Genomic DNA, 287,376 nt, shown 5'->3' with positions numbered 1-287,376 from the left:
TGAAAACAATATAACAAAATGGATTATTTTAATGAAAGTTGAGACCATATTTAACTTTTTAAAAATAGTGGGACCAAATTAAATTTTGCCTCTTAACAGGAATAAATTGACTTTTAACTTTTTACAACCATTATTCATTGTTTTAAAATAATAATAATATTATTTATTATTTATTATTTTATTTTTATATCATATTATATTATGTCTATTATATATTTATGTATATAACACATTGTCGACATATAGTTAATTATGTTATTTTTATAATTAATTATGTATTCGAATAAATCATATGAGTTTCACAATAATATAAAAAATGTAATATATAAAATAAGGATAAATGTGTAAATTTGTCTTCTTTTTTACATATATTTTGTCTCTGCCTTTTTTTTTTATAGTGAACTTAAACATTATTCTCTCACAAATTCATTAGTTTTTTTTTCTCAAATTAGTGGATATAAAGTGGAGGAGTATTTGTTTTTCTTTTAGCAGAAAAAATTATAATTAATAACTGGAATTTAATCTGTAAGTACTTATGATTTAAACTATAATATTATTATATATTTTTATCATTTAAACTACATAATACACATTTTTTAAAATTTTAATTTTTTTTTTATTTTAAAAAGGGTCAAGTGGATATGATGTAGTTCACTTAAAAATGTAAACCTACCACATCAAATTAGTGGTGGATAGGTTATTTTGGATGACTCTCTTTTGTCATCTTTATAATCAAGGAACTAAATTTATAAAATAAAATAATATATTCACAATACAGTGCCTAAGAGTATCTTTAATCTCAGTAGATCTTAAAAAAATATTTATAAAAAATATATTATTTACAATATGGATAATTAGAGATATAATATTTTCATTTATAAAAATGACTTCTTTTACAAAGTTAAAATCTCTAAAATTATAAAAAGTATTATATTTAAAATTATATAAGATGCTAGACAAAAATCTAACAAATATTTTAAGTATAAAAATCTATTATTTACAATATTTTTCATTTGAGAAATAAAATTTCCATTATAAAAAAATAGTTTTTTTACAAAATTTTAAAATCTCTAAAATGATAAAAAAATTATTGCATTTAAAATTAGCTAAGATGCTGTAGAGAGATATAGTATTAGAATAAAAATTGAATGAAATTTTACATTTTATTTGATATAGAAGGATCTATAAAAAAAAGTAATATAAAATCTCAAAATAAAATTTTACACTATATTTACTCTAATAAAGTTGTGCTATAGAAAAATATGCAAGTAAACCTTTCATCAGATATAAGTTATATTGGATGTTTTATATTACAATATTCTTCTAATTTTTAGTGATACAAAAGGAAAGCATACTAACTTTAAAAGTTGCTTTTTAATATATATATATAAATTTATGGTCAACATTATTATTAATTAAATTACCTTTCTTAATATTAACAAATTAGACAATTAATCTTATACATGGAAAACATTAAATATTTAAAAAGTGAGGGGAAAGTTTAATAATGAGGTAATTAAGATCATATTCAATGTAATGTTTATATCATTTAAGCTTATTTTACTTTTTCCATGACATTTTTTAAATCTTCCTATAAATTTTGTTTACTGCAACAATTCTATAAAATCTACAATTTTTTATGTATATTTTAACATAAATATAAACTTTTCCAAATAAAAGTAATTTTTTATATTTATAATAAAAAAATTATGTAATCCCGATTCTCTTTAAATCCTTCCATCTTATTTAAAATTTTTTATATGACTTGTTAACTTGGGTTAGAAAGAGATATTTTCTTTTATAGGATATAGATATCAAGTTTAACATTTTTACTCAATATTATTTATTTATTCTCCTTTGAGTTTTTTTTTTTTTTACTTTTGAATTTGGGTGAATATTCTTTATCTAAATTGTTTTGCGCAATTAAATACGTTTGTATCAAATTTGTGTGGATTTAGAGACGTAGAAATGGAAAGACGATTTTTCCATTTTTGTATGTAACACGATGTTCATGTAAACATTTTTTCTATCTATACTTATCTAACGTACTTGACATAAAAAAAAAAAACTCTAAATGAGGTAAGTACTTAATTCATGATTTAAATTTATGTTAATATCCACTAATAAAAAAAATTAAATTGTAAGTTTTTTTTGTCAAAAGCTAAAGAAAATTAAAATTCAAGAGTCCATAATAAATATTTCCAACTTTTGAAGAATTTTATACTAACACGGAACTAGTGCATTCAATAAAGCATTCATTAAAGTCACACACACTTTGAAGAAAGAAATTAATATTATATATAATCATAATCACACTTAATGATGATGTTAGTAATCTAGTTTTGTTTGCTAATTAAATAATTGAAGTTTAGTAGTAACAAACTTATTTAAAATTAAAAAAAAATAAGTTTGTTAGACTGTTTAATTAAAGAAATTATTTTATGGGATTTAATTTATTTTTTTAATTTACCGTGCCGCGTAATTTTGAAGATCTTTCTCAATACGAAAGTTAATTAATGTTTAATTAGATTATTTATAGTAAAAAATATTTCTTATTTTTATGAGATCCAGGTTTTAAATTTTATCTAATATTAATATATTTTAATAAAAAAATTAACATTCAGATCTAAGTGTTTACTTTATATAACTGTGATTGAGATGATTTGACTAGTGTTGTAATGATTATGACTAATAAACGAAAATATAAAATTTGATCGACCATCACAGTAAGAAAATCTAATGGAAAATGTTTATCGGAAAGACTGAATAAAGAAGAGATATTTGACGCAAATACAGGGTTGTTTTGGTGGGCCAGGAAGATAGAAAAGCACAAATTCCTATATATGCGCGGGTCGCGGTGGCTTCAAACTCACGTTTTTGTTCTCGATCCAGCCCGAGACGCCGCATGATTCCTCCTCTGTTTGATTCTCGTACTCACAACATAAACTTCATCTGCTCTCGGAAAACACCAGGTAACCGGAATCCACACCAACAAACAACAAAATTCACCACCGGTTATCTCTCTGTTACCTTCTTATTTGGCTACTCACCACCAACAATTAATATCATTCTATTCTTTATGTTTTCTCTCTCTCAAATTTCTCAGTCATCGTCCAATCAGCTCCCCCTGGTTCGCTGTAAAATCAACGATACGTATTTTCCACAATCACTGTTCTTGATTAATTAATTGTTATGTGAATTTTCTTTATTGGATTAGGATTTGGAAGTGGGAAAAGGGAGAATGAAATTCGGGTGTGCATTCAGAGAGTATCTGCAGGAGGAGCGGGAGTGGTTCCTGGGCGAGAAATGTGCTCACGTTGAATATATCCGGTTGAAGAAAGTGTTGAAGAGTTGCCAGAAAGACACCTCTTCCGATAAGGACCTGCTGTGTCAGTGTCAGTCTTGTCCATGTAAGTGTTTCTTTCGGTTTTGCTTTGTACTTTGTGCTTGGGGCCACCAAATTGAATGAAGTACTTCGTTTATTTGTGAGTTTTCTATTGTTATGTGAAACAGACTTGTTTGGCGTCATGTTAGTTCACGGGGTAGGGCACATGCTTATGTCGTTAATGGGACCAAATCGAGGGTTGATTTTTATTTGGGGCTGGCGAAAAATTAATATATTAGATCGTTAGGTTAAGGAATCAAAAAATATATTTGAAAGTTTAATTGTGACTTTTTTTTGAAGAGAAAGAAGGGAGCGGATATTTAATGTTTTTCCTGTTTTCTGAAGATCCAAGAACAAGTAAGAGATACTACTGGTTCTGACATTTTATAATAGGGATGGCTGTGGGAGAGTGTTAATGCTGTCAATGGTTGAAAGTTACTTTTGTTATAAAATTGATGGTTGAGGAATGTTAGCAACATTCTCTGTGTTTCTGGTACACTATTTACCATTGGCTAAAATTAGTTGGAAATTACCAATTTGTATGGATTTAAAATCCTTAATTAACAAACCCCATTCTTGATTTTGTAGTTTTTAATAAGCATTGAATAATAGGAGAAAGTGTGCTAGAAGAGTATGTTGGAGAATGTGTTGTTGACCCTCCTCTAATGTTTATTGTGTTCTTTTAATTTTGAGTGAAATTGTTTACTTAGAGCTTATGTTTGCTGAGTTTAGTATTATTCACTGAATACGATTTTACTATTAGTCTCCTCTAATGTTTTTGAATATTCTTTGCAATTGATCAGAGGTTAGGTTATTTGCAACTAGAGTTATAGCTTGAATATTTTGATGTGTCTTGTATTTTAACCAAACTGTATTACTTTCTGCAGTCTAATTATGAACCTTTTTGTTTCCCACCTGTAGTATGTGACCAACAGTTCTTCTCTGAGTTGATGAAGGAAGCATCAGATGTGGTAGGGTACTTTAGTTCAAGAGTTAAGCATCTCCTTCATCTTCACATTTCTCCAGGACTACACAGATATGTATTGCGTTTGGGCCAGTGCTTTAGAAGTGATAGGCAAACACTCACTCAAGAAGGGAGGATTCTAATTGAGTACATTGCAATGAATGCTATTGCAATGAGGAAAATACTTAAGAAATATGATAAAGTATGCAACATCTGAGATGATTGCCTGATGTTAACTGTTTTCATTTATACTTCCCTGGTTTAGTTTTTGGGTTCACTCTGTCCTTTTCTATTCTGCTTCAGGTACACAGCTCTGTTAATGGGGAGAACTTCAAATCTAGGATGCATGCTGAACACATTGAACTTTTGCACTCTCCTTGGATAATTGAATTGGGTGCTTTTTATCTGAATTCTACTGAACTAGATAGTTGTGAGCTTGATGGAGTCTATGGTCACTTTTCTTGTCATCTAAACATGAATAAAGATGTAATGACATTGATTCTTCCCGATTCTATTAAGCTCGAGTATGCTCTAACTTGTGCAATTTGTCTGGTAAGTTCCTTATTGTATGCTACACTGGAAATGAAGGTATTACATACATCAGTACCTCTAATATAAATGTTTGGATTGTGATATGATAGGATTTTGTTTTCAACCCTTATGCTTTGAGTTGTGGTCATATCTTCTGTAAGTCATGTGCTTGCTCAGCTGCCTCTGTGATGAATTTTCAAGGCCTTAAAGCAGCCAGTCCAGAGTCGAAGTGTCCTATATGCAGAGAGGTGTGTATTTTGTACTCAGCAAGCATTGTTATATCTGATTAAAAAATAAAACTCATGACAGTTTACATCACCCTTGGTACTCAATTCAAGCCAGCATAGAAGTCTATGATGCAATTATGCAACTCGATAGGGGTCAGTTTGTTGAAGGCTCTTTATGGACCTTGCTTTCCTTTTCTAAATAACTGTCATTAATTGTTTTTTCAAACTTAATTATCTTCATTTTAAGAGGATATGACTACAAGATAAATAGATGCGTTGTAGCCTATCTTGGAAACATTGATACAGCAAATTCTATTCTGTCTTGTCAAAACATAGAATATTTCCATTTTTCCCTTATGCAGAAGGCCATGGCTTCCTTATGACAAAAGTATAGTGATTATGTCATTTATCCTATTCTTTGGAGCTTTAAAGCATATTCTGATTTGCTTTTTATTTTTAAAATTTTCAATTATAAAAACTTTCTTTTATAAAGGACAAATGCTCTTCTTAATGCAGGTTGGCGTTTATTCTAAGGCTGTGCGTATGCTAGAACTTGATCTACTTATGAAAAGAAGGTATTACATGATAACATTATCTTTCTTATTCTTATGCCAATCAAGGGCATCGCATTAATTTTCAAGATTTTTTTGGCAGGTGCAAAGATTACTGGAGAGAGAGGCTAGCTAGTGAACGAGTTGAGACATTGAAGCAATCCAAGGAATACTGGAATTTACAGTCCACATATGCAATTGGATTGCTGTAGGCTTTTATACTTGAGCAATGGAAACATCTGAGTAGAATACTGTTAACAAAAATAGAAATCCCTGGAAGGATTACATGACTTTGAGTTTGTCGTTTGGCCTTGACTGAACTGTTAGGTGAGGTAGGATTTATATAGCTAGTTCGTAACACCTTCTCCATCAGCATGAAGCAGCATGAAGAGGGAAATAGTAAATAAAAACAAAGTGGCATCCTAATCTGTCACTTATAAGGCAAAGCCTGTTACAGTCTAATTGATAGTCAATTTTTTTCATGTCAAAGGAAGTTATCAAGTAAATGTTATTCTTATTATATTTAAACTTGAAATTTCATATAAACATTTCTTAGAGTAATGAAGATCAGTGTTTGGATTGTTTGTTTGTTTAGAATTGAAATTGAATCTTAGAACTTTAATTATGACATTTAAAAATCCTTTAGATTTGAATCTCTCGATTTCTAATCTCTACCTTAATCACAGTGCCTAGCTTTAAACTTGTATTGCTTGATTGCTCTTCATCTCTTTGCTGCTTCCACCTCCATCTTAATATATGTTTGGTTTTGTTTTAAGTTGGAAAAAACTTACAGCAAAGCTATTCTGTAATACCTTTCATCATTTCATGTTTCTTATGCGTTTTTCTTTTAACTGTGGCAATCGTTATTTTGGTCATTGTTGCCACACTGGTGTTTGAAATTATGTAAAAAAACACGTGCTCACAATGATAAGAAATATTATCCTTGAAAAGAAAATTCTCTCGTTCAATGAATAAGAAAGAAGATGCTTAAACGAAAGAATAGAAGAATCTTTCACTATAAAGGGAGACTTGGTACAGATTTCATTTGACACATCATTTTTCTTCATTGGTGGGAAAATATTGGCTTCAACGGACCTGATAAGTAGGGTAACAGTATAACTGGGAATTGTGTTTTTCTAAAACTATATTTATCATTTTTCTTCTTAAAAAATATCGTAATTTGTGTAAAATTTACATATGAGTTGTTTCATAAAGAGATAAATTATTTAAATCGTGATTCATTAATTCTGTTTGTCTCAAATTTTAATTTCTCAATTTCTTGTAATTGTCTTTTTTAGCTCTTAAAAAGTATTTGCAAAGTGTCTTTTATGAGATAAAAGAAGGACACGCCATCAACTATAATCTATTATTAATTAATTCATTGTAAAATAACATTAATATTGAACATGTTAGTTTTGTTGTATAAAATCTTAATGTTTGCTAGAAAATTTTACCAGTTTGTTCCTCGAACAAGAAGACTAGTTGACCCAGTGAGAGAATGTGAAAAATTATATTTCTTTGTTGCTAGACTGTGTTTGTCCAGAAGATTATTAGTTTTTATCTCTAATAAGAAGTGAAATTAATTCAATGAGTGAAAATGTTGATCTGTTTTAAGGATTGATTTTTTAAAGATTAAAAATAATAAATGCTTTTTTTGAAAGGCTAATTTTTTTATGAACTAAAAGTATATTCAAGTTTTATCATTAATGTGTCGTAAATTTGAACTAAAATTAAAACTTGAATAATGAAAACGAGTTTATGTGAAATGATTCATTAAATTTCCTTAAATTTGAAGGACAATTTTTTATTAGTAGAGTTCTAACGTTGGATAATAGATAAGTATCAGTAACATGACTTTAACTTGATTTACTATTTGATTACTTTTAAACGGAAAGTTATTTGTAAATTTAAAAACTTTTAAGAGTTAAGTTTTGAAAATTAACTTTAATATTAGTAAGAGCAGCAGAGACCATAGATCCGATGAAGATAGTAAACTGTAGCTAAATATTAGAGTATATAGTTGGGAAGAAAAGGTTGAGCTACCCTTAGCCTTAGCCTTACCAGTTGCCACCATTCATCAGCATGTCAAATTTCTCGTCATGGCTCTTTCGCTTACGTTCTTCTTCCTCCAAGTTCTTCTACCGCTACCGCACTCTCCACAATAAATACGCACCCACCGTCTTCAACAACCATTCTACCAGGAACGCAAGCTTAACCTCTCTGCTTCCTCTCGCTCTCGCTCTTTCCGCTGGATCACTCGCTCTTCATCCACACTTCAGTCCTTCCTTCTGCGACACCGAGAGGTTCTCTTCTCCCAATTTTTCATGCCTCAATTTGAATTCACCGATTATTACTCGTTCGTCGCTTATGAATTCATACGACACTGTGCTGTGAAAACCTAACTCGATTTAGTGATATGATATTATATGTGCTTATTCTCGTCTTTTCTTACGAGATTATAGAGTTACGGCCGTAGGTTTTCTTTCAAGGATATGTTACTAGGAACTTCTAAGCATGCACGAACTGATTCTGCTACTTCCGTAGATACTAGAACAGTTATATTTTGTAATGGTTTAAAGAGTAATTAGTTGTGATACGAAGCTTAATGTTTCAATCGAAGTATGAGTCTATCTGAATAGTCTCGATGAATCAACTAATTGTCTGATCATGCGATGTCTTGTAATGGATGTTAGAGGTGTGAACATTGGGGGCAAAGGTAGCACGCAATTCGTTGTTAAGGGATCACACAAGGAATTTCCGCAGGAGCTTCTTGAGGAGTTGAAAATCATCTGTCAGGTACGGCATAATGTTGGCTTATCTGAATATTTTGTAAATATGCACAGAGGAAAGACAGACTTTCAAATCCTTCGGCCGGTTCTAATTTGACGATCAATTATATTTGAAAGTTTCTTTTAGTTCTTGCTATTTATTCTCCGGTGGATTAGTTACAACTTACAACTTACAATTTATTGTATGTGTTTTGGAATGCAGACTAGTTTTACTTTTCATTGGTTGGTTGTTAGTTAGCGTTCACGAATACTTTTAGTGTTCGGAATGAAGTCAAACTAAATGAGCAAATTGTTTTGGAACTTCTACCTTGTGATCGTCAGCCTGAATTGTTATAATTTTCATTCATACAGGATAACATATCTGTTGATTATGACGAAAGATATATCCATGGAAAACCACAAAACAGCTTTCACAAGGCTGTTAATATCCCAGATGTGATTGTTTATCCGAGGTGACACATACTGTGAACTGAAGCTTTGGCTGAAAGATGTTTACTTCCTCGTTCATCTGATCATAGTTTTTGCAATGTTGCAGTGATTGCATTTTCCTCTTAACTTTTAACTATATCACATTTGGTACTTGCATTGAGAAAGACATTGGAAGTTTCTTTTGCAGTGGTTTTCCAAATATTATAGTTTTGAAGAGACTTAAATTATGTTACTCTCTCTTTCCATTATGATTTTCAAAATAAAACTATTCAAAATACTTGCTGCTAAGCCATGTTGTATTTCTCAAGTGGAGTTGTAATATTGTGAGAATTATAATGTAGTAGTAAAATGGTTATGGTGATCATCAGAGCAATTGGACCCAGTGATGTTTTGTTAGATACCTTTATTTTGAATACCACTTTGATATATCATACGCTGACGCAGCCAATGTCCTATCATTTTTTGCTTGCGGTGTATTTATACCTTAGAACAAGCATTTTTTTTTCTACATTTGACCTGAATGCTTTTGCAAACGGACAGTTCTCGTATAACGAGGTTAATTTCTTTATTTATTAAAATAATTTTCTACACAACATTGGTCAATCTGGATATTTGCAGATTGGTATTTTGGTTCATTTCGATCAGGTCTCCAAACCCTTGCAGAACTATCTATTTTTTTTTATTTACGTGCATTTAGTGCTTTATGTCTAATATCCCATTTTATTAAGAGATTCTGTGACATTTGTTACGTACATTGGAATATTAAAATCTTAATCATGCTTTGCTGGGTCGCAAATGCTTACGTGAGATGTATGACTTTCTGATGTGTCTTATTGTTGATTACAAAATATTTTTCTACCTTGTCTATCATTTTTTACATACAATTACAAATTACAATATATAAGAAAGACTTCTCATATTTTAAATAGTTAATACTTGGATGAGGATGAACAAGGGAGAGCAGGACAGGTTTTTAAAATATTGTGGATACATTATTGTGGTAGAAGTTAAAGCATCCACATGTATTTATTTTTGCATTGTACTCTTATTTGCAGATCTGAAGAGGAGGTATCTAAGATTGTCAGTTTATGTAACATGCATAAGGTTTGAGTTGTTCTAACTCAGCAAACATTGTTTAGCATGTTCTAGGTGATTGCTTTGCCGTAACATTTTATTATAAAGGCATTTGAATCAAACCAAATCTATATATTTCTTTTGATCCTGCATTTTTCATCCCAATATTTGTGTTTATTTTTCTCCCTTAAAAAGAAACCTTTATTTCTCCTGTCCCTTCATACTTAAATGTTTTTGCATTTGGAATTTATTTCTATTTTCATCATAAAAAAATTGGTCCAGTCTGTTTTCTTTTGTCTAGTCCTCAAACAAGACTATCGTCTTTCACAAATACATATATTTTTCTTTCACCTTATATTCAATTATCAATTTATCTTCTTTATCTTTGTTGCAACCATACATGTCTATTGTGATAGCCCAGCAATTTTTCTAAGGCATAATGGGTCTCATAGGAACTGGAGCAGCCTATGATCACAATCAAAAAGTTTAATTCTTTTTTTTTAGCCATCCAACTAATTCATCAAGATGGTTCCTCTGATTTAGCTGTTGCTGAACTTTGAGTAACCTGCACAATGTTTCTACTACATTTATCATTTCTTCGGTTTACTTGTATTAAACCATCTGCAAATGGTTTAAACCTTGTCATTTGTTTCTTCTAGTAGTATTGAGTTCTTTTATTACTAAGTTAGACATATTATTTGAACTTACATTATAATGACCAAAAGTCCATGCCATGACCACTACCTAACAATTTAAATTTTAAATCAAGCAGTTATATGGCACGTTAATAGAGTTCCTTTTGATCAATAAAGTTAACAATAAATAATGATTGTGATATTGAGAAACTGATAGCTGTAATTTAGTTTTTTTTTTTTTTAATGTTTTATTTAAAAAAACTTTTGGTAACAGGTTCCTATTGTACCATATGGTGGAGCTACATCAATCGAGGGTCACACCTTATCCCCTCATGGAGGGGTTTGCATTGACATGTCATTAATGAAAGTATGTACATGTTCAATTATGATAGTATAATATAATGATATAATTGTTAGTAGTATATTATGATTATGAACTATGAAGTATATATTTGGTCCCATGTCTGCTTTAGAGTTACTGAACACAACTTGTCTTTGACATGTTTGAGATTAAATCAGGCACAATACACTTGTAGAAAGTTGAAGGCATCTTTATCGGCTTGGAATGGGTGTTAAATCCATAGTTTTCCATTTTACGTACCCCTTTTGATCCTCATTGTGTTTCTGGAAGAAATCTTATTCTTCCTTTTCCTTTTCATTCCAAACCTTCGTGAAAAATTCCACTCCTCCTACGAACAAATAAGATGTCCTTTGTTGGAATTGAGCATGTTCTTTCTAATGCTAGACTGTAAGTACTTACCCAACCATTCTCCTCAAGGTAAAATACAAAGATGATGAGTTTGTTTATGGAAAGTGCATTATTGTACCTGCCTGTGGAGTTGTCTTCAGTCTGCTAATCAGGAAGCAATTTTACACACACCTGTATTTACTTCTAAGAAGTGCTTTTTCCCCTCTGTAATAAAATTTAAGGCTTGTATTGAATTGATGTGTGTGATGTATTCTTAATTTTCATGCCTTTAAGGTAGAGTGTTGAGAGCTCGCAGAGGTTATATGACTATTCTTTTTGGCCTAAATATCTTCTTGCTATATCATAATTTTTGTCACAGATGCCACGTAAAACCATTTATGGGACTCACCTAATAGCTTAAAACTTTTGGGATTTTGGGTTCAATACAATCTGTACTGTTACATATTTTCAAATGTTATTTTTTTATGCTTCCTTTTCTATTTTAGGAATTATACTTGTCAACACATGGAATACAGAATTTTAATGTAGTGAGAATTGCCATTGTAGAATGCTAGAGGCTTTTCTATAAGCACATTAATCAATGCATTATTGTTTAATTGTTATTGAAAATTATGAAAATACTTTTTGTTTCATCATCACAAAACTCTAAAGCCATTCTGTTGCATATATTTCTTACTATAGTTAATTGAATTTGGAGTACAGAAGTTTCTGTTAGCGTCAGCAACTGTTTTTTTTTTATGATTATTGTAGTATCATTAGAATAATATTGTTTATTGTGCTTGTACGGTTATTTAGACTGTACACTTAATCATGTATTTACTCATGCAGAATGCAGAATATAGATCATGTGTGTATATAGGTACTGAGTGGGATGAGTGAACTTCACTTTAGCTGTTATACTTACATTGTATACTGGTATAATCTAGACAGTGAAAGCATTACATGTTGATGACATGGATGTTGTTGTTGAGCCTGGCATTGGATGGATGGAGCTTAATGAGTATTTGGAACCTTATGGACTATTTTTTCCACTTGATCCAGGTTAGTTGGTTATGACCTGGGAATATCTCTGATAGTTGAAGGTCAAAGAGGCTTAATATTTTAAGTTAATTTTTTACTGGTTACAAGCAGGTCCTGGTGCTAGCATTGGAGGCATGTGTGCTACACGTTGCTCTGGTTCATTAGCTGTAAGGTAGTCACTCTGATGTATATTATCATTTGTCATTGACACACACTGATACATGCTGATTTAAATGTTTCATCTTGGTTGTTGCCAATCGTCTGCTTATAAGGTCAAATATTTTGTTTTAAGGTATTTTACTTGAGGCTTATTGCGTAAGATATTAATATTTATGTAATTCTGTAATTCAACATGTCTGATCTTATGGAAACCCGTTAAAAAAAGTTGTAAAAATGTTCCATCTTACTGAGCATGATGGTTCCCCTTAAAATTTTGTAGGTATGGAACTATGCGTGATAATGTCATCAGTCTCAAGGTTTGTTAATCCCAATTTTTGGTCTCTAATGCATTGATGTGATGCCGTATTTATTTTACTATTTGTATTCCAGGTGGTTCTTGCCAACGGAGACATTGTGAAGACTGCATCACGGGCCAGGAAGAGTGCTGCAGGGTTTGTTTTATTTAGTTCCCTTTAGCTATTAATTCATTTCACTCATAATTTTTCTCTTTCTTTTGCTTTTCAAGAGGTCGGGTTAGTGTGATTGACCTACGAAGGGAAAAAAAACATTTGGTAAATTCTATCAACAATACAATAAATTGACCAAGACACTTCTCTACTTCATTTATCCTTCTCTAGTATTTGATGATGACATAAAATCATTAAATTTTTTCTGATGTTCTCAATTGAAATCCTTTGTCTCCAAAGCATTTCCCTGCAACTCCAACTCTAGCACCCATCCTCCAAACAATATCATTAACAAAACAATCCGGCAAGACACTTAATCTTGAGTATGCTTAGCATATTTGTTCACTAGGAATCAGAAAATCTGCAGAGTTAAATGTCAAACCTGGATATAAACTGCATTGAAAAAGTTCACTTATACCTTCCTATGTCCAACATTTATTACTGATTCAACTTTTATAATATGGGTTTAAGGTTTAACTTAATCTCACAAAATCAGCTTGTAAAATGAAGAATATCCAAACCTTATAATGATTACATTGATCATATCTTTAGGTGATGTGAGATCTTAATATCAGCAAACATATCCCTTTTCACATGGATGCAAGCAACAGAACTCCCTTGCTTTACATTGCAAAATTCTTCAAAGAATCCCTCTTGGGACTGATGTAATGACAAAGCTAAGCTACTGAATTTTTTCTTCAAATTATACAATATAGGTATGACTTGACCCGCTTGATGATTGGAAGTGAAGGAACACTTGGTCTTATAACAGAAGTGACCCTGCGGCTTCAGAAAATTCCTCAGCATTCAGTGGTACATTGATTAACTTTATCCTTTTCTCAAGTTTGATATGGTACTTACATTGTACTTTGTTACGTTGTGATGAACATACTAAATTGATATTACATTCTTTTTTCAGTTAAACTAATTAAAATACATTAGTTTTTTTGGTTGGTTTTGATCCTTGACATTTGTCAATGCACGCTTGTATGTTCTAAATTCTAAATTTGGATAGTAATGTTGTGTGTTTCTAATTTCTATCCTGGAATGTATTTAATATACAAACAGCAGTTCATGATAAAGTAGTGCAGCATCCAATATTTAGATGTCTCTCCCCCTCTTACCCCACTATAGATTCCTCTGAAAATTGCTGTATACCTTTTCCACTGCCTTTGTTTCTTCCTCCTGCAATTTTCCTTTCATCTGAGGAGTGGAAAAGGAAAGAAAGAAGAGGAAGAGAGTGGAAATTGATAAGAAATGGATTATTTGATTGATGTGATAAATTACAAAATTTATAAATTGATACATTTAGAAAATGACCAAAGTGCTCATATGTTAAAAATGAAATATAATTAAATATTAACAAATATTTAAATATCTACCACTCGCTCCAAGTTAAAAGTCTCTTCTATTACAAATTGAGTATCCACTTGTAAAATAATCTTCAATTGTTTAATACATCTTAGTATCTGTAATTTTGTAAAATAATTTAATGTAAGAAAATAATTTATAGAATTATAAATTTGAATTAAAATAGAAAAATCATTACAAAATCTTAATAAAAAAAATTATATTTATAGTAACAAATTAAAATTATATTACAACATATTAAAATTTAAATTATTTTATTTTATTATTATTGTAATTTGTTTGTTATTTATTTATTATATTATAAAAATATATATTTATAAAATATTAATGATTATTAAAAATTATAAATTTGAATTGATTATGTTATTTATCATAATTGATTATATATATATATATATATAATCAACTTTCAAAATAAGGGTAAAGACGAACTTTTATGGCCAGCTGTCTTGAATCTTTGCATTTTAGGGGAGGACCAGCAAACTATAAGCGGCAGCTTTCTTTTGTCGCAAATCTGCACCCATCAGAAACAAACGCATACGTTCCTCACTTTTCATTCCTCACCAAAAATACATATATGGAAACACAGTGTACATGGCCAGTCTAAGCTCTTGGAAGAATACACATTCGCTCTTTCAAATACCTAGAGTTATATAAAAGTAATACAACTATTTATTTAAATGTTTAATTTATTCATGTTATTTTTTTAAGTTAAGTTTCTATGAGTTCATTTTCCATATCAATTTCAAATTTTGGGAAATCTGAGCAGTTGATCCACTCGTATTATGAGATAAATTTCCATTTTCTCACTTATTATCTATTGATACTTGCCTATTGCATTTCTTAAAATTTTGAAATTGGCAATTAGAGATATAAAAACATAAGGTCAGTTTATTTGAACAATCTTGTCATATAACCATAGGGTGAAAAATGCTTTTGAACCATGGTTCTTTATTTTCACTGTCGGTGACTTTTTATTTAGATCGTGCATGAGGGGATATTTTTCCAGATAACTTCTGTATGTTTTATTTTGCAAGAATACATTTGTATTTGGTGCTATCTGTAGCTATTTGGAATCATATGGATTATTTGACTAATCAAAATGCACAGGTTGCAATGTGCAATTTTCCTTCTGTGAAGGATGCAGCAGATGTTGCTATTGCCACAATGAGGTCTGGTGTACAGGTAGGATTCTCGATTCAAATATCAATATTTCTATCTACCAAATTATGAATTGCTGTTTATGTGGGTTAGGTGTCAAGGGTAGAGCTATTGGATGAAGTTCAAGTGAAAGCTATCAATATTGCTAATGGGAAAAATTTACCTGAATGTCCAACCTTAATGTTTGAATTTATAGGAACAGGTTAGTCCTTTCATATTCTTCCTATGCTACTTCAAATTGTTGCTTAGCATAGAATGTATTATCTGGATATATTAAAATATCATAGATAAAAATTCATGGCATTTCAAATCACATTCTTCAAATATGAGAAAATTCAGAATTTTCTTGGAAGATTTGATAGTGTTAGGATCCAATTGCAAGGTATAAGATTTTACTCCCACATAGGAAATATGGGATTCCAATGTGAGGTTCATATGGCCTTGGGTTCTTCCACCGTAATAATTGGCTTAGTGAAAAATATTAAGGGCAAAGCAAATCTTGTAGCATGATAAGTTTAATAGTTATGACATAGTATGAAAGAAAAAAAAGTTGAAAGTTGTATATTGGAATAAGCTAAATACAGTATCCACCTCAATAATAATGTAGTGTCCTTTAAATTGGATGCTCCACACTTTCATAAATGTAATGCCTAACTTAGTATGTGTGTATATATATATTCTTCAGAGGCATATGCACGTGAGCAAACTCAAATTGTTCGGAAACTTGTTTCTGAGCACAATGGCTCAGATTTTGTATTTGCAGAAGAACCTGAAGCAAAAAAAGAACTTTGGAAGGTAGTAGTTTATTCCTTTATTATGGTTAGCATCCTCCACCTCCACCTCCATCCCCTGAACCCAATGTTTGTGTAAATGTTGGTTTATTGATATTGTTTTCATATCCCAAGACGTCCATCCACAGCTAGCTAACTCAGTTTTTTGTATGGAATCTTTCCAAGTTACTCTGCTGCCAACCTGATTCATAGTTTGTACTGTCTTATTCTTTGAGGCGTGTTGTAAATGACCTCGACTTCATTATCAATTAGTATTAATATTTACTTGTACATTTAGGTCAACTTCTTCTGTTCTCGTACAGGTACGGAAAGAGGCACTCTGGGCTTGCTTTGCAATGGAACCTAATCTGGAGGCAATGATTTCAGTGAGTTAGTAATCAAATATTATACATTTTAATTTATTTTTACACTGTTTAGTTATATGCTAATTTATAGGAAACAACTAAAGAATTTCATACTATATACTTTGATCTAATTTCAATTGAAGATTACATATCAACAACTGTTCTAGACTTCCAATTGCATTTATGTTTTTCTGAGGACCTTTTTTTTCTTTTTGTGTGGGTGGGGTGGTAATTTAACTCCCGCAGGATGTATGTGTTCCTTTATCTCACCTTGGTGATTTAATTTCAAGGTCTAAAAAGGAGCTGGATGCATCACCACTAGTTTGGTAAGTCTGATCAGGGTTATTGATTCTGGAGTTAGATTCTATTGGTCATAATTCATGTTACGTGATGATGGTGGATGATAAAAAACAGACTAATGCTCAATGCGTATATGTATTGTTTCCCTTGCCAGCACAGTAATTGCTCATGCTGGTGATGGTAATTTCCACACGGTTATTCTATTTGATCCTAGCCAAGAAGAACAGCGGCGGGAGGCAGAGAGACTCAACCAATTTATGGTTTATGCTGCCTTGTCATTCGAAGGTATTATTATTAACTTGTTGACTCTTGCTGTTGCCTGTTAGTCTGGTATTTCGAGTCCTTTTAATATTCTGTGTTTTTCTTCTCAAAATCATAATGTAAGCAAAGTAGTTGTGATTTTGAAATTGGCTTATGCTTCTTCCAAACAGGAACTTGTACTGGTGAACACGGTGTTGGCACTGGAAAAATGAAGGTACTGCACTAGTATCTGTGATTCTTTAATGATCTATACGTGATGTCAGTTACTCGTGAAATTTTATAATGTTGCATAATCTAACAAATCTTAAAAACTATATGGTGTCTTTAGGCTAGCTTTAGAAAACAATCTTTGACAGTAGTCTGACTGCTCGGTGGCAGCAGAATGCCTTATTTTATGAAGATAAACAAGAAATAAGCCGATCATCTGTTACGCATTGGTTGTTATTAATAATCATAATTTACACAGAAAGATTGTCGAGAGACAGTCATGTTTCGATGGTTTATGGTTCTTTAAGATGGTATTCCATATATTTTATAATTATGAGTTTCTCTCTGAAAATGTACATTATGCAGTATCTTGAAGAAGAACTCGGAGTGGAAGCATTGAGGACAATGAAAAAAATAAAATCAGTCCTGGATCCCAACAATATCATGAATCCAGGAAAGCTCATTCCTCCCCATATTTGTTTCTAGTAGTACCGTCCCTCCAAGAAGCAAGTTCGTAGTACAGAGATCATGGATAAATTCACAAAATCAACGTATTGCTGCTTCTAGCATCAAGTCATATTTGTAGAATGTATTTTTTACTATATAAGGCCATTGTTGAGGAGTTGTTCCCAATACCTACCCAAAAAGGAACCATAGTCATTCATTGTTCCCTTTTCATTGACACAACTTCGTTTTTTTCACAAATTAAATAAAGTCAAACTTAACTTTAGTTCGTATAGTTTTTCTCATGAGCATTTGTTTGAATGAGACGAGGAAAAATGAAAGAGAGAAATAAAGTGGGAAATGATTTTGTTTGAATTTGGTGAAAAAGAGTTGAAATAGATGAGAAATGAGTAAAAAGTTTATAACTTTACGGAAATTATTTGAATAAATAAAAATGAGTTGGTAAATTTTTTATAGTTACCATAATAACTACGTGTTATATATTACAACTTAAATTAAAGAATACTGTGATATATTCTGACATCATCGTGAATGAGTTTCCATGCAAGAAACAAAACTAATTTACATGTATAAAAAAGAGTGCAAAAAGTTTTATCCAGAGTAAAGAATTCACACGGGTTTTGTTTCTATCTTCCGAGCAATATCACCATACAAATTAGAAGGAAGGCGTAATTCACACATTTTTAAGCTTATTTTTTTCCCTTCAAATCTCATCATTACGATAAAGGAGAAAATAAATTTTCGTCAGACCAACTTCCCATTCCACATAAATCTTTCTACTTATCTTAATTCAAACTCACTTTCACTCTAATATCTTTTTTGTCATTCTTTCTCCCTCACTTTGAATCTATCTAAACTTATACTTAAAAACCTTTTAGATTCAATTATTTTATAAGATTTGTTAGTTAACATGTTATTTGAATTTCTTAGAAGTTCTTGTACGTCGATCTTTCAATAATTTAATTAGATAGATTGAAGTTTTAGCTTGTCATTCCGTCCTAATCCATCAATCTAATAGTCAGATGAAATAAGCAGACCTGCTAACTCGTTTTTTAATTAAAAATTAAAATAAAAAAATTAAGAAAACCAACTTTTTTATATTGTGTTATTTAAAATTTACAAACATATAATGATATTGTAATTTAAATATTTGACACCTACATATTAAGTTTCAAATATTAATTATAATAAAATAATTTAATATATAAAAGTAATAATCTTTTTAATTTATCCAGTTAAAAATATTAATTAATCAATTAAAGACTTAAAAGATATATTAATTTAAAAAATATATATATGATTCAATGTGCTTTTTAAATATATATGTATATTAAATAAATAATAATAAAATTATATTAAAAGAAACTGGCAGGTCAAGACTTTTCGCCTACCTCGTCATTTTTGCAAGCTAATGAATCAAAATAGGACAAATTCACCCATTTTACCCCCTTAAATTTTTCTATATGAATCTCATTAACAAAGCTGATTTAATAGTATAGATTAAAAGTTCTATTTTAATAAAATTAAGAATTAAATATGATTTTTTTATTATGATTTTTTTTTATCTTTCATATTGTTTCAATCTCAAGTTTAAAAAAGTATTTTTAAATTCCATTCTTTAAGTGATATGAAACTATTAGATTTACAAGTATGAGGATATGTTTTCAATTTGATTGCACGTGGTGTGAGGAGATGAAGTGTTTGACGAAATGATTGTATCATAATGTTGTCACCAATAGATACTCTTCTCGCATGGCTTGGTTTTATGGCTAATTACATCTTTCATTAGCATATGATGTTCATTCCAATAGCGACACATGTTCCTTCCACTTTTCCAATACGATTCATACGTCACAAGGAAAAGTATCGTAAAGGGTAGGCACCTACTTGGTTCTTCCCCTATTTCTTTTGTTACTCAAAAAAGGTGTGGTGCATGCAAGTAAAATAGTAGAACACTATTTTTATTGCGACTCAGAATATGGCCCATTGACCACTGGAATGGGTGAGCTGTGATATGAGGATGAGGGACATTGATAACGATGAAAAACAAGTAGACAAAACAAAAAATTTGAGGAGGTTGACTCCAAAAGTTAAAGATTCTCTTCAGACTTATTTTCCTGTTACAGAATTTTATCTGCAGAAACTATCTTTGTATAATTTGGTATAATTGAGGATTCTTGATTGGGATGAATCATAACAGGGTACGCATTATCTGCAATAGAATGAGCAAATCATTGACAGGGAGTAAAACTCTGGCCACTTATTGATTCTGAAATAACACTCAATAAATTCAACAAGGAAAGAAGTTTTTAATGTCAACTAGATTCTTGTGTTTGTTCAAATAAGAGTTAGGCATCATGACAAGTGAACAATGATTTTAGAAGAAAAGTTGTGTAGGAAGAAAACTTAAGCTTATCTTAGAGAAAGTTATTGTTTGAAACATATCTAAATCATAACAGTATCCGAATCTCAGAACAATTTCTGGCGATATTTAATAAAGAAACAAAATTGTTTTATTTGTCTTGTTGCTTGTCTACTACTTGTAAAGTTAACCATCATGGTTGGCCTTCAAATGGACACACATGTCATTGCTACAAGATGGAGAAATAATTTAAATTTCTTATCATCACTAAAAACTATACCAAGAGATGGTGTGTGGTATTTTATGTTAATAATAGATTACATTGAACCGGTAAAACCATAACTTAGCACCAGTAAGGTATTAATGTGAGCATTAAGTCATTAATGTCATTGAGTATAGGAAAAAGTTATAATGAAGAAAGTGATTAGCATTTTTGAAACATGAAAAGATAATTTATAGTAAGAAACACATGCCACTAAAGACTTAACCCACATCTTAAGATGTAATGTATTATAATGGATTATTTCATTATTATATGTACCACCCTCTAATACCAAGATAAGCCATTTTCATGGCTTCTTTTGGCCCACCACTAACACTAGGAGCTGTGTTGTGTTGTGTTGTGTTGTACTACATCCATATAAATTTAAATAGACATACACCTACATGGATCCAACTTCAAGTGCCAAACCACCAATCACCACCACTTTTAATTGCCTTCTGATATTTATCTATTCATTGGTTGCAGCCTCACAATTTTCAATTCAACACTTCTGCTAATTAACATCTTATAGAGACGTGACATTTTTTTCTTCTTCGCCAGAGAATCACTATGCCCAAAAACTAAAGTGAAAACTCAATTCATCTAACGATACATTCTAAATATTATATGAAAAACAACGTTTTTAGAACAAAAAACCACACACGTATCACTGTTCTAGTGGATATGTACCAACGATATCACAAAACATGCCGTTTTACACATTTTGAGAGTCAAAGAAACAAAATGAATGCTATCTTCTCTATGAACAGAGTCTTATTTTTGGGTCCGTAAATTATCGTTTATACTTAATTTTTTAAAATGAAAAATAATAATAAGTTATGTAGAAAATAAAGGCAAAACCATTTTTATGAAATGATAATATGCCCAATGAATTTGTTACTTGGTTTGGACAGTTGTATTGTTATATAAAAGAGAAAATGAAATCTGAAAAGTTGTGGTCAATCTCATGCTACATGCATACATCCAATTTGCTCAGCATGCCAATTATGAACATCAATTTATATATATAATCATGTCTATCCGAATCAGTAGCCACTATCCCTTTTATTTTTCTGCCAATTTTAACTTTACTATTTCATCCCAAACACAAGATGTTCCAATCATGTTAAGCGCCAATCCAAATCGTATCTCCACTTTAAATTAACTATAATAATCCATCTTACATATATACTTATTATATCTTCTTATTTTACCTTTCGATCTTACCGGTTTGAATTTGAAGTAGAAAATATTAATTATTGATTATTGTAGATTTAGCATTAATACGTCTCATAATGTTTATTTGATGTCGTTATTATAGTCGACTACTATATTAAAAATATTTTTTATTTTAAAATTTAAAATTTCGTCACATTAGTCACAATGTTTAATGTGTATAAAATGTAAGATATATTTAAATTATCATTAATTTCGATGCTTTCAGATTTGGCGAATTATATAAATTCCTATGCATTGTTAAAAATTGTAATTACTATTAAGTTGTTGAATTTTTGAGACATGAAAAATGAAATATAAATTATCCATCATAAAAAACTAACCCTATTTGCAATAATATGATAATAATAAGTTTATTGAATTTGAAGAGAAAAGAAATGAAATAGAAATGAATGAAGAGTTACATAAAGTGGTGTATAACATGGGAGTGTGGAGTTGTATATATATGGACACGAAGAAAAGAAAGTGAAAAACAGAGAAGCAAAGTGTAATTACTAGCTAGAATCAATGGGTTCTCTCCCCCACGTAGTAGAGGACTGTTTGGGGTTCCTCCAACTTTTCAGCGACGGTTCTGTTTTCCGTTCCAACGATATAGACTTCAAAATTTCAGCCGTTCAAGATCACTCCGTAACCTTCAAGGACTATCTCTTCAACAAGAGATTCAACCTTTCTCTTCGCTTCTACAAACCCAAACACGTAACACTCAACACCAAGAACATTCCTATTGTCATTTTCCTTCACGGTGGAGGCTTCTGCTTCGGTTCGCGCACGTGGCCCCATATTCACAACTGTTGCACGCGCCTCGCTTCGGGGCTCCAAGCGGCCGTCCTCTCGCCGGACTACCGCCTGGCGCCCGAGCACCGCCTTCCGTCTGCGGTGGAAGACGCGGTGGAGGCGGTGAGGTGGCTCCAGAGGCAGGGACTGAGGCAGAAGGAAGATGAAAACGGTGGGGACGAGTGGTTGAGTGGTGACGTTGACTTTGACCGCGTGTTTGTCGTCGGTGACTCCTCTGGCGGGAACATTGCGCACCACCTCGCGGTTCGGTTGGGGTCCGGTTCGAGTGAGATGGACCCGGTTCGGGTACGAGGTTACGTGTTGTTTGCGCCGTTTTTTGGCGGGGAGGTTCGGACCAAGTCCGAGGAAGGTCCAGCAGAGCACATGTTGAACCTTGAGTTATTGGACAGGTGAGGCTAACCACTTTTTTCTCCCTTAATTCCAACCTAATCATATATATCACTTTACATTCTTTTTCGTTACCAACACTTTAATCTATAATATTAAACTTTAGTTAATTTATTAAGAAATTTCTATTTCATTATGAAAAGATTAAATTTCGAATAAATGTTTCACATTATCATACAATGCTGGCTCAAAATATTCTCTATAAAATGTTTTTAAATTGATGAAATAATATGGGAATAGCATGAGGATGAGAAGTAGTAGATTGGAAGTGGTGTGTAAGTAAATTAAATGAAGAAATAATGGTAATGAAGTGGTTCCACTGGTGTGTGTGAATTGGCTCTCATAGTTAATGAATATGCCTCTGAATGAATAAACCCACTAAGGAATATGCGATGATTAAGACTTGTACAATTCTCAATCACTTTAATATTTTTTGCTGCTCCTTTCACATTATAATATATATCTTTTTTTTATATATTTACGAGTAATATTACTCAAGATTATTTCATTCAACGAAACAACTACAACTTTTATGCTAAGAATAATATGCATAAGCTTGCTCTCTGCATAAGTCACTTTTTTCCACTGATGCTGTCTTTTATTAAATCACCTTATAAATATTAAATTATTTTCTCTTTATGTGACCAAATATGAAAAATGCAGAACAATAGTTATGAACATTATAATATCTTAAATATATTAAATTAAAATTTTAAAATAAAGATATTAACATATTTCATTATTAAAAACATTTGAATGCATTTTAAAAAAAATATGTTAGTTTGATCTGCATGTTGTTGGTCTGTAAAAAATGAAGTGAGCCACAAAAATGAGATGGGATGGTCGGAACAAACCGTAATTAAAATATATTTAAAACCTCAATCTACTTCATTAAAAAATAGTCACTAGTCAACTCTTTTTTTTTGTGAATTTAAGATGTAAAAAAATTGAAAACATAGCATACTCAACATATTTTATTAAATAAATAATTTCACCACATTATAAATACTTATACAATATTAATTTTATACCTAAAAAATTTGGAGATCCCACGTCGACTAGAGATGATGACATTTCATTGTATATAAGTGAGTGCAAATCTTACCTTACGAATCGATTTTATAGAGTTGAATTAAACTTAAAATTTACTTCTTAAAAAAAATTTAAAAAATTAATATGACCATATTATAGTATAAAGTGTGAAAACGAAACTTACAAACGCATTTTGATCTTGAAATGGTGTCTTTTTGTCTCTGTTCCAACAGATTTTGGAGATTGTCGATGCCTTTTGGAGAATCAAGAGACCACCCATTGGCGAATCCGTTTGGACCAGGAAGCCCAAATCTTGAAGAAGTGAAGCTTGATCCTATTTTGGTGATAGTTGGTAGCAATGAATTGCTTAAGGATAGAGCAGAAGAGTATGCTAGGAGGTTAAAAGAACTGGGCAAAGACATTGAATACCTCGAGTTTGAGGGGTGCGAGCATGGCTTTTTCACGCATCATTCATACTCATCAAAACTTGCAGAAGAGGTCATCCAAATCCTTAAGCGATTCATGCTTCAAACTTCCACTTTATTAGAACCCACATGCCTCAAAAATATCAATGGGTAGAAAGAGACTTATATAATTAGGTTAATTAGTGTGTGTTGTTTTTAGCCCACTAAACTAGTTATGGTAAAGAGTTATATCTCTCAATTTTATATGGTGTGTACGTGTAGTTGTTATTGGAGCTTGTAGTCAATTAAGTACCTTTCTTAGCTATTAGTGCTATTACTTTTTAAGAGTGAAAGATTTCACTTAACCTAAGAATAATAAATTTAGGGTTTATTATTTTCAAATTAATCAAATTTGTGTGTTATTCTAATAAAAAAAAACAAAAAAAAAAGTAGAAAAAAAAATAGTAATCTTTATTTTTAGCATTATTGAGTGATAATATATTGACAATCATTCATTATATTACAATTTAAAATAAAAATATTTTTTCACTGAAATAGAACAATTTAAATATATTGATCAAGTCATAATTGTAAAATGGTGTGTTTTGATTTGTAATTATCAAATTAATATTTTTCGAACTAATTATGTCAGTTTTATGTTGTACATGTAGTTTTTGGTTGGAGATTGTGTTCAACTACTATACTCCCACCTATTAGTTCTCTAACTTTTGAATTGTATGAGTAGTTTTCAAAGTAAAAAATTATTAATCATACAATATTTAGGGTTTAATACATATACATAGAAGTATATTTGAACGTATCTTAATTTAATATAAGATGAAACAACATGTGTTTGATATAGTGATGGTTAGAGACTAACTCTGTTTATATGGGATGATGGAGAGATTAATGAAGAAGCTTATAGTGAGGAAATAGTGGGAGTAGGATAGAGGTGGAAAGGCAGAGTGGGCCATATGGGTCGATTTGTGGCTCGCTAGTAAAAAACGCGGGACAGACTTAGATTTTCATTCCGTCAACTCGCTTAAGTCCATCTTGCCTAACTCGCAGCTCGTGTAGGTCAACAACGAGGCAGGACGGGCTGGTCCGCTAGCCTGAAAAAAAAAAATTTGTGTGTTGACTTGGATTGGATTTGACAGTGATAACTTGGACTGGAAAAAAAATATTAATGTTTTTTAAATCAACTATGTTAATTGTAGTGGTGTTTATGTTTAATGTTTCTGAATTAGCAATTTTTAATGTTTTTGAAATGAAAGAATATTGATATTTGATTTTTATCTTAATTTAATTATCAACGTTTGACTATGTCTAGAATGGAAGAAAAAAATATTAATGTTTGATAATAACAAATAAATAGGTTTAATTTGACAAATTTTCAATACCAAAAAATAAAAAAACATTTTCATTGAATTTCTAAAAAAATAAAATAAAAAACTCAAATGTGGACTAACTCACAAACTCGCAGAATAGTCATTATATAGTAAAGAATTTAGCTCGCATTCATTATGCGGAACGAGTCAACCCAATCCATATTTTACAGATGAAGTATAAAACGGACCAATATAGGATCATTAATCATACATTTTTGACACAGATAGAGTAAGTATTAAAAATAACAGCAGTTTAGTTTATGGATTTCAGTGTTTCAAACAAGATGACATATGCCACTGAACACTCAATTTATTCTGTCCTCCGTTTTAGTGGGTTGGGAATGTATTTTATGGTTAAGGTGGATCACCGAATCTTTTGTGACATTGAAAGACATGTTTTAAAATCAATTTTCAGTTTTTAGCAAATAAATGCTTCTGATGTTTTATCTTTTCTTAATCAATTGCAAAATCGTCACTGGTCATCAAACTCTGTTAAATTTCTGGTGATGTGTGTATGATTAAGTGTGTAGTGGGAATTATGGGAGGTGTTGAAGATAATAAAGGAAATGGGGTATCTTGAAACCATTATAATTAGTAGATAGCAAGTCACACTTACATTTCTTCTCCATGCTATCTCAATCAAAAATAATTTCTCATACTAATTGCTCATGTGTATTTTAGGTCTAAAATGCAAATCAATGTTGTTGTGGTGCCAATTCTCTAAACCAGAAAATTTTATCATTTCTACAAAATTATAATATCTTAATTTTCTTTTTAACCTTATAAATATATTTTTATATTAAATAATTCAAATTTATTAAATTTTAAATTTTTAGATAAATGTATTTCAATTACATGTCGAAAAAAAAAACAATAATTATAAACATTGACAAAAAAAAATATAAGTACAAATTTCTGCCAGAAATATCTAGTTAATATTTTTTTAAAAATAGTTTCACTAACATACTTAAAAAACTCATACAAAATTCAATCGGGAAATAATCTTATCTTATATCAACAAGTAAATAATTATAACAAGAAAATAAAAGGTTATCAATATGTCGATAAAAAATCTTAACTGAAATCGTTGTTGGTCAATAAATAACTTTGATTTACACTCTTTGACGTTGGTCGAAAAACAACCTCAAATCATATAAATTAAAAATAATTTCAACTAACGCAATGCAAAAATTGTGTTTGACATCAATAAAAAAAATACCACTAGACTCAATTGAGCCAATGATGGTTCAACCTTAATGAAATTAACAACATTCAACCAAAGCTCAACCATGTAAAAAAAATCTAAAATCTAAAATTATCTAATTTTTAATAATCAAAACAATATGTTTTATCGAAAAATATAAAATTCCTATAATTTTAATTTATTTTAAAAATATTTATCCAAAAAATATAAAATTTTATATAATAATAAATTATTCTCTAAAAAATTAAGATCCAAAAACACATAAAAATATTCTATAAACATTATATTTTATTCTTAAATTTGTAATTAAGAATGTATTTAAAAAAATACTTATAATTTATGTTTTAATAAAGAGACATTTATCTCTCTTATTTTATTTATAAAAAAAAATAACTGTTTATAAATTTTTTCTAAATTTTGTATTTAAAACTTTAACTTTTTACCTTATTTTTTATTTACATTTTAATTAATATAATATTTTTATAAGATAAGATAAGTAAATGTCACTTATCTAATGCAAACTTTTCTAATATCATTTTATAGCATATAAGTGAATGCAAACTTATCTAATGTCTTTATTTATACAATTTATAATAATAAACTTTATCACTTTGATGAGTCATATTTCATATATATAATCATAAAAATAAATTTCCTTATTTTTCACATATCTATTTTTACCTTAAAATTTCTACAACTATCCGTTCAGTCAAATAGTCTCTAGTTTTTGAGCTACAAATATTATTTTTACTGATATTATACTAATGAAAAACAAATAAAAACTTATAGGAGAACGCATGTGTATGCCTCTCACTGAAAAACATTTGAAGTCTTTAACAATTGTGTGTTACCAAACTTTTCTTTCATTTGATAATTGCAATATCTTTTGTTGAGTAATGTGCTTTATCTCAACATCAACATTTTTTATGAGTGGATCTGTGGGTCCGCTCCAGAAACCAGGGTATCCCCGACTCCAAGATACATGCACAAATCTTATCTCCAATTATATTTATAAAATACATAATAAATTAAATTAAATAATATTAATTTTTAAAATCTCATTTTCTCTTTTGAATTTAATTTCTTTATTTGGAATGTTTAAGAATGATTGGACATTTTCAATTAAAAAATAATAATAATAATAATAATCTAGCTAGAGTAGTGGACAATCCATATTTCCCACTGCAAAGCCCATATGATGGCTTAAAAAGTTTGGAATATAAATAGTTTTCCTTATTTAATTGTTGATCACAGTTTTGCAGCATTTTAGAGAGTGCTAAAATAATTTCGTTGCCACTGAGGAGTTAACAGACCAAAAGGTTAAGACAAGGAATGCAAACTCTTTACAGATGCAATCTTTGAATTCAAAAAAGATAAATTAATGAATTAATTAAATAATTGTTGTTGCGCCACTTTATGATTGTGGATCATGACTATGGATGCTTGAGCTAAGTCTCAGAACTTCTAGAAATGAAAACAAATGGGGAAATTAATCAGTTTCGACTTTTTCCGGCACTAAAAGGAAGATGATAAGTATCCAAGATTAGTTGATAATGATGATAGGGTGTTATAGTGTGCTGTAATTATAGCACTGGAGTCAATTTTTTGGTGATTATGCATCTATGATTGGAAATAAAATGTCCTTAAATTAGTGGAGGAGAAGATATATAATGTTTTAAGGCATTCACAAGTTAATATATTAAATTATACAATTTAATATATTTTTAATAAGGATGACAAAATAAACAATTTAAGTATTTTTGTCCATTAGATTATTGTTCTGTTAAAAGTGGGATAAGATAGGTTGATTCGTCAAGTAGGCTGAAATTGATAAATTATTCCGTATGATAATTTAGCGTTTGGTTTGTCATTTTCTTATTTTTTTTAATTTTTAATTTTTATTTATTTATTTGATTGTAGTTATTGATATAATTTTTAAAAAAAAATTAAATCAAATTTTAATATTCTAATATGGTTTAATACTTAACAAAATAAAATAAATATTAAAAATAAATCAAATAATGTATAAATAAATTAATCTAAATAAATTTTTAAATAAAACATTCATCACAATCAATTTTAATTTATTTTTCAAAAAAATATCAATACAGATTGATGAGTTGTGTGAACCCGACTAATACAAACTAACGTGCTCAAAAGATTCAACTGTCTCATTTAAATGAGATGATTTACTATCCCTGATTTTAATTCATAAACAATTTTTTTTTTTTTTGCAACATTTAAAAATAAAAGATATGTAAATCCATATACCGAAATAAACAGTGAAGTATAAAATTACTCTATCTTTATAAAAGTTTACTCGGGCTTGTATAAAAACAAATATACAAATTAGACTGTTTCTTCCTGCACCTCCTATCTTCTTCTGACACCTCCATATACAACATGAAAATATATTTTTATCCTTCTTATGCCACCCCCATAAAATAATTTCTGGATTATGTAATCCAGAAACGCATTTGGAAAAAGACTTTCGAATTACATAATCTGGAAGTTAAAAAAGACTTCCAGATTATGTAATCTGTAAAGTAATCATGCATCTGAAAAAAGACTTCTAGATTATATAATCCGGAAGCTAATTACAAATTTGAAAAATGACTTCCGGATTATGTAATCCAAAATATTACAGAGGGGTAATTTTGGAAATACGAAAATCTATGGAGGTGAGAGAAGAAGGTATGGAGGTGCAGGAAGAAGCAGCCCACAAACTATGATAAAAAGAAAAGAAGCCCAGTCCACTTTTATCACTAGATCCTTTACTTGGCTTAGGTGTGTTTATTCTAAACTTTAATAAAAAATATTATAGGATATTAATATACTTTTTTATTCCAAAAAGACTTGGAAAAAAAGTTTAAAATATTTAATTTAATTCAAATAATTAAATTAAGTTAAGAATAAATTAAATTGTATATAAGATTTAATCTCTCCCCACACAAATATTGTATGTGTTGACATTTGTTACAGTACTCTTACAATTTTAGTTTTTTATATTATTTGTCGACTTTTCCAAGTTATAAAATAGAAAAGGTATATTGTTACTTTTGTTGTAATAAAATAGACATAAATAGGTGAAACATGTAGTAAAATCGTATCACGTGATGAAGAAAGATAAAAAGATAAAATAAAAAACATAAGGAAAAATATAAAAATAATATAAATTTATGAAGTAGTAAAGAGAAAATAGTAGATACCGTGAATGATATTACAGAAAAATAAATAAATAAATTGTTAGAAAAAAATGGATGAAAATGAAATGAATGTTAGAAATATAATTACTCTTTCTATTATTTTGAAGTAATCATCATCAATTTATTTTACAATTCATAAAATGTGGTTCAATGGAAGGAGGCAAGAATAAGATGTATAATTATATTAGTATGTATAGTATGAAATATTTATCTATGATAGTATATTAATGTGATATACTCATAAATACCAATACAACAATATTCATTTGATTACTTGTAAAAAAATTCATATGAAGTTCGTTATTCATTTATTATAGGTTTTAATTGAGTTAATTCATTTGTAATTAAATATGTTAAATAAAATTAATTTAATCCAACAACAAAAATTAATAATTTGTTTGGATTGGATAAAACATTGGTAGATGTGATGCAACATGCTAACACCCATGTTAAAAGGGATAGGTTTTAGGTTTTCATGGCTGCACTTAATGATGGCATTTAAGCAAGTTCATGTAAACTAAATTGGAAGGTTTCATTTCATTGCCATAATAAATAACGTATCCATTAAATAATTAAATAATAATATAACAAATAAGACTACAATAATAATAATTGGCAAACAAATAAATACTATAGTAGATAAAAAAAACACCATAACATAAATTTCTATCAAAATAGTACCATAAGTAAATAATGAATATTAACATAAATAAACAGCATCACAGTAACCAATAAAAATATATCTAACATTATTAAATAAATAAATTCCATAACCATAGTACCATAATACAACAAACATCGATAAATTAGTAAATGCACATAAATAAATAAATAAAATGTAAAATTAAACGAAGAACCACGTAAATAAGTGAAATACATGAACATGAATAGCTAAAATATTAAATAAAATAAATACATAATAAATAAATAAACACAAATAAGTTAATTAAGTAACAAATACATCTATATACAAAATACATATTTAATAAAAGTAACCCACAACAAAAAGGAAAATAATAATGTAGAGAAAAAAATGAGCAAAGAAATTGAGAGATTTGGAACGGAGTAGGAGTTTGTATATGAAACAAAAAAAATATTTTGTTTTTATTTGTATATTTGAATGCTGCCATGTGTTAAACATAATTTGGATCTTCCATGAAAAACATTCTTCTCTTTTTCTCTAAAATATATGTCAATCTATTACTTCAAGGAGTGTCACGTATCATGCAACCAATTCCAACACATGACACGTTGACATTTTTTTTAAATAATAAAACATCATATATTTAGTAATATTATTATTTTAACTATTTTTCACATCATTTAATTATAAATTAATCTTTTATTATATATATTTTTTTAAGTTGTATATAATTTCCTGAACTGTGAAAATATATTTTTTCATTTTTTTAAGAGGTAAAAAAAATCATGTGATAATAACTTATTTTATAAACCTACTTCAATAAATAAAGATGTAATTTTACCTTTATTTGTTGGTCAACCAACCCTAATGAATTATGAAGAAGTGACATAAGTACTGAAGTAACCGTAAGTACTGAAGTAACCGCCGTGTCATGCCAGTTTCAAAATGAATGAAAAGTGAGTGAAAGTTGCATTTAGCTAACGCAAGCCATAAATCATAGCTAACAAAACACTCAAAGTGTTAATTTTAAGACCCTAAACCTACCCTAAAGCATCCCTTAAAAGTCCTTAATAAATTATAAGTTCAAATGTCTTATCCTAACATGTAGTTTTTTAAAATATTCACGAAATTAACCTAAATTAAAAAAGTTTAATGATAGTAATTTGAATTTACTTCAACAACATACTATAAGAAAATGAAAAAAATATTATAAACTCGTGACATGGATTCTTCAGTTAAATTTTAACGGGAATTCTTACTTTTTATAGGGCAGTGCAGGTATGAAAATGGAAGATGAAACATATCCATGGTCATCACAACACTAAAATTGGCACGGTCAAATTTGTGTATAACTAACAAAAGTGAATACAGTTGAGAAGTTGTACGTGGCTTCTAACAAAACCTTAAAATTTGAGTTGGTGATGATACAACCTGGGTCACAATGTTGGTATTTCGCGGTCCATTGTTGGTGTTGTATCATGACGAAAATGAGTAGTTTTAATTTGAAAAAAAAATGATATATTATTGTATATTAAAATTTGAGAAGAGTAATTAAATTTGAATAAAGATGGTAAGAGAAAATGAAGATTATAAAAATGTAGAATGATGATGAGGGAGGAGGAGTATATATAGTACTAAAACGGGAAGAGGAGAAAGAAACCGTTCATTTGCATAGGGTTGTGGGGACGAGAGAAAGAGAGGGTTGAGGTGAACCAGAAGAAACATCAGAAAGCATAGAGAGTAATAAAATTGTAAAAATTTTAAAAGAGAAGAGCTAATAACAAATTCTAGGGTTTCCAAATCATTCTTCCCTCCAAACCAAACACCCGCATTCTTTCCTCCCAAGAAAGCGGGTTCAACCTTTTCTCCGTTCCTCAACCGCATTTCTTCCAGGTTAATCTTCCTCTTTCATTCTTTTTTTTTTTTTTTTTCTTCAAGGTCACATCTGAGTGATCATATTTCGGGTGTGTGTTGCTTGGAATGGGTGTCCTTTTTCCGTTAAGCACTCATTGTAAATTTGTTTTCGTTATTCATTTATTGTTATTATGATAACGTAATGACATCACTTGATTGTTGTTTTATACTTTTGTTAGCAGGTCTGTCTCTGATTGGGTGATTGATCCAAGGGAGAAGGTGCTTGGCACGGAGGGAGGGGAAGAGAGTGGTTGTGTGAAATGAAACAATGAAGGGATGTTGCAGATCTTTCCTTACAGTATTCTGCGTTTGTTAAAATCTTCGATGAATTTTGTTTTACTTTTGAAAAAGATTGAATGAGTTTAGTTTGAATTATGGATTTGGAATCTTCTGGGGATTCGGTGAAATGTTGCAAGCACTGCGAATGTGGGTGTATTGATTGCTCCATGGCAGCTCGATCTTCAGGGAATTGGTCCCGTTCTGTGAAAAGAAAACACAAGGAGTTTGAACGGGGCGGGCAAATCTGTGTGGCGGGGCTGGATTGCGATCCAGTGGCGCGTGTCGAGATTGGAAATGAATGTGAAGCCTTACGGGAGGCTGTGAGCAGCCAACAACAATCAATACAGGATTTGTATGCTGAATTGGAGGAGGAGAGGAGTGCTGCCTCCTCGGCCGCCAATGAGACCATGTCAATGATATTGAGATTGCAGAGGGAGAAGGCGGAGCTTCAGATGGAAGCGCGGCAGTTCAAGAGATTTGTTGAGGAGAGGACGGTTTACGATCAGCAGGAAGTTTTATTGTTGGAGGATATGTTGTATAAGAGGGAACAGGCAATTCACTCGCTCACCTGTGAGGTACAGGCTTATAAGCACAGGTTGTTGAGTTTTGGCCTCACTGAATCCGAGGCAGAAGGTGATCAGGATGAATTTCCCCCTTATGATTACCCTCCTTTGAGATGTAAGGCAATGCATGCTTGTGCTGATACAGACATTGATGACATAGACATTGATAAATATGCTTTTGGAGAAACTCCGAAGGACCGATTGAGGAACTTAGAAAGTAGGATATCTCAAATGGAGAGAAGCCCCACTTATAGCCAGGTAGATGGGGAATTCAGTGGAAAAAATATTCTAGAGAAGGTGATAGTTGGACAGTCTCCAAGATGGACTAAACATTCCAGGAAATTTTCTTGTGATTCATCTTCACTGTGTCCTGAGTATATGATGGATTCTCCCAGCTTTAGGAAGATGGATTGTCTCTCAGAATCAGGGGACCTTCCCAACTTGAAGAAGATGGATAATGTATCAGAAGCTGGTGATGATATCATTGATAAAGTCTATACAATTGACTCAGAGTTCAAAACTGGAGTTAGTGTTTGCGATGATTATGCAGGCACTCCAAGGGACTTTGTTAATAATGCGGATTTTGAAGATCCATACGTAAAGAAGCTTTGCATGAGGCTTCAAGCACTTGAGGCTGATAGGGAATCAATGAGGCAGGCAATCATTTCAATGCGCACTGATAAAGCACAGCTTGTTTTACTGAGAGAAATCGCTCAAGAATTGTGCAAGGAGATGTCAGAGCAAAAAAGAATGACAGCAAGGTCCTTTATTAGCAGCTTCTCATTCTTGACAGTTTTCAAGGTGATTAGAAACAATTGGTGTCTGCAAATTATTTGATAATCTGGAATCGTATCCTATTTCATTAAATTGTACCTTTTTTGTTCAAGTTTCTTTTGATATAATCTGTATCCATCTCATGATTGAAGATTTTGTTAGGAGCCACACTTATTCTATTTCATCTTCTTTTTATGTTCAGTGGATTGCATCAATTGTTTTCTGGAGAAAGGAAGCTCATAAAATCAAGTAAGCAGTTCTTAGCTTTTGTCTTTGTGTCAGAATTTGTATACCACAGCAACTAGTGTCTAGAGTGATGGTGCCTGGTTGTTTAGTTGTTGAAAGGCGTAGTCTCCTAGAGTTAGCATAATGAGCCGTTATTCTCAACCACCTTAGCAACATCATTTATAGAGAACAGTTGTGAAGAATTCAATTAGTCTTATTATGCATAATGCATTAAAAGGGTGCTAAAGTTGATCCAGGCATTCTGGATTCTTTATTTTCCTTTGAAATTTCACTGGCTGGCCTTTGATGTTCAATGTGATAAATATAATTGTAATGAATTGTATTAAATGCTTGACATAAACATAATCTCTTAAAAGATTAAAAAATTACGTTTGTAGTTTGCAACACGACCATCATTGAATGTGAAAACCTTTGATTATAAATTAATTCCTCATTAACTGCCTTTTTATATATAGTCCTCTCGAAGCAGACTACTTAGTATAACAAATTTAGTGTGTTGTGGTGTGTATTAGTTATCACAGTATTTCTTACAAGTGATTTTAGCGGGTCCATTTGTTTTATCCGGATGCAAAGAGAATTTTGTTTAAGTGGATCCTAGAGTGATTGCTTGACCAGAAATTATCCATCATGTCAACTGCTTATGATTGTAGGTACATGTTCGGGCTACCGTCTGACAGCGTGGGCTTGCTAATGCTGCTTGACAAAGGACCCCATGTAAGGTCATGGAGATATCTTCAAAGTACACAAGTGGGAGAGTAGTTCTCCAATTATTGTTTTAGCTTACAGGGTAGGCTCATATGTGGGGGTGGAAGCACCAACTGAGTCTTAATTACACTACAGTATTTTGTTTTTCTTTAGATTTTTCTTGCCAAAACAGTGGTGACTTGTGCAGTATTCTTTTATTTCTTTTGTATGAAATAAAATGTAATTTTGTTGGTTGATTGGTGAAACTTGCATTCGACAAGACATTTGAGCATTCTCCCTAGAATTTGCCGACGTTGTGTCGAGGTACATGTCTTTAGACATTGTAAGTTTTCTCCCATGCAGTTTCTATTCGATTTTCAAGTTCAATCCTAGTGAGTAGGAAAGAAATTACTATGACGGAAACAAGTCTTTGAGAAGGTGAAGTTCGTGAGTTGGAATTTTATTAAAAGGTATAAAGAATGGTGAAATAGTTGATAACTAAATAATTCTTCAAAGATTTTGTTGAATTTAGCACTTGAAAACGTAACCTTTTAGCCCTAAATTAATTACAGTTAATATCATAAAACTGGGTAGGTTGTTTGTAATTTAAAACATTGGGTAGCCTCATCATTTGTCATAGAATAAAGCATATTAGTTTGGTGTCATTTTTGCATTTTCAGCCATACCTTTAAGGTAGGGGGTGTTTTGAGTGTATATGCAGCAACTCGTTAACTTGACGAGGAAGGACAGAGTTTAATGTATGACTACGTTTTTTCTTTGACTGACTGAAGTAAAGATTATACGAAATAAACTGAAAAAATCCTCAAAGGTAATTTTATGAGTTCTATTCTGTTGTAACAGTAGTCTTCAGATTTGGACGCTTTGTCTGCTTTTGAAAACATTACAGAACATTAAAATTGTTTTCAAGGTTCTCCTTTAAAAATCAAACATTAAAGATGACGACGAAAACAGAATAAAAATAGAAGTAAATTTTGATCATCTTTCATCTCTGTTTCGTATTATGAGGTAACATCTTCAATGTGACAAAGCACCAAACCCCAAGAGGAAGATGAATTTGTGGTAGTCTGATTCGTATCTGCTAATCATGATTCATGAGCTGTCTGCTAGAAAGATCGAGTCCTCTCTTAGATTTTGCTGTGGTTTAGGATGTGAAGAAAGTTAGAGAGAAATTATAAATAGTAGTGTGTTATCTTTTATTTAATTGAAAAGAAAAAAAAAATAATTAAAACGTTTTTAATGGCTCAAATATATTTGTAACTTTTGTAGAATGAAGAAGTTTTGATTTTGATTTTTATAAAAAATGCTTTCATACATATAAATTTTGAAAAATAATGTTTTTAATCCTAATAAAATTATAGATTTTAGTTTAAATCAATGTAAAATAATTTTCTTTATTTTTTTCATGTTATATATTTGAAATGGTTGATTTTGGTCCTAATATTTAATTTAGAATAGAGAATAAATAACCTATACAAATCTTAATGTCATTCATTGTTATTATATTAATATAATAAATATTATTTGAAATAGTCAATTTTTCGTTTAAACAAACAGTTAACATATGTCATATAATATTGCAAATAAATAATAATAATAATAATTGTAGAACATTTATTTTATATAAAATAAGAACACATTTATATAATTTTTAGAGTGGTTTTTTTATATTTCATGTTTGATTCTCTTATATAAAATGGTAATTTTGAAGTTGTTTATAACTCGAGTTATATATATATATATATATATATATATATATTCTAAGTTCATATTTTCATTTTCATGTTATCAATCAAAAAACTCCTGCTTTTTAATTTGTTTTTTGGATTATATGTGATTCTATTTCTAATTTCATTTAGATTTTTAATTATTTTATCATTCAAATTTTATATTATATTGTTAATTTTATAATTATTATTACAAAACATTGCAAGAAAAAAATTATGAACTTTTTGAATAAAACATATTGAGATTTAAAAAATACTGAGACTCACTCAATTCATCTTTATTTTATTTCTACAAATGAGTGCAACGATATATATTTTTTTATGATTGTGGTTGTGCTCGAAATTAATATAATTTTGATGAAAATTATAAATAATTAATTTTTCTCACCAAATAAAAAAAGTTGAGAAAAATGATATATTATATGATTTTTATATAATTATTTTAGTGTTAAAGAATATTAGTATCATATTTTTTGCAAATCCGAAACTTACTAAAACAAAATACAGAAACACGTTTTGCTTATGATAATAGTAATTTTGATTGATTATATAAACATTATTCACTTTGGTTTTGTTGATTTCTTTTACTGTCTAGATAAAAAAATTGTTCACCTAATAAATTATATAAATATTGAAAAATAAAGTGTGAGGAGAATCTTATCAAACAAAAGGTGATATGAAATTGTTAAAAAATAAAACATTATCACACAATTTTTTTATTTTTTTTTTGCATTTTATGATTATGAAAATGACTCATATTTTAATATTATTATATTTTATGTAAATTTTCTAAGGTGGGAAATATATAATCTATGAATTGGAGGTGTATTTAAATTGAATTGAGAATGGTTATTATACATGTATTCAAATATAAAACTTGTTTACCTTGATTTTTAAAAAATTTAATATCAAAATATTAAAAATCATTTGTTTCATTTTTAATTAAATTGGAATATAACACTTCATTGTAATAAAGAGTTAGAAGTAATGTAATTTTTGTGGGTTTTGGGTTGTGGGTTTTGGTAGGCTCCGGCGGCGCAAATTCAGACCAATAATCTGGTCATCAGTTTCCACCATGCGGAGCTTCAGGATGAGAAACCTATTGTGCCGTGTAAAGAGAAGAACAAAGAAAACCATTAGAAACAGAAAAACAACCACAGGAAACTGCATTTCCATATCAAAAGAGCTAGCACGTCTAGTGGAACAACAGCATGAAGAAGAAGTTGTTGAGGATGGTTTCAGCATCAAAAGTTCTGCTCCATCGCACACTCACGGTGTTCAACCCTTGGGAAATCTCTATCTGAACCCCCGTTCCATTAACTCTAGAGACACCGGCTTAGGTAATCTTCATACTCTTTCGGATGAGCTTGTTCTTGACATGCTCGGGTTTTTGGATGCTTCTTCCTTAGGGGTTTTGGCCGCTGTGAGCAAGTCTTTCTACGTGTTCACCAACCATGAACCCCTTTGGAAGAATCTCGTGTTGGAAAACCTTCTTTCTGGGTTTCAGTACAAAGGGTCTTGGAAATCCACCTATGTTTCTGCCTGTTACCCTTCATTTGGTAACTCCGATATTGCTCTTGGGGGTCTCAAAGTTAGAGACTTTTTCTCGGATTATCTTTTCCAGAGTTGGCTCTGTGCTAACCTTGAAATGAAGCCTGAGTGGTTGGAGAGGGATAATGTGGTTCGGAAGAGGGGAATTTCGGTTGAGGAGTTTGTGCTGAATTTTGAGGAGCCTAATAAGCCGGTGTTGTTGGAAGGGTGTATTGATAATTGGGGTGCGTTGGGAAATTGGGATAGGGATTATTTGGAAAGATTGTGTGGTGATGTTAAGTTTTCAGTTGGGCCAGTGGAGATGAAGCTTGGAGACTACTTTGGGTACTCGGATCAGGTTAGAGAGGAAAGGCCTTTATATTTGTTTGATCCTAAGTTTGCTGAAAAAGTTCCACAATTGGGTGATGAATATGAAGTTCCAGTGTACTTTAGGGAAGACTTGTTTGGTGTTTTGGGCAATGAGAGGCCAGACTACAGGTGGATTATTATTGGACCTGCAGGGTCTGGATCCTCTTTCCATGTTGATCCGAATTCGACCTCGGCTTGGAATGCAGTGATCAAGGGGTCCAAGAAATGGATTTTGTTTCCTCCTGATGTGATTCCACCTGGTGTTCATCCCAGTCCTGATGGGGCCGATGTCGCATCTCCTGTTTCAATAATTGAATGGTTCATGAACTTCTATGGTGCAACCAAAAATTGGAAAAAGAAACCAATTGAGTGTGTGTGTAAAGCTGGAGAGCTCATCTTTGTGCCTAGTGGGTGGTGGCATTTGGTGATCAACCTGGAGGAATCTATAGCCATAACCCAAAACTATGTTAGTAGGTGAGGTCTTTTATCGATGTCTGTGGATTTTATGTTGTTTGATTAATGAAATAGTTATCATCGAGCTTCTAGTGACAGTGAATTTTCGGCTCATTGAGCCTAAACTAATTGTTACTCTGTGCTTTTTTAAGCTAATAGTTGAGGACAGCTTGATAGAGTTATGGCTAACTTCATTTGACTGTGTCTGAATGAACCTGTGCTGGTCATGTTTTATACCCTAGTTGTAGTTTGATACATCTTCAACTTTTGTAGGTACGATGGATTGACTATTCTGTTTTTGTTCTGTTGAGTAGTCGCGTGCCTGATTTACTAGTATTCATTGGTATTATATGAAATCAAAATCGTTAATCTTGAAGGAAGCATATATTTTGATAGACACATTTTCTCGGAATACTCATTATTTGTTTGGTTTTTATGTTAACTCAGAATTTGGCCCTATAGAGTTCACCCTTTAGGCTAGTCATGTGAAAATTTATATTGACAAATTTTTCGGTTATAAAGGAGGGGCAGTGAATGGTTATTGCCTGGTTTGTAATAACATGGTCAACATATACATCTACTCATTTTATGTTCAGGTGTATTGCAGTTTGTATGACTTATCCTTTATATCTGAAGATGAGGGTGACTGAAGAATTTCATTTGTTTGTCACTGATATGATATTTTTTTATTTAAACTATTATAACATCTAATCTTACAACACAGTTATTAGTAAGCAGATGATGAGCATAATGTATAGCTCAACAATAACAGCATGTTTGTTTGTGTCTTGAAACCTGAATACTTATTGAAACTCCTTAATATTAAATTACTAATAATTTAATCTTGCTTGTGAAAATGATAGTCTAATATCAAATGTATTTGTTGCAGGAGAAATTTGGTAAATGTCTTGGATTTTCTTAGAAGGCCAAATGCTAGCACACTGGTATCTGGAACAAGGGATCGAGTGAATTTGTACGATAAGTTTAAGAATGCTATCGAGGCTTCTTTTCCAGGAGAAATTGATGAATTGACTCGGAAAGAAGAAGAGAGAAAGATCCAGCAGAGGAAACTTCCCTTCTGGGATTCTGTCACAGATGCTAATGCAGGAGCTTTCAAGTTCTCTTTCTAGAGAAATTCACTGTAACTAACGAAATTGCTGATCCTTAGTTCAGAAAGATGTTGTGCATCAATTTTGACATTTTGATTACTTTTTCATTGATTGTTTTTGTACTCTTTATATTCCTTTTTCTACATGCATTCCCTTGACACATGGAATTGTATTTGATAAGTTTGTCAACAAGTACTTCAAGAAAAGAAATTAAGAAAAAAATTATATAAACTTGTTGATAAATTTGAAAAAATTCCCTCATTTAACTTCTTCAAAAAGTTGGTTTTGATTTATACAGCAGTTAATTTGAACTGTTGAGAGGAATTTAGTTTTTTTTTTCCTAGTTATAAATATTTATGGAAGTTCCATTAGAACAAAAACAAACAATATTAAACAGAGGTTAGTTCAAAAGAATAATAATTAATAAATAAATGGTGTTCTCATCCATTGCAGATTAACGTGCCTGAACTGATACATAGGTATTTCTAGAAAATAATAATAATAATACTAAAAACAACGTTTAAAAGGTTGATAAACTTTTTGCCATTATAAAATGTTTTTATTATTATTTAGTGACAGATTATGTGCATCGAAATATGTGATAAGTGTGCCTGTTGTGAAATGGTTTGTGATATAACATGTCTAGTTATATTTCACATCATTATTAAATGGTTAAAGTTAATATGAATTAAAAACCTTGAAAAAATTTAAAAAATGTAGAGTATTATAACATGAATATTACACTCTTTGTTTTCGCTAGTAAAACTTAACATAGATATAGCATGTGTTTAGCAATGAGCATAATGATAATAATATGATTTGTCGTTGCATCATGTTTTTTGCAGAAGATGAGCTACAGCAGTGGTAGCAACTTAATTCTGAAAACGCTGAGGCTGAAGAATCCGAAACTTGTGCTGTTGGAGCGTTGTTGCAATGTTGGGGACCTGAAAATCGTCCATGCCCATTTCTTAAGAACACATCTTTTCTTCGACGTCTTTGTAGCCAGTCGCCTCGTTGCTTTCTGCATAGAATCAACTACCAACTTGCTTCATTACGCCTTAAGGGTCGTCTCCCAAATAAAAAATCCCAACCTTTTCATCTACAATGCACTCATCCGAGGCTGTTCCACCAGCCAAAACCCACAAAATTCTTTTCACTATTACATCAAAGCTCTACGCTTTGGTGTCGTACCTGATAATATCACTCACCCTTTTTTGGTTAAAGCGTGTACCCAGCTTGAGTCTGCACCTATGGGCATGCAAGCACATGGTCAAATTATTAAGCATGGATTTGAACTTGATTTTTTCGCTCGAAACTCCCTTCTTCATATGTATGCAACTGTTGGGGACATAAAAGCTGCAAGGAGCATTTTTCAGAGGATTGGTCGGTTTGACGTAGTTTCATGGACTAGCATGATTGGAGGGTATCATCGATGTGGAGATGTTGAATCTGCACGTCAACTATTTGATAGAATGCCCGAGAGGAATTTAGTGACGTGGAGCACGATGATTAGTGGTTATGCTCGGAACAATTATTTTGACAAAGCGGTTGAGATGTTTGGGGCTCTTCAGGCAGAAGGGGTGGTGGCTAATGAGACTGTTATGGTGGGTGTTATATCTTCTTGTGCTCATTTGGGGGCTCTTGCAATGGGGGAGAAAGCTCATGACTATGTGATGAGAAATAACTTACGTTTGAATCTGATTCTTGGGACAGCCGTGGTTGATATGTATGCAAGATGTGGGGACCTTGGGAAAGCTGTTCAGGTTTTTGAGCTACTGCCGGAAAAGGATGTGCTTTGTTGGACAGCTTTGATTGCTGGACTGGCCATGCATGGTTATGCAGAGAAAGTACTCTGGTATTTTTCAGAAATGCTGAAAACGGGGGTAGTTCCAAGGGACATTACGTTTACTGCAGTGTTGTCAGCTTGCAGCCATGCAGGAATGGTTGAAAGGGGTTTGGAAATATTTGAAAGCATGAAAGAAGATCATGGAGTGGAGCCAAGATTGGAGCACTATGGATGTATGGTTGATCTTCTTGGTCGAGCAGGGAAGTTGGGAGAGGCAGAGAAGTTTGTTCTTGAAATGCCTGTGAAGCCAAATGCTCCAATATGGAGAGCACTGCTAGGAGCATGCAGAATTCACAAGAATGTACAAGTTGGGGAAAGGGTGGGGAAAATTTTGTTAGAGATGCAACCAGAACATAGTGGTCATTATGTGCTACTCTCGAACATATACGCTCGCGCAAATAAGTGGAAAGATGTTACTATTATGAGGCAGATGATGAAGGAGAAAGGAGTAAGAAAGAGACCTGGATACAGTCTCATTGAGGTAGATGGAAAGATTCACGAATTTACAGTTGGAGATAAAACACACCCGGAAATAGAGAAAATAGAAAGAATGTGGGAAGATATAATACTGAAAAAAATACAACTAGTTGGGTATGTTGGAAATACAGGTGAGACATTGTTTGACATTGATGAAGAGGAAAAGGAAGGTGCACTTCACAGGCATAGTGAGAAGCTGGCCATTGCATATGGAATTATGAAGATTCGAGCTCCTACACCCATTAGGGTTGTTAAAAACTTGCGTGTCTGTGAAGATTGTCACACAGCTACCAAGTTGATTTCGAAGGTTTTCCAAGTAGAGTTGATAGTGAGAGATCGAAACCGATTCCATCATTTTAAAGAAGGCACGTGTTCTTGTAAGGATTACTGGTGAAACAACAATCTCACTATTTACAGATTACGGCTATGGTTTTAGATATAGAACACCCGGATCGGATTGACCCATTATCTCAATAATTAAAATCAAATTATGTTTCTTCAAATTATTAAATCTGAACTTAAACTAATCTGATTATACATCCACTTTTCATTAATTTTTAAACTTTTTAAATTGAAAACCTTTCTATTTAAACATCTACTTTTAATCTATTGTTTTAGTCAGGTCTACATGTTATATTTATCACCCGACCTATATATTTTAGGTTAAGAAATTAATGCAATGCTGTGTAAGAAGTATATATTTATATAAAAAAAAATTATTTTTATACTGTCAACTGGTAAAGAAATTATTTCCCTTTTCTTTCAGTTTATCGTTATTCAAATATTATTTTTTTTATAAAATTGCATCTCAATAAAAACACAATTTCTTCCCTTAATATAGTGAACTAAATCAAAGCAATCCAACCTTAGATCAAATTGATTTGATTTGAAATATTTAAGAAAATAAATCAAATCAACTAAGTCAACTCCTCAAGACAACCATTTGTAAATGCATGACAAATTGAAGGCATCTATTAAGGATAGTTCAAAATGAACTTTAAAGCAGCCAGAACTTTTACACCTTCTTGATCATCCCCCTAAGGTGTAGAGTTCCAAGATTATTTTATACTCTTATTCAGAACAGATGACTCAAATAAATAAAGTAACCCTAAAATTGTTGTGCTTTTGCATGGATCGACTAAATCCTTATCAGATTTATGGACACATACATAAATTTGCAGTGTTGAGTAACTTCGTGAATTACATGTTCTTGAGTACAAAACTTTGAATGTACGTCAGGCACAATGAGTTCGACAGTTCGAAACTCAAGGACATAGGTTGGCAACATGTTACAGTAGTTTTGGATTTAAAAGTACAACACCCCGTTAATTTTTTATCGGGCCTAGGAACGGATAGCCATTTAAATAAATTAACGTGACGAATACAGGTTCCTTGTTTTGACAACATTATACAGGGGATAACGATGCTGTATAAGAACCATCACTGTACCTTACGCCTTTTAATGAAGATGAACACATTAGAGAAGTGACTACAGCTTCTGGAATGCCAAAAGTATTTATGTGGTCTTGTCCGCTTTCACTATCAGCAGCTTTGGATTCCGACTTCTCACAAATTGATTTCAAGGCAACATTTAACCCAATTGAGTTAAAATCCGTCGAAAAACTGTAAGGCATATGATGAACAAACATCGTTTAGGTTTTATGTATAGTACAACTAGATTATGTGCCGCAGAAATTTATGACATCGCATAAATGCTCATGAAATTCTACTTATTAGATGCACTGTCACTCGAAACAATTGGCAATTTATTAAAAATAGGAAAAGATGGAAATGTTTTCTCAAACTAAAATATCCTAATTGTTCCTAAATCCTTATATAAAATTTCATTGGACATATTCCCAAGTTTTCTGATTCACATATAAGAAAGCTTCATTACCAAAGCTCAACCATAAACAATATTGAAAATAGCCGTGGTTATAAAATATAAGCAGGACCAATTGACAATTTTTATAATAACTGGTTGAAGTTGGTTATAAAATTTGAATATTTTATTTCTTGTAAGAAAATGGTTTGGCTGGTTAACAATTACCAAAACCAAGACCCTGAGTCCAGTCAACCAACCACAATCACAAGAGTCTGGGCTCTGCTTTATTTGTTTTCAAAACAATGGCTCATTACCAACTAAATAAAGTTAAGTCCGGGTGATTTGAATTCGCTTGTATACCCCACATTATCATTCATTAACCCTCCAGCAGGTCCACAATCCTAACTGTTTGCATGCACAGCTATAGATGACTGTATTGACCACATGAAATTATCCAATCGAAAAAGCTCAAATTTATGCAAAAAGTATGACCAAATAAAGGCTATTCATACCTTGCCTCAAAGCTACTTCCTTCGAAGGCCATCAAAGCACATATACGAGAAATAATCCAAGGTGGAAGAAGTGCATCCTTAATTTCAATGGTACAAAGGCCATCTGAAGATCCTTGTATAGACTCCCCATCTTTCCATATCGACCCATTATAAGAAGCAGCGATGTCCTCAGCTCTTCTTGTCTCCGTGCATTTAATCTGAGAAACAGAAGTATATGAAATCCAATTATTTAAATAGCTAGCATAACTAGAATAATTACTGCAGTTTCAAACAAACTGGTCACAGAATTAAATTTGCATATGGATTCCTCCACGTGGTTTTCTAGAAGATAACACGTTATTGACACTACCCTAATGGACAAATCTGAAAATTAGAACAGCTAGTAAAAATAACATTCGGCACCTATAAAGATTGGGACGATAGTTCAATGATCAACTTAAATTTCACAATTATAGAAACAAAGTACAGGAAAAATAAAAAGGAAAGAAAATTAAGTGAAGGACATACATCAGGATAAGACAAAGCAGAATTTCGAAATGGCACAGGGGAGCACAAGACAGGTATGTCCATACTAGACAGTGAAGTCAAGAGAAATCTGCAAGTTGCAGGCAATAAACATGTTAGACAGCAACAAAATTAAAAATATAGGAGTAAACATCAAATAAGTCTGATTTAATATAGATTAATGAAGCAGACCAATGAACCTCCTATAAGCAAGATTAGCTTATTTCAATGTGGTTCATGGTAAAACTTTCCAAAATAATATTCATTTTTCAGCAAACTTCACACTCAAGCTTACAAATAAGCTCTCATTGGACAAGAACTTACATATCAAAAGCTCAGTTAAGTTGTTTATCAAAACATGCCATAAGTCTGATACAAAAACTGAAATTTACAAGTAAAAGGCCGGTCACCTGTAATTTAGTAAAAGGTCATATAAAGCATGTACATTGTTGTTTCCACGAAATACCAGCAAAGATTCTGGACTATTATCAACTTCAGAGAATGACCTTAATCGCCTGATCTGCATTATTTCAGATAACAAGCACCATTTAATATAATTTATTATTCACTATAAAAATAAATACAGAATTGGAGTTGGAGATAAATCAGTTAATTGGTAGACAAACTCTGAACACCATAATATACACCAAAGGGAAGGCCAACCAGTAATAAGAAGTGAAAGACAATTATGAATTTAAATAATACATTTTATTAATGAATCTTTTATCCATAAACTAGTTGACTTTAATTTAGATATGCAAGTAAAAAGTAAAACTTTTAGTAATTTAATAACACTAGGAGAGCATAAAAACATTTTTACAATCAATTATAAATTAAACTCCAAAGCAGTGACAGAAGTTTTGTTTTAATATTCAGTACAAATTTATCAATAGAATCACAAAACAATGAGCATGCTATGAATGAACTGATCATTTCAATCATTCACATATATTAATACAAACATCACCAGGAAAACAAGTATTGTATAAGTAGCATATAGATACAAACCTGTCCTAAGTTTTGCTTTTCTATCTCTGACAACTCAACTAGATCCTCAGTTGCAACCTGTTCCACTTTGGAATGGCAAAGAGGCATGGAGAAACAGACATCCTAATAAAGGGTATAGAGCCAAAATAAAATTCAGATATCATCAACAAATTAAATATTAATGCCAAAAATATAGTTTTATAATATTAATAGTAACAACAACAATAACAATGTAATGATTAAGAGGTTTTACTAAACAAACAATACAGACAAAGCCATAAAATAGCACGAGTACTTATATGGAAAACTACACTTGAAGTTCAAATTCTAGTAGCAGCAAAGTCATAAAAAAAAGCACATTCCTTGTTAAGTTGTTACTCGTATGGTTATAGCCATGATCCACTTGAACACAGATATTATTCGCAAAGGACAATTACAACGAGACTACTATTCTTTGACAAAAAACCTAGTTAGAGAAATAAAATAAAATTCCCTGTACCAACCAACATCACTTTCACTGAGAATTTCCTAGAAACCAGAAATACAGCATCAATGAAATATAACTCTTTGGCCTTAGCCAAACAATACCACCTCCCCGCACCACCACCCAAAAAAGGCAAAAGAAAAGAGTGACAATAGGAAAATTAGTAACCCATAAATAACACATGATACTTAATATGAGTATCTTACATGCTCTCTTAGCAATGATCTTAAACCTTGGGTTGACTGTGAGATATAAGCATTGCAAGAACATTTGGATTTCCCAGAGCTGTCACCACCAGTAAACATCACAACAAACTGAGCACTGCAAACTACAAAAGAAAAAAAAAAAAAATAACAAACACAACATCCAATATAAAAATGTAATTATGCTAATATAAAATAATGCATGATGAAGTTGGAAGGTTCAAACAATAGCAAAATTAAGAATGCATAATAATACCATAAGAAGTCATTAACCTACTTCAAAACAAACAAAAAAATGTTCTTTAAGCACAAACAGATTAAATTACATCCCACAAGCGGACAAATAAAATTCCAGAATAGAAAAGGCATCACATAAACATATTTCTATAATCATTACAAAATAAGCTGACAAAAGAAAATGAAGATAATGTGTAATTACCATAGAAAAGGCCACAAATGTCCTTTCGAAGCATGTAATAAAGGTCCCGAAAGGATTCTTCCCAAGCTACTTGTCGTTTCCTTAAGAAATCCAAGTCTATTGTATAAGAAGGCAGAGGAAAGAACACAAGAAACATTGAGAAAGGAAAAGTAGAAAGAAGAAACCATAAATAGGCATGCTGAAAACTAATTCACAACCTCCATCTGATGTTGATGAGCTCAACACTGATATCAGAGCAGGCGGTAGAGTGGATTGAGGATACATCCATGAATGTAAGCCCTCGGAACCTCTCACATTTTGACTCTTGAAATAACTATGCTGAAAGGCTAACTTAGGCATGGTGCCACGCATAACTGACCTGTATTGAGAAATTTGGAACTCAAAATAACTTTCACAAAAAAAAGGACCTCAAGGATAGTTGCCACCAAAGTAAACAAGAAATGAAAACACTAAACAAATACCATAAAAATAGGTGCTGCAACTTCAAAACTCATTAGATAAACTGAAGAGACTAGTTTCCTGTTCAAGCTATCAATCTAAGCCAAACAAGCTCTCTATACGCGGACAAAACAGTTTTTTATGAATGAAATACAAAATAACTAATGTTAAGATCTGAGAGAAACAAAAGGGATTATACAAGCACTATGTAACCTGGTTTATACAAATAATGAAAATCTTGAAATTATAAAAAATATATGCCAGTCATGGCATACCATATGCATGATAAATGTCTTAGTTCTATGAAGGACTCTATTATAGCATCAAAAATAGTATTTTTCTTAACAATTTCTGAAATGTCATGAAACTAGCCTCCTATCATATAGCTCAACCTGATCATTATATAAACTATTAAGGAAACCTAAATACATCATCTTTTCAATATATAAACTACATATCCCAGTATAAAAGCTTATTAATTCAGTCCATTTCATCTTATTTCTACAAGCCTTGATGCCAATGCATTACTCCGTCATATGCACTCATGACTCACCAGTTCACAGACGAGGATACAATCCGTATACTGGTTTTTAGAGTAAGATCCAAAGGGACCTTCTGGCCAGGTAAATGGCATTCAGATAAGAAATTTCCTAAAACAGGGTGTCCTTCATCCAAATCAGCAGTTTTGTCATTAGCATAATGTTCTTCATGTGCAGCTAGTCCTCTTAATGCTTTTCCCTAGAATTTATTATTGTTAGTAATAATAACCTGGTTGTGAGAATCAAAACTGCAAGTAAACAGTTAAGAAAAGGTAAAATGCAGTCTTTGTATACCAGGTCAATAGCACCTGAGCCACAAGATGTCTCGACAGCTGTTGAAAGTTCAGAAACACTGAGAAATTTCCCTTGGCTGCACTTTTCAAATATTAGACAAGATTGTAAGCCACTATCTTTGCTGGCCTGACCAGAAACAACAGAAGTCTCCAAGCTGACAACAAATTTGGAACAAAATCAGCATTGTAAAAATTAGCTATGGGATCAAGCAAACATAAAAACTATGAGGCAAACCATGAATTTTCCTGCTGTCTCTTAGCCTCCAAAGTCGAAAAAACTGAAAGATTTTTCAGATTACTTGTTTGTCCCAAAGATGAAATTTCCTGAGCACAATAACAACATTGCATTGTTCAATATCAACAACATTAACATCTTGGGATCAATGATTTAATGAAGATGTTAATTGAATAAACTAAATGAGCCATAAGTCGAGCAAACAAAATAGTAACCTTTGCATTTTCCTTTCCAGATGCAATTTTAAACCTGGGCTTTTTTACAGCAAATACTTCATCAACCCGTGTGTCAGTGTATCTAGGGGCCCTCCACAACCCTGTTTTCTTTAATCCATTGCTCACCTCAGTGGTCCTGCAAACATAAATCAAGCAAGTTCTCAGCAAATTATGAAAAAATAGATTGAAAGAGATACAGAAGCTTACTTAGAAGGATCAGCCAAGGGGGATGGAGATTCAGCAGTATTATCCAGAAAGCTTGCCCGCTTCAGTAGCTCTCCCTGTCAAGAATTACAGTATGATAATGATAATTATACTGTTTGCTCCACCACAATGAAATCCTAGTTATCAATATGGACAGAAAGAGATTGTTGTATGAATCTTAAATTGAAATTATGCTATGACTATACGTGGAGGGGGCAGGGCAGCAACAACATAAAAAACTCCATTTTGGTTGAAATGAGAAATGAACATAAATAATTACATGATGAATAATAGATATGTAACTTGCCACAAACTATAATTCTAAAGTTCACTTTAAGACAACCAAGTGTACATTAGCTACATAATGCAAACACCTTGAGAGCATGCGCCAAGTCAAGCAAAAACCACGCATACAACTCACCCTTGCACTGGTAAGAATGAATTATATATTACAAAGTGTACAGCAATTGGTGTAGAAGTCATGCTAGGACATAGATAATGAACAAGCATAACTTGAACAGTTTCCATTATAATAATCACAGAAACTGAAAGCTAGAATCAAAGTCCAAACAAACACTAAATTGAGGTACGAGCTCCGCAACCTACCCTAAGTTCGGAAGGTGTCTTCTTTTTAACCATAGATCCACTTTTCAAAGGCCCCGAGCCAATTCGATGAGAACCCGGTTTAGCTACTTTTGCCATGCCTCGTTCCGCTGCGCGTACTTTTACCTACCAAGCATCATCGAGATTAATCTGTAAGTGCAGATTCAGTGAGCAAGAAAGAATTTGCAATAGAATTCGGAAATTGCACAATGAGAGAGCAAGTTTAGTGCACTGAAAAATAGTGGTATTAGTTCTTGACTAATAGCGAGAGGAAAAGTAGAAAGATAACTTAGGTTTTCAATTTTGAATTGAATAAACGCGAATCAGAAGCAGGAGGAAAAGGAAGAAACCGAATGGAGAGGTGAATCGTGGCGTGCGAGACTCGACGGCGAACGGTGTCGTATCGGTTCCGGCGCATCAGAGGATGAGGGAGGAAGGGAGCGAAGCGGGGCCTAGTTGAGAACGAATGGTTAATTCTCTATGTCCTTTTACATTTTAAAACGAAAAATTTGGTTTCCCTCCTATTTGTGACGCGTTACTTCAGCGTTCACAACCGTTTGAACTTTTACAATTTAGATTGGGCTGGCCTGCCTAGTACGTACTTGGGCCAAGAATATGTACTTATCCCAATCGACTGCTTCTTCCTGCACCTCCATACTTTCTTTTCTCAACCCCATAAATTTTTGTATTCCAAAAATATCCTTCTGAAAATACCAAAACTACTTTTTTTATATTTTAATTTTGGAATGTGAAATTTGCAGATTTTTTTATTATAAAATTTGAAAGTTAATATTTGTATTTTTTTTTTACATTCTAAATTACATAATAAGAAATACAAATTTTGTATCTTAAAATAAAATTCATAATACAAATTTTATATTTTAAATTATGCAATTTGAAATTCAACTAATAAATTATTGTATACTATTTAGATTTATTTACTTTGTTTATTACATTAGTTATTACTATCAAACATATTACATATCATCTATTCTTTTACATATATTTATACGTAATTGAAAATAAACATTATTAAAAAAAATAAAAATAGCACAATTAAATAAAAATGTGTCATAAAAAGACGTTAAATTATTTCATAAATTTTAAACATAGATAGAAATAGTATATAATATAAAATATAATATTTAAAAATATATTTTTCAAATTGTATAATTCAAATGTATTTTAGAATATAATATTTTTTTATTATATAATTCAAAAACTTATTGGATGATCTAATTTGAATGATTTTTTTTTTTATTGAGAGTGAAATTGTACTTTTCACCCTAGAAGTGCAGGATGAAAATATGAGGTGGAGGAAGAACTTGCTACGTGATCTTCTTATTTCTCTATTCTTCTACCAATAATTTATTTAACCCACTAAAAAGAGTATTTCATCCTATAGTGTGAAAAAACAAATGTTCTATAAAAATTATTTTAGTTGATAATCTTTACTTTTTTAGATAAAAAAAATATTCAAGAATAAAACAAAATAAAATGTACAAAACTATAAAATATAGTATTTACTAAAAAATGCGTTAAATAAATTATTACATTAAAGAGGACTTTCTTTTACTATCAAATTCGATAGCTAAAATATGCTTAAATTTAGTTGTTTATAATGAAGGATCTTTTTAATATGTTTTTTATTTATTAAAAATTAGTTAAATATAGCCTTTAGTTATATAATATCACTGAAAATGTAAGAATTAGTAGAACCAACTTATAAAATAGGTTAAAAGAAAAAGATTTAAAAGATATTAAAAAATATATATATTTACTCCAGATTTAATTCTCATCGAAAAATAATAGTCTATAATTATAGGTGATCTTTATTTACAATATACGAGGTAAGAATTGGAGTTAAAAATCAAATTAAAAAATATAGAAGGTTAACTGCATATGATCATGAAAGAGAAGAAAACAAAATAGGGAGAAAAAGAAAAAAGAATGAAATTGAATCTTAGTCTTACACGTATTTTACCAGTGTTTTCTTTGGAAATAATATTAATATTATCCATTAATTACTTTCTTTGGAAATAATATATATATATATATATATATATATCAACAAATTATTACACAGGCTTACGGGATTTCACTATTTCACGTATATAAATAGATATTAGAGTATATAAATATATAAAGTAACAAATATTTATAGTCCACGATAATGTATACTGGAATATCTCGATTTTGTCCACATTTTTCATGTTTCTATTTTGTTATTAATTATATTTTAAAAAATTAATATATCTAACCTTTAAATTATTTTGTTGCATATACAACAATAACAAAATATTGGAGACAGACTACTCTTTGATTTTAAAAAATATTGGAGACAAACTACTCTTTAATTTTTAAAAATTTAGATGAGTGACTCGTGAATATAATACATAGTATTAAGTAATTTGTTATTTTTAATATTTATATCACTGATTGATGTGTGATTCTATTAACAAATATTTACTATAAAATTTATATAAATAAAAAAATAGAAAGTTTATAAATAGATTATAGATTTATATATTTTATTTTTATTAGAATTTACCTCTTTAAATAATTTAAGGTTTTTTAAATTTTCTATTGTGTCGTATTCAATCTGAGGTGACAAGGTCAAGTAATTTGTTAAGCTTTTTTATCTTCTTCTTTCAAAGTTAACGGACTATGTATTATCATGAATTTGAGGCAACATGATCGAGTACTTTGTTAAGTTTTTTTGCCTCTTGATTTAAGCCTAGGTGTTGTGTATCGTTTTCGATCTCACGACTGAGTCGAATAATGTGATTGAGATCGTCCCTTGACAACGTATATGTTGAGTATAGGGATACCATGTTCTCTAACTCAAACGAAATTAGTGAGGACAATTGTTCTAAACCCTAATTTTAAGGATAACTAAATCATTAGATAGGAAATTCAATTTATTTAGTACAATAACTTTTTTTATTTTAGTTAGAGGGAAATAACTAAAAAAATGAGAAAGACGGAGAGGGAGAATGGGACATAACACAAGGTACAAAACAATAACACCTATAACACTATAATATAATTAATAAGTATCGTAGTAATTTGTTTTGTTGTAATTAACCTCTCTATATGTATTTATGTTATATTTTTTTTCTAATTTGTGTTAAAAATACTAGTTTAACATTTTGGATTATAAAAATTAATTACTAGTCAATTTCTTACAATTTTGTAAAGAAATTAAAACTTGAAATCATGAAAGAAGAAAGTTTTATTAGAGGTTTTAACTCATCGACCGGAAGCCTCGTCTTACTAGTGTATTTTTCAAGTTAGCAAATACATTAGTTAAACACCATCTAAAAGTTAACACTTGTTATAACTTTGACTCACATGAGGCATAACATTACCTCTCCTACTAAAAAATCACCTTTTAAACAAAGTTCAAACAAAAAGAGCTTTATATGTTGGGGTTTTTGCATGAAAAAAAAAAAAAACATAACACATGTTTTTTTGACATTGCTTTAGGCAAGAAGACTTATAGAAAATACTTTTAACTTAAACTTTGTCATTGTGTTTGTCATTTTTGCAAAAATGTGTTAGAGTGGATAACCTCACATTTTACTGGGGTTGAATGTAATTATTTTCTTCCTATGTAGTTTATTTATTTCAATATATTATCTTTATTGTAATATATATAATAATTCTTGTACTTTATCTTATTGCTTAATTGTTTGATCATTCGTACTTTTAGTTGTCTCTAAACATTGAAAAATAACTTTTAAATTTTACTATTTAAATTGAACAACTTATAGGTTTAATATTAGATATTATATTTTTGTCTTTTTATCACAACATTCGAATTTAATGTTAACTATGTGCAAAGAATTAAGGAATTGGCGGTTTTACTTTAGGCTTTAGAATTTTACCTTTAGGAAATTAGGGTTTAGTGAAACATTGGTGTAAATGTTATAATTGTTTAAAAAAGTTATAAGATTAAGAAAATGTATGGAATAAGTTCATAAAGTCCAACTATGATGAATTTGTTATCTTATTAAAAATACCAGTTATGAAAATGACTCTTCCTGCTTAATTTGGTGTAAGAATTAAATGTGAAACCTAGTTTTTATGAAACTATGTTTTTAAGTTGTTATTCCTAGTTATAAAAAACATATATGATCTAAACAAACACAAATCTATTGGAAAAACGATTCTCAAACTTTTTCAATTTTACTACTTGCCCAATTTGGTGCACTTGTCGATGAGTTAACAGTAATCAATATATTATTGTGTTCTCGAGCACTACAAGAAAATCATGAAATAGAAATCAATTTTATAAACAAAAATTAATTAGTTGTTATAATAACTAAATTAGAGACCATTTTAGAAACTAACAAAAATTGGTTTTTAAATTAGTTTCTATTATTATTAAATGGTTTCTAAATTGGTATCTAATTAGTTACCAAGGTTTTTGCCACCAAATTTAGAATCTAAATAATTATTAGTTAAAACCTTGGTAGCTAATTAGATACCAATTTAGAAATCATTTAACAATAATATAAACTAATTTAGAAACCAAAATTTTTGTAGTCTCTGAAATGGTCTCTAATTTAGTCACTACATCAACTAATTATTTTTTGTTTTTGAAATTGGTTTCTATTTCATGATTTTCTTGTAGTGGAGGTACAATTTTGAGAAGGTAGAAAACTCAAAATCAAGCTTGGTTTGATTTAGGTAAGTAACTTGTTCCATATTGAGGACTCAATATCTATTATTCTCTTTTAGCATTTTCGTACAAGAGATATGTTGAGGTTTGGTATTTCAAACATACCAAAAGCTTGATAAGATTTATGGAAGTGTAAAATGAAGGTTTTATATGTAAACACACAACCTCTATGTGAGGATATTCAATGTTAGTCTATTCAATTTGATATTGTTTAAATGTGTAAAAGATATGTTGACAATATAGATATGTTGATATATACATATGGAATAGAGTGTATATTAGTTGTGGAAATTAGTGTAGTCAAGTTTACGGTATTCATGATAGAGTTGCATGTTATTTCATTATCATTTTAAAAATATTTTTTGTATAGCATGGTGTTTGAAAAAAATATATAACTATTACGTGAATGTTGCTATTTAGATTGATATTGATTAAGTGGTGACATGCCACTTAAGCAATTAATAATTATTACATGTATCACTTATTATTATTTGAGCAACAACGTATACGCTTAAGTGATCAGATGTATAACTCAGACAAATGATTGTTGTTCAAACATTGAATATTTACAATAGTACATGAATTTCTAAATGTGAGGTCATGCAACTACATTTCAAATCTCAAGTGACAATGTGGTCGCTTAATTGTTAATGACATGATGAGTTTGTTACTTCTGAAAATTTGTTGTGCAAAATACGATAAGCATGACACCCAAGCCTTACAATACATTTAACGATTTCAAGCATGGAGTGAAAATTTGGGCAAGGTAAACACACATTAATTATGCTATTTGGGGTCACATTGCTTAAGCAATATGAAATTGCTCAAACAATAAAAAAAATTCATTTACAAAAAATAAAGTTCCTCAAGAGACACCCACCTGATGGTGATATTGATGATTCATATGTATATGATTAATGCGTGATGTCTCTTTTATATGTGATGAAATTCATATATTAATACGACATATAAAATGATGTATGTTACGTGATACTTGTATTATATGTTGCTTTGTATGTATGTGTTGTTTTTTATGAGTTTGTGTATGATGAATATATAAATTCTAATGGTCGTGTTATTAAACACAAAACTTGAAATATCATATGTTTCACTAGTAATATAACCACGGACAATAATGGTATAAATGATGAAATAATCACTATCATATAAGGAATTGAGGTATGTTTTTACTAGTGATATTTTTTTATAGGTTAAGTTTGTTATTTTATAGTAGGATATATTTAATATTAGTATTATATAAGGTGTTAATTGTTACAAATATGAGTGGTTGGAATTTATACATTGGTTGAAAGTGATTAAATTTTAATTTGTTATATGTATTGTGTTAATGGTGTGATGTGATTGACAATATGACAATGACATGCATATAATATCCTGTGATGTTTTCTTTTATATTAGCTTATCCTTATTTGGATTTGTGTAAATTAATATGACCGTAATATGGTAGACAGTACACTACAAGAAAAAAAGGTTTTAATAGAGGTTAATATAACCTTAGGAATTGATTTAATTAATGGAGGTTTTTTCTAAAACCTCAACAAAATAACGGAGGTTTTTTAACCTTAGCTAAATTCCAAAGGTTTATTCTAAAACCTCAGTAAAATAACAGAGGTTTTTTTAATCTTTATTAATTTCCAAAGGTTTATTTTAAAACCTCCGCAAAATAACGAAGGTTTTTTTAACCTTCGTTAATTTCCAAAGGTTTATTTTAAAACCTCCACAAAATAATGAAGGTTTTTTTAACCTTTGTTAATTTACAAAGGTTTATTTTAAAACCTCCATAAAATAACAAAGATTTTTTTAACCTTCGTTAATTTCCAAAGGTTTATTTTAAAACCTTCGTTAAATTCTAAATATTTATTCTAAAATCTCATCAAAATAATAGAGTTTTTTAATTTTTTTTAAGTGTCAAAAATTTAATGTAAAACATCAATAAAATATATTTTCTCAATTCTTAATAAATAGATATAATTAATTTTTTTAGTGAGTTTAGCCTAAACTGGTATACATATTTAAATATGCTTTGAACTTAGGTCTTAGAGGTTGATTCATTAATTGAAGTTAGAAGACACTTCATTAATTGAAATTATTATTCAATTCTTAAAGATTGTTTTTATGAATTTCAATAAGTAAAAATAAGTTGTGTGTGAAGTGACATTAACTTATCACATATATACATCATCATAATTTATTTTTTGGTTACATTTGCAGTATCAAATTTTGAAGAATCATACACTGGAAACTATTCATTATAATAATATTAATAATAATATTTATAATAATATTTATAATAATATTAATAATAATATTTATACTAATATTAATAATAATATTAATAATAATATTTAATAATAATATTTATAATAATATTAATAATAATATTTATATTAATAATAATATTAATAATAATATTAATAATAATATTTATAATAATATTTATAATAATGTTAATAATAATATTTATACTAATATTAATAATAATATTAATAATAATATTAATAATATTAATAATAATATTTATAATAATATTAATAATAATAATATTAATAATATGAATAATATTAATAAATATTAATAATATGAATAATATTAATAAATATTAATAATATGAATAATATTAATAATATGAATAATATTAATAATATAAATATAATATTAATTATAATAATAATATTAATAATAATGTTAATATAATATTAATATGTATAAATTATGTTAATAATAATAAGTAAAATAAAAATGATAATATGACCGAAGAACTTCTCTGGTCTAGTGGTTAACCCTTCCCTCGTTAAAACCATTTTTTCTTGTAGTGGTAGTAGTATTGAGACATATAAAGTAATCTAGACATTTTTATTTTTTGTAAACACAAAAAGTTATATATATATACATATATATATATATTTTATTTTTTTAAAAAGTAAAAGAAAAACACAACAAATTCATAAGCAAATTAAGCACAACATTAATTGCGACCATTTATGATTTTTTTTCTACTTTTAATCATTGTTTTTATTCAGCGCACTTCATTAATTATTACCTTTTATAGATTTAAATTTCCAAGTCAAAATTTGGATCGACTTAAGTCATTTAAAATTTGACATGTTCAACTTTTTTTTATATAGAAAAATGAACTCAAGTAATATCTCTTTTAAAGAAAATTGAATTAGTCTTAAATACACATTTCATTCTCCCCATCATAAAATAAACGTACTGAGATTTCACTACTCTTGATTAATTTTAGGACATATTTCCCTTTTTAATTTAATGGTTTTAAAGAATAATTCCTATTTAATTACTAAATTGCGAGAGAAAATGATAAAATTAATATTATACAAAAAAATTCACGAGAAAGAGAAAAAGAATGTGAACTATATTTCATTGTTATCTTTTTTTTTATTTCATTTTCTTAAATTTAATAGTTATTAAAGGTGAATTATTCATAAAAGTTATTCAACTAAAGGAAACTAAAATAAGAAATAATACTTGCAAATCCTGACATGATTTGATTTTTCTTTTATTAACAAATATTTTGAATTTAAAAACTGCATTTTATAATAATCTTACATTGGATCGAGCTTATATAATATGACTGAAGTCTTATGTAAAATCATGGGTATTAAGAATTAATATAAAATAATGATTACATTAATTTCAAATTTTACGTCTTCTGATTAATTGTAATAAAAAATATTAATATATATATATATATATTTTAACATAGATTAAGATTTAAAATATTTTATGTTAAATAATCATTAACAAAAATATTATTAATAATTATTTCAATAATTTTTTTACTATAAAATTTTAAAAAATCTAAAATTTGAAGTAAAAATCAAAATTAATTTCACAACAGACAAAAAAAAACTTAAATTTTTTAAAAATTTGTTAAAAGTGATGTGATATCGATGGGAAGCATGTAAAGTATATATAGTAAGTTTCTTAAATGTGTGAAAGGCCAGAAAGTAGGGGGACCAGAGAAAGAAAGTGACGATCCGTGGTCCACGTGGAATTGAAGGAGGAACAGAAGCCATACAAAAGCCACGTGTCAGGGGCCTACAGTGACACCTCTGAGGTGTCCACAGTGAATTGTGGGCTACACACCTGGCGATATACGACGGCTCAACTCATACTTTTGTTTTGACATATTAATTATCGGTACTAAATAAATTGCAATAATAAAAATAATTTAATTTGTGAATTTAAAAAAAGTTATTAAACCTTTAAGTGGATGGACCTGATTCATACACACAGTGTCGAAGTAAGCATCACGTCCTTGTCACGTGAGATGCCCCTCCACTAAGGGCACCGCCCCTATCAGCTGAACGAAAGCTTTTATGAACAGTGTTCACTAGTGCAGTGTAATGACCAGTAGTCATATAAAGGGAGAACAACCTTCCACTGCTTATTTATTCTCTCTTAATTCCATCCTTATCATCACTTCTAACTCTTCTATGCTTCACAAATGTTCACCCAATTATCCAAATTCAGATAAATAAATCAAGACACACTGTATACAGTATGCATTATTCATTAAGGTCAAAGATAAATAGTTTGAGAAGTGTCTATCTTCAAAATGAATGATTGAATTTGAAGGGTTGGTTAATCATAAACAGATATTTGCTACATCACATCCGAATAATTGAAGTGGAGCATTATTTGATAGAAAGTTGGTTCATTTATGAAGCACATATACTGTTGTTGAACTTTTATTTGATTAATCATGTCAGAAAATTGAATTGGCAAATGGTAAGTAAGTAATTAACAGTGTTTGGAATATAATACTGGGATGGTTTAAATGCACATTTGGAGTGGAGTGATACGTGGTGAGTTGTTGTGAAAGGATTGCGACCAACCATGGACAGGAAAAAGATATAGGGACAGCTCCTTATCGTCAGTAACCACCAAACAACACCTTTTGGGCCACCCTTTTTCTCCACACCTTTCTCTGCACTACACCTATTCCCTATTCTCGCCACCAATCTTAATTTTCATTACTGCATATGACAATGACCTCTTTTTTCTTCAACGTAGAAACCGTGTTCTCTTCACCAAATTCCCAGCCATTCATAGATAACGAAAGCATGCCAGAACATGAAAGCATCCCAGTCAGACATATATGTTTACGATCTTTATCTTTAGTAGAAACAAAAGATCGACAAAACATTTTTGTTTATTAGTTTATGTGCAGGATATTTCCAAGTTTCTAGTAATATCCTCAACCCAAAACTTATCCATCAAGAAGGAATATCAGCATCTACATGCGAGTGTGCGATCTGAATTATTTCCACGCCATAAATATTTAAAGAAAGTAAAATATCATATCGATCGATACCTATCACCAAATCTTATATAGCTGATTATGGAACAGTAAGTTACATATGTAGCTTCTTCTACATATATATATATATATATATATATATATATATATATTTGGGATGATATTCATTGTTGACGTTTTTTTTTCAATATCTTTATATGTATTTCTCATCTCAAATAATGTTTTTTTTTTCTCTGGTACAGATAATTAGTTTAACCAAATATCACGCAAAGTTAACGTACAAAGAAAAAAAACGGTGAGAAAGAAAAGAAGCACAGCCTTTTGTAATGAAAAATTCCAAAACTCTGGGTTGCCTCTGGTGCAGGTAATCTTGGTCGGATGCAAGCAAGAGCTTTAAGCTTGTACGCATGCAGAGGTCCCTCCAAGCCAACACAAGTTCAGTGAAACTACATGGTATTTGTTCTTATTAGGTGTACTTGATTAGCACACACATCAGTGATGATAAGGCATACCATATAACGTTAAACCTTCATTAATATATCCCAAAAGCCCTAGCCTTGTCCTTGACCTGCATTACATCAAAATTCCAACCAGTTCACACACATCCTCGATCTGTCCAAACCCTCCGAATTTCATGGAAAATGAGAAAAAAATATTCAATTTCAATGGTCTCTTTTTTTTAACCATATAAAAACAAACTTGCTCACCATGACGCCACTCTCATGTAATAATTCAATAATCTTAATACTCCTATTTGGAGTAATGATAAAAAGAATAAAATGTGAGATAAGATGAGGTGTGGGAGAAAGATGGAAAGAAATGTAATTGTAAATTAGATGGAGTGTTATGAAGACTTTAATTTAATAGTTGGATTACGTACAAGATGGAACTAGGATCAAAGGCTAGGAGGTGTTATTAAAAAAAATACTTTATAAAAGTTAAATACAAGTTTTACTTGTGATAAAAAAAATGTTCATCCAAGTCTTTTAAGTAGTTCTGTCTCTGAATGCACGTGTCATGAGTGTGGTTACTTTTTCAGGCAAGGAGTAAATTTCATTAATACTAATGGCAAATTGAAAGCTGAAGAAGACTAAACATTCCCTTGGGAACAATAAAAAAAATCCCTTGGTTTTAGACGCTATTTTTAAATTTTAATAAAAATTTTCATTTTTTTTTGCATTAACTAAAATATCCGTAATTGTTTTATTTCACAAATAAAAAGTATTGTGAATTGTCTCTTTTGTGAAGACGAATGAAATTAAGAGCTTAATTTTAAAATTTAAATCTCTACTACTATTATCTGTAAACATTAATCATTAAAAGATAATTTTTTAAAATACTATAATTGCATATAGATTTATTTAATTTTAATTAAATTAAACGATTTCTAAATAAGATCGTTGTAACATATAAATGCTTTTTTACACTTTTTTTCATAAAATCTCCTTTATACTCATAAAACTAAGCTTTTGATACGGAAACAAGCATCAGCTAACAGACATCGAATACACGCAATTGAAAAGGTACAATGAATTTTGAGAATTAATTAATGAAAGACAGGTTAAGACCGTGTTTAAATAAAAGTTTAAAACATGTTTTGATAGCTGAGAATTCTAATGTACGTCCTTGAATTTCAAAACAAAACGTCAAAAGAAAATTATTATTTCCAAATTAGAAGTTTTTTAAATTTCTGAAATTTATCTAAATATGGAGTGCAGTGAAATTGTTTTGTCTGTTGCCCTCCACACTCAACGCCTTAAATTCTCCCTTACTGTAGCGTCTTCTTCAGTACAAGTGAAGAAATGTCCCTGCTTGAAAAAAAATCACTTTTAGATCAGAAGAAGTTATATGAATGCTCGTAAGAGGAAATGTTAAGTTAGCAATCAAGAAACATTTAATGAATATAAATTAAAAATACATTTTTAATATTTTAACTATTATCCTATTTTTTTTCAATGTAAATGTACCGACCAGTCCTCGGTCATCGACTCTAATGATTGACCTCAAACATCGCTCACCGGTGCCTGATAGTAAAGATAGGTCACGTAAGGTGGGTCCCAGATACACATATCAGAGTGTTGGTCAATCTTTAGACATCGGTACCATGGACCTCGACGTCGGAGATCGACATCAGATCTCGCCAGAAGAGGGAGAGATCGGACGTCGACGATCTGAACAGTTATATTGGGCCACGTAAGGTGGGCTCCAAAATTACACTAGTTACCAGTTAAACATCAATAATGGAAAAAAGCCCTAAGACGTGAGGGATCCATGCATGTGGTGTGTATAGCGCATTCAGTGGTGTGTATAGCGCATTCAGGCGCGACACGAGTAAATAGTCATTGGAGACGCTAAAGCTCGTTAGGGTTAGGGTTTCCAAGGGAAGCTGCATGCATGACACGTGAATACTTAGGGCACCCGCGGAACAGATGGCCCCAGAGATTTGGTACACGAGTTGGTACCCAAGCGACCATTTTGTTAGTTGTTGCACTCCAGTTAAGGGAAATTCTATATATGTGTCAGATTACGCTAAGATTGTGTAATAGCGGCGCAGGGACATTCTCCAAGGAACCCTATACATGGGTAACAAAACAAAGGTAAACCCTAGCTTCAACCTATATAAAGGGTGTCAAAAACCCTAGCAAGGTACACAGTTTTTAAGACTGAAACGTACTTTATACACTTGGTATTTCTTTGTCCTAATACTAACTTGAGCGTCGGAGTACAAACGGACGTCAAGGCGCCCTTTGTCTTTGTAAGTGAAAGATTCTTCGACCAAGGAAGTTCGATTCTCAGACAGAGATAGGAAGGACAGAGACTACCGTTCGAGTCAACCAGCGACAACAATAAATAATATCATACATATTAATTTATTTTGATTATATATTGTACATATTATGAATATAGGTGTCCTAAATGACGACATGAAGATCATTATAATTATAGATTACTAATAAGATAATTAAAACACTTCATGACTGAACCACTGATCAACAACAAATAACAAACGGTTAATTAATAGTTATAATAAATTATTTAAACAATGATTAATTACTACCACACTATAAATAAAAATGATTAGTAGGAAGTATGAATAATTTTTTTACTCATATTATTACACACTATTATTCTCAGTATTTAAAATATCACTGAAACATTTTTCCTCCTTTTGATGATCGAACAACTTAGCATCACTGAAATCATAGAAGAATAATCTCTTATCCACCTTGGAATTCTTGAGGTTGTTTTTTGTAGGAACATATTATACAAAAGTGTTGTTTACAAAACTTGAAAAAAAGAAAAAAATGTTTATAAAAAAGATAGGGAGTTATAATAACATAAAAAAGTGACTAATGGAGTAGCAACAGGAATTGTGTGTGGAGGGTGACTTTTATGACCATATTACAACTCATTGCAAATTCTCTTCACCAGTCACCATATTTAATATTTTCTTTTTTTACAAGAAGACCCTGGAGCAACTGATATTAGTAAGGAAAGAGGAGGGTAGTTTAGTAGTTTTCTTTCCGTCTCTTAAACTGGTCGTTGTGCTATAAAAAGAATGAATACTTCACATCTGACTGTTATGGCACTGAACCCGCGAATTTCTTCTCGCTCTCTTCTTCTGATTTTACTCTCTTCGGTAATCCTTCTTCTCAGAAAAAATAAATCATAGGGTAAGATGAAATCCGAAACGATCTTCTCATATTTATCATCTCTATACTTCAATTATTTAATTTATCTTCTCATACAATCTTCTCCTTCTCCAACAAGATGAACGCTCTTTCAACTTCGCAAATTTCTTTAGTCTAAAATCAGTTGCCTCAAGATGAACATATAATAGGAAAATGTACAGTACATTCATAAATAAGTTTGTTCGTTCACATAACTTCGTTTTTTTTTGGGTATAATTGTAAGTGTTTATTTAGTTAATTGATTTTTTCTATTCAATCGACAGATATATACACTGGCGGTGAGCATGGAAAATGCAAGTACATCCAGCTTGGCGAGAACGCAATCGGAGGATATGGCGGAGACGGTGGCAACGGCATGTGTGAAGTCGCCGCCGTTGGCGGAGGGTGGCGGACTGCTGTCGAGGAAACCGAGCCAGAGGATGACGACGGCCTCACCGAGTGGCGGCGGAGTAAGAAACTCACGCATAAGGAGGGCGAGGAGCGCTCAGTTGAAGGTGGAGGTGGATGAGGTTGGCAGCGGCGTGGCTCTGAGCCGAGCTTCCAGCGCCAGCTTGGGCCTCTCATTCTCCTTTACTGGCTTCACTCTTCCTCCCGATGAAATCGCCGATTCAAAACCTTTCAGCGACGATGATATCCGTAAGTAAATTCACACACTCATAAGCATTGAATTATTATTTTATTTTTAGTTTCATCAACAATTTCACACTTATCGTACAATATAATCTACCAATTAACAATTAGTAATATCCATTTTTGTGCATTTAAATACTTCCCCATTTTTAAAAAATAGAATGCACTTTTAGGGTTATATTACTTTTTCTTACTCATGATTATATTCATATATCCTTTCTAAAATGTTCACGAGTGTGATACGCTACGTTTTCTGAGTTTAATTTCCCTCCTTTAACAACGAACGGATAGGAATGCATAAAAAAATTTGTCTTCTGTGTCGTTACGGTAACCACAGAAATATTTTAGGATGCTCTGTATTAATATATAAATTATAATAATATTATATATGATAATACAAATGGAATCCATGCAGTTCATTTCAAACATCAGGGAGGAATGTGGAGTTCACCTTGTCACCACTAGATTTTATTAAATTTCACTATATAAGATAATTATTATTTAATAAAACTTATCTAAGTCTAAATTAATTCAAAGCTGTAAAAAATCTCAACCATTGAGGATAATACTTTAATTTTGCTGTATTGCTAGTATTTTTTACTAACATACTTAGTTTGGGTGAGTTATTGTAACGTAAAGTATCAATATTTTTTTTCTATTACTAAAATTTATAATACACGTAAGTATTTTTACAGTATAATTTTAAAATTCATAAATAAATAAATAATTTTAAATATATAAATTGTATTTTTAACACCCATTCGAAGCGTATTAGTTAAATACATACCAGTCATAAAAGCTAAAAACGGTCACAGGAATCCGACATACTTGTGATTCACATAATTTGACTGGCATTGTCGCTTGGTACTACGAAGAAGAGACGTTAAGCTAATTAGTCCTTTCCAATCATTCCCACTATGTTTGAATTATAAGTAGAACACAGAAAATAAATGAAAAAAGAGTAAAAGAAAATTGATATTTTCTTTATTTGAAAAACAAAGTAAAAAATAAATGTTATGCGAAAAAGTATCTTTTTTTTTTTACTTTTACTCCTTCCAAATTATCCTAAATAAATATAGTGTAAAAAGACGTCTTCTTTCTGCTTCACAGCTTCGCTTTTGAACTTACATTTCCGCACAAACAAACTCAAGAACATATTTTATAACATTTTGATTAACTTAACAAAAAATCTAGTGAAAGATGAAATAACTGGGTTTAAAATAGTCCAAAATTGATGCTGTTTTAAAAAGGGTTTCGTTATTTGTATTTTCATACATTAGTTCTGCACATTTATTGATAGAAAAATGAAAAATAGTACACATTTTAGTGTTTGCACTTTACATCTTTTATAAAACGAAAACAATGTAAAAAAATAATATACAAATAATAATATTATAAATATTAATGACGTAATCTCATAAAGTTTTACTTGGTTTATAATATTTGCATGTTAGTTATAACTAAAGTTTTTCCTTCCCCTATCCAATGCTTATTAGTTTTTTTTTTTTTTGTGTCGGTGTGAGGGTGTCAATATTATAATGCTTCCTATAGTAAAAATATCATTAACATCTCCCTTTTTCCTTTTAAACACCGTTACTTTCGGTATACAATTTTTTGATACGATGGATTTAAAAATAAATATATATAATAAAAAATAAATTTATAATTAAATAATATAAAAAAATATTAAAATACTAGTATTGAAAATTATAATGTCAATGTATAAAAAATTGGAATTGATATATATCCTACCTCTTATTCCATTACCTATTTTCAGTTACGTGGACTTGTCTTGTCGGGTCCAATCCAAACCAACAAAAACCTCTTCGCCGTAGCGGTCCAATTCAAACAATTTGACTCAGTTATTTCCCGAACCGAAAATAGTGGTACATGTCCAATATTGTGGTTGTCTTTATGAGCCACTGGCATCTACTATCTATGCCAAAGAATGGTCCCCCCCTCCACATAACTACATAGTAACGACGTTCTAATTAATTACGATAATGATCATTTCATGCATCCTCCTCTACGTGTATTTTTCCATAGCGTGCCATTCATTATGGTACTGTTTTGTGTTGCTTGAACTAATGCTCCAATTAAAATTCTTGAATATGTCCAAAATGTGTAACATTCGTTTAAGAAGCATTATTGATATGTTACACTCTTGCATTAGCCCAATGTTTTTTTAATCTAGTGGATTAATAGCCTGTAATTTCACATTTAGGACGTCATTTTTTCGTTTTGAGAACTTTCGCGTTTAAAACATGATTCTTTACATTTCAACAATACTTTAACCTCGATAAAATCCTTTTCAAGTTATTTAATGACGTTAGATTGTTCTAGCAGGCAGATTTATATTTGCTTAATTTTTATGTTTCTGTCTTAAAATGAAACAGAATTAATCTAATTATTTTCAACTAAAAACATAATTATGATATGTATCAAATCTTATATAATCGTATATTCCAGTAAAATAAAACTCTGATGTTTTGTCACAAACCGAAACTTAATTATATTCACCACATATATATTTTTCCAAACTTGTTGACTATCTTTTTCACATCTTTTATAACTAGAATGCGTGGAATATGACCCATCTTTATAACTTGTGGACTAACGACAATTAGCTAGGTTGGCCTGGATCCAGTCTTCCTTTATTGTGGGAGAGCACACTGTCTCATTCTTGGGGGGGCCTTCATTAAATTGGCTTGACTTTTATTCTCGACTGCGTGGAGTTGGTTTGACTTACTTTGTCAGTTGTCATGACTAACTTGTCTTGTATGCCTTAATTTTTAGGATCATGTATTACAAATGATATGATTCCTCTGAAACTTCTTCGGGCATCCATGTGTATGGTCTTAAAAATCCACTTCAGTATTATTTTTGTCCTACCAATCAAACTCTACAATGGGTTTTGTTTGAGCAAAACATACTCATAAACATGCATTTTCTAATTTATTGCACACAACTACTCTACGTACTAATTAACTGATTGGTGCTCTTGCATGAAGGACATTCTATTCCTCTCATTGTGATTTCTATAAAAAAGAGTTACTATGTATATTGCAGCGGAGGATATTGAAGCCGGAACTCATAAGCCTAAGTTTCAGACAGAACATACTCTGCCAATATATCTGAAGGTAATACACATTCTATGTATAAAAAATAAAGTATGTTCCTCTTCAATATTCCTTGCCTGCACCTACCGCTGCCGGTACTACTGTTCAAACCTTCAATAGAGCATGAGTTTGATTTAGTGCTGTATATGTATTTGGGCAGGCAACGGTGAAGCTTCATTTAGCGATCAAGGCTACCAATAGAACATGTTACATGGCTATCAATATAGCATGGTCAGGTTCAGTCTTGTACAAAGTTTCATTTCATGTGATGCCAATGTACAAGACTACCCCTTCTTTCTAGTTAACTAGATAAATGATTAGTAATACAGCAGATACAAGTACAACATCTGCTAGCTAACTTGTTACTAAAATTTTTCTGAATTTCTTTTTGATGCCTCCTACAGGGCATCAACAAATTAGTTTTATTTCTCATACGCTTGAAAGACCTAGGTTCAGGATTGGAACCTTTCTGGCTTCGAGGCTTTAGCTATATGTGAGGCTTAATAACATGGTTTGGCTGAGAAAGAAGGGTATGAGTATGAATAGATAGACACAAAATTTTATGAAAAAAATGCCTTCGTGCATTGAGCTTCTTTTGTGCTTTATTTTATGTTTAACTGTGTTTGTGATGGGTCTCACTAAATTAGATAAGTTCTTATTTTGGAATGTGCAGTTCACCGATGTGACCTACAAGGTAGTGATTAAAGGCATAACTACAACTAAGGAGAAGGATATCTTGAAGGGGATCACTGGTTCTGTTAATCCTGGGGAGGTTCTGGCATTAATGGGTCCTTCAGGCAGTGGAAAGACATCTTTGTTAAATCTGCTAGGAGGAAGGTTAATTCAGTCCACAATTGGTGGCTCTATTACTTACAATGACCAACCTTATTCCAAGTTTCTAAAGAGCAGGTAAAAATCCTACTAATTACTATCAGCATTGAAACTGGGAAGTTACTTAAAACACAAATTGAATCCTTAACAAGATAAATGTAAATGTAGGGGAAAACTCCAAGCTTTTTACTATCAAAGTTGTTTTTATAATAATTTTTTTATAAGATGGAAGCTGTGGTCATGATAGCCCACAAAATTAGATAGTCAGAATTTATTTTTTAAACTCTGACGGTCAATATATGTCTTAGACCATGTAAAAGGTTATCTTAGTTGATACAATACTTACACCAAGTATGCATTTTTCAGGATTGGATTCGTGACACAAGACGATGTTCTGTTTCCACACCTTACTGTTAAAGAAACATTGACCTATGCTGCCCGCTTAAGATTGCCAAATATGTTAACGAAAGAGCAAAAGGAAAAACGAGCTTTAGATGTCATCGAAGAGCTGGGATTAGAGAGGTAAATTTCATCCATGACAATGAGCGTCTCAATATAAAAGTCATAATCATCGAAAGAGCATAAGCATGGTGAAAATATAGCCTTGTGATAAATTTAATATGGGTTATGAACCCTTGTGAGTGATAAATATTTTATATTAATTATAAAAGTCAATCAATATAATTTAGGTGTATGAAAACAGGTGCCAAGACACTATGATAGGAGGTTCCTATGTTCGAGGAGTATCTGGTGGAGAGAGGAAGAGGGTTTGTATTGGAAGTGAGATCATAATCAACCCTTCTCTTCTGTTTCTTGATGAACCAACTTCTGGTTTGGATTCTACAACAGCTTTAAGGATAGTTCAGGTTCTACAAGACATAGCAGAGGTGTTTGTTCTCATTCATCCCTTTGAGTTTAAAAACATTATATCAAATGAATAAGTCTTAGATAACTCAGAAAGAATTAAACTAACATAATTAGTTCTTAAGCGTGTTAGTATTAGAGTCTATTTGACCATCTTGATGATAGCACCCTTTACAAACTAAATTCTTGTCGCCAATGCTACATGTAAGTGGCACGAGATGTCTAGACTCTGGTTTTGTCCAATTTGAATTCATCCAAGTACAGGAATATTTACTTGTATGCACGATTTAGTAATAACTGACAGGGCCGCTGAGCTTAGTTACAATGTGCCATGGCCTGGGGTCTCCCAATTGGAGGGTCCCAAAAATGAATATGCTTTAATATTTTAAGAAAAAAAATGCTTATTTTCTTACTTTAATTATGTAATTTAATCATTTAATTATAGATTCTAACTTTTTATCTGACTTTTGCACATTTAATTTTGGAAAGCTATACTTCTTTCAAAACAATAAAGTATCTTTCACTTTTTATATGTTTAAGGAATTTTTTTATATTAAAAGATCCTTACATATTCTTTCTCCAGTGGGTAAAATGTTATGGCAAAACTAGTTAGATATTTTCATCATATCTCAAATCTTTATCACAGCTAACCTTTGTCTTTGTACCAGGCTGGTAAAACCGTAGTGATAACAATCCATCAACCATCTAGCAGACTCTTCCATAAATTTGATAAGTTGATCCTTCTAGGAAAAGGGAGTTTGCTTTACTTTGGAAAAGCATCTGAAGCAATGGACTATTTCCAGTTTATAGGGTGTGCACCCCTTATTACCATGAACCCAGCTGAGTTTTTATTAGACCTTGCAAATGGAAACGTAAATGATATTTCTGTACCATCAGAGTTAAAAGATAGAGTGCAGATGGGAAATGCTGAAGTTGAAACATGCAATGGCAAACCATCTGCTTCCGTTGTACAGGAGGTATTATTAATTTTGATTTCATTTAATTAGGAAAAAGACCTGTTAGCAAAATTTTCACATCCAATTGCATTTGAACTTTAACAGTATCTGGAAGAGGCATATGATTCTCGAGTGGCAGAAATAGAGAAGACAAAGTTAATGGTTCCTGTCCCTCTTGATGAAGAACTGAAGTCTAAAATTTATTCTTGTAAAAGACAGTGGGGGACAAGTTGGGTTGAACAATTTTCAATATTATTTTCAAGAGGATTCAAAGAGAGGAAGCATGACTATTTTAGCTGGTTGAGAATTACCCAAGTTCTTTCAACTGCAGTCATCTTAGGATTACTTTGGTGGCAGTCAGATGCTAACAACCCAAAAGGTTTGCAAGATCAGGTAAACTATTTCTGTCAAAAACTTAATCCCTACTCTTGGATCATAAAGAAACGTGAAAGGAGTAAAGTTCATAATCAGATTCTAACATCAAACATTAGCATATCCTAAGCTAACATTTTCATTCTTCGCCGCAGGCAGGACTTCTCTTCTTTATTGCTGTGTTTTGGGGATTTTTTCCCGTCTTCACTGCAATATTCACATTTCCTCAAGAGAGGGCCATGCTGACTAAGGAACGAACAACGGATATGTACAGACTAAGTGCATATTTTGTGGCCAGAACTACAAGTGACCTTCTACTGGACTTAGTGTTACCAATCTTTTTCCTCCTTGTTGTTTATTTCATGGCCAGTTTGAGACTCAGTGCAGGGCGTTTTTTCCTTAGTATTCTTACAGTTTTTCTCTGCATCATAGCAGCTCAGGTATGCATTGTGTTTTATAATCCAACTACTGAGCAAATAACATAAACCAAAGTGACATAATTCTAATTGCGACTGATTGTGAAACAGGGACTTGGACTTGCAATTGGGGCTACACTAATGGACTTGAAAAGGGCCACGACTTTGGCTTCAGTAACTGTGATGACTTTCATGCTGGCTGGAGGATTTTTTGTGCAGGTAAATTTAATTAAGAAACTTCAATGAACACAAAAATCCTTATTTCCTGACACAAGCCCAATAACATTCTCATTTAATTATTGAACAATAAAAACATGTCACATCAATAAGAGAACTTGATGACAACGAATACGAGAAACTTCATCTAAATTTTCCTAATGTTAAATGCTTAAAATGCAACTGACTTGTGCTTCTAAATTTGACAGAAAGTCCCAATATTCATATCTTGGATTCGCTACCTCTCTTTCAACTACCATACGTATAAACTTTTGCTTAAGGTTCAATATGAACACGTTACACGGACCATAAATGGGATCACACTTGACAGTGGATTCACAGAGGTTGCTGCTCTGCTAGCCATGGTTTTTGGTTACCGTCTGCTGGCATATATCTCCTTGCGGCGGATGAAACTTCAAGGTGGAAATTAAGACCATCCACATGAAGGCATATATAGCAGGTCTGAGTTAGAAATACACATTTAGCATGTTAAGCATGCATATGTTATCACAGGCACATAAATATGAGGAGAGTTCAGAGACGATGCTTTTTGAAATTATTACACCCTTAGGATGTACAACCCTTCTTATTCGATCTGTTTCATTAAATCAAGCTCGGAACTGTGTTATTTAATAATTAAAAGGTGATTGTGCAACTTTTGATTTGTTTTAGTTTGAGTTGATTATGCCACCTACTATATATACTAGTTAAGTTTCCGGAATAAATATTAACCAACAAAATCTACTTTTTATCTGTGTTATCAATTAAAATTTAGTATGGGTTCAACACATCGATAGTTGAGATTTCACCACCAAATGTACGATCAATGGATTTCTTATGAAGTGTGGCCAATCTGTATACTGTAGCTTAATTATATGAAAATCAATTAAATTCAAAGTGTAAATTCTAAGAAGATATTAGAATTTAATATAATTTTGTTACTGTCTAAGGTTTCGTATAGAGCAACATTAATAGTATTTTTTTAGTTAAATATGTTTTTGGTAACTCTATAATTGATTCTATTGAATTTGGTACTTCTAATTTTTTTTAATGTTAATTTAGTTTTGATAGTTTTTGTTAATTTAAAAATAACATGCTAATGGAACCAGATTACATATTTATTAGATACTAAGATTAAGAACACTTATTTTTTTTTGCAAATAATAGTTTTTGTATGGAATAACTGTGGAGAAAGCAAGCTTATTAGTTTTAGCTATTATATAGTCTATATTTTTCCTCACATTTTCTAAATTATATATTTTTTAAGAAATCTTATAGGTTGATATATTTAATAAAATAGTTAAATATATTGCTTCCCACTTGGTTAACCTGACTATGTTGCCTTCTTACTAAATTGCCTTCTGAGTTTGGTTGAATCTGATGGAGGAACACGTGAACGAGATCAGTTCTCTAACTTCATTTATCACATGGCTAACTTTGTTAACACTGTCTATTGCGATGATGATGTATTATATGACTCTATAAACAAAATACAAGAATGATATAGGTCTACATTTTCATTAAGGCAAGAAACACAATATTTGAAAATAGTTGAAGAACAAAAATATATTTAACACTTAATAAAATTTAGTTATTGTATAATAAGTTTGTATTCTTAATTTTGTTCTAAATTATAAAATTAATAGTAGTCTTATATTTTTCCAGAAATCCTGCATAAATGTGTTATTTATCAAGTTTTGAGTCATTATTAAATCAGTTTTAATTTTCAGATTTGATAAACTCTAACTGAGTTTTTTTATAACCATTAACTTAGTTATATTTTTAAATTTTATATACATACATACATACATATATATATATATATAGTGTGAGAGTGTGCTTTTTATTTTTTTTAATTATATTTGTTTTATAAGTTTTTGAAGATGATAAAAATCATCTAAAATTAACAACATTCTTTAGAACAAAAGTTGTTGAAATTAATGAAAATAATAAAATAAATTGAGTTTTAAAAACTTCTTTAAATAAACAAACATGCATGTAAAGTTTTGTCTGAAAATAATATTTACACAGTGAACAAATAAAGTATATGTGCCAAATAATTGAAATGACCTTGACTAAAATGTTCTATATAGGTATAGACCATAACTTAATAAATATAAATGGAGTGCATAATTAAATAATCACGACGTAATATAGGATTAAGACCATATTAGAGATAACATAGGGCATGAAAGTAAACTCATTAAAATGATATCAATAAGTAAATATTTTAAAGTATGATCACCATTCATTTATTATAATAATAATAATAATAATATTATTATTATTATTATTATTATTATATATTAACTAAATTAATAGAAGAAGAATCTCGTTATATAAGACTGGTTGAATGTTGTTAAAGTGATGAATATTAAGATTGAGACCTAATTTAAATCTAAGATTTATAATATATTTTGAATATGTAAACAATTTATATATTTACTTGATAAAAGTATTATATTTACAAATCAATTTATGATGAAAGTATTTAGAGTAATGAAAGCAGTGTCCAAAGAAAAAAACTAATGATTTTAGGATTAAATTCCTAGAACTTAGAATTCTGTAACTTATATAACTTTATATTTAAATAAAAATTGATTTATGTTTTAGTATTTGAATAATATAGTTATTTATATACGTTTTAATGTTTATTTATAAGTGTGTTTAATTTTAAACTATATAGCTATTTATTTGAGATTAAAATTAAAATTTTATAGGTTAGTAATTTTTTAAAAAAAAAGTATATTTTAAAAAACCTACTTCCTATGTCTATTTTGTTCATACATAATTAAAGTCAATTAGAGCATAACTAAAGTTGAATTATGAGTATTTTCATATTGGTTAAATATATAACAACCAATATTGAATTGTGAAGTTTTCACATTCGTATATACATCTCATGATATATATATATATATATATATATATATATATATATATATATATATATTAATCATGAAGGTGTATCTTTTAAGTTAATAAAATATTTGTTGTATCTTCGTGTATAAAGAGAATGCTTATTTGCAAGAGTATATTTCATTTCATGTGTAGTGGTTGTCTTTTTGTAAAATGCAGTATGAAATATATAAAAGAAAATTTCATTTTTGCAAGAATGAAATTAAAGAAAAACTCATTAAATATACAACAAATTTAGAAATATATAATTGAAAAGCATGACGAGGTTCAAAAAAATTATATTAAAAAAGTTTTTATATTAAAACTATTGTTGGATGAAAGTTAGTTAAAATACTTCGAATATTAAAACATACATTATTTTAGAAATGAAAGTGAGCTAATTTTAAAAAATAGATTTTAGATAATGAAAACAAATTTCAATCCTAAAATAATTATATTATGCGTTAAATGATAAATTATATCAAAACATTAGAAATAAAAACGAAATGACTAATTTTCTCACATAGTGAGTTATATAGTATTAGTAAGCCGCGAAACTGCTGGTGAATCATCCCCAATTTACCCCTATTACAAAACGACGTCAATTACATGTGAAGGGTAGTTTCGTCATACCACTCTCAACGGATACTTTTCGCTATAAAAGGAAACTGATTTCGATTCTTGCGTATAGTTCTTCTTCTTCTTCTACTTCTCCTGTTCATTCGTCTCTTTCTCTCTGATCTGAACGTCGCGTACTCTGATCTGCAATTCAATTCAACCACCACAACTACCACCACCTCCTTCTTCCACCGCTCACACAATTCTCATTTTCATTCTCATTGTTTTTCCATTTTATTTCTTATCCCTCTCCATTTACTTGTTTCTCTGTTTTTTTTTGCAAGGTTTCTAACAATGGACACTGGACCGTGGAATTCTTCTTCCTCCAAGATCAAGTCCAGATCCCCCTTCCAAGTTCGCCCCTTCCGCACTAAGAATTCTCAAGAAAACGTAAACCCTGGCCTCTTTATTTCATGTTCTCAAAAACAAAAACCCTTGATCAATAGTTTTTTGTTAACATTTTTTGTGAAACAGCTGGACAGGTTCATTCCCAATCGGTCGGCGATGGATTTCGGCTATGCGCACTACATGCTCACGGAGGGTAACAAGAAGGGCAGGGAGAAAGAGAACGGTGTGGTGACGTCACCATCTCGAGAAGCATACCAGAAGCATCTCGCCGAGGCTTTCAACATGAATCGCACTCGAATCTTGGCCTTCAAGAACAAACCTCCAACGCCGGTTGAACTCATCCCCAAGTGCATCCTTTCGCCTCCTCCCCCATCCAAATCCTCTAAGCCCAGACGTCACATTCCTCAGGTATGTAAATTGAATTCAAAATTCTGCACGTGTACTGATCAGACACTTGAAAATTGAAATTCTGTTGTGACTGTTTTTGAAAATGGCTATCAGAGTTCTGAGAGAACGTTGGATGCTCCAGATATACTGGATGACTTTTATTTGAACCTATTGGATTGGGGTAGCGGCAATGTTCTTAGTATTGCCCTTGGGAACACTGTGTATCTATGGAACGCCGATGATAGCTCCACTTCTGAACTTGTCACTGTGGATGAGGAAGATGGTCCTGTTACAAGTGTTGCCTGGGCTCCCGATGGACGCCATTTAGCCATTGGTTTGAACAATTTTCATGTCCAGCTCTGGGATTCTCATTCTTCTAGGATGGTAAATTTGATTCCTTTTAAGCACTTTTGTGAAATTTTATTGGAATAGGCTAATTGACATTGCAAAGGTTCTTGTCAAAGGTTTTTATAGCGTCGTCTAATCATGGATTGTCAAATAGTTGATAATTTGTTTGCTTTTGTAATAATTATTTGGGTTTAATTTCTACACTAACAATGGCAACCTTTTAGAACTGAAGATAGCACAGGTATGATTGAATGACACAGGATAAGTCATTATATTTAAATCAAATTGTACTTAAAAAAAAGTCATATCTACCAAGGTGTTTGTGTGAAAATTAAACTTTTTGTTTTGTGTTCTTGTTAAATTGAAAACTTCTATGCATTGTGATGTATAATGGTTTTGATTTGGTGACTGCAGGTAAGAACATTAAGAGGTGGACATCAAGCACGAGTAGGTTCACTGTGTTGGAACAATCATATCCTCACAACAGGAGGGATGGATGGTAGAATCGTTAACAACGATGTTAGAGTGAGGTCTCATATTGTTGAATCTTATAGAGGACATCAGCAGGAGGTTTGTGGGCTTAAGTGGTCTCCCTCAGGACAACAATTGGCGAGCGGGGGCAACGATAATGTTATTCACATATGGGACAGGGCTAGTGCCTCTTCAAATTCAGCAACCCGTTGGCTTCACAGATTTGAGGAACATAGAGCTGCTGTGAAGGCACTAGCTTGGTGTCCATTCCAAGCAAATCTGCTTGCTTCAGGTGGAGGTGGGGGCGATCACTGCATCAAGTTCTGGAACGCGCATACAGGGGTGTGCTTGAACTCTGTCAACACAGGCTCACAAGTGTGCTCTCTGCTGTGGAACAAGAATGAGCGTGAGTTGCTTAGCTCTCATGGTTTCACCCAGAACCAGCTTACTCTTTGGAAATATCCTTCAATGCTTAAGATGGGAGAGCTCAAGGGTCATACCTCCAGGGTGTTGTATATGACGCAAAGTCCAGATGGGTGTACTGTGGCTTCTGCAGCAGGGGACGAGACTCTGAGATTTTGGAATGTTTTTGGAACTCCACAAGCTTCCAAACCAGCGCCAAAAGCCAATACTATTACTGAGCCCTTTGCTCATGTGAATCGTATTCGCTGAAGATGCATGTAGAACTTTCTGCGAGCCTGAGAACTTAAGTTTTAGATATTGTGGAGGTTATATTAAATAAATATTTAGTTTTGTAGTATTATCCTGATCATTCTTTCATTTCTTTGTCAATTTATACTATTACACATAAGCATACATGTACTTATATAATGGCCTTTGTTGTCTATTGGTAAGAAAGAAATCATAATAAATATGTCTGACCGGAACTTTTCAATTTATTGTTGATCTGATCTTTATTGTTCTATTTTTACTGTTTTTTGAGAGCCCCACCACCCGATTTGGGTGTCAACGAAAACTGTTAACAGTGAAACAGTATCGCTCTGCTTGCTTACACTCAAATTCTGAGAAAGAAAAATATTTAGTGAGTTTCACGATTCCATTGTTTAACTTTAAGTAATATGCATTAAGAACAACTTTAGGGTGGTTCTTTTCTTGTTTTTTCAGAGTAAGAATTCACGTTCTTAATATCGATCATTTGAGAGTTACGACGGGATTTGCCAAGAAAAGAGCACGATCAATGAGTAAGATTAGATGACAAAATGGGTTCATCCGCGGCCATCATCATTTAGTGTGTGACGGATTAACTTTTTAAATCTATTAATTCATATTGGTTTGGTTTGGTCTGTTTTATTGAAACAAGAAAATTAAATTTAAGAGAGGATGAATTGTATTTAAAAAGATTTTGGAAAATAATTATAAATTAGAAATACAGTTTTGAAAGATTTAAATCTATTTTAATAAACAAATATCTAAATTAATTTTAATAGGTTATTTTTTTAATTTAAAATATTGTTTTTATGATCAACAATAGAGTAAAAATACTATAAAATTCAAAATTATCAATCAATATTTTTAAGAAAATCTTTGTTTCAATTTATCTTGTTAACAAGTAAACAAATACAAATTGATACAAAATATCTCAATGTTCAATATAACACTTAATATCTCAATGTTCATACATTCTACATCAAGGTTGGTCTTTAGAATACTGGGCTTGCATATGTCTCATCCCTATAGACGGGAAATGCTCATAAATCCAACCCTGCAACAATGTCGCATAACCAATTAGTTGCCTAGTCTTTGCATAACTACAATCTCCTAGCACACATGTGAGTTAATGCAATTGTCGCCCAAGCATATCCCCCAGTCAGCCTCAGATTGACAAAAAACCCAAGATAAATCACACTAATCGAAGTAGCACTCTTGTCGGCGAAGATAGTGCAACCAACAAGGTGAATTAAATAAGCTCTAGCAGTTACAATTCACTGTCTCATTGAACATGCGTCTTCATACACATCTCTTAACCAACTGAGGCGCACATTAGCTCCTCGATAGTGTCTTGTCTCTCCAGATACAACTCCACGATCAACACGGAGAAATTCTACCAATAAATCATTCGCTGAATCTGCATCTAAGGTCTGGTGCGTGTAAAATTGACCAACAATGGACAAATGCAACAAATTTGACACATCATCAAGAGTGATGGTCATCTCCTTGATGGGTAAATGAAATGTGTGTGTGTGTTTGCATGCCACCTCTCTACAAAAGCACAAAGCAATCATCGATCTAAATTCTCATAACTAGCATGAACCAAACCACCTAAGCCAGACATGTCTACTGCAGCCTCTATGCGCTCATGAGGTGCTCCTAACTTCTTTATCTTTCTCCCATCAGAAACAACCTTCAGCTCACTACGATCCTACAATAATCAAGATATATCATCAATTAATGTTCATTAATTACCAAACCATCTCATAACTGTCTAGCCACATGATCTTCATAATTAACCAGTAATGACTTATTCACTAACCCTCCTGGATAGCCTTCATTATCAATTTCAACTTCTTATTGTTCAATATAATCTTCAAAATCCTCATTTGGAATTGAAGTACTAGGACTACCACACCTTCTTCTCACAAATACAGTTGGTCGCATATGGTTCGAATTAGAATATTTTCCTCCTCTAGTCCTGACCATCTTATTATTCATAAAAAATAGACAGCTTGTTAAGGGTAATTTGACGAACTAATCGTTCCAAACTAAACACCAAATAAAACACTTATTCATTGATAAATAGCTAAGTGCACTAATATTATAAGGCCAATTTTAAGGGCAGAGATAGTAGGAACATCATTGAGGGCAGAAAAAACGCACCTAATAAATACATTTCGGATTTCCAAATCCAAACCTAATAAAAAAGCCTTCTGGGTCTGCTCATTCGTGGTGCATACGGATATTAATATCCAGAACAAAGCAATGAAAAACATTCATTTGGACATAAGCATCAGAAACCCAACTGGATATATACATCTGAAACTCAAAACACACTTTCAAATAAAAATATCAGAACCCACAAGAAACGCAAAAACTCACAGTTTTGTGACGCGTCTCCTTCTCCGGTGCCTTCGCTCTTTGTCGCAGTAGAAGTGCCTCAAAAATGCTGCCTAAACGATGGCTTCGTGTGTGTAAGAGTTTCGCTGCCTCAATGTCTATAACAATGAACGAAAGTGTGCTTGGCAGATGGGTTGGGTGCACTTAAGTGTAACCTAATTTTTACTTCATTAAGAGTGTTTTGGTCTTTTCGCAGGAACATGTGTAGGGAGAATCTACCTAAGACATATAACTATTTCTAACCTGCACAACTTTGATGGGCCAGCTTACTCCGTCCCACTTTTGGCGAACCAAAATGGACCCATTTTAGCACCCCTAACTAAGATATGTTTGCATTGAAAGTAGAGGAAGAAAGAAATAAGTGCAAAGTAAAAAGAAAAGAGATATAAATATATTAAAAAATACAAAAACTATAAAATAAATTAGAATGCTAATATGAGTCAGTTTAAATTTAGCATTGTCTAATTTCACCCATCTTACAATGATAAATATGTCAGAATGGTTGATTAGAAACACTTCTTCTGCACATAAATTGATATATTTAAGATAGAAAAACCCAAAGATAAATCCAGCCACCATTCCTTGGGACCAAAATTAACAAATTATAAATGGAACATTCTTCAATTTCACTGTTTAAAGGCTTTCCAAACTTGGCATCAGTGCATTGTTGGATTTTCGTGTTTAAAATAGTTACCCAAAAAAGATTCTTGTGTTGTGTCGTCAAAATGGTCGATTTCCACCTAAAGTAACCATCCTTTCCATGTTCCGTATATAAGCACCAACAACCATCGATCATTATACACATCTTTTCTTCATTATTCCTTTCTTTTTTTCCCTTTATCATTCCATCACCTCGTTCTTTCTATCATTCTTCTTACCTACCAGTATGCATGTTCATTTTTGGGATGAGACTCACAAATGCCTATGTTTACATCCACATAAACTTTGATTGTCAAATAACAAAAGAAAGATGAACAACTCCATGAGATTAGGGTTCATGGCTGTGGTTGCTGTATCTGGAAGCATGGCCTTCGTGGTTCACCAAGTCCATAAACGTTTACTATCTAACTTCATGGAGAAAATTGAGCATGAAATGGGTGGTATCTTATGTGCACACGGCCAAAAGAATTTGTGTGGTACCATTTCCTTCAAATTTAGTTTCCATTACTCTTAAATTCCTTTTATGATTGAAAATTTTAAATCAAAAGCTAATTCATAAAGGGTTTGTTGTTTCTTGTGTTTGAAAGGCTCGGAGAAACATCAAGCGAAGAAGAAGGTGCGATTTTCAAAAGAAGCATTGGAAGAGAAGAGTTATGGTAGAAGCAGTAAAATGATTAGTACAAGGGTAGGACGAATGAAGGTTGAAGAAATTTGGAAGATGAAGAATGTTGAAAGATGGAGCAACAAGCCCAAATTAGAAGAGATGATGCCTCCTAACAGGAAAGTTCTATACAAGGGAATTATGAAATATAGAAATAACACTATTTGTGGGAGACTTCCATTTTAGTTTTTTTTTTCTTTTCTAGAAAATAACATTTTTATATCCTTATGCATATATACTCACTAACTTTTCTTAATATAAAAGTTTTGATCAACTCACTTTAAAGTAATTTTGATGTTGAATTAGTAGAGAGAGAAATATATATATATATATATATATATATATATATTCGATGAAAATAAGTAGTATAAATAAATAAAAATTAAAAGTATTTGATAGAAAGAAATAGAGAAAAGATGAAGAGGGAGAGAAAATGATGAATAAAAATATCTAAGAAAATAGTAGAATGTATTATCTTTTTCTAAATTTTTTTATCTTATACTAATTATAGGCTAAACTATTTTTTTTTTAAGTTTTTATGAAATTGTGTTATTTAAACCACTTTATTCCATTATTCCAAATGTTACTAAAGTGCTTTTGAGACCAAAAATAAAACAAAAAGCTATTAAAGACAAGGAAGCTTTTAAAAAATATACTCAAAAATAAATAAAAAAGCCAGTATTTTATTAGAAAGAATAATATATTTAAATCTTAATTGTATTTATAACCATTATCTCAACCAAACTCATCTAAAGAATTGTCCCTTCTTATCTTATTTGTATTTATCTGTTAATTTTAATGAGTAATTTGTAAAAGTCATTAATTAAGAAATTAACAATAATTAAATATATAAAATAATTTCACTAAAGTTGTTTTTGAAATAATTTAACTTCTCAGAATATTTTAGATTTTTCCTTTTATTTTTCTATAAAATCACATCATATATCATATTTTAATTGTATCTTTAATGTATATGGAATTTCAACCACTTTATAGTTATGAAAATAATTTGCTTTATTTTTTTTATCACTAAATGTATAGTGTAATGTCATAACAATTTTATTTTATATAGTTTTATATGACATTTGAGATTTATATACATAGTCTTATTGATATTTTTGTTTTAATAATACACTATCTAAGTATGCTATAGTGTTATTCAATATAATAACATCTTATCCATATTTTTCTATGTATTTTATTGTTGTTGCAAAATCTAACAAATATATTGATCAACTTGTTATTTTTGTTACAATTTAAAATTTTAATCACATTTGAACTTCAACATCATGAATATGTAAAATTTTAATCCACATTTGAACTTCAACATCATGAATATGTAAAGAGTAAGACGTAATTTTATCTGAACTGGTGATATTCTGAAAAAAGGTATAGCTACTGTTAAATGGGATACGATTTGTTCTCCCCTTGAGAATGGAGGTTTGAAAATTATTAACCTTCATCATGAAAATAATGCTTATCTTCTTAAGCTTGCTTGGAACTTTGCTTATAGCAACAAGCCTTGGTCTCTGCTCTTGAAAGCTAGGGTCCTTAAATCAAAATATGAGTTTCGAATGGTTTATAGATCGTCATCTCTTTGGCCTGGAATTAAGCAGTTTTATTCTACTATACTTGATTATACTTCTTGGACTGTTGGTACAGGTTCTCTTATTAATTTTTGGAATGATAAATGGTGTGCTACTTCTTCTTTAGCAAATATTGCAGGATTATCTGATGGTGCTAGTATTCCGGATACAGTCTCTCAGTTTTGGACAGGTAGTGATTGGAGTATTCCATTGTCTTTACAGCAGATGCCTCATCTTTTTAGTCATATCATGGTTAGGGCGGTACAGGATATTCCTAATTGGATTCTAGATGAGTCTGGTAGTCTCACTCTTAAATCAGCTAGGACTTTTTTCTTGGATCCAGGGGTTTCTTGTGGTTGGGGTAAATTTATTTGGTCTTCATATATTCCGCCTTCCAAAACTCTTGTCCTTTGGAAAGTTTTTCATGGGCGGCTTCCTACAGATCAGCATATTCAGAATAAAGGTTTGCATATTTGTTCTATGTGTACGCTTTGTGAAAAGCACGAGGAATCTATTCAACATTTATTTTTTGAATGTGCTAATGCTTTGCGTATTTGGAGTTGGGTTCAACACATTTTTCCTACTTATCATTTCTCTAATAAGGATGATCTTCTTTCTTTTATTAAGAGTGATGGTAGTCCGTTGGTTAAATTAATTAAGCTAGCTGTGATAACTTTTTCTATTTGGATGATATGGCGTATGAGGAATTATGCTCGTTTTCAGGATAAGATTGAGGTTTCTAGGGCTATTTTGGTTATTAAAGACTTAACTTGTCTAGTGGGTAATTCGTCTAAAGCTTCAATGAAGAATGATATGTTTGATTTCAATGTGCTAAAGTTTTTTGGTATTAACACTCGTACTGGTAAAGTTCTACGTCCTCTTCCTGTTAGATGGGAGTTTCCTTCACCAGGCTGGGTAAAAATTAACACTGATGGGGCTGCTAGGGGATATCCTGGTCTTGCTACTTGCGGAGGTATTTTTCGTGGGAGTATGGGGGAATTTATTGGAGCTTTTTCTGCGTTTCTTGAAGTTCAGACTGCTCTGGTTGCTGAGTTTTATGGGGTTATACATGCTATGGAGGAAGCTCAAAAGATGGGGCTTACTAATGTCTGGCTGGAATGTGATTCTGCTTTGGTTTGTGCTGCGTTTACTGCTAGGACAAATGTTCCTTGGATGCTTCGTAATCGATGGAATGTTTGTCTTAATTACTGTGGGAAAATTAGGTTTACAGTTACTCATATTTTTCGTGAAGGAAATGTGTGTGCTGATAAGTTGGCTAATTTAGGATTTTTTCATAGAGAACCTTTTCTTTGGTATAATAGGCTTCCACCTTGTCTGTTCTTAGAATTCTTTATGAATAGGTATAGTCTACCTATGTATCGTTTTTGTTAACATATGAGTTTTGGTCTAGTCCCCCCGTATTTTTGTATTTTTTTTTCTTTTGTTTAATAATATTTTTTTTTTCATGTGATGGTAAATGATTGTTGTTACTTGAGGTGTCAGCCTAGCTGAGATCTTAAGTGGCATAATGATACCTAACATGAAAGCTTTTATTTAAAAAAAAAAAAAAGAGTAAGACGTAAATGAAAAATAAAAGTTAAACAAACTAGACACTGTAACAACATTAGGTTCACAATATTCTAATTACTAAAATATGACGATCGAATATTTAATCCATATAAAAAATTTCTTGTGGTATCGTATAATTGTTTATATTTTTTTTCTAAAATATTTTAACGTATTTATCATTTTATGGAGCGGTGCCCACGTCTTTATTATTTTAATTCTAATCTGAAGACATATAAATGTTTTCACTATTTTGATAATTTGGTTGTTAGTTATTTCGCTTTCAATTAGAAGAAAAAAAAAATGACACCATATTAATTGAAATATATGACTGCATAAAAACAAATAAAACATAAATAAGAGAATTAAGAAAAATATAGGAATACATAAGAGGACTTATTATACGGGTATTAAATAAAAAATGTTATCTTGCACTATTTATATAAATAAATTTTTTAAGCATTATTCCATCTTCCAATTGAAACAGAAATAAAAAGCTTAGATTAAGCAAGTTTTTACTAATTTTAAGATTAGTCTTTATTGAAATTGATACCTCCAACAAAATTTCAGTGCTTTTGGCATTATGGATTTAATAAATATATAAATTTGATTTTGTTGATAATTTTATTTTATAAAAGGTATAAAGACAAAATGGCATGCCAATAAGATTGATACCTGAAATGTCAACAATTATATATTTTTTAGATAATATGTATATAGAAACCATAAAAACAATACAAACATATGGGACCTCAAAATTCTTATAATTAAATATTCAGATAAAGCAAATTTAATCATAAAAAATACCTTTTGACTTAATACAAAGAGGAAACAACTCAAACCATTTTTTTTCATTTTAATGGATAAATGTCCAGTAAATTGTTTATAATTGACAGATACTGCGATAAACATATTATATTGCTATTTTCTTTGTTTGATTTTTTTTTGTTTGATCTCATGATTAAAAAATAACTAATATTGCTCTTAGAATGCTCAATCAACATCACCAGAAGTGAAAATTAGTGAGACATAACATCATGGGAAGATCCAAATTACTGCATTGCTAAAATTCCCAGTCTCTTCGAAGGATTTTCTTAGTTCAAGAAGATGATCATATAAGACCTCCACAGTGCTTCGTCTTTTTGTTTTCCATTTTTATGGCGTTTTCAGTGCTTTGCAGTGTACTTGTATTTAGAGATTTGGTTTTGTTTTATACTGAAAACGAGTTGGATAATTTGTATTATCACGAAGATATGTATTATGAATAAAAAAAAACTAAATACATTAGTTTATTAAAAAATAATTTTTTTCAAAACAAAAATATGATCTTTTATTTGATAAAAGGATTTCAAAAAATATAATTTATTTAATATAAAACAATTATATGAAGAAATATTGAACTAGACATAATAATACATATAAAAAATTAATATTTTTTTAAAAAAATTGGGTTTGGTCTATAAAATGAAACAATAATTTTCCAACACTAAAAAAACATTTTAACATTTAAAATTCTACATATTTAAGCCACTAAAATATATTTTTTTTCAAAACCGCTTTTAGTTTTTTTTATACCGTAAATTTCGAGCAATGAAACTGACAAAATTGCCATCAGTCCAAATTTTAGGAATTGACCGTTAAATGTATAATAATCTTGATATTTCAAAATTACAATGAAGGCGTAATATAGAGGTGGTAATTCATTTCACACTCAAACAATAATGTTATAATTATCCTTTAAGGTATAAGTTTAATTTTAATTCCTTTTTTACAAAATAAAAATAATCATATAATTATGATTATTGTGTAAAAAATTCAATGAATGTATCCAGTCAACTGGAATTCTTGTTATGTTAATAAATATTAATTCCATTATTTGTAATTCATCATACTTAATTATGTCTATATTCATAAAGTAACATTTTGATCAGTGAAGAATTCATTATAGATAATAAATATAATAGTTCTAGTTAGACAATATAAACATAAAGTTAATATAAGAGTATGATGAAGGTTGGAGTTATAATAATCAGTATTAATTTTTTTAATTAATTAATTAATATAATCTTAATGACACCTTAGCCTATTAAATATCACAACTATAATTTTGGTCATATTCTCAATATTCTATTTAGAGGGATTTCAACCTCCACCCAAGAACATCACCATTAAAACAGTCAAAGTATTACTTCAATATTTATTAAATGGCACACGAAAATTGCACATATATTGTTATTACTAAATAAGTATTTGTTTAGTGATATTATTTTAAATGTTAAAAAATTAAATATTAAATATAATAAGTTAACAATCATTCAATAATCTTCCTATATGACATCCAGAAAAGAAGTTATAAAGGTTCTTGCATTTGATTTAAGAGTTAAACGGAACGGAAGTGGAGTTGGATAAAACGGTTAAAAATGTGTTTAGAAATGAAACTCCGGTGGCGACGGTGGCGAGTGGATGAGGTGGAAAGGAAAATGACGTTATTTGTTAGAGTCCACCTCCACGCCTCTTCTTTTAGCCTTTCACTTCTTCACGTAACACTTAAATATTAACAAAAAAAAAAAGATTTTTTATTTGCAAATTTTATGTGACTCCTTGTAATGCCCCTCACATCACACCCAAACCCCAACTCACAACTCCGTATACCTCAAAACCCCGTTCTCATTCTTCTTCCATCCCTTATTTCTAGGACGCCACGTCCGTTCCAACCCTTAACAGCCACTTCAAAACGTCCCTAGTACCCTCAAATTTCTTAAGCCCTCACGCTTTCTTCCATCTTCACCATTCTTTCAACACTGTTCAAGATTCAACAAGAACCTGCCACGGGCTCCAAGCCCAATACCCACATCCCATTTTTCCTTAAAGTCTCAATCTTTCGGCCATGTCCAACAGGATGATGCTCCGGGCATCGAACCGCCGTCAGCCCCTGCTGCAGCGGCGGCCATCGAAGCTGGCGACGCGCGTGGGAGAGGTCGTCGGGGGCACGGCGGCGGAGTGCGTGGCGGTGTGCTGCTGCATCCCCTGCGGCGTGGCGAATTTCCTGGTGCTGGCAATCTACAAGGTGCCGGCGGCCTTGTGCCGGCGAATGCTGAGGCAACGGCGGCACCGGAAGATTGCGAAGGAGGGGCTGCTGAAACCCACGCGCCGCCACTGCTCGTGCGGGTGCTGCGAGGACGTTAACGGGTCGCGGATATTCCCCATGTGCGCGAACGACGCGTTTGACATCAAACGCCTCCACTCGCCGGAGCCCGATAGTGACGACGAGACACTCGCTCTGGAGAAAGAGATGTGGGACCAGTTTTACAGCACTGGGTTTTGGAGAAGCTCTTCTAACAGAGAACGGAGAGAATCCTCGCAAACGCAAACGCAAACGCTCTCTTCCAATGTTGTTCCCCAACCGAACATCTTCGCTTGAACCCTCTCTTCATAATATAAGTACATACACAATTTGTATGCGCAATTTTTTATTTATATTAATGAGAATGCAGCTCTTCGTTTTGGGTCTTATAAGTGGTTATTTGGTTTTTTCGATACTTGTTTTGTTCGTGTATTGCGTTTTCCGCTGGAGTTTTTCAGGTTGTGTGAAATTATGTGCCAGGTTTCCTCTGTGTAAGGTATGGTGCACACGATTTTCTGCTGCTACTTGATAATCTTTGCTTCAAATTCCTTGTTGAACCTGTGCTGATTGAAATTTCTTTCTACTGTTGTGTTCTTTACACAGGAACAAGAAAATATGGATTTTCATTGATTGCTTTTAATTTATCAACTCTTCCCTCCTCCCATTTGAAATTTAACATTTCAATTTAATCTCTTAAATCATTTGTGTTAGTTGCTAAATTATATTCAACACCAAAAGTTGTGATATACATCTAGGGAGAGAAAAAAGAAAAGAAAAAGTTTATAATATATATGATCGGATAAGAGAAAAGAAATAGAGAGAGGTTTTAATAAAATAGTTTCGTGTAGGTTAGTGTTAACTAGTGATTTAAATTAACTTGAGTTGATATTATAGATGATGAGAATTGAGAAATAAATTGTAGTTTGAAGTAAATTGAGAAATAAATTGAGAAGTAAAAGTTATGTAGTTTGAATGTCCGGAGATGTGATGAAATGAAAGAAGGGTAAATTTATTGGACTAAGAAGTTTTTTACACCAACCTACCTTTGGCGCAACAGCACAACCACAACCACAAACATGCATGTGAGTTGGCGAACTCTTGTCTACTAGAATAAATTTGTAACATATTTTTGTTTTCATTCATCTTGCAATGAAACACGAATGACATGAAGAATTAAAACGAAACCTAGAAAAAGGAGAGGAGAGAGTAAAATGGTACTTATAAATGATGATTTAATTATAGTGGGCCATGAGGTTTTGATTTTACAATTACACCTACGTACTACACACACACACACACACCCCCTTTACCTGCATCGAAGAGTCGCAGGTAGATTGTGGCACTGGTAAGTCATAAGCATGAGACAGAAAGAAAAGAAAGGCGTTTTGAAGATTATAGATATTGTAAGTTGTGAAGAAAAAGTGAGTTTGAGAAATGGAGAGAATCACGAGCATGTTGCAGTTTTTGTTGTGTTGAATGGTGTGTGGATGAAGTGAGAGAGAGAGAGAGAGAGAGAGCTAGAAATAATGTGTCACTTTCGAATGGAAGCTAAGGTGAGTAGGGTGGAGTGAGTACAGTGTGCAGATGGTTCAGAAGCACCAAATGGGGGGTCCGGGCGTGGTAAACATCCACGTTATGCCATTTGTCTCCCTTTGAAGTTTTCTCCACACATGGATAGCACATTTTCTTTGTATCATTCCAAATCTTCTTTCTTTGTTATCCCCTTGTTCTTCTTCATTTCACCACCCTAATTTTTCTGACACATTATTTTGGAGCGTACCAGTTAGGGGCCAATGTCCTGGGGTTGAGCTGAAACAATAATACTAAGAATAACAAAGATAGGTGAATGACAGATCTTGTGGAAATGATTCAGAGATTGTTGCCATCCATGTACTTGGATATTTATTTGATGGATGGATCCTAGTTCATTCATTCATAATGGTCTCAGAGATGCCAAGTACACGGGTCCACGTACTTCTCCAAACTTACCACTCAACATTTAATGCCTCAAAACTCAAATTTCAAACATCATTCACTTTTCTCCCAATATTACCTCATCCCTTTCTTCTCCCCCCTTCTCTTACAATTTTAACTTATCTCAGGTGCTGCTGCAATCCATCTTCTTTCTTCACTTTTATCAAAACTCCATTTTAAACAACTTATATGTTTATGACCCAATAATACGTGAGAATCAGTGAGACACACTGTTTTCAAATCTTATGCACAATAATAGATTCTCAAGGAAGACAAAATACCACCATGTCAATATCTCAATACTATTTATGCACGCTTTTTCTTTCTCTCTTATACACGCATCCGATTGCAAGCCTAACAACGCTCTGCCAAAACTGTATCTTGCTGTGTCAACAAACATCAAGGATATCTACAAGTGGAACCTTTTACAACCATTTATTTTTTTCAAAATTGTTAATTCAAAAACTGCACGTAAAAAAATACTAATTTATAATTCTGGTGTGATATTTCATAATAGAATTTGAGGTATTGTCTGCTTTAGAGGTTGGTGTTCTATCACAATTTTGTCTTTAAAAAGCACATCGATGAGTTGAGAGAGGAGGGAGTATATAAACTATCATTGACCTCGACTTCTTAACGATGTGAGACTATATTGGTGTACGAGAACAATCAACATTTTATCTATTTTTGATGAAAAGTGATAAAGATGTAATTTTAAGTAAAATAAAAATAAGTAGAGCTCTCAAAATCATATTTTTAAAAAAATTATATTTTACTGATAAAATTAAATAAATTAATAATGCAAATTTAGAAACTATAGGCAAAGTAGGAGAAGTCATTTCTGGAAGGAAATGGTATATATTTTACTTAACCTTATTTAAAAAAAACAATTGGATAAAATTAATTATTTCTGTAAAATAAATTCAACCGAGTGTGAACTTAATTAGTCCGATTTAGAAAAATTAACTGAGTGTCTAATTGTCATTATACTTTAATTGAATTGTATTTTGAATGGATTGCAAGTTTTTGTCGTGTGAATTTATGAATGGATAGTTTACAACCGGTGATGCAATTGGAATTGATATTTGAACAATTTGTGTGTGTCAAACTCATCCACGAAATCATATTCAATGCATTTTAAATAATTTATTGACACATGATATGTTATAATATCACTGGATAATATGATCTGCCACTACCACTAGTATAATAATCAATCAAGTAAATGGGAATTTGACCCATTCAATTTATTTCAGAATTATATAATATGGTCAACATTTCCAGAAGTATTTTCTGTAAATAGAGTGTTGGAGACTTTTTTTTTTGGCTTAATTTGGTTTTCTTAAAAGTTGTACCTCACCTGTGTGAATCTATTAATTAAAATTTTTTTTTTCATGTTAATAGTTGTTTATAGGTCTAAAGCTAACATGTTTAATTAACTAAATTTTTTCATAAACCCATGTTTAATTGATTTAATTAATTAGACATTTTAAAAGACAAACCCTAACTTTTCTTTTATTAAATAAAGTAGGCAATCAAAATTTAAACGGGAGCTCTTACTTATCTATTTCTAGCCACATATTTGAACCAAATAAAAAATCTTACGGAAACTAAAATTTTCACGAGATTTTTGCTTCTTTATGAATTGATTTTATGCGATCATTCTAGTTCTAGAAAACTCGATTACTTAAAACATAACTACCAAAACCAATGGCATAAAATAAAAATAAAAAGCATAATTAACAAATGACCAAGAGAATAATGAAGAAGACAGCATTTCGAAAGAGAAACCATGGAAAGGGACATGGATTGATTTTTAAATAAAATAACTTCATTTGTAAAAAATATTTTTAATCAAAATTAAGTTTTGTAAAATTAAAAGGAGCACTGAATTAAATTAATTTGTTAATGTTGAGACTTGAATAAAACAATGTAAAAAAAATCAATTTATTAATTATTTACCTTTTTCCACTGGTTTGGTAGTTGTAGTGATACATCGTTGTAGTTGTGTATTTATTTATTTAGTTTTAAAAAAATGCAGAGATTGGTGTTTTTACTTTATTATTTATTATTTATGAGGTGACCTCTATTTGATATAGACCAATATGACACAAAAACCCATCAATAATATTTAAAACTTTTGGCTATTTCTGTTATCAACCTTTGTCTTTCTCTTTCAACTTTTGTGCGTATTGATTCTAATTCATAATTTTATTCACAAGCAAAAAGCATAATTTAGTTGCTGAAAGAGACATGTGAGGTTTTCTCTCTTCTCTGTTATCACTTTAGGTTGCCTTTTGAAGAAGAGAATAAAGTTGAGAGAGAGGAATTATAAATATATGCATACATCATCCTCTTTCACCAAATAAAATAATTCACATTAAAAGAATAGTACATTCAAATAATCTTAAATTTTAATATTAGAGATCCCACAGCGATTAGAGATGAGGACAATTTATGAGGTTTGCACCCACTTATATATTAACGTACCTCTCACACCGAGAGTGACAGCAACTCGTGCGTGGAATAACATATTATGGGTGGTGGCATGATAAACTCAACAAATATTTGCTAAGATAGGCTCGAAATAGTTTTGATACCATATTACAGAGTGGACTTTAAGTCTAACTCAACCCATAAAACCGGCTCATGAGGTTAAGGTTTGCACCCACTTATATACAATAGATTGTTATCATCTATAGTCGATGTGAGGTATCCAACATTTAGTTTATTTTAAGATTAAAGTATATAATTTGATTTTAGTACACAATGATTGTAAACACATGTATTCCTTTATAATAAAAATAAATAATTTACAAAAAAAAGTATGTTTTTATTGTTATACTTTTTTAAAAAAAAAATTGGTACTTGTATTTTCAAATGAATTCTGTCTTTTTAACTTTAGAAAACCTGTGATTTTATTTTCTTTTTTCTCGAATTTAATATTTAATAATGATATTTAACAATCTATTATATGCTAGCATTGTTTATTTAAATCTATTTACTTGTTATATATGTTTATTAGTGATTCAATATTTGTGTTTATATGAGTGGATAATATTAATTTGAACCTTGAAAAGGTAAAGTATACGATGACTTATTAGTGAACGTGGGGGTTTCGACGGATATAAAAGTGGAAGGCCCAACTTATTTTGGTAAATTTTGTTGGCCCGTGTTCAGATACTCTCTACCCTGATATTATTAAGCTATAAAAGAAGCCTCGTTATTAAACTAACTCGTGTAAGTATGTACTAGATAAAATGTTAGAAACATATTAAACCAATAATATTAAATATATCTATTCAGTATAATATATTATCCATAAATTTTAATTATGACAAATGTTAATAATATCTTTCTCACAGGAAATCATATTATATATAATAACTTAAAAAAATAAAAAAAATAAAAAAAAATATAAACATGTAATTTCCTTAATTTATATTTATTGAAATTGTTTCATGTTTCCTTATCTTATATTTATTGAAATTGTCGTAATATCTTTTGTCTTTATAATATTCTTTGTCTTTGTGTAACACATGATATTCAAAATTGATAAATAATATATAAATATATAAAAGATGGTAAGTTAGAGTTTTAAAAACAAACTTACATATACATTTATTGGGATCATATAAATAGATTGATGAACAAATTTATACAATTTATGTGTATCTCATTCATATATTTTCATGGATATAATCTTAATTCATTAATTAAATATATATTATAAATCAAGAGTTTATTTCTCACTAAAAAATATCACCAATTAATACATTTTCGTCCAATAAGAGTTGGTTCATCAAATGACAAAACCATTGGGAGTTTTTATTTTAAACAACTCGTCCAACAACAAAAACTCTCGAGTTTTCAATTAATTAAATTTCATCCAACGAGATTTTTTTCTCACCTACTCTGTATAATTTAAAAACTCTAAAGAATATATCAAGTGATCCAATTGGTTCAAATTTATTTTTGTCTTTATTTCTTATGCCTAACATGAAATATTTTGTTTTCGAATAACAACATTTTAACCAATTTGACTCAATTGAAATATTTCAACTTTTTACTACCGAAATATAAAACATAACTCATTTATAATCTGTTCATTAAAACTATACAAATTTTATCTCAAACACTCCAAAAATATTTAATATCTAAAACATACCATACACAACTAACCAAAATGTTTACAATAAGCATTTTATCATATTACAGCGTGAACATTTTCACCATATCACCAAACATTCATCTCAAGATTCAAACAACACGCAATTCTTAAGATACAATCAAATATTGTGACAATGTCACCTTCACATCTAAATCATCTACCCAGATACTATAAAAAAACATAACTAGTTTTCCCTTACCTTATTAGGAGTTGTTTACTCAAACTTAAGCTCCAAAGTCAAACATGTACATAAACGTCTTTGATCAACAATCTAAACATATATTCATGTTCTTAGAAAAACCTAGGCATACAACCAATTCCAAAATTCAGTTCAAGAAAAGAAGACTTAAAAAACCTTACTCAAAACACATGATCGGACAAAAAATGTTCTACTCTCTACTAGAATATCTAAGGTAAATTTTGATCTAACAAAAAATAATTTTTTTTGTTTAGAATTTTAAAGATAAATAAGAGAAAATGTATTTTTTTGAGAATTGATGATTTTTAAAAAATAAAGATTGAATAATCTAAAAAAAAAGAATAATATACTAAATTTAGTGAACTATCTTCTCATTGATGTATTGTTTTCATCGAAATCAAAGCTCAATCACAATGTAATTTTCTTGTTTCGACTTTTTCAATTCTTTTAGGTTTCTTTTCTACTCTAAGTAAAGATCTGCCCAATTTACATTTGCAAACAATTATTCCAAAACTATGTCTTTTATTAGAACTTTAATAACTATTTTTTTCTTTTATTTATAAGTTTTTTTAACTTATATGATAAAGTATTTATACTCTTGAACAAATTAATTGGGTCCTTAACCTAATTAAATAATATTATTATATGTTATATTTATTAAATATAAATTTTGTTTGACACACAAATTACATCTATTAAATATATATATATATATATATACATATATACATATATATATAAATATATTAAAAATGTATGAAATAAAAGGTAATTATTATCGAAACTAATATAGTATTTATTTATTTTATAATATTATATAAATAACTAATAATTTATTTCTCAATATTTGTATTTATTATTTTAACTAAATATTATATTAATAATATAATATTGACGTTTTTTTAGTATTTAATTTTTCTAATAATATATTTCCTATTATATTTATTAAAATAAAATATTCGTGCATAAATAATTGATTTATTAATAATATAAATTATTTTGACATTTATTCAATAAAAATAATCATATATGATAAATCTCTTAAGTTTTATGTTAACTAATGTAGAAATCATGTAAAGGATAATTTATAACTGGTCAGTGAAAATCATGCCTTTTAGACCTTTCATTTACGAAATGTAATATATTATTTAAAAATTATTATTTTTTATTCTCAATATAGATTAAAATAATAACAATATTTAATTCTACCCTAGTGTTAATGACTGCAACGCGTGTAAGAAAAGAGAATGTGGTGGATATATAAAGGTGAAGAAAGTGAGGTGTTTGTTTTTGTATTGGTTGTTCCTCTCCGATGCGGTGGGGACAACTCCCATTCCTTTAATTTCATGATTTCCCCTTATCTCTGATCTCTCTGCAACAATGGATCTCTAGCATTCACCCCTCTTTCTCTCCCCTCCATGCCATGCCTCTGTCCTTACCCTTCTTCTCTTTTCCTCTATGCGTTCTCAGGTATATTTTTATCTATTCTTTTCCTCAATTTCTTATATACATCTTCTTGCTTTTAAATTTTACGCTTTTTCATTTTATTTTTATGAATCTATAGAATGAACAGCGAAAAAACTTTATGCTGCCTCTGATTATCATCTTATATTTGAAGGGCGATTGTTAAATTATCGAATAGATCAAATGTTTGACGCATGGGCATAGCCAGTTTTTAGATTGTGAACTAAATTCGGTCTGTAAGAAACTGCATTTATATTTATTGTTATTATGTTTTGTTTTGTTTTAACATCAGTTGTTTTTGTTGGACCTTTTTTTTCTGGTGTTTTTTACTGTCATTTGTGTTGGGGACTGTGGTTGGAATAAATAATTGAAAGAGAGAAATTGTTTGGAAAAGTAGAGTAGTAATGTCATGCATTATTTCCTTGTCAGCTTCCTGGTTTACTAGGTGACTTTTGGGTGCAATTTGGATTTTACATTTACTTCTTGAAATGAATTTTGAACAGAGATAAAATGAATTTCCTTTTGTGTTTGTTCACAATATTATGAATTCAAGAGCACCACGTGAACATGCAAAGTATTGCTTCTGACTCTAAGGTTATAGGGTGATATGTAGAAGGTTTTAGAGATGGAAGACAATAAAGAAAGTAAAATGATATCTGCTGCGGCCTTTGTAGAAGGGGGGATTCAGGACTCCTGTGATGATGCTTGCAGCATATGTCTTGAGGATTTTTGTGCAAGTGATCCTTCAACGGTAATACCCACTTCTGTGTACGTTGAAAAGCAAATACGACTTATATGAAAAATAAATTTGCTTACATATTTTTTTATCTCCTGTTTCTTTTCCAGCTCACTAATTGCAAGCATGAGTTTCACCTACACTGCATTCTCGAATGGTTGGTACATAATATCCATTAATTTTTCATATGTCTCTGTGTCAAAATTAGGACTTCTATTTGTGTATATTTTTCTCAAATCCATCTAACACAGATTTTACTTTTATCAATGTCCGATGTGTTAATCTCCTTCAATTTTAATTTATATTTTGAATTTCTTCTTATGCTTAAAGCTCCCCTCCTTTTTCTACCATATTCACACCAAGCTCCGTAAAATATATCCTAGAACCTTCACATTTATCTTCACCTACTGGCATGGATGCTAGGAGGTATGATTTCCAGTTCCTGCATGAAAACTTCATCTCCGATAGCTTATAGTGATGGAGCATTTTCGGAAATCATAACTTAATTGACTTCATTGGTAGTATGAATAGGAATGTTTTGGTTCTCCTGACTTTTACCAATGTTAAGGACATTCGCGCTAGTTATGGCTGGAAAACCAATTATCTGGCCTATAATTTTGTTGTCTGGATTTGAGTGGGAGGAGGGTCTTTTAAGTGTAGAAGATATTCTTGTTATATACACATACACATGTCTTAATAGTTACACTAAAAGTTCTTGTTCTTATAAACAAAAAAAATGTGAGAATATAATAGCAATTGTTGTTACTGGCTTTTGTTTCTAGGTGTCAGAGAAGCGCCCAGTGTCCTATGTGTTGGCAATCTATTAGCTTGAAGGATCCTACTAGGTTGGTTACGAATTTGCTTGGAGGATATGTGTTATCATTCTTTTGTTGACTGTATTATTAAACTTGTATGCATTTTGTGGCAGTCAGGAATTGTTTGAGGCAGTAGAGCAAGAGAGGAAGTTGAGGGCTATCCCATCAAGAAATGCTACTATTTTTCATCACCCTGCATTTAGTGATTTTGAATTGCAGCATGTTAGTTACCAGTCTGAGTGCTGTTTGATTGCCTTATATCTTAAGCACGTAATAGTTCTTTCATATGTTTATGTTAGTCTTTTCTTTTTATCATTTTGCAGTTGCGCATGAGTATAAATGATAGTGAGCTTCAAGACCGAATTCTTCAACATTTAGCTGTTGCTGCAGCGATGAGGAGAGCAAACCAACATGGTCGTAGGGCAGGACAACGAACTCGTTCATCAGCTCATGGTCATCCACAGTCTTTAGTGTTATCTAATCAGACTATAGCACCTGCATTGAGTCCTGATTCAGCTGCTGAAGAGGAAAATGATCAAACGAGAATTCATAATGCAATTCCATCTACCCCAATAAAATCTGAGAGAAATGAAGCATTGCAACGGATCCTGCACGTTCAAACTCAAAGCTCTTCTTCAGCTTCTGGATCTAGCATCACAAGTCGCCAAAGAATTTACTCCAATGATAGGTCAATATGGCCATCTTATTTATTTGCTTAACTCATTCTCTTATCCTTGTTGTTATGTTTTAGAATTTAGGGTTAAGGCCTAACTCAATTCACAAAGATGACTTGTAAGACAAGGATTGCTCTTATCTTATAAGGACTACATTGACCATATTTCTAGTTGTTGTGACACTTCACGTCTAAGAACGAACATATACAATTTGGAGTGTGGACAATGTGGGTGGCCAAATGACAACAATGCATTTGTGCTTAGTAATAGAGCCTGTTAATGAATCTAAGATAGATTCTTATATGCTCTTAGAATTTGAACTTAGGGCCTAACATGCAGTGATGAAATAAAACAATGTAGAATAGACTCCTGTACTGTCTTAGAATTTTTGGTTTAGGACCTCAAACTAGGCTTATAAGATAACGATTGTTCACACCTTATAAGGATTACTTTCGTCATATCTATAGTCAATGTGTTATCCTAAAAACATGTTTATGTGGCACACCTTCTCTCTATCTTGAAAAGATAATAAAATTTCATTTGTATTTGTATAAAAAGGCCCCAACCAAATCCAAACTTTTGTCATGCCCAATTGATTCATTATATTAATTTTAAACTGTTGATTTTTTTAACACAATTAAAGATTATATAGGAGCGCTTAGTCTCTAACAGTATTCTGGATTTCAGTATAATATATTTCTGTAAATAAAATACAATTTTTATGTATATTTTCATAAAAGAGTTGAGGTATGCACAATAAACATAAGCAAGGTAGAGTAATTTACTCAATTTATTTCTTGGGTCATCATTTGTTGCGTGGTCTAGTGAAATTATACCCAGTGCATTTATTTGCTTGCAGAGGCTCTACTACTCGCGCATCATCAGTAAACGAAGATAGAGCAGAGCCATCAGAATTGCAGCCACATTCTGATTCGCTGCGGTCCAGACTCAATGCGGTGTCCACGAGGTATGATTTTCTAAAATATAATGGATGTGCAAACTGTATTTTTGGAATCAACTTATTTGATATTAACTTATCTTGTGACTTAGATACAAAGAATCATTCTCAAAGGGCGCAAGGGGATGGAAAGAAAGGTTGTTCTGTCGTAGTTGTTCCATGTCAGAACTTGGTTCAGAAACAAGGAGGAGAGAGATGAATGCTGAGATTGCTAGTGTATCCGGATTAAAGGAATCCCGTGAATGTAGTGAAAATAGTAAATCTGTGGTGGGTACTTCTTTGTCTAGTCATATGGAGGAATGTTCCATTCAAGAGGTGAGCAACCAGAACGATGTTGAAGCTAGCGGGGAGACCTCTTCACATGATGACAATACATCATCTGCTTGTTTTCCTACCTCACATTTAAATTGAGCATTTCTTTGTTTCTGTTAATGTATCTTTCCTCAGCATCTCACATTTGAAGGTAAGCTTTGATATTTGTTTAAAATCTTTCATAAAAGAATTAACTGATCCTACCTTCTGTATATTAACTGAATAACTGCTTTGGTTATTATTATAAATCTCACCAATTACTAGGGGATACCTTTTGTACATAGAAGGAGGAGCGAGTGTGCCTGGTACAAGTGGCATTAGTACTTACGAATGTGTTCAGTAATATTGAAACTCTGGATGTCATTTTAATTTTCTCCTGTAAGGAATCTAACATAAGATATATTAGTGAGGTAATAATGGGGAGTGAGGGGGTAACAAGCATTGTTTGGTACAAATAATTTTTAACTCCTTTTTTAAAAACACTTTTATTATAAATGTTTTGTATGCTATGGTTATTAGATGAAGATGAAAAGAGAAAACAAAAATGCAAGGAACTGTTTATTATTACACTAAGACTCTTGGAAATATTTCCTTGGGAGGAAAGAATAAGATACAACTCTGGGATGTTCTCTCCTTCCTGATCACCTCCCCGACTGTCGAAACTAATCCCATCTCCACATCACAGCAAGGTTTCTACAAATTTATTTCCTCCTCCTTTTGTAAATAACCGGCCTCCCTTTCTATATTCTTTATTCAATAGTCAGATGGTAAAACAAACTTGGGCAACCAAAAGTCTCCCATAAATGACTAGCCTTTGTCCCCATGGTGAAAGTTTAGGAACTGCCGTTGTATGAGATTGAATAAATCTCAAGAACCCTCGCCAGTGGGCATATCATGCCAATGAATGAGGATTTCTACTTCCTGATTTGTTTTTCATGGGCAATTAGGACTTGTTCAGGGTGACTTGTAATTCCATGTCTTCTGTCAATGACAAAGGTAAGAGGTTGAACTACCGAGGAAGGGGCAATTGATCTCTAAAGTGTATATATGAAACTGTTCATTTTACCCTACTTGGTGCGCATTATATTGTATTTGGTCTCAGTTTTTTAACCCAAAGGTAACTTTCTTCAAACATGACAACCGAGGAGAATACGCCATGGAAATAGTGGTAGCACTTATGTGGGGCTTGCAATAAAAATTACCATCAGAAAAACAGTTGTGCTTATAGGTAAAAGTTATTGTTTCTACTTGTATATTTTTTGCCAAACACAGTGAAGAGTTGAACGTGTCTTAGTTTGTGGTGGATGAAATTTTAAATGGACATGTATTTTACACATCAATGTACCTATGGAAGAAAAATGTTTTAAAATTAAAGGGAATTTGTCCTGAATATATTACTTTTTGCTTATCAACAATCGGTGTATGGATGGAGGTGGCAACTACATAACATGTTGTTTCTGCAAACATTCCAACCTCTTCACATGCATGGTTACTTGCAGTTGCAGTGAAGAAATGTCTGAACAAATTTGTTGTTACAGTTTGAAACCATGGGCCAAGGAGTAACAAAGTAGAAAATCATCTCAATTTTGGAGATTTTCTTAAATAATTTTTACAGTTTTTTAAAATAGATATTCCATTTCATCATACATTTGAAAGAATATTGTCTATAAAATGTGAGTGATTTTAGATCTTATGAGCTTAATTGTATTTGTTTTTCATATAAACAATGGAGTGCATGAAGAATCCCTATCATGTGTTTTAATCGATTTTCTTCAAACGTAATAGATTACCTAAAACATAATTAATTATTTAGTCTATTATAAATGGGGCAATTGTTCACTTCTTTTGATGGAGTCCAGCAGGGTTATTGACAGTTTAGTTTCTGTGGCTAATGGATTTATAGAGAGTCTTTCTGACTCCAGTACATTATGATTATGTGATTATGTAAAACAATATATAATTGATTGATATTTTGTTTACTTTCTTTATATATAAATCCATCATGAGAAACGTGCACTTGTTTAATCTAAACAAACATTCAAAAAAATCTTTCATATTTTTATTATTCTTTTTTTAAACAAATAATATATAAATATATAAAAGAATTATTAGGGATAAATTCTCTATCTAGTACCATTTACATTTTTATTTCCCTAACTAACATCATTTTGTTTTTATTTCCCAATCTAGCACCATTTTGTTTTTATTTCCCTCTCTAGCACCCTTTTATTTTTTATTTCCCTATCTAGCACCATTTCAAAAATAAATAAATAATAATTTATTTATTTTTTGATAATTTTAATTTTGAATGTGTACCGCCCTGGTGGTCGGGTGTGATGACGTGGCATCCTGCCACAGTGTAGGCGTGTTGACAAGGCGCCAGGTTGGCAGAAAGGAAGGAAGTCGGGAGGCACGTGTGGTCGCCAGTTGTTAAGTCGGCGTGTTCCGATTTCCAGCTTACTAGGATAGGCGATCGCCAGGTTAAAGATCAAGTCGCCAGATGTAGATTCAGGTGACCTAGGCGTTGGAGATCGCCAGAGCAAGCACATCGCCGAAGATGAAGGAGAAGCAGCAGGTTATGAAGGCGGCCGGCGAGACCACAGGGAAGGTGTATGAAAGCCCCTAACTCGCCAGTTCCAGTAAAGATCGCACTCCTAAGTTAGCTATGCACTGGGCAGTACCATGCATAAGTAACTTAGCCAAAATGAGAGTAGGAGCAGCGCCAAGTCAGGGAGCCTCCAGATGATGGCACGTGTACAGTTGGATACGAGCCACGTGTCCAAGTCTGTAACTGCCAGGAGAGAGAAAGCCACCAGGTATATAAGAGCTCTTAACAAACTTTCTGAGGTACGCACGTTCAGTTCATACACTTTACGCTTGCGAGTGACAGAGCTGATTGTGAGAGAGGATTTGCACGGTTCTTGTTCTTAGTATTTGGTGATACCGCCACTGACTTGAGCGTCGGAATGCGATCGGCCGCAGCGGCGCCGTGTTGTTCCTTTGCAGGTTCTTGAAGCAGATCCCGGAAAGGAACGGAGGTGAGAAGCGGTGCGCACGTCGATCCCTTGACGAGGCATTCTCCAGCGTTCCGGTCAACAGGCAGGATCATCAGGCGCCCACCGTGGGGTCGTGTAAAACTTGCTCCCATCCACAGCGTGGGTTCTTGGAGGTTTACGAAGTTTTCTGCGTGGTTGTGTGCTGGTGCAACCATCGTTCACGGTTTGTCTGAATTTCGTTCGGTGAGTTTGCGTTTGTACCGTTTGTTTTGACTTTCGATCGGTGGAGTGAGGTCTTCTGTTGCTTGCGCGCAATCTGTTTGGTGGAAATTCGAGTTCTTTCGTTTGTTTGGTTGTCCGCGGGGAAACGGTGGTTTCTGTCGAAGTTGTGGTTTTCTTTGAAGGTTTGCGGTGTTCTTGAGAGTTCTTGCGCAGTTTCTTGAGTTTTCTCCAATTGATCGCTGATTCGATCGTGGTTGAAGTGTTGTTTGCTGTATTCCTGTGGTTCGCTGAAGTTAATGAGAAAAATGAGAAGCAATCGTTCCAGTCCCGTGGCGCCTGTCGCTGCTGAAGGCGACGCCGCCATGACCATGGCGCAGATGGCAGAGATGATGCGCTCGTTGCAGGCAACTGTGGAAGCCTCGCGCGTAGAGCAGGCAAGGATACATGAGGACCTGGTCGCCTCTCGCGCCAGAAACGAGGAGCTCAGCAAGGTGGCTGAAGAGCTGCGTCGAGCTCTTCAGGAGCAACAAGGACGTTCCTCTGTTGAAGAGGCGGCGCCGTCGACGCCACCTCGTGTTTTCCCAATGCCTTTCGTTCAGGCGATTACCGACACGCCTATTCCCACGAGCGTGGTTCCGGTTAAGGCTGTCTTTACCGGCGTGGAGGATCCAAAGGCTCATCTGACCACGTTCCATACGCAGATGATGCTGTCGGGAGGGTCAGACGCCGTCTACTGCAAGATGTTCGTGAGTACGCTCCAGGGAACGACGATGGAGTGGTTTGTGAGCCTGCCTAACGGCCACATAACCAATTTTCAACAATTCTCAAAAATCTTTGTCGAGCAGTACATTGTGAATAAGGCACCGCCCAGGGTGTCCTATGATCTGTTTGATATAAGGCAGTACCATGGGGAGTCCCTCAGAGACTACCTCAATCCCTTCGGAGCGCAGATGGTCAGATCGCCGGCCAAGGATGAAGAAATGCTGGTCTATGCCTTCAAGAAAGGCGTGCAGCCAGGGCCATTCTGCGAGGCCTTGATCAGGGCCCATCCAGCGACGTTTGCTGAAGTCAGGCGACTTGCGGTGGCCCACATCGCCGACGAGAGTGAAGTCGCCGAGAAGAGAGGCAGCGTGGCTCCCGCCAGGCCACGCGCCCAGACCAGGATCCAGCCGCAGAGGGTGCTGGAAATGGCGGCGACGGTCAGAAAGGACCAGAGGACTCGCCATCCTTACGACAGGAGAAACAAGGGAAGAAGCCAAGCGCGCCAGCACGCCAGCACGCCAGCAACCAGCACGCCGGGAGTACAATCGCCCGCCTAAGCACAAATTTGTCATGGGACTAGCGGACCTGATCGCTATCCCTAATATATCTGCTAGGTTGAAGGCGCCTGAGAAGGTAGGCGACAAGGTGCTGGGGTCAAAGCCAGACGCCTGGTGCGAGTTCCACCAATGTTTTGGCCACACCTTGGACTCGTGTTTGTCTTTGGGGTATCAGCTCGACGATCTGGTTAAGAGCGGGTTCCTAAATGACTATCTGCTGGATAGAAGGACGGGGGGAGCATCGAGTTCCCAGCCAGTAGGTGAAGAAGCCCAGCAACACGAGATGCCCATCCACGGGGAGATCCACACCATTGCAAGGGGTTTCTCAGGTGGTGGATGCACCGCATCGCAGAGGAAAAAGTATGCGCGATCGGTGATGACAGTGGACATGTTTGAAGATCACTCGCCGGAAGTGGACATTACGTTCACCAAGCAGGATCTTCGGGACGTTGTGCCTCATGACAACGATCCCATAGTCATTTCGTTGGTCACAGCAGGGAGGAAGGTCCACAGGGTTCTGGTGGACCAAGGAAGCTCGACAGACGTGATGTTCTGGCCGACTTTCACGCAGCTGGAGTTGCCCCTTGACCAGCTAAGGCCCTATGGAGGGTGCTTATATGGGTTCGCTGGTGACCAGGTGGAGGTCACGGGGTACATTGAGCTGAGAACCACGTTTACAGATGAGGCTGGGTCGAGGACGGAGAAAATCAAGTACCTCATCGTAAACGCCCCTTCAGCATATAACATCCTGTTGGGAAGGCCCACTCTTAACAGGATAGGCGCCATTCCATCGACTCGGCACATGAAGGTGAAGCTGCCGTCCATGGAAGGGGTGGTGATCACGATCAAGTCTGATCAGAAAGAAGCGAAAAGGTGCTATGAGAATAGCCTGAAAAATAAAAGATCAGTGAGTTATGTAACAACCACCCCACCTCCCGGTGTGAGGCCCAGATCGACGGTAACAGAGGAGGCCGCCGGAAGGGATGTAGAGATGGTAGACGCTGAGCTAGGGGAGAGGAATGCTGGCCTGGAGGAGGAAGAGGCGCGGAATCGCCCCGAGGAAGCGAGAGAACTGGGAATCGCCAAGGCGGTGATCGCCAGAGAATCCAGGCCCAAACCCGTTGAGCAGTGGCTCGAGAAGGAGATCGGGGGAAAAATCTTCAAGCTCGGAAGATCTCTGGAGGTCGATCTCCAGGACCAGATCGCCAAGGTAATTGAGCGGCATCTGGACGCGTTCGCTTGGTCCGCTTCAGACATGCCCGGGATCGATCCCGACTTCTTGTGCCATCATCTGGCGATGGACAACATGGTGAGACCGGTGCGACAAAGGAGAAGAAAATTCAATGAAGAGAGAAGGCTGAACCTGGATCTGCTGGATGAGGTCAGGGAGGAGGCGAGGCTGAAGGCTGAGGCGGTGAAGAGGAGGATCGAGCGAAGATACAACTCAAAGGTGATGCCAAGGCAGTTTAGAGAAGGCGATCTGGTGATGAGGAAGGCCCACCAGTACGAGATGGAGAATAAACTATCACCCAAGTGGACCGGACCGTTCAGAATAACCGAGACACTCGGGAACGGAGCCTACCGCTTAGAAACGATGGAAGGAGGGGCGATTCCTCGCACCTGGAATGCCACACACCTGAAGTTGTACTATAGTTAAGAGCTTTGTAAGTAAAGACAAACACAATGTTATATTACGATGTTTCTGCTAAAACAGTTGAAGGGGGCACTCTTTTTTCCCTAAGGAGGGTTTATAATGAGGCCACCCAATAAAAGAAGAGTTTTCGAAGTATAAGGTGTTTTCAGATTGCATGTGTGCCATTTTCAAAAGTTTTGAAGAAAGACCTTCTTGTCATTTGTACATGATTTAAGGCAAGAAAAGATATATCGCGTGCTTTCTAAAAAGTTTTAAGTCCTCATCGTTTTTCGGCGATTGGAGGCACCAGTTAAGTTTTAAGTCCTCATCGTTTTTCGGCGATTGGAGGCACCAGTTAAGTTTTAAAGTCCTCATCGTCTTTCGGCGATCGGAGGCACCAGATGAAAGACCTCAACGCTCTCGCGCGTCCTGAGGTAAGTAAAAGACCTCCTCACCGTCGAGCGAGTGCAGGCGAGAAAGAGTAAAAAGTCCTCCATGTTTCTGGGGCGAGAAGATGGAACCCCTGGGGCAATGTAGAGGCAAGTTAAAAGACCTCCCCGCCGTCGAGCGAGTGCAGGCGAGAGAAAGAAAAGGTCCTCAGTGCATCCAGGGGGGAGGAGATGTACACCCTGGGCAAGTTGAGGCACCAGATAAAGTCCTTATCGCCGTTGTGCGAGCTAAGGCCAGTTAAAGACCTCCTCGCCGTCGAGTGAGTGCAGAAAAGAAAGAGAAAGGGTCCTCAGTGCATCCAGGGGGGAGGAGATGTACACCCTGGGCAAGTTGAGGCACCATACAAAGTCCTTCTCGCCGTTGAGCGAGTTCAGGCGAGTTAAAGACCTTCTCGCCGATGAGCGAGTTCAGGCGAGTTAAAGACCTTCTCGCTTATGTGCGAGCATAGGCAAGATAAAATCCTTCTCGTCTCGAACGAGTTCAGGTATGGCGCAGAGGGTGGAAGAAGCTTGGAAGGTGGCTAAGGTAAGTTCGAAGAGAACGCCTGGTCAGCCGGTCTTTTGCTCTGAAGTTCAGGGGGGCAAAGGAAGAGCCCAAAGGGCGTTTCTACCCCAGATAAAGAAACGATTGCCAAAGCATGAGGCTAGGAAAAACTGATGTTACTAAGAGGTCTTGGCGATCGGGAAGAGCTTAAAAACGGCGAGAAGGTTGAAAGACTTGTTTGACAAAGCAGGTCGAGTGAGACGTTGTTTGGGCCAATGATTGAGTTACAGTTCGTTGCTTGAAGGGTATTCTTGTGATAAGGTTAGTGCCTCAAGAGTACAAGTTGTTTAAAGTGATTATTGCTTAAGTTTGAATTGGCTCGAGGCAGTTACGTCAGAAGTCGCATTTGCAAAATCATTAAGTTAAGACCGACAAAGTTAAACATGCAAAGAAGGTTAAAGCGCTTAAAAGGAGTCAGGAGAGAGAATATCCAAGCTTTGTCATAAGATAAGTATCAGTGTAAAACACATATGCGCAAGTTTTTATTACAAGGTATATACAAGGGAAATCATAAAGTAGCAGATGGGGTGGGGTTGATTAGTCTTCAGCGGGAACGACCTTTCCATCTACTACTTCGTTGTTCAACGACACCATGCTGAGGTCGAGATCGGGGAATAGGCATGCAAATTGTTCCCGAGCGGCTTCGAATCCAGCAGCCAGAATCTGAGCAGAATTTAGCTTAAGTTCTTCAATTTGCCCTTGAAGTTCTTCAACCTGCTTTTTGAGCTCTTTGTTCTGCTGCTCCAGCTCTTCAACCTGCTTTCTGAGTTGTTCGTTGGTCTCTTGAGCATGGAGAAGGTCGTTAGTAACCTTCTTGGATTCCGTTTGAGCTTGGGCCAACTCAGCAGCCATCTTCCCTTTTTCCTTGTTTGCCTCGGCGAGATCAGCCATGGCGTCGCCCCTCGCTTTTTCTACTTGCCCAAGTAGCTTCTCGCGATCGACCGACCTTTGCTCCAGTTTTTGTACCTTAGCGGCGTCAGCTTGAATGTGAGCCTCCAGGTCAATCGCCTTGGCGCGAAGAGGTACGATTTTGCTTTCCAACTCGACTTTCTCTTGGGCAAGATCGTGGACTTTGCGGCGAAGGTCAACAGCTTCCTTGCGCGCCAGCCTGAGCTCGGTATTCATGGCATCCTCCACTCGGGAGTGTTCGATTTCTGCGAGCGTCAGGCTGAATGACATCTTCTCCACCTCGACCTTCATAGTGCTATTTTCAGTCCTGAGGTTGAAGAGATTGTCTTGAAGCCTCCTGGTGGAGCTCTCCACAGCCCTCGTTATAATCGATGGGATATCCTCTGCTATGGTTTTCAGTTTGGCAGTCAGAGGTTCCCACATCCTTGTGACCTCAAGGGGAAGGTTTGCTGCTTGGAGAGGCGCCAGGGGGGCTTGTTGAGGGTTCTCGCCGCCACCTTCCTTAGCAGGATCTTCAGTGTTTGCTTCCTGGCGTGGCGACGGGATCGGGGATTCGGTGATTAGAATCGGAGAGGTATGAGCAACCTCATCCCCGATTGGAACGTTTCCTGCAGCTGAAGTGTTTGAAGGGGGGCCCCCTCCTGCTGACACATGTGGCGTAGAGGCGCTTGGGGGGTCCTCCAAGAAATTTGGCTCTTGGGCCTCAGCTGCAGGTGGCGCGGTGGCCAGTGGAACTGCTTGGACTGGAGAGGGAGGAGCCTGCGGCGTTGGCGATGATGGAGGAGGAGTAGGCGTCGACGGTGGTGTGGAAGTTGGAAGAGGGGGTGGAGCAGGTGGAGAAGAAGGTGCCACCCTCTTCCTTTTCGTGATGAGGCCATCCTCTGTGACCTCGTCATCTTCTTCTTCCTCCTCATGGACGATTTGAGGAGCTTTTCGCTTGGGTCTCTTAAGGACCAGTTTCTTGCGCTGGGTGGGTTCCTTGGGCGGTGATCGCCCATGAGCAATGGCCTTCTCGACCGCCGAGTTGGGCACCGTTTGGGAACCGGTCGCCAACCCGTGGTTTCGGGCGAGCGCCTTTAATTCGGCGAGCATGTTTCTGCCCAACATGTTGTCTGCATGAAACGAAAATGCATGAGTTAGCTCAAAGAAGAAAAAGGTAAGTGTATAAGGTAATAAGCAGCAGAGCAGATATGTGCAGGAAAGGTAAAACCAAAGTCTTGTGCATATCGCACAAGACGCCCAGAAGCAGTATCAGAAGCAGAATCAAAGCGACAAGTTTGGATGTCCTAACCTATTTGGAATTCTAGCTGATCTTCAAAGAATTCGAAGGAGATCAAGGTGGTGGTCAGGAATGTTATGTTGGCGTCCGCCACCCTCTTCCAGAAAAGACAGAGATCTCTGTCCAATGCTCCCATGCTATCAGGACTTCTGGGCCTCCTAAAGCAGCTCTTGGACTCCTTTTTTCCCTTGTCCACCCAGTACAAGGGGAAGCCATCAAGAAGGGAGGTGTCCTTGTCGTTTGCACGTACTTGGACGAATCTCCCCTTCCAGTCTTTGTACGATTGCTGGAAGATGGTAAAAATGGATCTCCCAGCAATCGCATTCAAGCTAACCCACAGGCGGTCTCCTGGGTGCTTGGCCTCGAAAAGGAACAAAAACACGTCCACCGACGCGGGCAAACCCAGGTGGTCGCATGTTATTTGGAAGGCTCGAACAAACGCCCAGCTGTTGGGGTGGAGCTGGGCGGTAGCAATGTTGAGCTCGGTTAGAAGCTCCCTCTCGAATCGGGTGAGAGGGAACCTGAGCTTGACCTTCTTGAAGTAAGTTGTGTAGACAAAGCAGAAGGGCCCGTCGGCACTTACTTTGTCATCGGCACACACTGGCAGAGCGGCGGGACAAGGCAGCACCATCATCCTCTCGTCGTGCTCCTTGTGAAACGATTGATGGACCTCGTCCCCCTTTGTCAGCCGCAAAATTGCTCCCGCAGTGTTCACCGACGAGGTCTCCTTCAGAAGGGTTGAGTTAGCCCAGGGGTATAGAGTTTTGAAGTCTGGCAAAAGGACGGGGGCTCCCCCAGCGTTAGATGGAGTCGCCTGGGCCACGACAGGTTGGGAAGACGCAGGCCTCACAGCCTGCGAAGACGAAGCGCCACAGACTTGTGTTGAGTCGTGTGCTTGTGAAGGAAGGTTTCGCGCTGAAGGAGGTGGGTTCGGGGTAATCTTTGTGCGAGTCATGATAGCAGCTGCAAAGGAAGAAGAAAGGAAAAATGGTCAGGGGGTTACAGAGGCTAACTCGATCATAGAAGGAAGGAGAAGAACGAACGAGTGAAGGTTCGTTGCGACGATTGACGAAGCCCTAAGTTGCGCAGAATGAGAAATGGAAAGAACAACCCACAACGTATGCACCAGGCAGTTACAGGATGATGCAAATCAGTGAAAATGCAAGGAAACCCAGCAGATGAAGGAAAGTAGTTACCTTTCGATGATCAGGAAGACGGTGAAGGAAGATGGTGATCTAGAGCGTTGAAGAGCGTCGAGAGTTTTCGCAGAGGGAAGTGAGAGCGTTTGCAAGCACGAAGAAAGTGATGGAACAGTGGAGCGTAATGGGTTTAAGGGTTTTCGAAATGTTTTTAGGAAGCGCTAACGGCAGATGAAGAGAGCCGTTGATGAAGCCACGTGTCGAACGATGAGTGAAGGGTTTGGTGGAGCGTCAGAGCAGCAGAAAGTACAATCGCTTGGAATTCCGCGTCAGTGCCACGCAGATCGGTGTTAACGAAGGCTCTTTCAGTCTTTTCGCTAGACAAGTCTTCGCTTAAGACTGGGGGGCTTGTGTACCGCCCTGGTGGTCGAGTGTGATGACGTGGCATCCTGCTATAGTGTAGGCGTGTTGACAAGGCGCCAGGTTGGCAGAAAGGAAGGAAGTCGGGAGGCACGTGTGGTCGCCAGTTGTTAAGTTGGCGTGTTCCGATTTCCAGCTTACCAGGATAGGCGATCGCCAGGTTAAAGATCAAGTCGCCAGATGTAGATTCAGGCGACCTAGGCGTTGGAGATCGCCAGAGCAAGCACATCGCCGAAGATGAAGGAGAAGCAGCAGGTTATGAAGGCGGTCGGCGAGACCACAGGGAAGGTGTATGAAAGCTCCTAACTCGCCAGTTCCAGTAGAGATCGCACTCCTAAGTTAGTTATGCACTGGGCAGTACCATGCATAAGTAACTTAGCCAAAATGAGAGTAGAAGCAGCGCCAAGTCAGGGAGCCTCCAGATGATGGCACGTGTACAGTTGGATACGAGCCACGTGTCCAAGTCTGTAACTGCCAGGAGAGAGAAAGCCACCAGGTATATAAGAGCTCTTAACAAACTTTCTGAGGTACGCACGTTCAGTTCATACACTTTACGCTTGCGAGTGACAGAGCTGATTGTGAGAGAGGATTTGCACGGTTCTTGTTCTTAGTATTTGGTGATACCGCCACTGACTTGAGCGTCGGAGTGCGATCGGCCGCAGCGGCGCCGTGTTGTTCCTTTGCAGGTTCTTGAAGCAGATCCCGGAAAGGAACGGAGGTGAGAAGCGGTGCGCACGTCGATCCCTTGACGAGGCATTCTCCAGCGTTCCGGTCAACAGGCAGATCAGAATGCATTAAAAAATAAATATTTTTAATGTTTAAAATAGTTAGAAATATAATTAATGAATAAAGAAATGAGTTTTTATAAAATAAATTAAAATGTTTAGTTTAAAATTATTTTTTTTAAGAATGAAGAAAATAAAAAATTAAACGCTACAACAACATAAAAGTTGAATCTATAAATATAAATTACTATTTATTTTTATTATTATTGACATAATTACAAAAAAATACAAGACATAGTTACAAAAAAAAATCAAAGTCAATTAGTATTAATTAATAGTGGATACACAAGTAATATTGAAGTGCCTACCCTAAATGCAAAATCCTAAAAAAAAATAATGCAAATGTTAAACTTAATGCTTAAAAATGAGAAGCAAAAAATGAAAAAAAAAGTCTAGAAAAAAAAAATAATGGTAGAAAAAAAATAATAACTAAAAACATAAAAGATATAAAATAAAAACAAAACAAATTAAGATAAAGATAAAAGATATAAAAATAAATCCAAATAAGATAAATATAAGAGATATAAGGCGATACTAAATAAATATATGTTGATCATAAAAATGAAAATAAATGAAAGATGATAATTCATTTAATATTTTCTTCAATGGTACATTAAATTGTTTGTGCGAAATGAAATATAATTAATGATGAGAAGTGTACAATCCAGTAATGTTGGGACATATTCTTTATGTGTGTCTTGGTGTTTGACAATATGAACATTTTTTTTCGATCATGATGTTCTTTTATGTCCATATCAGTCTTTATTTAACTTTATTTTTTTTATAATTATGTCCTGTATTTTTTACTTAAAATTAACATAATTACATCATCAATAATAATAAAAATAAATACTAATTTATGTTTATATGTTTAACTTTTATGTTGTTGTAGAGTTTAATTTTTTATTTTATTCATTCTTAAAAAAATAATTTTTAAACTAAACATTTTAAAATTATTACTTTTTTATTTTTATTTTGTAAAAACACATTTATTTATTCATTAATTATATTTCTAACTATTTTAAACATTAAAAATATTTATTTTTAATGCATTCAAAATTAAAATTATAAAAAAAAAATTATTATTTTTTAATTTATTTTTGAAATGGTACTAGATAGGTAAATAAAAAATAAAAGGGTGCTAGATAGAGAAATAAAAACAAAAGAGTGCTAGATAAGAAAATAAAAACAAAAGGGTGCTAGTTAGGGAAATAAAAGTGTAAATGGTGCTAGATAGGGAATTTACCCGAATTATTAGACATTCATTATAAATAAAAATATTTTGTATTATATAATTGGATAGAAATTTTATTAATTATAATTATTCATAAATATAGTTTCATATGAAGGGTCATATATAATATGTATCACATAAACGAATATACAGACACACGGAGATACGTAAAATCTATATAAAAACATGAATTTATATATTATATATATTATGAATAATAAAAATTTGTGTATAGAAGTATGTTTTAGATTTTTTTAGAGTATGAAGATGTTATTCATGACCGGTTCAAAATGATTTGTTCCTTATTTTTATAATCATAATAAAAATTATACAATAAATATGAATTTTTAGAAAATTAATGTATTTTTTATAAAGTTGTGTTACAACTGTACTATAATTGTAAGATATTCAACAAATACTTTTTGAATTGGACACTTCAAGGATTACAAATGTTGATGTTCGATATGTGTATTCATTTAAGAGGGGTGTCTGAGTCTCATAAAATATATATATATATATATATATAATAAATGTGTTAAAAATCTCACATTTATTGAGTTAAATTAGACTTAATTTTTTTTTTATATTTTCCTTTTTCTTTAGCAAACTCATTCTTTGAAAGATGAGAAAAAGAAGTAAGCATGATGTTTTCAAGAAAATATGGTCAGATGAGATTTTCGTGAATAAGAAATTGTGCAAGCGCCTTGCACACGAGTGATTGTTGTGAGGAGGAGAAATTTGGGAAACGAAAAGCATGTGAAAATTAGATTCGATATAAAGAGTAATGTTAAATCGAGACGTAATTATTTGGCAAAATGAGAAAGTTGATGATGCAATTGGATGTGAAGGCACCTAGGAAAAGATAGAGGAGAAAAATTGATAGAAAAGGAAGCAGAAAGAGATGGTGGGAGGTGGATGCAGTATTATTATAGTAATTTGTTAGTGTGTTGCTTTAGATTTTGTGAATTTTGCAATGCAAGAAAGTTGTAAGATGAGGGGAGATGAGGTGGTTTAATGGGAGGCAAGAGAGGCGGTAGAAGGGGGATTGAAGTGGAAGTGAAAAGGAAATGTGGAGGTGAAACTGTGTGTGTGTGAGAAGTGAAGATTAAAATTGACAGAAGAACCAACGGCGGACGGTAAGTCAGCGTCAGCGTTGTAGGAAGCTGGAGAGTTAAAAACGTAATGGCAGAATGAGAGTCACGGTTGAAATTGAAACATGGAGCGTACAAATTAAATGAACTTTAACCCAGCTCTATTCATTTCCCCGACACCGACACTTTGCCAGACTGCTTCCTTTATCAACCCTTTAACACACATCACTCACAATATTCACGTTTCCCCTCTCCTCCTTTTATTTCTTCATTAATCATTTAAGATGGAACACCAACAACAATTATAATTAAAAAAGTTGGATCATTAGACTGATAAAAAATAATAATAATAATAATAATTAGAAGAAGAATGAAATTGGAAAGTAGTTAGTAAAAAAGAAAATGGAGAGGCAGGCACAGCACATGAGTTGCCGTGTGGTCCCCACAGACAGGCTGTCAAAGAATAGTATGCTTATGGTTGTGCTATTCTGTATTCCAGAGTATTGGTACGGTTCATTTCAGAGTTCTCATCTTTCTAACCTCAACAATTAAGCAAAGGGGAAAAGCATTGAAAGGTGAGGGAGAGAGACTGACAGAGACTCACCAACCATACCCCACTTCCACGCCTCTTCCTCTTCTTCTCTCTTCTCACTCTTTCTCTCAGTATCATATCCCCACAAAACACAAACATACGCACTTTCTCTCTTCCTCTCCCTCTACCTCCACCACCGCCATGGATTCCCCTTCCATCTATGGCGTCACCCACATCTTCACCCTCTTCATCGTCTTCCTTCTACCATTCCCTTCCCTCTCCGCATTCCCTCACAACTCTTCAACCACCCCTCAGGTTAACTCCAACTCCATCCTCGTTGCGCTTCTCGATTCCCATTACACCGAACTAGCCGAGCTCGTCGACAAAGCACTTCTTCTCCAGCAACTTGAAGATGCCGTCGGCAACCACAACATCACCGTCTTCGCGCCGCGAAACCAGGCCCTCGAACGCGACCTCGACCCCGAGTTCAAGCGCTTCCTCCTTGAGCCCCGCAATCTCCGCTCCCTTCAGACGCTCCTCATGTCCCACATTCTCCCCACGCGAATCTCCTCTCGCCACTGGCCCGCCGCCGACCGCCGCCACGCCACGCTCGGAAACCACCACCACTTGCATTTGGCCACCAAGCCCTCCGGTCAGATGACTGTCGACGCCGCCGAGATCCTCCGCGCTGACGACATCGTCCGTCCCGACGGCGTCATCCACGGCATTGAGCGTCTCCTAGTTCCCCGATCCGTCCAGGAGGACTTCAACCGCCGTCGAAACCTCGCCGCTATCTCCGCCGTCATCCCGGAGGGCGCGCCGGAAATCGATCCCCGCACCCACCGCCTCAAGAAGTCCGCCCCCGTCCCCGCCGGCGCCCCACCCGTGCTTCCAATCTACGACGCCATGGCGCCGGGACCGTCCATCGCGCCAGCACCTGCTCCAGGACCCGGAGGTGCGAAGCACCACTATAACGGCGAGCGGCAGGTGAAGGACTTCATCCACACGCTCTTGCATTACGGAGGGTACAACGAAATGGCCGATATTCTCGTTAACCTAACGTCTCTGGCCACCGAAATGGGAAGGCTCGTTTCGGAGGGTTATGTTCTGACCGTTTTGGCCCCAAACGACGAAGCCATGGCGAAGTTAACGACGGATCAGTTGAGCGAACCTGGCGCGCCGGAGCAGATTATGTACTATCACATTATTCCCGAGTACCAAACCGAAGAGAGTATGTACAATGCCGTTAGAAGGTTCGGTAAGGTCAGTTACGATACGCTGCGCTTACCCCATAAGGTTCTCGCTCAGGAGTCTGACGGTTCCGTTAAATTCGGGCACGGCGATTCCTCCGCTTACTTGTTCGATCCTGATATTCACACCGATGGAAGGATCTCCGTCCAGGGAATTGACGGCGTTCTTTTCCCCCCGGAGGAATTGGAAGAACGCACCCGCCGCACCACTCCACTTGTCAAGGTTGCCGCTAAACCAAGGAGAGGTATTCTCTTTTTTTCCCTTTTCTTTTTAATTTATTTTAGTTTTGCTTGCTTGGGTTTATTCGTGCATTTTATTATAATTATTATCTGTGATGTCTTTTATTATAACCATTATTAGTGAGAGAATAATAGGGATTGATTTAGTTTTAGGTAGTCGGTGAGTAGTGTTGGGTTGGAGTGAGTATAGGGTAAAGGTAATTGAGTTAAGCACTTTTTATTTTGTGTTAGCTAGCAATTGGGTTGGGAAGGGAAGGGGATCGTGTTTATATTTATGGCATTAAGCTTTCTGGAAAGGGCACCACGTGTGAAACCATGGTTGTGTTTTACTTTTTAAGAAGGGAGTTTTAGTGGATCGCTTGTACAGTGAGTCTTCTCTTTTTCTATTGATTTATGTTTTGGCTAGCTAGGTTTATCTGGTTTTGGTTTCCACTTTGCACGGATCAACTATTTTGAGTGAAAATAGAAGAGAAAATTTGTACTATGTATGAATGTGGTAGTTTTTTTTGGTAGTAAGAGGAGCTTGGGTTAACACTTTATTTTGTTATATGAGAGATGGTGACAAAAAGGGTTGTGTCTATAGTCCCTCGACTAGTCCATGTCCATGTGATTGATCAATAAATCATATAAAAATAATTGTGTGTGCCAAGCTGTAAGCCACATTCATCTATTTTATTTACACTGTATTATAATTGTAGTCAACCAAGGTATTGGTTGGATTCCCTTCCTTTTTTACAATTACATAATGGTTTGATATGAATTTAGGTGGGATATAAAATTCATTTATTTCATTCACTCTCTCAATAATAAATAACTTGTTTTCTTTTTATTGTTTGCATGTGAAAATGAAATGGTATTGCCTGGCTAGTAGTTGACTTAACATTTTATTTTACCTAAACTCGTGTGACAGGGAAGTTAATGGAAGTGGCCTGTAGCATGCTTGGAGCTTTTGGACAAGTCTGCCAATGAAATCGTTCTCTCAACTAATCACAAAAACAATAAAAGAGTTAATGTATGTAAACTCCATGAATGGTAAGTGTGATTCATTGCTTTGGTGTGTTTTATTTTCTTGGATAACATAACATGACAGTGTGTTGTGATTCCATGAATTATGCAGTTGTAGAGTAATGATTTGAATACAAAGGAAGCATGGTCAGTCTATAAGCGGAGAGCGATGCGATTACACGGAAGATAACAAAAACAAATTTTCTGTCATTTTGTTTCATACTGTAATTACATACCATTTTTTTATTAAATTTTTATTTTATGTTGATTCTCCGTCTCTATGCGTAAATAACCGACGCCCCTTCTTGGTTGCCTTTTTTTGTTTATTGTATGTATGTGAATCAAGTCATACATAATCTACTTTATTATTCTCATGCCTTCCAAATCATTATTATTATTATTATAATATTATGCCTTCCAATTCCCAACTCGTTTTCTTTGGCAGAGTTTTAGAAGAAAGAAAAACAAAGAAGCGATGAAGTGATCTCAGCATGATAATATTTTTATTGAACTGAAGTGACTTCTGAACTGAAGTATTTTTTCTTCTAAACAAAGAAAGTAAAATGAATGCAGCTGTAGTTGAGGGCTTTATTTGATGGAGTCGCTCATTAATTGCAATATTAAATAAAAGTAAATACAGAAGAAATGAATTGCAGAAAGACAAATAAATAAAGCATTGATACTGCAAATAAATAATGAGAAATTACCAACAAAGAAAACAAGAACGTATAAATCGTAGTAAACAAATGTAGCCGTCTGAGTTTTGGGGTTTAGTGTTTTTCTTATTAAGACACACAGCTACTTCTTTTCGTAACTTATATCATTCTATGGCTTTACATAACTCTTCTCTCTCCACGATCTTCTTAATAATTTCTACTTCCATGAACTATTCTTCTCTTCATTCTACTTGTTCTATTTATATCCTACATAAATATCCATCAATGCAATTTTCTTAACAATAACACCTACCTTCAAATTATTCTCTACATTTCATATTTTTAAAATCATTAAATCATCAACTCATTATCAAATACATTGTCAAATAGATAGAGATCACTCTGTGTTAGTAAAATATCACCTTATGTGAGAGAGAAAATTGCAAATATCTAATCAATAAGTTTGACACAAATTCTATTACAATTGTTTCATCTATGAAAATTTATTGTTTTTTTTTTTTTTCATTTTGGAATCCATTGATGAAAGTCACTGCAAAGTTATTGTCTTCTTAACTCTAAAAATGGACTGAGATTTTTAATTAGATTAAGTTTGCGATCGTATTTATAACATCATAAAAATTAAGTACTTTGTTTATTGTAATTATATTTGTTAGACTTAATATTTTTAATATAGTTTTCTTAAATATATATAATATGAGCATGTAATGAATCTCATATTTATTAACTATATTTATTTCTATAAGGTAGCATTTGTATTATTGTTGATGTTTGTGCACTTCTTTTGACCAAACCATGTATGTTCTATAAGCTTATATGTCTTTATGACTTGACCTTTTTGTGTTTACAAGTGACTTTGAGATTTAACACCCTAAACCTCTTTTAATGTTTTTTTCCTTATTACCAAAACAATTTGATTCCTAAGTTACTAAATAAAGAAAATGTTGGTTGCATCAAAGGGGATAGAAATTTTAGCCATACTTGGGTGGTTCCTACTATCATAATAACTTAACTTTTCTCCAAAAAAATGAATTCCTTGGTTTAAGATCATGAAAATCTTCTCAAATTACCATCCACAACATATATTTTTAAAAATCTCAATCACCAAAGCTTAAAAGCAAATATTTTCCTAGGAAAAAAAGAGAGAATAAGCACACCTTTCATCTCTTCCCAGATTTTGACATATTCTCTTGAATTATTGATTCATCATCTTGTGCACTCTAATATTCTTGCCGCCTGTATTCTTTTAGGTCATTTTCAATAAGTGAATGTTTCTTTTCATAATTTACCTTACCTTCTTAACCTAAATATATTCTAAAGGAAGTTCATTGTTATACATATTTCCTTTGATTTGAGTTTAATAAAGTAAACAAAAAACACGAATCTTTTATCAAGTTATAATTTTTTTAAAACGAAGAATATAAAGTCTGGCATTTTTTCAACGATGAACTATTTTTATTCATAGTATTATGATATATAATTTTTTCATAAAAAATATCACACGCCTTACTCTAAAATATCAAATTTTTTAACTGATTTATGAGATATTAAAACAAGAGAGGGATATATAAATTAGAGAAAATAAAATATACAAAAACAGCTTTAGACTATCATTTAATCACAAATATTCATTTGATAAGTTTCTTAACTTTCAAAATAGTTATTTAAAAAAATTATACCAAATTTTTTTTTTTACATTAATAATGTTTTTTTTACTGAACTTATATCATAAAGCTCCAAATCAATTTATTGAGGATAGTGTAGGAAAAAAACAACAAGAAACAAACATAAAATATTGTCATTAGAAGCCGAAGACGGCAAATAATAAAGTGTAAATCATAAATATTAAAAATATGTGCATACACAAAACTGTAAACAATATATTTGATTTTTTTTTAAATTATATAATAATATTTGGAAAATAAAAAGAGAGGAAGAATATAGGATAATGCAAGGGAAAAATTACTAAAAAAAGGTAGCGAATCAAAATAAATTTTCTATTTTAAAAACTGAAAAAGGGATATATTTTTTTAAAAGAGTTTTTAGAAAATAATTAATGATCATGCATTGACAGAGTAAACACTATCATCATCCATAATAAATGAATATCGGTGTGATTTTTTAAAGTGATTATATGTCAATAAATTTATATGGTGATCTGTGACCAAACATCAAAGTGAAATTATTTGGCATTGTTAGTGTTTTTTATTTCTCCTTAAAGCTTGTTATTATTTTTCTTTGTTCTTTAAAGAAATACATTGAAGAAGAAAAAATGTTTCTTCCTGAGAATCCATATATTTTTCTCCCACTTTCATAAATTTTCATATTTTTGAAAATATTTATATGTAATATTTCAGATTACGTAATTTAGAAGTCATTTTTTAAATTCATAATTATCTTATGGATTACATAATCTAGAAGTATTTTTTTGATGCATAATTAGTTTATGGATTACATAATCCGAAAACTACTATGAAATACAAACTTCTGAACTTTATAATCCGAATACCATTCTGAATTATATAATCCGAATACCATTTTGAATTATGTAATTCAAAGCAAAAAGATGATACAAAAAGAATAAAAAAGTATTTTTATGTTTTGTATGAGGGTGCCAGAAGAACATATGGGGTGCAGGAACTAACAGTCAAGAAGAAACAATCAGGTCCAAAACATTGTTTCTTTATTTCATTTGATCCACTAATGATAGTATGGGTCACGACTATTGTTGAGCCCAATAACTAAATACAAATTTCAATCCAATGCATCACAATTTTTTGCCATGGTGTTGCTAATTAATATTTACATACTTAAAAGATGTATTTATTTATCTGGCTATTTGATTTTTTTAAAGTAATATTAATTGAAGGGACAGGATCTTATTCAGCACTTGAGATAGTCAAGTGTGATGATCTCCGCCATTTATTTTTTAAAACTATTACTTCATATAGAAAATATATTATACTAATAAGGGTTATAATCTCGTCATAGTTTCATAAAAGAAGATTCATTCCTATTATACAAAAAGATAAAAAAAAAATGAGTATTTAAGCATAATATTAACTAAGCATGTATATGATTTTAAGAACTAACATTTTTTTTTTAAAATCTTAACTTGAGTTTCAAAATATATTCTATAAAAGAATAAATATAATATATTAAAAGGTAAGTCTAATTTAATCTTATCAAATCAGTTTATCAAATAAGTTTATAAGATAAATTAAATTATATATTATGAAATATTTTTGTCATAAGATTAATATGAGATCTCTAACATAACATTAAAAAAATAATAAAAATAATTATGAGAACGAAAATATGTTCAATTTTATCATACTATCTTATTTTATTTTATTGAGTTACTGTTTAATAGTATTAATAATTTTTATTATTTTATATATTAAAGGATATATTACTTTTAAATTTAATATATTTTCATTTCATTTATTTAAATTGATGTTGTTTTGTTTAAATTTGAGATATTATTTAAGATATTTAAATTTAAAATAGAAAGAATTTGAAACCATGAATTGGGGAGAAAAAGAAAATAAGTTTTGACGATTGTTTGGAAGGGGATATACACTAAAAACTTCTTTCTAAAGCCAAATGTATTATCTATTTTGGTAAATACAAGAGAAAAAATAAAAATAAAATATTTTGTTAAAATTAGTTTATGTATAAACTAACTTGTAATTTTTTCTCCTATTAGGATTTTTTGAAATATTTTTTAATTAATACAAGAGCTAACTTTAATTTGTAAAGAAATATAATTTATTTTTCTTTTGATTTTCTCTCTTAAAAATATCAATGAAAAAGTTTAGCATGCCCCTAGACACCTTACCATGATACATTAATTAACAGAGCTAAGAAGGTCAAAGGTCTGTGTGTCTTTAATCATACGTTAATCTAAATCAAATCAATTGTATCAAGTGCAAAGTTTTGTTCTTTCAATAAAAAAAAAACTACAACTATTAAAAAGCTGTCATGCAGAAGAAAGAATATATTTTTCTAGTGTCATTTTCCAATTGAAGAATAAGGGACAATTTTAAGTGTCAAATGCACTAATGAATTGCTAAATAATGAATTAATAAGGAATTTTAAAGTACATCACAGAGGGCAACAGCTCAACATAAAAAAGACAACTCTTATTTGCAATAATACTGGTTTATGATGAACATGAACCAACCTCTGTCTGTATTCACAATGATAACGAAATAATTAACAACACAGAACTCTAATCTTATATAATTATAAAGTTCGATGATATTAATCTACACTCCAACAATAACCTCATATGATGACACAGGCTCCGATGTAGTCGAATTTAGAAGCAGTGGACTATTTGATGGTTCAGATTGTAACTCCATCTCATTTTTGCTTTCAGAATTGTTATCATGTGGAACTTGGAATTCTTTGTTTTTCTCAGACTTCAGTTTGGCCTGGTTTTTTTGGATTGGTTTCTTTGAAATCACATCCTTATGACCCTTATTACCCTTGTTTGAATCATTCTGCTGTTGTTTCCCACCTGGACTGGAGCAAGACTTATCTTCTCCTGAATTGTTGTTCACTGCAGGTTCTTTGTGCCTTCCAAGCTTTGGGGATTTTGGGCGTGTTGTTGGTATCTAATTAGTAGATAAAATACATCAGAATACGTAAAGAGACAGAAAGAATGTCAAAAGATCAAGCCCCTTGAAAGAAGTACAAAAGAAGAGAGATTAAAAACATTGTAGCACCATAAACTGGCTTTTGTAATACCATCAAGATGAGAATCTATTACCATAGAAAGATTAAGGAGAAAAGATAGATCATAGATTATGAATGTTGGCAAACATTTCATAATCCCAATTGGAAGTTAAGTTTTATTTTAGATTAGTTACCTTCTTCAGCTCAACTTTTGGAGGTGGTTCCTTGTAGAAATTTGGCATTGGAGTGGCTTTGAATGTCAGGCTCTTCCTCAATAGCTTGATCTCTGCCTCTTGATTTTCCTGGTGGAAATCCAGAACAAAACATGGAGAGGGGGGAATAAGCTTAAAGCAGGCAGATAAGCTGTTGTGAAAACTTAAACCAGAATGTGCATGCATTTTTCAACATGTACTTGTGAGAGAGATAAAAATAGAATCAATTCATGCATTTCAACCTTTAAAAAGTTTAGATTAGAGATATAAAGAAAGTGTTGTATCATATAATTTAATTTTAATTTAAAAAAAAAGTTTGATTTATTCTATCTTTTTTATTTTTTCTATATAAGTAGTTATTGATAAGTTTATCTAAAATATTTCCATGTTAGTTAAGTTATTGTGATGATATATACCTTTGATTTTGCTTGTAGGTTAGTTTTCTCTGCTTCCTTGGCTATAGTTTTTTCCTCCAACTTAGAGAAAAACTGAGTAAAAAGGGATAAATTAGGATTAATATCTGGTTCTGGCATTGGCAATATAACATCAACTGGGTGTAAGGTTTAAGCAACTACCTCCTTCCGCTTTTCAGCTCTTTCTTCCAATCGAAAGGAAAATCCAGTTCCACTGCTTCTCAGACGAGGAGTAGCACTTCTGACACACATGTACAAGAAAGTTTTTTTAACATTTTAGCTAAAAGTAGAAGAGAAAAGGTACCCTATAAGAAATAGAAGAGAAAGGATGAGAATATATCCTCAGAGTTATAGGTTATAAATCATACGAAGTTGTGGAGTGACAATCATCATCATCCTTATTTGCTTTTGCAGTTTTTGCTGTGTTTGACACATGGTCATCAAGTCTGCAACAGTGTAAAAACCATAACGTGATAATTTCATGATTCCATTCAGCAATCTTCTGAACATAAATTTTCCAATACATGCACAAGAATTGAGTTACCTCAAACTAAAAATGATTGATACCAACACTATAAACCTAATACTGAAGCAAAAATGTATAGAAGGATTTAGTAAATCTTGGCTAAAAAATGTATAGAAGGTTGTAACTTACAACGATGCCTCAGAAATTTGGCTCTTGGTGGCTGGAGAAACAGGAGTAGTCCTTCCAAACTGGTAGACAGAAACTAAAGTCATGAACATAGAAACCAATGATAAGAGGCAATGAAGTTATGCAAAGAAATTCAATGAGGAATTGAAAATCTCTACCGCAGAGCGTTTCAAACCAGACATGCCAGCAATGGTTTTTGCGAGTGAGTTCACTCCAGAGTTTGTGGACTTGTTTAAATCACGAACGGGGGCCTCACCTCTAATCCCATTATTACCTTGAACGTGTTTAACTTTTGTCTTCACAATATACCCATTAAAGCTTTTCTGCATAACATCTTCACCAGATGATTTGGCTGGGAAAGAAATGCTCTGGGAAAGGGATGGCCTTTGTTTTTGAGATATTGAGATTAGACTCTTCAAATTATCTTTGGCATATTTTTTGCTCTTGGAAGCAACACTTGCTCTACCACCAGTTTCCTAACCACGTTAACTTAATTAGTAAGAGCCTTCTACTGTGAGTTACGTGTTGTAACTGAAAACACCACCGATAGTTTAGTTTAAACAAATAATAATTCAGATACGTTCTGTATGATACCTTAGTAGCACCTTTTGAGTTTTTATTTGCAGAAGAAGTTTTGGAGGCTTCAACAGCAGCAGAAATGGGGTCTTTAGCCTCCACCATGGGTTTAGATACTTCATTCTTTGTCTGAATCTCTGCACCGTTACAGTCCTTTTCCTCTTCTTTCTTTATATTCTCCACCTTGGTTGTTACCCCGATGACACGTTTCTCTTCCTCCACAGCAATCCCGTTTTCAGATTCCATTGTGCTGTTAACAATTTCGCAAAAATGAAAGTCGAGTTGAAGGATGATCCTCCTTAAAAAAAAGAATTATTTTTCCTTGTTTCTGGTGCACACAACTGAATAGTACTATGATTATTGATATAGAACCAAATATAAAATAAACTATGAGTGGCCCAACAAAAACAAAAGAGTAAACGGTTGTGTAAGGATTAGTCTCATGGCAAACTTAATACACAGAAAAGATTGAGTTGATCTGAATGTAGAACACACAGAATTGAATAACAGAAGCAGTTGTAGAATCAAATAAGAGCAGGAAGGTGAAAAATAAGGAAGTGAGATGTAAAATATTGAGCATGAATAATACCTTAAAGGATGAAGAGAGGAGAAAAGAGAAGTGGATGGTGGTTTGGATTAGTTGGAAAGAAAAGTGAAGTGAGAGGAGGTTTCTAATAGGAAGTGGCAGGAAGACAGAACACAATGACTTTTCTACCACTCCTAACTCCCTAACTCCCTAACTCTGTAACTGTCACTGGAAGCAAACTTCTTTTCTTATCTTGTTTAACTGTCACTCCTCTTTCCTTCTTTCTTAATCACCTCAGTTCTAATAATCCATCATTTCCCTCACATCACTTCTTTCATAATAATTATTATCGTTTCCTAAAGGAAGCTTTCTTTATAATATTTTTGGTTTCCAGATTTTGGCACAGACAAATCTACGTGCCTGTCTGTCCACAAAATGCTCACCATGGTTCAACCAAGTTGACCCCAGTAATGAAGACAACCTAAACATTAATTCTTACCATTTATCTTATTTTTTTATATTGAATGGATGGTAGAAGAATTGGTGATAGAAGAAATGATGAAGAGTAATTGGAATGGGAAGTGCAGTGTTGGGGTTGAGAACATGGGAATGGTGACAAGTGAGTGTTGTTGGATGACATGGCAGGAGGAAGGAACATGACTGGTGGCACGTTAGGCCAACCTTGACAACTACCCCACCACCTCCCACCAACCGCGCTTCAGCTGTCACAACTTCCACTCTTCCCTTCTTTCTTTCATTATATTTTCTGGGATCCAATTTCTTAGATCATATAACATTCATAGCTAAATAATTATATTTTCAGCTATGGTTAGTTTTTAAACTTTCAACTCAGTTACAAATTTATTAAAGAAGAAGGTTTTTGTAAATTGTCATGACTTTAACTCTATATAAAGACCATATTCATCAAACAACACTTAATATTTTTTAAAGGATTTTTCATAACAGTTAATAAGAAATTATTTAAAAATAATTCTTTTACTCTGAAACAAAATATATTTGTATATTATTCAACTATTTTTGCAAATTTTTTTTTCATTTTTTCACAATTCAAGATTGTTTAAACATTTTTTTTTTTGACTCTTCTATTTACTTAGTGTGTTTTATTCTTTGTCATCTATACTGAATAATGTTGGCTTGATTCTTTATCTTTGAGATACTATTCTCTCCATGAAATAATGTTAAAATTTGTGATACTAACCAGGTTTTGTAATATGTGTACTCTTCATCCATATTTTGGAACAAAAGAGAATTAACACTACGTTTGCTTCTAGGGGTATATTGTTGATAAAGACTGAAGTGACGATGCACCTCATGTTTGTTTTTGTGAATGTGGAGGGATCTGGGGACGTGGAAATGGAGGGATGAGGGTTAGCGAAGGTGAATGAAGCACTAAAAAGAAAATCACGTGGACACTGTGAAGATTACATCTTTGCCTACCAAACTTCATGATTTGATCATTCGATGACATTCTTTTTGCTCTCTGCATGCATGCACATATATCTTCAAAGAGAGTGAAGTATGTTTTTACATATTCAAAATAACATAATTGATTAACCATATGAAAATACATGTAACATAATTGATTAACCCATAAAAAACAGTTCATAATCGATTATCCACAATGTATATCCGATTATTTTCTTTTTTTAACATAATTGATCATGTGGTATGTTAATGAAAACATAATCAATTATGTTGTTATAAATATGTATATAATTAATTATGATTATTTTTGGAGGCGAAATATAATCTATTATGTTCTTTTTCTTTCTAGATTTCCCACTTTCAGGTTTTGAATAGTTTTTGTTTGGTTTTTTAATTTTATGTGGGTGTTTTGAGGTCTTTTCTTGATGCGAATTCTTATTTTTTAGGGATATAATTTTTTTAAAAAAACTATATTTTTGTTTGTGTATTAGTGGGGTTTCACCAGTGTTTATGCATGTGTTTATTTATTATGTATTTAAGTTATTTTATTTGTTTTATAGTTGGTTAATTTGAATGAATTGATTATGGGTTACTTGAAATTAATTTGAAGAAATTGTTATATTTATATTTTAGTTTATATTTTGATTAATAAACTAACCTTAATACTTACCTTATTATTTATAAGTATTGAAGGAAATCATAATATTAAGTTATTATATATTTTAAAAATTATTAATTTATATGTAAGAAATTGTATTTAATTTCTATTAGGAGTTATTGTCAGATATTTATGTATAAGGGTTTGATCACCCTGAAGTGGTTCATATTTATTTATTTATTTTATTGTTGACAAAAAAAATATGTAAGAAATTGTTGTGAATAATTATAATATAAAAGATTGTATTACATAATTTAAATTTAAAGTTATATTTATGTACATAAATTGGTTATAATTTAAATTAATTATCAAATGTGAATAAAAGAAGTAAATATATGATTTCAAATTGAATAGTTATATTAACAAATTAATTATCCCTACTTTAAAAACTGTTACCTATAATTTTCAATAGATTTTTCTTACAAATTCATTCTAAAATACCTAAATCAAAAAATAATAACTTTTCTCACACTTTTTTTTATCAAATTCTCACACACCAGTTCTTCAAATACTCAAATTTTCTCAATTAACATATCAGAGTTTCCCAATTAACATAGCATAAGTTTTGAATCACATCATCTTAACCTATCTTCATGTGATCGTGTCGTGATTATGCACCTGGTAGGGTCACATCTCCAACTAACTACTCAATACAACATACAAATAATATTGAAAAAGGAATCATATATTTAAATTTTAATATATTGAATTTAATATTAAATAAATTTATACAATGTATTAAATCAGTGCATGCTTGATTATAGTTATATTAATTAACTTAAGTTTTCTTTCCCTGTGAGAATTTGGCCGGAGGTGGAACGTTGCTTTCTAGACAAGAACAAATCTAGCCACCTCCTTTTATAGTTAGACTTCTATTCTGTCTCTTAGTTTTTTTTTTTGATCGGCAATAATTCTGTCTCTTAGTAAATTGCAAAAAACGATACAATTATTTTCTTTACTGTTTGTTGTTTAATGTAAATCAATTAGATAATTGAGTATCATAAATATCAGCAAACCATTTTTTTTAAAGGAATGCCATCAGAATATTTATTAAAAATTAGAGTAAAATGTAATATACAGTAAAAACGTCGATAATATCTTTTATAAACGTATTCAATTTTGTATTTAATATTTTAAATGCACTGCTCGTCTTATTTATTTTTTATTCCATTTTTTTTATAATTTGTTTCTATTTATTACATTACTCATTTCATATTATTTATCTTGTATTATGTGCTAAATTCGATTTCAATCTTGTGAGCTATTTGTGTGGCAGGCAGTGCGTGCGCTCTACGCGCAAACATGTCATTATGATTTGCATGGCTCCAACAGGTGGACCTCCATCCATTCAATCTCTTGGTAACATGCACGTGCCCTAGGACGCATTTTATGTTATGTTATTATTCTTATTGTTATTATTATATTAAAAATTAATATTTAAAAAAAAATAGAATTACATCGACTAGGTTATTGAGTTTTTAATTAATCGAATAATTTGACTAAAATGGTTAGAAATCCAAATGAGTGCAATCATCACCATATAAACTGGTTTTATGGGTTTTAGATAAACTTAAAGTTTATTTTGTAATAAAAATCAATTACATTTTAAAAAACAAGCCAATAAAAAAGAAAAAAAAAGAGTGGAGATAATGAGGAGAGAAAATAAGGGATTAGTTGATTAGGTGAACTCACCTTTAACAGCTAACCATGAAAGTAACAAGTGTAGTGACAACATTCCTCATACATCTGATTGGATTGTGAAATTATTTGACCAAGTGATAGACAACAGTCACCAAATTCATTAAATACTTGAAGACAAAATGGCCTAGTTTGAACTGAAAAGAGAATGTTAATCTTAATTGGTGTAATGAACCCCCTCTTAATGTAAGAATTTGATGATGAGTTTAACAGCCAAATCCCACTCATTGATATGCCAGAACTTATGTTATGACCCATGACAATTACACTCAAGCCAACTTCTGGATGATGAAATGGGGTACATATGCACTATCACTCAACCATCTTGTAGGCATCATGTTTTTAATAAATGACCATGTCCACATTATTTCTCTCATTATGTAATCCAATTAATGACAAACTTTGTACATTCAAAGGATTTCACTGTATCTTAAATAATTTTCCAATTACCGAAGCCCAAAAAGAAAGAGAAAGATTTGTTTAGGTTGCATTAGATTCTCGATTTAAAAGTCTTGATTTTCATTGTACATAACATGAGACAGAAAGAGACGAGGCAATGATAATTTAAAGAACAGCATATAGCCAGCCATATGCATACCCCCACAAATTCAGACCCTTATGAGAGGCACTGACTTAGTTCAGAGCATCTTGCATTCTCCACCTCAAAATGCTTCAGGAATAGTTCAAAGCAAACAAACTAGTCAAAAACACGTAACGAATGAAGGAATTTTGCTCCCATTTTAGCATTTTTCCTATGTCTTCTTCTCAGTCACACACACACACTCACATGAGGAGATATATAATGAAAAGCAATTCTAATTTCTAAATTGGGGGAAGAATAAGTCTTCAGTGAAATGTTACGTGTATGTAGTGTTCGTTGTTCTCATTTTTGTTTATAATAGTAAAGTATTTTCACCTCATAATGTTTTCTTCTGTTTATTTTCTGAGTTATCAGCATTTCTCCAAATTCTTACTTGGGTTATTCTTGAGTACCACAAACAATTGTCAGTATCATTGCATTTCTATTTATATTTTTCTTCAGATCCCAACTCCATAGTTTTATGCATTTTCTTGATGATGTTTTTGAATGGGAGTGAGAGGTTGTGAGACTGGTGAGAATCTGTATAGTCATTTAGTATACTCAATGAAGTCACCTATCAGATTAAAATAACAAAATCTTGATCTTTAGATTAGGGTAGAAGAATGGAAGGATAGAATGTGGTGTGTTTCTTATCTAAAAGGTCGATGAGATGATGACACTTAGCGATTGATGGAGGATCAATAAAGTTTGTTTGAATAATTTGGGAAGTTTGCAAGTTTTCTAAACTTTGGCCTCAGATTTTAAATGTTAAATTGCAAAGATTTAGAATTGAATTGAGTTATCCCCTTCTATATGTAGACTGTTTCACATTATAGTTCATATCTAAAACATTCATAGGCGAGACAGAAATAAAACTCAGATAGTGATATCTTTGACATTAGGCAAGTCATCACAATCCTTTGAACCCTTAGTGTTAAGCATGACAAACACCGCTTGAAAAGCTCCCTCTACCAACTCCATTATCAAGTCTCATCAGTTCATGTTAAACTTCATATGAATTGTCCTACCCATAATGATGCATTCATTACTGTTAAATAAATGCTGGTTTGGCTCAATTTTAGATGTCACCGAGTCCGAACTCGAGAGAATTGCCAACATAGTGTTTTCCTCCATAATGTACATATATATAACTTTGGAAAACCAAGATAACTTATCAACATTTTTACAGAATAATAGCCCCTTACTTAGCTTTTCAAAAGAACTTAATTTCACCACACTGTGGGAGAAAAAAAAAAGTATTTCCACTTTTTTTCAACACACTGATAGTGCCTCCCTAAATCCAATGCTAAAATCAGTGCCACCCTTTATCCTGTTTCTACCTAAATCTGCATTGCCTTGCAGCATCATAGCCACGAATTCATCGTAGTCTATTCGGCCATCCTGAAAGGGTAAAACATGAACATAACCTCGTCATAAAAGAGTAATCAAAATTGGAATACCTTTACAGCATAAATAAAAAATTATGAAGGCTACTCATTACGTAACAGCAAAGAGAGCAATGTTGGGAGTGTTAATTTACTTTTCATTCAACTGGTAGAAAAACACAAGTTTCAATTTGATCAGAGGGAACTCCAAGTCACCAACACATTACTCACAACACTATTCTTTAAGAAGTATGGTGTCATTTATCAGATACCAAACATTAGATTGCATTACTGTAAAATATACTCACGTTATTCTGATCAGCTTCTTGGATCATTTCCTCGAAGCATACATTCTCGATACCAAATTCTTCACAAGCTTTTTGAAGCTCATCTTGAGTGATGTAGCCGCTTCCACTTCTATCAAAAAATGAAAAGGCTGCTACTAAAAGATCTTCTCTGTCAACTTTGTTTAAATGCAATGTTGCAGCTATGAATTCTCCATAGTCAATTGTGCCACTGTTATCAACATCTGCCTGCAATCAAAAACAAAATTGAGAGATGGATTCTAAGAATGTGCTACTAAAAATGAGCAACACTACCTTTACTATCTTGACTGTTATTTACTATTTTACTTTTCCCTACTTGCATAAGAATATTTCACTAAATGATACTCAAAGAGCTTTCCCGTGTAAGATTAATTACAATGAATGGAAGCAGAAAAATTAATCATATTCTAAGCCAAGTTACAACTTGAATACATGAAATCCATTAGGACTACTACAGTTCTACTCAATAATGAGTCCTAACTCCTAAAACAATAAGAATCCTACTGTACTATCTGGAGAAATTGGTTGGCTAAACTAGAAAAAAAGGACAAAATGTAGGTTTATTTAGTAACTTTAAGGAAATTGTAAGATTATTCTGTACTAATACTTACAGCTTGCATTAGATCCAAAATTTCTGGTTCACTGAGATTATTACCAAGCCTTTTCAATCCAGCCTTGAGCTTTTCTAACGTAATTTGACCACTGTTGTCTGTGTCTATCATCTTAAACGTTACTTTCAGTTCAGAAATTTCTTCTTCTGAGAGATTCTCTGCAATAACCTGTAGAGAGCAACATTGAAAATATTATGAGGACACGACAATTTCAAATACAAGTTTGTTGATATATTCTATTTTACTAATAGTTATGGTGCAGAGTTATATGCTAGAAAGATTACTCACTCTAAGAGCCATTTTCTTTAGCTTGTTCATTACAGAAAATTGCTTCAGGCGACTCAAAACTGCAGAATCAAGAGGCATGTCTGGAGCAACTCCATCCACTTGAATCCAAGGGTGACCTGCAAAGAATCAGCACGTTATCATCTAGAAGGTGATAACATAACTTCAACTCCTATGATCTTGTGACCATGACAATTAGTACTCACTCACTACTCAGAAAGTCTGATGAAATGCCTAATATTTTGTCCAAAATCTAAGAAATTCCTTCTTAGAACATGTTTGATAAAATTGGAAAGACGTGATAGTACAGTAACCAGTGACGAAAAATCATGCATTTGGTTTTTTAAAATATTTTCACTGTAACTTTGTATGCGATCAAAGGAAACTATCGGCTATTAAAAGAATAACAAGGCCATGCCAGAGAAAACATGACATGTGTAATGTGATGCCTAATGTGGTATTGAAATGTCATTCACTAGCATCTAAATGGAATACTGGTAAAGAAACTTACGAAGAACCTCTTGTGCTGTTATCCGTTTTCTAGGATCTCTAACAAGCATCTTCCTAACCAAGTCTCGAGCACTTTCAGAGATATTCGGCCAAGGATCTGAAGTGAAATCGATATCACCATGCAAAACCTCTTCAAATATCTCTTGCTCCGATTCTATTACCAAGGAAAATACAAAATTAAGCTAAATGATTGGATCATTGAAGGGCTAGAAATCTTAATGAAGGAGTCTTACCACCCCAAAATGGAGCTGTACCACATAAAAGAATGTATATGATCACACCTGCACTCCACACATCAGCTTCTGGACCATAATGTCTTCGTAGAACTTCAGGTGCGATATAATAAGGACTTCCAACCACGTCCCTAAAAATGTCACCTGTAACTGAAGAATGTCAGTGAAAAGCACTCAGAAATAATGTAATTAGAACATTGCAGAAAATTTATAGTTTTTCAACTAATTCTATTGTATCAGGGGAAGCATGAGGAAGCATTCTCTAGCTCATATCAAACTATGTGGTTGATTGATTTTAAAGGGACGCAAATTAATTTTAGTTTAGTTTCATGAAGAATTGTAAACTTTAGATGCATTAAAATATCTCTAATTCAAGAGTATTACAAAATCTTCTAATGAAGCTTTATTTTACTGAGTTCTATCATATCATAGCATTCTTAGAGACCACTTTATTAAGTTTCTAAAGTCTTGCAGTTATACTTTTATAATTTTCTATTTTTTTCAACCTGAAAAATAATTTAATTGTTATAATTAAGTAATTTTGTATTCTTAAAATCCAAATTCTTATACAAGACTTCCAGGGCCAACATAGTTTAAACCAATTTTCATGGAAACAAAGTCAACATAGTTAAAACCAATTTTAATAAAAAGACATAATTATGTTCTATATATGTGTGTTAGTTAGGTATATCACATAAAGCCTGAATAGTTTTGGTTGTCTAGAAGGAGGGAAAAAGGAAACGAACATTTTATCCAAACCTGGTTTGAAGAAAACAGACATTCCAAAATCTATGGCCTTTAGTGTGGAGTCTTCATTGACATCAACAAAAAGAAAATTCTCAGGCTTAAGATCACGATGCATCACCCCAAGGGAGTGGCACCCCTCTATAATACTAATTATAGTCCTTGCAAGTTTAGCTGCTTTTCTCTCTGTGTAATGCCCCCTTTCCACAATCCTATCAAAAAGTTCACCCCCTTCACATAACTCCATCACAACAAAAACTGCAACACCATCCTCATAAGCCCCTTTAATTGATATCACATTAGGACACCCCTCCAAGTGATGCATTATCTCAATCTCCCTCCTCACATCTTCCACGTCTTCATCTATCAACAGTTTCACTTTTGGAATGGACTTGCAAGCGTACTTTTTCCCAGTTGCTTTCTCAGTACAAAGGAATGTTGTTCCGTACTGTCCCTTTCCAAGCTCTTCTCCCAAATTATAGTACTCCTTAAAGTGACCACTTTTTCTCTTCAAAATTGACTCTTCTTGAAGCCCTATTGCTACCCTCTTCACTTTAAAGGCTAATTTTTTAATTGCAGGCTCTGAAGGCATGTTACTCTCTTTGCTAATTTTCACCACTCGTGGAGCCTTTTCCTGAACATTCTCTAGAGCATTTGTGTCTTCAATTTTAGTCACAAGTGAAGTGGCATCAGAAATTTCTGTGACCACCCTCGTTTGATGATGATGAAGCCACACGAATGAACTCGGAAGAACACAGGAAAGCAGTGCATAATCCGAGATTTTTGACCCGACACAATTGTTTCCCATCCTGCACTTGTTACTTCCTGTCTGTGACTTGCATGTAAGAAGCAAGAAGCAAGTGAAGCCCAAAATCACATTCGATTTTCTGCACCAACCCCACTATAGCCTAAAGCGTGCACGTGAACATGAAAAGAAGAATCAGTGGAGATTTGAAGAAAAGGAAGAATAAGAAGGTGAATGATTCGCATTAATGAATCAAACCTTTTATGGAAACAGAAGTGAACGAGAAAAAACGATGTAAAGGGATGATAATGAAGGCGTGAAAGTGGAAATTTTCAAAGGAGTGGAAAGTGTAAACTGGAAAAAAAAATGACACTTGTGACAGAGTCCAAGTGGGAATAGATTGCATTGAAGTGGGAAAACGAAAAGAGAAAATTTTGATGTTACATAGATGGAAAAGATAGTGTATAATCTATAGACAGTGGAAATGATCCTTTCATGATGACTCGGGAGAAAGAACATTTCATCGTTACTTTTTAAATATGAAAAAATTGTGCGTGTATCTCTTTTCTCTTCTCTTAGAAGTTAAATTAATGAGATTATGTTAAAATTTGTGTTATATACACAGAGACACACAAAAGGTTCGTGAATGGAATGATTAGGTTGGACAAAAACGAAGAAAAATGGAGGGAGGACAAGTGACAGTTACCAGTTTTTTTTTTTTGTTTGGGTTGTGTAAACGGAGAATGTTCCAAATGTTGGAGAAAACGCGTGTGGCAAAATCCAATGGTAATAAAGGAATGCCACCTGTTCACTGGACGGTTCAGATTTCTTTATTCAATAATGCTGGCTGCATAATTTCTAATATATATTATTAGTATTTTAACAAAAATATTTTATACTACCAAAATACATCCATTCACATTTTTATTACATCAAAATATATACAGTTTAATAATTTTATTATTTTATGAATAATTAATTAAAAGATAGAAAATAAAAATATATGTAATTTTGTAAAAGTAATATTAAAAAAATTATATAATTATTATTTTAAAGGAGGAAAATTATTTATTTTATTGAATAAATAAATAAATATTTTTTTTATTAAAAGATAAAATTAAATAACTAAAAGATGACATTAAAATGGTATATTCTCTTTGTATAATAATATGAATAGCTAAATTTTTTAAGAAATTACAATATAATTAAAAATTGTGTAAATATTATTTATTTTTAAATAATTGTATTGAAATAAACTCTTTGGTTCAATTTCTGCAGATAAAAAAATGTATTGAAATAAAATAATATTTTTATCAATTAAATATGTAAAAAAAAATGATTTAATAATAAGGGAATTGAAAATGATAATTTGAAGACATAGAGATCAGGAAGATTACATAAACTTCTAAAAATATTCTGACTAACGAGGGAGACCTCACACGAAGCCTCTAATCCTCCGGCCATAGCCGGTGTTTTTTTTTTAACGTGTACTTAAAATATAAAATTAAACAATTTTTAGTATTTAAATTTTAAAAAATTATTTTCAAAATTAAAGTGAGATGGTAAATTTTATTTTATTTAAAACGTAATATAAGTAAGTATTATTTATTAAAAAGATGAAAAATGTGACTCTATGCTTATGCTTAAAAATGATAAGCAATGCAAGTCTCATTTTATTAAAAAACATAAAAGAGATCAATATTAGTTTTAAAAATAAAAATATTTACAATTTAATATAACCGGGAGAAGAAATAATCTCTCTTTATTATTTTAAAGTAGTTTGTTTTCTTTTTAAGTAAGTTTAGAAGCTAATAGACACGTAATATTTTATTAAAAGATAATTATATAATAAGCTGGATAAGTGTCCTGCTTTTAACTTTTAAGCTTCATATTTTTCACAATTATATGCGTAATATTTATGAGTTGTTAAGAAAATGTAAAGATTTACTTGGTCCTCATTGTTCAATTTGATAAATTCAAATATAGTGATGAGAGAAAGTGACAAATCCATCTGGGTCTACTTTTGCAAGTGACCCATTCAGCATTAGTAAGTAGGGGAGACTTCACATATTCAATTTGGTTAATAAATCAGCATTGAAAACAAATAATGAACTCATAGTTGAATACTTCCATTTCTAGAAATAATGGCTTAAAAGGGTAGAGGAAGAGGATTTCACCAGAAAGCAGAAAAGAGGTGCGGCAGTAATAAATTAAACCCTTGAGAATAAGGAACAGTTTAATTTGATTAACATAAAAAGAAAAAGGTTAATGAACATGAATTTCACTACTAACTTCCATTATAGACCCGACCCAACTTCTCAACGTGCTTTTTTCAGAGGAAGAAGAATGTAAGGGTGGTTCATTCGAATTTTATTATCTTATTATTACTATTCTGGCTTCTAATCCTACTCTTCATCTTGAAGACAGAAATAGAAATGCTTTAGGCTTCGTTTGGATCCAGGGGTGTCACTGTTGGCGACGACGGAAGTCACAACAGCACCCGTTTGGATCCATGCATTATTGTGGGTGAGGGTGCAGCGAAAGAGAAAGTTGAGTGAATTGTGTTTCTTCTGAAAGATGAAGAGAAAGTTTCACGGTGCAGTGCAAGTGCCAAGTCATCACCATGAATTTTCAATGTTGCCTTACTTTTATGTGAAATCAAGTGTGAAACTAATTTTAATTAAAAATATATAAGTTAGATTGCGTTGGAAAATATTTAACTTTAAATTGATTTTAAAGTAATGAATATAATTTAGATAACATTCATAAAGTTTACTATCGAATATATAATTATTGAATAGAATCATTTAAATTGGTATCATAAACCTTTTGTCAATGACTCATTCCCCCCTTCAAATCAAACAAGACATTACAACTTGTAAATATTTTATTTTAACAATCACAAAATCAAATAACACCTTGGTTTTGTTTATTTATTTTTAAAATTTATGCTACAAACGGAGTAGAATGAACACATGATAAACTTTCATCCACGCGAGGGGAACAAATTTCACTTTCTACTGTTTCAATTAACCAAGAATTTTCCCTAAATAATTAATCCAATCTTCCATTATATTAGGGATGGTTAAAGAAATGAATGTAAATGCAAATATATTTCCATCAAATCCACCCGCTATAACTTATCTAAAAATGGACTCGCTTTTCGTATTGGCTATAATTGAGTGAAGGGAAAAGATAAAAAAGTTGGTCACACGCTTCATAAGCCACAGCTTAAAAGAAAAGAAAACATGTTAAACAGCTTCCAAAAATGCAGAGAAACATGTTATTACAGGACTTGGTTGTGGTCCAGATGTCCACGTTCAAAGTTTAAACATCTTGAGCCAGTGAAACATAATCAGTATCTCCTGATTCCTTCTCCTGGGTTTTAGAAGCTTCTGGGCGCCGAGCATTAGGGATCCCTCGCCTCACTGAGGGTGAGGACGACTCTGCATCAAAGATCCTTGGAGACTTACCAAAAGCATCAAAAAAGTCATTCGTCATTTCTTCAGCTGATTCCAGAAAACGACTAAGACCACCGAACAGGTTACGTTCCATGACTTCCATATCATTTCGTAGCCCTGGGAAGTCAAACATACCACGGTCTGATGAGCTATATGGAACAGACCTACCTTTAAGTACCTCATCTGTGATATCCTCTTCGGTATACTCTTTGTTAGATTGCAACACTTCAACAGGCCTGCAAAGTGTGAAGGTAAAAAATAAGATAAAAGTTTCAGTCACATTTTGAAGAGACTCGGAGAGTAATATGACTGCAACAAAGAGAGGGTAACTGGATAGTCCACCCATATTCCTAAATAATATAATGCCCAAATATTTGAAACTGAAATCTATTAAAGCATAAGCACTTCTGCCTTTCTGTGCGCTTGTCAGTGTGTCAACTCACCTATTATCTCTGGTTTGTCTAGCATGATAGAAAAACTTGCAATCTAATTTTAGCTTAAAAAGCCTAAACAAACTAGATTTTAAAAACCAGTATGATCATTACATCTTATGTCTCACCCACTTTCAACCCGTTTACTGTAGTCATATCATACAAAGCTATTTTACACCTGGTTTTGCATTAATGCAGATAGATGATAAGAAATAGGTCGGAGAGAAGTAGGATATGATGATGCAGGGCAAAGGAGGGTCATTAGTATTATTTATATTGATTTTAGTTTTATAACAATCTAAACTACCCACTTTTGTGTGATAGAACAGGATTCAAATACAAGGTCAAAGATACATACCATTCCCACGGATTTTAAAACTCAGTACATCTTAGCATTAGAGAAATAACTGGCTTTTAGTTATTCTAGTATGCTTGTTACTCACTCTTGTTATTTGGTCAGACAACAATAGCATACATACACCCAAAAATGAAAGTCTGGATCTCTCCAAAGCAATAATACTAATCTTCTATCCCAGCCCAGCATTATATTCTTTTCTAATACAGTATAAGATTTGATTATTTTCTAACCAGAATGACTTTCTATCTCTCTTTATCTTCTCCTTCGCATATATGCATTCATTGCTGTCATGGACGATGCTCTGATTCCTTCTTCATTTATCCCTCTGATAATCCCGGTTCTTTATCAGTTTCTCAGCCTCTAAATGGTGAGAACTACACACCTTGGTGCTGGGCCATGAAAATGATACTCGTCGGGGAAAACAAGTTCGGGCTTGTTCACAGTTTTATACTAGAACCAGGTGAAGACAATACATTTCTTTAGGAAATAATAGCACTGTTGCTCCTTGGCTCCTCAATTTCATTTCAAAGGACATCACATAAATTGTGATGTATTCATCCTCCACCAAATTATTTTGGCGTGGAAGTGAGATTCCAACAACAAAATGGCCGACGAATTTTTCAATTAATGTGTGAACAGGTGAATCTCAAACAACGAAGTCTCTATGTGAGTTAGTGCTCAGCATTTTGCAAGTCTCTATCAGAGGGGCTAGGTGAATACAAAACCTGCCCAATCATGCAACTGCGGACGTATTCAACCTTGGATGGAATATACCGATATGGAGCATGTCATGCAATTCTTGATGGGTTTGAATGACTCTCTTCCGTGTGTGCTCCTCGCATCTATCACCACGTGAGTAATCTACCTATCAGAACCCCTTCAGACAAGGATATGACATATCCATACATAGCTCTATAATGTTTTTCCTGATTCACGGCTTTCACTTTTTCATGTACCAGAATTTTCGGATATAATTTTCACTTTAAAAAATACATACCTCCAGTCTCCAGACTTTTTACCCTAATTCTTAAACGAAGCAAAGATGTCACCGCAATCGTTAACAATTGTCTTCCAAATACTCCAGATTTTGAATCATAACACCATCAAATTTGTTCGTGAATGAGAAAAATAAATAAATAAATAAATTCCACACACTGTATGCAGGAATTCAAAGCAAACCTCTTCCTAACACCGAATCAATCAAGCAATCAATCGTATTTTCTACAGCGTCACATTTGAGAGTATAGTAAAAAATCATTAAAAAAAATCATAATAAGTGACAGAGAACATGAATAAAAAGAGTATTACTTTCCGATGCAATTCCTGAGAAGCTCTTCTGTTTTCTCGCACTTTCTGATGAACTTTCCAGATTCGACCTCCTCTGTTCTGCACTGAGATTTGACGACCTTCGTGGTGGAGCACCCTTCCGAAGAGTTATCGCGTCGAAGATCGTCGCTGTTGTCATCCCTCCAAACCCACCCCATCTTCGTGTTTGCAGCTTCAGCACTAAAATTCCCTCTCCTTATGGTTGCGTTTGCAACTTGTGCCCCAAGACTTCCGTTTCCAACGCTGCGTTTTGGGTTCTGCCTTCTTTAGATGGATCATCATAACTTATATACAATATAAATACTCCCTCCAAAACTATTCCACTCTATAAGAAAAATAATAAATATATTATTCATAAAAAATATCATCTTTCTATAAATATATTACTTTTGAAGCAGTTTATTTATAAGTAAAATTTAAATAAACAAAAAGTAGTATATCATTGAATTAAAAGCATCAATCAGTTTAAAAACAATATTGATTAAAATTGTAGTTATTTTGAGATATTTTATCAAAGAAAGTAATAAATCATATTAAAAAAAATAATCAATAAAATCATTTTATTATCAGTTTTTTGAAATTTTAGTTTTGAGCTATATTAATTTTTTAATGATACATTATAACAATAGTATTTATAGTAGAGTTATATACGCTTTTAACAATGTTAACGAGTTACTTAGATTATTAGTTAAAAAGTAAAAAAAAAATGTTAAAATACATAAAAATGTGTGTTTTTATGATTTTTAATGCATTCTTCTATATTTTCATGAAAATATTTTCCTCTTTTAAACTAATTAACAAGATTCAATGTTTGTAGACTCTTAAAATTAAAGTTAAATTATTTTTATTTTTTTGCTTAAAAATTAATATTATATATATATATATATATATATATATATATATAAACTATTTCCCACCTTAGCATCCAAATGTCATTAAAGACATTTATTTTATTCTATTTTCTAAGTTAAATGACAGAAACTCATTTATAACTTTTTACTTTTTTTGTTCATTATTTTGATCAGTTTCCCTTGACAAAGTAATATGAGACAATTGTTATAAAATAAAATGATAACGATTTAAATAAAACGTTAATGCAATAATCATTTTTTTATATTTGAAAATATGCAATAGGCTATATTTATATATTAGACTTTTACACGAATCTTTATTAAATAAAAGCAAAAAATCGTTGTCCAATTCGTACTTTTCTTTAGCTAATTGAGCAGAGATTAATTATTACGTAAATATAAAATTATTCATAAATGGATTTAATTCAATATAAGTTATAAAATTTGAGCTGAAAGGTCAAATGTTAAAAATAAAACATTAGATTGAATATTTTGAATGTGATCTTCAAAATCAAAACCAAACTTACGCACGCGAATTTTTATTTAAAAGATCCATTTAATCTCTACTTTTTGAAAAAAATACAATAAGTTAGTCTTTTGATTTGAACAAATTGTTATATAGAAATAAATAATTTAAATATCCATAAATTTAAAATTAATTAAAAAATAATTTTCTATTAATATTAAATATAAACAGTATTATTATATTTATAATAATTATTATTATATAATTTGTTTATTATAAATAACTATATATTTTTGTGTTAAAATTGTATTTTATTATTAATTTTATTAATTATTAATATATTATTTTATTAAAATATTTGTGTTAGTTAAATTTATATAATAATTAATATATGTAAAAAATGTAAAATTAAAAAAAACTACATTAATGAACTGACCTTCTCTTCATTTTAGGAAGAAATGATACATGAATCCAAATGAGTGATATGACCCTAATCACTGCTTGGAAACACTGCAACACTGTAAACATGTTCTAAGAGATTGATTGAGCAGCATGAATTGTAATAATATGACATTAATTACATTATTATACTTGAGGTGGACAAAATTAGTCCAACATATGTGACCAATATACAAGTGATCTTCGGATAAATATGCATCAAACCTTGAGTCACAAGTTGATCATATAAATACGCTATGGCTCACATAAAACAACAGTATCTATACTTCATCTCCTTGGTTGACTTTTTCAAGTCCTCTGAACACATATCTTGGACTGCATAATTGTTTAATTGCATATTATCACTTATTGTCTGCTCCACTATTCTCCCATTTTTCAAAGAAAATGAATCAACCTTCCTTTCTTCCATCGCTTTTGAAAGATTATGCTTTGGTGAAGCTGGTGCAACTTTCTTATAGTTAACTTCCTTCAAGTTTAGATTTGTTCCTGTGTGCCTTATGGGACCAAAAATAGTAAATAAACAAACCAATTATTAGTTAGCTTATATTTCCAAACAAATAATCTTGAAGGATAACACACAACCCAAAAACAAAAGTAATGTCACTCATTTAACTCCTTTTATATATTATTTTTCTCTTCATACCATATTATATTAGATATCATCTTATCACTTCTCTCTCTTCTATCATCCCTCTCAAAGTGCAACTAGCATTAGATAACATTACTCAAAAAAACAAGAGAATGAGTAAAATAAATCACCTGAAGCTTTGTGTCGTCGCAGGTTCTTCTGAAGTTTCCTCCCGTATATTGCTGTTTGATTCTTTGACACTAACCTCGTCTTTCAAACATACTTGAATAGGTTTTGCAGAACTTGGGTCAACTGTGCCACCTTTTTCCATGTTGTGGAACTCTTGCTCAGCAGAGTTTGAAGTAGACGTTCGGGAATGAAATTTAACCATTGAAATGACCCTCTCTATTGTTTCTAGAGCCTTTCTCACATCTGAGCGTACATATCCATTCATCTTATCCTTCAGTACACTCCTTGTATCATCTTCTTCAACTGGAATGTCACTCACTTTGTTCACATTCTTCTCAATCTCAACAATCTCTTCCTTATCTGCACCTTCAATCTCACCATTCCCCTTGCCATTCAGCACACTCCATGAATCACCTTCCTCAATTGGAACTTCAAGTACCTTGTTTACATCTTCCTCAACTGGAATGTCACTCACTTTGTTCACATTATTCTCAATCTCAACAATCACTTCATTACCTGCACCTTCAATCTCACCATTCCCCTTGCCATTCAGCACACTCCATGAATCACATTCCTCAATTGGAACTTCAAGTACCTTGTTTACATCTTCCTCAACTGGAATGTCACTCACTTTGTTCACATTCTTCACAATATCAACAATCACTTCATTATCTGCACCTTCAATCTCACCATTCCCCTTGCCATTCAGCACACTCCACGAATCACCTTCCTCGATTGGAACTTCAAGTACCTTGTTTACATCTTCCTGAACTTCTACAGTCTCTTTACAACCTGCTTCTACAACTTGTTCAGCACCTGCACATTGGTTGCTCGTAGACTCACAGGATATATCTTTTAACCCATTTTGCTCATTTTGAATAGGTTCTTCAGCTGGAACAAAGCTTGCATCTTGCTTAAGCTCTTCCGCAGTTAGTAGAGCCTTGCGTATTTTAACATACAATGAGTCCTCCAAGGCCTTGCTGATGTCTTTATCTTTATTATTGCCCATCATCGAAGCCACAGCCTGAAATATAACAATTTGAGAAATTGATTAATGTCAAACAAGTATGTTTTATATACATGAGCAACAGATAATGATAAATAAGCTCAAACCAATACTTGCAAATAAAGTGACAGTAAGTTCATGAGCAGGGCAAACCCTCCTAGAGAACTTAACAGTTCCCTTACAATACCAGTTAAAAAAACAAAATTAGAGAGTATTTATTTAATGAAAAGAAAAGCTTTATCATTAAAAAAGCATAAATACTATCTATTTCTTCATTTTTAAGTAATAAGAAGTATTTAATAGAGTGTGTCAAACACTGCTTAACAAGAGTCTTTCGGAGAAGCATTAGCAAGATTCTGGTTAAATACACAATTAATGAGTACAAATGTTGTAGTTTATTCTTAGTAAATCATTAATAATTTCAAAAGTTTTGTGAAATTTCACAAATATTTCTGTTTTTTAAGATACATAAGATGTAATATTTTATAATCAGTTAAAAGAGTCGGTGTAAGGTATAAAGGATATTAGTGTAATGCTTTTAAACAATTAATATAGAGATAAATAGTTTGTAAAATTTATTCTTTAATTTTTTTCTCCTATGATTTCCTTGGGATAAAAAACAACTCTTATATCAAATAGTATTAAAAACAATAACCATAACAATAAAAAATTTATGAAGCTAATGTTCCGTACAGAATTTAAAACATAATGATGATTTCCCCATATCTAATTGGTATTAGACGCCATAAAATAGAAACAAAGTCAATATTGATTGATGAAAACAAAATAAATTTGAAAAGAACATACAACCTTCTGATAAAGTCTGAAACCACTGCCGATGAGCTGCCTTGAAATGAAATTTATGAGGGTTGGAGGTACGAAATCCAGCTTTAGATCCAAATTTCCTATTATCCTACAAAATTTGACACAATTTAAGCCTTGGAACCAAAACCATTTTTCATTTTCCACCACACATGTTGAAAGTAATTCAATGTAAAAGCAAGACACTACCTTCTTCCAAAAATACTAAAACAACAGGTTTGTAAATTTTTATTTACTTAACTTTCTCATTTCTACTCAATATAAAATAATTTTAAGCCTAAAAGCAAAAACTCTTAGATTTCTCAGGTTTCATAGCAATTCTCAATGTATACCCTATTCAATACTTGCACTCATTTTTGTGCAGGTTACTTCTAAGTTTTTAGTGCTGACTTAAAACTCACCGAAAATAACTTCTTTCTGGTGTCACCTTTTGCATAGCATAGCCTCCCACCAAACCAATTCTCACAGCATCCTTTGCCTCAGGAATTGCGTCCATGTTGAAATTGTCAATGCTCGTGGACTCAGGGACCTGAAAGCAAATTAAACATGCATTTCTCGAAGCTTGGAAGATCTGACTTAGAATTAACTTTCTAGAGAAAAAGAAAGATGGGACCAGGGGAGTACCGTATTCAAAAGAACAACTACTAAATCATCTTGAAAGTACTCAAAAAGATAATAATGCACTATAGCATCCCTTGTAGATAGGGGCCATGGAACCTTCATCCTTTCTTCCACAATCAGCAGTATAATAAGCATTCAAAAATGAAGGTTTTATTTAGCATGGTCAGTGATACACACTACAATGTAAATTTTCTTAATTGATGCAGCCAATACACACCTAATTAGTGAGATATGTTCCCCAATCTGGACCCTCTGCAAACGTTCAGCTACTAGAACTTTGAAACTGGGAATAGTAAACTGAGGCCACCTGGAAAAATTGAAAATTGTGAAAAGGGTATATACCCCAACACAGAATCAAATAACTGGTATGCTATAGAAAAATATAATGTCAAATAGATGCAAAGGCACGTATTGCAAATATGATTTTCACCATTTCTTGTAGAGGAAGGGCTCCCATGAAAGGCACAAAGCTGTTAATGTAACAAAGGTTAAATTTCACATGTTAAGATCATAATGACCTTTGTTGTTAAATTAATTAAAAGGGCGATGCTAAAATTTTTGGCTCATCGTAGCATGACTCACAGAGATCTAGAGGCCCATCCACAAAGCCTTCAACTAGCAATGTATGAAAGGGAGTTCCCTCTGGTCCTTCGCGATACATAACTCGAAAATCTTCAGTATCCTGTTTTAACTGTTTAAAAGCAAGAAGTTTATCAGACAATGTAAATTCCTGATTTCTATGAAAACAAGTCTCCAATAAAATAAAATTTAGATATAGTTTAACATGTGTTTTGACTTTTTTCTTACAAGAATTACCATTTCACCTTAATATTTCATGTGATAAAAGTTTATGTTAAATGTCAACATAAGTTAAGGAAATAAAATTTCAAACCAGAAATACAAAAAAAAACCGTGCCTGTGTTTGCATGTCAACAACATACAAAGTTCAAGATCTAAATCAACCGAGTATGATCTAAATAAGCAATTGAAAGATGAAGAAAACAAAAACGTTTATAGCTTACTTTCCAATCAGAGTGTGATGTACTAGATCTTCCACTGTTGTCTCCAGAAGCACTTCTCAACATATCAAGAAAATTATACATCTGTTTGGTTTTGGTTTCTACTAATTCCTCATTAGATCCTGCAAAAACCAAATTTATAAACAGATAAAAGAAGATAAACACAACTACCTAAAATAATAACATCTGTCAGCTAGTACCTTTTCTGCAAAATAGCTCAAAGCAAACTAGGGAATGCTATTACCTTCCATTTCCACTTTTGAAGAACGTTGGAGTTGACTTTTGACAAGGGTTTTGAGTATCTGGTCATTTGTCAGATCAGGTAAGGCAAGGGTCTTGTCCAACCTCTCCCTATACTGCACAATGTTTCCTTTTTTCACCATCTCTATATCTCTGAGGAAAGAAGAACCAGCCTTCTATCAGCAAGTCATGTGCTAAACAGCCACTTATAATTATAAGATTCTAAACTGAATATTCTTCAAAATCATAGAACTCCAATGATGAGGGTAAACAGAACAAAATTAGCATATTGTAACAAGTAATTGGTCCCAGAAGGTTTCTCCCACTAGCCCCACTGATGTTAACAAAATAGAAAAAAAAGCCAAAGAGGGTGGTTATATGTATAACAAAGACACATCCATTTGAAGCTGAGTTTGAGCTAACTAACAAGTTGCGCCAATAAAACTCAAAAATATTGAAAATTCTGTGACACTTGGCAAGAAAATTTGGATACACAGGTCCCCAATAAAAACGGGTGACAAAATTTAATGAAACCACGTGAATAGAGGTATTAATCATTTCCATTTCATAGCTAAAACAGAGGCCTTAACATCAACCCAAGAAGGAAATCTTATTAAAAACAAACTCCACTTGAACGAAACATTCGGTTGAATAAGCTCTGGTTTTTAATACAAAAAAATCTGAAATTTGCATCGACCCAAGAATCAGTGAATGATTGTAACCATACAGAGAAGAGACAGAGTCGTTTCAAGCGAACACCCATGCGGTGGTCAGCAGACATGGGAACAACTAAACCTGACCAAGCTTATAATTACGAAGAAAACTTTCTTTCTTTAATTACTATCACTATTGCTTAATATTCACATGATTATGACGTATGTAGTACATTGATATTATATACATGAAGTTTAAAATTAGAATATATATATATTATATAATTATGCATTATATAAATAAATAATAAATATCTGTATAAGTGTATTTTATTTTATTTATTTTTAAATAAATTTGTGAAATTTAAATTTTAAAATTAATGTTTTTTTTTAAAAAATTGTGTTAGAATTGTACTACATTGATTTAATAAATATTTTTTAAATTAAATATTTTATTAATACATGTGTCGGATACGTATGGACGAGGAGTATACTAACGTCATATATTATTATCATGCAATATTATATATATATATATATATATATATATATATATATATATATATATATTATAAAAAAAATTGTATTTATTTGAAAAATTGACTTTAAATACTTCTAATTCTAAAATACTTTTAATAAATGTTACTCACAATTTTTTATATTTTAATAAAATGATACTTTAATATAAAAAAATGACGTTAGTCGCTTTTATTTCATTTGAAACTAAAATTAAAATAAAATTAAAATGAAAGAGTTATAAAAAAAATTAAATAGTTTAATTAATATATATTAAAAATATCATAGAGGTTATACTCTTATTAAATTAAAAATTGTCTTATAAATATATAAAAGTTATATTTTGGAGAAAATATTATTTCAATGTTAAAAAAACAATGGTAAAATATACGAATAATTTTTAATTTTATTTATAAATAATATTAATGTAAAAAAATAGGGCTGATATTATATATGAGTCTGATGTTTATTTGCGTGATATTTGGATATTGGTGAAAAGTGTTATAGTGGTTTTTTTTCCAATATTTTTACGAATTTCTAAAAATGGGTAACTTTTTTTTTTAAAATGGATAAAGCACTAACCTAAAATAGTTTTGTTTATTCTAAATTTACCCATCTAAAATGCGATTTAAAAAAAAACAAATTTATATATAGAATATATGAGTTCTTTATTTTTTTTAATATAGAATTGTATATAAAATATACGAATTTAGTTTTTTTTAATCGCATTTAGGAAGTTTAAGATATATATAGTATTTTAAGTTGAAAATATTTTTCCATTTCCAAAAAAAAATGACCTATTTTAGGAAATTTGTAAAAAAATGACCCTAGATTGAAGAAAAAGGTGTTGTATAGATAGATTTGGAGAAGAGAAGCATTTTGATGCCTCTTGTTATTAAAAAAAATTGTGTTGTTAAGAAAGAAAGAATGGTAAAATGAAAGAAGAAGGAGAAGAGAGAGAAATATGCAGTGAATGGTTGTAAGAGATGACACATGATAGTTAATGAAAGATGATGAAGTTAGGTTAGGTTAGTTATTACAAGTTAATGAGCATGTGTCTCATCAATTATCATTACACTACTTTACACCATCTTGCTGCTTCCAAATCACAATTTATAAAACATTTAAATATACTAAATTTTAATTATTTCATTTTTCAATTTCTCTCAATAACATCATTTTAACTTATAATTTTACTCCTTTTATTTTCATAAATGTTTTAATTATCATAAAATTTAAAAAATATTTAAATATTAAATAATTATTAAAAATTACAATTATTATTGTTCACAATCTTTTTGTAGTTAATTTTGTTTGATACTTTATTTCAGTTTAATTACAACTAATTTAAGCTAATCGATCAAAATTATTTCTACTCTAGCATTGATCAAAATTAATTTTATAATAATAACGGTTGGAGTTTTTTGTTAACTTTTCTTATCACATTAACAACTTCTTTCAATTGACATTGGTAAAAAGAATAATGTTGGCTTAATTTTTTTTACTTAACATCACAGAAAAATTCTAACAAACTATTAATAAAAAAACATTTTTAATAATAATAAAAATATTACATGCATAAAAAAAAAAACCACAACCGATGGTCTACTAAAAGAATCTAATTCATATTAAAAAAATAGTTTTTTTATCATTGATTGAAAAGCTTCTAATTAGTATTGAAAAAAAATATTGGTCTACTAACAATAATAATATTCTAATAACTTAAAATCGCAAATTAACTTCCATTAATATTAATAAAAAATATTAATTGACACAACTGTTGAAAAGGTTTGAAATTTTTTACCTTTAATGCTTTTTATGAAATTGGGAAGAATGTGAAGATAAGTACATTTGAGAAGGGACAGGTCCCAGAAAATTGGGACAGGTCTACAGACATGGCCAGCGTGGGCAAGCAGCTAAACTTTTTCATCTGTTTTTTATATTTTAGTTTTTGTTATTTATTTTTTAATAATTTAGTTCTCAATTTTTATAAATTCATAATTTTGATTTAATTAAATTATAAACAATTAGTTGAAAAGATAGGAAGTGTAAGACTTAGACCTGTTTATTCTCTATATATAGTGTTGACAAGCAAATGTGAGAATATATTTTTTAATTGAATTCATGATTTTGTGAAAAATAAAATGAGAGAATATAAATATAAATAGTAAATTTATTTTCTCCTTAACAAGAAAAAATCAGCTAAACATTGGATTTCCAAATTTTTTTATTTTATTTTAGAGTTTCACATTTTTTTTTACATTTTTTATTAATAAAAAGTGGACTTCATTACCAATATTAGTTATTAAATAAATTTAACTAACATAGATATATTAATAAAATAAAATAATTAAATTAAATTTTAATAAAAAATATTTTATTTATAATAAAAAAATTACATAATAATAATTATTATTATAAATATAATAATACTATTTATATTTAAAAAAATATTTTTAACTAAAAAATTTAAATTTATGAATATTTAAATTATTTATTTTCATATAATAATTTACAAGTTTTACTCATATTTAAAATTTTACATCTAAATTATTTTTATAAATAATTGTGTTTTATTCCAAAATTAATTATTCAACTACATCAAATTATATTACTAATAATTTCAATAATATAGATAAAAATATCTAATATCTTATTATTTTATTTTTTAAAATATAAAGATAAATTTGTAATTTTATATTGTACACTTTTAAAAAATATTAAAAATATTTTTATAACTATCAAATCACGTTACTTATAAACTTTAGTAAATTTTTCTCACAAATTCACTTTAAGATAGTTCAATCTAAATAGATTTATTTACTTCATACTTCCCTACCAAATCTTCATACTTTCCTTTTAAACCTTACACTCTTAATCCAAACACAACTTTATGGAAGATAGATATTTTTTTATTGATATACAATAATAAACGAGTAATTTTTAAAATTAATTTACTTTTCATGTCTTTATAATTTTTTTATACTGTAAAAAAATAAATAAAACCATTTTTATTAATATAATTGAAATACTTTAATATCTTAAATCGTAAACCCTGGTTGATTCACCTCTTTTTTTTTCTTTCAAGCCCTTTCATATCTTTTTTGTTCTTCTTTAACCTTTTATACAGATTCTGCCATTATTCTAAAACAAGTTTTGTTTTAGTACTTTATATCCAATCCTATCTTCTTTTCTCTCTTTTTTAACTTTTTTTATACATTAAATAAGTTTAATTCATATGAGTAACTTATTTGTACGAATCATTTTTTTATGGTTTATTATATAAATATGGGATCAAAACATAAATGATAAGCATGTTTTAACCTTAAAAAAGTACCAGCTTAGAAAAAAATATAAACCATGATTTTATTTATGATAAAAAGAAATCTTAGTTTTTAAAATACATTGAAATGACATATTTTTTTAATAATTAGATTGAGGTGGATAATTTATTATTGAACATAACGATTTATACTGTGAGAATCTTCAATGTCACAAAGTAAATATAACTGACTTAAAATAATATTAGGAAATTCAAATTTTGAACTACTTAATTAAGAAACAGTTGTTATAAACTTCATAAATTGTTTGAAAAGCAATTTCATAACTACTTAAAATGGGTCATAAATGGCTTTGAAAAGTATACTCTTTTTTAACTTGTAGAGATAGTAAATTTTTAATGTCACCACCAGTAAAATTTAATTGTATCTTTGTTTTTTATTTTTTTAAAAACTTATTTTGAAACTAATTTTTGTTGAGAAAGTACCCTCAAATCATTGATTTTATTATATCTTAATTTAATTATTGTGATTTTACTATATTATATTATTTTTAAGAACCTTTTTATCATTTTTACTTTAATATAAGAGTTTTATCTTTTTTTATTTTATTTTATTATTGATAGAATTATGAATTTTAAAAAATATTATGACGTATAATTTCATTTAAGACTCTGGGTCTTTTTCTTAAATGTAATTTTTTTTAATATTATGTCATCATACTAATAAGAAAGTCAAATAATACTCACGTGTTAATATTATGAGAATTTAAACGAGATGTTATAATACTTTACACAAATATTTCAAAAAATATTTATTAACTTAGTTTTTGTTTTTCAATAAGAGTAAATATTTACTTACTCTAAGAGTAATAGGAATAAGTTAAATATTAATATTTGTTTTGTAGACTCTTTCTTTCCTATTCACTAATATGTATTTAATAATTATTTTAATATGAAAAATTTCCTTAAAAAAGTAAAACTTCGCAAAAAAAAATTATGAAAAAACTTGTTTTATTTTAATATATATAAATAAATCAGATATAATTATATTATAAATAATTAAATACATGTGGATGTACCTATATATGACATCGTCGCTGGTTATAATAATTTAATATATTAAAATTATTAACGTCTATAATACTTATTTATATTTTAATTAGCTTTTTAATAATATAAATTTAATTCTTTAAAATATTAATTGATTTTAATAGATAATTATACAATAAATAATCAAACGTATTTTTATGCCATTAATTTTAAATGCATAATTTTAGTTTTTATTCGGTATGCTCTAAATAATATAATTATATATTTTTTTAAATGTAGTTATAATATAAATAAATTTATTTATCATTTACTCTAACTGAATAGAAATATATTTAATTTTTCATTTCATTTTATTAATATTTTTAACAATTAATAAATATAATATTTTATAATATGTTATTCATAGTTTTTTTGTAAAAGTTACTTTTTACACCGAGAGGCAGTACTAAGTACTGGTACTATAAATTGCTGCAGGGCACTCACCACCCACCCACTTCCAATTATTGCTTTTAGATAGGTACGCCTTTAGATAAATTAGGGAAAACATTAAAAAAAATAAGAATAGTTGTTATTGTTATCATTAAAAAAGTTATTAAATATTATAGATAAATAAATTTTAATTTTATTTTGAAATATTAAAAAATAAAAACTGAATAAGACGATAATAAGAAAGTTATGGACTATGTGTTATGATATGAAGTAAATAATTATACTTAAAATAATGTTAAAATATAATACTAGTAAAAAAAGTAATACATGTTTTTATACTTTATAAAAAATAACGATCATGATTATATAATGCATAATCAGTGGTTTATAATTTATATTGTTACAGAATTTAAGTAATTTGTAAAGTGTCGAAAAGAGTATAAAATAAAATTAATATATAACATGCAAAATATAGTTATAAATTATTGTAGATTATACATGAGGTAGATGGGCTATTATATAATATGAATATTGAGGCTATTTGTTTAATTAAAAATATTTTTTAGAAAGATTTAATTCAGTTTTAATTTTTTATAAATTTAAATATTTTTACTATAAATTATATTTATAAAGTTTATATTTTTTAATTGACTCATTGTCGTATAATTTGTCTATTAATTAGATTAATGTAACCATATATGTCATCTTGTTAATTTGATGAATGCAACTATACATGTTATCTCACTTATTTATCTCCACTTGTTAAAAAATATGTGAGATATTTTGTGGTTAATATATTATTTTCAAATGATAAAAATTATAAAAAAAAAAATAATAATTTTCTATTTTGTTTTTATTTGATGGAGACTTTCTCTCTTAAAATGTTATTGTTTGAGTAATAAATTGTGGCTTGAATGAGAAAATAACCAAAAACAATATTATCTTTCTCCCATTTTTTCTTTGAATAATAACTCGTTCCAGTGAAAATATATAAGAAATAAAGTTATGGCACAACTAAATTTTTTTCCACAATTTATAAAAAAAAACCTTTTCTACCAATTCCAATTACTTTAAACACATAATTTGATGAATAAAAATCCTCTAAATTCTAATAACTTTCCATTTTTAAGTCTTGATATATAATTATGTTAATAATAACTTCGTTAATGTAACGGTAAAAATTTTTATGTGTACTCATAGAACTTATAAATAAAATGTTAATAATAAATAAATCTTAGTGTATAATTACGTTAACATAGTTACAACTCAACAATAATAAAAATTTATAAGCTCCTTTTACCTATGTTTACGTAGCCCTTAAATAAAGGTAAAAATAAACAAAGTTTAGAAAATCTTTACTTAAAGAATATTAATTTATAAATAAATTATATCACTACAAATCTAGACTAAAAAAAAATTTACGGCTAAAATCTCACATGCATGTATACAATCTTATACATGTAAATTAATTATTCAAGAATTTTGAAAACTAAATATTTAAGGAAAATAAAAAAATAGAGACATTTTTTAAGAAAAAAAATGAGGTTTTATAAATGAAGATAAACATAAGATACTTTTTTTTTTAAATCATGTCAACTGAACATGAAAAACTGAGTATTATAAAAAAATTATGTATATTGGTGAAGAATCGAAAAGAAAATAATAAAAATAAATAGTTTGGTATGATAAAAATGAAGAAAATTGTTAAATGAAAATATATGAATGAGAAAAAAAATTCATGCAGGAAAGACATAATCTTTTTTTTTTTTTTAAATATATATTTTTGTTATGTTTGAACAAACATAAGACTCTTGATTTCTTTTATAGTTTTTTTTTCTTATAATAGTAAATAAAAATAACATATTATTTTCATATAAAATACTTTTAAAATGTATTTTTCTTTCTTTTTTCTCCCTTATTAATTTCCTTAACAAAATAATTTATTTTATATACTTATATATATATATATATTTATAAAGTATGATTGGATGACATTTAATGTTGGCAGCATAAACAAACAAATAAAGCGATTGGACAGATGCCTCAACTACATGGACCCACATATCATAAATTAAAATTTAATGACGTGCCTTGCATTGTTTGGAACTATCTAGTGTTAATGTGTATAATTTTTGTAAGAAACTTTAACTTGTGAATAATAAAACATTTCAACAAATTATTTTAATAGTATTTAACGAAGAATGAATAAGGCCAGTCATTTTTCAGAGCTGTGTAGATTTTATGCCATGAATTCATCACAGTTGGGAACAGAATAAACAAGGTTGGTAATAAGTTCAAAACACTTAAATATTTAAAATAGATTATGAATTTATCTTCTCAAAATCTAATACGAAATCTAGCTATTATTAACTGTCCAGTAAAAAAAAGAAAGGACTACAATACAAAACAACTACGAAATTAATACGTAGACCTTTTTTGAGGCGTAAATAAGAAATATGTCAGGTATTGGTCCAAAGTCATAAAACCATACAAGGAACCATTTCCGAAATTCTTAATAAAATTTCCCTCTTGAACCATAAAAATCACGAGTGCTGGTCTAGCTATAAATGATATTGTGTCAGACATCAGAATAATCTTGAAAATTATAGTGTAGGAATTTAAATGATCTTGAGAAGGTATTGAGATAATATAGGGATTGTTTGTAATATTCGAAAGTTAAGACTTTGAGAATCTTAACTTTATTGGTACTGTGAGTAATCTATATTGTGAAAAAGGATGAACTATAGAATGCCCAGATTTTCAAGGCATCTTCAGAAGGGTATTGCATAGATGAGGAAAAATATATCGAGGATTTCTATAGGGACCATTCTGTTTCAAGGATTAGTATGGTTTTCCATGATAAAGTTGTTGCTCAGGTTTCTGAGGTGATTGGGAGACAAGCCAGAGACTGTGACTCAGAAGACTCTGAACTGCAGGATTTTATTTACGTAGGGGTGGTGGTCCTTGTTGAATAATTTGTAGATTGACTATTCATAATCTATTTTACTACCAATCTTTGATAATAAATTTCTTTGGGTCGGATGTCAGATAGAACTATAAGATATGTCTTTGAGAAAAGTGAATATATTGCAAGTCAAATATATAAAGGGGATGAAGGGCTCTACTCTAGATTCTTGGCCACTTCGTGTGGTTAAAAGAAACTATACACAGCTATACCCAACTCTCTTCCCTGCACAATAACCAATAATAATGCAGATAAAGGAGCATTTCACATGGGTGGGCCAAACAAGGATCTGGTCACCAATAACTGCTTCAGCCTAATTTGCTCCAAACCTTGGTGGAGGCAGGGATACAACCAGGGCACAGCACTAAACAAGAAGAAAAACAGAGATACTATTATGAGCATTTCTGCCGGCCATACCAAACATGTTTGAATGATGACGATGTTACATTGGATGTCTAAATTTTGGAAGATGAGAAAAACAATACTTAGGCAACTCAATAACTCTTACTGCAATTTCTTTCTGTTTTGGAGGGACCAAATTATTTATATAGTTTATTTCGTATGTCTAACTTTTTAACTTCTAATTTTATCAGCAAGAATGATGGATAACAGAGAAAAGACTAATGGCGTGATACAAGGGAAATAGTTACATTACTTTTGCATCAAATGGAACATGAAAATATAAAAACTCTGCAGCAGTAAACATGACAGTGGAACCAAAACAAATATGAAAGTTTAGCTTGAAAAATCGCTTCTCCGTCTATGAATCTCGACGCCTAAGTAATCAACTGGACCTCGAACTGCCACATGAGGCTTTCCAACCTTCACTCGAACAGCAAAAATTTCTTTATGATTTGTCAGTGTAGTAATTGCAATTTTTTGGGCCACTGATTCCAGAAGGTTCTGAGGTGACCCTTCAAGAACTTCCTTGGCTATACTGCATCACCAATTATTGAAATGTGAATAAGATTACAGCTACTAAATTAGCACATTCACCAATATGAAGAATGGCACTAGAAGTTTATGCAATCAAATGATGAAAGCAGAACAAAGACGTTCTAAATTTGTTGGTCGCTCACTCATATATTGCGGTGTAACTAACAGTATCTGATAAGTGATCAGTTTTTCCAGCAGGTGTGAGATCCATCCAAGCATCTATATCTACAACGAACTTCTGGCCCAGACTCCTTTCTTCTGGCTTTGCTCCATGAAAACCATAGAATGATAATCCCCTCAGCACGAGTTTGTCTCCCCATGTCAGCGCATCAGATTCCATTTTTGCTAAATAATCGCCAAATAGAAATATAAAGGCGTATTTGATTTAAAAAAAATAAAAATATAAAGTGTTCTTTGTTAACAAATAGTGAACCATGTAATGCCAAGGCAGTAGTAAACCAAAGCAGTAGTAAATCAAACAAGAACAAAATTAAAGTATAAAACATGTACATTGAATCGCTCAACAGAAAATGCTTTAGCTGATAGTCATATCTGAAACATGGAACCTTGACTTGCTCAGTATCATGCACGTGTACAACATGTACATTCGAGTCCAGAATGTAGATAGAATGTAGATTGTTAACTACACAAGTATATAATAAAAACACAAGTTATCATCGTTTAGCACCTCTGTGCTATTAGGGGAATCCCAGGTTCAGTACCTGAAAAGGTCTTTTATCTGAATTTTGTAAGACTTAACCCAAAACAGAAACAATAAACTCCAAAAAAAACCTTCTAGAGATTCAATCAGATCAACTTTCTTCCAGCCAAACCAAAACATACCAAAAGCATATAGTTTTAATTGTAATAACTAAAATCAAAATCTATACAGATAACATGATTATGGTGAGTAGAATAAAGGGCTAAAGGCATCTTGGTTATATCCATGAAAAGTATAAAAAAATCCGATATCTAGAAAAGAGCATCTCTTAATAACCGAGAACTTCCAAAATTATTGCATAGTATGACAACATCCATTACTGATATAAGTTCTATGCAGAACATCAATCACTTCCCAATTTTCTTTTCTCCATTATGATATAAAAAAACATTTATAATAAACTACAGTTCTATGTAGTATGTAATTTCAGTTAGTACCATTCACAAAACAACAAACAATAAAGCAAATTTTGGACCCACTTGTTCTACCAAGAGAGGCTCAACATGCTACCAATAAGTGAAAATAAATGCAGATCCTAATAAATTGCAATAGATAGGCATCTGAGTATATTTATTTAATCTCTTTCAAAAGACTTACCTCTCAGAAATTCTTTCAACTAGTATGATAAAATTTCATCAACATTTACAAAATTTCATCAACATGATTGAAAATTAGTTCAGTACTCATTTAAAAGTATTAAGAAGTGATAATGATCCTGAGTTTCTTATGATTGATTTCTTTAATAGAAAATGGATTGTTCATAGGGTGTGGAAGCACCACAACAGAACAATGTTGTTGAATGCAAATATCAACATATTTTGAATGGTACTTGTGCACTGATTTTTCAGTCTCAATTGCCTCTTTCTTTCTGGTCATATACTGTCAAACACTCGGCTCATTTGATCAATAGCACTGACCAAACCTTGCATTCTCGGTATTTCATGAAAACTTATCCAAGCTTAACATGACAAATATTCATGTTTCAGTCTGTGGGAGCCTTATTAGATCATAAATCTAATCTCATGAATTTTTCAGTTATAACTGTATTTGTTTGCCTAGTTATAACTACATCTGTTTGCTGTATTAGTTGTAATATAATATGATCTGTTTGCTCTATTAGTTGTAATATAATATGTTTGCTCTATTAGTTGTAACTGAATCTGTTTGTTATATTAGATGTAACTTTGCTTTTTTTTTATTTGCTCTATAAATAGAGTAGTCAATAACCATAATAGACAAGTGACAGTTATCTGATTAATGAAACAATCTGATTAATAAAACAATAAATGTGTCAAAAATTTGGAATCAAACATATATTTATTTTTGGAAAATCGGGCATACAGTTAAACATGTAAAGAACGAATGAGGGCATGTCTACTCCAGACAATTAGATCGAGTTCAGTAAAACATTATTCATTCACTTCGTACATTTGATTCATCAAGCATTTTCATTATTTCCCCCAACAGTCCTTCAAATCTTTAATCCGAAAACTCCACCCAAGTGCATGTCAAATCCAGAACACTTCTTAACATATAACCTATCCAGCACACACAAAGAATTAAGCACCAAAATGTCAGCCCTGCATTCACACTCCTAAACTACTCAAATAAAGGCAAAGGATAATGAAACACCAGCAACATTAGCATAAAATACAATAACAAAATGAAAACAGAACATTTCAACTTAAATTTTCAAAACAATTCTCCCATGTAAACTCAAATTCCATTCACCACCCAACAAACTGAAAATACAAACAGCAGAGAATAACATATGAGAGACAAATTCAACCAGAGAAGCACTTTCTAAAACATACATCAAGATACGCATTAATGCATTTCTCGCTTTAGTTGGATAGTTAGATGAAATTTTTTATTAAGTTTTTAACACCTATGAGGTCATTTCCATGTACCCACATGCTCCATTTCAGGTTCAAAAAAGCCCTAACAGATGGGAAATTGATATTTCCTACTATAGATGAACAAAAAATTCATGTACGTTATATGCTTTTGTGAATAGAACACGAAAGGGATTGAGAGAGAAAAAAGAACCTGGACCTCGCTTCTAGAGAATGGTTTGGTGCACGAGATTTCGTCGACCTCTGAGAGTACGGTCACAATTTGGAGGTGTGTTGCCAGAAAAAGTTTCAGCAGCTGCGCAGTGAAAATGGTTCTTCCTCGTTTGGATAAACTTTTCCTTTTATGCTAACAGATTAGTGCTCTCTCACTCCCAACCATACTCATATTTTTCTCACCCAAACAACTAGATTCAGAACTTATTTTTACCAATAATGTGATTGTTAAATAAATGATTTTTTATGATATAAAAAAAATAGTGAAATAGTAAGTGTTAACTACTTCTATAAATTTGTTGCATGTTAAAGAATCATTGTGCTTCTAAATTATCATTATTGTCTATCCAAATATTTCTATTCATGTACAGAAATAGATTTTGTATATTCCACTCCCAAAATTAGATTATTTTGATTAATAATGTTATAACTTTTTAAAAGTAAATAATTTAAGTGATAGTCATGTTTAACTATATGATTTATAATTTGAAAAGTTATAGTTAATCACTATTATATATATTGTTAATAAGGATACCATCACATCTTTATTTATTTTTTTTTAAAACCTATAATTTGTTTTCATATTATAGTTTATTTTTTATGTAATTATTATTTAACCATAATTACTTGTATTAGGTTTATTATATTATTCAATAATTTTGTTTTAGATTATATATTTATTTCGGATTGATTTATTTATAAATTTTCTCTATATTTATGTAAGATGGATATTTTCCAACAATCATTTATTGGTAATCAGATTCTCAATTTCCTAATTAGTCTTAAATGATGGGTATGAATCCTGTTTACCACTCTCATTCTCTTAATTTTTTAAACGATAAAATTTGCTTTAAGTTAAGTCGGAACCTTACCTACAACTACAAGTATATTTCAACTTTTTTATAATTATACTGAAGAGAAATAATAAAAAATAGAATTAATTTTTTTGAAAGCTAAAATAAAATAAGTTTTTACAAGTTAGAAATACAAAATTAAATAAACTATGTAAAAGAAATTTATAAAAAGTTAATTTAAATTTTTTCTTTTAAAAGAAATTTATGAAAATCATCATAAATATGGCCTAAACTTCATCATTCGAATACATATTGAATTAAGGTTAGGAATAGGTGGAAGTTGAATATTTTATTTAACCGAAGCAGAAGCTACATATATTTTACAAACGTAAATAAGTCATTTCCACGACAAACTTCATTGGGAAAGCATTAAAAAAATACCAGTAGTGACCTATCTATCTATATAAAATTGATACAAATTTCATCTTATAATATACTTTTATAAAGTTAAATAAGTATAAATTCATTTTAAAATGGGATTATAATATATTTTAATAGAGTTTGTTTCATATATAGTGCTAATATTAACCTGCTATCAAACCAGTGATAAGTATCTATTTTTACTCTATATAATAAAATAATGATAATATATAAATAGATATAAATCTTACCTAATTAGACAATGTCACAAAATAAAATGAGACGTAAATCTAAATTCATTTTCTAAGATAAAATCATAAATATTTCTAAAACATTTTTATCATCATGATATATTGATTGTTACATAAAATTAAAAAGCTTATAGTTGACGACATATCAGAAAAATAAACAAGGGAAAAAAAAGTAATTTTCCATTTATAATCATGGTTTAATTTAAACTACATCTGCTAAAAAAAATCGGTTAAACATTTTTAGGATGCATATGTACATGCGAACTTGTGTAATTAATCTAACCTCAGGGTTTAAAAATTTAAGTGCTACCCTGTTTTACCTGTAGCTTCTAAAAGCTGTACAATATTAAATTCTTTGCATTTCTCTTCACTTCTATCAGTAAAATCCAACCGATGCCGCTTAAGCAGCAATTTAGAGGAAATCAGACAACCACATGTATAGGTCTGAAAAGCCTCCAGCATTCCATGTTGCTGTAACTAAATTACACAATTGCCTCCAAAGTTTTCATCTAAACTTTCCTGTAGAAAAGAACATAAGCAGCAGGAGTCTTTATCATCTCCTCGTTAACAGATTCGACTCTGCTGTCATCAAAATCATACCATTTATCATAGCCATACTGCAAGAAAATAAAAACACTAGGATAAGCCTATTTATATAATGTGTAGAATAAAATAACCTTTGAAAAACAATGGCGAAAAAACACAAAAAAACTCATTGTATCAACTAAAATAAATCAATGTGATTAACAATGTCAGATAAAAACTAATTGTACTGCATGTGTAACTATAGACAAAGATTTATTTACTACATGAATATTATAAAGCTATATGAACAGCTTATGTGCTCTAACACACTCTGGTGGAGCGAACTTCTAAAAAGCTAAACTAAAAAAAATATTTCACCGTCTCAGGAAATCTGCCAAAGCTTTTCTACCACTCACTGGCCAAACCTATCATAAAATTGTTTGTCATTGTCCATTAAGGGAATACATGGGACCTGTTTGATTTGAAAAATGTTTTTGTTACATTATGTTACAGACACTTTGTTTGATGATTATAAATATTTGAACTAGAAATGGTGCAAACAGGAAATTTAGGGAATAATTAGTACATAAAAACAAACAAAAGTCTTCTCAAACCAACCAAGCTTAGTTCTTCTATGGATACATAGTTACACCCTAATATTGTAAAAAAGAAGAATTCACTCTAATGTTTCAACGGAGCTAGAGACATTACAAATTGTAAGGTACTTACTCGGACAAATGCTGTATAGTGGCCTCCTCCTAACCCTCCATAATGACAACTAATAGCATACAACACATAGCGGTTGGTAGATTGACTATTCCCATATGCTACATATGTTGATAAGTCCAGATTATTAATTGGGAAATCAACAAATGTTTCCAGCTTGTTCTTTAAGTATCGGCTGTATGAGAACCTCTTCAAATGAACAACAAGAATCTCCGGCAATCTCCAAAGATCTAGTTTTTTAGTTGCCTGCTGAGGTTTTTTGCAGGTAGGACAGTACCTTGTGTACACCAAATTGCAAGATTAAACATCAGAACGACTGTAATATACACCTTGCCTTCAGAATACAGGACATTGATTTTGATGAACATATAAAAACGTGATGCCAGTAGTATGGAAGATGTTATGTTCTCAAACATAAAAGAAGAAATCTCCAAAGATAAAATAACAGAAACGATATACTATATATCAACTAACCACATGTCTTCTGGTCCAAGAGGTTCCTCTTTCAAGAAGGCTTCAAGGCACTTGTAAATAGAAACTGATTCTTGTATTCTCTTGGCGAATAGCTGGGACTTGAAAACCTCGGGCAGTGAGTCAAGCAAAGATGTATTATACATTTTAAGCATCTTATCCGACCACAAGACAACTACCTCAGGCCCCTTTCTGGAAAATGTTGTGACTGTCAACGGTTCGTCCAATATTATCTTGACATTCTCCATTCCATGTAAGTAGAATTCAAAGTCAGTCGACAAATGTATGCCATCATCTGTTCCAATGATTGAGTCAGCATCATTTCCTATTGCGGAAGTAGTATCCCCCAATTCATCATCTTCAATTGGTCTTTCACTAATACCATCATTATTTTCATAATCATCCGATACATCTTTAGTGCGCATCAAAAATGGATGGATTAACTTCAGAAACTCCCTTTGAATATCATATCCACAAGAAATATTGGACAACCTTGTAACAAGGGGAATACCAAACAACCTGCTGTCAAACCTTTCCTTCCCAGAACTGTAATAGATACATGATAAAATAAATTTAGTGCACCAAATAAAAACACAAAGGTATTAATGTAAGCAAATTGAGAAACGACGGACAGAATAATTTCAAAAACCAGACTCACCTAACAAATACGCATGACATTTAACACCAAAATTTGCTAACGTAAGCATTTCAGAAACAAAAGCTATTGTAGAAGACCCGAAAAATGTGTATGCTCTACACTCAGGGCATATCAGCCCGACTCTTATAAACCAACCATTAGCATTCTTAGACAACTCGGTAGGTTGTTTGGGTATTTGCAAAAATTTATGACGACAAAGTCTAAAGATTTTCTAATCAAAATCTTGGAGTGGTGAGAAATGTGAAATTATTAAATGCTTGAAGGGGTCCCCACTAACATTTTAGGTTCTATAAATATAATAGATATGCATATAATTATTAATTTAAAATGTAAAAATTAGTTGTATCCTAACGAACTATTTACAGTTTTAGCTTTTTATTTTTTGAAATAAAAATTCATAATATTTTTTATTTTTATATATTGTATATCTTTGTAATTAACACACAAAATTCTATCAGTTTTTTTCAATTATCTTTACATATGTATATATAATTTTTAATTATCTATCATCATTTATCGACATTCTTTTATCTCCACCATTAAATTAAACTTCAATTGTTTTCTTCAAAATAAGTTATCAATAACAAATAATAGTGTTTCCCAATATTTAAATTGTTGATTTTTCATTAAAATAGAAATTTTATATTTAAATACATTTATTTTATATAACTTTATTTATAATATAGGTTATATATTAAAATTTTCATTATATAATAAAACATTTATTATTTTGTGATCCATTATATATCTATATATATTACCCCCAACTTCTAAACATTTCTGGATATGTCACTGCTTTAGGAGTATGTGCTCCCAATAATTGAGGTCATGCCGTGAGGCAAAAATATTCTATCATATCATGATGGCCATAGTGGGAACAGTATGTACTTCTGGTCCTAGGGTACATGATAGTTATTCATGACATACACAGAAGGACATTGCAGGGATGAAACAAATTACTTCTCTGTAAAGGATTGGAATGGAAGCATAAAGAAACTTACTTTTCCACCGAACGTTCATGGACAAAAACAGCCAAGGGAGTTGCTTCAGTATCCTTCTGCATTCGGTATGCAACAACTTTATCTTGATCTCTAATATCACCTAATGAATCAGAAAGATTCTCGAATGTTCGAATAATTTTATTCCTGTATATCTGTATAAAACTCCATAAAGTCATAATTTTAACAAGAATACAAACAAAAATGTTTGCAAAGCCTAATAAATTATAATTAAGACATCTCAAACATCGTTTTTATTTAATTTCTAAATTTTGCAACATACCTCAGCCACCAAGAGGGTTTCATCTTCTCTCAGAGAACAAGAAGTACTTAAAGCCCCAATAAGATCATTCACTGTTCCACAGTTAGGTACTGTTACTGTAATTGTAGAAGGCAATGTAATCCCGTCGGTGCTTATGACCGTCAAAGTCATGGTCCGTATCGTTGTAGAAGGTAAAGGCAGAGATAGATACATAAAAGGGTCAAATGTGATAGAAACCTTCTTGCAAATAGGGCAAACTAGTGTTGACCGAAACTGACCCTACAAGATAGGGGAACAAAGTATAGATTTGTTATAGCTTCCTATGAACTGTATTGCTTTTATTTCAGTATAAAACTAAAGACAAATTAGTTATAAATCTCATACTTAATGTGATTGTCAACCAGTCATTGAGTTCTGTGCCAACTAGTAGCCAGTTCACCATAACAATAACTTCTATAATGAAAATCCCCTTTTCAATAATAATCTCATTATCTGATTTGCAACAAATTAAAATATCTCTGAGATATCTATTTGATTGATTGCATCAAATTTCTGATGCGTCTCTGGTAAAAGAAACACAGGGGATACCGAAACCAAAATTACGTTAAAAATTTATAGAAGAGATTCTCACTTGGCACAAATCAACTACTATGGAGTCATTGCGAGCAAGGTGATTTCGCCAATACTCTTCTGCCACTTCTTCATCTGGACGACCGTCTGCATCCTTGACTTCATGATATGGCTTGCGTTTCACTCGATTAAGGTCTTCATGCAATCCATCCAACAAAAAAGCAAGAAGTTCCTGCATGCAGGAAACTTCAATGTTCTATAAAATTATTTCCTCTCATGTCAAAACAAAAGACAATTCATCAATGCTAGGAGATGCCCATGGAAACTACAACTGTTTTAACACATTTTTTCATTAATAAAAAATATAATATTACTACTACTACTATTATAGTAATAAATAAACAAAAATAATATACAATAATATTATTACTACTACTACTATTATAAGAAGAAAAAGATGAAGGTATACTTGAGAGTCATGCTGGCTATAACCACTAAACTGAGGAGCAAAATTAGCCAGTTTCATCTTGAACGTTCTTGGTGCAATGGGCATAGCTCTAGGAACCCACAGCTTTCTAAGCAAGTCTCCAAAAGCTAGGGCTAGTTCTCCCTGAAACAATCTCACAGAAAGAAAGAGAAAAATAAACAACGTAAATTAACTAAAATATTGCAAGAAAATTCTGTTTACAAATGAGACTACGACTTAAAAACAGAACATAAACAGCTTACATTCATTCCCAACGGATTTTCATAATTAATCTCTTTATGATAATCTCCAAGGAAAAAATCAACGAGCTTTGGGGTGTGAGCCAGACATTGAATAGCACTATTCATAAAACATGTATTTCCAAGATTTTGTAATCCTGTCAAGCCCAAAGATCGAATTGCTCTACAACTACTACCTCGAAAACAGTTGGCTGTTATGCAGGGGGGCACATTGTCAGTGCTTCCATTCATTGAAACAGAACCACTGCGTGAACATTCTATCTGAGACTTATCGAAAATCATCCCATTGCCCCCCATAGAATCTGGAAGTCCATGTACTTGTAACTCCAAAGCAACCTGAATAGACATGAAGCAGCTGAAATGCTATAAACAGACAGAATATCCGTAACTGGTACTTTCAAACTTCATAACTAAACAATAGAATATATAGATTAAAAACAAATGTGAATAAAATTTGAATTTATCAAGTACATAAAGATTGATTTCAATATTCCCCAATTGGTTATCAAACATTTATTTCCTTGCTAGACCACAGCAAAATTGAAATTTCTTTAACAAACTTCTATCAAAAGAATACACGGAAGAAAAAAGATGGACCACCAACTACCTCTTTTACAGATTGACCAGAAGAATCATTTGGCAATCTTGATTTGTCATTCACAAAAAACTGTGTCGTCTGCCCTGAAAAGTCCCAAATATGCACCTGCAACATCAATAAAATAGAGTTATATAATACCATATATCATATAAAAAACTATAAAACAATAAAATCAATAGATGACTAACTCACGGGGATATATGCAGAATTGAAAATGTCACATGCTTTCTCATAGAAGTCAGCCACATTTTCCTGAAATCATGCCACCTATTATCAATTACTGATTGTAAAAATCTACTTTAAATAAAATAGAAAATACAATTCAAACAGAAGGAAAGTCATTAATTAAACCTTTTGGCTTATTTTTGCCACCAGTGAACTGGTTTCCCATGAAACAAATATCTTAATTTGCAAGGGGAACAATTCAGGCAAACAATCCTCTGCATTGGAGAGGCTTCCAACATCTTTCGCTGCATTATTAAAATCATTATACCTACAAAAAGAGTGAGATAAACGATGAACCAATTTTATGCATCTTTATGTCATATGTTCTTGTAAGAACCATCTAGAAATGTTTTCTAGCTTGAAATGGAAATAATCTGGCGGAAGAACATTATTCAGTAGAAGACTTATAATATTGTTCACTGCTGTAAAATCATTTTGCCAGCGGAAAAGCAGCAACAAAATACATATCAATGTTGAATTTCTATAATTACGCATAGAATGATCCAGAAAAGTGAATTGTGGCAACACAGACACAATGAGAGGGAAGGGGCCAGAATAAATGGCATAAAAGGACGTAGCTTCCCATTCTTAATACAACCAGATGGCTGGTGCATTTATTGTCACTCTGGCACTAAAGAAAGACAAGCACACGAAGCGGGATACTCCTAACAAACAGGGTACCTTATTGCTCCACAACTCATTAACTGCACCCACAACAGGTTGTATTAGAAGAACATTTATAAGCATCACCGTCTGATCTTTAAATAATTATCCACCACTTGAATTTTTCAGGCTCTTAGTATTTGCTTACCAGCTTCAGAAGCAAGAGCAGGTGAAGGATGTGATTGTGAACTATTATGTCTTTGCAGCTCCTAGACTTGACTTAATATCAGACAGGCCTGATGTTATTTCAACTAAGGTCTCTAATGAAACCTTAATATAGTGGGTACAGCCTGGGAATACACATTTTGGCCTTATGGATGGAGACTGCATCTTAGAGCTGAAATTGCAATAATATGAGAATGGTGGCACAGTCACACCAACACCCCGATGGACTTCCTCAATAATACCACAAACAGACAATTATCTAGACTATTCCATTAGCCAACTTCCAATCCAAAAAACGAATGAATAAGCAAATAGTACAAAAATAGACACCATGCCTAAAACACACACACAAAAAACACAATCCCTATAAACACATCAAAACATCGCTTAATCTTAATAAAAACAGCACCTCCAAGTAAAAACCGCACCATTACGGTAACTCACCGTTTGAGTGTTCGCAACCAAACTCCCTCGGGAACCAACGCATACTGACGACTAGAAACCCCAATCTTGTGACGCTCCTCCTCCTTCCTCAGATGAAGCAAAATCTCGGAGTCGGAATCGGAATTACAACTCACCGTATAAAGCACACCCTCTCTCCGATCAGCTTCACCTTCCGCTTCCACCAACCACCTTCACTCCGCCAAAACAACAAAATCAAATTCCCACAGGAAAGAACAAAATACATTCCAATGCAAGCAATTGAGAGAATCCGAAAGACATTTTTGGTCCATGAAACAAAAAATGAAAGGAATTATTGAGTGCGGGTGGTACCTGTAGGGGAGGAGGTAGACCCTCTCGTGGGCGAAATCGTGGTCGTGGTCGTGGAGGAAGCGGCGGTGGGAACGGTAAGGGGAGGAATCGAAGTCGTCGGAAAGGTAGTCGGAGAAGAAGTTGTCCATAGCGAGGAAAGGTAGGGTTTGGTAGAGTAGGAAGCGAACGAGAGACTTGCAGAGATGATGGAGAGTGGAGAGAGAAACAAGAGCGAGAAAACGGGTCGGTTTCGGAAACAACCAGCGCAAACGGAGCCTCTCGGAAAAACGGGTCATAGAATTGCGCTCCCTTTAACTCCTTTGCGGTCCCTCGAACTCACCATTATCACGTTTTAAAACAACAATCACACAATTCTAATTTTTCGCCCTCCCAAACAAAAATAAAATTAATCTTAATATTAATTGATAAATCCATTAATCTGTTAAGATTTTTTACGGGAAGATAAAAGAAGAGTGAAACACACTATATTCAACTCAAGCTCAAAACGGTTGTTACACTTTTAAATAAAATAAAAATATTGCATTTACATCTCAACTATTTTAATTTGAAATTTCAAAAGTAGTGCAGTTTTCTGTTAACATATTTAAAGATTAAATTGATATAAAGAATAATATTTATTAATTATTTGTGTACTTAAAACTGAATGAACCACATAATTGATGTAAAAATCGACTAAACAAATAAATTGATTACAATAATAAAAAAAATAAAGAGATACGCGATAATGATATATTATAAATCTGATAAACAAGTAATATTGTTTCAAGTTAATATGATTTATAAATAAATAATCAAGTATTAACACTATAAATAAATATTGTATAAAATATATTTTTATTAATATATTATTTATTTTAGTATATAATAGTCATTTAATGGTCGGATAATTTTACAGTAAATAAAAAAAATGAAAGAGGAGAAACTGAGAAAAGAGAAACTAAGTAATATTTTATATTTCCTTTTATATGTAACCGCACTTAAGTTAAGTTAATAGTACCTTTTATTGACTTTTTTTATACAAGGGAAATAAAATAAAATAAAAATCTAAATAAGCAATAATTCATTATCCAACACTTCATTAAAAAAAAAATTAGGACGACTTATTTTGACTCCAATTCTAATTAGTTAAAATGTGTATGATAAAATTTATCTATTTTAAAAACTTATTATTTTTCTTCTTTTAACGTCATAGTTTTTTTATTAGTGATTGTATATGCATGCAATCCTATTTTTGAGTCTCTCATTGGTAGACTTTGTCATTAAAAGGTGTTGATATTCATAACTAAAATTTCTAAAACTAGGCTAAACTATGAATATGAATTCCTTCAGTATCAAAGCATGAAAATTTATGAATTCATTTTCATATGTGTGTTAAGAACAATATCTCTAAAGTTCATGTTTCTTATTTCTAATACCAACTTTTATCTACATTTATCTTAACATCCATATTAGAAGAATATTAATACTTTGTCATCTAAAATCTAAAATGAGGTTATTTCTCTTAAATAATCTATTTTTAGGAATTTAGCTTATAATCCTTTTTCACAATATTTAATTTTGAAAAAGTCAAAAATTTGAAATAAAATTTCCAGTAGTAAAATATAATTTAATTTACATATATTTACTTTAAAAAACTTACAAGAAAAGTTTGGGGGGAATCATTTCCCTTCAGCCTCTTGAAAAATAGTATTATTTGTATGTTAAATGTGATTAACTATTTTTTTCATTATTTTATCAATATTATATATTTATAAATATAAATCTATATTTTATTTCATTGTTCATTTAATATATTTTTTTTTCTAATATGCTTTCTTATTTACTTGTTGTACTCAATAGTAATTTAATAATCTTTAATTTTATCTTATAATTATTATATTTTGGGTATATCCTACTTTTTATTAAATACTTAAATTTGAGATTCAAAATTAAAAATATTTTTTGGATATATTTTATTTTTAAAAATTTATGTAAGTCGCATGTTCACAAACTCATAATTATACAAGCAAGTCAAACTTATTTATCTACATGTCTTACTCAGATCAACTTTCGGTATCATTTTTTTTGATAAAATATGGGATAAGTCATGATTAAAGATATATTAGACATACTTAGAACTAGATTAATTGTTTGTGGTATAAATAGATGTATGTTTTAAGAAAAATGATAACGGCCATTTGAGAACTTAATCACTATTATTTTAAGCACAAGAGTATAATCGTAATACTTGTTTGAGACTAAGACGTTGACCAAAAACTAAAACTGATAATTAAAGATAAAAAAAGAAAAATCAAAGTTGTGGTAATTACATAAGTTAATTTGACTTTGCGTTCTTAAGTTCCAAAAGATAAATAATTCATAGTTTATTTGAGGCAAAATTTGATAATATGAGCCAAAGAGCTGCATTAGTTGTTTCATTATGTTTTATCTATTTTTTTTCTTTTAAACGAGAAAGTGAAATTTGGAGTAAATTTTGTAAAAGGACTTTTAAGGAAAAAATATTTTTTTTTTCTAAATTAAGATGAGTTTGGGTATAATTTTATTTTAATTTATATAAATTAATTTTAATTTAAAGGAGTTAATTCTTTTTTCTTCATATTTTTCCCTTGGAAAATTTTATTTTGATGAAAAAACTCCTAAAAAAGACGAAGTGCATTACTGACGTAAAGTTTGGATGTTTGAGCGTGAAATTTGTGGAAATATCTGGTTGAAAAGACACATACTCAAACACCTCTTTCTCCTTATAATAACTATCGAAAACATGTGATAAAAATATATATAATTTTATTATTTTATGAATAATTAATTAAAAGATATCATTTAAATTCTGCATATATAAATAATTATAGTTATTATTTAAAATAAATAAAAACTATTTAATTATTTATTTTATTAAATAAATAAGTAAATTATTTTTTATTTATTCAAAAATAAAATTATTCAATTAAAAAATATGATATGAAAGAAAGTTACCAAATGATATACATTCTTTATATAATGGTATATAAAAATACGCATTTAAATTTAACGTGATTAAAATTAATTTATTATATCCATCCTAATTATATTTAAGGTTTAAAATTTTATCTTTAATAGCATAAACTACCTTTAACTTAATATATTTTATATATATTTTTATATTTTTTGACCATTATATTTCTTCTAAGATTTTATAAATTTTATTCTAACTAAAACATTGATGTAACTTGATGTCAAAAAACTTAAAATTGAATGAATACAAAACTATATGAAAGTTCACATCTTGATATACAATTTTACAGTCTAAAATATTGAAAAAAGTTTTGTAGAACCTAGTTTATGATAAAAAAATTATTTGGTAAAGAAATATAAAATTTGTAGAATTAGTATCATTGTCTAAAATTGTAGAATTGAGAATGTCAAATTGAGACACTTAGAATTGCAATTAGAAAAGAAAGAAAAAAAAACATAAACTCCGATAATTATATTTGATAAGCTGTTGCGTTTTTTTTTTTTCAAATGCGATGTACTGCTAATAAAAAAGTTAAAAAAAACACATAAAGTGAGATAGAATAAACACACAAAACAAAAATATTCAATTTAAAGTAGGGTGACAAAGTAGGCATTCCACCCGTACTTGCGCCGCAAAAATGCGAGTTGGGTTGGCCCATTCTGTAAGTTATTGTGGGTTAAAATTTTCAATCCGTCCCGTATAAGAGTTGACTGTGGATTTGCGGACCAGTTCGTGTTTTTTTTTTAAATTAAATATTTATGTTTTTTACATTTTGTTCTTAAAAAATTTAAAATTAAATTTTTTTGTTACTATCAAACCTAAATTATTTTTCTTTCTTTTCAAACATAGTCAACCATCAAAACATTAAACATTAAGATAAATATTAAATATCACTATTCTTCCACTTCCAAAACATTAAAAATACATAATTCCAAAACATTAAACATAAACATTATTGACGCGATTGTGTTGTGTTTCTTTCTTTGAAATTTTGTAAAAACTAATTATGTTGCCTTGCTGCTGCTAAGTGCCAATTTTTTTTTTCTTGCAGGTTAGCGGGTCAGCTTGCCCCGCCCCGCTGCTGGCCCGCGCGGGTTGCGCACTAATGCGGGTTAGCAGATTGAAAAGGTTAGTCCGCCTCGCGTTTTTTACTAGTGGGTCGCGGGTTGGCCCGCACGGCCACCTCGCTTTGCCATCCCTAATTTAAAGTTTTTATACAAAATTAAGAAGATTTGAAGAGAAAATTATGTATACAAGATTTAGTATTTTATTAATGTTTATTTTTTTCAATAAATAATTAAAACAATAAATAAAATAAAATAATTTAATTTTTAATAATGTCTAAAGTAATTCATTTCAACATATTATTATTTTAAATATAAATTTTTATTTGTTAAATTTTACAAATATTTTTATTTCCATTTAAAATTTATTTTAAATATAATTTATACTTTTAAAAATAATTTTTATATTAAATTGCTTTTAATTTTTATTTTTATTTTTTAAATATATCAAGATAAAAATAATGTTGTTTTTATTACGTCAATCAAATAAACTATAATCTTTTTATTTATTTATGTTCTTTCTCTATCCTTCACATTTTCTATTCTGTTTATATTTTGATTTGTTCTCTTTGTCACTTTCACCATTACTTCCAAATATATGCTAAAGATCACTATAAACATTAAACTTTCCTTTATGATAACAAATTTCACTCTCAAAATAATAATAAAAATATTTTATTTATTCCATTTATTTCTAAATAATTTATATAATTTAGTTCTCTCGTACTTAGAAGTAGATAATTTATGTCTTTGTGATTAAGGGAGACATACTTAAAGTAGAGTTGAATATTAAAATTCTAGTAATTGACCTTATCATTCCAAGTGGTCATGAATCCTCTTAAGTCTAGTGGATCTTAGACTTCCATGTGGCCGTGGACCTGAACTTGATGGATCTCATGGACTCTATAGCATTCATCTTTTATCTCCATATCATATGACCTAATTTCATATCTTTCTTTTCTTCTCTTCTTCATTTTGGATTCTGTAGTACATAGCCTAAATCCTCGTAGTGACATATTCCAAAATCACTAAATTTTTATCCATCTACTTTTTTAATACATATGGCCAAGAGTTTTATGATGCTTGAGGAATCTTGAATTATAGAGTGGAAATGAAAGAGTGAATTGAAGATGATTTGAAGAAAAAGTGTAAAGAAAGATAGAGTGTTTAGATTAAGGTAAATAAAGTGAAAAATGTGGAGAAAATTTATAAAAATTTGTGAATGATGTGATGGGTGTGATTGAAATTATATATTTTTTAATTGATAAAAAATTAAGTTTTCATATTTATCCTTATATTTAAAATTGGTTAAAAAATTAATTTGATATATTTATTTATAAATTATAATTATTTTTAATTAAAATATTTATAATTATTAATATTTGATAAAAAAGATATATTAAATAAAATTTTATTTTTATCTTTACTTTTTTTAATTAATATTTTTTTAAATTATTAAAAAATATATTATTTTTATTATTATTTATATTTATAATTTATTATATATAATATGATTAATTATTTTTTTTATAATAATAATTTTTTATAATTTTGATTATATTTAAATTATAATTCTATTTTAAATAATAATAATAATTTAAGTTTAAAATAAAAGGGTAAAAAAGTAAATTAAAATTAATTAATTCAATTTACGTGTTTTTTGTGTGTGTGTTTTATTAGGTGGATTTCTATAGTTTTCTTTGCACAGTAAATCTTTCTCTTTCTTCGTAGGAAACAAACGCACCTCTTAAGGTGGAAAATATCTCAACAAATTAGAAGTATGGATTTAGGTCGTTGAGATATCTCAACCTAAAATATCTCAACAACCTAAAATTTAGATTTTCACAAATTAAAAATGAATTGTAGTATATTTGTCAATTTGGACCCATCAGTAAAATATAACACGTCTCTGTAAATAAGTTGACAATTGAGATTAGAAAATCTTTTGCAAGGACTTCACACACTCTAGTTAAAGACTGAAAATTACTGAGACTAAGAATGAAAATTACTGAGACCAAGAATATTGACAAGGACGAAACCTTCCCAATTCATAAAAGAATAAAAATTAATAAGTTAATTTCTAATTAGAGATTTACAAATAATATAATATTATAAAAATGAGAAAAAAATTCTCACTACATACTAATCACTTATAAAATTAATAAGTTATTACTTTTAAGAAATTTAGTTTCAACTTTTGCCGACTTCAAATTATTATTATTTTTTTCTGAAAACATGATACTCAATTTTTCCATTCAAACTCACTGTACAACCTACTAATAACCGAGTGACATCTTTACTTGTCACACTACACAGTTTCTACATCTGATAGTACGAGTTTCATACAATGTCCATTTCTAAGGAACCAGATGGACAAGGCTAAAGAAAAATGACATAAACTGAATATAGTACTAAGACTAAAGAGCAAAAAAAATATCAATAATATAGTACAAGAAGAATGATATAAAACTTATTTGGTTACCTTGGTTTGTTTTTTCTTTTCATTTTTAATTGATGCCAATAATTATTAAAACATCTCTTTATTTTTACTTCTACTTCTCATTTTCACAAATTTATAAAGAAATCGGTGAGAACAACTGAGCTAGATTTGTTGACACCTTTTTCCTTAACAAATTTTTGAAAACAAAATATAGAGTGAAAATAAAAATGATGCTTGTAATTAAAAGATATCAACTGAAAAATGAAAACAAACGCACCAAGTTTGGATAAATCTCTAGCAGCAAACCAGGCATTTGACAAGGCCATTCTCGTTGCAATCAGGACATCTAACGAAGCATTCATCGTTGCTGTCCCTGTTGCCAGTGAACACTTTGCAACTTCCACAACAGTTGGAACAAATAGCGAATCCCATGTTGGCGCAGCCAGTGCAAGGAGCATTACTACAGTGAGTTGGTGCTCCTTCTAGAAACTTCCCAAGCCACCCCGTCTCATGCAACCCAACCACTTCATCAGCTCCTCCAATGTACCTTCCCCTGATGAAAAGCTTTGGAGGAATCACTTTCCCTCCCAAGATTTTCCACAACTCCTCTCTGAACTCCAAGTGCAGAGATACATCCCTCTCATGGTACATTATTCTGAAGCTCCTCAACAAGAAACGGATCGTGTTACAGTCATGAAACGTTTTCCTTATCCCTCTCAAGCTTGTTGTGTAGAGAATGATTGAGTGGTTCCCCCCTGGTGGACATAACTCTTTGAAATCACGGAGAGATGGGTATTGATTGTTGCATGATGCCATGTTGTTAGTAGCAGCCACTGATAACTTTTGTTCCGAAAGTTGTGTGATTTCTTTGGACCCCACGGTGGCTTCTTCCTCCTCAAACTCAAGCACTAGCTCAGATAGGTTGTTTTCTTTGTAGTCATGATATGGGGTTGGAAACCTTTTTTGTAGAACTAGGTCTTGTTTCTTGAAGTTGGTTATGGTTGGGACGAGTTTCAGTTTTGTCACAAACCTTCCTCTCACCATTATTCCTGTTGTGTCTTGTAGCTCCAGAAAATTGGATGGCATGTGATTGGTGTTGGAGACTGAAAGATTGAAGAAAAGAAGAGGGTGAGAATGACTGAGGCAATACAGTGGGGTTGACGATAAGTTTTCTCTTATGGTTTGAAGAGAGTATTATATAAAGTGGAGATTCTAAAGCAGTGCGATGTTGGGTTTGGTTTTGAATGATCAGTGGATGGTGTGGGGGCAAGGCCATACCCACTCCTCATCTTTTATCAGATTAGAGTGGGACTGACCCTTTACCTACCATTTGGTGCCTCAATCATGGTGTGGAATATGAGGGATATTTGTTAATTGAAAACCATAAAGTGGCTAATATTCCCCAAAATCATTTGCCTATTTGATTGGGAAACTATGCCAGCCTTATGCAATCTCAATGTGGCACATGATTTAGTTGGTTTCATACCAATTTCACTGGTGGTGCCCTTGGACCACACCTATTCATTTGCCCAATGCGAAGGAGACAAAGTGTGCCGATGATCATGATTCGACATATTTCGGGTAAAAGCCGCGTTGTCCTCAAACTGTAACCTTTGGGATAAAATAAAGTTGTATGCAATGCTGCAATACCACCCTCCTCAAATTTGTCATCTCACTTTTGAAAGATTCCACAATATCACAATTCTTAAGAACTGCTGTTTATATAAAAACTTGTACATCAATTTCTTATATAGAACCAACTCTCATTACATATACTCTCACAGATAATCTTGTAGTCACTCACTCCATCTATTTTGTTCTTTTAGTAACTTGTTGCGAACTGCAGGGAGAAAAAGACACAAATAGTCGAAAAAGATTGACTATAAAGTAAGTTCTCAAATTTGTCGATTGAAATTTAGTGACCGACATGTTAGTTAGTAACATTGTAAACGACAGATTGATGACTACAGACCTTTTCGAGAGACTAATGTGATTGATATGACCAATATCTAGTATCGGTGGTCCCTGATCGATCATGACTGAGGTTTTGCCTTAACCTCAATGTCTATTGTGAAATTTCACGTAGACAAGTTTAAAGATGTTTTCATGATTTTAGTGAGATTAAGTTTACAATTTCTTTGCAGTACCTTTCACCCTTCTCAACTTTAATCATCATTTCTCTATTTTATTACACCCAAGTCAATCTCTGTTAGTTTCATCTCCCCATCAAACGAAGTTTACATGACCTGACCAAACCATATTTTAGTCCTTCCCCATCCGCAATCAAATGCCGTTATCACGCACATAAAGCGGCACACTGGAAAGACCTAAAAAGATTAATTGTAGCAAGCAAAAATTAAGAAAAGCACTAGACACTGCAACCATTAAATGTCTATTTCAAAAAAGTGAATCAATAATTTGTCCACCAAACATGTTCAATGTTGAAACACGTCCGTGGCTAACCATATGCATCACATACACACCCTTAAGCCCTTGTACGATGTGTAGACACAAGTATACCATTTTGGATACATTTCATAATCAAGCACATGAATGCAACTCACCTACATTCTCAGGTCAGATCATTGAATCACCTGAAAATTTGAAAGCAGAGTTCAGGGTACGCGTTTGCCAACTTTTTCATGCTCCCAGTATCCCTCCTGCAAAGGCTAGTGATTGCTTGTGGCTGTATTTATTATACGCAGTACAAGTTTCTACTAAACTGATGAAACAAAGCATATGCATTCATGGTATCACATATCAGTTCGTATGGACACAACTTATATCGCACCGTACCTAAACCTTATAATGATTAACACATACCAATAATTAAAGAAGTACCAACTTAGTTTGTACAGTTTATTCTCTACAAGTACTAGAGAGAGAGAGAGAGATGATTTGTGTACTGGTGAAGTTGGTACAATAGAAGGAACTGAGTATTATAAAGTCTTTTGGCATTTTAAGATGTATGCAGAAAAAGATAATGATATGAGCTAGGAATTCGTCAACTAAGATTTGACATATGAAAAAAACATGCTTATATGGTTGTTGCTGCCTTGCCGGATTAGGAAACAAAACTGCGATACCAACAAAATAATTAATGCAGTTTTCTGATGGCAGTAAGCTCTGTTTCAACACAATAATAGTGTCAATTTTGTATTGATTATAGTACTACTCCTTGCATTATTATCACAAAGTTAGTAAAACTTGTGTATGAGCAAACACAAAGTCACCGATCGAAACAGGGCAAGATAGGGTTTTTATAAAAATAAATAATAGTATTAAAAATACTATTGGCAAGATAGGTTTCTTATCATGTACCGATTTCCGTATTTAAAGACATGTATAAACACGAATCAAAAGATCTCTAAAAAAATAACCTTAAATAAAAAGTAATATTAATTATTGAAATAGACCGATAACAAGATTAAGACTAGATACAGACATAAAGTAAATTACATATAATGAAGAGTGTATGAAGAAGAGAAACAAATGACACAATAACTATAAATCCTTATATTTATAGTTATTGAGTGTTGGAGGCTTAGATCGTTTATTCTTTTATGGAACACAACCATTACAATTTAACATACTAAATCACTCAACAACTTCATTTTATTTCAATCTGATAGATTTTATTTCACTTATCATTAAATTTCTAGAAATAGCTTTTAGCGTGTCGTTAAATATATGTTCAGCGATAGTTTTATACTCTTGCCGTTGGCTTTTCGTAGTCTTTGGATGATTGCGTTTTTTCTTTGTTCTGTCACTTTTGTTTTTTTGGCTGAAGTTTTGTTAACTAATTATTGGAGCATTATGAAATAATTAAGCAGAGGTTGAACTTGATCCTGGATCACATAATTTTAAGATGTCTTTGAATTTTTTTTGGTTGTTTTTGGCTTTGAATTAACATTAGGACATGACTTTTCAATTATTGGCACCAGTTTTCGTGAGCCTTTTTTTTTCTCTTCAGTTACTTGACATTATTATTTTTAGTGATGGGTGATGGAAGGTTTTTAGTCAAGTTGACATTTTTAATATTTGAATTTGTTTTGAATTAAAAATGATTCTTTCTAATCCACCTACGTACCTCTTCTAAAATTGATATAAAGATAATTTAAAAATTAGATTTTTTATATTATGTTTATTTGATAAAAATATAATAATATTATAACTTAAATAATTAATATTTATCAATTAAGTTTTAGTTATTGAAAGTACTAAAATAATTTAAGATATAAAGGTGAAAGTATTTTTAATCTTTCCAATTAAAAATATTAATTAACTAGTTAAATATTTAATAGATATTTTATACTATTATATATATATATATATATATATATATTATGAAACATGTTAAAATTATAAAAAAAAACTAGTAGATTATCTTACTAATTCGCTTTTAGGTGATGTAGATTTTCAGTTCACCGTAACCCTAACACTACAAGAAAATCATGAAATAAAAATTAATTGTTAGAGACCAAAATAATTAGTTATAATAGTAATTAAATTAGAAACCATTTTAGAAACTAAAAAATAATTAGTTTTTAAATTAGTTTCTATTATTGTTAGATAGTTTCTAAATTGATATATAATTAGCAACAAAATTTTAACTACCAATTATTTAGTTTCTAAATTTGGTAGCAAAAACCTTGGTTGCTAATTAGATACTAATTTAGAAATTATCTAACAATAATATAAACTAATTTAGAAACCAATTTTTTTTTTAGTTTTTAAAATAGTCTCTGATTTAGTTACTATTGTAACTAATTATTTTGGTATCTAAAAATTGGTTTCTATTTCATGATTTTCTTGTAGTGTACAGTGAACTAGTTTGTCCTAATAATTTTTCATGAAAGTTGTTATAGTCTTATCTTCTAAGCTTTCAAATTTCTAGTTAATGATTAACATATCATGTATCAAGGTTTAAAAGAGACAATAACAAAAATGGATCTAATTAACATTTAGTAATGAGTTAATTTAGGAAGGTAGATCCTAAAATCAAGAGAGATACATCATACAGTTCTTCATTGTAAAAAGTTAACAAGACTTAAAAAGATAGAAAATAATAATTAAGTTTAACCTAAAATTAGGAAAGTACACACAAATTTGGGATAAATCTTATAAGAAGTCCAAAATTTGTGGAAAGATAATATGATATTTTGAAACTTTTCTTCTCTTAATCTTCCCACTAGTTCAATTTAGATGGTCTGCTGAGTTGCTGGAAAAGAAAATGGATAAAATAAGATGGTAGGATACACTATATATATGCTAAATATTTATGATTAATAAAAGGTGAAGAGGTGAAAAAGTAAAGGAAGAAAATTATTTACATGTGAAAAAAAGTGAATAGGAATAAAATATAGAATTATTTTATTTTTCATTAATACTTGTATCTATTATATTTTAGTTAATTATTATTATGAAAACAAAAAAAATCATCCACAATTAATTATTATGTTTTCCATTTCGGAACAAATCTTTTTAAAATCTGTGTAACATAATTCATTAAATAAGGAACATAATTGAATATATAGACACTTTGGATACTTTCCGCTTCTTTCTCTTTATTTTTGCATAAAATAGATTTTGTAATCAAACTTTTTTTCTATTTTTTGCAACTTTAACTAGAAGTAAAAAATTTGTCCCGCACCTTGCGGCTAGAACCAAAAGAAACATTGAAGAGTTTAGTATATGATGAAAAAGAGGAAAATATGAAGCCAAACTATAAAAAAAAAAACGAAAGGTAGGAATATAATTCAATCTAAATAATGACATTAATGTATGTGCAACATATATTATAGTACTTTCCACTTGTGTTTAATTCTTTATATCCACTATGAGAGGTGCAACCGTAAATTTGCAATGAACGAAAATTATTGATTTTATAAGGTTGTTCTTCTTTCGAGATAGAACAGATACAAAGTGGCTTTTAAGTCTAACTCAATCCCATAAAACCAACTCATGGGGTGATGTTTGCACTCACTTATATACAATGAAATGTCCTAATCTCTAGTCGATGTGGGATTTTCAACACACCCTCACGCCGAGAGTGACAGCTCGTGCGTGGGATAACATATTATGGGTGGTCCGATAGCGGGTGACCTGATAAGTCCAACAAACACTTACTAGAATAGACTCAAAATTATTCTGATAACATATTACGAAATAAAACAGAGATGAATAAAAAAGAACAACTGATAATTGGAAAAGACATCCAATTAATATTAGGATCCTTCTATAAGAGTTGGTATCCGTATTCTTTAATATTCTCTTCTTAGAAACCTTCTAAAAGGAACAAGATTAAGAAACTTGTGTAAAATTAGTGATAAGAACGTCTTGAACGAGAGTCCAATTTATTAATTCTGTCAAGGTAAATAAATTTGAGGTTTGCACTAGCGCATGAGAAACAAAATCGATTCATGGATACACACTTGCATAATTGAATAATTCAGTTTTTGATAGTTTGAAACAACTTTATTTTTTGGTATACAAGGAAGGACACACATACAAGTAAAAAATGAAGTAAAGGATGAAGGAATAAGTATTGAAAAAACAAGAATCTTGTATGGATACATAAATGGGTCTTTATTAGCATTTGAATTGCCATGTGATGGATTTGTGAATGAATGAGACTGAGAGTTAAAATCATGGTCTTGCTCTACCTATGAATCCTGTCTGCTAGCCAATGGAACCACTTCAGCCAGAGGAGTTGAGAGGGGTGTTGGAATTGGAGATGTTCTACAAACTGGACAAGTGGGATGCAATCTCAACCATGGATCTATGCACTTGAGGTGGAATTGGTGTTCACAATCAGGTAGCACGCGAAGCATATCAGTACCCTTGTAATCTGCCAAACAAATGGAGCAACATGTTGCAGTGGAATCAGACTTCTGGACCTTAGCTTCAGAGTACAGCAGAGTTGGATAACTCAGAATCGTGGCTTCATCTAAACTTACATCAACTATAGAGTGGTGTGGTTGAAGAACATTCGGGGTGAGTCTCCTGTTCCTAGGTGCTGCAGCAAATGAGACATGTGTTCTGGTGCAGAAGTAGGAAGTTAGAGTGATGGTTATGATGAGCAAGAGAATTCCAACAGAGATTCCTATGCCATAACTATAGCCACTGATGTTGCTTGAGGAAAGGAATCCAGGGGAACTAATAGCACTGTTGCTGCTCATCCTATGTATAAAATAGTAGTGACTTGTTCTGGAGTTGAGATATAATAGAAATGGTTATGTCATGGTGAAGGTTAGCGGTTTGGAACATTATATTGAAGTCAACGATAACATGAAACAGGAACAGAAATAGAGATTAGAAGGGTGTTGTTGTAAGCTTACGTATGAATCAAGAAAATATGCATTTGAAACTGCTGCGCCAAATATGTCAAGACAAGGCAATTAGGCATTACATGTGCAATTCAAACTAATTATGTTATTTATACTAACCCTTATTATGGTTACTTGGAACCTCTCTGATTTGGTTACCTCTTCACAAGTTTGTGCAGGTCAATGATCCTGGTAATAAGCCATTTTACTGTATGCGTGCTGATTTCATGATTTGAGGTTGACGCCTTTCTTTCAGCTAATGTTACTAAATTTGATGATGATGTGGGGACTTCACATGATGCGCCATCACATTTTTCACTCAACATGAAATCATATGAACTAACAAAACTATAATGTTTTCTAACAAAAAATATATACATCATCATATAGTTAGTTAGTTACACTCACAGTGTGATGCATTGTATTACCAACAACTCTGTTATTTGAAATTGAAATATACGTAATTAATTAATGTATCATATTATTAGCATGACATGACCCAGCCTAAATTATAGTTTACTCATGTTAATAATGTGTACCAAATATTTGGACACAACTTATTGTATTTTATTTAAATAAGTTAGCTAAAGAAGTTTTTTTTTTTTTTATTAATGAATTGCTAAGAAAAAGTTGCTTTTTTATGTCTTATTTGTTTTTTCACCTTGTCCCTTTAGTTTTTCTTTCTCTTTTTTTTTTCTATTATTTTGGTCTATTTGGTTTTATCTCTCTTTATTTTTTTTATCAAATCAATCAAATTATACAACTTCAAAAAACAATCTTGAAAGCTTGAAAATTTATTTAAGGAGATTGATTCTATTATTACTGGGACCAACAATTTGATATTATAAAATTTAATATAAGTAATATACTTGTGATATAGACTCGTATTTTAATGATTGAATCCATGGAAATTACATTTTATATAAAAATAATGATGATGATAATAAGAGTAACACCACTTGTATAAATTAATTCTTCTTCTATTTTGTATCAACACATTTAATATTATAACTACCAGAAGAATCCAAAATAAAATATGTAAGAATTTTTCTACCCCATATGGTAAGTGTATTTGTCCACTTCACTCTTTCTCACTCTGAGACACACAAACAGACATACAAGGAAACTAATTAACATGATTTGTCTGCATTCACCTGTTTCTCTGTTGAAGCCGCCACCAAAAGGTTTGAATTATAGTGTTTAATTATGTAATCAATTTTAAAATATGTATGAAAAGTCATATTATCTTAAACCCACTTGAGATTAAATAAAATCGTACAAGCTCTTGTATTTTAAATTAAATTACTGAAAAACCTTGCTAATTAATTATAGTTTGAGTTTATCAATTTTGAATCAAATTTTGATGTTTTTAAGAAGTTGATTTACTATTCCGGAGCTTGGAATATTCAAGGAGATAAGGATCTTACAAGTAATTTGGTTTATACGAAAATCACTAATTAAAAATTAGTATTAAAGACAAAAAAAATTAATTATTATATTTGATTAAATTATATACTATTTTATAAATTAACAAATTAATATAATATTTGGTTAAATTTCATCGAATTATTTGATTAATCTTTCAAGTTCATATCAAGGTCCAATTGAGATCCAAATAAAGCTTTCCTAAAAATCTTACAAAAATGTAAAGAAGAATGTATGACTATACAATTTATACAAGATTAAGAAGAAAGAAAAAAATCCAGTAGTTTACACTTTAAAGTAAGAGAGTCTTCTTCTTTGAGACTTCTTCTTATCTTTCCGACCATAGACTTTGTTAAGGACCCAATATGTCGTCTCCTAGATGATTCTCTATCACAGAGACTTTCATAGATGTTTAAACAAGCTTGAAAAGAAAGTAAAAAGCTTGAATGTATTAGAAATAATGTTTGGAATAGTCTCCTGGAAAAGTGAAGCATGTCTATGTATCAGTCAAAATGTGATACAACTAAGAAAAATCGTGCATTTAGAGTTTGCATATGAGAGAATCCATTAACGTGTACAAACACGTCATTCGTTTGGTATGACTTCTTTTCATATTAATTTATGAAGTAATACTAATTGCTTACTTTATTAATTGAATTGGAGTGGAATACTCTAATATATTTTTTTTTATAATTTTTTTTAACAAAAAACATGAATAATAAAGAATAAAAACAAATAAAATTGAGAAGAAGCAAAAAATAAATAGAGAAAACAAAAATATACTTCTTTTTACAAAGACATAATTTATTATGAAAATTTTACAAAATAGTATATTTATATAATAATACATTATAATATTATTATCAACTCATATATTAAAATTATTAATATATTTTATTTAAAAATTTCAATAAATATAACATGTTTATATAAATCTTACGCATTAAACACTTACATTTATGCACAAATATAATGAACAAATGGATCCAATATTTTTTTTATTGCCAAAAATAGAAAAATAATACAGTATACTACTTTCTATTTGAATAATAAAGTGTAATAAATTATACATAATTGAAGTAATAATAATTATTTAATTAAAAATTTAGGATATATAGAAAACAATAAATAATTGCAATTCTTATCTCAAATTTCTATATTAAATTATTAGTAATTAATTACTGTTTGTTTAATATGTATTTATTCACAGGGAAAGTTTCATATTCAATAAACAAGAATTACATTTATCAAATATCTTAAATATATTATATTAATATAATTATTATTAGTATTTAAATATTATATATTCTATAATTTCTAATTTCTAAAAATGCAGTATATTGACATACATATTACACTAATAGCATTAAATACACATATACCCATTACGTATATGTTATATTTAATAAATTGAATAAATAAAATATATTTATACAAATATTAATGTATATGTAATAAATATATATACATATATCAAATAAAAAATATTGTTAAAAAGGAAAAATAAATATAAATTATTAAATTTTATTGATTAATGACATTTTCTAATATTTTTTCAATTATATTTTGTTTTAAAATGGTCTTCTTTACTAGGATGCACAAGTATAATTTTTTTTAAAACTTAAAAGAAGTATATGTGTGATGTAATAATCTAATGTTTTAGAATAAAGGAAAAGTTCACAAAATAAAAAAAAGAATGTAATTCATTGAATAATTTTATTTACGTAATGCAATAATATAATTTTTTAAAATCAAATAAAAGTTTGTACCAAAAAAAAAAAAAACCGGAATGTAACATTAATGTTAATGTAATTTACTCAATTTTATTTGGATGATAGGATTTAAAAGTTACACACAATTTGATTAATAATGTATTTAATTAATAATTTAGGATAGAAAATAATAAATAAGTCATTGTATTTATATATTTAAATGTATTTATTAAATTATTAGTAATTAATTAAAATTGATTTAATACAATATTGAATATGTATTAATTTTACAGTTATATATTTAATAAGCATAAGTTACATTTGTGAATTGTGTAAAATACATTGTATTGAATAATTATAATAATTAATATTATTAAAATATTATTTATGTCTTATATTTAATAATTTCTATAAATATAATATACTCATAAATATTACAGTAATAACATGCAATGCATGTTATGTTTAGTACATTCAATAAATATAATATACTTAAAAAATATTACATTATAGTAACATTAAAAACACATGTATATATAATAATAATAATAGTATATATATAATGGTAAGATTAAAGAATACACATTTTGCAATACTAATTAATGTGAACACCAAATAACTTTTAATTTAAACCATAAAATATTCAGTTATGGGATGATTAAAAATATTCGGTGAACATAGAGTTTTATATATAGTAAAGTAATTAAAAACTACCTTACGATTGTGAGGTAATCATATAAAAGTTAATAAATTTATTGTATGTATATTATTATATATTATGTGTGAGTTATATTGGATTAACTATCTATTAATTTTTTGAATAACTAAATATATAATTTCAACCCTCAAACATAAATATATAATTTCAACCCTCAAACATTTGATAGATTTTTTCAATTAGTTTTTGAAATATTTCAAAGTTGTTCAAATTAAAAGAAAAAGGTAATACATTTTCTGTAAAAATTGTTTGATATATAAAAGGGTTACTTTTTTTTTAATTTATGCATATCTCCACCAATTTGATTTTGTTTTCTTATAAAAGTGAAAGACAATAACAACAATCTTAGTTTTAGAATGAGAAAGTAAGCCCAATTAGTTTATAATAATGGATATAATTCCACTAAATTTTAAGTAAAAACAAATCATGATGAAAAATGTTTGCATGATTAATGTTACAATCATAATGAAATACAACATTCAACACAACTTCTTCCATTCAAAGACTTAGAAATTCTCATCCAATCAAACATATCAAGTTCATCATAGTAATTATCAGCGATGACTCAGTCATATAGTAGGAAAATGAAGCAAAGACACCACTTAAATATTTTAATTTATTTAATTTTATTATTGATAAAAAATAATTGATAATAAATTTAATATGACGAAAACATATACAACACACAATACATATTTTTATTGAAGAAAAAAATATTTTTTTTGTCAATCGTGATGTAAAATGTGCACTGCAATTTTTTTTCCCAATAAAATGTGGTTTTAATAATATTGGAAAAAAAGTGGTGAAGTTATGAATGAATCTGATTAATTTGTTTTTGCTTTATGATATATGTTCTATAGCCTACATTATTAAAGGCTTGACAATTTTTTAACATATTAATTTCATAATTTTAATCATAATATCAACCTTACATTTAACAACATTTTAAAATTAGTCAAATTAGTGCAACATTAACACAGTAAAAACTTTCACACAGGAAGACAAAATATCCATAAAAATGAATAATCAGCATTCACTATGGTTATATAGCAGTAATTTTATCATATTCAAAAAGGGTATGATGGACACGTCTGAAGTGTTTGTTTTAGTGCAAGTAAAGGTTTAGTCTTGGATTTCGGTAAAAATTTGCTCTGCTTCGTTTTTCTACTCTAAATGGTGTTTGGAACCTTTGGTGTGTGTGAGAATGATTTCTTGAAATTTTTTTTTTCAGGATTTATTTTAATGGGTAGGACTTTTGTTAGTTAGTTTGGTGGTATTTGTTAGAAGTTGGTTTCTCTATAAGAGTTGAACTATATCTGAAATGATTTCCATTTATTTATTTTTTATTGATGATAAAAAATATGATGATTATGGAAGGTGAAGTACTGTATCCCATGAAACAGTGCTATGCTTAGGTACATGGATTTTTTTATTTATCTCTCAAATACTCTATTTTATTCATTTAATTTATTATCGATAAAAATAGTTTAGGATTATCAGTTAATAAGATCATGAAACAGTGGAGACAGAAACAGTGGATAGTTGGGTTTGGAAGGATAGCGATTCAACTGAGTTTTCAGTTAAGTCCGCTTATGGGTTTTTAAGGGGAGAAGGTAGTGAGGAAGACTTAAGAAGGTATAAATTTTTCTGGAAAATTAAGGCGCTTCCCTCAGCTCAAGTCACAGCTTGGAGAGTGATTGAAAACAAGGTTGCTTGTAGGGTTAATATAGAGAGAAGAGGAATTGAGATCGAGAGTAATTTGTGTTGCTTGTGTAGGAGGTCAGAGGAGACAACAAATCATTTGTTTTGCGAATGCAGAGTTGCTTGGCTAATTTGGAATCTCTGTTATAACTGGTTAGGAATAAGATCAGTGGATTGTATGGATCCTGGGTCTCATTTTGAACATTTTAAGATTCTGGATGCACCTATTTCAGTTAATCTTATTATGGGAAACCTGTGGATTGCGTTGGTTAGTGAGATATGGAGGCACAGGAATAATTGTTTATTTAAAGGTGGAGTGGTTGATCACACTGAAATTTTCTCTCTAACACAGATTAAGGTTTGGTCATGGATCTCATCAAAGATACCGTCAGCTAATTTCTCATTCTCTGATTGGTGTCTTGAACCCTTGGTATGTATGTATTCTGTTTAGTTTTTATGTAAAAGGTTGTTTCTTGGGTTTCTTTTATTATTGATTGAGATGGGAAAGAGAGTAGGAGGTCTTTTGGTTGATATGTAGATGGAAAGGCTCTTTGAGAAAATCTGTTTTGTTGTATAAGGGTTGGACCACCCCTGAAGTGGTCTTATTTAATTTCATTGCTATTTGCTGATAAAAAAAAAAAGATCATGAAACATGTAATTCCAACTAATGATAAATATTTCTATAGAAATGTGAATGTGAAGGACCATGGCATGACCAAAACTAGTCATAATTGTGATCTCCATGTCCATCTATAATAAAAACGAATCATATCACAGAATATGTGTTTTAGAAAATTAAACATTCTTGAGAAAAACCACAACATAATCGAGGAAAGAAAAAGAGTTTCACAATTACTGTGAAAGAAAGATGAAACATACTGTATTATAAGTTGTCAAATAAAATTCATAACATAAAAAAAAAAAAACGCTTTCAAACAAACACATATTCATGGGAAGGGGTTTGATTATGTCTTTAACATATACACTAGGTAGCATATCTATCAATAGGAAACAAATTATGCAAATATCTGGTCATTAATATCAGTTCCTTCATTAGTACTGGAAGATTTGCATGAGAAGAAAATCAAGAGTTGAAGTTTCCTCCACTGGTGGTGCTAACAAAGTTTGTACTGGATTTCCCCAAGATAGCTCCATCATTGTTGGCTCCAAAGGTGCTTTGATCACCCGATAACTCTATATTGTTAATGGAAACACCTTGATTTTCAACATCTGTTCCCATGAAAGTTCCATTAATGTTGTCTTGCACATTATTGTTGAAGGGCAACATCATATCACTCTCACTTATGTCTCCAAAACTTCCATAAGATGACCATATGTCATTGCCTGTAATTTCACCTGAAGAACTCCCATAAAATGGCCCTAAATCACCATTATCACAAAGACCTATAAAATTATCTTGAGGCAACATCCCAAACCCTAAGTCATTATCATCAATCACATCATTAAAATTTCCTGAAGGTAACACCATATCAATATCATCCAAATTCAAACTTTCAAAATTAACTTGAGACAACGCCATAATATCATCACTAAGATGTGTTTGTGGTTGTAGTGGTGGAAGTCCCGTATTGCTGGCCATATTATTATCAGAATCACTTTTCATTGGATCAGTTTCTTTCATTGAATCTAAGGATGGTTGTTGTGGAAAAACTTGTTCATCTATGTCAGCACAAGAAACAATATCATTCTGCAGAGGAAAAGAAAGTAGTGGCGTTGGAGGTTTAGTTGATGACTGTTGTTTAGAAATGTCAACTTTTCCTCCAGCACACTTCAGTTTTCCCTCCACATAGCAAAGTAAACGACATATATCAGTAGCATCAAGATCTGATAAAGACTTACCATCATGTATTTTATGCATGAAATTTGACATGTCTTTCTCATCGTTCTTCTTCTTGAGTTTCACGAGTTGATTTTCAATCTTTTTATTCATCTGCTCAATATAAACTTGTGGGGTAACATTTTTTCTTACCCGATCTGGCAATGGGGCATTCTCAAACTTGGTGAGCAACTCGTTAGCAATCTCATGGGATGGCCACACAGTTGGCACGTTATCCCCTGGACCATAGATGATTACACATGCATTCACATCACAAAGGGTGGTAAGATCTTCCACCTTCTTCAATAAATTTTCTCGATTTCTTTTGTAACGAGCTTTTCTTGCCACAAAATTCTCAATCAGTTTTAGTGTCACTTTCCTTCTCCTAGGCATGGTTATGTCTTGGATGGGGGTGATGATTTTTTTCGCTCTAAACTTATAGATATATAACAAATGTATACATCTCTATTGTCACTTTGTTCATCTCGTATCTTTTTAACAACGAAACTCAAAAGAGGTGTTAATACAAAAAATGAGTAAATTGATTTAAGTCTCCTACGTTTCTGGAAATTGCACTTAAACCCTCCATTTTTTTTAACGTTTATAACAATCTCCTTATAGGGATATACAATATAATATTTTCCATAAGCTAAGGGGTTTTGTGTAATATATAAGAGTTTAAGTGTAAGAATGTTAAAAGGGAGAGACAACAAGGGTTGGCGTGGAAAAATTAAAGTGGAAAGCAGAAAAGGAAATATGAAATTTGAGTTAATAATATACTAAAACTAATAAATAAATATTAATAATTAAATTTTAATTATTTGGTAAGTCATAAATAAATTCTTTAAATGCAAGATCGATGCACCGAATTTTGAACAACATACCTGAAGTATCGGTTTTCGGCCAAAAAAGTTAAATTAATATTAATTTGTCCAAATCACTTGGGAATAATTCAAATACTATTGATACTTTTATCTGTACATCCTAATTAGAAAATGGACACAAATAATGGCTGTTAAATATCAAATCCATATGTCATTTATTAAAAATATTGCTCAAATGCTAATCAAGTTTGAATTTACTGTATAAAATATCTCTATTTGTTGAGATTATTTTTTAGAAAGTGAACACAACATTCACCAAAATTCAAACAAACTCCTTATATATGTCATTTTTTGCCTTCATCATTGAAAGAGTGTAAGAATTAATCCTTCCCAAATCAACAACTTGTAGTGTAGTCCATTCATTCCACCACCATTATGGTTTGCATCAGTTCCTTGCTTAATATTCTTTCCTTTAGTTTTTATATGCTTAATCTTGCTTAATATTCTTTATTAGTAGAAGATAATTTGTAGGTTACAATCATAAAAGGTATTTTTAAAATAAAAACGTTTTCTTAAACTTGTTAAGATATAAAAATCTAAAAGTTTTATTTTTGATAATTACAATAAAAACACTTCAATCGGAACTATGGTTTAGGTGCACCAGCAGTAGCTTTTATAATTAAAAAAGGTGAGTACTTCAAAATAAATAACAAAAAGGATTGTTAAGCCCTTAAGTCTTAATTTCTCTCTACTCATTCCCGAAACCTACATCAACAATCCAAATCTGAAAAATCCAAATGATTATAATTCAAATATATTAAATTTAAAATACTTACATTTCAATTTATTTTAATTTTTATATTAAAATAAATAGTTAAATTAATTAAATTTTTTAATACAATATTTTAATTATTAGCAATATACAAATTATTTTAACTTAATGTGTATAAAAAAAATCGCTGCACACTTCAATAATAAAAATTACTTTTTTTTATCAACAATAACAAATTAATTAATATTATATGAAGTATTTATATACTTCAACCCATATAAAAAAATATATAAAAGTTTTGTCAAAGTATTCATGCTTCACGTGTGTTGATAAAACAAATGTCTGTACAAGTGCCTAAATGAAAATAAGATACACACTTAGGCATCCTACTCTTATACATATAAAAAAAAAATAGAACTGTTGGTTAACCAATGCGTGTTCATTTATGATATATGTATCCAAACTTGCATTGATGCCCTCATAGAGATACACATGTGCCGATTAAAGTGATAGTTGATATATGTTGAATTAGATTGTGCACTTTGGACTCACACACTTCTAGTAAAATTTCGGATTAGCAATCTTTAATTCAAAATATGTATTTTATGTTAAAAAATTCATCTTTCAAAAAAATAAATTCATCTTTCAAAAAAATATTCTGATTTAGTAATCCGTAATAAAATTAGGCTTTCAGATTCAACAATCCGAAAATCAATAATTTATGCAAAATTTGCTTTCGGAACACCCCATCATCCAAAAAAAAAAAATATCCAGTTCTGGATTGATGAATCCACACTCCCAGGTCCCAATTTCCGATAATCACAGTGTCCTTTTTCAAATAAAAGGTTAAGATCAGTTTCGGAATTTAGAAAATTGTGAGAGTGCAGGAAGAAAAACGTAGGAGCGTAGGAAGAAGAAGCCAAAAAAAAGTAGTTTTTAAATCACAGAATTTTAAAGTTTTATAATAAAACTAAAATTGATTTACTTATTAACATTATTAATTAACTTGTTGTTTTATTATTTGCATACAATGTTTTTTTTATGTAAAAATAAAAAATATACATTAATTAGTTTTAACTTTATATATTATAGAAAATTGTTAAAAGTGTTGAAATGTTACATACATGTATAATTCTAACATGAAACAACACTTAATTATTATGAAACATCAAATAATTTTGCTCAATAAATAATAATTTAACTTAAAAAAAATATATCAAGTGGATCATAGTTGCTATATCCCAAACATCTAAATTATGAAGCAGCCACATCTTAAGTGAAAAATTATTTCATTCCACTATTTGTGAATTGGGTATAAGGATCAATAAAGGCCCACTATTATAACTTGTATGTATGGGTCCCTATTTTTAGTCGGTGTGTCCGCAGACTAGATTAATTTCTTGAGAAAAAATAATTATAAAATTGTTAAAAACTAAAACTTAATTTTTAATTATTAAAATAAGAATTTACAGACTAATTTGTTAAATATATTTATTGGTTCATCATAAAAATGAAAATATCAGTAAATCTGTTTAGTATATATATATATATATTATATAGAGAATAAATAAAATTAGCTAAAACAATTCAAATATTAAATATAACATTAATTGATTTCTTTAATTTAAAAATATATATTGAATGGATTAAATGAATTTATTGACAACTACGTGCTACGAAGCTCTACGTGATGTGTAATAATAAATTGATCATTTAAAACAGGATCAAATAATTAATAAATTTATACATAAATATTGAAGCAATTACATAAAAAAATTATACTTATTACATAAAACATTAGTTATTGTAGTCATAATTAAATAATTTTCTTATCTTAAAATTTATTGAAATCTTTATTACTAAGAATCATTTTACAATTGAATAAACAGTAATTGTAAAAAAAAATGTATTATTCAATTTTATTTGTTTTAAGTTTTTTTTTTCAATTTAAATTCGCTAAAAGTACTTGACAGTGCAGTGCAGTTTAAGAAAAAAAAAATCTTTTGTAATTTTTTATTTTATTTTTATTTTTAATTTTAAATTAAATTGATTCTGTTTTTAAATATTTTTTTAAGTATCTCTTTATATTTCGAAAGGTGTTATTATATTTTAGTTATTTAAAGGTCATTAATATAAATATATTTGTTATTAGTTTAACTTCTTTAACTTGCTTTAATTATCATTTATACTATTTTAATATAAATACTTTATTACATTTGTACTTGTTTTAATAGGGAGTTATTCCATTCTAAATAATATTTGATTTAGTTTCGAATAATTGTGTTAAAAAAAATACTACATTCAATTAAGAGTGAAGAGAGATTATGTTCTAACAAATACTCATATAAGTTTATCTGATTACAAGCTAAAAAATATTCAATAGTTAATTAAGAGTGATTATGTTTCCAAATAATACTAATTAGGGTTTAGCTAGAAGTGACTATTGCCTAAATAATATTAAAGGGATTAGCCAATAATAACTACGAACACAAAAAACTCTCAATGAGTTAGCGATGAGTGATTGAGTACTCTAAAAGTTAGTAAGAGCTCAAAAAATATTTTTTTGTAATTTGTATCATTAGTCTCCCCGGAGGATCTAAATTTGTTGCTTGAAAATTAGACGCAATCTATTTTGATATATGAAACAAGAAAAAAATATTGTGTGTATTTATTTCTTTTTTTCCTTATCTCTTTTACTTCACATGTTATTAATGTTTGTACTAAATATAAGATGAAAAATCACCATAAAAACTAAGTTTGAAAACTAATTTAAACAATAAAGTCTTTTTTAAACTCTAAAGTTATGTCTATCACATTTCATCTTACAAAATAGAGGTTATAAAGATACTAAATATCACTTGTCATACAAAATTATCTTTAAGTAATCTATGATGATATTTATGATTTTTTTAAAAATAAGTGTTTTTATGATTTTAATTTTTAAGTGTATAATTATGTGTGAATCTTTTTGTTACTATTTTTTGAGTGCACCATTCTATTTAATTTTGTCAAAGTGGGTTAGTGTTTATCTTACTAAGTATATTTAAATGTGTCAATGTTTATGTTTAATATTTATGTGTATTTAGGGTGTAGAGTGTGTTTGTGTATATAATTTTCTCTATACTAAATGTGCCTCACTAGTTAAGTGTGTGTAAAATTCTCTTTATATTTAGTAAAATGTTTGTAATGTATTTTAATTTAATTTAAATTAAAAAACAATCAAACTAGTAAGAAAATGTACATTGAAACAAGACAAGAATCATCAAAACTAAATGAAGTTAATTTTTTTTTATTTTTTTTTTATGATGAGCTAATGTCTTAAGTTGTTTTTATTTTATCTATATATACCTACCTAACAACGTGTGTTGGGAGTGTTTGTTTAGAATAACTATATGTGTTGTGAGTGAAAAACCCTACAACGAAAGTGTACGACGTCAGGGAAGGTATGTTAAAATAATCGTTTGTGAAAAGTTTTGCAGTAGAGTATGGCGTTGTGGAAGCTAGGTTAAATAATCGAGCTTTTGAAAAGCTCTGCATTAGAGGGAGTAAGTGACGGCGTGGAAACTAGGTTAAAGTAATAGAGCTTTTGAAAAACTCTACAGTGCAGTACAATACAATATAGTGCAGTGCAGTGCACTGTGGAACTTAGGTTAAAGTAGTTGAACGTAGGTTGCTTGTGTGGATACGTATTTAGGTTAATTAAATTTCGTCTAATTTTAGGATTTTTTAACTACTTTGAGAAATATGCTTAACACGTGCAAGTTGATCATTCGCCCTTAAGAAATAGGCAACATCGGTTCGAATCCAATACCGATAAAGGGTTTTTTCCTTTTTCTACCTGCCTAGTGTGACTTAAAAGCTCTACAATGAAGTTGCGACTGTGTAAAGTAGGTGAAAGGTTTTTGTGTAAAGTAGGTGAAATTGTTTCTGTGCATATATAATTAAGTTTATTATTTTTGACCGATTTTGTAGTGTTTTTGTTTCGATAACTCTGTCTTTTGTGACTGAAAAGACTTTTAATACAGTGTAATACTCACCTCTCCTTACTTTCTTCCCAACTGATTTTCACCCAGTTTTTTGTTTGGATAACAATGTGTGGTGGGAGTGTTTGTCTAGATAACCATTTGTGTTGTGAGTGAAAAACTCTACAACGAAAGTGTACGACGTCGTGGAATGTATGTTAAAATAATCGTTTGTGAAAAGTTCTACAGTGGAGTACGACGTTGTGGATGTTAGGTTAAATAATCGAGTTTTTGAAAAACTTTGTTGTAGAGAGAGTGTGTGACGGCGTGGAAACTACGTTAAAGTAATAAAACTTTTGAAAAGCTCTACAGTGCAGTACAATTTAGTGCACTGCAGTTCAGTGTGGAACTTAGGTTAACATAGTTGAACATAGGTTGCTTGTGTAAATACATGTTTAGGTTTATTAACTTTCGTCTAGTTTTAGGATTTTTTTTCTTCTACCTGCCTGTTGTGACTTAAAAGGCTCTAAGTGAAGTTGCGACTGTGTAAAGTAGCTGAAATGTTTTTGTGTAATGTAGGTGAAAGTGTTTCTATGCATATGTAGTTAGGTTTATTATTTTTGACCCATTTTTTAGGGTTTTTGTTTCAATAACTCTGTCTGTTGTAATTGAAAAGACTTTTAATACAATGTAATACTCACCTTCCCTTACTTCCTTCCCAACTGATTTTCACCCAATTTTTTTGTTTGGATAACAATGTGAGCTGAGAGTGTTTATCTAAATAACTATTTGTGTTGTGAGTGAAAATCTCAACAACGAAAGTGTACGGCGGTCGTGAAATGTATGTTAAAATAATCGCTTGTGAAAAGTTCAGTAGTGGTGTACGATGCTGTGGAAGCTAGGTTAAATAATTGTGTTTTTGAAAAGCTCTGCAGTAGAGGGAGTGTGTGGTGGCGTGAAAATTAGGTTAAAGTAATAAAGCTTTTGAAAAGCTCTACAGTGCAGTATGGAACTTATGTTAAAGTAATTGAACGTAGGTTGCTTGTGTGAATATGTGTTTAGGTTTATTAACTTTCGTCTAGTTTTCGGATTTTTATTTTTTTCTTCTACCTACCTACTGTGACTTAAAAAGCTCTACAGTGTAAAGTAGGTGGAAAGTTTTTTGTGTAAGCTAGGTGAAAGTGTTTGTGTGCATATGTAGTTAAGTTTATTATTTTTTATCCATTTTAGGGTTTTTGTTTCGATAACTCTGTCTGTTGTGACTGAAAAGACTTTTAATACCGTATACGATTTTTAGGTTTTATAGCATGTAGTTCAAACATTATTAGGGTTTTTAAATGGTTCTTGAATGATTAAACTGTGTTTATGGTTTATTTGTTTATTTATAGTCATTGTTCGACCTATTTAGATTTTATAGTGTGTAATTAAAGTAAGTGTAAGATTTTTAAGTGTTTATATGACTAATTGTACGCAAGATTTGTTAGTGTGTGATTAAAAGGAGTTTAGAGTTTTTATTAATTTTAAAGTGTGTTTATAATTTTTGAATGTGTGGATTCAGTGTCTTTGTGTGTACTGTTTAAATTTTATTTTTATTGTGTTTCACTTTTAAAATGTATCTAAATATTTACACGTTTATCCTAATTATGAATATCTATTTATTTAAGTTTATTTATGTGTAAGGGTTTCTTGGATTAAGCAATCTTAAAGTTATTTTTTTAATTATATAATTTGAGAGTTATTTTCTTTAAAATAAAATTTATGAGTTATGCAAACTGAAAAGTCATTTTTTTTACTTCAGATGGCTTTCATAATTTTAGTTGTTTTCTTTAACAGTATTGGTCATAAAAAAAAATATCACTGACGTAAACTTTTCATTAATAAAATTGTCATCACGACTTCCGATAATGAGACCACAAGCATCAAGAATAATTTCAGTCACCGTTAGTTGATTTTGGACGAAGAAAAGACATTTAATTTTTAGATTCTACAATTCAAAAATTATTTTTAACTTTCAAAATTTGCAATCTAAAAGTCATATATGGAATCTGAAAACTAAAAGTAATTTTTGAACTAAACAATTTAAAAATATTCTTTTAAAAAAAATAACTTTTTGATGTTATAATTTAGAAGTAAAAAATAACTTCCAAATCTTGTAATCCAATTTTTGTTTTCAGATAAAGACACTTTTAAGTTTAAAATTGTATAATTCAAATAAAAGTAAATGGTCCTCGTTCTTCTTACGCTCTTACGGTGGAACAACTCACATTGTTAAACGATAATTGAAGTTCGGTTCCTATGATTGTAAGAACTAATTGTTTTTGTTTTCCTCTATTATTTTATCCTGCATTTATACATCTTTTTTGTCATTCACAGTTTGCTATTTTGGTTACAAAAGATTCTTTGTTATGTTGACAAGATAACAGCTAATTGGACTAGTAGATGCATATATAATAGTTTATTTGTTCTAATAATAAATGCATTCAACTTGTGTTACGTGGGCATGTAATCTAATTGAAATATACTAAGTGATTCTTAGTAGAATTCAAGTCTCTCTGTTGCTAAATCTTAAGAATTTGTTGAAGATTATCTATTAATAAAGAAATAATCAATGAATTTCTCTTACTAAAAAAAGTAAGAAAAAATTTATAGTAACTATTTCATTAATTATTTTAAAGATGTTAAATTGTTTCTTGACATATTGGTTTATCATATTTAATAACCTTTCTTTTGTACCCGATTTTGCCAAAACCCAAAATCCTAAACCAAAATAAAATAAAATAGTTTATTGTGACATATATTTTACGAAAACTTATTAAAAAAAGCTAAAAAAATCAATATAAGAAATTGTGTTTTTAAATGACATATATGTCTGGAATTTAGTTGGGCAATCACCAACGTTAATTTCAAACTTCCACTTAAAATCTGTGTCAAAAATTGACTTAGTTTGTGTTCTTTTTGTACCTGTTCCAGCATTGCTAGGGTTTTGATTCCAAACTCCACTGCCTCTTTACATTTTTTATTCATAACACAAAAATAGTAGTGAACATGCACAAGAGTTACTTTCACCTTCTTATTAAACAATCATTAACACATGACATGGTCTTTACATCAACATGTCCCCTTTTATCATCGCGTTGTAAATTTACTTGCCAGTAATTAATATCTATATATCAATCACATGATATCATGCTTGCTAACCAAGTGAATAGTTCTAAACTGAACCCACTATGGCATTAATTATAATTATAAATTTGCTAATGTGTGGATATTTCTCGTGTAGTTTAACTTTATAGGTATTCATGCATGCATTATTTTTTTGAAAGTACTTTACTTAAAAATGAAATGAAAAAGTTGAAGCTATTCACTTTTCTCTCCTATTGTTCTTGATGGAGGTTGATGATTCGAGCCTTGCACTACATATATGACCTCATCCAACTAGCATTAACGAACACCCAGAAACCATGGTTAGGGAGAGAGGGTAGCCAAGGTTACAAATTTGGGTTGTGCTTTTCATATGATCACTTTTAGTAGAAAAGGAAACCAAACAATTTGATTTAGGCTTAAAATATTACCCAGGTTTTTTCCCTTCTCACGTCTCAAGATAATCTTCGAGTGCTACCAAAGGTTGATGTTAGACCTCAACGTAATAAAGTAGAAAATGATTCACAATATCGTGGTAATTGCTTTAAATTATAAGTTTAACCACGAATGGGCAATAATCACACACAGTACCTTCTACCTCCTCTTAGGGATTATATAAGAAACTTAGGGAACAAGATTACTTCTCACATCATCAATATTATGTTCTCTTTTCCAGTTAAATAAAAAAATTATATAAGGTAGTAATGAATCATCATTACACATCACAAAAAGTCAACATCCCATCAAATGAGAGAAACTATTTATTTAAGAGTTCATAAGATACTTCTTTAATTATATTTACTGATTAATTCATTTTAATAAATATTTCTACGAGGTCACGAACGAGTTCAATAATGTAGTAAAATGATATTAATGTCGATCTTTGAAGTTAATGGTTATGAACGTATCAACTTCATTGACTTATGTCTGAGGTTGGAGGGTTATGAGGTCATGAACTGAACCCAACAGTCTTAATGCTAATCTAAAAAAATAATGAAAAATCCATTTTATTTCGTGATTGGGGGTGATGATTGCAGAAATTAACTGAATATACAGAATTGTAATTAATTTGTAAATATAACTCATATTAGAACCATGTAAAAGAAATATGGGGATGAGCATTTCTATAAATAAGAAAAAAAAATGACTTAATCAAGAAAGAACAACAACTTAACTAGGAACCACTTAAACGCTCAAGTTGGAAAAAAAAAATTTAGAAGAATTTATATTTGTGAATTAGTAACTATTTCAAAAAAACTAATATAATTTCCATTTCATTGTAAATATACAAATTTAATGATTATATTTAAATGAGAATTTACTCTAATCATTTATTAAATATTATTTTTGTTATAATGTGAGTTTCCTCGCATCCATCTGAATAAAAGAGTAGTTAAACAATTTCACTTGCGGTGCTTGTGATTATCCTTGATTCTATACGTTTTTATATATAATGAGAATTGAATATGAATTTTCTACCATATGAATCCTCTATACTTTTCACTCACATATACAATTAGTAAAATTTAGAGTTATATTATTTGTAATCTAACAAACTTTTTTCATCACATTATTTGTCATGCATTTTGTTTCTCTCTTTTTTTTCCGTGGAATGTCATACAAAAGTAAAGTACAGCTAACATTTAATGTTGCGCAATATAAGATAACAAATATAAAGCAAAAAAAAACAAACTATTATACATATATATACAACGTATGATTTTAGAGATAGAAACAAAAAGAAACAGAACAAAAATAATAGAAGCAACATTATCCATTTTGTTGATGAATGGTGTATCCCAACTGTTTTCATCTCCTTATATTAAAGTTTTTTTTTTTTTATAGATGGTTGATGGAATAAATAATTATGAATGGTGAAAATAATATGAATACTTTTGTATATAAAAGTTGAAAAGTCAGATGTACGGGTAGGGACAAACTAAACGTAGAAACAAAAATGTGATGAGCATGTTGTATATATATGTCCACTTGAAGCCAAAACTTTTAGAAATGGAAGTCTCTTTCTTTCTCCACGCCACAATCTGTTTTGGATTTTATTTGAAGGAAGAAAAAAAAGTATGAAAAGGTATCATAATGGTAATCTTTTAGGAAGTGCAATAGCTGTGGATCCACATCCCATAATGTAATACCCAAACTAAAAACACCCTTCTCTTTTTTCTACGTGCCCTTACATTAGATTTCCACTTGGAACTTCATTGTGCTTTTGCCTTACCACACCTTCTTCATACCACTTCATTTTAATACACTTTTTTTTTCTGTAATCTAGTGTTAAGTGTAATAATCTACTACTTTTTTTATAACTATGTTATTTGCCACAATATCTACCAACTTTTTTGGTCAATAATACATTGTTTATAAGAGTTTATATTTAGATATAGAATTCTTAAATGCCCACCAAACACTACTCAATAAATGAAAAGGTTTAGACAGAATTAATTTATTATTTTAGTAGCAGTATCTGATGATATTAAAGATCCGTATTGATTGGATTAGGTATAATAACATTTCATAAATTGATAAATTAATTGCATTATTCTTAAAATCTAATTTTTAATATTGTACTAAAGTGGTAGAAACTTTATCACATAAACTAGAAATAGTATATATAACTGAATAGAATCTTCAGTTGGATTATAGTTAAATATGTATGTTAATAAAAATAGGTAGGTAGATTTGGAAGTTGAAAAATGAATTGCTCTAATTACTGGATTGATGAATATTCGTTTTTTGTCGTGGGCAGTTGGGAAAGTGTGATTGGGTGTTGAACTCTATAATTGGCTTTTCATCATAAGTAAAAGATCTAGTAGATCTTCCTAAATAATGAAAATATAATAATATATTACATGCAAATGCATAAAAGGGATGAATATGAAACAGCAATCACTACCAACAACAATGTTCTTCGTTCGGTTCAATATTGGATCTAACAACGCAATCACTTCTTTCTGTAAAGTTATTGCACACACATCTCTACTTCATCAACTCTTCTTCTCCTATCCACGTCCTTTTTTTTTCATGCTTATCTTTCTTAATATAATTTTCTCACTTATATATTTAACTTTTTTACCAAATAATGATACGTTAAAAGCAACATCATTTTAATACTTTTTTGGTAAATTTAACTTGTTTTGATTTTTTTTTTTTAAAAATCCTTACATGTTATCATTCTATTAAAAAATTAAATGGTTGTACAGATTTAAAAAATAATAGAAAATACGTGGAAAAAAGTAAACTTGGATAGTAAAATTTAAAAAATATGACAATTTAATGATAAAATATGTAATTAAATTTACTTGTTTGGAGAAATTAAACTGAGTATAATGATACTGTAATAATAAGCCATAGACACTAGCGTTTTGTCTTATTTGTTAAAACACTATTTTAAACATTCCAAAAGACAATTTACACTAATATGAAAGAAAAGGAAAAACAGCCTTTTGATATCATGTACGCAATCAGTTCCACGACTGTTGTATTTTAATTATGTTGATAAAGACTTGATTTTACATTACATCTAATTTTACTTCTGTCTTGTTTTTTTATTTATTTTTATTTTATCACTTCACTTGTTTGTTTATAATTAAAGGTTGTAATTAGTTTGTGTAGTTTGATTTAAGCAAAAACTAAGAATATGAAAGGAATGTAAAAAGATATACTTGTAAAAACTTGTATATTGTAATCTTCTAATATTTTTATATGGATAATTACCTCAAACACTAAAAAAAAACAATCTTTTATAATTATCAAAATTAGTCGTGAAAGTTAAAAAATAGTAGCTAAATTGATTTGCAATCAAAATAGTAACCAAACACAGGTAATAAAAAAAATTATAGTCGAAAACTATCTACCTATCACTTTTTTTTATTGGTAGCAAGATTGCTATCGAAAAATTCAGTCGCAATTTTGATCGTAATTTGGTACCCCAATTCTAAAAAACCAATTTAACAACGAAAAATTGTTAAAAATTTAATTGTTAAATCGATCGCTAATGAGATTAAAATTAATAATTATTAAAATAAAATAAGTTTTAGTAACTAATTCGATATTGTTATTATTATTATTAATAATAATGGTGTTTTCATTATTATTAACTTTAACAAATTTTTCAGAGGGAATCAAACCAATATAATGTGAGGGTAAACATAGAAATCTATAACCATTAATTACGATAATAATAATAAATATTTTACAATTAATATTATTATTAATATTAATAATAATAATAAAAATAGTAATCATAATAATAATAATAAATAATTATAATCGTAATAATAAAATAATTATAATCATAATTATAGTTGAATATAATATATATGTTAACTAAAGTCGTATGTGGTCTTTATACACTGAAGTCGTATAGAGGTGGTACGACTTTGATTGTATTGTTTTACAATGAAATTATACATGCTACATAAGATTTCACTTAAAATTAATTTCAAATTTAATCAAAATTGTCAAAATGTCATACAATTTATGTTTAACAAAATTGACAAAGTCATACATTTTGAGTACGACTTTCACATAATTTCTTTTCCAACCTAAATCATATCCATAGAGTACGACTTTCACTCTAAAAATTTTCCTATAGTATACAACTCGCCGATTTTCATAAAAAAAAAAATCACCCAAAATTGTAATTTGTAAAAAAATTACATTATTTTCCTGAAAAACCCAAAAACAAAATAGAAACAACAGAACACACTGAGATGATAAGAGAGATAATTTATTGACTAAAAGGAGAACAGAATAAAGATAATTTGTATTATTTTCATTGATTCGCTCTTAAAACTAATAAAAAAAATAAAAGTAATAACTGAATATTCTTTTAGGGAGGGGGAATGAGCCAACCCCAACAAAAGGATATAATTTGTGGTCCTTTCCTGTACTTGGTTTCTGTATGATTTTTTCCCTCCTTTCCGCTTCTCTTCACATGTGTCTTTTTAGTGAGTGGTTCGCTTAAATAGTGTACAATTATTTGTTGACAAACCTCTTATCATAAAAGAAGGGAAAAGTAATGAAAAAGGAGGTCTTGGTCTTCCTAAGTAACAGTTATCTTAGAGAGCTACCTAAATTAGAACATAGGTTTCCATGGAACATGTTCAAAATAAACATTATAGCCGGCTAATGAAAATGAAGTTAAATAGATTGGAGACAACAGAATCTACACATGTACCTAAGATTCATCTGGACTCTTAAGTATATTATAAACCTTTATTTTCTCTTTACTATATTTTAACACTATAAATAAACTTCATGTACTTAGGCTAAAGAAGATTACGGATTGAGTGTTCAAAGAACTAATATAGTGTCAATAGTCAAATATTCATCATCACTATTTCATCATGAAATCCTGATAAGAAGAAGAAAATCAAATGCATATTTCTCTCATGCTTTCCAAATTAATTTACTTCTATAACACTTGGTGGTTGTTTCAGCAGTGGCAGCTAAGCAAATTACAATAGTTTCTATCTAAAAATTTATTGAAAATGTAACAATGGTGGTACGAATGTGTTATGGTGAAAGCTAAATCCAAAGAGATAAGAAAACTGGGGGAATATCCAGTGTAAATAGTATTATGCCTTGTTCGCGTTGTAGGCGGATTTCTAGATGTGTAAATGTTTTCTTTTTTAATGACACTCTGTTCATAACATACTATTTCTGAACCATCTAGTTTCATCACTGAAATCGAAGTTTTATCTACTGATCTGATCTCTGTTATTTCTAAAAACGTAGACCATAATATAATGGAATTTGTCAAATCAGTAAAAAAACTTAGTTTGAACAATATTTTTTAGACTAAGATAAGATAAAAGGAGATATTTGCAGATATGCTAACATGCTATACTATCAAAATTACCGTGCCAATAACCTTAATTCAATAGTAATAGACTGTCATGAATAAATTTATATATTTATTAAAATGTTTGGTATAACAATCACTGATTTTTTTTAAAGTACCAATTAATATTGGCAAATTAATATAACATAGGTATTATTCGATTCCTTCCATGTCATAATGGTTATGCATAAGCAACTCTTGAACTGGAGAGGGTAGGGGAAGACCAGAAAAGGGTGATATATGGTTTGGTGTCCCACAAATATGTATAAAAGTAGTGCAACAAACAACGAAAGTGATAGATAACTTTAAGGTAGTTAAATGAATTTAATTTTTAAAGGGCGTGAACGGTTAAACTTTTTGAGTGTTGGAAACAACAATTCTATTCACGTATACAGTAAAGAAAAATGGGAGATCTAGACAATTTTCTTGAGCAACCAAATTTTGTAAATACGAAAATGGGGCAATCAAAGGGTATGTGTGTAACTAAAATAGTATAATGCTACCGACCCCTCTCATCATCTAATGGACCAAACCAAAGGCTAATAAGCAAGCATGCAGACTTGAGAACTCAAGACAGGACCACATTTTCTTTCTAATATCTATAAACTTAGCATAAGGTGCCTCCTCAACTTGCAGTAGTGAGAATATAAAATTAGAAAACAATCAAAGGGCATTGCCACAAATAGAGAGGGTGGTGGTTAAAATATTGGCACAGCTTGGCCACCATCCTTGATTTGCACCATCCTATTTTGGGTTTTAGAGATGAAGGGGAGAGTGAGAGAGGTAGAAAAGCAAGTATAATCAATGTAAGATACTTGAAAAGATTAGATCAGTGGCAATTAGTGATGTTATAATTCATTCAAAAATAAAATAATATTAAAGAAGGGGTCACATAGTACTAAAAGGAGTTGGTGGAGGGACCTTGGTGTGCATGAAAACCAAACCTCATTGGAGTGTTATTTTCCATTACACTTGTACGCTTTCATCTCCCTTCTTTCCCTTCACTTCAACTTTCTCTCTCCTTTCCTTTGCTCTTGTCTACCGACATCGCTCCAATCTAATGGGGTTAGTTCTATTTCTGCGTAGGATTCGATGCTGCTACTCTTTCTTCAGTCTCTCTAATCACTGAGTTTCATATGTTAGTGCTCTCCCTTTTGGTCTCTTCTCCTTCTTGGAGTTAACGGTTATTGTCAACTTACTCCTTGGAACTTGATGCTGACATAAGAAAAACTCCTTGGAACTTGACTTTTCTATTTCATGGTGTGTGTGTGTGTTTTATTTTGTTTTTTTGGTTCTTCTTGTATCTCTAGCTTGGGTTCCTGGCTCTGTTGGTTTATGTATCTTAGTTTTGTACTTCGTATGTATGCTCATATCTGGTTTATTGTTTTTCTGTTGGGATAGTTGTTGGGGTGTGTTTTTCTTGATTGTAATTCCCATCTCACTTTTGTCTTCTTCTAATTGTCTTCACTTTTGTGTCACTTTTCAAGCTCTAAGGTCTTCTGATTATTGCTTTGGCTTTCTAGAATAGTCTAATTAACTTATTTTGTGTGTTATTAGTTAGTATTATAGTTGATTATTGGCAAGGCATGGAAATTGAAATTGTCTTTTGATGTATATTTCAATTCAGCTCCTCTCTGTTGATGTTTATGCTGAAGACTGAATAAAAATCTGAGGTACATGCCATTTATGTACTGATTCTCCCCTCTTTTCTTTTTCTTTCTTGGAAAATTTGATATTTTGTATCTTCCCCTTGGCCTTATTAGTTGTCTTGCTTTGATGGTTGTTATTCCATCCTTGCTTACAGGAACTTTTTTTCTACGCACCAATACCATTAACTTAGAAATCATCTTTTGGAGGGCGTATATGGCGATGCAAACTGTTTATCTTAAAGAACATGAAGGAAATGCACCCAATTTTGTGGGGGCCTTGTCATCTGCAGCTTCAGCACCCTGGTGGAGTGCTTTTGGATCTCAAGCTGTTCATGGGGGTGAGTCTTGTGTACAAATGAAACCCTTTTCATTGGAGCTTCCTAACTGCATAGACCAGCATGCTGTCAATAAGCCTTCGGCAAGAGGAGCTGAACATGTGTTGGGCAAAGGACATACAACTCAGTTTACCATCTTTCCAGGTATTTAATTTTGGATGTATCTCTCTGGTTAAGTTGTACAATTTAGTTCAATGCGTTTTCACCAAAATAGTAATTGAAATTAACTATTGATGGAGTTATGAGTAATATTTCTAGTAAGGTTTGATTCCTAAAAATGTCCTTCTTGGGTGGGAAATGCCTATACAAACACATACTAACTGCACATAGTTTGAGAAAATCAAAGAAAAAGCAAAAAAGTTATTTATTTCTTCTTAAACTTTGGATGGCTAAAAAAACTATCTTGCAACAAATATTCTGGCCCTTTGTTTTCGGACTTATTTTCATTTGAAAGAAGAATGATATGCAAACAAGGGAAGCTTGATGTTCAGAATGGTGGGTCACCTCACCATCACCACAAGGAAATAAATTATACATATGAACGATCTAAGGACTTCAACTTAATTTTTCTTCTTGATTTACTAACGTTAGAGTGTGACTAATTGTGCTTATTGACCTGAACTGGTGAAAGTAAAATAAAAAATTACTTCACTGAAAACATTGCAGACGACACTTTAGAGTTTACCCCTTTTGTCAATGAAATAAAAAGGTTAACGTACTCACATCGTCTCTGTAGTATCTCTCCAAACTCAATTAAGTTTCTACAGTCCAAAACCCTTTAAAAAGTCCCTTATAATTTTCAAACAATGCAAAAATGGTCCATATTGTAGTTCAATACTTTCACTCTAAACAGAGAATAAATCCAATAAACATGGTTGATTACCATTGTTGGAAAACTGTAGGGATTTTCTCAAAATGGTTTTAAAATTTAAACTCGGTAGGGACATAATTGAATTTTGAGTGAAAACTATAGGGAACAAAATTTGATTTAAAAAAAATCCGTGGACAGTATTTCAGTACTTAATTAGCTTGAATTTTGAGGAAACTGCTTTCCATAATCACCTCAAAAGACTGTCATTATTGAACGGATACTGATACGAATATGGATATGACATGGACACAAACACTTCAACAAATATAATTTCTAAAATGTAAACACGAAGACATGAATCTATATGTTATTATTATGAATCATATAAATTGACAATTATGTGAAAAAGATTAGTCAAATATAATAAAAATGAATCTAATTCATTTATCTAAAATCCAAAAAGTGAAAAAAATATAATTTATTTAAGGGATTTCATCCCTTTCTTGATTATCATTATTGAAAACAACACTTTAGCTTAAATTCATTTAAAAACAAATTAACAATTTAAAGAAAATTCACATTGTATTGAAGATATGATAAGAAAATAAAAAAAAAACATTTTCAATAATTCATATATAATCTAAATATTTCTGATCATGAGTAGGTTTTGTTTTTTCTTTCAAGTCATAATTATACAAAAGTTTGAGATTTTAAAATTATTGTATTTTTTTTTTAAGATTGTGTTAAAATAATGTTAAAATGGTTAGATATTCATTTGAATTGAACATTTATGTGTATCTCCTTATACGTTTCAGACACATGTGTGTCATATGCTGTAATTAAGCTAAGATAGTCAATAAATTTAGCTGAGGGTTGAAACTCGAAACATTCTACCAACTGATAACCTTCAGAAGTAAGACCATTAATAAGATATATCATCTCACACTTTCACACACACTAGCAGAAACACATTCATCCACAGAGAGTATTAAACTACTGTTTTAAAAAAAAATTGGTATTATTGATGAAGCCAATTCCTACTGTCTTCTCACGCTGTGTTCCAAAATTCCATAAAGATTGCTCATCAAAATGCTGTTTATCAGTTTTAAGACAGATAAAATGAGATTATCCTTTTAGGCCCATGTGCTAGCTTCCAAAACACTTGAAACTGATTTTTTCGTGGATTGAGTTCTGAATCTAAAATCCCATCGCAGACTCCCGTAGAATTGTTGATTGTTTAGAAAACTACTCTGCTTTTGTTTTTCATTTGTTAGAAGTGACAGTGTTTGCTGTACTTGACACATCAACTTTCCTGTGGTAACCATTAAGACGTTTCTTCTTCAGATGATTGTAAAATGTCAGATGAAGCGCAAACGCTTCAGACAACCATATCACTGCAGCCATCACTAGCTGACTCCCATTCTCGTTTTGAGATAGGATTTAGTCAGCCCATGGTAAAATCTTCTCTCAAAAGTAACCACTTTGATGTTTTAGCATTTTTTATTTGTGTGATTAAACATGTTTTACTTTTTCTTGGTACCCTTCTCTTTGTAGATATGTGCAAAATATCCCTATACGGATCAATTTTATGGGCTCTTCTCAGCTTATGCACCTCAAATTTCGGTCTGTCTTTTACTTCACCAAGCTTGGTTATACATGCTCTCACTATATATGCTTTTGCCTTTGGTAATATAATGTAATCTTTCACTGTTTACTAAATCATCTATGTACCATCTGTAACAATTTAGGGACGTATAATGCTGCCACTTAACATGACATCTGATGATGGACCAATTTACGTAAATGCTAAGCAGTACCATGGAATCATTAGGCGTCGGCAGTCCCGTGCCAAAGCTGTACTTCATCACAAATTGACTAAACGTCGCAAGGTATCCCAATTTTTTTTTCATCTTATACTAATCAACATATTGTAGCCTCACTCAGCTTCACCCAAATATGACTTATGCAGTGGTGGATTATTTCTTTTAAGTAACGAGTACTATATACCATTGCAATATATAGTGCATTTGTTAGGTGCATGCTGTCATAATTCTTCAAATATGATTCACAGTTCAATACCATTCGATTGGATTTGACTATTTATATCATAAGATGAATCTTACGTGACTTTGTATCATAGTATCATACTCTATAGACATGAATGAATTTGTGCAATTTTTTATATGAATCACTCATTCAACTATTCATTTTTATTTTCTTTCACCAATTCTCATGAAAGAAATAGAAAAGACATAAAAGTTTAAATTGTCAAATGAGCTTCACAAACTTGGATCATCTCAGCAATAAACACTTGTATTCTTTTGTGATTTTAACAGGCAGAAATAATATGACAATGAATTATGATATCAAGTACGTTTAAAATTCTTTTAACAGAAGAAATTTGATCATTAAGGTGTTTCTGTATTAAAGAATCCAATCTCACATTCTGTGCTGATCACTGGCACTGATTACTTGTGAAATAGTACTATTTCCTCTTAACTGAATTGTAAATCTGTCTTACAGCCTTATATGCATGAATCGCGCCATCTCCATGCAATGCGGCGACCAAGAGGATGTGGAGGTCGCTTCTTGAACACAAGAAAATCTGCTAATGGAAATGGCAAAACTGGAAATGAAGTGCATGAAACTGTAGGTGAACGATTGCATTCCAGTGGTTCTCAGAGTTCTGAATTCCTTCAGTCTGAGGCTGGAACTTTGAATTCATCAAAAGAGACTAATGGCAGCAGTCCAAATATTTCGGGCTCAGAAGTGACTAGCATGTATTCACGTGGAGGTCTTGAAAGATTTTCCCTCAATCATTTTGGATCTTCTGTGCACACTCTGGTAGACATGATAGATGGTGGGCGTGGTATGATCATACCCACCAAATGGGCTGCAGCAGCAGGTAACTGCTGCAACCTTAAAGTTTGACTAGCAAAGAATCAAGGGGGGGGTTTAGTTCAATGATGCACCAAGCCCCTCCTTTATGAGACCAGATGAAGAAGCTTGTTTTCAGTTGGCTGTGTTGACTGTGACAAGTTTCGTTCTGTAGGATCGTCCTAACATCTGGTCTAGGCAATTCATCCCTGGCTCATACTTTGGCAATCCATCCTTGGCTCATAGTAACTGTAGGCAACTCATCCTTGGCTCAATGTACCTGTAGTAATTTGTCTTTCTGCACCGAACTGTCTTTGACATGCTACAAACTAATGACTTGATACCCTGACGCAGAAGACAATTCAGTGTCTTTATCTTTGTGTGAAAATAAAAGCATGAAACTCCACTTATGTGTATTTCTGCTATGTCTAAACTTGGTTTTGTATTTAGGAACTATGTATTATAGAACTTTGACGTGTGGTCTTTGTTAAAACAATGCACTGGTGTGTTTTTCTCCTCTTGAGCAAGTCAAAATTTTATTATCCTACCAAACTATCGCCATATGCAGCAGACAAGTCAAAGGTAGATGGACTATCTCATAGCCACATCAATCCATCGTCTAAATATCAAGAAATATCTGATAACTAGACAGCATTATTCACTGAACTCAGATGTTACACTAAAAAAAATAAACTAAATTTTTATAACAAAATAATTTGTTGCAATAATAACTAAATTAGAGACCATTTTAGAAATTAAAACAAAAATTTGTTTCTAAATTAGTTTGTATTATTGTTAAATAGTTTATAAATTGGTATCTAATTAGCAACCAAACTTTTAGAGACTAAATTTAGAAACTAAATAATTGGTAGTTAAAACATTGATTGCTAATTAGATACCAATTTATAAACTATTTAATAATAATAGAAACTAATTTAGAAACTAATTTTTGTTTTAGTTTCAAAAATGGTCTCTAATTTAGTTACTATTGCAACTAATTATTTTGATTTCTAAAAATTGATTTTTATTTCATGATTTTTTTTATGAGTTCTGTTTCTGTTTTCAGCTCTAAGACTGACTACTGTTTCAAGATTTCCTTTGAGATGAAAAAAAGAAGCATGGTTTGTTACATGCTATAGTAAAACTTCCACTTTGCTCATTAATTCGATTTTCACATGTCATACAATTGATTGTTCTTTAATTTTATACACACAAAAAAAAACTGTCATACAATTTGCAGGAGTGGAACCTGAGACACGAGACTAAGATAGGCCTGTAATCTTCAAAATATACTACATATTATATCATAATTATATAAATTAAGATTTAAAATTTATGTGGACAAAGTTAATCAAATTTAAAATAGAATTAATCTAATTCATTTATTTAAAATTAAAAAAAATTATTAAAATCATTTACATTTTTCTAAAAATTAAACTGAAATCGTGCTAGAATTTCGAGAACTTGACATTTCGTATAATAATTTAAATTTAAGAAAATTTGGGTGGAATATTTAACTTTCTAATTTTGGGTACATAATAGTTCAAAGTATGCCAAATCACCACTCCTACCTACCCATCCGCCAAACAAATTACTCTCTCAACTTCTTTGACAGTTTGAATTATTCATGATTTATTGTTTTAATTTACCAGTTAATTATCATAATGTTTATTATCTCATTCCTTTTTTAATCATTACATCCAACTACTAAGATTAACAACGGTCTACTTCTTAGAAATTAAATGTTTCCATAATTTTACTATTTTTATAATAATTATATTATAAATAAATTCTAAAAATATTTTATCAGTTGTAAGTATAAAAATTAATTGATGCAGAGAACTTGAACTGTATTAACATATTGCATTTAAAAAAATACCGAACCAATTCTTAAAACTAATTTCATAAAATTATTGAATATTCCACTATAACAAAACCATATAAAATGGAAACAGTAATCTTTATTTTAACTTTGAGTAAAAAATGAAAAAAAGAAAAAGTGAGAGTAACATTTGGAGGTGTTCCCAAGCAAAAAACCTTATCCTGCGAAGTTGTGAATAAGAAAACCCAAACTCTGCAGCATTAACAATAGGTGTCACTTCACTTCCAATTCCATACTCAATTCTGAAACAGCAACCCTTTCTCTCTCACACGCTAAATGGCTGCTGCAGCTTCTTTTTCCTCCTCTATCTGCAACAGAATATACAATCTTTCCCTCACCCACTCTTCCGTTTCACTCACCTCCAACTTCCTTCAGAGACCCATTTTCCAAAAACAACTCAATCTTAACCTCAAGTCCCAAAGCTTCAGTCTTTCATTTCTCCCACTTCATCGGCTGTCCCCACCTTCCGCCACCTTCGATGGGCTGGAAGTGGGTCAAGACATAACAGAGTCCCGACAAGACGAGCCAGTAGCAGAAACCTCTGAAAAAACAGAACAAGAGGAAGAGCGAAAGGTTTCAGACTACGATAACGATGCTGGGAGGCTCTATATTGGAAACTTGCCATTTTCAATTACTAATTCCCAATTGGCAGAGCTCTTTGCAGAAGCTGGCACCGTGGCGTCTGTTGAGGTTTCTTCCTTTTGCCATTTTTGCAAAACCTTTTCACCCTTTGTGCTTGTTTTTCTGTTTGATTGATGAATTTGAGGTATTTATGGTGCAAGCTAATACTGTTTCTTACCTTGTTTTGTTTGATTGAATTTTTTAGATTGTGTATGATCGTGTCACGGGTAGAAGCAGGGGATTTGCATTTGTTACAATGGAAAGTGTAGAGGATGCTAAAGAGGCAATTCGAATGTTTGATGGCTCTGTAAGTCTCAGTACATTACCTGCTATACAATTTTGTTTGTGAAAGATGCTAGTAATACACCATCCAGACTCCAATTCATGTAGGTCCTACCACATGCTTAGGTCTTATTCTCCATTTAGCAGGTTTCATTCCCAAACTAGCGAATTGAATTTCAATCAATAGGTGAAAATATGTTGCAAAGAGAGTTAGAGACTGTATTATTAGAACTCTTTTATGGTTCATTTACTCAGTGTTCATAATCATAACGACAAGGTGTTCCTTTCCAGCAGAAGTAGCTGCTTTTCTAATCCAATAATTTGTTTTTTCCTCCTGTCTTTAATCAAAGTAGTGTGATAGACATTCCCTAGAGTTTGTTCTGATTTTCTGAGTTATCAAAGGATGATGAAGTCCTTATATAATGAAAATTATTCATGAGAAAATGATTCACCATTCCTAAAAAATGGAAAAAATTCAGTTTGCATAGGGTTTTATTTTCTTGTTGCATTATTTGTACTACTTCCTCCATTTCATATTGATTGTGGTTTTAGCATTAAAAAGGTCATATTGATTGATGTTATCACATTTCAAAGAAATATTATACCTTCTATTTCAATTTTGTCCTCCAAATAAATACTATTGTCTTGGCAAAACTGAATGTTGCAATTATCAAAATGAAATACTATTTTAGCAAAATTGACCCCAAATAAATACTATTCTCTTGTAATAGTTAGCAATACCAAATGGAGGCACTAATACTTATATATTCTATGTGTGAATAAATTTCTTCATAACCACTTGTAAGAGAAAAAAATTAGAAGAAAATAAAATAATTTTTGGGATAAAATTAGTATATACATAAATTAATTTGTAGAGGTTGTAGAAGTTATCTCATTAATATCTCAGTAACTTAGTTTTAACTTATACATAAACTAATTTTAGTTTATAGAGAACTTTTTTTTCTATTTTCTTTTCCTAGGAGTATTTATGAGAAACTTATCCTAACAAGGCCACAGCTTCTATAAGGTTACATTAAAAAACGTCGGTTAAAGGGAAGTTACTGGAAAGTTCCATCAGTTTGTAGATGTTAAAACTAGGAGGCAAAGCAATCAGAATAAATTACTGCATTGTTAAAACTTGGTTAAAATTTAGTATCTTAGCAGAAAAAAAGATAACTGAGAGAGAAAGATAAAGGGATTGAAGAAAATAAGAGAAAGGACCATGGTAAGGAGGAAGGAAGGATTGTCAGATGGATTAACATGTTAAGGAGAACTGAGGTCTTGTGAGGGATCAATGACTGAGCCATGAAGAAAGTAACCATAAGAGCCCTAATACCATAACAGAAAATAAAGATAAAGGGATTTAAAAAAATAACAGAGAATGAGGAACTTTTCTCTCTGCAAAAATGTGTTCAGATGTTTTGACATATGTACAGGCACTGCATCAATGCTATGCATCACTGAAAATAAAAGAAAAAAAAAATTGCCATATTGCTGGGCAATAGCAGAATTGTTGAGTTGTCCCTTTTGTAACAGAATTACTGAGTTGGTATTAGCTCCTTCTAGAAGTCTTCCATCCTTATCCTTATATATATATATATATATATTTATTTATTTATTTTCCTTGCCTTATCATCATTTTGGATGACAATTTGTTCTTCCAAAAGATCTCTCTTATTTTGGTTGGTTTTGTGCGGTAGGAGATATCTTATAAAAAACAATACTCAAATGCCGCAACCAGGCTTTCAAATTATCTTATTAAAAGCCTTGATCACATCTGAGCTTTCTAATATAAATTATCAACTCAATGCTAAAATTAATGACTTTTTTGGTGAGCAGCAAGTTGGTGGTAGGACTGCTAAGGTAAACTTCCCAGAGGTACCCAAAGGAGGGGAAAGATTGGTAATGGGGGCAAAAATAAGGGACAACTACAGAGGCTTTGTAGACAGCGCTTACAAGATCTATTGTGGAAACCTTGGCTGGGGAGTCAACTCACAGGGTCTTAGAGAAGCTTTTGCTGAGCAGCCAGGCATATTGAGTGCCAAGGTCGTCTATGAGAAGGACAGTGGAAGATCTCGAGGTTTCGGGTTTGTTTCTTTTACAACTGCCGAATCTGCAGCAGCTGCCTTGGACATTATGAATGGTGTGGTAAGAACATTTTTGGTACATCAGTTTTGTAATTTCAAGTTCATCTTATGATATCAGTCTAACTATATAACCACATTCCTTCTGAATGTAATGATGTGTTTTTTCAGGAAGTGCAAGGTCGCCCATTGCGGTTGAATATAGCTGAAACAAGGACACCACCATCTCCTCCAGTAATCGAGGAAAATGCAGGAAGCAATGCTGAAAGCTCGGAATTGGTTTCAAGTGCCAGAACATAAGGAAAATTTAATCGATCAAAATTTTGCCCGCAAAATGAACGTTATTTGGCTTCTTCCTGAAAAGTTTCACTTGGTATCAGTAAGTTGTGAAATCTATTTTTTATTGAGCAAATATTGATCATATCTATACAGGGTCGATGTTAATTATACAGTTTGTAATTATGGAAGTCTAGCTTTCAGAGTTTGGTAAACTAATAATTTATTCAAGTGAATTCTTTTTAAGTCCTGTTGTTGAGGGGTGAAATAATGATAAAATGGAAGCGAAGGCGACATACATAAGAGCCACTAATTCGCTATGTAGGGAAAGCAGCTTGGCTAAGAGCATGTCAAAGGCAATCATTTAAGCAAGGGATTAATTCAACTCATTATTTCTATATCGTCATTATTTTGTACATAATTTTAATAGCACCCATTATTAATTGCCGAATAGGCCAGATGTTTGGCAGCTCTATATATCATAACGATAAGCTATTTTAGGGTAAACATTCAAACCATTATTGTAGAAAAACAATTATAAAAATCCAAAAGAAAAAGAAATCGTAAGTGATACTTGATATTAAAGATGACAATTGGAACTGTTTGAACAAATTACCTAATAAACTTGTGTCGATTTCACCCGTATTCTGAATGGACTGTTATTTTAAATATGATGTAGTCCTAAATTTGAATCAAGATTGACTTGTTTTAAAAGTAAAAACAATTAAAAGAAAGATAAATAATAAAATAAAAATAAAATATGTACTTTGAAATTTAAGTTACATCGACAAAATTATTTTTATTTTAGATATAATGATTTAATATATAAATTATAATCATAATTATAATACACACATATGTTATAATAAAAGTACAACATTTAATACTTATTTAAAAATATCTTGTTAAATGGACTAACCTAAAACTTTAGATTGCGATTAAACCAAAATCCATTGAGATTGTGCGATAAAAAAGTTGGTAAAAAATGATGTAATTCGTTTTAAACAACTTTTTAATCTGATACCGATTCATTCCCTCCTGATAGGTCTGCTTGATATCACATTTTTATAGGGATGTCCATCATTGTCAACAAGTTTTGTGATATTAATTTTCAATAATTTTTTGAACAAAGCATGATATGACGAGTGATACAGTGACTGTTGCATCATCTTACACCGGGCTTGAGCAGTTGAACTCATACTGACTTGAAAAAAGTGAAAAGCAACAAAAATGTTTGGAGGCAGCACTTAGGAGACTACAGAATGATCACCAATCAGCCTCCATTGATTTACTTCTTGACATGACATCCAACAAAACATATCCACCATACGACATATCGAATCCTATTGGCTTCTGGTTTAGTATCATAGTTTCTTCACATTATAAGTTCATTAAAATAGAGTGCAATAATTTGTCATACACTCATCAACCTCTGGGAATCAGTCTGATTTGTCACTTCCCAAAAGTGACTGGACTGACAATCTCAGTTGCATTTCAAGACAGTTAGCTTTCACGAGAAAATGCACATTTGGGTTGCAGAACAGCTCCCAAAAAATACGAAGGACAAGTCACTAGCAGGTCTGTTTAAGAAGAATTACCGCCGGCTAGTAGAGCATCAGCAGCAGAATCCAAGTCATGAGGGAAAAAAATCCTGCAAAGCAAAATTTTTATTGGAGCCCAAGAATACATATTAGGAAAATAAACACATGCACAAGCATAGAACAAAAACATAGAGACATCCCATATGATAACGAGTCACACGTAAATTTGGGGCTTTTTACATCCTGGTGTAATGTTTTTAAAACTACTAGAATTGAGAGAAATCAAAATACTTAATCAAATTACTACGAATAAGTGGTGAGTGCGAGGCACGACTCTATGCACAACTTTAATTAAAATGATAAAGTTGTGAACAGGAAAGACAGTTTTAATGTTGTAATGCAATAAAAGAGAGTGTTACAGGACAAGATAAAAATAACTCAAGCCGTGCGTTAAATTTAGGTTGAACAGGTTGAACAGAAGTTCTCTCCCAGTTCCATGACTTCTGGATTGAAAGTTCCGTGTTGAATGGGGTGATCTGCAGTTGACGAACCACAAGACACCACGTCAATGCCGTAATAACCTTCCACAAACATCATCGATTCCTAGATTTTACTCACTCTGGCCCCACCTTATCATTATTAAATATGTACTTTTCGTCGCTTAGGTTGGCGAACTGGCACCCCATCTTGTCTCTCCGGTACCGCACCAGCTTGCTTGTCACGTTCGCCACCTGCTCGCTCCACCACAGCGGCTCAATGTCCACTGCCACCCTCGCCACACTATGCACCTCCAAGAACACTCTCGCCGCTGTAGGGAGCGAGGGAGCAACCGTGGGAGTCTCTCCCTCCGATGAGCCGAGGAACGTGGCGACAGCTTTACCAGCAGAAACAGTGCAGGATAAAGCATTTTGGTTTTGATGTGAAGTGTGGCCAACTCGTCTTGTGTTTGTTGTGTTACTGTGTCTAAGTTATACACTATATATACTAAGCAATGTAGAGACTATTTCAGTCCGATATGAAATTGTTACCCATGCACAGAACTTCGGTTATTTACTCCATGCACATAACTTAGTTATTTTTACGTTGTAATAAAATTGTGTCCAATTAATATGACTTCTTTTGATTGCATTACAACTCCAAAGTTGTCTTCCATGCTCACAACTTTACCATCCTAATTAAAGTCATACTCAGCAATAATGATTTTGGTACAACTAGAATTTTGAACCAAAGTCGTAAAATCATAGACATGATTTATGCTTTTAATTTCAGGTCCAACTCAAGTCGTGTTTAATAATGACAACTTTCCTTTCTATGAATAAAGTCGTGTCTCTTTGGCACAACAACTTATCCACAATGGTAAATAGAGTTCATTTTAAGGTTATCAAACTCTAGGATTAACTTGTATATCCTTACGAGTTTAAGGGTCAGGTGAAGGTTGACGAGTCGACTCGAGAGTAAACTCGGTCAAACTCGTGAGTTTAATACCGAGTCAATGAGTTGCGAAAAAAAAGGCCCAAAACAGTGCGTTCCATTGTGATTAGATTAGATTTTAAGGTTTCTTTACCTGGTTTCAAGGTTATCAGACTTGAGAGTCTACTCAGACTCGTGGGAGCCCGGCAAATGAGCTCCAATTACGCTCACACCCTAAAGAACTACAAGTTAAACTCAAAACTCGAATAACAAACCTCTTTAATTCTGGAGTTCTATCCCCAAACATCTCCCACCAAACTGCAGGTAACATACCTTTCCTACCCAGTTTTGCATCTTCCAAAGAAAATATTCCTCTTGCATGATGAAAATCAATAAGTTGCAAATTGATTTTTTTTTTCTTTCTACAATCTTCTCATGCACATGTACAGCCCCTCCTTCACCTCGGCATCATCATTTATAAAGTTTGGTTGATAGTGTAATTGGGGGTTTAGGTAATAGGCAGTTGCATGCAAAGGCTTATGAAGCTGATTATTCCACCTCTGATCAATGATTTTCCAAATAGGTTCATAACTACGTACCAATTATGTTATGTTAGAAATAATTACACAAATAAATAAGTATTTAAATTTAAAAAGGAAGAAACTTAGAAATGTTACCTTTTCTTGATATTATTAAAGTTGTTTTTAATCTTCTCTTTGACACAATCCATCTCCTCATATATAAATCTCATTGCGAGTTTTACATCCGAATCTACCAATCGAAGGACCGCCATAAGAGGGGCAACAACTTTTAAGCATATACTTACATTCTTCCAAAATCGACTATCTAATATCACATTTTGAACTTTTCTCCCTTCTTGTGAAGTTCCAAACTTGATTGTTTTACATTCTTTTAAACATGGTCATCAATGATATTTTCATTTCATAAAAACAAGCTAGAGTCAAGTATGTTGGGGCAAATCTAGTCATTCCAAGCCTTATCAAGTCCCTTCCATTTGTAAACTTTTTCAAAATGGTAATTAGCATTGTTCTACCATAAATGTATGTAGTGATCCTTCTTAATAGTAGTTTCATGGACCTTTAATTGCTTCTCAAAATCTTCAAATATTAAATCAACACAATGGGCAGCACATGGAGTCCAATATAAGTACTCCCTTTTTTGCATTGAAATTTGCAACATTATCAGTAACTATCTAGTATGTTTTCCTCACCAACAAATTCTACCGCATCATCCAACATTTTAAATATTTTTTCTGCAGTTTTTGAGATGTCGAAGGTATCTAATGAATAGAGAAACACAGTTCCTTTAGGACTGTTCACCAAAAAATTACAAATTGAACGTCTTTTTTTGTCTATCCATCCATCAGACATAATGGTACAACCTATTTTCTTTCATTCATCCTTATACTCTTCAAGTTATATATCAGTTATGTCTACGGCTTGTTTCATAAGCTTCTCTCTAATATCATGATATGTTGGAGGTTTATAGCCAACACCATATCTACCAATCATGTCACACATCTTTGCAAAAGCTAGATTTCTAATAACATTCATTGAATGGGATGGCACGTGTGTAGAAAAATTCAGCAATTTGAGCATCAACTTTTTCTTTATCACCTCTTTTGTACATTTGATTTAGAGTAGCTTGAACACCATCAAGAGACGAAGATTTACTTTTAAACATCTTGCTAGTGGTACTTTCACTATATTCTTCACTATCAGTTTGTCCAAGACTATTGAACTTTTTTTTCTTCAATGGAGACATATTTAGCTTCTGAGACAACTTTCAACATTAAAACTTTGATTTCTTCCGGTACTGATACACAAGGTTCAGAGTCATATCTTGTTCCGACAAGATGATGTTTGAATCTAAAAATTCCTCCAATAAATATTTTTGAGCAGTAATTACATTTCATTTTTTCTCCGTTCCCTGAAGCATCAGTTTCATGCTTCCATCCAATATTTGTTCTATTTCCGGCAGCATTCTTACTTCTAGGTGGCAGTGGAAATGCTGAATTTAAACCACTTCCAAACATCTTACAATATGCCAAAAATTAAAAAACAAACAATCAATTAGTCAATATGCCCTACAACTAAAAAAAAATCCAATTTGTCCAAAGAACTAAATAAACTTCAATCTGCCCAAAAATCTGCCCTAAACCCAATCAACAAAAAAAAACCCAACCCATTTTTAAAAGCTAAAACCTAATTTTAAAAACCCTAACCCTAAACCCAATATGTCCTAACCCTAAAAATTCACCATAGCAACAGCACGTACCTAACCGACAGCGAGGACGCGCAGTGCAACAAGGATCGCGACGAGCAGTGGTGCGACTCGACGAGCAGCGGTGCAGTGCGACGAGATGCTACACCGATGAGGGCAGTGAAGAAGATGAGATCGTGAACGTGAAGAGTGGAACCAGGTAAAACCCTAAAAATTCTAACATAATCACAAGGGAACGCACCATTTCGGGCCCTTTTTACAAAACTCGATGACTCGACTATAAACTCACGAGTTTGACCGAGTCAACTTCGGATTTAGTCAAAAATGAGTTTACTCCTGAGTTGACTCGCGAACCTTCACCTGACTCTTAAACTCGTAAGGGTTTACGAGTTAACCCTAGAGTTTGATAACTTTGCGTGGTTCCATTTTTCACGCTCACAGTGCCATCTTCTTCATTGTCGTCGCACTGCACCGCTCCACTCGTCGCACCTCACTGCGCATCCTCGTCGCACCGCGCATCCTTGTCGCTGACCGTTTGTGAAGCACTTAAGTAATTTGATTTAGGGTTAGGGTTTTTTTAATTAGGTTGGGGCTTTTTAGGTGATTGGATTTATGGCAGATTTTTTGGCAAATTTAATTTTTTTTAGTTTTTTGGGCAGATTGGATTTTTTTAATTTTAGGGCAGATTGGATATTTTTAAAATTTTGGCTACTGGATTTTTTATTTTATTTTTGGCACATTGTAAGATATTTAGAAGTGATTCAAATTCAGCATTTCCACTACCATCTAGAAGTAAGAATGTTGCAGGAAATAAAACATATATTGGATGGAAGAATAGAACTTATGCTTTAGGGAACACAAAAAAAGTGAAATATAATTACTGCTACAAAATATTTAATGGAGGAATTTTCAGATTCAAACATCATCTTGCCAGAACAAGATATGACTCTGAACCTTGTGTGTACCAGAAGAAATCAAAGTTTTAATGTTGAAAGTTGTCTCAGAAGCTAAAGATACCTCACTAAAGAAAAGAGAGTTCAATAGTCTTGGACAAACTGATGGTGAGGAAGATAGTGAAAGTATCACTAGCAAGATGTTTAAAAGTAAATTTACATCTCCTTATGGTGTTTAAGCTACTCTGAATCAAATATACAAGAGAGGTGATAAAGAAAAAATTGATGTACAAATTGCTGAATTTTTCTACACAAGTGTCATCCCGTTCAATGATATTAGAAATCTAGCTTTTGCAAAGATGTGTGACATGATTGGTAGATATGGTGTTAGCTATAAACCTCCAACAAATCATGGTATTAGAGAGAAGCTTCTGAAACAAGTCGTGGACAAAACTGATATAAAACTTGAAGAGTATAAGGATGAATGGAAGATAACAGGTTGTACCATTATGTTTGATGGATGGACAAACAAGAAAAGACGTTCATTTTGTAATTTTTTGGTGAACAGTCCTAAAGGAACTGCGTTTCTCTATTCATTAGATACCTCTGACATCTCAGAAACTGCAGAAAAAATATTTAAAATGTTGGATGTTGTGGTAGAATTTGTTAGTGAGGAAAATGTAGTGCAGATAGTTACTGATAATGCTGCAAATTTCAAGGCAGTTGGAGGACTGTTGATTCAAAAAAGGGTGCACTTATATTGGACTCCATGTGCTGCCCATTGTATTGATTTAATCTTTGAAGATTTTGAAAAGCAATTAAAGGTCCATGAAACTACTATCAAGAAGGGAAGAAGGATCCCTACCTACATTTATGGTAGACCAATGTTAATTACCATTTTAAAAAAGTTTACAAATGGAAGGGAGTTGATAAGGCCTGAAATGACTAGATTTGTCATAGCATACTTCACTCTAGTATGTTTGTATGAAATGAAAACATCATTGATGACCATGTTTAACTCTGAAGAATGAAAAACAAGCAAGTTTGGAACTTCACTAGAAGGGAGAAAAGTTCAAAATGTGGTATTAGATAGTCGATTTTGGAAGAATGTAACTATATGCTTAAAATTTGTGTCCCTCTTATGGTGGTCTTTCGATTGGTAGATTCATATGTAAAACCCGCAATGGGATTTATATATGAGGAGATGGATTGCACCAAAGAGAAGATTAAAAACAACTTTAATAATATCAATAAAAGGTAACATTTCTAACTTTCTTCAATTTTAAATTTAAAATACTTATTTATTTGTGTAATTATTTCTAATATAACATAATTGGTACGTAGTTATGAACCTGTTTGGAAAATCATTGATCAGAGGTGGAATAATCAGCTTCATAGGCCTTTGCATGCAGTTGCTTATTACCTAAACCCCCAATTACACTATCAACCAAACTTTAGAAATGATGATGCTGAGGTGAAGGAGGGGTTGTACATATGCATGAGAAGATTGGTTAATGACGTTGCAGAATGGACAAAAATCAATTTGCAACTTACTGATTTTCACTATTCAAGAGGAACATTTTCTTTGGAAAATGCAAAGGTGTGTAGGAAAGGTATGTTACCTAGAGAATGGTGGGTGATGTTTGGGGATAGAACTCCAAAACTAAAGAGGTTTGTTATTCGAGTTTTGAGTTTAACTTGTAGTTCTTCAGGATGTGAGCGTAATTGGAGCTCATTTGAAATGGTAATTCAAGTTCTTGAAGTTATTTAAGGTTTATCTTGATTTGATTTATATATTGACAAAAATTTCATATTTAATTATAGGTTCATACAAAAAGAAGAAATTGTTTGCACCAGAAGAAAATGAATGACTTGGTTTATGTAATGTATAACTCGAAGTTGAGAAACAAACAAATTAGAAGATTTGTTGCTCTCCCATTTGAAGACATTGAGTCAGATAATGAATGGATAACTGAAGAATGAGATAATGTTGTTGAGGTTGAGCAAACTCAAGTTGAAGATGATGGTGTGAAAGTTGATTTAGTTGGAGGAACAAGTTTAAATGATTTAATTCTAGATGCAGCAAATTTTGATAATATAGTTTTTAATGATGGTGTTGATGGTGATGAAGATGATGATTAAGATGGTGATGAAGATGATGATTAAGATGGTGATGAAGATGATGATGGAGATCTTGGAGATGATTTCCTTAGAGGATTATATGAATGAGACTTTTCAACTTGATAACATTTGTGTTGTTTCAGTTATTTTGTTGGTGTATGAACTTGTTTATTTCAATATTATGGAATTGGTATCATGAATTATTATTTTTTTTGTTAATTTTTTTATGTGAAGTAGACTCTTACATGTCGGGTTTACAGGGCTCCCGCGAGTCTGAGTAAACTCTTGAGTCTGATAACCTTGGTCCATTCTAGTAATTTCGAAAAGAAATTGCATCACTAATAAAGGTAATATTGGTGAAACAAAGAACTTACGTCTTAGACATAACTAAATATAAAATACAAGTTGTTAGTGAATTATTAATTTCTTATTCCATAGAAATAGGAATAGCATTAATTTCATCCCCTCCTTGAGAAACGTGAGTAAATAAGATCACTTCTATTTTGATTCATCAAGAGACAATGAAGACTCTTCAATAATTTCAACACCATCATAGCTATGTCATGCATCTCCACCAATGCCCCCACACCTTATAAATGTATAAGAGTGTATTTTAGAGAGTGTATTCCCTTATACATGCATTCTTCTTTTTTCAAGACAAAATTAGTATGCACAAAAACCAAGTGCTCTTATGATTCAACTTGTTTATCTTCGATGATTGAATGGGTTCCAAAACTCCTTTCACAATATGAGAAATTAGGTTGTGCATAAAAGGCCCTAAAGCAAACATTTTAAGGAGGGGAGCAAAAGAACCATGCATCACCCATTAAGATTTAGAATCTAATGTCCACCTATCTTCATTTGACTTAAAAGAAGCATATTATTTTCTTTCTACGAGGAATCATTATATTCAACTACAACATTTTTTCTATCCACAAACAGTTGTGAACAACTTTTTCAAACCCTTGTCTCTCTTTACAATAAAATCTCTTCATCATCATGGGGAAATTCTATTCGGAGCCACTCATCACTACAATACCTATAAGTCGAGCAAAAGTTAATAGATAACTTAAAGTAATTATCTAATTACTTATAACAATAGTACTTCCGAACTCAATTATGAGCAAAATTAATTACTTTCACTGATTAAGAATAGTAGTTAAATTTATTTCATATTATTTTCATACAATAAAGTTATATTTCCAAAATTGCTCTCAAATTATATTTATCGAGAAACAGTTATAGAAGTCATCCTAATTCCAGATGATGCTCAAAGAGAAAATAAAATCGATACTCTTCCTATTTCTAGGAATTAAGAAATTACTTGTAACTTCTAGTTTATATTTGGTAATGTATAAGAAGTATGTTTTTGTTTGGATTTTTGGAAGACAATTATTTACAATTTTTATTTTATATTTACCAATGTTAAGAAGTATATCGTAATTTGATTATTTTCAAAATGTATACCATACATATCTTATCCTATACATATTGGTGTATTGGGTATGACTCATATCTGATACTGTTGTATCTCCCATGATCAAAGATTAGTAATTGCACAAGTTTTTAATTCCATCAGTAGTAGACACAAGTGTAGAGACAGGCTATGTTACCTGCAAGTGTTATGGTATAATGTTCTGCTGAGGTTAGCCACGTCATTGATGCCTTTACAGCCAGCAACAACTTCAAGAACTTGCCTGGAAATTGCAATCATGATTATTTGAAGACGTATAATTCTATGCATAAAGTTAAATTCATTTAGTCAGTATAGGAAAGTCTTATAAAGTAACAAAAAGGAAAAACTAGCAAATCATGCTGAGGTTTTCAATTTTAGCAAACTTGAATATTCATTTCCTAACTACAGTTACATTGACTAGAAGATATTCCTTGTGGCGATGGTACCAAAGCCATATAGAAGCAGTTAATAAACTAGTAAGTTGTCACAGGCCAGCTCAAACAAAACCATCCCACTTACTTAACTAAACAAGGTTCATTGCGGCCTTTAACAATGCACTCTTGATCATACTTCTCTTTCTTCTTAGAAGGCCATGTAGATTTAACAAAACCAATTCCTGCATGAGTATTCTTGATTTCACAGTATGGTGAGTCTGTCTCGATCATCATTCTCTCAATAGGTATACCCTTAACAACATCAAGATTCTCAGTTGTCTTCAGAGAGCACCCATTTATGCCTGACACAGAAACAAGGTAATATTGGTGAGATTTAATTGGAATTCTAGTATTCAATCACCACAATCCAATATCTGAAACAGAAATTTTATTTAAGTTTTAACAAGGAAAGTCAAACACACCAATGTCCTATACCGAAACACATAATTAGCCATTACATATTGAACACATCAATTATATGTTTATTGTTGTGTTTCCTTTTTCCTTTTTTAGTATCCAAACATCGGAACCAACGATGTGAAATCTTTCTCAAGATATATTCATCTTTTTATCTCAACAAAATTGCCATTAGAACAATAAAATCCTATCTTTGGAAAGACAAAGCCTAAAATCAGACATATCAAGGTGACTTCAAATTGTTCAAAATACATAATAAAGCTTGAAAAGGTGGATTTACCTATGTACATTTTATCAAATGAGAGAAGCTTAATGCTATCATCCATACTACCAGTAAAGGAATGGGTGACTCCAGCAGTGAACCTGATGTGCAAGTAGAAACTGTTAGTACAATTTACATCTTGAATTGATTATCTTATAAAATACAAGCAATAGAATAAAACATGTGCGCTCATGTATATTAACCTAAAAAATAAGGGTAAATGACATAAAAAAACTCAATGTTATTTATTTATTTTTGCAAATAATATTTGTATCATGTGTTGTCAAAGGCCTCAATGTTGCACTTTGTCTATAAGGATCTTAAACCGTTTATAGCCTAGGATGGCAATGAAAATGTCAAATCTCACAATTAAATTCATCTTCCCAATATAAATAGAATGATAAGCTAACCATGGGATAAATTAAAGCAGCATGATTACAACATTATCAATTTCAAAACAGTAAGATTCAGCAATCGCACCTGTCCTTATTTTTCTCTACTATTTCACAGAAATCTGCAGCAGCTTCTCGCATGTGCAAAAACATAGGCAGTTTTGTGATATATGCTAATTCAAATTGTTTCTCGAAATACCTTGCTTTCACAGATAAAAAAAAACGTGTGATTTGTTGATGATTTTAATATATATAAAAAAAATAAAAGAGAAAAGGAATATGACATATCTAATCGAGACTATGGTGAGAATGCATACTTCTTTTGAGTCTCTGCTGGGCAAAAATGAAGCCTGTCATAGTCCAATCCACATTCTCCAATAGCAACCACCTTGCATATGAAGAAAAGTAAGAATAATATAACAGTTATTTCTAAATAATTGGGTAGTTTCTGAACTAGAACACAAGTTCTGCAACTATATGAGAACAACATACACAATGACAATGTTTAGTGAGCATGTTTACAAATGAGATGGAACTCAACTATGTAGATCTGAAATATTTAGTTAAAATTTGGAGATGTTTGAAAGTTGTCTTACCACAAGTGTATAACCATACCTTTCCTTTCTGAATTCCGTCTTTAGCCAAGGACAAAAGAGCTTGAAAATGCTTTTCTGGATCTCCACTCTCCTCAAATTCCTGAACCAATACACTAAGTCATAGTTACAAACACTTCCATAGAAGAGTTCCTAAAGGAGAAAAACAACCTTGCATCGTGTTGGATGCACACCAACGGTGCAGAAAAGTCTTCCTATAATTGATCAATAAATAATCAAATTAGTGAAAATTCACATTCTGCACTAGAAAGCCATCAAGAGAAAGCAATGTTAAGAAGACAAACCATCTGTTTCTGCAATTGCAAGCGCTTCCCTTGATTCTTCAAGGGACCCACCAGTTACCTGCGACACAAAAAGCAAGTCCTAACTAAACACAGACCATTCACACATAGAACACAGTTCATATTGTATGTTATCAAACTGGTGTCCAAAAGGCCTTTGTCCAATCAACAGGTTTAAAATTTAAATACCCGAAGCATCCCTCGTTGTCCCAATTGAAACATGTAATATCTTCTTCAACTTTCAATTTCATAACTCAGAATTTCACTTAATTTCCTCAATTAATGATTAAAGCAAAACTAACATTAGTAATAAAACTTGACATTACAGATATGAAAGGTTGGTTGAGAAATAGGGCACATTACAATAATTCGGGTGACTCCAGCAGCCCAAGCCCTGTTCAAAACGGTTGCAATATCGGAGACGTGACATTGCTTGCCGTGGTAGATTCCCTTGAACATGCCATCTGCAGTTTTTTGAATTAGATAGAGAAAGACGAATGACGAACAGAAAATGTTTGATTGAATGCCTCACCGGTTAAATTGACGGCTATATCTGCATTTTGTATTCGTTGGAGAGAAAAGAAATGGTTAGTTCATTTGACTTACAATAGAATCTGAATCGAAAGCAACGTGAGGAAGCGTGTTACTTACCTATCATTCGAATGCCTGCCATGGCTGATTGGGTTGCCTCGCTCAACAGTGAGGAGCAAGTGGGCTACAACTTCGTTCATAATTGGGTCTGCTGGTTTGCCATTTTATACGCTGTGCCCAATTTCCATTCTATCACTTTATAATAATAATTTCTCATTGAATTTTGAAATATATTTTATTTATAAACATCACCCCTTTTTTTCAATTTCTTTTTGGAAAGTAAATTTATATTGTGGATTTATAAAAATTTGCCAATCCTATTAGTTAACTAAGACTCCTTTACTAACTTAAACTTTTTTTATCCTCTAACCCAACATTTTTTTTCTTTTTATATATGTTGAATCATTACATACATTACTTTTTTTTCTACCATTAATACATTTATATATATATATAAGTGACAATTTAAAATAAGTTTATTAGATTAAATCAGTTTTTATTTAATGATTTTTTTTATAGTGAAAGTTAAATTATTTATATTAAAAAATTGTTACATTTTTTTATTACAATTAATATATAATTATTTGTTTAGACAGGATGTTTATTTGTTCAATCAATTTTAAAGTCTATACAATACATTTGTTAAATATTTCTAAAAGAAATAATGGTAATTTAAATTAATATATACAATTTTATAGTATTTTTACTATTAATTACTTTATGATATTATTTTAATTTAAATATGGTACATCAAATTAGTCTTTTTTATATGTAATTTATTTTTACTAGTGGAAACATAGTCGCAACCTTGAGCCTGTTTATCCGTATTTTCCTTTTTCTCAATTTTCATGGTGATAGAAATTTAACATACATGCATAAAAAAATTGGATGAGTCAAAAATGAAAAAAAAAAAAAATAACATATGTAAAAAATATGAATTGATTAAACAATCTTTTTTTTTCTTCTCCGGTTTGAGTCTCTCTTCTTCTTCAAGTTTTTTCTCTTCTTCCATTGGTAGTTTTGGGATCGGAGTGTGTGATAATGTTCACGTTAAAGTTAGGATTAACTTGATGATGGATACAAAATAATAATGATTTTACCAAAGAATATAGTTGTTTGAAATGGAGTGAAGAGAGTGATTGGAAATGAAAGTTATTTTATTTGATAGGTGAAATTTGGTATAGAAAGGTGAGAGTATGATCTCTCTTCCTTTTGTTGCCTTTAAATAAGGAATTAAGGAAAAGAGTCGGAGAATTTACCTATAAAAATTGTACATTAAAATTAAATTAAAAAATAGTTTTATTTTTTAAGTAATTCATATTAAATGAGAAAATATTTCATTGTACTAATCAAATGAGATATATATTAAATAAGGATAAAATTGAAAAAAAATTATCTACACAAAAAATGATATTAATGAAAAATCGTCTTTATATATAGCTATAAATTAACCAATATTAAACTTTTTGCAAAAATATACGGGTTCAAACAATAGTTTGATATAAAAATAAATTATCCAGTGAAAAATAATCCATAACGATACTAACTAAGAAATTAGCCGTACTATAACCAATTGAGAAACAACATTTATAAAGTTTTAATATATACACACGTACACCAAATGAAATATCGTACGTAAAACGTATCATGCCTACAACTTAGTGATATATACACCAATGCTTCCTTGTTAACATGAACAACATCATCCCACCGTAACCCTGGTTTCCATTCTCTTCTCTCTTTTTTTCCTTCTTTCAAAGAGGCCATGAAGAGATAAAAGTATAGTGCTTTAGCTTCAGCCTTCTTATGCAAGTAGAACTTCCATTGTCGGAAAATTCCTCAAACAGTCGTTAAACAGCGGCAACGAAAAAGCATACGAAACGATACCAAAATATATATATATATATATATGATCACTACGAAAGCCACGCCAAATTAGCTTTGACTTCACTTGACTTGTACCAAGTTTTGATGTTAGATCCCATATATTTGCCACCACTACCAATGATGACACGAACAACCAATTGGAGTTTGACATTAAAATCTGATCAATTTCTGAAAACAATGGGTAGAACTATGACCAACATGATAATGAAGAGGAGTATGGCAAAACAGGTCAAGTTACGGGTGTTCTTCTGATGATTCCTCACAACCTGCAAATGATGCACCCCTTTGCCCACGAAGGAATTTGCAAGCTCCATGTGGCTCTCTATGTCATCCAAGTGTTCACCCTGATGTTGGACCAACAGTGCCATGTCCAAGAACACTTGGTGCAGCTCCTGTAGATTTCTCTCTATCTCTTTTACCGTGCCGTGCCTCTCCTGAATCTCTTGGATGGTGTCCATGATGGTGGCTCTCCCTTGCTGTTGGATGGCTTTCTGTAAGAAATTTTCACTCTCACCTGCTCCATCAAATGTTATCACATACGTGTGCCATGGTGCCATCAATTTTAGTCAGTGCATTTCTCACACAATAGTAGTCAAAGATCAAAACAAGCACACACAAAATTTTGTTTAACCTAATTAATTTTGTTCATACAATTAACTTACTGTTCTCTATCTGGCTATATATTTTGCCGCAAGCAATTAAATGTGGACTATTTGTGTAAATTTAATGACAGAAAATATATTCCCGAATATCAGAAAAAGGTTTGATTTGATATGTATGTCGAGTTACATACATCAATATGTAAGAAGACAATTTTCTTTTCTCATCACTCTGAGGTGAGAGCTGGTGTCACAATTTCTCCCTATTTTTTGGATAACCTAATGTACTTTCTGAAATGGCTTCACCGAAAGCAGAAAAATTGAGCAAGATAATCATACTAAATACTAAATATAAATAAAAGAAGTTCATTTACATAAGCAGTCTAAAAATGTAAAATACCAGAAATTTTCTGCAATGCTTTCTCATAAAAACTGAATAATCAAATAAAAAAAAACTTAATATAGAGATTAACAGATTAATTTAGTAAAGAAACAAAACTTATATTTGTTATTGTTTATCTACTCAATTCTATTTTTTTTGTATTGCCCGTATTCTTCAAATAAAAGTTCAATTCTAATAAAGAATACTACAAGTATCTCTAAAAATTGCATTAAATTATTTTAGAAGTGAAAATGTGATTATTGGTTACCTGTAGAGATGAGGAGATCAATAGTTTCAGCATCAGGATTTTCTCCGGTAACAGCGTAGTATCTACGTTGCACAGTATCTCTATACTCGTACGATATCTGTTCCCTTAGCTTATTGAAATTCTCCATGGACTGTTTCAGATTCTTGGTCAAAGCTCCGACCAGTGCCGTTCTGGTCCGGTCGGAGTACGAACCGGGTCCACAGTCGGGCAAGGAGAGGGTGGCTTGGTTGGCGCGGCGGAGAGCCTCCAAGCGAGTCTTCACCAGCTTGGCTTTGGTGAGAGCAAGAGCCACGTCTAGGTCCATGCGAGACCGAAGCTCCCTAACGCCCTTGGGGCTGTAAAGCGCTTTTCCGTTTTGGTTTGAGCCACGGAGACTTAGGTGGAGACGCTCTAGCTCCTTCAGTTCTTCCTTCACCGATTCCACTTCTTGGAAGAACTTGTCCAACGCCATGCCACCTTGTGTTATTTCGATCACGTGCTGCCCTTCTTGTTGCTGCTGCTGCTGTTTTCCCTTGGAGAACAAACTCGATAACAAGTCGTTCATTCTATTGATTATCTCCTTCGTGCCTTAAGATAACACAAGTAAAGAAGAAAATCTTTCTTATCCAACTTTAACAGGATGATGCTGTGTGTAACAGGTGAGAAAAAAAGTGTTTTGAGATAAGATAACAGATGGTAGGGAAGAAAATCAGAATTGTCTTTTATTAAAAATACTATAAGAAGTGAGAAGAAAGATCTTTTTCTATTCTAGTAGATTCTGTCTATGACAACAGAAGGAAGAAAGTGCTTGAGATAGTAGAAGGCAAGAAAGAAAGAAGGTAATAGTATCTGAAACAAACAAGAGAAGGAAAAGGTGATTTGAGAAATAGCAAATAAAAGGGTTGTGTTGTGTTATATAGGGTGGTTAATGTACCTGTGGTTACCAGGTTTTCATTGAAACTGAAGTTGGTGGTGTATAGCCTTATGTACTTGGAGAGGGAGAAACAGAAAAAGATGATAATTATCTGGTCAAATGGATTGTGTTTTGTAGATTTGTTATATAATTGAAGCATAATTAAGGAAAAAGAAACAGTAGAAGATGAGAGGAAGCACCCCACAAATAGACGGAAGAGGGAAACGATTCGTTAATTAGTTGAGAGAAAGAGTTCTGGTTTAAGTTATTAACTAGTTATGTATTAACTGTATATGGTCGCTAGTTTGGCTTAAACTATGGTTGAAGTGTTGTGTTCTACGACGTGTACCTGCTCAACATGAAGCTTCCTATGAATACTTGGTCCTTCGAGATTGTAACTAGTTTCAGTACAAGGCTTATCCAAAATAAACTTGTTTAGATACTTTTTTAGTATTAATTCCTCTATTTGAAGATAATTTTTTTTACATAGCATAATTAACGTAGTACTGTTTACGAGTAGCAATTTCAACATATTTTTAATGCATTTTTTAACAACTCAAGTTTTGTTTAAGATTTATTAGAAATTACAAAATAAGAACGAGATTGATTAAATACATGCAAATATGACTGTCAAATTTTTATCGTTTTTAATAATATGAAAATATTCAATTATAATATTTTATATTAGGTGTGCTTGTGAAATAATGGTCAAGACTCATTCTTATTCATCTCAACAATTTAATAGTTAAGGACATTTAATTTAAAAACTCAACCCAATAGAACACAGCAAATTAGATAGATCTAATCTGTTGAAATTGTATAATTAAAAATATACAGCTACAATTAAGACGTACTATTTTGGTAGCATGCACATATTTTACAATGTATAAATTATCTGAAGTGAATTAATAATGTCGATATAAATAATACAACGTTCAAAAATATAAATTTAATAGTTACTGTTAACAAATTTGAAATAATATTAAGTAATATAACTTTTGAGGTAGCCAATGGAAAAACCAACAAATTTACACGCATAATAACTTATAGTTAGATAAAGTTATGAAATTATTTACATTTTTAGTGCATAAATTATTTTCTCTTGTGTATATATGAAAATCAAATATGTCAGTAGTTAAGCAAAAACTTTATGTCTTGTATATAAAATTTGTATTCCACTACAATTAAGCTTGGAGAAGATAAGCTAGCAGTTTTTTATTTTTTTGTATTCAGGTTTTACAATATATTATGTTAAAAAAATGAATTGGTACCTAAGTTAAATTGTTCATTCATTCGTAAAAAACAGTAATTAATGCATAATAAAAGATAAAAATAAAAACAAAAAAGGCCTGATATTGAACTTAAATATTTATGGATACGATTGACAACTCAAGACCACGTAGTTCTTATAGTAGGTAGTAATCGATTTCAGACTTTTAAATTATAATGATATATCTCTAAAATTTTATGTATACATATGGAACTTATTGTTTTGTATTCGAAATATTTAATTTTACAATTAGAGCAAAAAATAATAATTTTAAATATTTTAGTAAAAATGATAAAAAAAAGTATTTATATTTATAAAATTGAAATTAATTATTAACTAAATGACTAATTTTACGTGTGGTTGATTTAAGGGTACATGTCTGATTTTGGATTTAAAGTTGGAGCTTTACGTATAAAATGGCTCTCACTAAAGAAAACTCACCACTGCATTCCAACTTTAAATAGGTTTTACCTCTTTAATTTGTCCTAAAGGAATTGGATAATCAAAACCTAATCAAGAACAATCGTATTGACCAAGGATTAATTATTAATTTATCCATTAAAGCATGAGAAAATTTTATAATGAATAGACTTTGTATGTGTGTGTGTGTGACATATATAGTAACTAGATAAACTAGTTTTATTAATAAAAAAATATTTATTACACTTTTGTATTTCTAATGTAGAATAAATAATTTTTTAAAATAAAATATTATCCCTTTTAGATCATTAAATTAACCATAAAAAATTGTGGTATAACAACTACATGTGTTATTAATTATTAGCTGATGCATTTCATTATATATGTGCTCATTCACACTGTTTTTTTCTTCTTCCAGATTTACATTATTTTTTCATTTTTAAACAAAAGTTAAAATCATTTAAAGTTTTCATACATAAAGTGTAAAATTAAAAATAAAATTAACAGATATTTGTTTTTATTTACTAAACACAAATAACTATTTCTACTTTCATTGTAATAAATAAGATTATATTTAATTAATATATTTAAAAATAAAAATAGATTATGTATTGACAATATAAAATAATTTTATATCATCATTCTTTCACATATTACCATAATAAAATTGTTGAATTTTACAATAATTATATTAAAAGTCATAAAAGTTATTATTTATATGTTCAGTATAAAAAAAAATTAACAGTGGACAATCATTGAACTCTTTTGAAAACTTTGAATGTTATAAATGTTGAAAACTTCACCTTTAAATTATATAACCTAAAGTGTGTAATTGAACCGTATGTTTAAACGTGTAGTGAGAGAATTTTGAGTAGTTTATACAAAATTCTAGATTTTAATTTTATCGTTATTTTAAAGTTTTCACCAAACATGAAAATTTATAATATCATATAATTCTTATCTTTTCATTTTTCTATTTTTTTATTTATAAAAAATTTTCATGTTAGGTATCATTATGCTACTTGAGATCTCAACTAGGCTGATATCCCAAGTAACAACAATCATTTGTCATCGCATAAAAACAATATTATTAAAAAAAAATACAAAAATATGGGGGACTAGATCTAAACTTATATGTTAACAAAAACGATATATAGGTAGACTATATCTATTAATAAAGAATTTTAAAGCCTAGTTGAGATTTTAAGTTGTATAGTGATGCCTAACATGAAAACTTTTATTTTAAAAAAAAGAATTCTAAAAACAGACTAGATGGAAGTCTATTATACCAATGAAATGATTCTCTATGAATAAATCCTAAATTAGCAAACTTTTCAGCATACACATTCTCTTCATGACGAAAAATATGAGTAACCCTAAACCTGATTTTTCCACAGTAATTAAGACAAGTATTTCATCGATTACGAAGCATCCGAGAAACATTTGTCCTAGCACTAAACGCAACACAAATTAAGACAGAGTCACATTCCAACCAGACATTAGTAAGACTCAACTTTTGAGCTTCCTCCAAAGCATATATAACTCCATAAAATTTAACAATCAAAGCAGTTCAGTAAAGAAACGCAGAGAAAGCTCATACATAACTTTTCATTTTATTTAAGTGAAAAACAATTCTTTTTACGTCAACTTAATTTTAATGTTCTTATAAATATTATTCTAACCATTTTTCTTCCAATGTATTCGTTAAACATAACGGTCATTTTATATACAAGTTAAGTTATTAAAAAAACTTTTATCAGTCAAATTATTCTTCCACGTACTTTTATTTTATAAAATAAAAACAAAACATCCTTTTATAATTTTTTGAGTATTCCATAAGAAAAAGGAAGAAAAGGTCGATGGTTTTAACTTTTGTTCGGAAAAACAAAATAAGAAAATATTTAAAAATTAAAAAAGTAAGAAGAATTTAAATTTTTTATACTGGTGATATTTGTTTTGAATTTTTTTAATCTAGAGAATAAAATTGAAAAATTAAATAATGAGGAGTAGGAATAAACATAATAGAGTGATTAATTGGTCTCATTCTATTTTAGCTTATATCATAACTAAACTAATCCACCGTGCCAAATTAGTCCTAGGACACAAGGTAGTAGGTATATATGTTCACATCATAGAAATTTCGGTATTTTTTTGCTTCATTGAAAAGGAATTGGAATTAAAGCTGAAATAACTTAGAATTTGATTAATTTGCAATTATGTGTGATGGTAATGTCAAATATGGGATGTTATTGTTTGTATGAGAATGATTATTAGAGTTCTTTAATATAAAATTTTAAGTGACAAACAAGGAATTTTTAAGATAAAATATATGGATGACACATTTTTTTTAAGAAGTAAATTTTGTTTAACTCAAACTTATAAATAAAGTGAAGTTTACACTAAAATCTTTGCTAATTATATACTAATTTAGAAACTATTTAATAATAATATAAACTAATTTAGAAACCAAATTTTTTTTAGTTTATAAAATGATCTCTAATTTAGTTATTATTGTAACTAATTATTTTGGTCTCTAAAAATTGGTTTCTATTTCATGATTTTTTTTGTAGTGTTATAACCATTTATATACTATTGAAAATTTTATTTTTAGTTGATATGTAATCTTCAACATGTTCAATATGATGAGATTTGTCAACTTATGTGTGAAACTATATAATGAGTAATTCGACAGTGGATGAATTGATAAATTTAATAAATTTTTGTTATAATGCTTGTTAGTTCATATGTTGTTTTTTAATTTCTTTTGTTTGGTTTCATTATTATTTTTATTAGTTTTTTTATTATTTTTGCTACGTAAAGATAAAAAATAATGCTTAAAATGGTGTGTGATTGTATGGAATTATGATATCATCCCAGGTCAGGTAAAGGTGTTATGTTAAGCCAATAAATAATGACGTTATTAACAGAATTACATCAGTAAATAATTATATTTAAAATTAAATGAAATATGTTTATAAGAATTAAAAATAAAAACAAGTAAATATAACCGATATCATAATTGAAAATAACAATACATAATCATTCACTTTAGGACACAAAAAAAATAGTGAATCCAACAAGATTTAAAATAGGATTTGTTGATTTAAAATGAAAAAAAAAGATTTTATTGAATTTAAAATAAAAGTTACTAAAAAATTATTTATATAATTTTATTTTAGTTTTTAAATAATTGTAAATCTTATAGTTCAAAAACATAACGGCAATTTTACATACAAGTTATTAAAAGAATTATCAGTCAAATTATTCTTCCACGTACTTTTTATTTTATAAAATAAAAACAAAACATCCTTTTATCACTTTTTGAGTATTTCATATGAAAAAGGAAGAAAAGTACGATGGTTTGAACTTTTCTTTCGAAAAACGAAATAAGAAAAATATTTAAAAATAAAACAAAGTACGAAGAATTTTTATTTTTTATATTGGTAAATATTTGTTTTGAATTGCTTAAATCTCAAGAATAAAATTGAAAAAAAATAAATGAAGAAAGAAAGGAACTGAGGAGGACGAATAAACATAATAGAGTGATTAATTGGCTGATAAAAAAGAGAGTGATTAATTCTTCTTAGATTGTAGCATTGGAGAGAGGGCTTGATCACTGTGTTCTAGATGGTTAGGAATCCTATCTCTTCAAAATAAGGATTTAAAGACTCAAAGCATTCATTTGATTCATATGAACAAAATATATTTGGAAGGTTGTGTGAATTACTCATATAACATTATTTATATTTTTTATACATAATGTAACTATTTTTTTTTTTTTTATCTACACCGTTTCAAAAGTAAAAACATAATAATAATAATATTTTTTTTATAATTTTAATTTTAAATACATTAAAAAATAAATATTTTTAATATTTAAAATAGTTATAATTATAATTAATGAATGAAGAAGTGGGTTTCTACAAAATAAAAAAAGTAGTAAATTAAAAATGTTTAGTTTAATTTTTTTTTAAGAATTAAGAAAATAAAAAATTAAACCATACAACAACATAAAAGTTGAACCTATGAACATAAATTAGTATTTTTTATTATTATTATTGATTATGTAATCATGTTAATTTCAACTAAAAAATACAGGACATAATTATTAAAAAAAACAAAGTCAATTAGTATTAATTAGTAGTAGATATACAAATAATATCGAAGTGCCTACCCTAAATGCAAAATCCTAAAAAAAACTAATGTAAATACTACGCTTAATGTTTAAAAATGAGAAGAAAAAAATGTAAAAATAAATAAATATAGAAAATAAAAACAGTAACAATAAAAATAAAAATAAAAATAGAAATAGAAATAAATAAAGGATGGAAAAAAAAATAATAACTAAAAAGTGAAAATATATAAAATAAAGGCACCACAAAATAAAGATAAAGATAAAAAGATATAAAAAAAATTAAAAAAAATCTAATTAATACTAATTGAGTTTGGTTTTTTTATAAGTATGTTATATATATATATCTTTTTGTTTGAAATTAACATAATTACATCATTAATAATAATAAAAAAATATTAATTTATGTTTATAAATTCAACCAGTATCATTCTTTTTATCGGCGGTTGGGATACATGTGAAGTATGCCATTTTAATTAATTTAATTCTTTGCTGATAAAAAAAATTAAAACAAGAAAGAAATAATTTATATCTTGGTTAAAAATAATTAATATAAGGAATAATTAAAAAAAATATATAGAAAATGTCAAAAAAATTATGTTTTAGACGGAGGAGGCTTTTTGATAAATTAAATTAACATGAAAATATAAAATATTCAATTTAGTTTTAGTTCTAAAATAATAATATAACTACAATATTGGTATCTTAAATGTAATCGTATTTTTTTAATTTAAAAATTAAATAAGATTCTATTTGAATTTAAAATAAAATATAATTAAAATAAAAACAATTTATATAATTTAATTTTACTTTTAAAATAATAGAAAATCTTATAGTTCAAAACAAAATCTGATTCAGTATAAAATTGAATTTTTAAGATAATAATAATATATTTATAATAACAATAATTTAATATTTTTTTAAATTGTACAATGTCAGGAAAAGCTAATAACAGTCTCAAGTTGTACTATATAAGAAAAAATATATATAAAAAGTGAATTATTAAATTTATAATATGTGAATGAATCGAGGTTTCCTCAAGTACAAAATCACATTATTTCCTCATATTGTTGTGACAAATAGTTTATTTGAATGATATTAACTTTAAAAGTATCTGTTTAATCATATTTTAAAAAAATATACGCACAAGTTTTTTAATTAATTTCAAATTTAGTTTACTAAATCTTTTTCAAAATATACAATTTTAATTCTTAAGGTTTTTAGATACACTTACGCAAAATATTCATTGTATAAAAGTTTAAATAGGTTATTTATCATTGAAAAATATTTAATAAAGATAATGTCATATTGCATTAATTAAGTTTAGGAAGAAAAATAGTATTTTAACATAAGTGCTATGTAGAATCAGTATCTTTTTATAGTTCATTTCATGTAAAGTGAAAAACTAAGTTTAATATTATAATACTTTGCAGTCCATTTAGAAAGAAAAAAAAATACACATTGACTATGTAAAACTACCACCTAACTATCTTTAAAAAATATCTAAAAGAAAAAAAATTATGACTGGTAAAAGAATTCCCAAGAAGAATGATACATTAACAACTTGAAATTTTATGTAAAGAAAGAGGATTGTATATGAAACAAGGTTTTCTATCATTTTTCAATTCCTAAATCTACTCAACAGAAGTTACAGAAGAAACAACCTTTTCCAGATTGCAGCATATGTAGAATTATAGCATCTAACCTTTGGTCACCCTCTACACTTCCTTCCAAGTAATGTTGAAAGTGTGCCAATCACCCTACCTTGTAACATGATATTGATTGATCCAAGACATAAAAAGTTCCAGATGAATGAAGCCAATAAGAATGGTAATTAGGTTAAGTTGTTGTAGGAAGAAGAGAGAATAAGTAATGGTGGTTAGTGGCTACTTGTATTACTTTTCCCATGGTCTTACGAAAAAGAGCACCACAAACAATACAATTGCTACAAGAAGGATAATAGCACAGTAGCCCCACTTGCGGTGGTTTTTCTGCTCCTTCCTTGCAATTTCCAGATTCTGACTCCCATTCCTGACGAAGGAGTTTGCTCTTGCCACTTGGTTTTCTATATCATCCAATTGCTCCCCTTGAGATTCAACCAGCACTGTCATGTCAAGGAACACCTGATGCAACTCCTTCAGATTCTTCTCCAACTCTTTCATCTCATCATGCCTCTCTTTTATTTCATTCATAATGTCCTCAATTCTTCCCCTACCCTGCTCTTCAATGGCTCTTTGTAGTAAATTCTCACTCTCACCTACACCAAAATTCGCATCAAATATGAATTGTTACTATCACTCAAGTATTCATTTGTAAGTATCTATTTAAAACTCACATTTAAGCTGATTTGTAAGTGGATTATATATTATGCAGATAAAGAGAACCAAAGCTACTTCTAACTTGTTACATTTTAGACTCAAAAGTATTTGGGTGAATATTTGAAAGAACTTAGAACATTTTATAATTCAAAATATGAAAAGGAATTAATTTCATTATCTATTCAATAGAACAAACACTAGCTAATATAGTAACCTAAGGTTTCTCAGTCACATAAAAAATCTTATATATAAGAACTACTTTTATAAGAAATGTTAAAAACAATGTCAGAGTGTTAATATTATTTCTCGCTATAATGAACTTGTTGAAACACAACACGACGAAGTTGATGACAAATGTGGTAGAAGGATTTGTGTTACCGGAAGAGATCAAGAGGTCGAGGGTACTGTCGTCGGGATTATTGCCGGTGACGGTGAAATATTGGCGTTGAACGGTCTCACGGTGTTCCGTGTTTATCTGGTGACGCAGTTCATTGAATCCGTCCAAGGAATCCTTCAGCTTCTTCCACAGGGAGATCACCACGGAGGTTCGGGACCGGTCGGAGGACGAACCCGGTCCACGACCGGGAAGGCTCCGGTGATCGGCGTTGGCGCGTTCGAGCGCCTCCAACTGGAACCTGACGAACTTCGCGGTCTCGAGAGCGAGTGCCACTTCGGCTTCCATGGAGAAGCGAAGGTCCTTCATGGCTTTACCGTTGTGAAGAGTCTTGCCTTGTTCGTGAGACCTCTTCAGACTCTGCTTCAACTGCTCCACCTTGTTCAGCTCTTCCGTTATTGCTTCCACGTTGCCAAAGTACTTGGCCAGACTCTTTGCTCCGTCGTCGTCGTCGTCGCCGCCGGCCATCTCGATTACACTGTGATCCGATGGCGGAAATTGGTAGCTGCGGCTGGAGGAGGTGGTGGACAACAAGTCGTGCATTATTATTTCACGTAAACGAGTTGTTGTTTTCGCGATTTCACTTTATACGAAGTTTGAAAAAGTTTTATGATAGAAAGAAAATTGAGAAAGAAATAGTTAATGATAATAAAGAAGAAGGGAGTGAAGATTGAAGAAGAAGAAGAAGAAGAAGAAGAAGATGAAGATAAAAGATGAAGATAAAAGAAATAGTGAGTTGGTTAAAATTGGGTTACATTATATCAAATAGATAGCAGAAAATTTCTGTTTTTATTTGTTTTAGATAATAACGGATATAATCTAATTGATTTTGAAAAAGTTTGAAGCCAAGTGTAAAACATATTATAATTATAGATTATGAAAAGAAAAATTGAAATCTTCACATTTCATCATTTATATAGTGTCAGCAAATGTTGTGATAACTTTTAAATTCAAAAGTTACTGTAAGAGAAGAAAAAAATGTAAATCCAAATGCACCAATTTATTTTAAACTGTAATGTGTTTTAATTCAATTTTATATGGTTAAATTTGTTTTATCTTCCCATTTATTTATTTTAAATTAAGACTGTGGATTTTAAGAATAGTTTATCATCATTGACACTATTTTATTTATTCATTCATTTATAAGGGAAATAATTTGAAGTGATGAGAGAATTAAAGAGGATGCAGTACGAGAACCAAAATAATAGAGTATACACAATAAATAATTTTATATTAAAATAATTTTAAATATTATTCATTTTTTTCACTCTCTTTTTTATTTATTAAGCAAGTGAAACAGTCTTTTTTTTTTACTTATTTCTTTATGATTTTTTATTCATTCAAAATCACACATATTTTTACTTAATTGTCATCTATTTCTGTTATATTTTCTTTCTTAACTATTTCTCCTCTATTTTATCTAATCCAAAGATAATCTTAAAAATCAGGTGTATGTATCAAATTAATGGATATTTTTTTACATGACATGACATGAATAGGCATACACATGATTTGGTTGGATGGTATAGTTAAAAATGAAAAAGTTTAATGGATATTTTTTAAATATCATGTGAATAAACATATAGTAATATAATACTGGGTTAAATATGTTTTCCTATAATGTGAAATTGAAATCATCCCAGTTTCCGTTAAAAATGTATTTATCATATAAAAAATAACTGAAAAAAAACCATCCAACAAACTAAAAATATATTTAACTCGTTAATATTTTTTTATAAAAAACTTTCATTTAACATCTCTTAACATCTCAGTTAGGCTGATACGTAACAACAATCATTTGTCATCACATGAAAAAAGTATTATTAAAAAAAAGAAAAAGAAAGAAAATACAAAAATATGTTGGACTAGACCAAAATTCATATATTAACAAAAACGATACATAGGTAGATTATACCTATCAATAAAGAATTCTCAGAATATACTAAATGGAAGTCTATTATATCAATGAAAGGATTCTCTATTATAATTCGTTAATATTTTGTTTCAAATACAATATAAAATGAAGAATTGAAAAAAAAAAGATAAGAAGAAAATAAAAGTAGTTTATAATAAAAGGAATATTTTTTATTATAATATTATTTTATTTTATGTTTATTATATAGATTTTTTTATAATAGATCATGAAATAACTTCTAACATGATCAAATTATGAAATTTTTAACCCACATTTCACTTATTTCGATTGAAAAAAACCCACTGGAGAATTTTTCTTTGGGCACTTCACCTCACTGAAGCAATGAAGGATAAAGGATAACCTATGTATCACACATATTACCTTAAAGATTACCCGTCCTGCCTTAATGAACAATAACAAAAGTTAAACTGAAAAAAATGATATGATAGTAAGTATTTTCTTTTTTTTCTTTTTCAGCCCCAAAAAGGCAAGCCTACTTCTCTAACTCAAATTCATAAAAGTGATATATTATAATTTGAATGATGATGATGATAAAGTAGTGACTATCTTTCGCAAAATGATATCATAGTATGCATTTTCCTTTTTTCCTTTTCAGCTCCAACAAGGCAAGCCTACTTCTCACTCAAATTCATGAGAAATGCAATTAACCTCTGCAATTGAGTTCGGCTTAAAGGTAATGCGATTCGAAACTTGTGTTAACTCTGAATTAAAGAAATCAAGTTATTATAACAATAAAATGCCATATCCTCTTTTTTTACATAAAACTAAGCAATCTGAACTGCTTGGTTCATGTGTAGAAACAATAGAAAGAAGAATTGCTCCCATCCTCGTCGAAGTACGCTTAAAACATTTGGTGCAAGTGCAATCAATTCTTGCGCTGGTGACGCTTGTACGCCGCCTAGATGGGTAAGGGATGAAAAACTATCATTCGATTACCTCTGCTGTGTCCACTCTGCAATTCCATCCATCCCAACTTAACAGTGAGGCATGCAAAAAATTAAAGATGGTTGGTAAAAGTACTTATATAACTTTCTTTCTCAAACTTGGCCAGTCCAAATACGCCAGCCAGTCTGTTGGATGAATTGTATGTTGCCATCGTCGTTATTGTTCGGATAAAAAAGTTGAGTTTACCACTTTATCCACCGAACTTTTACAGTGTTCCTAGTTCCTAACGACATTTTAACAATACATGGAAACGTATACAATATATACAGCCCCCCGGCTACAACTCATCTCAATTCTAGCATGAGATAAACAAACAGCAAAACATTTACAAACTTCTCAAGTGGACTGGAGCACGGTAAGATAGTATTTATACCCTTGGCACTGGCCTGAATGCTGCTTCTTTTCATCCCTATCTCCCTGTCCATTGGATGGAAGTTTCCAATTCAAAACATAATTTGACAGGTCATATGTCCCAGGAGAGAATACACAGATCTGAAGAGGAATTTCTGCCGAGGACATAGCCTCAATGTGGAGGTGGGTTGAGCTTGATCCAGACCAAATATATGAGGAGGCACTTTCCAATGATAGTGCCTTTCCTGGTTGGGTTTCAAGAGCATTTGATGTGACTTTGAGTTCATTCACTGGGGTGATATCGTGCCATCCAGCTTGGTTATCAGTAGTTGCAGATTGAACCACATTTACACTGTTCATATGTCCACCATTACCAGCTGAATCTAAGGTGTCAATGCGTACAAAAGCGGTGGCACCAGATGAATTGTGAATGTGCATCTTCATACTTATTTCACAGAACGATGCAGAGAAGTCATGATGCATGGTTTGAGGTCCATCCACTAGCCACGAAATAGGGCCCGTGCTAGCAGTACTAGCAGAAAACAGAAACTTATAAAGATAATGCCACCAAAAGACTAGTAAATAACATACACATGGAAATTTAAAATTTATCATAAAGTCAAAATTAGAAGTATTATGTGTGGAAGAAACATACCTGAAGTGGCACGCGTGATGGGACATTACAGACGAAGGATTAGAGAAACCTGGATCGTCGCTACTCTTGAATGGGCAAGAGATTAATACAAAATCAACAGTATTTAAGTCACCCTACCATAAAAACAGATGAAGCTCGTATCAGTAAAAGGAGAGAAAAACAATAAACAGTGACAAGACTTTTGTAACAGTCAATAGTAAATGTCCTATGACACTGGCAAACAAATTTGTCCTACAACCTATGCCTGTGGCAGTCAAAGTGAAATATAAAAAAAAACTTATATTAGTACTAATCGAAATATCTTATCTATCTTCCTAGTTAATTAACCAACAAAAGATAAAGTGAAATCTAGTAAAATATGAAAAATAGATAAAAATATTCTCATAGCTAATTGAGATTTTGATACTTGGTTAGTCAGTCCTACTTGAAAGTTAAAAGCCTCAACTGATCGAATAGAACGAAAAAAACATGTATGACAGAAAAATAATTAAAACAAAAGGTAAGGAAGCAAAGAAATTATGAGTGCAGTAGCACGACCCAATCCAAGCAAATCAGATATGCCAGTATCATTAAAGCAACCATGGGCTTAGAAGGGAAGAAGATAAATATATCCCAATGTATATTTATAGCCAAGGAAAATCATTTAAAAGGTGTATGGTATTTAAGAGAATATGGTAATGGAAAAAGTGTATGAGCTTGAGAAGCCGGAAAATATGCAGAGAATATCACTTTACTCTGGATTAGTACCCTAAAAGGGCATAAAAAAATATAATAAAATACATTTGGTTAAAAAATATTTTTATGCCATCATTTGCTTTCTACCCTCCCACTTTCACCAGCACAATCAAACATACCCTAAATGATATGGAATAAAAATTACAAAAAAGATACACTTTGGTTGGACTCACGTGAAAACAAAATAAACATCTACCTTGTATGAAACTTCCTGCTGCAATCTTTCATAATGATGGAAATTGACCAAAGGTGCACTGTTTATATCATAAACTATATCTTCAATACTTTGGGGTACCAATCTTGCATTACTTCTGACAGGCAATGTGGACATGTTGTCCCCAAATGTCGGAAGCCTCCTTGATTTCTGAGGGCAAAGAATAACCTAATTCAGCAACTGTAATAATCACACATACACAACAAGCACACAGATTTCAACAAGTAACGACATTTAGTACAAGCACATAAACAGAGGATACATAATAGAATAACACTAATAACATTTTGTGGGGTTAGAACTACCCACACGAGTTGGAAAAATATAAACAGGGTTTTATAAAAAAATGTTTGGTTTGCATGAAGTTAAAGTCAAGTTTGGACCTAAAAGCATGTTTGAGTAGAAGTGAAAATATAGCTTTTATGCTGGATTGAGAAATTCATATTAGGTTTGAATACTAACTTGCATTTGAAATAAAAGTTTTCACACATAAATCACTTCAGACAAACCTTTAGTGTAAAGAAACATGATATTGCTTGACTAGCCATCAATGATTGTGAAGGAAAAATACTATCCGGAGCTTGAACTAATGAGATTTCCCACTGGTGACCAACTGATGACAACTGACATACTTGGAAACTTTCTGAGCTAGTCTTATTAACAACATCCAATCGAACAAGAAATTCTTCTAAGCTTGATCGGAAAGGACAGATTTGAAAGGAGACATCCAATGATGGTAATACCTGCAACGACCAAAATTTGGTACTTGCGAATTAACAAGATTCTATGCCATGCATATACAAAAAATGAACCATTTAACTGTTTTTTTTTAATTCACAACGCAGCAAAAAATCACACTAACACAATCATTCAATTATTTTTTCCAGCCACCAAACAATAAAAAACAGGTTACAATATAAAGAAAATAAAACCAGTGAAGCCCAAAAGTTTTCTTCAGCATTCATTACGCTAACCTGCACATTGTAATGCAAGCGAAGAGTGCGATACTTGATGATACTTGATACATCTCCCATCTCATAATATATGCTCATGCAAAGAGATATATCACCTGGAACAGCAGCCCTAAACCAAAGAGGCCACAAGAAGGGTGTTTCACCTTGAACTGATGTACCCTGAAAGGAAGTGTAAATCATGTGATCAAGGAGTTAACAGGAGCCAAATATGAAAGAAATAACAATACTGACCTCTGGAAACAAAAAAACAGTGTTAGACGTGATATTAGGATTAGCATGCAGATCACTTTGTACTGAATCTGTCTTCTTTCTTAAACATGCAGGAAACTCTGACATCACAGTTTCCTGCTTCCCAATTATAAGGAACCTAGGATGACTTATCTTCATCTTCAGATTCTGCCAAAACCACAAATGAGAAAATGTATAAAGAAAAAAGCAGTGCTAAAGAAAAAGGAGGAAGAAAGAAAGATCTGAAGTTCACCCAATACAAGGCCATGCTAATAAGGAAACTAGTAAAAGAACATTTAAAACATCTTACTAAAAGTCTTTTAATATCCTTATATAATAGCAGGTATTGAATAGTTTGTGTTTTCAATATAATAAATGCTCTTTTCACTAAATACTTTCCTCTCATTAGCATATTATATATACACACACATTTTAGAAGTGATTGCTATATAAATATTGGCTTAAATATATTTATAGTCCCTAGAATATAATTTTTTGTTTGTTTTTGTCACTTATTGTGTGTTTTTCAAGTTCTGCTCCCTCATTATTTGAAAACACCTAACTTTAGTCATCATTATCTTGCTTTGATAGAGGGTAAGATGTGTAAATGAAATGTCATACCATGGTAACATCATCACCTCCACCTATAATAATGTGAAGATTGACCTGCTAAAATCTTGTTTAAAGGTTCCTAAACAGGCTAACTGTGCTAGACCATCCGGGTTTGATACACAAATTCTATCATGTTTGGTCGATGGTCTTAGGAGATCATCTGGTCTCTTAACTTCTACTGAGACCATATATTGTTTGGTGAAACCATCTAAGTGACTTTCCAGTTCAGTAAAGAGAAGCACTATTCACATATCTTCCTTGTTAGTTTAAGCAGGTTTCACTTGTGTTATTTATGACGGTATTGATGTATAAATAAGACATTTGTATCATCAGTGAAAACTAACGTTTGAGTTATTTATACTTGAGTGAGAGTTTGTTGTGCAAGAGAAACTGTAATGTTATAGTCTCCAAGTTTAGTGAACTCTCCCGTGGATGTAAATTGAAATTAATTAACACTTCAATTGAACCACATTAATTTGTGTGTGATTCTTTCTTATTCTTCCTCTTGCTGTTTACCTTGTACCATCTATATTTTGCAGGTTTCTTTGTTATCGTTCTCTATTTGTGTGGTAGTTGCTATGCAGTGAATTTGACTGAGCTACTGACATACCATAACAAAAATTTGAAAATCAATAAGGAATCAAAATAGAGTGGTTATAATTATGGGAACCCAAAAACATTTAAAAAAATAGCTTTTAAGGATCATGCATGCAGATCCCATATTAGGTATGCAGAAACCTCTTTTACGGATGTTCAAACAATGCTGAGAGGACAAAGTAAAAACTGAGTTTCTTTCTTGCCGTAATATTCTGAAAATCTTGAGTATGTTGATAGAATGAGGCTAACCAATCTTAAAAGATAGTTTAAATCATTGAAGTTAGTATGAATATCAGAGAAAAAATTGGAACAAGAAATCTCAAAATGACAACGGGGATGCTAATCAATTATGTTATGCAGCAGGAGCTTCCTTATTCACCAGATCCAAGTTGCTAATTGATGAGGTTAATTCCATAAGCTTCATAATCAATTAAAGCAGGACAGCAAATTGATTAGACTCGTTCAACCAGTTTTTGAGTCCAGATAAGTCAGTCAAAGTGATTAGGACTGTGTTGCTAATTTATTATTGTTTCCTTTTAATATTGAACTAACTGATTAGCAGCTGACATACTAAAGAGTTCTAGACTCAATTTTGCAAGAGAGAAAAAACAGATTACCCATCAGGGAGACACCCCTGTTTGGTAATGAGATCATATTGACCAACGTGTATTAAACAGAAAGGAAAATAAAAGAAGTGAGAAAACATGTCTGGAAAGAGAAAATGAAAGTTAATGAACTTAAAGAAAAGAAACAAAGGAAAGAAATATTTAAGGCTTTAATCATCCTTTTTTAAATTGTAATAATTGTTCATGCACCGTACTTATTCTTCTATATTATTTATGCATCATTTAAGCATACTTATTTGTGCAATATTCTCATTAAAAGTACATCACGCTCATTAAGTAGCTTGACAACCACATGGAAAATTATTATTGAAATTGTTTAAATTTTCTTAGAGCAAGTTAACTCCATACACAGTACCTTAACAGGAAACTCCGATGGATTCCTCAATTCCAAAACAAGTTGACGTAAATCTCCAGCATATGCCTTTCCAGGTAAAGGGTGGACGGAACCCTGAAGCTTGGGTATGCTCTGGAAGTTTGGAAAGGAAAAAGCTGTTTTAGTCCAAACTTAGAGACTACAAGATTCATGTGGAAAAAAGACAATAGTGAGAAAGTGAAGGATAAAAGCAAGCACCTTAATAACCATAAATTTAAATTTCTCATTTGGCAAGTCCTTTGTTTTCCTTCCTTTTATATTCTTCTTTGGTTGACCCAACTCAAAGTTGTAAAAGCCCACGATTGTTCCCGACAGTTTCCACCTAACACCAATAATTTCAAGAGTACCCTCTTCCTTGGGAGTAACTGATAATTCGATCTGGAGAACCAGTACTACACAATGTTAATTTTGCAAAAATGATAACTTGAAAATAGAATATACACATAACAAAGGCAAACGTATTTGTGTAAAAAGATAGCTACCAAAATATGGCAGAAAAGAAGATGGAAATTCACAGTAATTTCAATGTATTATTGATGAAATAGATCATACAGTGCCTAAATGCTGAAGACTGATGAAAAAGGAAATTCGATGGAAAAAGAACATGTCCTGGGCAGTGGATCTCCCAAAAGTCCCAGACTAGCCTCTCCAATCTCACTCCCTAGCCTAATACCCGATACAACCAAATCACGTTTTCTCTACCCTCCCTGCTGCAAACTCAGTACTTAGTTATACAGTGCAGATCCTTTTCCTATTGCTCTTGATAGCGAACCCTAAATTGCACCCCATTCATTTTTTATTATACGCACCTTAGTTATTTTTGGCCTGACAAAAGCAAAATAGGAAAAATCAAGACATTCTCTTATGTGCATTGTCAGGCAGCTACTTTCTAAAAGAATAATCTGTTGGAAGTTTTTGGAGTGTTATGGGTGTCTTTCTAACTTTGTGCATTATGCCACTTGTGGTTTTGTTGTAGTACGCACACATTTTCAAGAGCTTTTCTATTCTGATACTCCTTTTCTTTTCATTTCTCACACAACTTCTACAAAATAATCGGTTTTAAAAGTCACAAATTAACATTAATCCATTCAACCTAAATTTTAAACTCAAACTTTACAATCAAATAAAAAAAAACAGAACATCATTTTTTCTTTTTCTAATTAATATTTTAGTCCGCTGTATTCTTAAGGTAGACAATCTGAACAAAAAAGATATACATCATTTTCACCTTGCCAAAAGGAAAATTTATCTTCATCTTCCACGACAGAAGTCTAGTGCCATTCTTCTACTTAAGCTCGGTTTAATTGGAGATATGCACAAAGTTAAGATGGAAAATAAATTTCTCGATTTTCCTTAATGCAACACAATTTGCATATTTTTAGACAAGAGAATATCTCTTATACTATAATTTGTGTCTGAAACAAAAACTCACCATGGTTGTTTCACCACCTCCTAGTAAGAAATCAACCTCAGATACCATAAATGAGGAATTGTCAGAGCTCATATTTCTAAAGTGGTCAACCTTATTATCTTTCTCCATACTTGACTCAATTTCATCTGTAGTACCCATAACAGAGTATTACTAATGAATAAATATAAAAAAAAATGCAGAAATTTATAAAAAAAATGGTAGAAGACATAAGCAGGCATTCATAGCTTACTTGATATAACTTGATCAGTACTGGCAGAATACTTGCATACGAGTGTAACACTAGATATGGGAATTGAGATTTGAAGAGGATTTTTAAATTCAATAGTCACCTTCACAGATTCTGCAAATGGGTGCAAAAAAATAAACAATGCACCAATAATACATCAAGGAGGGCCTTAACAACTTTAAAAATACATAAAAACAGATCCAATTTTTAAAAATTCTACTCTTCATACTTTTATTTTTTACACTAATATCAGAAGGATTTTACACAAGAAAGTCCCACCCTCATCAAGTTTTCAAATTAATTTCAAGTAAAAATCAGGCACTTCATAAACTAACAGTTCAATTCAATTCCCTAAACTAATGGAATCGATGGATCTGCTTAAATGCTCTGTCTTCTACAATAATTGTAGGATAACGAAATATGGGAATTATTTCAAGTTTTAATTTAACACATAATTACAACGTGTACATGCCAAAAGCACTGAGTATTATTCAACTACTTAAATTGCCAATATTTAAAATATTACAATTTACAACAACAGATGTCCTTGTTCCACTCCTGATGGTCTAATGCAGACCACAGGGTTGTTAACAACTAATAATCATTTACGTCATAATAGAATAAAACCTGACGATGTCTGAGGCTTAAGATTGGGACACCCTAAAAAACTAATGTCCACTTGATTCTACACACATGAATTTTCTTAATCTATAATGAACAAGAGATCCAATAAGGAACAAAATAATATCTAATAATGTGAAATATTTGGTAAGATATTTCTCTATCGAATCATATCATATCTACCTGTTTAACATAATCAATTTATATCTCTAACATAATTAAAATATATCTCTACACTCCCCATCAAGTTGGAGCATATGTATCATATGAGACAAGCTTTTTACAAATATGTCAATACAAGACTCATTGAAAGACTTGGCAAACAAGTCAATTGGCTGTCGAAGATGACAAAGTAAATAAAGACAAAGCTGGTAGATATTTCCCAATCATGACTTTCTCTCTATCAAAGTGACAGCCAATTTTCAATATTCAATATGCTTCATTCTTTCAAATCATGTCTTTAACACTTCTCCTCAAACTAGAATATATATCATGAGTCAAGCTTGTTAAAAATGGTAAGGCAAGACAGTAAACAGTACTCCAGGGATAATTGTCAGCAATAAATAGTATTTCCTAGACAAACGTTGAGAGTAAACGATACTACTTGGAAAAAAATCAACAGTAATCGCAAGAAAACATTGATGATAGACAGTACCTGCTAGAAAAACAGCGATATCAACGGTAAACAATACTTATCGGACAGTACTTGCCAGAAACACATCAATGGTAAACAAAACTCACTGGAAAAACATCAGCGGTAAACAATAACTAGCTGGAAAAAAAGCTCACAGGAAAAGGTTTGTTTGAGAGTCATAAGGGGTGAACAATAGTGCCAGCTGAAAAGAGATGGCCGAAAAGTCATCTATGTCGAAGAAAAATCATGGAGGTGAACTGTAACGGTGGCTGAATAGTGTATCTGGCGCAAAAAGTGACAGCAGGGAAAAAAAGAAACCAAGAAATGTACACAATTTCTAAATTTACTCCTACGAATAGTGGACCGCCATGGAAAGCCTTGATTTGAGTTCCCTTCTTGTTGGGCTCATGATCCCATGTCGAAAGGAATAGTGATAGAAAAAAGTCACAGGATTATACTACTCTAGCAAGATGTTAAGAGAGAAATCAAAAGGGAATAAAATGAATTGTGCGTTATGTGCAGACATGATTATTCTTCTTCACAATGAACATGAGATATAATAAGGAATAAAATAATATCTAATAATATAAAATATTTGGTAAGATATTTCCCTATCAAATCATATCATATCTCCCTATTTAATATTATGAAATCATATATATCTCTAACATAATGAAATCATATCTCTAACATCTATCACATAAAATATAAGACAGCAAATGAAGTTTTTATCCTCTAATAGTTAGGGGTCAAGAGAATTGAAAAAATATTTGAGTGAAATAAAAAGAAATATAAGGATTCAATTATCAATCTCAGATGAAACTCTACCACTTACCGCCTGCAACACAAACATTTTGACTGTGCTTTTTTAAAATAAGCTTTGATTGCAACTCCAACCAATTAGTCTTGGCAGCAGAGAACGATGGTAGCATTTCTTCCTCCAAAGAACGCCACAAGCTTTCTCTAGTGTTAGCCTGAAATGATAGTTACCAGAGAGAGGTGACGCTTCAAGCATCAAACTACAGCCATTAACTATTAACACAAGTACAACAATGAAAACCCATGGTATAATGGTTATATCAAAAATTGAATAGAGAAGAAAAACAAAATCCTAAATGACCCTTTTCAAACCACACAATGAGAAGCATAATTTCTACTCATTGCTAGCAATCACCTCAGCAAGGATTTATACACAGAGCCCGCCCTAATCTCTGTTGAATGAATTGATTGTGTCACAAAAGAATGATTCTATTGTTTCCATAGTACAGAATATTTTGGGCTAAAATTGGTGTTATATGAGGCCCACTCAGTAGTTTACTTAAATTGTTTCAAAGCAAATCTAAGCTAATTTCATAGCAAATCAAATAAATTAGCCATAATAAGTGGCTAAGATTGCCAGGACACAGCAATATGAATAGAATGATTCTTTAGTAGTTTAGTCTTAAATATGATCCATAGTTCCTAACAATCAGGTAAAGTCCATTATGATAAGGTGTTTCACGCTTTTCAATGAGGTCAAAGAACAAAGAAGGAAAAATTCACCTCAAAACTGAAAATGAAGGACGATGTAAAATTAAAAAAGAAATACTGGAATAAAAACTTAACCACTCAAGATGCCCACTAGTCAACAAGTGGCTACTCATTAACAACTTTTTGAACATCTTTAACTAGTCAGATGCTTAATTGTTCCCAAACAGTAAATATTTTTGTGAATATTTCTCTCTTGCAATTTCACTCACACAATGGGGAAGCATGGAATTGGATTCTACTTACAGCTGAAGGGGATCCAAACGTCCGGAAATCTTCGTAGATGACCCTGAGTGTAGAGATGTTGATTACAGGCAATTGAAGCTTTGTTACCTCATACGTCCGTCCAGTTTTCTACGGTAAACAAAAAATTAAGACAACTGTCAAATTAATTAGCTTCTGTCCTAGCATCGAGATACAAAAAACACTGAAATTATAGTTTTGTTAAAAGCAAACTATTTTAGGAATTATAAAAAAAAATTCAGAAAATATTAAAAAAGCACTAGCACCTCCACAATTTGAAGAAAGTCGCCTAGGAATAATTCCTGTGTTGTCTTGGACTGGTGGCTACAGGACAAGATTTCTGTCATATGCTTGACAGCCACGTCATACATCCCAAGAGAAGCGTACCACCTAAAACAACCATCTCAATTAAGAAAGTTCAAAGCATGTAGAGGACATGCTTCTTGATAAAAGAAAATCACAATAGAATATGGAAATGAACCTAGTCTAACTTACTGTCCTATATGGAAATGAACATGATCATTGATGTAACTCCAAGTAGTTCCTCTAAAAACAGAAAGAGCACTTCGGTAGGTTCGAATTGCATGTTTAATCTGAGCATGTCAAGGTCAAAGATAAAAAAAATTAGCAGGGAAAAAAATACATTATTAAATTGGTATGGGGAGTGCTGCATATTGTTGATATTCCAATGTACCTGGTCACACTTTTTATACTGCTCACCGGAAAGCACTACATGAAATCCATATTTGCGTAACATGGAGGGTTTAGACAACAAGTAGCAGTATGATGCTTGTTCAAGCATCACAGCAGAATGTAGGATATCCTAAGACAACAAATTGGTCAACAGCGGAAAACAATAATCACAAATTATAATTTTTTTTATTTTCTGAAAAAAACACTACCTCACCACAAATACGAAAATAAACAGTAGCTGCCTCCTTATATTGATCACGTGCCTTTAACATTCCTATCCACCACAGACCACATCGTGTTGCATTTAGCTGACCCAATGATCCAAGCTTCTGAACATGTTAAGTTAATTGATCAAAAAGAGAATGTGAAAGGTATATACCAGTAACAGAGCCTTTTTAGAAGAAAAAAAACGTTACTCAATCTTTCTCATGATCCAACATAAACCATACATACTAAATATGTGTTAAAAGCGTTTTCCATGCAATATTCGGCTTCCTTTCTTGATTGATCCAATATGAAGTAAGTAAGTCCCATCATTTCCTGAAAAATAAAGTAGAGAAACAGAGAGTGATGTATTTCAGAACATTCTACCATCTGAAAACTTATGTATTGAAAAAAAACAATGTTAAGGAACTACAACACTAGGAAAAGGAACAATTCAAAAAGGGTTTTTTCTTAAAATTCTTTTATTTTTACTTCAGATAATGAAATGGTAAATGCTAATAAGAAGAACTACAATAAAACAAAAATGTCAAAGAACATCTTTAACAATAAGCATGACTAATGCAAGGCATGAAGTTCATCTGAAACCCTTATTGTAATGTAACTTTTACTTAGAAGTCAATAAGATTATTTTGACTTTAATCCAAAACGACAAGCAATGAGCCATGTAGAGTATCTCATCAACAATATTACCAGCATTTCAATGTTTCATGCTTTAAGAAAAATAAATAAATCCTTCAGTAAGAACATGACAATAGGGTAATAAAAATTCAAAATGGGTAGAAGATAAATGATAGAAATAAATCATTCTTCTGAAATAACTCTTTATTACCAAGGGAAGAAATTGAATCCAATTCAACTTCCTTCCACTGCTTCTCCACAAAAAAAAAAAACTAATCTAATGTGAAAACATCTAACCAACCATGCATCATCATCTGAAAGCCCTTTCCATTTGGAATATAAAAGATAATAATAATAACTACCTGCACACCAGCATAGCGCTTCCAGGCTTTATCAATCTTGTAATCTGTGGAAATTAGGCGATAATTTGACAAGGCAAGTTCATAATCTCGTAACATGAAAGCATAATCACCCAAAACTCGAATCTGGGATTCAATGGAATTAAAGTTATACCTTCAACAATGAAAACCAAAACCATATTAGAAAAATGCCAGAAATTGAATTATACATAGCATATGTGTATATTCTATCATAAGATATAAATAAATTTAACATACGCAGGACCACTGAGAGAATCTGCACCGTCTTCTTTCCCTTTTCTCCACCATAAATTTTTTATTTGATTTTTAAACCCTTTCCGTGTTGCAGAAACCTAAACAAAAGAAAATAATAAAGAAAAAAGTGAAGGACAATCAGAATATAGGTCAAACTAATTAATCTAGGGTCTGGATTAACAAATTCAAAAACCATGAATTCAAAAAGGGGCTAAACATAACAAACCTGTTGGTTGAGTATACGAATTTTTTGCTCCATACTTGGAATGATGTGCTTAGATGATAAATCTTGCATTAGAACTTTAATCTGTACGCAGGCAACAAAAATAGGTAGGAAAAAAATGCAGGTATGATGTAAGCATAAATCCAATATAATGAATCTAACAGCCTTTCTGGTAGCAAAAGCCAAATACCTCATCAATATCACCCATGTTAAGAAAGCAACCAAGACCTTGACTGGGAGTGGATGAGGAATCAGTTATCTGTCACAGATTTCAGGAGACAACAGCCTAAATTGCTTACTTTCATATCAACAGAACCAAAATTTTATATAATTTTTAACATAGGCTCCAGAACACAAGAAAAAGGAAAAAGCATGAGGCAAGGAAGATGAACTAAATAATCAACTTGTTTTATTCTGGAAAAGAAGAAGCTACAAGTCCTCGCCAAACAAACTTACATATGAAGCCCAAGGATTATCTTGATGTTTGAATGGAGCATCCACAGAAGAATTAATACAAAGCAACGAACAATCGTTTGTACCAAAAGTACTCCTCATTTCTGTCAATATTCTACTTGCTCTGTTGAAGAAGAATAAGCAACTCAAATAAGTCTAAAACTACATATAACTATATATCTTTCCAAAGCAAATTAATGAATAGAGACGACCCGAGATTGCATCAAGTTGCAGCAAACAACTTCCAAATTTTCGTTCTCTTTCCTTAATAAAACATTTTTTCAGTTTCAATGCTCACACTCGCACTATGAAATTTTGAGAAGTGGTTGAGCATAGATTAAGAAAAGAAACAAGAATTGCAAAGAATGAATTTAGTTTTTTGCCAAGAAAGTCTACAGCAGAAGAAGGCATTCATCTTTTATGGGGGTTGATAGAAAGTTACTGCAGAAAAAAGAGACTTACATATGGTTTTTATTAAACTAGAAAAAGCTTGTGATCAAGAGCAGGGAAGTGTTATGGGATACTTTGGAAGAAAAATTAGTTCATATGCATGGCTTATTATATCCAAACTGGTGTGAGAACTCCAAAAGTTGAGAGACTAAAGACTTTCTTATTGAGATAGGATTACATTAAGGCTCATCTTTAAGTCCTAGTCTAATCCTCCTTAAGTAATCCAGTTTTGGTTCTAGATACCAAGAACAATACAAAAGACTATCCCTAATTGCATGCTTTTTGCAGATAACATGATTTTGATTGAGGAATGAAAGGAGGTGATTACCTTTAAACTTGAGCTTTGGAGACAAATTTTGGAAACAAAAGGTTTTCACCTAAGTATGAATAAGATAAACTATATGGCTAACAATAATTTTGGCAAGAGACAAGGGGAATATGACTTGGAAGTAAAGATGGGAGATGTCATACCACAAATTTGTAACTTAAATATTTGGGGCCAATACTATAAAATGTTGGGGACACACATAGGAGCAAGCAAGATGGCTAAAATAGAAAAAAAACATGGAGATTATTTAAGATCGTGAAGTAACTATCAACCAGTGCATGTTCTAAGTATATGCACACTTAAAAAGCTTCTCAAACAAAAAAGGCAGCATCATTTATACCTGTCTGCAGGACCATCTTGATTATCATGCACTAACAAGTAATGCTTTGAAATTTTTGGATCCATTGCACCATCATTAAAAAGGGAAGGAAGCTTATCGGTATTAAAAAATTCAACAAATCTGTTAATAGGTTGCTCATCCTTAGAAGAGACAGCTAGAAGACCTGCAAATTATTCAGAGGAAAGACAAATATATTCGAAAAGATACATTCAGAAGACAGAAAGTAGAAGAAAAATTCAACATCAATACTATGTATGAGAAAATTCCAACACAAAAGAATAAGAGCTCTAACTGATTCCAAATCTTACATATCACGGGATGGTCAAAAGCTTCATGGTCTGAAAAGGAAGCCACACGAACAAGCTCTTTATTGAGAAACCGAAACCAAGATGGTGTATTTTGGTATTCAGAACCTACAAAAATATTTGTCAACCAAACCAGGTCTTAGACAATGACAGAACTAAACTACCTTGGCATCACCATTCCAGCCCAAGTGAAGCCTATTATAGCAGTATAGCACTAATATTACCTCAAGCTTTGTTTTGTTCAATTAAATTATTGAAATATATCATGTCCGCAGTTTAATCAAACTGAAAAACCCAGTACCCGAGCTCAGCTGAATTCCAAGCCCAAGCAATTCAAAATAAATATTAACTATTCGATGTATAGCCGCGCATTCATCCACATATAAACTAAACTATTAAATCTAATTGTTTTACCATGTGAAGGCACGTATATGAACATACAAAACAAAAAACAATTAGATACAGTGAAGTCACTTACTCGAGGAAAGTTCAAGATTAATTTCCGGCAAATCAGAACTCGAGTCAGGAAACTCTTTCTCCCCTGCCTCCGTGATAACTTGCTTCAATTGCTCTTTAGCTACCTAGTAAAAAGATGCGGATACACAAATAGAACCACATGATAAATCCTAAACATCAAACAAATCACGGAACATTCAAAAAAATCTACGAATCAAGCACATCCAAAACATGGATAAAGCGATGGCCGGCATTGATAAGAGAACGCGCGAGCAGTTAATTACCTTCAAATCGGGCCTCTTCACATCGGAGGCGTAGAACAAGCGTAATTTGAACTTGTGAAGACGATAGGGTTGGTCACTGGCAGTCCTAACAGGCACTGCACGATGTGGTACAATGCTGGTGAGGAGTGAGAAGGCGTAGCGGATAATGAATTAAAAAGGATTGGATGCGGAGAACGAGATTACCGTCGATGTTGTCGAAAGAGCAGAACGGCGTTAGCGTCTGGAGGAAGGAGAGGCCGTTCTTGAGAGAAGCTTCTTCGACAGAAGGAGTTGAAATAAGCATCACCACCGGAGTGATCTCCTCCAATAGCATTTGCCCCAGCGGCGTCATCAACGGATCTATCGTCGCCATCGTGTAATGGATATTCTCCTTTGGCAGGTTATTCGCAGCTCGCCGGCACTGCGATGTGGTAGAGTCGCCTCACTCTCTCTCGTGTCGGTCTGAGAGAGATGCAGAGCAGATCCGATCTCTGCCGTCAAGGTGCGATTGGAATTTGGGGAGTAACACAAACGGGAACCCACACACAGTTCAGTCTCCAGAGGAAGTTGCCTTTGCCTTCTACGACGTCGTCTACCAGAGTCCAGGCAAAGATTAGTAATAACAAATAAATGCATTTATAATTTTTATATAAACATTTGTAAAAAAAAAAGGATTTCTTTTTTACATAACCAATTGTTTGGACATTCTACGAGTTTAATTTTTCCTAAAAGCAATATTTAGTAAAATTTTACTCATTCCTCAATAAAACTAAATTAGTTTGAAATGAAACTTAAGAGAATACGAATTGATAAATAAAAAATATTTTTTTATATATAATGTTTACAAAAATTATATTTATGTATTTTTTAAGTAAATTACATTCATTAACTCAAAATTTTGCAAAATTAATATTCTCACTGAGGTGATAAGAAGAGTTAATTAATTCATTGGAATAACAAACAATCATTTGCATTGGTTTATATTTGTTCTCAAATTTAAATCCTGACTAATTATGCAACACCGTTGACAATATAATAAACAAAATATATAAATATATACTAATATTGTAAACTTTGTGTTAAGATGTACTATAGTATAAGGCTTTACTCCTGTAAAGAAGTTTACAAGGAGTTTTATTGTAGAGTTTCAATTAAGGCACTTACATAATAAGCGTTTATATAAATTTAAGAACTAGTTTTAATAAAATACTGATTAAGACAAATAAGGCACATACAAGTTAATTGTAATGAAATATTATACAACAAATATAAATTATTAAGACATTAATATATTTCATCTTATTTCAAACAATATCTTTAATTCATATTTTGGTAATTAATTGTGTTTTTCATCAAAGTCTTTAAATATTTGTGTTTTTATCGAAAAATTTAAATAATTCACAATTTTTTTTATTTACTAGCATTTAAATTTTATTAATTTAATCACTATATTATAAAATTGTTCATAATAGATTATAATTTTATAATTTATGATTTCCTCATTCACAAAGAGAAAAAAAATTAAGGATAAAATTTCAACACATGATTTTTATTTTACTATTGACGTATTTTTACATTATATATTAATAAAACCTACATTTCATTATTAAATAAATTTAACTAACATAAATATTTGATAAAATAAAATAATAATAAGTTTAACTAACTATGAATATATCAGATTATACTATTAATACATTTTTATCCTTATTTTTTATTATAATTTTTTATGAAATATTTTTTATGATCAATTATATTAACTTTTGTTGTAGTAGTATTTTTTATATTAAATTAATGTGGGGTCTTTTAATATTAAAAAAATAATATTTTTTATTTATATAAGATGGTGATTTATTTTTTAATTTTATAGTATATGTTTAATATTTTAATAGATTATTTAAAGTTTTGTTTTTATTTAACAGTGTTTATATTAATATATTTATGTGTATAATTATTATGTTTATGAATAATTTATTTGATTATGATTTTTTATGATTTTTTTTTGTTAATTACATTGTATTTTTATTGTTTTAGTATTTTTTTATTTTTTATTACTATAGAGTTTTAATATTAAAAAATAATTATTTATATAAGATGAGATTTATTTTTCAGCACATGTTTAAAATGAGATTTATTTTTCAGCTCATGTTTAATATTTTTTAAAAAATTACTTGTTTTTATTTAATTTGTTAAATACATATTTTTTAATTATAATTTTTAAATTATACTTATTTATATTTAATATATATATTTGTTTTTTAATTATAATTTTGAAATCTACTAAATAAAAGTTTTTATTTTTAATAAAAAACAACTCATTTTATTATTAAATATTTTTAATAGGCAAAAATAATTTTGTAAAGTAATATTTTACATCTTTAAAAAAATTAAAATTCTCTCACAACCATCATATTACTCATAAATTATGTACCATCGACACTGACAACGCATACTGATACGACATGGATTAGAGATACGTATAATCTCTAAAATGTAGGACATAAGGACACAAATCTATATATTATATAATTATAAATTATATAAATTGACAATAAATATTATGTGCACAAATATGTTTTAGATTTTTTTTAGCAAAAACATATTTTTTCATGGTTGATTCAAAATGATTTGTTTCTTATTTTTATAATCATAATAAAAATCTTTACAATAAGTTTGAGTTTTTAAAAAATTAATGAATTTTTATTTTTTAAAATTGTGTTTGACCCATGTTAAAATTGTTAAAAATCCAACAAATATTTTTTAAATTAAACACTTCACCGTTATGTGTTTCACTAGTGTCGGTATCCAATACATGTGTCCGACACGACGACACATCATTTAAAAAAGGTGTTCAAGTATCATAGCTCACAAACTCCCATAAATTTTTCTCAAACATCCACTCCAAAATACCCAATACAAACAATTTTATTTTTATTCACACTTTTCTTTCACGTCTTTGCATATTCATTTTCTCAAATCTTCGTAGCCTTCCTAATCCAAACACATCTAAAATTATAAAATGTTAACAATTTTTTTTAATTAAAATAATAAAATTACTCTCTTATTATCTATCCTAATTCTTTTATCATGAGAAAAAATTAAGTGCTTGCATCCGTCGCAGTCATCGGCTGCCGTCGTCGGTGAGGTTTGCAGCTTTTCCATTAATATTTGAGAAAGTGTTTCTGAGTGTTGTCCCTGTGGTTGTCGAGGTTTGCACCTTTTCCGTTAATATTTGTGCATCTTCATCAAAGAACCCTGAAATGTCTGTATGTTATTTATCTGTAAACTCTCTCAGAGCAGTGATTTTTTGTGATATGAGGTCATTACAATGTTCCAAGAGCTTTCTTATTCAATCTTGTGGGGATTACGGTAAGAAATTATGTATATTAATTTTTATAAAGTGACTCACATGACTTAGAGTTTGGGTTTTGGGCCCAAATATGATTTAATAATAATAATAGAATAAAGGCCCATTGGTTAATGTGAGAAATATATATATCTGATAATATACCTAATGAAAACCTACATCTGATGGAGATTGGGTACTAAAGCTATAAGGTTATGTCTCTGCAAATAATAGTTGTCTCACTGTTAACCATCACGACGAAAGTGTGAGACAAGAACGGAATTGCAAGAGATAGATTGGGATAAAGGAGATAAAGTAACTGCTCAATTAGGATCCTCGTGGATCAAGGTAAGATTTATATGTGAACACATTATTGTATGTGTTCAATTACGTTTATTTATGTTTTGACTTACATGTGGTATCAAAGCCTTGTTGCTCATTTTGTGATTCTCCATTAACGCTTTTCCAAAATTAAAGAACCCTAATTTTAAAAATATTCCCAATTTTTAAGAATCCTAATTTAAAATTAGGGTTTATAAATTAAGGTTTTCATTCCTCTATAATAGTTCCCTAATTGTCCTAAGCCGTCAATATTAGAGAACCATAATTTTAATTAATCCCAATTGAAGAACCCTAATTTTAAAATTAGGGTTTATGGATCAACGTCATTAACGGCGTAAAACCCTATGAACCTAAAAGTGGGACCGCAAGCCTTCGCCGCTGTCATCCTGCGTTTTTCCGTCACCACCCATAACGGCAGCGGTGCTAGTGGCACACGCGGTGCGGTGGCGGCATGGTGGCACACGCGATGGGGCGCGACGACGAGGTGGTTGCGCAGCGCGAGCGGTGGTCGCTGGACCTGTTCGCGCGCAGTGGCTGCCGGAAAGAAAGGGAGAGTAAGATGAGTAGGGTTTTTTGGTGTGTGGTAGTATCAGGATGATGCAATGGCAGGGAGGTTCACGGAATTGGAATGCAACATAATGTTGGATTCAAAATATTATAATATAATATAATGAAATTCGTGAATGAATTATTTGCGCTTTACGTTATCATTTTTTTATATTAAATTTTTTATTTTTTTTATTTTTTTATTTTTTTATTAAAGTTAATTAAAGTTTTTTTTAATTAAAATTTTATTATATTATAATGTAATTTAATTTACATTAAATTAAAAGTTTAATCAAAGTTTTTAATTCAAATTTTATTATGTTATTATAATTAATTTAATTTGAATTATATTAAAGTTTAATTAATTGATTGAAAGTGAGGAATGGAAAATTATATTTCCGCTTTATGTATTTAATTTTAAATTGAAATTTTTGAATTATTTGTATGATAGATTTGTAATCACCAAAGTGATCAAATCTTTAAGTTTTATTTAATTCCAAATTATGGATGAAATTTTATTTCAATTAATGATATTATTTATGGAATTATTTGTATGATAGATTTGTAATCACCAAAGTGATCAAATCTTTAAGTTTTATTTAATTCCAGATTACTGATAAATTTTATTCCAATTACCTATAGAATGGATGCTAAATTATTTATATATATGGGTAAATGGAAATTCATTATTGCAGGGCATTATGGATCACCCAAAGGTTGATTAGTTGTCCTTATAATTAATGGATATGATTGTTGGTAGTGAGTATGTGTTATTAGTTTTGCTTGTATATCCAAAGATAACAAGTGTTTCTAGTTAATGCATACATCTTGCCAAATAAAGGTAATACTATTAGCATCATTATGTTTTGTGTATTAATGGATCTCCCAAAGGAGAACATTAGTATACATATAATGTTTTCTGAATCTGTATAGTATGTTAAGTTTATGACTCGAAGTATTAATGTTAAGCATGTGTGATTGCAGTATCTGTTCCTGTAGCCTTACGTTCGCAGGTTACGTCTGTTCCAGTCTTTAATGCTTATTATGTATGTTTTGAATCAAACTTAACTGAAGTTCCACATAATTCTTGGTGGATTGATTCTGGATGCACAACTCATGTTTCTAACATTATGCAAGGATTCCTTTCAACCCGAACCATAAAGCCAAATGAAAAGTTTGTCTTCATGGGAAATAGAGAGAAGGTTCTAGTGGAAGCAGTCGGGACTTATCGTTTAATCCTCGACACTGGATTTTATTTAGACCTGATGGATACTTTTTACGTACCTAGTATATCTAGGAATTTAGTATCATTGTCTAAACTTGATGTTGCCGGATACTCTTTTAAATTTGGGAATGGATGTTTCAGTTTATATCAGCGTACCCATTTGATTGGATCTGGTACTCTTTATGATGGATTATATAGATTGAATCTCGATAATCTATATGCTGAAACTCTTATGACCTCGCATCATGATGTTGACATTAAACGAAGTTTGGTGAATGAATGTTCTACTTTCTTATGGCACAAACGTTTGGGACATATTTCCAAGGAAAGAATGGAGAGATTGGTAAAGTATGAAATACTTCCAAGTTTGGATTTTACTGATCTGAATGTATGTGTGGATTGTATTAAAGGCAAACAAACAAAACACACAAAGAAGGGAGCCACAAGAAGTACTCAGCTTCTTGAAATTATACACACTGATATATGTGGACCTTTTGATGCAAGTTCTTTCAATAAAGAAAGGTATTTTATCACCTTCATTGATGATTTTTCACGTTATGGTTATGTCTATTTACTGCATGAAAAATCGCAAGTGGTGAATGCCTTGGAAGTTTATATAAATGAAGTGGAAAGGCAATTAGACAGAAAGGTGAAAATTGTCAGGTCAGATAGAGGTGGTGAATATTATGGAAAATATGATGAAAGTGGACAACACCCTGGTCCGTTTGCTAAGTTCCTTGAGAGACGTGGTATTTGTGCTCAACACACAATGCCAGGTACACCACAACAAAATGGTGTTTCAGAAAGGCGTAATCGAACCTTAATGGATATGGTTAGGAGCATGTTAAGTAAGTCAACTGTACCTGTTTCATTGTGGATGTATGCTTTAAAAACTGCCATGTATCTGTTGAACAGGGTTCCTAGTAAGGCAGTTCAAAAGACACCTTTTGAATTATGGACAGGAAGGAAACCCAGTTTGAGACACCTGCATGTTTGGGGATGTCAGACAGAAGTCAGAATATACAATCCGCAAGAGAAGAAATTGGATGCAAGAACAATCAGTGGATATTTCATTGGTTATCCAGCAAAGTCGAAAGGGTATATGTTTTACTGTCCTACCCATAACACACGAATTGTTGAATCTGGAAATGCACGGTTCATTGAAAATGGTGAAACCAGTGGGAGTGATATTTCACAAAATGTGGAGATTAAGGAAGTTAGAGTACAAGTTTCTTTAACTAGTACCTTTACTTCAAGTATTGTTGTTCCTAATGTAGTTGAGTCACGCAACGATCATGAAGAAAACAATGAACCTGTAGTAGGACAACCACAAGAAATAGTATTAAGAAGATCTCAAAGAGAAAGAAAGTCTGCTGTTTCGAATGATTATATGGTTTATCTACAAGAGTCAGAAAATGACTTAAGTATTGATAATGATCCAGTTTCATTTTCAGACGCCGTCAATGATGATAATTCTGATAAGTGGTTAGATGCCATGAAAGATGAGCTTAAATCAATGGCACAAAATGATGTATGGGACCTTATAGAATTGCCAGAAGGATGCAAGAAAGTCGGGTGTAAATGGGTCTTTAAGACTAAACGTGACTCTCATGGCAATATCGAACGTTACAAGGCTCGACTTGTTGCCAAAGGTTTTACTCAAAAGGATGGCATTGATTATAAAGAAACATTTTCACCTGTTTCTAAGAAAGATTCCTTTAGAATTATCATGGCATTAGTAGCTCATTATGATCTTGAGTTGCATCAGATGGATGTCAAAACTGCTTTTCTGAATGGGGATTTAGAAGAGGATGTTTATATGGACCAACCAGTGGGGTTCATTGAAGAAGGAAAGGAACACATGGTGTGTAAACTTAAGAAATCAATATACGGGCTTAAACAGGCTTCTAGGCAATGGTATCTAAGTTCAATGATACTATTGTGTCCTTTGGGTTTAAGGAAAACATCGTTGATCGGTGTATATACCTGAAGATCAGTGGGAGCAAGTTTATATTCCTGATTCTGTATGTTGGTGATATCTTGCTTGCAACTAATGATCTTGGTCTATTAAGTGAGACTAAGAAGTTTCTCTCTAATAACTTTGAGATGAAAGATATGGGTGAGGCATACTATGTGATAGGAATTGAAATATTTTGTGACAGATCATAAGGACTGTTAAGTTTGTCTCAGAAAGCATATATTAATAAAGTTTTAGAGAGATTCAGAATGGATAAATGTTCGACATCTCCTGTTCCAATACAGAAAGGAGACAAATTTAGTCTCATGCAATGTCCAAAGAATGACTTGGAACGGAAACAGATGGAGAATATACCTTATGCATCTATTGTTGGGAGTTTAATGTATGCTCAAACTTGTACACGACCAGATATTAGTTTTGCAGTTGGTATGCTTGGTAGATACCAGAGTAATCCAGGATTGGATCATTGGAAAGCTGCAAAGAAAGTTTTAAGATACTTGCAAGGAACGAAAGATCACATGCTTACTTATAAAAGATCTGATCATCTTGAGGTGATTGGATATACAGATTCAGATTTTGCTGGCTGTGTGGATACACGAAAGTCTACATTTGGTTATGTGTATCTTTTAGCCGGAGGAGCGATTTCATGGAAAAGTGCGAAACAGTCAGTCATCGCTGCGTCCACTATGGAGGCTGAATTTGTGGCATGCTTTGAGGCCACAGTTCAGGCTAATTGGTTGTGGAATTTTATTTCAGGACTTGGAATTGTTGACAGTATTGCCAAGCCGCTGAAAATTTATTGTGATAACTCCGCAGCAGTCTTCTTTTCTAAAAACGACAAGTATTCCAAAGGTGCTAAACATATGGAATTGAAATACTTTGCCGTTAAAGAAGAAGTTCATAAACATAAAGTGTCAATAGAACATATTAGCACTGATCTTATGCTGACCCTTTAAAAAAAGGGTTACCGCCCAAAACATTTACTGGTCATGTTGTAAATATGGGCATTATGTCTACTAGTGAATTATGAATGTTGTTAATGCTTATTTGACACTCTGAGCTCATTGATAAATAAAGTTTCTGAAATTTATGTTGTTTTCTACTTTATGTATATGCATGCAAATTATGTTATTATGGTGTGGAAAACAAATTATGTTGTTATTGATGACAATGACATTATGTTTGAACCTATTATGAATTTCTCACTATAAAGTCATATTAAGGAGAAAGAATGATATAGTAGTACATGGAAGGAAATGTGTTGATTCAAATGACATGTAACCGCCATGACTCTTATTATTTCTGTATTCTTGATTATGAATAATGATAGAACCAATTTATGTAAGGCCTTTTAAATGCGCATTTATGTCATTATTAAATCATGAAAGTATTATAACTCATATGAGTCAAGTGGGAGAATGTAAGAAATTATGTATATTAATTTCTATAAAGTGACTCACATGACTTAGAGTTTGGGTTTTGGGCCCAAATATGATTTAATAATAATAATAGAATAAAGGCTCATTGGTTAATGTGAGAAATATATCTGATGATATACCTAATGAAAACCTACATCTGATGGAGATTGTTGGGTACTAAAGCTATAAGGTTCTGTCTCTGCAAATAATAGTTGTCTCAAATGTTAACCATCACGAAAGTGTGAGACAAGAACGGAATTGCAAGAGATAGATTGGGATAAAGGAGATAAAGTAACTGCTCAATTAGGATCACTCATGGATCAAGGTAAGTGCCTACTTCTTCACTTTATGTTTTGTGTGAGAATCATGATATGATAAGATCTATATGTGAACACATTATTGTATGTGTTCAATTACGTTTATTCATGTTTTGACTTACAATTACTGCTTCGAAACCATACGAAAGGAGCGAAAGGTTCCAAGGTTGGCTACTCTGCTCTCATCTATTGGATTGTTGTACAAAGTGTTGTGTTAGGTAAAGAACTCCATTTTAATATCAATTCCCATCTGTATTTTGAATTTTGTTTGTTGGATGATTTTATTGGCCATTAATTGTTGATGTTGACCAAACTCAATCTCAAAGAAAAGTTCGAAATTGCTACTAATTTCTTTAGGTTACAGAAACTCAATTTGTATTATGTCATAAAGTTTGAAGCTTACTTTTGCTGAAGTGTTAATTATTTGGGTATAATTAAGAACTTCTTCATAATTAGTTTTATTTTGTTTTTGTATCCTTGATTTAAGTTGTTGTTCTGAGAATAGTCACCGTGTGATTATAATTGTCATTTTCTAAAGTAAAGAAAGGTTAATTGCTGAGTGGTTGCCGTGAGTGTTTTTCTTCATTTTCCCCAATCTAAAGTTCAATTGACTGATTTGTTTTAAGTAAAAGGACAAATGGTGAGTTAAAGTCAAATTTGGGTGACATTTAATTTATTTTTCCTCAGTTCCTTTTTATGTGCACATCTCTTTTTTGTCTAACTACATTAAGGTTGGTTTAGACTAATGTGACCATGGCGGTTAGGAAGTTGGTGTCTGACAATCACATTGTAGTTAAAATTATCCTTAAGAACTCCACCTGTTGTAAACAGGGATGCAAATCATTGTTGTTTGACGATGATTTCAAAACTGAAAACCTCACCATCTCCAACAAATGATCCAAGTGATCTTCTTTGCACACCTGTGATCTTTCAGAGTCTGTTACTCCTTCCTCACCATTTCCTGTGATCTGATTCTCTTTATATACTCCTCTAGTTGTCCCCACCTTTCAACTGCTGCAATCATTGCCACCAGCATTGGATTTACAACAGAGTGGATTAGCTCAGCCACAGTCGACCCTTCTCCACCCAAACACTTACCAAACAACAAATAAACTAGTACTCACAAACCTAAGACTCTAATAATACACAAGAATCAAACATAAAGAGCTAAAGGAAGAAGGCTGACATAACAAAAAGTGTGGATGTTGTTATTATCCTCATAGGAGTCAGCTCATCAACTCCACTTTTTGAATGTGGTTTTGGTGCAGTGTCATTTACATATTGGGGTGACGGTGTTGCCTCTATATCCAAGACCTTGATAATTATCTTGTGCCTCTGTCATAGTGACCATGAACCCACTAATGAAGTAAAACAGGTCTGGCCTGTCAAACTGGAAGACAAACCTGCATTTCCTATGAAACTCACAAAATTTATAAAACTTTACCTCCATACAACTTTACCATTGCTTTTCCGTCAAAAATATGCAATTACTTCGGATTTTTCACCTTACCTATGGAATTGGTTTGTCGGTAATACCACATTTTCTTATAGTGTTAGATGGTAGTGTGAAACTACAATTAGGATTTAAGTATTGCCTCATATTGAGTATATGAGGATTAGGTGTGTAATTAGAAGTCTCATTGAGTGAAAATAAGTGAAATCAACAATTTATAAGGAGAAAGACCTACAAACTTCCATTCGTCTTTAGATCTAGAGTTAAAGGTTGACGTCATATGTCTTGTATGGATTGTATGGATTGACTAATGACTTATTAGATCCAAATTTCCTTGATTATGTAACAAGTTTTCCTGGTATATTCACTCGTACCAAAGAGTAGAAATTAAAAAAAGGAGTAATATATAGAAAAAAAATGAACAAACCTATTTGTTTCAAAAGTTTTGAAATGGAGGAGGTAATGTCTTTATTTTTATATGATTTCCTAATGGCTCCCCGAATCTTTTCCGAACCAAACAACCATCTAATGATTTATCTTAAAAAATGGTGTTCTAGAAAGGATCAAGACTAATATTTTCTAAATAAAAATGTGTTCGAAAATGTATTATTAGACTTTCTTATAGCGATCTGGTGTTCTTTTTAAGGATTCTGACATGTCAAACTGCTTATTTTTACTAGACAACTCTATTGATGTTTGCATTTTTGCAGTTGCGGTTGTTTTTATTTGATATTGTTTGACTACGTTAATAATGGGAAAGATTAAAGCAAGAAGAAAAGGAAAAGAAAAGAGGAGAAGCATTCATTCACAACAAGTAAGGTTTGCATCATGGTGGAGTGTCATTTATTATTCATTGATATAATAGTACAGTATTTTAAAGGTTTTGCATGATCCGAGAAGCTCAAGATCCAACCAATAACAATTAATAACAACCTCTTACTCGTACTATCGTGCAAGAGACATTCTTTCTTCAGAAAATGCAAACTCAAATTAATCCCATGTGCTCCTTTCTTAAAGAACAGTCGAACAATTAGCGTACTGTACTTTTAGCTTGACATAACTTATAACTTTGAACTGCATTGACGGAAAAATTTGGATCAAGTTAAAAGAAAGAAGATGCGTGAACCACTGCATCCATCAGAGCTTCATAGCAAAAGCAATGCTCCTCCAAGTTTCTTGAGTCTTGATTATTGACATAACTAACCCGACTTCGAAATGAATAAAAACAGAAAGCATTTATAGTTAATTTGTTGTATAAAAGACAAGCTTGGTTTAAATTCTAACTAGATGTTCTTAAAATTCTCTTCCACAACAGATACAAGTTTAATTTGTCACAAATTATTAATTAAGAAGCGTACAAATTAAGCCAAAGCGGACACCAAGTGGAACCCATGACTACTCCCAAAATTCATGCCAAAAAAATTATTAACTTATTCAGCGCACGAGGGAGCTGAACAATGATTAGTAGGCGTGATTAAAAAAACCTTGGTATCAAGTGATTTCATTTTTCTTTATTAGTATTGTTAAAGAAGCGAGATCAGAGAATTACATTTGTGACAGTACGTTATCAACATTACGTTGATTCAAGTGAAACAATGTTCAGATATATGTTCAGCAAGAATTTGAGTTCATGTTCTACAAATGAGAAAAAAAAAACTGATTAGGAGAAGAGGTGTGTTAGAGATAATCATTCAGGTTTTCTAATAATCATATGTATGTACTAATTATAACATAATTTGCAAAAAGGAAATATATGTGTCGGTAAAGTGCAGTGATTTGTTTAACTTCTATTTTAAAGTCTTAAGGGATCAGGGAAAGATTGAGATTGGGATGCTAAACTTTTGTTGTGGGATCTGCTTCTCATGTATCTAAGTTGTTGGTTGTTGAAAGAAGAAACCTGAAATGATTCTACCGAGGGTTTTGCTTCCGCTATCACTCATCTCCACCAATATAAACATCCCACGTAGGGTTAACACCGACACCATGCATTAGCCCACGGAGCAGTGACACCAGCTGGCCTAACTTGCCCCATGCATGTTCATGTGAATGGCCGCATATACAATTCCAAGATCATATCCAAAGGCCCTCTCACGTGTTACATTATAAAACAAACTTCACCAATACACTCAATGTGCTTTATAGGAGTTCAAAGCTTCACCATCACACAAAATGTTCATATAATCAATTGAAGTCTAGATAGTCTTTTGTACTTCCCCTTTCTTGAAATCTCCCTCCTCTCTCTCCCTCTCTCTCACACACACAAAGTCCATAAAAACAAACCATAGAGAGGGATATGCATTGATATGCTGTGAGTGGTGATGGAGAGAGGGTGGAAGGCTAATAGTGTTGAGATTTCACCGAACTGTCCCAGGTGTAGTTGTTCCAATACCAAGTTCTGCTACTACAATAACTACAGTTCAACTCAACCACGGTACTTTTGCAAGGGCTGCAGAAGGTACTGGACCAAAGGAGGATCCCTCCGCAACGTACCAATTGGTGGTGGCTGCCGCAAAAGTAGAAGGGGTAGATATAATAAGACCTTAAGACAAGCCAATAGCCCAGTTGGGCATTCTGATTTAAGGCCTTCTTCTTCAGTGATGTCTGATGGGCCAAATATTGATATAGCTCAAGTCTATGCAAGTTTTCTCAACGTGAAGCCAGATCAAGTGCAAACATTTTGCTCTCCTTCTCCTGAGTATTCAAGCATAATTAACACTGATTTTGGCCACAGTGCTTTGTCTGAAGAGCACGGTCTTACCGGGCGCTTGCATTTTCATGAACAGCCCACAGAATCCTATTTTAGTGAGGATATCGGAATGTACTTTTGTGGGTTGAACTCTATTCAGAAGCATAAAGAATATAGTAGCAGTCATGATACAACAGTTACAAAAACAAATTTTGAGTTGCCCCCATTACCAGGTGAAGATGCAGAAACCTCACATGGTAATGTGTTGTGGTCCAATTCTGAGATGATGGTAGATCATGGTTTGCAAGCCACCCAATGGCCCCTTTTTGAACCAGAAGCTTATGATGCAGACTTCTTAATGGGTAACTGTTGGAGCCACTTCGATTTGCCAAGGGATGCTTCTTTTTCCACGCCTTGATAATATATATAATATGTGATTCTTCAATACCGTTGCCTTTCTTTGGTTTTTCTGGTTATATACAGTTTATGTATAGGTTGGATCAAATCATTAATAAATAATTTGAATATGTAAGCATATGCAGTCTTAATTTGTGTTACGTGCACCCTAGTAATGATTACAAACACTTTTCTATCATAATGAATATATTTCGATATCTGCATCCAATCTAGTTATGCTTTAGTTTTAAATATTGGTTACCAGTACCAGGATAGGGACCGGGTTTATTCTCCTCCAAAGCTGTGGAGAAAGTTATTTTTATGTAAGAGTGAAATGAATATATATACAGAGAGAGAGATACGTATGTATGAACTATACATATATTGTGCTATTTCCCCAATAGTTTATACTATATATTGTTATGATTTAGCGATTTTATTGATTGGAGTCACACCAAACACAAACCTGAAATTTGAGTTGTGGCCAAAACAGAAGTAGCATAACTGAAGGTGGCAAGGAGCAACAAGGGAACCCAAAAGCACAAAAGTGCAGAGTGGAACCCATTCTCATTGCTTTAACTTATGGAAACTAAAAAAAAAAGAAATCTCTGAAGGCTTGAGACATAGTTGTTGCATAATCACATTAGTTATTAATATGTATTAAGAATTTGAATATCAGAACTACTAAACAAATGTGTTTTCTCTATAATAACACTCACCCGAAACCACTTACCTTTTCAATTGATAGGTTTTTTCTTCTTGTAGAAACCAAACTCATTACATTAGAAAATATGTTAGAAATATTTGTTTCAAAGTTTGACAAAGTTGTTCCTTAACATCCTTCTAGCCTTGAATCGCTCCTTTCATTTCATTGTCCCCTTACCACATTCAATGCCATGATCTCTGGTCTATTTCAGTTTGGAAGTGCATATATATGAGTGAGTTGTCATCATCATCAAGAAATCCACTTGTTCTTTTGAAGGAAATCTTGTTTTTCCTTCATTGAGAATCAAAGTATTAAGGAGTGATATCAAAATCAATTTTTTAACACACTACCAGGTGAAAAAAAACAGCTTAAGTCTTAAGAGTTTTGGCAAATCTGGTATAAAATTATTTCTTCGCACTAATTAAGACTCACTAAACAACTTTTTTTTTATATATTTTTCTTAACTCAACATTTTATTTTGTGTATTATGTTTGATTTGTATTTTTAAAATCTTCGGTTCATTTCTGACTTTGTAATACAAATTTTTATTTTTAATTTTACCTGTCAATTTTCATAACATTAAAGACAAAAGTCAATGGCTTTTTACATATTTATGAACCAAATGAAAACTAAAAAGAAAAACAACAAAAGTGATTATTATTTGGGACTAATTCATGATTTTGTACATTTTTAAATTTATCAAATAATATTGTTAGGATCTCACATCAATTAGAGATAAGGTCAATTTAAAATATACAAGTAGAGATGATCATCCTCTAACAAATTGGTTTTGCGAATATGATTTATACTTAAACTCATTTTCTAATATGATATGTTTAATTTATTGTGTCACTTGCCATTAGATCACTTAGAAATATTTATTATTATACATATGTAAAAGATCCTATATCGACTATAGATATATTTAATATCACACATATATTAGAGATCCTAAGTCAAAGAAAGAGAATGTAAATTTACAATATAAGATATATATTTTAGGATTATATAAAAGTTTCATATATTTAGTTTGTTTAATATTAAGTTTATTTAAATAAATTTATTATAAATATACAAAAATATATATTTTTGATTGAATAGAATGACAACAGATGGACCAATGTGTATGGTTAGATAATTAAGAATTTATTGTCATGAGTAAATTAGGGAGGCAAGGAGAATACATTATTTTGTGTAAAACATCCATACAAAACATTGTGATACACCTTAAGGTGTTTATTGAAAAGTAGATTTTAAGTTTAACTCAACATCATAAATTAGTTTATTATAAGATAAGGTTTACACTCACTTATATGTGAAATTTTCAACAATGTTTTGAATTAATTTTGACTTGAAGGTTTACTCTTTTATGAGTAAGATAGGAACGACTGAAGGTTCCATTTAGTGGTGATACAATTTCTACTTTTTCTCAACTATTTTTCTCCTTTTCAAGAGTAAAAGGTTAGATGTTTGGGTGGAATATCTTCTAAGCAATTAGGGGTATTTCTTTTGGAGGCTTAGGGCAATTATTAAGTATTTATGCTCATTAAACATAAGCATTATCTAGTTACCTTCAATATATAAATTAAGCTCCTATTATATATGGGTGGTTTCAACTAGTTTGTATATAATAGTTTTTCTTGTCTTATAAAATACTTTAACAAAACTAGTAAAAATAAAGAATTATAGAGGAAAGATAATTCAAATACAAAGGAGAAGAGGTTTATACAAGTCTTGTTATTTATATGTAATAGAGACAAATTTAATTAAGAATCTACCAAAGTCATACACTCATATTTTAAGACCAATTTTAATATTTATTTATTCACTTTTTTTTTTTGCAGCCTTTTACTTGTGTAACCCGTGTTAAGTCTTTGGCTACAATTAATTATCAATATTGTTCATTTTACAATAAAAATTACAAATAATACTCCAGTAACTGCAGAATAATATGACGATAAAATACATAAAAAAAAGAATAGAATTTATAAAATAATAATAATTGAATGGTTATTAAAAAAGCTTAAGAAACGTTAATATTCTGTGGAATTAAATATTAGCATTAATAAGCAGAAGTCTGAGAATTATAAGGGTCAGAAGAAGGGTACTAACTAACTGTTTAAAAAGATTTTATTGGGGGTTCCAACCAACCCAACTTGCACCTCTTCACTCATCAATGCCCACCACCAGCTAATAGTAATGGTCTTTGGTTCTGCATAATTCGGTCAGAAAATTATATTCAAACGTATACGTTCTTTCACGTTCACCTTCGCCACTATATTGACCTTCAATCAACACCATCTCACTACCAATTTAATATTCAAATTCATAAACCACGTATTGTTTTGTAACCAGGTGCCCAGAACCCCACCACAGTGTCGTTTTTCGAGACAAAGCCAAGCAATTCAATGTTTCAAAGTTTGGACTATACCTCAAACAAACCAAAATTAAAGAACAACCAACCTACAACCTGTGCATCACATGACCCTTCAAAATTAATAGAAAAATATACATTCAAAACTTGTTCAAATATACAACACACTTTCTTTATCTAAAATTTCAATTTTTTATATAAAATAATAAAAATATCATTTTTTTATATAATTAATTAAAGAGAGCAAATTGTTAATATATCGTCCCTAAAATTAATTTAAGCTTACCATATACATCTAAGAAACTCACCCACCATACACAAATTCATAGATCCATCTTTATACAAACAAATTGCTTACATCTATTTATATAATATCTTAATCTCATTGTATATTGTATTTTTTGGAAACCACGATGATTCCGCCACTATTCATTCATAGATCATTGCGGGATTTACGGGTGGCAATACCACATGAACTCTTAATTATAAAATTATATTAATAATTTTAATTTAATTATTAGTGATAAATATATCCCAACTTTATATTTTTGTTAAACTTATTATTATCACTAAAGTTTGTCTTTTTCTTCTACTTTATATGTTATAATAATCTCTTTTTTCATACAATAGACACTAGTTCTTTATTTAGTATTTAGGTCATAAATTCATTCTTGTAATACTCAGAATGTTTAGAAGGTGGTGTATCTTGTTTTTCTGTAAAAGAAAAATAGTTGTTACCAAGTAGTTATCTAATGTGTTACCAACATTTATATTTTGCTTTAGGTTTTTTATATGGGTTGAAGAACTCTTAGTATTCTCATTCTATTTTTTTTTATTGTTGAAAAAAAATCTCACTTTTAATTCGAATATTTTAGTTTTTAAAAAATAATACACTTCATTAATATTTCTAATTAGTATAGCCCCAAAAGCAAGCAAATAGTAATAGTAAGAAAGAGTACTAATTTGTGCCTCATTCATTCTTAAATATTAAAATATGACATCGGTAATTAATTCACACTTGCTAAGAAAGATGATTAGTTTGTATGCTTATCTATTTGCAAGGCCTCGATCATAGTATGCAAAGAAATTACGAGTTTGCAAAGGAGGTTACTCTTTGCTGTTTCAATTGGAAATGGATCATGTTTCATTCTTTTTGTAATAAAGAGCAAATCTAGATGTTGCCATATTGTCCTACTCAACCATGCTTGGGGTCCCTTTGTATAAAGTATACTATTGGGTAAGTTAGCTTTTGTTTAATATGCAGTTTTACATAATTCTGTTTATGCAGTTAATATGGAGGTTAACAAGGTTATATTTAAAAGAATAGAGACTTACCCCTTAGCTAAGGAAGGGAAAAGTTTTGCGCTATTGTTGCAGGAATATGGCAGTTGAGGTTGAAATGCAGGTCACCAGGAATTTTGAGAGGCTTTAGAGGAAAGGGATACTGTTATGGGTTTTTCAGCTCAAACAATAATCTCTTAGGAAGTTTTTGGGGTTATGTGTATGATGATGTAGGAAATGCATGTGTAATTTTGTTGCAGATACGCCTTTTGGGTAATAAAGAACATGGTAGTGTATACAAATATGTTACAAAATTTTGTATTGTAAGGACAACGGTACTAAAAGCTTGTAATTCACGTCAAGAAGTTGTATCTATCACTTATCTAACATGTAATGTTATTCATGTTCTTTTAAGTAGGTGGTGATATGGTTATGGTCGTGTATAAGTTTACTCAATAATATTAAATTTTTGTATCTATAATTAATATATATATATATATATATTAAAAATTACCATTAAATATTGCAAGGGGAGAGATGCATAGTAGTGAAGTTTTAATTTATAAAGTTAATTTCTTGAATTCTATAACGAGATTATAAGACACAATTTATAACATTTATATTTGTGGACAATTAAGGATATTTGGATAAGAAAATAATTGATAAAAAATAATTAAGAATATATATGTTTTGCTCAGGAAATTATGCTCATAATAAAAATAACAAAATTTAAACTAATTAGAGATCGAGGAGTCTTATGAAGGGGTTTGACTAATTCATTAATTAGCATTATTGGTTTGACGATTTATTTATTTATCATTAATTTGGGGACGTCCAAGGGATTCTTCTGTTTATTTTTTTTGGGTCAACATATGTAGATGAAAAAGTTTCTGACCAACAAAAATACATTAGGTTTTAAACTTTAGGAGAACTACGTAGTTTTCCTAGCTTGGTCTATCTATGAGTTTGAACAGCACATTCACAACAATATACTCCTAGATCTCGTTTTCTAGAAGTACATGCATATACCACGATTGATCCGTTGAAGAAACTGAAACTTTTCATTCAAAAACATCAACAAACATCATAAAAGTTTCAAAATAAATCAAATTTTGCGATCTTTCCATGCCGAAGTAGTCTCAAGTGCGTGTCAAAACTCAATCATTCTTAACAATGCAACACTCTCTTTGAATAAGTTTTTATGTAAAGTTGATTTTTCATAAAAAGTACATGTGTATATTTTATGGTGAGCTTAAATTTTCTCAATGTAAAATGCATTTTTATAGTGCATGAGGAGAAGAGTGTTTTATTAAATCATGCATATTAAAAATATAAAGTAGGTAAGTCCTAAGTTGCATTTAACTTTTGACTTTGTGTATGTGAGATTGATCATAAAGATTTATTCCTTTCTACTTTATAATAAAATAATATTTTCACAGTCAGATGTGAATTATATGCGAGAATTAAGAACTCTTTGTTTTGATTTATTCAAGGTACTCAGTTGCCCACGTCTTAACCACGAGGGCAATTACAATGTCATAACTTAAACAAGTTTTTTGACATTAATATAATGGAAGAAAATTTAATATAATTAATATCAAACAAATATTATTGTTACAGAACAATTAATTAAGGCGCTCCAGATTTGAAAGAGATAGTTGCTTATTGAAAGTAAATTACTCCTGATTGGAAAGAAATTACTCCTACTTGAGTTATAATGATGGGCAGAATGGGAGATCACATGTGTTGTAATTAATAAAACTGGTAAAAATGGTGTGTGGAAAAAGCTGTATCCATGTATGTTTGCCTTTTTCTACTACTCAGATTTATAAGGTTATGCTAGAAGATATACTATGTCATAAATCCAAATATTACTATCTAGTTACAATATTATAATATCAAACTTACTTGTTACAACTAAACTCCACACTCTAAACAAATTATTTATATATATATATGATTTGTTTGTGTAAAGATATAAGAGTTATCAATAAAAAGAAACAGGACATATTAATATGAAAATTACTATCACTAAAGAGATAATTATTAAATATATAAATTAAATATTATTTTATAAATTTTAAAATTATTAATATTTAAAATTATTTTTATTATCAATAAAAATTACAAAATAGTTTTTTTAATTAGTATTTAATATTAACTAACAAAATTTTAATTAAATACTACTAGTTTAGATTTTACAAAGACTATTAACCATATAAGACTAATTAGTCAGTATTTTCGTATAATTTTTATTGTAGTGGATGTTACAAAGAAATAGTGATCATTAGTATTTAAGGTTTAAAATTTACTTTAAAGATTAAATTAGTATATAATGTAATTTTTATAATTGATAAATAATTTGTAAATTAATATTTATTTAATTATCAATGTTTTAATTATGAATTATTTAAATTTTAAAATTGATAACTGAATTAATAGTTAATTAGATATTAATTTAAAAATTATTTATTAAATAATAATTTTTTAATTTTTAAAATTATATTTAATTTCATTAATATAATAATTAATTATTTTTTATTTTTAAAATTGGTTTTTATTTAATACTTTTTTAAAATATCTAAAAAAATATTACTAGTTAAATATGCGGGAGGAAAGAAAGAAGCTTGGTATAGGAACTCCATAAGCATAAGCAAAGGCACAATGAAATGGTGAGGAAATTCACCAAATAGGTAGTTTTCTTAGGGATATGTAAATTTATGGACTAATTTGTGGGTGAAGGCTGTTAATTACAGAATCCAAGTAACAAATATAAAGAATATAGAGCAAGGATATGCTATGAACATGCAGTAGAAGGAAGTAGTAGATGACATAAGCATGCTGCTTGCAAACAAAAATTATGCATGAACATAATATTTCAAACCAGAAAATTCAGAAAGGCCAAGAAGTTAGTAGTGTTACAATGGGAGCAAACCAGAGATGTGATGATGTAGAATATGGGCTAAGGAAAAATTTCCCAGCAGATTTATCCAGATGGCAAATGTAGAAGGAGGAAAAGAAACAACAGATTGGAAAACTATGTTTTATTTGCTCCATCTTCTTACTATCCAAGTTCTTTATTAGCTTCCATTCCTTCGTGACGACAACCTCCCTTAGAGAACTTGCTTCATCCTCCCAACTATATTTTGGCCTATTCACGTACATGTGGTTGTTGCCAATCCAGATTTTATCCAACTCTCTTTTCAGTTCATTTGTGTTTCAGACTCCTTCAAATTTAACAAAACCGAACTTCTGTCCTTTCCATTTTAATTTTCTTTATATGAATATTCTCATCATTGGTCGGTATGGGTGATCATGGATTGGATTTTTAAAAATTCAATCTATATCTAATCCAAATTCAAACTATATTCATTTAACTAGGTTTGGGTTCACTCAGCTCAACTTAGTACTAGATCGACTAAACTCTACGTCAGTCTGGGTTCACTCAACTCGAGATGGGCTTGAGTTGACTCGACCTAACTTGGATCTGGTGACAGCTTGACATGAGCCTGTACCGACTCAGCTCGACATGGGTCCTAACCGACTCAATCAACATGGGTCATGACTAACTCGGCTCGATATCGGCCCCGACCAACATCGGCCTAGTCCGACTCGGCTCAACATTAAGTCGGGCTGACTTGGCTCGACATGGGCCTGGACCAACTCGGTTCGACAACGGCTTGACATCGACCTGGGTTGACTTGGCTCGACATGGGCCTAGATCGAATCGGCACAACATCGGGTCGGGTTGATTGGGCTCGACATCAACCCAGAGCGACTCGACTCAACATCGGATCGGGTTGACTCGGGTCGACTCGGGTCGACATCGGCTAGAGCTGACTCGGCTCGACATTGGCCCGGGCTAACTCAACTTGACATGGGCTTGAATGGACTCAGATCGACATGGGCCAAACTGACTTGGCTTGACATGGGCCCGGGCTAACTCGGCTCGACATCGACTCAGCTCGACATGGGCTCGGGCCAACTCGGCTCGACGTCGGTTGAGGTTGACTTGGCTCAACATGAGCCTGGACTGACTCAGATCGACATGGGCTGGGAATGACTCGGCTCGACATCAACCCGGGTCGACTTGGCATGACATGGGTCCGGTGCCGGCTCAACCTTGTATGGGTGCCGAATCGACTTGGGCTCTGGCCCACTCAACTCGACTTGGACCAAGGTTACTCGACTTCTACTTTTCTCTGGATTGACTCTGCTCGACTTTTGCTTGGGCCGACCTAGCTCGAGTTTGGCTTGAATCGACTCGGCTTGACTTTGCTCAACATGGGCCAATATTGACTTGGTTGAACCTATGCCGGAGCCAAGTCAAAATCCAACCCAAAATTTATTTTGAATAATCCAAAAATGTATCCATTTTATATCTAATTCATATCCAATTAAATGGATTGAAATCAATAATCCAAAAATATATGATAAATCCATTTAAATAATTAAAAGTAATATGAATTTATATAATTATGAATATAATTTAGCAATTTGAATTTTTGTTTACACCCTGTAAAGATTATCCAGGTATCTTACTCATCAAATATATTAGGGAAGTGTATGAAGAAGAACGAGGTTGATTACTCTAGATCCATTTTTTATTATGTGATATTTTTCTTCCTTTAAGATATGCCCACAATTGAGCATATAGCTTCAAATTCAATTTGAGCATTTCAATCGAACTCAAGCAAATGAAATGTAAAGGGAGGGGGAGAGAGATGAACTAAAAAATCTGGAACAAAATCGGTATGAATGTATGATTGATTAACTTTTTCTGTGTCAATTGTGAGGAAACACAAATCAAAACCTAAATCGCTACCCACCAATATTTTTTGTGGGCAGTGAATGTATCTATAACTTGAACCTAACTGTGTTGTGTCCTTTCCAAATAATTCTGTACATAAAAAATTGTAAAAGAGGTATATATGGTTCAAAATTCTCTATGGATCATTTCACGCATAAGCCGGGTATGAAGAAAGCATATTGTTGGGTATGCATGGAGTATTCTTCCACACCCGAGCATGCAATTTGAGTATCTCTCTTGCCTTTTCCTTGGCCTTGTTTCCGCTATCCACCTGAAGCACCAAGCACAGTTTCGCCACCACACCCAGTTTCAGCATCTCTTGAACAACATGTGGAGTCGCAGAGAACTTGGAAACACAAAGAAGAATCCTAACAGCCCTATCATTCGCCAATGTCGAAACTCTTAAAATCTTCTTTGAAACAATGGCAAGACCCGCTCCGTGACTCAATAGTTCTGCTCTTCCTTCGGCACACTGGCACAGTATCTCCAACAGCACCAGCATCATCTCACAAGGCTTTCTATCCTTGCAATCCAGAAGAAGCTCTATCAAAACAGGAACTGTTCCGGCTTCCACAGCCTTGATCCTGTTCCTCCCCCAAGGAGAGAATTGGATTAAGGTTTGAATGATATCCTTTGATGTCTTTGTTGAAATCTGATCCTTCAAGACTTGTACTAGTTCCACGAAAAGTTCTTGTCTTAGATGCAACAGTTTCACTGGATCAGCCACTTCAGACATAGATTTCAACAAGAAAACTGCATAAGCGCGTGATTCAAAAAACCCCTTCTGCATGACTCTCGTCAAAGACTCAATAAAGTCTCCGTTTCTGAAGCTAATAAGAGTCTTCAACCCTTGTTCAGATAAATCAAGAGTGTGAAGCAGGCTCAATGCTTCATCGCTTGCAGTTGTTTTCAACTCGAATCCAGATCCATCATTTGGGTCAACCCCATTTGAAGAATCGTTGTTGTTATTGACTACAATCGATGCTAGGAACTCAACAGCACCCGCAGCTTCCATGCATCGCTTATTTGTCTCGCTTCCCGAAGCGATGGATTTGAGTCTTCGGAGGCATGTGAGAGGGGAGTGAGAAGCGTCTTTGAGAAGCTTCGAAATCTGAGTCTTGTTTACAGGAGGTTTTGGAGTTGGGATCCTTTCGATGCCGTGAGAAGCGTTCATTGTACACCAGGCTTGGATGAGTCTCCGAAGAGTGTGGTTGGGGGTGAGATCGGTGTAATCTGTCAAGGGTTGTTTGGTGATGGGGCATGTGGTATTTTTCCTAGAAAAGAGCCACGTTTCGATGCATTCACGGTCGTAGGTGATGCCCGTTGAAACCGTGACCGGGTCCTTCATGATTTGTAAAGAAATGGGGCAGAGGAAGAATGAAGGAACATCGATGTCGTTGTCCATGGCGATGTTGTAGAGGAAGTGTAGAGCCTAACCTTGATGAGAGGGAAAAGGAATTGAAGAAGAAGGTTGTGATTGTTGAATGGTTTGTGAGGGTTTGAATGGTTTTGGAGTTGAGAAATGAGAGGAGGGAGTAGTTGGTATATATAGAAGAGTGGGTGTGGGAGTGGGAAATGTTGTAAAGTCAAAACACGCAAAAAAGTAGAGCCTCCGTTGAAGAGAGAGAAAGAGCGTGCTATGACTATTCCAAAGATGAGATACCCTTTATCCAGTCGTCAACACGTACAAGAGACAAAACATGAACAAGATATCTGAGTGAAACATTTAATGCACATGGGAATTAGCTCATTATTTATCCTCTTTACTTCCTATCAACGTCCTTCTTTCCAGCCTGGAAAAAAAAATATATATATATTAGTAAAAAAAGTGATGATATTTTATCAATTTTTTCTAAGTGGTTTGATTAATACAATTTTAAAATTAAAATTGTTTAATTTAAAAAAAAATTTAATTCTTAATGGGACGACCGATTCAATCAGTGAGTCGGTCAGGAATTCGATCACTCAACCAATCGATCACAATGACAAGGTCACGTGACGACAAGTCATGACTGACTAAGTCAGCATGGTTAATCCACAATTAAAGATTGTTTAACACAATCCTAAACATGAATCAATCTCCTAATCCGGTCCACCAATGAAGGTCCATTAAGGTAATATAAATAACACAAATTTCAATAACCAGATACGTCATTATTTACAGTACTCTGACACCCGAGTGCCGACATCCTGACTTACTTGATCATTGAAGTGCCTTCTGCAGATACCATCCCAACCAATAAAACTAAACGACCAAGTGAAAGAAGGCGAAACAGATAATTAAGAGTGACTCCGACCGACCAAATAAAGTACAAGAACAATCATTATCTAGAATCCAACACCCTGATCGAAAACACAATCTGTTCATACTCAAAATAAAATCTGAAGAAAATGGTTATAACTGGTAAAAAAAATAAATTACTTTAACAGGTGGATCTTAAAAGTCACTAGCAGGTTGTCAACAGCACTCTCGTCAAAACTCATGTTCCATGGTGAACCATTTGCCTGATTGGTAACATTGACCTGTTAATTTAAGTAATAATGCAGTATTTATTATCTGGCTGCTGGCCGACCAAATAAAGTGTTTATTCCACCGCATAATACGTGTAAAGCGTAAACTACAGAAGAAGAAGAAGAAGAAAAAGAAAAAGAAAAAAAAGAGGTTTTAATTTTTCGAGACGATAAAAATTAGTCACTGTTCGGTGACATGGAAATAGCCGTCGGCGTCGTTTCTCATGTGTTACTCTTATTTTCTTCTTTGATCCAGCCTTTTAAGTACCAACATCCTTTGACTAAGTTTATCTCTTTTCCTTTTTCTCATTTTAAGACTACAGTAAATTGCATTTTTTTCTCGAAAATATGATAATAATTTTTTTTATTTTAAATTGCTAAAGATTATCACAATGACCTATTTAAGTTAATATTTTAAACATGATTTTACTATTAATTTAAATTTACTATAAATGATGAAATAGTTACATTTTATTTAGCGTCAGACCAACTTCTAAAAATGATTTTTGCCAGATAAAAGATTGAGTTCAAACCGTAGTTTTAAAATCAAGTTAAATTCTAATCTTATACAATTTAGACGAATTCAATCTATTTTTGTACACAAAATTATATGTATTTGACCTATTGTTGCAATAAATTAGTTCCAAATCCAATTATGTATTCCAAAATGAGATAGCTTCGGGTTAAATGAAGAAAGAGAGACATAAAATAAATTATTTATCAACTTGCTGATTGAAAAACATCTATCAGCTTCATCTTTTTTTAATATAGTATGAAATACACCATTTATCCCATAATTATACTCCTTTTAGAATTTTTTTCTTTGTATAAAACTACTGTTCTTTTGAAAACCTGAATGAAAGTTCAATGTTTCGGATTCATGTCTCTCATTTAATAATATACAAATAATTAATTAAAAAAATCTCATCTAACCAGATAAAAAATTGAAATAAGATTACTTTGGTCAAGATGTTATAATACCTTTAAGATTATAGGTACAATAAGCTTAAAAAATAATTTTTACTTACTAAAGAAAGAATAACACTTTGCATACTATAATTAAAGTGCTTGCAATATATATAAAACAAACATTAAAGTTATAGCGCGATATGACTTTAAGAAACAGGTGATCTTTGTTTAAAATACATATATAGTAATGATAACTAATATAATATTGTATCTAATTAGTGCACGTGAAAATTATTAATGAATGTTTCAGTCTCTAATAAATATTTTTCTGCGACACTATAGAGCATGCCAAATAAACAAGACCATAAAATATGTTTTATTTTTGGCTCATCAACCCACCAACTTACAGTAAGTTAAGTTATAAAAACTTTAGTTCATTAAAAAATAATTTAAATTAAATTGACTCACTTTTAACTCAACGTGAATCAACTTGTTTGTCCAACTCCTATGAGTAATTTAAGTTTTTAAAATTTAATCATATGAAAGAAATATCATAAAGCTAAAATTTCAATGATCAAATTGTTTTCAAAATATTTTCCAAACAGTTACTTCTCTTCACCGTTGTTTATTTTCTCATAATATAACGATTATAAATTATTTTTTATTATAATGATTAGATTAATTAAGAAATATATATAAAAAGGACTATTAAATTATCTCTGGAGTAACTTTTCTCGTCTCCATGTATAAATTTCATAAAAGTTTACCTAACGAAATAAAAATATAATTTTAAAAAAAATTATGTTTTCTTAAACAAATTAATGTCGAAGAAAATTTCTAATACGATAAACACTTTTATTTTCTATTGGTCGTGTTGTTAACGGCTCCATACTACAAGTTGTCTAACGTAAACTATTCATATTTCAACTTTTAAAATAATTGACACGAGCAAAATGTTGGTAAATTAAACTGGTGATGGCGTCCATGACGTAAGTGGTTATAGTTTAGACTTTAGATGTCGGCTATAAAATTAGTCATGTGCGGACCCACACCACCGCAATGTCTTTTCACAATATTAAAAGTTTTATCTCTTTTTTCACTATGGCAAAATTTTTATCTCCTATAAAGTATTAAAACATAAACAAATTTATTTGACAAAATTGTTGTCTTATCGATCCAAATTAAATTGGTATTAATGATTTAGAAAAAATGTTTTAATTTTTATTATTTTATTCATTCCCTTAAAATATACTTTTAATATTTTATATTATCTAAGAATATAATATCGGTTTGTGGTGGTAAAGATGGGAGTTTTCTTAACAAAAGCATCATTATTAATAACTAATATTTATCAATAAAAGTATTTATGCAGCATTAAAATAATAACATATAATAAGAATAGTAATTGAATAATCTATCATATATTCCAATAATAATGTTATACTTAAAAAAATCATTAAATATAAATTAATTTTAAACATAAAAAATAATTAGTTTCTGTATTAATTAAAATAAATATTTAATTTAATCAATGATAATAAATAATTATTTTTTATTTTAAAAATCATTTTAATTAATATAATATATTTTAAATACTACATCTATCTAATTTTTTTCACTTCACAAATATTATATTTCAATGTTTATAATTATCTTAACTCACATGTTCCATTTAACTTCGATAAAAAGTTTGAAAAATGAAATACAACATTTAAAATCTAATAAAATAAGTAAATAGGTTTTCAATCACAGAGAAAAACATATTGAGAAAAATATATTTCTTAAGTGAGGTTCTCTCCTTGACATTTAATGGTAAAATTTAACTTTTTTTTATAGTGGTCTCCTTATTGGTGATGATTATCACTTATTACTTGAGGAAGGAACTCGGGATCTAAAGACATTTTTTTTATCTCTATTTCGCTTCAACCATATATGCGAACTTCATAAATAAGAAAAAAAAAGTTATTGAAGTTTATATAAGAAAATGATAAAAAATGGTAAGAAGAAGAGATGTTTCTTATTCTCTTATGTGTATATTACATCACTTCATGTACAGGAAATATATATGAATTTTCTCTCTCCTAAATTACAATCTAATTAGGTAGGATACTAATCATGAGATTTTATAATTATAAAATTAATTGCATATAATTGAGTACAATATCGTCAAATATTGCATACAATAATTACATATAATTTGATAATTATTATTTCCTTAATAGTTCATGTATCTAAAAAGCATTTAGAGAAAACACAAAGGTAACCAACTATACCTACCTACCTAAATCTTCTATTATTTAATAATAATGTTCATACGTATTACAATACAGTTTTGTAGTTTCAAAGTTTTTCTTATTTAAAAAAATAGAGTATTTGAAGGAGGTTTCAACATAGAAAAAATGTTTTTGGTTGTATGGCATAGCTCTCAAACCCTTCTATTACAATATAACCTAAAACTGTATATGTATCCAACTAAACCAAAAAAACACCTTTGCATTCATTAGTAATTCCTTGACGCTATTACTCAAAAGAATATTGCTAATAAGCAAAACAATGTGTACAACTTTCCAAAAACTTGCAATTAGAAAAAAGCTAAGTTTTCACCTTATGATCACACAATCACAAAAATGTAAATGTTGACCTTATTGTACTCAATTAAGTCATACAAAATTTATGGCTTTCATGTTGAAAATAATTTTGCACTTCTTGTAATTACTTGATTGTCTCTTTGTTGTGATCCCTACATCAATAAAACAACTAAGAAATCTAACTTTTCTTAGACAAATTTTAGTCAACATAATATTTGAACTAGGACGCTAACTTTGGCAGAAGATTTACCACTGCATTCATTAGAACTTAAGGCATGTTAGTGAACTAAGGCACCATTTGGAGTAAGTGAAATTAGTTTTTGAATCTTATTAGTTATTCACTCCCAACTTCTTAGTGAGCCAGCATGAAAATCTCTACACCATCTATTATCCCATTTCCAAAAATAATTTTATTTCTGTGAAACTATAGAATTCATATGCTTATCATCCAAACCTCTTTCTGTATTCTATTTTGTAATTAGTCAAACCAGCCAAAAAGAATTGTTCAAAATGTGTTTTTGCCTTGTAATGCATGACATTACACATGTGAAGAGCAAATGATTGGTGCCTTCCTCCTCCATACCACACATTGGGAAGAGAGTATTTCCTAGAGCTAACCCTCTCCTAACCAAATTCATATTCTATCCAAAATCATCCTCCAAGCTAAACTTACTAACTTAAATTTAAAAGTTAAATTGTGAATATCTTTGGAAACTTAAAGTCATACATGAACTCTTAAAAGTTTTGGTGCATAAGTTTATTTTACATAAACTAAAACATCATACAACAATCCATACTAATAAATTAAGATCAAAACAATAATTTAAAATTAATTATCCTTTATAAATTATTTTTCACACACTTATATGAATAACCCAAAACGAACTTTCTATTCAAAATATTTTCTCATTTTCCTTTCCAATCTATCTCTAAATTTTATCTTTGTTTTATGGTTTGATGTATACAAAGGTCACCCTCATGTTTCATGTTGAGGGGAGCTGCTTTTAGAAATGTTTTTGATACTGTTAAGCTATAATGTTTTGTATAATAAGATTTTTTTAGTTTTTTTTTACATGTTTCTGGTTATCGCTAAACAGATTGATTTTTTTTTACATAGATTACAATACTCCTAATACTCTTATTTATTAAAATTCTTTATTAGTAATAAAAAAAAATATTGTATTTAACCTGTAACCCCATCAGAATCTCGTTAAAGAGAACAATAAGGCATCTAACACATTAAACTATTGATCTCGTAAATTTTATTGACGTTATAATAATTAAATGGCTGAAATAATTTTTAAAATTTAGTTTAAATTTGCTTTTAGTATTTAGATTTAAAATAGAAGTATTCATAGTTGATTTTAGTTTAGTTTCTTTTAAAAAATTATAAACTGAGTCAATCAAACAAGTTTAGTTCAGTGTTAACATTTTTCATGTGAAATCTGAACCAAACAACTTGATAAATAATAAGTTGATTTAGTTCGGATCCATGTAATTTAACGATAAAAAATGTTTTAAAATGTTAAACATGCAGTAATTTTTTGTAGCATAAATAAGAAAAGTTATTTGTTAATGTATTGTTCCATTTTGTCTTAATTATAATGTGCAACCTAATTATTATTTAGATGATTCCTTTTTATATTTAAACACTCCCAACTTATTAATTACTTTAAAATTTTAAAGTTGATTTGAAAATACTTTTTCCTTTAAAATTATCTATGATTGTTTCTAAAATGTTCTTTTTTTTTATCCCAATACTTATATTTTTTAAGCTTTACTTCAATTAAAAGTTTATAATATACAGATATTTACTAATTAATGAAAAACTACCGAAGAAAAATAATTACACGTTTCTTAGAATGTGTACACTGAGTTTGTAATTTATTTTAAAATATTAATACTAATGATTCAATGTTTTTATTAATAATAAGTTGACTGAGAATGTGAGGAAGACCGAAGACCCTTCTAGTATAATCAAACTTGTGATGTGAGTGTGTGTGCGAATAGTCAAACTCGTTCAATGTTACCAATAATTCATTCACTAATTAAAAACCAGAAACAAGGGTGTGTAAAAAAATGGGCTATTAAAGATCAAGGTAAGTATAATAACTAATTTATCAAGAACATAAAAAATAGTTAAATTAGTTCATTTTAATTATTATAAATAATTTAAATGATTTCTATATATGATAAGGCCTTTTTTTTTACCAGACTTAATTATTAATTTTATTCACATCCAGGGATACTCTTTATCACACTTTTAATGATATTAATGATATAAAGAAAAAAGTAAAAAATTAATAATGATAAAATCATTTTTGTAAATTGATTACTATTTTTCCAGTAACTCCTAGTCATCTTAATGTTTTATACCAAATTAAGAAAAGTGGTTTTAGTTAGGGATATTTATTAATAAACTTAAGAAATATAATAGATTAGGTCTTAGAAAAAGATAAAACGTTATTTTTAGTTTTTTTTTTAAATAGTATATTTTCATTTATATTTTTTAAAATAAAAAATATTTTAAAATTGGGCAAATCGTATGTATCATTGTCATGTACAGTTTTAATTTTTATATTAAACTAAAAAAGATGTTACATCAAATTTTACTTACTAATAAACATAAAAATAATTATAAATTAGGTCTTAAAAAAATGAAACGTTATTTTTATTTTTTTTAAAATAATATAGTTTCATTTGATATTTTTTGAAATGAAAAAATAAAAAAAATTAGACTTAGACAAATCATACATGTAAAGTACACAGTGAAATTTGATGTAACATCATTTTTAGTTTAATAAAAAAATTGAAATCACACCTAAGAAATAAAATCAGGCCAATTTAAAATATATATCTTTTTCCTATTTTAAAAAATATAAAATAAAATTACACCATTTAAAAAAAAGGCATTTTTAGAGTGGCCTATAATAAAAGACTAAAAAGAGGATTTATCTTTCCATTCCCTCATCCAAAAATAAAAATAAAAAAACTACTCAACTTTTCCTTCTTATATTATGTCCATTCAAAGAAAAATTTATCTATTTTATTATATTTTTGAATTACGATGCAGCAAGAACATATGCATATTTTGTGGTTGTATGAATCCTATCTGTTTTTGTAACAATGATTGATTGTGTAGTTTAAGGAAAGAAGA

At 31.3% G+C, this 287,376-nt stretch overlaps 29 protein-coding genes and 1 long non-coding RNA gene across 58 annotated transcripts; 16 read left to right on the top strand and 14 right to left on the bottom strand.

Moving 5' to 3' along the window:
* The first annotated feature begins 2,743 nt into the window (after positions 1–2,743).
* LOC137814664 (probable E3 ubiquitin-protein ligase BAH1-like) lies at positions 2,744–6,239 on the top strand. Of its 5 annotated transcripts, none has more exons than XM_068617516.1 (7): positions 2,744–2,972; positions 3,218–3,410; positions 4,307–4,551; positions 4,653–4,901; positions 4,991–5,128; positions 5,624–5,682; positions 5,762–6,239. In XM_068617516.1, the coding sequence occupies exons 2-7, from the start codon at positions 3,242–3,244 to the stop codon at positions 5,868–5,870; spliced, it is 969 nt and encodes a 322-aa protein (XP_068473617.1). In that variant the 5' UTR covers positions 2,744–2,972; positions 3,218–3,241; the 3' UTR covers positions 5,871–6,239. The 5 variants fall into 5 exon arrangements, with proteins under 5 accessions (XP_068473617.1, XP_068473618.1, XP_068473620.1 ...); XM_068617517.1 differs by having other exon boundaries at positions 2,799–3,014; XM_068617519.1 differs by lacking the exon at positions 2,744–2,972 and adding an exon at positions 3,111–3,130.
* Positions 6,240–7,598: 1,359 nt separating this feature from the next.
* On the top strand, positions 7,599–18,105 carry LOC137814663 (D-lactate dehydrogenase [cytochrome], mitochondrial). Its single transcript, XM_068617515.1, has 18 exons — positions 7,599–7,961; positions 8,352–8,454; positions 8,799–8,899; positions 9,932–9,980; positions 10,860–10,952; positions 12,221–12,335; positions 12,426–12,486; positions 12,754–12,790; positions 12,864–12,925; positions 13,657–13,753; positions 15,422–15,496; positions 15,566–15,674; positions 16,158–16,267; positions 16,566–16,628; positions 16,854–16,933; positions 17,062–17,192; positions 17,339–17,382; positions 17,742–18,105. The coding sequence occupies exons 1-18, from the start codon at positions 7,741–7,743 to the stop codon at positions 17,859–17,861; spliced, it is 1,671 nt and encodes a 556-aa protein (XP_068473616.1). The 5' UTR covers positions 7,599–7,740; the 3' UTR covers positions 17,862–18,105.
* A 3,938-nt stretch (positions 18,106–22,043) lies between these two features.
* Positions 22,044–24,729, top strand: LOC137814665 (carboxylesterase 15). Its single transcript, XM_068617521.1, has 2 exons — positions 22,044–22,884; positions 24,148–24,729. The coding sequence occupies exons 1-2, from the start codon at positions 22,208–22,210 to the stop codon at positions 24,491–24,493; spliced, it is 1,023 nt and encodes a 340-aa protein (XP_068473622.1). The 5' UTR covers positions 22,044–22,207; the 3' UTR covers positions 24,494–24,729.
* A 7,612-nt stretch (positions 24,730–32,341) lies between these two features.
* Positions 32,342–35,485, top strand: LOC137814662 (myosin-binding protein 7-like). 2 transcript variants are annotated; one of them, XM_068617513.1, is made up of 4 exons: positions 32,342–32,652; positions 32,856–34,316; positions 34,492–34,538; positions 35,186–35,485. In XM_068617513.1, the coding sequence occupies exons 2-4, from the start codon at positions 33,048–33,050 to the stop codon at positions 35,292–35,294; spliced, it is 1,425 nt and encodes a 474-aa protein (XP_068473614.1). In that variant the 5' UTR covers positions 32,342–32,652; positions 32,856–33,047; the 3' UTR covers positions 35,295–35,485. The 2 variants fall into 2 exon arrangements, with proteins under 2 accessions (XP_068473614.1, XP_068473615.1); XM_068617514.1 differs by having other exon boundaries at positions 32,379–32,652; positions 32,853–34,316.
* Positions 35,486–37,934: 2,449 nt separating this feature from the next.
* On the top strand, positions 37,935–40,532 carry LOC137814660 (arginine-specific demethylase JMJ22). Its single transcript, XM_068617509.1, has 2 exons — positions 37,935–39,337; positions 40,206–40,532. Exons 1-2 carry the CDS (start codon positions 38,040–38,042, stop codon positions 40,444–40,446), a joined length of 1,539 nt encoding a protein of 512 aa, XP_068473610.1. The 5' UTR covers positions 37,935–38,039; the 3' UTR covers positions 40,447–40,532.
* A 628-nt stretch (positions 40,533–41,160) lies between these two features.
* Positions 41,161–43,251, top strand: LOC137814659 (pentatricopeptide repeat-containing protein At5g06540). The gene has a single exon (XM_068617508.1). The coding sequence runs from the start codon at positions 41,274–41,276 to the stop codon at positions 43,140–43,142; it is 1,869 nt and encodes a 622-aa protein (XP_068473609.1). The 5' UTR covers positions 41,161–41,273; the 3' UTR covers positions 43,143–43,251.
* Positions 43,252–43,880: 629 nt separating this feature from the next.
* LOC137814658 (uncharacterized) lies at positions 43,881–50,761 on the bottom strand. The gene is made up of 15 exons (XM_068617507.1): positions 50,580–50,761; positions 50,233–50,355; positions 49,630–49,703; positions 49,423–49,558; positions 49,208–49,296; positions 48,974–49,127; positions 48,694–48,878; positions 47,900–48,060; positions 47,703–47,798; positions 47,267–47,388; positions 46,598–46,699; positions 46,000–46,109; positions 45,593–45,680; positions 45,086–45,282; positions 43,881–44,371 (listed from the first exon to the last, which is right to left on the bottom strand). The coding sequence occupies exons 2-15, from the start codon at positions 50,326–50,328 to the stop codon at positions 44,155–44,157; spliced, it is 1,827 nt and encodes a 608-aa protein (XP_068473608.1). The 5' UTR covers positions 50,329–50,355; positions 50,580–50,761; the 3' UTR covers positions 43,881–44,154.
* Positions 50,762–63,801: 13,040 nt separating this feature from the next.
* Positions 63,802–71,972, top strand: LOC137814656 (ABC transporter G family member 22). Of its 5 annotated transcripts, none has more exons than XM_068617503.1 (12): positions 63,805–63,895; positions 64,177–64,549; positions 67,613–67,683; positions 67,823–67,893; positions 68,336–68,571; positions 68,860–69,015; positions 69,197–69,380; positions 70,026–70,334; positions 70,419–70,706; positions 70,841–71,125; positions 71,213–71,320; positions 71,527–71,972. In XM_068617503.1, exons 4-12 carry the CDS (start codon positions 67,867–67,869, stop codon positions 71,746–71,748), a joined length of 1,815 nt encoding a protein of 604 aa, XP_068473604.1. In that variant the 5' UTR covers positions 63,805–63,895; positions 64,177–64,549; positions 67,613–67,683; positions 67,823–67,866; the 3' UTR covers positions 71,749–71,972. The 5 variants fall into 5 exon arrangements, with proteins under 5 accessions (XP_068473602.1, XP_068473604.1, XP_068473603.1 ...); XM_068617504.1 differs by lacking the exon at positions 63,805–63,895 and adding an exon at positions 63,993–64,068; XM_068617501.1 differs by lacking the exon at positions 67,823–67,893 and having other exon boundaries at positions 63,802–63,895.
* A 2,936-nt stretch (positions 71,973–74,908) lies between these two features.
* LOC137814655 (cell division cycle 20.2, cofactor of APC complex-like) lies at positions 74,909–77,286 on the top strand. The gene is made up of 4 exons (XM_068617500.1): positions 74,909–75,223; positions 75,308–75,589; positions 75,683–75,952; positions 76,331–77,286. The coding sequence occupies exons 1-4, from the start codon at positions 75,128–75,130 to the stop codon at positions 77,057–77,059; spliced, it is 1,377 nt and encodes a 458-aa protein (XP_068473601.1). The 5' UTR covers positions 74,909–75,127; the 3' UTR covers positions 77,060–77,286.
* Positions 77,287–80,429: 3,143 nt separating this feature from the next.
* On the top strand, positions 80,430–81,010 carry LOC137814654 (uncharacterized). Its single transcript, XM_068617499.1, has 2 exons — positions 80,430–80,595; positions 80,707–81,010. Exons 1-2 carry the CDS (start codon positions 80,430–80,432, stop codon positions 80,964–80,966), a joined length of 426 nt encoding a protein of 141 aa, XP_068473600.1. The 3' UTR covers positions 80,967–81,010.
* A 5,809-nt stretch (positions 81,011–86,819) lies between these two features.
* LOC137816085 (uncharacterized) lies at positions 86,820–87,353 on the top strand. Its single transcript, XM_068619180.1, has one exon. It carries the CDS (start codon positions 86,820–86,822, stop codon positions 87,351–87,353), a length of 534 nt encoding a protein of 177 aa, XP_068475281.1.
* A 7,254-nt stretch (positions 87,354–94,607) lies between these two features.
* Positions 94,608–98,627, top strand: LOC137814661 (E3 ubiquitin-protein ligase RHF2A-like). 3 transcript variants are annotated; one of them, XM_068617510.1, is made up of 8 exons: positions 94,608–94,870; positions 95,478–95,615; positions 95,711–95,757; positions 96,383–96,445; positions 96,529–96,637; positions 96,739–97,103; positions 97,949–98,056; positions 98,140–98,627. In XM_068617510.1, the coding sequence occupies exons 1-8, from the start codon at positions 94,859–94,861 to the stop codon at positions 98,456–98,458; spliced, it is 1,161 nt and encodes a 386-aa protein (XP_068473611.1). In that variant the 5' UTR covers positions 94,608–94,858; the 3' UTR covers positions 98,459–98,627. The 3 variants fall into 3 exon arrangements, with proteins under 3 accessions (XP_068473611.1, XP_068473612.1, XP_068473613.1); XM_068617511.1 differs by having other exon boundaries at positions 94,628–94,870; positions 95,466–95,615; XM_068617512.1 differs by having other exon boundaries at positions 94,687–94,870; positions 95,418–95,615.
* Positions 98,628–112,874: 14,247 nt separating this feature from the next.
* Positions 112,875–115,778, top strand: LOC137814653 (fasciclin-like arabinogalactan protein 16). 2 transcript variants are annotated; one of them, XR_011081667.1, is made up of 3 exons: positions 112,875–114,406; positions 115,312–115,433; positions 115,519–115,778. XR_011081667.1 is itself a non-coding variant. In XM_068617498.1 (3 exons), the coding sequence occupies exons 1-2, from the start codon at positions 113,113–113,115 to the stop codon at positions 115,368–115,370; spliced, it is 1,353 nt and encodes a 450-aa protein (XP_068473599.1). In that variant the 5' UTR covers positions 112,888–113,112; the 3' UTR covers positions 115,371–115,413; positions 115,519–115,778. The 2 variants fall into 2 exon arrangements, 1 of the variants encoding a protein (XP_068473599.1); XM_068617498.1 differs by having other exon boundaries at positions 112,888–114,406; positions 115,312–115,413.
* Positions 115,779–120,210: 4,432 nt separating this feature from the next.
* LOC137814652 (protein WVD2-like 4) lies at positions 120,211–123,739 on the bottom strand. Of its 2 annotated transcripts, none has more exons than XM_068617496.1 (9): positions 123,206–123,739; positions 122,635–122,866; positions 122,199–122,516; positions 122,044–122,102; positions 121,757–121,834; positions 121,551–121,629; positions 121,392–121,463; positions 120,958–121,065; positions 120,211–120,702 (listed from the first exon to the last, which is right to left on the bottom strand). In XM_068617496.1, the coding sequence occupies exons 2-9, from the start codon at positions 122,860–122,862 to the stop codon at positions 120,352–120,354; spliced, it is 1,293 nt and encodes a 430-aa protein (XP_068473597.1). In that variant the 5' UTR covers positions 122,863–122,866; positions 123,206–123,739; the 3' UTR covers positions 120,211–120,351. The 2 variants fall into 2 exon arrangements, with proteins under 2 accessions (XP_068473597.1, XP_068473598.1); XM_068617497.1 differs by having other exon boundaries at positions 121,551–121,626.
* A 4,908-nt stretch (positions 123,740–128,647) lies between these two features.
* LOC137814651 (calcium-dependent protein kinase 26-like) lies at positions 128,648–132,952 on the bottom strand. Its single transcript, XM_068617495.1, has 7 exons — positions 131,634–132,952; positions 130,875–131,018; positions 130,643–130,795; positions 130,135–130,250; positions 129,847–130,014; positions 129,218–129,442; positions 128,648–128,925 (listed from the first exon to the last, which is right to left on the bottom strand). Exons 1-7 carry the CDS (start codon positions 132,424–132,426, stop codon positions 128,797–128,799), a joined length of 1,728 nt encoding a protein of 575 aa, XP_068473596.1. The 5' UTR covers positions 132,427–132,952; the 3' UTR covers positions 128,648–128,796.
* A 2,551-nt stretch (positions 132,953–135,503) lies between these two features.
* Positions 135,504–138,207, bottom strand: LOC137814650 (fra a 1-associated protein). The gene is made up of 2 exons (XM_068617493.1): positions 137,922–138,207; positions 135,504–136,060 (listed from the first exon to the last, which is right to left on the bottom strand). The coding sequence occupies exons 1-2, from the start codon at positions 138,095–138,097 to the stop codon at positions 135,691–135,693; spliced, it is 546 nt and encodes a 181-aa protein (XP_068473594.1). The 5' UTR covers positions 138,098–138,207; the 3' UTR covers positions 135,504–135,690.
* Positions 138,208–139,799: 1,592 nt separating this feature from the next.
* Positions 139,800–145,041, bottom strand: LOC137814649 (uncharacterized). 2 transcript variants are annotated; one of them, XM_068617492.1, is made up of 11 exons: positions 144,908–145,041; positions 144,185–144,333; positions 143,944–144,062; positions 143,504–143,612; positions 143,352–143,391; positions 143,139–143,228; positions 142,925–143,024; positions 142,702–142,829; positions 142,289–142,391; positions 140,475–141,496; positions 139,800–140,209 (listed from the first exon to the last, which is right to left on the bottom strand). In XM_068617492.1, the coding sequence occupies exons 2-11, from the start codon at positions 144,321–144,323 to the stop codon at positions 139,957–139,959; spliced, it is 2,103 nt and encodes a 700-aa protein (XP_068473593.1). In that variant the 5' UTR covers positions 144,324–144,333; positions 144,908–145,041; the 3' UTR covers positions 139,800–139,956. The 2 variants fall into 2 exon arrangements, with proteins under 2 accessions (XP_068473593.1, XP_068473592.1); XM_068617491.1 differs by lacking the exon at positions 144,908–145,041 and having other exon boundaries at positions 144,185–144,879.
* Positions 145,042–153,702: 8,661 nt separating this feature from the next.
* On the bottom strand, positions 153,703–157,004 carry LOC137814647 (dihydroneopterin aldolase 2-like). 5 transcript variants are annotated; one of them, XM_068617488.1, is made up of 4 exons: positions 156,786–156,942; positions 156,159–156,268; positions 154,153–154,354; positions 153,703–154,010 (listed from the first exon to the last, which is right to left on the bottom strand). In XM_068617488.1, exons 3-4 carry the CDS (start codon positions 154,347–154,349, stop codon positions 153,809–153,811), a joined length of 399 nt encoding a protein of 132 aa, XP_068473589.1. In that variant the 5' UTR covers positions 154,350–154,354; positions 156,159–156,268; positions 156,786–156,942; the 3' UTR covers positions 153,703–153,808. The 5 variants fall into 5 exon arrangements, with proteins under 5 accessions (XP_068473589.1, XP_068473588.1, XP_068473591.1 ...); XM_068617487.1 differs by having other exon boundaries at positions 156,780–156,937; XM_068617490.1 differs by lacking the exon at positions 156,159–156,268 and adding an exon at positions 154,520–154,561 and having other exon boundaries at positions 156,786–156,907.
* A 1,414-nt stretch (positions 157,005–158,418) lies between these two features.
* On the bottom strand, positions 158,419–166,000 carry LOC137814646 (ubiquitin carboxyl-terminal hydrolase 8-like). The gene is made up of 13 exons (XM_068617485.1): positions 165,626–166,000; positions 165,296–165,484; positions 164,150–164,291; positions 163,991–164,050; positions 163,808–163,903; positions 163,204–163,536; positions 162,944–163,084; positions 162,536–162,706; positions 161,926–162,183; positions 161,646–161,797; positions 159,990–160,532; positions 159,519–159,792; positions 158,419–158,881 (listed from the first exon to the last, which is right to left on the bottom strand). Exons 1-13 carry the CDS (start codon positions 165,898–165,900, stop codon positions 158,774–158,776), a joined length of 2,742 nt encoding a protein of 913 aa, XP_068473586.1. The 5' UTR covers positions 165,901–166,000; the 3' UTR covers positions 158,419–158,773.
* Positions 166,001–171,927: 5,927 nt separating this feature from the next.
* On the bottom strand, positions 171,928–173,381 carry LOC137814645 (uncharacterized protein At5g39865). The gene has a single exon (XM_068617484.1). The coding sequence runs from the start codon at positions 173,205–173,207 to the stop codon at positions 172,416–172,418; it is 792 nt and encodes a 263-aa protein (XP_068473585.1). The 5' UTR covers positions 173,208–173,381; the 3' UTR covers positions 171,928–172,415.
* Positions 173,382–178,560: 5,179 nt separating this feature from the next.
* Positions 178,561–179,548, bottom strand: LOC137816222 (RING-H2 finger protein ATL70-like). Its single transcript, XM_068619298.1, has one exon. The coding sequence runs from the start codon at positions 179,300–179,302 to the stop codon at positions 178,787–178,789; it is 516 nt and encodes a 171-aa protein (XP_068475399.1). The 5' UTR covers positions 179,303–179,548; the 3' UTR covers positions 178,561–178,786.
* A 22,377-nt stretch (positions 179,549–201,925) lies between these two features.
* LOC137814643 (nuclear transcription factor Y subunit A-10-like) lies at positions 201,926–207,590 on the top strand. 10 transcript variants are annotated; one of them, XM_068617476.1, is made up of 8 exons: positions 201,926–202,375; positions 202,488–202,661; positions 203,029–203,074; positions 203,206–203,529; positions 205,541–205,650; positions 205,751–205,819; positions 205,945–206,085; positions 206,720–207,590. In XM_068617476.1, the coding sequence occupies exons 4-8, from the start codon at positions 203,265–203,267 to the stop codon at positions 207,125–207,127; spliced, it is 993 nt and encodes a 330-aa protein (XP_068473577.1). In that variant the 5' UTR covers positions 201,926–202,375; positions 202,488–202,661; positions 203,029–203,074; positions 203,206–203,264; the 3' UTR covers positions 207,128–207,590. The 10 variants fall into 10 exon arrangements, with proteins under 10 accessions (XP_068473577.1, XP_068473578.1, XP_068473576.1 ...); XM_068617475.1 differs by having other exon boundaries at positions 201,972–202,375; positions 202,488–202,539; XM_068617482.1 differs by having other exon boundaries at positions 202,036–202,375; positions 202,488–202,539; positions 203,029–203,089.
* A 1,514-nt stretch (positions 207,591–209,104) lies between these two features.
* LOC137814642 (33 kDa ribonucleoprotein, chloroplastic) lies at positions 209,105–212,464 on the top strand. The gene is made up of 4 exons (XM_068617472.1): positions 209,105–209,645; positions 209,782–209,883; positions 211,698–212,006; positions 212,114–212,464. Exons 1-4 carry the CDS (start codon positions 209,232–209,234, stop codon positions 212,240–212,242), a joined length of 954 nt encoding a protein of 317 aa, XP_068473573.1. The 5' UTR covers positions 209,105–209,231; the 3' UTR covers positions 212,243–212,464.
* An 834-nt stretch (positions 212,465–213,298) lies between these two features.
* LOC137814641 (uncharacterized) lies at positions 213,299–225,087 on the bottom strand. Of its 2 annotated transcripts, none has more exons than XM_068617470.1 (12): positions 224,935–225,087; positions 224,816–224,836; positions 224,647–224,747; positions 224,287–224,344; positions 224,153–224,196; positions 224,004–224,084; positions 223,706–223,776; positions 223,477–223,587; positions 223,015–223,097; positions 222,403–222,619; positions 222,041–222,124; positions 213,299–213,869 (listed from the first exon to the last, which is right to left on the bottom strand). In XM_068617470.1, the coding sequence occupies exons 1-12, from the start codon at positions 224,954–224,956 to the stop codon at positions 213,803–213,805; spliced, it is 960 nt and encodes a 319-aa protein (XP_068473571.1). In that variant the 5' UTR covers positions 224,957–225,087; the 3' UTR covers positions 213,299–213,802. The 2 variants fall into 2 exon arrangements, with proteins under 2 accessions (XP_068473571.1, XP_068473572.1); XM_068617471.1 differs by having other exon boundaries at positions 223,985–224,084; positions 224,935–225,014.
* A 1,360-nt stretch (positions 225,088–226,447) lies between these two features.
* LOC137814640 (syntaxin-121-like) lies at positions 226,448–228,876 on the bottom strand. Its single transcript, XM_068617469.1, has 2 exons — positions 228,011–228,876; positions 226,448–227,275 (listed from the first exon to the last, which is right to left on the bottom strand). Exons 1-2 carry the CDS (start codon positions 228,552–228,554, stop codon positions 226,923–226,925), a joined length of 897 nt encoding a protein of 298 aa, XP_068473570.1. The 5' UTR covers positions 228,555–228,876; the 3' UTR covers positions 226,448–226,922.
* A 7,693-nt stretch (positions 228,877–236,569) lies between these two features.
* Positions 236,570–237,979, bottom strand: LOC137816221 (syntaxin-121-like). The gene is made up of 2 exons (XM_068619297.1): positions 237,421–237,979; positions 236,570–236,981 (listed from the first exon to the last, which is right to left on the bottom strand). The coding sequence occupies exons 1-2, from the start codon at positions 237,977–237,979 to the stop codon at positions 236,620–236,622; spliced, it is 921 nt and encodes a 306-aa protein (XP_068475398.1). The 3' UTR covers positions 236,570–236,619.
* Positions 237,980–240,078: 2,099 nt separating this feature from the next.
* Positions 240,079–255,954, bottom strand: LOC137814639 (uncharacterized). The gene is made up of 27 exons (XM_068617468.1): positions 255,538–255,954; positions 255,355–255,449; positions 255,093–255,195; positions 254,618–254,722; positions 254,310–254,472; positions 253,195–253,315; positions 252,929–252,997; positions 252,742–252,822; positions 252,519–252,613; positions 252,264–252,414; positions 251,512–251,598; positions 251,268–251,387; positions 251,060–251,188; positions 250,861–250,958; positions 250,632–250,755; positions 250,369–250,476; positions 249,431–249,569; positions 247,344–247,454; positions 247,115–247,239; positions 245,881–246,060; positions 245,665–245,775; positions 243,478–243,642; positions 243,247–243,405; positions 242,782–243,015; positions 242,255–242,422; positions 241,324–241,436; positions 240,079–241,200 (listed from the first exon to the last, which is right to left on the bottom strand). Exons 1-27 carry the CDS (start codon positions 255,704–255,706, stop codon positions 240,654–240,656), a joined length of 3,870 nt encoding a protein of 1,289 aa, XP_068473569.1. The 5' UTR covers positions 255,707–255,954; the 3' UTR covers positions 240,079–240,653.
* Positions 255,955–264,628: 8,674 nt separating this feature from the next.
* LOC137814638 (uncharacterized) lies at positions 264,629–266,952 on the top strand. Its single transcript, XR_011081666.1, has 2 exons — positions 264,629–264,723; positions 266,669–266,952. It is a non-coding gene; the product is annotated as an uncharacterized lncRNA (long non-coding RNA).
* Positions 266,953–267,646: 694 nt separating this feature from the next.
* Positions 267,647–269,089, top strand: LOC137816220 (dof zinc finger protein DOF3.5). The gene has a single exon (XM_068619296.1). The coding sequence runs from the start codon at positions 268,277–268,279 to the stop codon at positions 269,060–269,062; it is 786 nt and encodes a 261-aa protein (XP_068475397.1). The 5' UTR covers positions 267,647–268,276; the 3' UTR covers positions 269,063–269,089.
* A 9,051-nt stretch (positions 269,090–278,140) lies between these two features.
* Positions 278,141–279,741, bottom strand: LOC137814637 (E3 ubiquitin-protein ligase PUB22). The gene has a single exon (XM_068617467.1). It carries the CDS (start codon positions 279,614–279,616, stop codon positions 278,360–278,362), a length of 1,257 nt encoding a protein of 418 aa, XP_068473568.1. The 5' UTR covers positions 279,617–279,741; the 3' UTR covers positions 278,141–278,359.
* Between the last annotated feature and the right edge of the window lie 7,635 nt (positions 279,742–287,376).

Source organism: Phaseolus vulgaris, chromosome 1 (genome assembly GCF_000499845.2).
Source record: "Phaseolus vulgaris cultivar G19833 chromosome 1, P. vulgaris v2.0, whole genome shotgun sequence".
Taxonomy (NCBI): domain Eukaryota; kingdom Viridiplantae; phylum Streptophyta; class Magnoliopsida; order Fabales; family Fabaceae; genus Phaseolus; species Phaseolus vulgaris.
The sequence above is the reverse complement of the archived record's forward strand: the minus strand, read 5'-3'. Positions and strand labels throughout refer to the sequence as shown.

Excerpts from the sequence above, each read along its gene's own strand:
- LOC137814664 (XM_068617516.1), top strand. The coding sequence starts at position 3,242 with ATGAAATTCGGGTGTGCATTCAGAGAGTATCTGCAGGAGGAGCGGGAG. Across the intron at positions 3,411-4,306 it reads TCAGTGTCAGTCTTGTCCAT|TATGTGACCAACAGTTCTTC; the intron begins GTAAGTGTTTCT and ends TCCCACCTGTAG. Across the intron at positions 5,129-5,623 it reads AGTGTCCTATATGCAGAGAG|GTTGGCGTTTATTCTAAGGC; the intron begins GTGTGTATTTTG and ends TTCTTAATGCAG.
- LOC137814663 (XM_068617515.1), top strand. The coding sequence starts at position 7,741 with ATGTCAAATTTCTCGTCATGGCTCTTTCGCTTACGTTCTTCTTCCTCC. Across the intron at positions 9,981-10,859 it reads GTTTATGTAACATGCATAAG|GTTCCTATTGTACCATATGG; the intron begins GTTTGAGTTGTT and ends TTTTGGTAACAG. Across the intron at positions 12,336-12,425 it reads ATTTTTTCCACTTGATCCAG|GTCCTGGTGCTAGCATTGGA; the intron begins GTTAGTTGGTTA and ends GGTTACAAGCAG.
- LOC137814665 (XM_068617521.1), top strand. The coding sequence starts at position 22,208 with ATGGGTTCTCTCCCCCACGTAGTAGAGGACTGTTTGGGGTTCCTCCAA. Across the intron at positions 22,885-24,147 it reads AACCTTGAGTTATTGGACAG|ATTTTGGAGATTGTCGATGC; the intron begins GTGAGGCTAACC and ends CTGTTCCAACAG.
- LOC137814662 (XM_068617513.1), top strand. The coding sequence starts at position 33,048 with ATGGATTTGGAATCTTCTGGGGATTCGGTGAAATGTTGCAAGCACTGC. Across the intron at positions 34,317-34,491 it reads CATTCTTGACAGTTTTCAAG|TGGATTGCATCAATTGTTTT; the intron begins GTGATTAGAAAC and ends TTTTATGTTCAG. Across the intron at positions 34,539-35,185 it reads AAGGAAGCTCATAAAATCAA|GTACATGTTCGGGCTACCGT; the intron begins GTAAGCAGTTCT and ends TTATGATTGTAG.
- LOC137814660 (XM_068617509.1), top strand. The coding sequence starts at position 38,040 with ATGCGGAGCTTCAGGATGAGAAACCTATTGTGCCGTGTAAAGAGAAGA. Across the intron at positions 39,338-40,205 it reads ACCCAAAACTATGTTAGTAG|GAGAAATTTGGTAAATGTCT; the intron begins GTGAGGTCTTTT and ends TATTTGTTGCAG.
- LOC137814659 (XM_068617508.1), top strand. The coding sequence starts at position 41,274 with ATGAGCTACAGCAGTGGTAGCAACTTAATTCTGAAAACGCTGAGGCTG.
- LOC137814658 (XM_068617507.1), bottom strand. The coding sequence starts at position 50,328 with ATGGCAAAAGTAGCTAAACCGGGTTCTCATCGAATTGGCTCGGGGCCT. Across the intron at positions 49,559-49,629 it reads CCCTTGGCTGATCCTTCTAA|GACCACTGAGGTGAGCAATG; the intron begins GTAAGCTTCTGT and ends TTATGTTTGCAG. Across the intron at positions 45,283-45,592 it reads CTGCTTTGTCTTATCCTGAT|ATTAAATGCACGGAGACAAG; the intron begins GTATGTCCTTCA and ends TCTGTTTCTCAG.
- LOC137814656 (XM_068617501.1), top strand. The coding sequence starts at position 64,198 with ATGGAAAATGCAAGTACATCCAGCTTGGCGAGAACGCAATCGGAGGAT. Across the intron at positions 68,572-68,859 it reads TCCAAGTTTCTAAAGAGCAG|GATTGGATTCGTGACACAAG; the intron begins GTAAAAATCCTA and ends TGCATTTTTCAG. Across the intron at positions 70,707-70,840 it reads CAAAAGGTTTGCAAGATCAG|GCAGGACTTCTCTTCTTTAT; the intron begins GTAAACTATTTC and ends TCTTCGCCGCAG.
- LOC137814655 (XM_068617500.1), top strand. The coding sequence starts at position 75,128 with ATGGACACTGGACCGTGGAATTCTTCTTCCTCCAAGATCAAGTCCAGA. Across the intron at positions 75,590-75,682 it reads CCAGACGTCACATTCCTCAG|AGTTCTGAGAGAACGTTGGA; the intron begins GTATGTAAATTG and ends AATGGCTATCAG. Across the intron at positions 75,953-76,330 it reads ATTCTCATTCTTCTAGGATG|GTAAGAACATTAAGAGGTGG; the intron begins GTAAATTTGATT and ends TGGTGACTGCAG.
- LOC137814654 (XM_068617499.1), top strand. The coding sequence starts at position 80,430 with ATGAACAACTCCATGAGATTAGGGTTCATGGCTGTGGTTGCTGTATCT. Across the intron at positions 80,596-80,706 it reads CGGCCAAAAGAATTTGTGTG|GCTCGGAGAAACATCAAGCG; the intron begins GTACCATTTCCT and ends TGTGTTTGAAAG.
- LOC137816085 (XM_068619180.1), top strand. The coding sequence starts at position 86,820 with ATGTCCAACAGGATGATGCTCCGGGCATCGAACCGCCGTCAGCCCCTG.
- LOC137814661 (XM_068617510.1), top strand. Across the intron at positions 95,758-96,382 it reads CTACACTGCATTCTCGAATG|GTGTCAGAGAAGCGCCCAGT; the intron begins GTTGGTACATAA and ends TTTTGTTTCTAG. Across the intron at positions 97,104-97,948 it reads AGAATTTACTCCAATGATAG|AGGCTCTACTACTCGCGCAT; the intron begins GTCAATATGGCC and ends ATTTGCTTGCAG.
- LOC137814653 (XM_068617498.1), top strand. The coding sequence starts at position 113,113 with ATGGATTCCCCTTCCATCTATGGCGTCACCCACATCTTCACCCTCTTC. Across the intron at positions 114,407-115,311 it reads TGCCGCTAAACCAAGGAGAG|GGAAGTTAATGGAAGTGGCC; the intron begins GTATTCTCTTTT and ends CTCGTGTGACAG.
- LOC137814652 (XM_068617496.1), bottom strand. The coding sequence starts at position 122,862 with ATGGAATCTGAAAACGGGATTGCTGTGGAGGAAGAGAAACGTGTCATC. Across the intron at positions 121,835-122,043 it reads CAAATTTCTGAGGCATCGTT|ACTTGATGACCATGTGTCAA; the intron begins GTAAGTTACAAC and ends ACACTGTTGCAG. Across the intron at positions 121,630-121,756 it reads GATTGTCACTCCACAACTTC|AAGTGCTACTCCTCGTCTGA; the intron begins GTATGATTTATA and ends CATGTGTGTCAG.
- LOC137814651 (XM_068617495.1), bottom strand. The coding sequence starts at position 132,426 with ATGGGAAACAATTGTGTCGGGTCAAAAATCTCGGATTATGCACTGCTT. Across the intron at positions 131,019-131,633 it reads GTCTGTTTTCTTCAAACCAG|GTGACATTTTTAGGGACGTG; the intron begins GTTTGGATAAAA and ends CTTCAGTTACAG. Across the intron at positions 129,443-129,846 it reads TTTTGGATCTAATGCAAGCT|GCAGATGTTGATAACAGTGG; the intron begins GTAAGTATTAGT and ends TTTTGATTGCAG.
- LOC137814650 (XM_068617493.1), bottom strand. The coding sequence starts at position 138,097 with ATGGGGTGGGTTTGGAGGGATGACAACAGCGACGATCTTCGACGCGAT. Across the intron at positions 136,061-137,921 it reads CTCAGGAATTGCATCGGAAA|GCCTGTTGAAGTGTTGCAAT; the intron begins GTAATACTCTTT and ends CACACTTTGCAG.
- LOC137814649 (XM_068617492.1), bottom strand. The coding sequence starts at position 144,323 with ATGGTGAAAAAAGGAAACATTGTGCAGTATAGGGAGAGGTTGGACAAG. Across the intron at positions 144,063-144,184 it reads TTCAAAAGTGGAAATGGAAG|GATCTAATGAGGAATTAGTA; the intron begins GTAATAGCATTC and ends TGGTTTTTGCAG. Across the intron at positions 143,392-143,503 it reads GGATGGGCCTCTAGATCTCT|CTTTGTGCCTTTCATGGGAG; the intron begins GTGAGTCATGCT and ends TTACATTAACAG.
- LOC137814647 (XM_068617486.1), bottom strand. The coding sequence starts at position 154,349 with ATGGAATCTGATGCGCTGACATGGGGAGACAAACTCGTGCTGAGGGGA. Across the intron at positions 154,011-154,152 it reads AGTTACACCGCAATATATGA|TATAGCCAAGGAAGTTCTTG; the intron begins GTGAGCGACCAA and ends TTGGTGATGCAG.
- LOC137814646 (XM_068617485.1), bottom strand. The coding sequence starts at position 165,900 with ATGACCCGTTTTTCCGAGAGGCTCCGTTTGCGCTGGTTGTTTCCGAAA. Across the intron at positions 164,051-164,149 it reads TGGCAAAAATAAGCCAAAAG|GAAAATGTGGCTGACTTCTA; the intron begins GTTTAATTAATG and ends GCATGATTTCAG. Across the intron at positions 158,882-159,518 it reads ACTATACAGCATTTGTCCGA|TATGGCTATGATAAATGGTA; the intron begins GTAAGTACCTTA and ends ATTTTCTTGCAG.
- LOC137814645 (XM_068617484.1), bottom strand. The coding sequence starts at position 173,207 with ATGCCATCCAATTTTCTGGAGCTACAAGACACAACAGGAATAATGGTG.
- LOC137816222 (XM_068619298.1), bottom strand. The coding sequence starts at position 179,302 with ATGAGCAGCAACAGTGCTATTAGTTCCCCTGGATTCCTTTCCTCAAGC.
- LOC137814643 (XM_068617477.1), top strand. The coding sequence starts at position 203,265 with ATGGCGATGCAAACTGTTTATCTTAAAGAACATGAAGGAAATGCACCC. Across the intron at positions 205,820-205,944 it reads CTTATGCACCTCAAATTTCG|GGACGTATAATGCTGCCACT; the intron begins GTCTGTCTTTTA and ends GTAACAATTTAG. Across the intron at positions 206,086-206,719 it reads AATTGACTAAACGTCGCAAG|CCTTATATGCATGAATCGCG; the intron begins GTATCCCAATTT and ends TCTGTCTTACAG.
- LOC137814642 (XM_068617472.1), top strand. The coding sequence starts at position 209,232 with ATGGCTGCTGCAGCTTCTTTTTCCTCCTCTATCTGCAACAGAATATAC. Across the intron at positions 209,884-211,697 it reads TTCGAATGTTTGATGGCTCT|CAAGTTGGTGGTAGGACTGC; the intron begins GTAAGTCTCAGT and ends TTTGGTGAGCAG. Across the intron at positions 212,007-212,113 it reads TGGACATTATGAATGGTGTG|GAAGTGCAAGGTCGCCCATT; the intron begins GTAAGAACATTT and ends GTGTTTTTTCAG.
- LOC137814641 (XM_068617470.1), bottom strand. The coding sequence starts at position 224,956 with ATGGCAGGCATTCGAATGATAG. Across the intron at positions 223,777-224,003 it reads ACGGAATTCAGAAAGGAAAG|GTGGTTGCTATTGGAGAATG; the intron begins GTATGGTTATAC and ends TTCATATGCAAG. Across the intron at positions 213,870-222,040 it reads TTATACCATAACACTTGCAG|GATTTTTTTCCCTCATGACT; the intron begins GTAACATAGCCT and ends TTTGCTTTGCAG.
- LOC137814640 (XM_068617469.1), bottom strand. The coding sequence starts at position 228,554 with ATGAACGACTTGTTATCGAGTTTGTTCTCCAAGGGAAAACAGCAGCAG. Across the intron at positions 227,276-228,010 it reads TGATCTCCTCATCTCTACAG|GTGAGAGTGAAAATTTCTTA; the intron begins GTAACCAATAAT and ends TTGATGGAGCAG.
- LOC137816221 (XM_068619297.1), bottom strand. The coding sequence starts at position 237,979 with ATGCACGACTTGTTGTCCACCACCTCCTCCAGCCGCAGCTACCAATTT. Across the intron at positions 236,982-237,420 it reads CGACCTCTTGATCTCTTCCG|GTGAGAGTGAGAATTTACTA; the intron begins GTAACACAAATC and ends ATTTTGGTGTAG.
- LOC137814639 (XM_068617468.1), bottom strand. The coding sequence starts at position 255,706 with ATGGCGACGATAGATCCGTTGATGACGCCGCTGGGGCAAATGCTATTG. Across the intron at positions 255,196-255,354 it reads TGAAGAGGCCCGATTTGAAG|GTAGCTAAAGAGCAATTGAA; the intron begins GTAATTAACTGC and ends TCTTTTTACTAG. Across the intron at positions 254,723-255,092 it reads TAATCTTGAACTTTCCTCGA|GTTCTGAATACCAAAATACA; the intron begins GTAAGTGACTTC and ends ATATTTTTGTAG.
- LOC137816220 (XM_068619296.1), top strand. The coding sequence starts at position 268,277 with ATGGAGAGAGGGTGGAAGGCTAATAGTGTTGAGATTTCACCGAACTGT.
- LOC137814637 (XM_068617467.1), bottom strand. The coding sequence starts at position 279,616 with ATGGACAACGACATCGATGTTCCTTCATTCTTCCTCTGCCCCATTTCT.